The 288,358-nt window shown below is 43.0% G+C and overlaps 2 protein-coding genes and 2 long non-coding RNA genes across 11 annotated transcripts; 2 read left to right on the top strand and 2 right to left on the bottom strand.

The window, feature by feature from the left end:
• The first annotated feature begins 56,257 nt into the window (after positions 1-56,257).
• On the top strand, positions 56,258-136,504 carry LOC126212929 (uncharacterized protein K02A2.6-like). Its single transcript, XM_049940443.1, has 2 exons — positions 56,258-56,300; positions 133,913-136,504. The coding sequence occupies exon 2, from the start codon at positions 134,033-134,035 to the stop codon at positions 136,139-136,141; it is 2,109 nt and encodes a 702-aa protein (XP_049796400.1). The 5' UTR covers positions 56,258-56,300; positions 133,913-134,032; the 3' UTR covers positions 136,142-136,504.
• Positions 114,783-115,679, bottom strand: LOC126212932 (uncharacterized). Its single transcript, XR_007541004.1, has 3 exons — positions 115,611-115,679; positions 115,361-115,507; positions 114,783-114,832 (listed from the first exon to the last, which is right to left on the bottom strand). It is a non-coding gene; the product is annotated as an uncharacterized LOC126212932 (long non-coding RNA).
• LOC126212933 (uncharacterized) lies at positions 115,670-120,766 on the bottom strand. Its single transcript, XR_007541005.1, has 3 exons — positions 120,625-120,766; positions 117,929-118,022; positions 115,670-115,762 (listed from the first exon to the last, which is right to left on the bottom strand). It is a non-coding gene; the product is annotated as an uncharacterized LOC126212933 (long non-coding RNA).
• Positions 121,154-230,245, top strand: LOC126212930 (zinc finger protein 836-like). 8 transcript variants are annotated; one of them, XM_049940444.1, is made up of 8 exons: positions 121,154-121,285; positions 121,569-121,713; positions 122,813-122,901; positions 131,598-131,801; positions 139,668-139,730; positions 167,200-167,292; positions 209,555-209,592; positions 229,082-230,245. In XM_049940444.1, exons 4-8 carry the CDS (start codon positions 131,652-131,654, stop codon positions 230,028-230,030), a joined length of 1,293 nt encoding a protein of 430 aa, XP_049796401.1. In that variant the 5' UTR covers positions 121,154-121,285; positions 121,569-121,713; positions 122,813-122,901; positions 131,598-131,651; the 3' UTR covers positions 230,031-230,245. The 8 variants fall into 8 exon arrangements, with proteins under 8 accessions (XP_049796401.1, XP_049796402.1, XP_049796403.1 ...); XM_049940448.1 differs by lacking the exon at positions 131,598-131,801 and adding an exon at positions 122,249-122,320 and having other exon boundaries at positions 121,213-121,285; positions 121,508-121,713; XM_049940445.1 differs by lacking the exon at positions 121,569-121,713 and having other exon boundaries at positions 121,167-121,285.
• The last annotated feature ends 58,113 nt before the right edge of the window (positions 230,246-288,358 follow it).

The following is a 288,358-nucleotide window of genomic DNA, read 5'->3' as shown; positions in this document are numbered from 1 at the left end:
TTTTTGTCTCAGTAATCTACTATAAAAGACGGATAATTGTGCGGTTGTGGCATATTTTATCATATTAACAGAATCTTCCGTCGGTTCTTGGTAGAACAACATTATAATAAACGAAAAGTATAGAGTTTCCTACTATGTCAGGAACACGACAGCCCAGCAAAGACAAGAACCATTTATTAGCCAACAGTGGGGTATACAAAATCACCTGTTCTGATTGTGACAAATTTTATATAGGTCAGTCAGGCAGAGACATATCAACTAGGCTGGCTGAACATGAACGCAGCTGGAGGTTGCAGAATTCAGACTCTGCATTTGCTGAGCATGTACTGAGTGAGGGTCACAACTACCAACCAGTGTCCCATGTACTTCACTTAGCAAACAAAGGCCATAACCTCAACCAGCTCGAAGCCCTGGAAATTAACAAACATCTTGCTCACAGTCCAGATCTCATCCTAAATGACCAGACACAGCTCAACACTTTCCCTCTCCTAAACTTAATATCATCATCTTTGTTGTTCATTACTTCCCACACTCTCTCTTCCTACATATTCCCAATTTCCTGTATTCATTGAGTTGTTTTATTTTGTTGAAGTTGTCTTTGTATCCCACATAGAGTGTAGTTTCAATAGTTAAGGCTTTCTTTTAACTGGTAGTTGTATTACTTTACACGTTCAACACTCCTTGTAGTTGTCTCATCAAATACTGCTCATATTTACTTTGCTCATTTATTTAATGAAAACTGTTACACAGCCACTGCTTTGATTATAATGTTAGTGTTAAAATGCAGTTCCACCACACTCTTAGACAGTAGGTTCCCTCAAACACCTCCATTTTCCTGCATTTATTTATTTCTGTTTATCTTATTGATATTGCTTAAGTTCCTTATGTATTCTGTATTTATATTGATAACTGTCTCTTCTTTTAATTTGTTGTGTATCGCTCTCCATGTTTTATACCTCCTGGTGAAGCCTTGTCTAGTACTAATTTTATTTTGTTTTATTAGTTTTGTTTATTAATAGAAACTGTTATGTAGGCATGCTGTTCCTATTTTGTGCTAAAGGTTTTCCTCTCTACTCCATTGTTATTCATGTACAGTTCAGTTTTTACTTTTTCATTGCAAAGATGTTACTTACTGTACGTTTCTACATCAGTCTATATGTGTTACTTCTCTTCCAATGTTGTCTGCTAACATTTCACTTCTTTGGTGATAATACTCAGTAAATGTCTGAAGATGGCCTTGTAAGCCAAAAACTGGTTAACAATAAAAGTAATATTGTAGAACAAAAGCAAACTGGTGCTTTTCATTTATTATAAATTTTAATATTCAGGATCATTCAATGTTTGTGATGGCTGGCTGTGAAATTTAGGCTCGATTAAATTTCCACTGAAATTCTGTGATCTTTCCTAGCTCAGAAAAACGTGTGAAATCATATGAATTATCCAGCCTTTTCTTTAGTGATGAACTTCATGAATCTCTCAACAGCGTCTGTCAAGAGTTCTTTTTGCTATTTCGTAAGTTTATTTATGTACCAAATCTTGACAGGTTTTAGTACCACTTGTTGCTTTCTTACATATACACAGTTGGAAAGCAAAGACATACCCTGCTCAATGGTCACAGATATCACCTCCTATGTCCATTCCTTTCCGTTAAGCCGGGTTTTTCCAATAGATTAATTTTTTGATTGTGTACTTCTTTTGTATGTGTACTAACTTTATCTCTTTTTCTTCTTTCTTGCTTCTGGAACATACGAGTAATTACAAGAAAATAAATTACATTTATTCAAATTTAAACTGTGAAAAAGTGAAAAAACAGACATGTACACCTCTTATGTCATAATTAATCAATGCAGATTGTTATTCTACTTTTGATTTTATACTAATGAAGACGATTTTCACCATATCTATATTACTGAGAAAATTAAAAAAAAGTCCTTGCTACCAACGCTTTGTCACTGGCCATTAAAAATATTTATCCAAACTCTGCCTCTTCAGGCATTGACTCCTATCGCTAAAACATCTCCCATGAGCGTTCAGATGCAAATATTTTGGAAACCCAATTTTAGTTTGAATACAAAAGGAATAAAAATCGCTAGTCTCATGTGTTTAATGGTTCCGTGTCCTTAAGAAGCTACATTCTTCTAGAGGATGAATTTCCATCACATCAACTAGTTAAACGAGTGGTTACTTTAATCTAGTAGAATTATGCTTTGAGTTTTCCTATGTTAGTACTATGTGAACTGGGAAACTAGATGTCACAGACAAGTATTTTAACACTGACTTTATCTGATCAAAGAAACTTCAAGACTCTAAATCTTTTAGGTATCAGAACCTTCTTTCAGATCAGATTCACTATGAAAAATACAAATATGTTTCCATTCAGTATTAATAATTCACATCTGTACCAACTGCTACAATTCAGAGAGAATTACGGAACCATATATAAGCAAAGAAGGTTGTGCAGTTTTCCCCTTTTCAACAATAGTTTTGAATTTTCCTGATTATTATCGCTGCTCCTCATTATGGTCAGCTTCTCAGCCTCTGGTCGTGAAAGTCCACCAGGGATTCCCCATTTACTCTGTCTCTCTTGTGTCACCATCAGAATCTGTTCCTTTTTCTTTGTAACACCAAACACATCCATACCACAACAATATAACCTGAAAAAATTGCATTTAGTATTGATGACTATGGGAGATGGTAGTATAAAATTATTTTCGTGATTATTGTCATCTCTGGCAAAGTGATCGCCCCATTTTGGCCTATCACAGAGCCTCCCTTTCTTTGGATCCCATTAAAGACCATCCTCCATTACTATAAATATCATCCTTCTTCATTGTATCATTATTAAAACATACTCTCACCTAATATATATCTTCTTTACCTATTTAGAAAAATGAAATCAAGAAATGTTGTCAGAACTTTTTTAATATGTAGTTAGTAATACCACTGATAGTGATTTCCTATCTACTCAAAAATACCTCCTCCAGAATGTTATATACCGTTCTCTTCGCTGCAAGAGTAGAATTTTTGCCTCCTCCAGATTCACATAACATATTGTAATTGCCTTTATTTAATTTAGAATATTTCTCCATAAAGTTGTTCATTCTGCACATGGATATAATAAAGTTAGTTCTGATTTCATATTCCTAAAGAACACACGAACAGATTTACAGATTGGTTAATCTTTGTCTATTTGCTTCTTGGGTATCTAATCTTCCAGTCAATTGTCATATGTATAAAGTGGCAGGAATTCAATAATTGGTGGTGAATTCAAAATTTAGTTAGAAATTTAGAGATTCCCAAGTGTGATAGGTAGCTTTCCCCACTCCTATGAGAGAGCATTGGATGTATGGCTGTAGTCCTAAATATAAATTCGCTGGAAATCCATGATGGTGCATGATTGTGCTGGCATTTTTAATGAATAATGTAGGATATGGGCACAACTTGCATTGTTATAAGATTTCGCATGTTTCCCTTGTGTCTTTCACCTGAGACAAACAATGTTTTCTTCACCTGCAGGTCCAAGGCTTGTAATGTTGTTGCTTTAATTTGTTATGAAAGCGGTGCTGATAGACAATAAAAGCGGGTTAAAAGCTGTGAGCTGCCTGGGGAAGTTAACCGTGCATTACTGAGCAACTGTTCCACCAGGTATCCTGTCTAGCTTACCAAATTCCCAACCAGACTAACATTAATTATAATCATTTAATTGTCATATGGCAACCGGTGATATATATATATATATATATATATATATATATATATATATATATATATATATATGTGTGTGTGTGTGTGTGTGTGTGTAAAAACATAATTTAAATAAAAAGAAATAAATCAGTTTATATTTGGAAATTTATTTTAACATTGATCATTGAAATTTCAGCATATTAAACTTGATTCATAACTGAACTGGTGCCTTATTTAGGATTGTGAAAATGTGAGTTTGTAATCTTACAGAACACATCAAATATGGAGCCAAGATTGGGAGACTGCATACAACACTGTATTCATAAAATAACACACGAAGAATGTAGAAACATATGCAAGAGGAAATTAACCAAAACCAACCGGTTCAATTTTCACCCAAAGAAGTTACATTCGTAGCGCAATCCTGTCCGTCATGTAATTACCACACACTGGTATACTAAATTCATACTAACTCTCTGTGAAATCTTTCTGAAAAGAATAGCTGAGGGATACTTTGATGATTACACCACATGCTTCACGTGGTAAACTTGGTTTACACAAAGAGTGTAACTCCACAATAATTTTGATAATTAAAATAAATTAGACCGAAAAGCAATTAAAAACCTCGAACTGGCTACTATCGTCTTATTATTAACCTGATGGGTCAAACAATTGTATAAGCACGTGGTACTGGTCTTACAAAGTACACCCCACGTGGGTTGAACATAAAGAAAAGTTGCTATATTGAAAAATATTGTCAAGACGCGACGTTATAATCTCATGCACATTCACATTTAAGATTGATGATCTTACTTAGAGTTACTGATCAACACGTGGTTCCACTTTACTCACAAAGTGAACTTCACACTCGAATTACACTGCATTGCAATTTAAGATAACATTAGATATTTTAGAGCTAAACCTGAAATAAAGTTGATTAAATTTTCAGTTAGGCTGAACTTAAGAAATCCATTGTCCTACGGACTTAGCAGAGATGCGCTTAGCCAGAGATCTTACCACTTCAGACGCTCGCCGCGGACAGACTGACCTGGGCCGCTACAGAGCATGCTTAACAGATACAAACGAAAGTGACCACAGAGGCAGCTTCCTATACCAACATGACAAGGGACGGACAGGACCATAGTAAGAATAGAAACCTCTCTGCTTTTAGAAAGCGTAGCTACCTGTTCTAACGTTGGTCCTGCTGTTGTCTAGCAGACAGGCTTGTCTGCTACCATCAAGCATGCAACTAGAAATACATTTGCTCATTCATTCTCTCACACAGAAGGGAAGGGGGATGACAGTATCTTACCATATACGGTATACAAAAGAAAGCGGATGTAGGTTCCGTATGAGACTGTGTGACATGAATTACATATAAACTGTGTTTTAAAGTGCAGTAGTGTGACAGATCGTTCTTGTTTATGTGTAAAACTAACACGTTCCACTGCTCAGTCTCCTCCCAGATAGTCAGAAACACCACAGTAAATTTAGAAGAGGAATTTATGCCGTAAATGACAACATATTTAAGAAATTAACATGAAAGGAATCCAACAGAGACCTTTCAGGCTATCTGTTAGATGAAGGACACCACTCAGACCTTATAGATATGCAAACATGTTATTCACCCTGGGGATAGTAAGCATTTCAGTGACATGAAAAACCACATAAGATGGTTGTTTTAAGCCAGTAGTCACTCAGAACTGCATGGTCATTTATAACAGTCTGGTCACTTATAGAATTCATGTGTCTATTCCCTGGATATCACACACATATTGCTTGTCCTGGATCCAATTTTCATTACATTTGGATCTGTCCACTTGTGCTAAGTTTTTAACGCTACGTGAAGGGGAAGGGACCTCCCCATTCTACACCACCATCCTCTGCTCCTACACCACCCCATGCCACAACACTGAGCAAGTGTGTACAAAGGGCCAGATGTGCCACAGCTTACACCTCTGACCATGCCGTGCTAGATAGCAGCCAATGCGCATCACCATCAGCCAGGCTGGACAGTCAGATGGCTAATTTACCTGTGTTGCACTGTCACTCAACCCACAGAGCTAGCGCTATTCCACTCATCTGCCTAGCATTAACTGTAATCATATTACAATGCTTTTAATGAAGTGTAAATAATGCCATCTTAGAGAAAGAAATCTACAATGCAGATGTACATCCCTACTGTAAAAAAATATGGCACTTTATGCACACATTTGTGTCTGACTACAGCAAAAAAAGAATGAAGTGTAATTGCGTTCATTATTCTTATAGAAAAAAGATTTAAGATTTGAGCAATTCTGTGCATGTAACTATATATATATATATATATATATATATATATATATATATATATATATATATATATATGTGTGTGTGTGTGTGTGTGTGTGTGTCTCATACTTGAAGTAGAAAGAAAACGAATAACTAGATTTTAACAAAGTATACTTATTTATTCATCAACGTTGATTCCCACCAACATGCTTTTACAAAATCATATCTCCCATATGTTGTACCAGTTCACTTTCAAATAACATACATATTTCAGCACAGAATACACAATAGGATTTAACATAATATAATATATTTTTTCAACACAGAAAAGCAATGTACAAAAACTGTGCAAACTGTGCATTCAATATTTACAAAAAATCATTTAACAATGTACAGAAATATATACAGAATACGTCTCCTAGGCTAATACTTTTTTGTCTGCGGTTGATGCACTCACGCATTTCCCTTCAAATAGCTAGGAGTAGGCATAACACAATTTAAGTAGTTGTAATACAGTTGATGGGCTTATACACTTATGGACTTTAACTGCAGTGGGAAGGGAATTTTTATTCACAAATTTTCTGGGAGATACAACATTGATTTAAAATAAATCCCTTCTGTTATGGCCAGCAGCAGCAAAACTTAACACAGCATACAGACATACACACATGATGTGCAAAAAAGTATAACTCATTCATATAGTGTGCAAAAAACAAACTCACAGTATGTATGCATATAAGCATCACATGAAAAAACTACGAAGAACGAAACTCGTCTAGCTTGAAGGGGGAAGCCAGATGGCGCTATGGTTGGCCAGCTAGATGGCGCTGCCATAGGTCAAATGGATATCAACTGCGCTTTTTTTAAATAGGAACCCCTATTTTTTATTACATATTCGTGCAGTACCTAAAGAAATGTGACTGTTTTAGTTGGACCACATTTTTCGCTTTGTGATAAATGGCGCTATAATAGTCACAAACTATAAATACGTAGAATCACGTAACATTCCGTCAGTGCAGACGATATTTGCTTCGTGATACATTACCCATGTTAAAATGGACCGTTTACCAACTGCGGAAAAGGTCGATATCATGTTGATGCATGGCTATTGTGATTAAAATGCCCAACGGGCGTGTGCTATGGATGCTGCTCGGTATCCTGGACGATATCATCCAAGTGTCCAGACCGTTCGCTGGATAGTTCGTTTACATTATTTAAGGAAACAGGAAGTGTTCAGCCACATGTGAAACGTCAACCACCACCTGAAACAAATGATGATGCCCAAGTAGGTGTTTTAGCTGCTGTTGCGGCTAATCCGCACATCAGTAGCAGACAAATTGCGCGGGAATCGGGAATCTTAAAAACGTCTGTGTTGAGAGTGCTACATTAACATCGATTGCACCCGTACCATATTTCTATGCACCAGGAAATGCATGGCGACGACTTTGAACGTCGTGTACAGTTCTGCCACTGGGCACAACAGAAAATACGGGATGATGACAGATTTTTTGCACGCGTTCTATTTAGCGACAAAGCGTCATTTACCAACAGCTGTAACGTAAAGTGGCATAATATGCACTATCAGGCAACGGAAAATCCACGATGGCTGCGACAAGTGGAACATCAGTGACCTTGACGGGTTAATGTATGGCGCGGCATTATGGGAGGAAGGATAATTGGCCCCCATTTTGTCGATGGCAATCTAATGGTGCAATGTATGCTGGTTTCCTATGTAATGTTCTACCGATGTTGCTACAAGATGTTTCACTGCATGACAGAATGGCGATGTACTTCCAACATGATGTCCGGCACATAGCTCGCATGCGGTTGCAGCGGTATTGAATAGCATATTTCATGACAGGTGGATTGGTTGTCGAAGCACCATATCATGGCCCATGCGTTCACCAGATCTGACGTCCCCGGATTTCTTTCTGTGGGGAAAGTTGAAGGATATTTGCTATTGTGATGCACCGACAATGTCTGACAACATGCGTCAGCGCATTGTCAATGCATGTGCGAACATTACAGAAGGCTAACTACTCGCTGTTCAGAGGAATGTTGTTACACGTATTGACGGACATCATTTTGGACATTTATTGCGTTAATGTGGCATTTACAGGTAATCATGCTGTAACAGCATGCGTTCTCAGAAATGATAAGTTCACAAAGGTACAGGTATCATATTGGAACAACCGAAATAAAATGTTCAAACGTAGGAATGTTCTGTATTTTAATTTAAAAAACCTACCTGTTACCAACTGTTCGTCTAAAATTGTGAGCCATATGTTTGTGACTATCACAGCGTCATCTATCACAAAGCGAAAAAAGTGATCCAACTCAAGCATTCATATTTCTTTACGGGTACACGAATATGTAATAAAAATGGAGGGTTCCTATTTTAAAAAAAACGCAGTTGACGTCCATTTGACCTTTGGCAGTGCCATCTAGCGGGCCAACCATAGTTGCATCTGATTTCCCCCTTCAAGCTAGACGAGATTTGTTCCTTGTAGGTTTTTGGTGTGATGCTTATTTTGTGCGATATTTGGCCCAGTCACGATCAGTGGACCACCCTGCACACACACACACACACACACACACACACACACACACACACACACACACACACATATATATATATATACTATGATAAGTGGTCATACTGTACCATCTCCAAACACACACACACACCAATTTTCACCATATATATGTAATATATATTCATACATTCTACTGCTCAAGTGAAGAGTGCGTGTATGGTAGCAAACCAGTTCTGTCACCAAAAATGACGTGCTTGTCATTATGTCATAACAGGCCAATCCTCAGTTATGATGTATTGCACACCTAATGACATTGTGCTCGAGTAATGGGTTGGTGTTCAATGTGTGGTGTGGGAGACAGAATGCGGCCAACACGGCCACGTGGATACTTCAAGTAGACTTCAATCTTGACAGACATTGGTGCCACACAGCACACACCCATAGCCCGGGTGTCAACACTTGCTTTATTTGGGATTGGAATTATTATATTCTTCTTGACGTCTTAGGGTATTCGCCTGTCTCATACATCTTGCTCACCAGATGATATAGTTTTGTCAGTGCTGGCTCTCCCAAGGCTATCAGTAGTTCTAATGGAATGTTTTCTATACTCGGGGCCTTGTTTTGACTTAAGTCTTTCATTGCTCTGTCACTCTTCACGCAGTATCAGATCTCCCATTTCATCTTCATCTACATCCTCTTCGATTTCCACAATATTGTTCTCAAGTTCATCGCCCTTGTATAGACCCTCTATATACACCTTCCACCTTTCTGCTTTCCCTTCTTTGCTTAGAACTGGGTTTCCATTTGAGCTCTTGACATTCATACAAGTGGTTCTCTTTTCTCCAAAGGTCTCAGTAATTTTCCTGTATTCAGTATCTATCTTACCCCAAGTGATATATGCCTCTTCATCCTTACATTTGTCTTCTAGCCATCCCTGCTTAGCTATTTTGCACATCCTTTCGATCTCATTTTTGATATGTTTTATTCACTTTCGCCTGCTTCATTTACTGCATTGTTATATTTTCTACTTTCATCAACTAAATTCAATATTTCTTCAGTTACCCCAGGATTTCTACTAGCCCTCATCATTTTACCTGCTCGATCCTCTGCTTCCTTCACTATTTCATCTCTCAAAGCTACCTATTCTTCTTCTTCTATTGTGTTTCCCTCCCCTGTTCTTGTCAATCGTTCACTAATGTTCTCCTTAAAATTCTCTACAACCTCTGGTTCTTTCAGTTTATCCAGGTCCCACCTCCTTAATTCTCACCTCTTCGCGGTTTCTTCAGTTTTAATCTACAGTTCATAACCAATAGCTTGTGGTCAGAGTGCACATCTGCCCTTGGAAATATCTCACAATGTAAAACATGATTACTATATCTCTGTCTTAACACTATATTTCTGAAACCTTCCATTGTCTCCAGGCCTCTTCCACATCTACAACGTTCTTTCATGATTCTTGAAACAAGTGTTAGTTACCATCAAGTTATGCTCTGTGCAGAATTCTACCGTGGGCTTCCTCTTTGATACCTTACCCCCATTCCATATTCACAGAATAGTTTTCCTTCTCTTCCCTTTCCTACTATGGAATCCAGTTCCCCATGACTATTAAATTTTCGTCTCCCTTCGCTTTCTGAATAATTTCTTTTATCTGATCGTACATTTCTTCAATGCAGGCATTATCGGCAAAGCTAGCTGGCATATAAACTTGTACTACTGTGGTAGGTTTGGGCTTTGTGTCTATCTTGGCTACAATAGTGCGCAAACTATGCTGTTCGTAGTAGCTTACCTGTGCTCCTATTTTTTTATTCATTATTAAACCTACTCCTGCATTACCCCTATTTGATTTTGTATTTATAACCCTGTATTCGCCTGACCAGAAGTCTTGTTCCTCCTGCAACCGAACTTCACGAATTCCCAATATATTTGACTTTAACCTATCCATTTCCCTTTTTAAATTTTTCAACCTACCTGCCCGATTAAGGTATCTGACATTCCACGCTCCGATCCGTAGAACGCCAGTTTTCGTTCTCCTGATAATGACGCCCTCCTGAGTAGTCCCCGCCTGGATATCCGAATGGGGGCTATATTACATGAAGAATATTTTACCCAAGAGGACGTATTAGTACTCTTAACTAAAATTCTCATTGTGCCTTTCAGCGAAACAACTAAGACAACTTTTTACACAAAAACAACTTAAATGGTGCCTCTTTATATTAGCTTGGCACTTCATAAGTCTACAAAACAGGAAAGATTAATCAAACACTTGGAAGTAACCCTACATAGTTATAAAATTAGGGTGAAACAACAGGGTAAACCAGTTTTTTTAAAGTTCACGAATTATTATTCATTAACAAAACACAGTTTAAATTAATGGTTCACGCTGTGCAAAAGTAAAATACTGTACCAATTGTAAATTGGCATTCAAAGCTTCTCCTGCTCCACAAGGATGTTGCCTCAATCACCGCTGCCACAGACTGTGTGACTTACTTTCCGCACTTGCTCTAGGTAGCGCGCCAATTCGCCCTTGCCACCTCTTCCATTTGAAGAGCCACTTTCGTTTCATTCAAAAGAACCCTGGCTTTTACATAACACCTATTTCTTACATTTTCCTAAGTGTTACCATTTATTACAATTAAATTACTCACAATTAAATACAAAATGTCATCAGAAAATTATTTATCGCGATAGACAGTTTACATAGTATTTCATGTACATTACTTACATACAATGCCAAAAACTTCAACCTCCAGTATAGAGACACTTTACATTTTAAAGCAAAAATTGTAAAAATTTAAATGAAGCGAAACAAATAGTGTTATATTCTATTTACATTTTGAAAAATAAAATGGACGACATTGAAAATTACTACTGGCACACTTTTGGAAAACATGGGCTTAAATATAAGAAGGCATGAGTGTTTTAAAACATGTCTTAGCATAATGAAGCCTTAGTAGCATGATCACAAAATAAATACAGTATCAGCTTAGCATCGTTGCATACACACTGACGGGGGAAAATCAATCAAACAAGAAGGAGTTGTGCGACATAAATGGAAGTTGAGAGGCGTGATTCTACATCTGAGATATGATGTCTATTCAAATTTCGCGTGAGTCGCATCTGTGTGGCGCTAGTAGTGCCACTATGAAGATGCAGACTAGGTTCGCTTTAAATACACGCTTTAACGGTCGTCAGTGTTTTTTATCCTTGAGATTGGACGTAGCGAGATGATGTTAGTCAAGAATGCCTTTAAAGCTATAAAGACTCCCTTATCAACACCTCACTGAATTTGAATGAGGTCATGTAATAGGGCTATGACAAGCTGCGATACTTACGAAATATTTGGCAGGAATAAAGGCACTGTGCATTATTACAGGCACCAGTCGTCATGAGAATGTACAGTCGCAAGAAAACCGGGCTCAGAACGACAGAGAGGAGAGACCATTCTGCTCTGCATGCGGCTCTGATGAACCGTACGGCATCTGCAGCAGTAATCTGAGTAGCAACTGGGCTCACAGTGACATAATAAACTGTTACAAATCAATTACTTTAAGGACAGCTGCGAGTCGGCCAACCTGTAGTGTGCAGCCGACTGAAATCAAACTACTGCCACTGGCAAGTTCAGTGGTGTCGCGCGAGAGCACAATGGAATGCAGGGCTGAGGTCTGCCGCACTTTCTGATGAAAGTTGGTTGTGCCTCGGTGTTAGTGATGACCTATCTGTGTGCTGGACACACTGGACCTACATCTGGAGCTATGGTCTGTGGTGCGATTTGCTATGACAGCAGGAGCACTTTCGTGGTTATCCCAAGCACCCTGACTGCGAAATTTTACGTCAGTCTGGTGATACGAGCTGCTGTACTGCCATTCATGAACAACATTCTAGGGTACGTTATGCAACAGCATAATGCTCGCCTACATTGTAACCCAACATGGTCTATACAGTGTCAACAGGCTTCCTTGACCTGCTCAACCACTAGATCTGTATCCAGTCGAACACATATTTGACGTCATCAGATGACAAGTCCAGCATCATCTGCAACCAGCATTAATTCCAGTCCACAAACTGACATCCGCCACCTGTACAAGACAATCCATGCACGTTTGCATTCTTGGAATCAAGATCCTGGAGGTTACACCGGTTATTAATGTACCACCATTTCATATTTGCTATGTCTTATCTCGCGCTTGCATCAATCTATGATCTTGAAATGTTAATCACTTAAATGTGTTCGGCAAACAAATACATTCCCGAAATGTCATTACTGTACATAAATTTTCTTCGTATTGTTATTTTTTCCATCAGTGTATTTAAAATATGGTGTAAACTAGGCCATAGTGTAGACACAGTAATCTTGTTAACAGCGCTATTGTTCATAACACGCTCTTGAAAAGTAGCCAAGGCCTACCCATATTCATCAGTTACATAATAACACAATATCCAATGAAGGAAGAATGCAGTAAGTAAAGTTTACAATTGGCTTAACGGTTGTATAAGATACTACAGTGATAGAATGCAACAAATGAAAATATGCCTAAAGTTAAATTTAAACCGTTAAAACGAAATGGTTAAGATACAATATGTAACTCTGTATCCTGTTGTAGGGATTTTATGTACAAAAGAATAATGACGTACATGAGAACACGAAGCTAACATAATTATATAAAAATGATAAAGTAAATATGGAAAAAAAGTGAAATGCATGAAAATACAGTCTTCAGTAAGTAATCTGCGCACTTTCTTGGCATGGCCACTAAAATGCCCTTAGGCGACAAGAGGTTAGAGGAACTGAACCGCTAGAGAGCTCATCATACCCTGTGACACGCCGGCACCAGAACAGAATAATAAAACACCTTAGCAGTCAATTTATGAAATTATTTAGTTAATGAAATATATTACATAAACAGAGAAAGGACAAGTAAACACGAGCGTGGTACGCTCACTGTAAGAATATGAAGTAAATATGTAATATATTCTATACTAGGGAAAGACAAAGGCAATATGTACATAAGAGAAGTTCAAGGACTGAACTGGGTACAAAATCACTCTACCCATTGAGCGGTCTTGCAGAGTCTTGTTTTTCTCGGTTTACAAACTTCATGGAAATTTGTGGTAAGTTCCTACGGGACTCGTACGTCGGCGTGTGAGAAACAGTTCTGAAAATTGAAAGCTGTACCCACAGTCACCCACTCACTCATTGGCAAAGGCTCCCCCACACTTCCAGTGTCCAATGACAAAATATCCTCAAACTCTGTGCACAGCTGTATGAATGTGTCTTTACTCGCTCAGAAGTTTTCTGAGCATTCCTACACGCCTCAACTTTTGGATGGAATACTCTTGCACCAGCGATGCCTCGCTTGTCGTTCCACAACTAGCGTAATTCCGGTCGCTCAGTAAAGCTGTTTCGAACGCTTCAACGGATATGGATAATAGTTTTGAACATCCCTTTATGTGCAATCTCATTATCATCATAATCATCACCATTATCATTGTCATCATCATCATCATCATCATCCTTAGTATTTCACTGGTGTCCGTTGGAAATCCATACTCTCCATTATTTGTATATTAGGAAAACACTGATGAAAATTCGCAACACCGAGGACAGTGGCACTGTAGAGACCATGCGTCTGAAAATCATGAATCTCGCAACATGGACGCTAGTTGGGACTAACAAAACCAATTACAGTTTAACATGTTAATATGACTGGAAAAAAACGGTTTCCGGAATTTTCGTCATGCGAATGTTGTGTCCCATGTAAACGTCGTATCTGTCGTAACGTCACCTCACGTCTCTCAGTAAATACATGGGAAGTCGCAGCAGGTATTAAAGTCTAGCAGCCCAGCTTGATTAAGGCCTTGAGGCGAAATTTACAAACTTTCAGTATAATCAAAACCGTTAATAAGTAGAATAGTGTTTGCCTGTGGTTGGGATATAAAACGAGAGCTACTTGGTTACATAGATTATTATCCATGTATTTTAGGTACATATCGAGATACAAACAGGAGATAATATCGCTGTATTTAACAGTCTCTTTGTCTTAATTTCGAAATCACAGACGCTATAAAATTATTTCGTCATTACTCAGTATCATGGGAACAATGTGACCAACACAGTTAACAGTTTTGTTTCATTTTCAATACTTTGGCAACTGACCAACGATGCATAGTCCTTCTTTTCATTAACATTCTGTAGGGTCACGTATGGTGCCCTATAATAGTGTGACACACATTTTTGTCACTAGATTTATTTATTTAGTAGCTTACTAGAGGAATTTTTGTAATCAATAAATATATTTTTCATCTTATTTTGTAGCGCCTTGGTCATGCGTATCTCATTTCCTTTTGCATACCTACTGTGTACCACCGCATTATGCCGTTTTTAGCACATCAGGCTGTCACTTCACGCCAGCCGAATATAATGGTGCTGCAGGGCAAACCTCGCTCAACCAGCACTGCTTGCGTCATGAAGATTCTTCTCACGTGCGCCACACGTCTATCACCGAACGACTTCCAGTCGTGTCGTCCGCCTCCGCTCCGCCACGTCACTGGAACGCCATCACGTGACACAGAAAGCCACCAAACCAGCATCAGAGGACACCGAACTCATTTTGAGCACATTCAATCACAAATGCAGATCCCTGAAATGCAGAAACCGAATTTATGTCTCCGTCAATTCTCCGTTTCCTGCAGCCGAAAGAGCTTTGTCACTGCCTTCCCGACTGATTGTCACCATTAAGATTTCATGAACGACTTGGCTGTCACGACAGCCCTATGATGGCAGACATCTATAGCTAAGTCTTTCTATTTGGAGCTAGTTTATCGTTGTTGCCGCCAAAATTGCAGAATTCATTCATACTACGCAGTACATAAGTCGGTTAGTCCTTTTATTAAATATTCAATTTATGAGGTTACATATGAATTGCATGTAGAGGTAATTACAAAATCATTTCTGCGCCGCAACAGGTAATGCTCTGGCAGGAAGAATTGTTTCGTGGATGGCTGCATGCTAGACGCAAGACTGCTGTGTCCTGTGAGCATTTTGCTCATTCTTTACCTAAGAAAAATAAGAGAGTAGTAATAGTTATAGTCAACTTCGTCATGAGTTAGAGCCATAGTTAACTCTGATTCATAAGAAGTAGTTGAAGACAGCTGCGTGTAAAATGAAATGTGGCAAGGACGATAACGTTAGTTAATTTGTCTGTGGAGGGCGTAACTTTAAACCTGGGTTTGTGTAATAGCTGTCAACTCAGTCCTTCTACGTAATTTACCGTTTAAAATTGCCATCGCATAAAATCACCAGAAACGTGCAGTTTTACTGCTAGCTGCTGCGTTCGTTACTTCTTACTGTTTTTATTCATTTAATAGAATCCCAATCACTCCGGAGAAAGCCTGAGTTTAAATGTCGTCATTCCGTGGCTCCGACAGCAACAATCGACCGATGATGCAGCCATTGAGCTCTGTGGTCTGCAGGATACGGAGAATTGACGGAAAGATAAACTCAGCTTCTACATTAGTAGCCTACGATCGGCATTTGCGATTAATGTCTGAATGTGCTCGCAATCAGTACAGCATCGCTATGCGAATCTGACGCTGGTTTCGCGATTTTGTGGATCACGTGCTGGCTTTCCAGTGACGTGGCGGAATATAGGCGGACGACTGGGCTGGGAGCCATTCAATGAGGCATGCGTAGCGTACGTAAAAAGTGAATAATTTGAACAGGGCTGGTTGAGCTAGGTTTGCCATCCAGCACCGTTATACAGGGCGTGCGAAAACAATTTGACCAAAAGTGCCGGGGTGGAAAAGACAGCATTAAAAACAGAAATCTGTGTATGGCAACTAAGGGTTGTAACTACATATTTTCAGCGCTATAGGAAAGTGACTGAAATCTGACATACAGATGTCTTTACTCAAAATGATGAGTAATTTGCAGAAAATGTATTCGTAAACAGGATGTTTGGATGAACCAATCGTCACGCTGAGATCAAGATAAACTTAATGTAGCACTTACACGGGCATCGGATTTAGCTGACGTACCAGACAATACTTTTTCAGAGATTAAGACAATAACATCTCCATGTTTCATGTCTTTAAAGGACCAAAATGAAGGATATTTTAAGTGTGTTCCGTGCTGCTATAGCAGCATAAATAATCAAATGCGACCTCTAGTTTCGTATTCAAATTCTTTCATTTTATGCTGTCTTTGTGACCTACACTTTTGGTCAAATTGTGTTTCCGCATTCTATATATGCTAGACGGAGGCGTGACAGAATGTTGATCGAATTCTTAGGAGTCCAGTACACTTAGTCCTTCGCAGCAAGTGCTAAAAACGGCAGAATAACGGAATGCGTTGCTAGCGATGTGTAACTTTAAAATTCAGTAGAAAATAACTACGCCTAAGAAAATGTCATACGTTTAGCAAAGGAGCTAAGAAAATAGGTGTACAATACCTTTCTTGATTATAAAAAGTCCTCGAGTAATGAAGTAAATGTATAAATGTCATGACAAGAGTGCAGTCACGCTAATATGGGCCAACATATGAGACCTCACAGAATCTGTGTTAAGGAAAGAACAGACTTGCCAAAGCATTGAAAACAAACCAAATGTTTAACAGCTTTAGTCACATTGTTCCTATCATCGTGAGCAATAATAAAATACTTTTCTTGTCTTCAGTTATTCGGAAGTGATGACTGTAGAACACGATGATATTAACTCACATTTGTATCTCAATATATACCTACAACACATGGACAATGTTCTATGGACCCTTGTAGCCGTCGTTTCTCTCCCACACAGAGGCAAACACTATTGGCTTTAAAATCTGTTTTGACTATACTGAAAGGTGGTAAATTTTGCCTCAAGATCTCCTTCAAGGTGGGCTACTAGGTTTCAATACATTCTCTGAGTTTCCTCGTATTTACTGAGCACGCGAGGTGGACGGTACGACAGACACGACGTTTACACGGGACGCAAGATCCAGCTGACGAAATTTTCGGGAACCGTTTTTCTGTAGTCACGTTTACATATTAATGCTTAATAGGTTTTGCGAGTCCGAAGAAGCGTTCATGTTGCGAGCTTCATAATTTTTACTCACGTGGTCTCTGCAGTGCAACTGTCCTTGTTACAGGGAACTTATCGGTGTTTTCCTAACACCGAGAGGAGACGTTAACGAATGGTGGAGGACATGGATTTCCTACTGACGCCAGTGAAATCATGAGAATGAGGAGGAGAAGTCGGGGATTGCTCACAAAAGGTATGTTCCAAAGTGTTATCCATGTCCGTTAAAGCGTGCGGAGGTGCTTCATTCAGCGACCAATGTTACGCTTACTGGGGCACGGTTTTCAGTTAAGTCTAGATATAGGTTGCGCACCTATTTCTTTTATGGCTTTTGTGGTATCGACTATACAGACACGACGGAGAATGGGCGGCATACTTGTCGAGAGGTTACAAAAATGATAACTTTATGTGTTTCCACATTGCCAACAAGACGACTATGTTCCTGTTTTTATGTACGACCGGAATGTGGAGGAGAACAGAGCACCGTTTCGGGAAAGAAGGTGTCACAGCGATGTAAACATGTCGTCTGCACGGCTCGCGCGATCCTTTTGCTGAATCAGAAGTTCAAGAGATTAACAATTATGTATTTGGCAGCTGTAACCGGGAGAGTTAAAGCCTATGGGAAAGATGTCCGCCGTTTGCGTTTTCAAGGTGTATTAGGCGTATACTACAGCAAAAATGAGACACACTAACATGGAAAAAAGTGTTTCTTCAGATTTTAATAAGAGGAACTCGAATATAGGGTTAACGTGTTTGGCAGTGCAGTATCGTTCATAAAAAATGAGTCGCGAGTGTTGATGTTACGACGTCACCATAATGTAAGAGCAATAGACGCCATCCCGAGACTTGAATATATGTAACACAACTGAAGCGAAGGGAACAGTTAATTCTGGGAAGCGATCCATATTTATAACATTTTCCGTCGTTTTCTACTTGACTCAACTAAGTATAATACTTGGCCTAACGTTTTACGCAAAAATATTTAGACTACTGTTATCAACGAAAAAATCGAGGAATGCAGACAATCTTTTATATAATAAAGGGGATTTCCATTTTCTGTCATCAGAGAGGCCACACAGATCAGATCCCGCAAAAATAACTTCAACTTTTACAGAGGCTGTTCGTCGAATCATTGCGATTACATTGATGAGGTGAAGCATTTTCTTAGCTGCAGTTTAACCGGAAGCACGTGTGTTTCCTGTGGATTAAGACAGACATAACTGTGCTCTTTCAGTCTGTTCGCCTAACCAATGAAAGAAACAGAAGATTTACCCGAGTTGGCAAATCGCTTCATCGCCTGGCTAGTAAGGACGACCAGATTTGATAGTGTCTCTGGTTTGGAAACGGAGAGTCACCCGTTGGAAAAAGTTCTCTACCATTACTAACTAGAGACGTTATCTCAGTTCCCAAAGCCGGCCGGAGTGGCCGAGCGGTTCTAGGCGCTACAGTCTGGAGCCGAGCGACCGCTACGGTCGCAGGTTCGAATCCTGCCTCGGGCATGGATGTGTGTGATGCCCTTAGCTTAGTTAGGTTTCATTAGTTCTAGGCGACTGATGACCGCAGAAGTTAAGTCGCATAGTGCTCAGAGCCATTTGAACCATTTTTTTTTTCAGTTCCCAAACGAAGCAGTTCACACAGTGAGAGGTGAATAACATTCACAGAATTGTAGGACGACGTTAAATACTCAGATATGAAGCGTCTTTTTTCCTTATCTGGTCTCACTACGAACCTAAGGCATAATAGCAACATACTCTGTGTGATGTGGTGATTGTACGTGCAGCAACGGTTAAGAATAAAGAGACGCTACAAGTTTCTTCCGACAAGAAGACTATGTTACCAATACTGACTAAACTGAGAGCCCCTTAATACTGTCTCCAGAACGATATTTCCATTCGCTCCAAAACCTTAATAGTAGCTGGAAATTTCGACGTTTACATCGAAGCATCGGTCTCAACGAAACAACAGAGTCGTAGAACGCATCATTCATAGAAGTGTTATCAGTACAAGAGACGCTTCGCTGCGTAAGAGTCGATGCATTAATGACAAATGGAAAATTATAGTAGTGCACAGTAATTCTAATACAGCAATTCGGTTTTCTATAATTTGGTCATTGTTTTTAAAAAAAATATGTACATGTACCATTCGCTCCAATTTCTAGTACAGTCTTCTAGTATGGACTATTTAAAAACACCAGAGAGTAGACAACACATTTGGTAGAAGCAGATATTAATGATAAATTTCTTGTGTGTCGACATCAAGGCAAGTTTGATACTGATTTGATACGCAGACAGAATGTGTCAATATGCGGCAACACTACTTCAAGGAGGAAAATGCAACTACACCGTTAACAATTGGGCAACAGAATTTGGGAGGTTCCATTGTCGAGAGTGGAAACAAGGCGATGGCAGTTTGTGCGTTTTGCACTTGCAGCCCACAGTGTTCCTAACTGTCGTTTAATTATACGCCATTTATATGTTAAAATAGTATATTACAATTGTAGCCGAACAAAAAATACCGCCTTTAGACGACTGAACTTAATAACAGGAGGAATCTTTTGGAATACTAAACGTATCGTCTTAGTGAGAAGAGTATAAGGCCAAGCTCTGTCGATTGTAGGAGCTGAATATATGGATGGTGTTTGAGAGTAGCTCGTAATAAACAGGACGCGAGTGAAAATTTCATAACGTCACGGTTGTTTATCATGGAATGCGATGTGTATAGAACGTACGTAAATTTTCTAAAGTAGGTGCGTACATCTGCGTATGCGTTCCAGGGCTGGGTTAACGGTGGTGAGTTGTCGGTACTGCTAAGATGCAAGGGCTTTCCGACCATCACAAACACACGTGAAACAAAAGTGATTACTGTTTTCTCTGTAACGGAGGACTGAGAAATGTTTGGACGCACTCTTTCAAAGGGGAATTTCAAGCCAAATGACTTCACAAGCTGCGCAGCAGACATATTCCAAAATCCTTCTTTCGATGAAAGTAGCGATGTAGGCTACGTCGGTCGTCAGATATAAGACTCGACGAATGTTGAAAATTTTTGACACAACAGAACGTTAATCTCTGACCCAGTATTATGAATTTCCTCTACAAGTAACGTTTTCTGGCACATCACGTTTCTTATCTCGATATTATATCGGTAGCCCTATTCGATTAAGCAAAATTCATAGCCTTCTATTCCATGTAAAAATCGGACATTACGAATGGTACTTTGTAAATCATAATAAAACACATCACACGTACTCCTGAGTAAATATGTTTCCCGCCAAACCGATATTAGGTCTCCTGTAAAAACGGTCAGCTAAATGAGCCACAGTCCAACAAGGACAGGAAATCGTCGAATTACTGTAATTCCTTCGTTTGTGGAAATAAAGAATTGTCAGGACAGTGTTTGAAACGTTTGCTGTCGTTCAACCTAGCCAAACGTAACAAGGATAGTTATCGGTCTAACACTGCGACTCTTGGGGAAATTTGGTTAATTGAACAAAGAGATCAGTTGTTGAAATCATTGCTTGATTCCAGCTACAGATACCGCTACTGTCTGATCTATTTGGTTTCAAATACCATCACGGCAGGGATAGAGGCATGCGCCATCTATTACATCTCTATGGTCCATGGTCCAAGGTTAGCGTTTGCCCACATACGATAACGAGGAGCGTATAACCCAGTCAAGAACCGTAAAATAAAGCTTTGGTGGCCATCGTTCTCGCGATCGGTGCTCCCCAGCGGCACGTCAGAATGATATCGCTGACAAAAGTTTCTTTTTCTTTCCATCGCCTTTTCAGGGAATTAATTGTTGACTTGGATGCAGTCTACCTCCTCTCATGTGCAGTGTGTAAAGGCCCTGGACGGATCGTTTATTTATCTGTTACCGTTTAACGAACGAAGTTTATAGAAACAAAGGGAGAACAGAGGACTCATTGCCACGAAGTAAAACGGTTCTCACACTGAGTATAAATTTCACAAGGATACAAAACAGATGATGCTGTCATCTTTTTTGTTACGTGTACAATAGCGATAGCTGGTGACAACATGTCCGCTAATTGTACATACCCGATTAAGACCTTTTTTTGAATCGAGAGGAATATTTCTAGCCACTCCAAACTTCAAAGCCATGGAGTGTGAATATGTTCTCCCTTTTACCACTTCACATAATCTTCACAACGCATGTCATCCAGGTCAGCATAATAACACAGTATTACGTGAGTTAACTGGCTTGGATAAAAACATTTTGAAGATATCTTTGACGACTGCTTTACGCGTTTTCCTTAAGATTTTCTCACACAATCGCCTCCTTCTCAGGACTGTAGGGTAACATCAGCTGGAAGCAGCTGTGACATAAGGCCATCCATGAATGTGCGGAGTGCGAAACAGCACTCTCCGGATCCTAAATTAAAATTGTGCAACTGGCCAGCGGCTGGGAATGTGATTCACATGTGGGAATGGATACTCATCTCGCAACTTTAGGGATAACGAGGTTCTCATGTGGGTGGACATTAAAAATTAAGTCGCTGCATCATGTAGGGATTTCGATTATGAAAACTTGCATGTAACTTACTTTTCCGTTTTCATTTACTTCAGAAAACTGCCATTACTCACGAGAAAGTTAAAAAGTGCAATCCGCGGTGCTAGTAGCAACAATTAATCACTGAGGCAGCAACAATGCTGTGCGTTGCAGGAGACGGTTGATTAACGGAAAAATAAATTCAGGTTCTACATTACTACTATCTGCATTTGCGATTAACGTCTAAATGTGCTCACAGTCAGTACAGTGTAATTATGCGGATCCGATGCTGCGCTTTCGTGAATTTGTGTGTCGTGTGCTGCCTTTGCAGTGACGAATAGGCGGACGACCGGGCTGGAAGTCATTCAATGACATATGCGTAGCGTACGTAAATAGTATATAATTTAAGTAGTGGTGGTTGAGCAAGGTTTACCATCCCGCAACATTATACAGGCTGCGAAATAACAATCTGCCCGAAAGTGTAGGGCGAAAAAACAGTATGAAACATAGGAATCTGAGTACAGAAATTCGCGGTCGCAAATGCGTATTTACGGCGCTACAGGAACGCAATTAAAATCTGACATACTAGTCGTCTTTACTCAAAATGTATGCGCAAACACAGTCTAACCAGTCTCCAGGATGAAATCAAGAAAATCTTGAAACATCACAAACATGTGCATAATACTCAGCTGACGTTCCAGACAACACTTCTTTAGAAACAAAGACAACCACATGTCGATGTTTTATGCTTCTAGATGTCTTAAAATGGTCAAAGTAAGTAATAAATAAGTGACCACAAACTAACATAAGTATGTTGTAACAAAGATTGAAACAGATTACCGCTTTCATGCTGGCATAGCGCTGTAAATATTCAACTACGACCTCTAGTTACTATACCCAGATTATTTTTTTATCCTGTCTTTCTGCCCTACAATTTTGGTCAGACTGTTTTTCCGAACACTGCATATGCCGGACAAGACGTTACAGAATGATGGTCAAATTGTCAGGAGTCCATAGAAAGCGCTGGAAATACCAAAATGGCGGAATGCGTTCGTGGCGATTGATAACTTTGAAATTTGGTAGACGCTAACTACGAGACAGAAAATGCGACATGTTTAACAAAGGTGTTACAATCTAAGATGTAAAATACGTTTCTTGATTACAAAAAGTTATCAACAGGAACAGTGAATGTTTAAATGTCGTAACAAAAGTGTCTGTATTTTACTGTGGGCAACATGCAAAAGACTATGCACTATTGGTCAATTCCCAAAGCATTGAAAATGAAACACAATTTGCGTTGGTCACTTTGCTGCTATCAACCTGAAAAAAACGGAGTAATTTTATTGCTTCTGTGATGTGGAAGTGATGACTCAGAGACTGATGCATAGTGTGATATCAACTCCTCTTCTGGATATATACTTGCGATACAGTATCCTATGGAGGAAGCCTTGAATGCATGGTACTCCTTGTGCACAGTAACTCTTGTACATGCAGTATCGGTTGTCGAGGTGGTAACTCTCGTATGTACAATAAATCTACTCTTGTGTGTACAGTATCTCCAGTGCGTGCAGCAACTTTCGTGTGTGCAGTTACTCTCATGGGTGCAATAAGTCTAGCATCTGCAGTAACTCTTGTGCAAGCAATAGCTCTTGTACATGCAGTAAGTATTGAGTGTGCAACAACTGTTATGCATGCAGTAACTCTCATACATACAGTTACCATTTTGCATGCTGCAACTCTTGTGCATTCAGTAACTGTTGTGTGTGCAAAAACTGTTGTTTTTGCAGTGGCTTTTGTGTACACAGTAACACTCGCATGTAGCGCTACATTGGAATGTGCAGGAACATTCAGCAATTCTAGCTCATGTAGCAACCATAGCGTGTGCAGGAGCTCTTGTATGCACAGTATCTCTAGTGCAGAGTAAGTCTTGCATGTGCAGTAGCTCCTGGATAAACAGTAGCTCCTGCATGTACAGTAACTCTTGCATGTGCAGTAACTCATGTGTTTTCAGCTAATGTGTGTGCAGTAATTGTGGAGCTTGCATTAACAGCTTTGCATGCTGTAATGCAGGAAGAAGCAGATGGAGAGAAAGAAGAGTAGGAGGCAGAAGGAATGGAAGAACAGAGGAGGGAGGGATGGAGGGTGGGAGAAAGGGAGGCAGGAAGGCTGCGAAGGAGGGAAGGAGTTAGGGGGGAAGGGAGAGGTGTAGAGGAGGTGGAAGGTTTGGGAGAGGAAAAATGACAGAGGACAGAAATAAGGGGAGGAGGAGGGGAGGAGGACGGTGGTATGGGGAGAACACGGAGGAAGACTGGGGCAAAGGGCAAAGAGGAAGATAGGGAGAGAGGGGTGGAGGGAAGGAGGGAGGGGGACAGAATGGGGGGACAGAATGGAGGGAGATAGAGAAAAAATATGTGTACTATATTGAGATCACACAAACATGTTAAACAGGTAGTGAAGTGGAGACTGATGAGGAGAAAACAGTCACTAATTCTCTGGTGATACGAAAAGTATAATCTTCGATGAAGTTGAGAGACATCGATTAATAAAGTGGAGAAACCAAGTTGTAGAATAGGAGCTGAGCCATATAGCAACTGAAATAAAATACGCTCGTTGTTGTGGTGTTGAACATTAGTTGTGCTGTCCGTCACGACAGCAACATAAATTTACACTTCAAACACACGTACCAAAACCGCCGACGATTGGAGCATTACAATAACTGAAAGACACACACTGCTGTGTGACGCCGGTGGACAAGTTTTCAGAAAAGAATTGAAGGTAAGCAATCCACTCTAATGCGGGATGTGAGCGAGAGACGGACCAGCCCCGCTAGATGCTCCTAATGGCGTTGTGAATCCATCAATGCTTGTGACATACCAGCCCTGCTAGATGGCGTTGTTTGACCAACAACGTGCGCTCTGTTTGATACCGGCCCCCTATCAACGCGACAACGCAAAACCAGTGACTGCGAGAGAAACTCATGTCTCAAACACCTCGCGATCACTGCACTTCACGACACACTCTCTACCCTACGCTATGTTCCTTAGCGAGCATCCACCACAACTTTTAACGTCAAAGTATGCGACACGTCCACACACTGTTTATTCGTCTGATATAATTACAAGCTAACAACTTTCCGTTGTTCCCCTTACTGTGAACACTTGTTTCTGTCCACGTCTCAGGGCTCTAGGTCAACGAAAAGTACGCTATTGGGGTCTACAGCGCGTCGCTTCGTGTTTCAAATCATGTGGCAAAAATGCAAAATGGCAATAACGTCTGACTGCCTACACTTAGAAGTATGAAACTTTTACACTGCCAACAGATCATCAACATCTATTAGTGATATAAATGTGAACTGGCTCCAACAAACTGTTCCAGGGAAAAACGGTCGCAAAGCCGGAAATACAAACCCAATAACGGATAAAAAGTGAGTGAAGAGCCATTTTTTCGTGCTATATAATTAACTAAACATGTGTCCTTGATTCCCTAGAATGACACACACACACAAGAACCACCTACGTACCTGACAGCAGACGCTGTATTGTTTCGTAGTCGCTGTAAGCAACGCACCTACCCTGAGCTCGTGGTGCCTCGTCAAAAAAGAAATGTAAAGACTTCACAGAGCGGCACACAAGACCCCCGCCCTCTGGCACGGCCTTGTACTCGGCAGTGGACCTTGACACACTTTGATGACGTCATTATGTCAGCCAGGAGATCTTAATAATTGTTGACTTAGGTGCGCTTTGCATGCTTGCATGTACTGTTACAGCTAAAGGTAATTCATCTGTTGTCATGCTGTAATACTGAATAATTATTTAATTAATAACTTAGGATAAAAAAGTAAAAACATTGAACGTTCACTACACCATTTCTAAATATCCTGTTCCACCAATGTCATTAAACGCCATTTTTACAAATCACAATATTAGAACGTTTCTTAATTTTCACCGGTACAATTTCGGAAATTTAGAGTGCTATATTATACTCAACACTGACATTTTCTTAAGACTACTTCGTCTGTATTCACACATTCATAATATATTATATTGCCACTTATCTTACGACAATAATTCCATTCGCCACATCCACAAAAGTGGACAAAGTCAATGCAATAAAATCAATGCCGTCCGCATGCGATCTGTTCCTGACCACACAGAACTCACTCCCGACGATATGGCTCCAAAAAGCCCATATGAGACGTTGATCGCACTAAATGTCGAATAGAACAAGAAGTGTTAATTTTACAGCAACGAAGCTAATTAGGTACCCGTCCAATATGGCCAGCTCTTTCTCACCTCTGTGAGTCTTGTGAGGGTACAGAATTTTTTGTTGTTTAATTCTGGATTATTTTCAATAAAAATTAGAGGTGCAAAGTTTCCTGTACCCTGGTCTCCTATAGAAGAGAAAACATGTAGTCGCTTAACATGATGTTTCCTTTTTAACGATTCACACTTGCACGCTTCGTGGATAGCGTATTATTGGAAAGGATATTATGTGCTAGTACAATTATTTGTTAATGCTATATTATGATTAGTTTTTGAGCTAATCCTTGGGCGACGAGCAACAGTTGAAGTTTGCTAGCAGAGGCCTTTATGTCACAGCAAGTGCAGCACGGAGATTCCAACTGCATGAGGCAACTCCGAGAAAAGGCGACTTTGAGAACCGCCAATGAAAGATATGGTCAAGAGTGTGTACAACTAAACTCCCATAGAAAAGAGGTCAGTTCATTTCAGTATTAAGAACGCTTCTGTACCGAAAACATATCTCTACAAGTTTTCCTAATGAATGTTCATAGTCGTACAAATCAGACTAGGATATTACCAAAGCTTTAGGGGAATGGTCAACCCACCTATATTCATAAACCGCTATCCTACAAAACCAACTGATTTAGGTTTTCCGTGATTTCCCTAAATCGCTTCAGGCAAATGCCGGGATGGTTCCCTTGAAAGGGCACGGCCGATTTCCTTCCCCATCATTCCCTCACCCGAGCTTGCGCTCCGTCTCTAATGACCTCGTTGTCGACGGGACGTTAAACACTAATATCCTCCTCCTCCTCCTACAAAACCAATAACAGTTGCAGGTTTGTCTCTCTAACGGCTTCCAGGTCCAACTGAAATTGAAATTTCAGTATTGCGCGTAATTAATGACCGACTCTAAGAAATTAAAATTCAATCAAAATCTGCTGGTTGAAACTTTTAGCGTTTCGTTAAACGTTTAACACAGCGAGACAGATAATAGACTTAGAATCTGTGTGTTTGTCTTGACGCAGCACAGCTGATGGCGTGCAAGTACCCGGACTTTACTCATCCAAAAAAAAGTGGCTGAGGCTCTAGGCTCGTGAGCTAAAGGTCGCATACTCAGTACCTACACAACGCTAATTTTAGAAGAATCTTTATCAAATGGATGTGGTCTTTATTTTGCATTTGATTTTGTTTTAAACATCGTTCTTTTCTTAAATTTAATTTCTGATCCTTGAAAGCCTCACTCCAGTTATTGTATTCGTTTTATTATTTTGCACGAATTAAATGACATGAACTTGTATTTAAAAATGTGATTGCAGTAATGTAGCATTTACATTTTCTCATAGTACGAGAAGAATTTATGTTTTAAATATTTGTGTGATGATAACCATCCAAAAAATCTACATATTTTTTGAGAACAATGTGCACCAACTATAAAGTCTGTAAAATATTTAGTGAGCCCAGCCACCCTCATTCTGTAGGTTAAATGTCAGAACAATTCAATATACACCGAGACACTCCTCAATGTTGGCAGTCTTTGCTAACTGCAACGTAGACACGCTGCTGACTACAAGTAAATGAGACACACATGAAGGTGAGAAACTTTGTAACAGACTTTAACAACTGTGGTTGAAACCAGACATCAATGACAACGAAATCTTAAGTTATGATGGGAATATTTGTCGTAAGGATAGGTTAGCCGCCAATGGTGGCGTGGTGTTTTAATGCAGTAAAAAATTCGATGAAATCACAGATTCCCAATCTGAATTAACCTGGGTGGAGCTGAGTATCAAACAACAGTGAAAATGGTGATGGGATGCTTTTATAGTCCACTTGGGTCAGGATCTGTAGTTATACAGCGCTTGAGACAGAACTTGCAGGATGTCATTAATAATTTTCCTGATCATGCCGTTGCAATAGAGAGTGACTTCAACTGGCCAGATATAGATTGGGAGTGTTATGCCATCAAAACTGGTGTCAGAGACAGGGTTTCGTGTGGCGTTGTTCGAGATGTCTTGTCCGAAAATTACCTTGAGCAGGTAGTTAGGGAACCAACTAGTGAGGGTAACGTCTTAGACGTCATGGCAACCAACAGACCTGAACTTATCGAATCAGTTAACGTAGAGGAAGGTATCAGTGATCACAGAGCTGTGACAGCATCTATGATGACGGGCTCTACAAGGAATGTTAAGAAAGGTAGCAGGATATATTTACTCAGCAAAGGTGACAGGACACAAATTTCAGAATATCTCAAATACTCGGTGATGAGGAAGAAGATGTGGAGAACAAATGGAAAAAATTCAAAGGCGTCGTTCAATATGCCCTAGACAGGTAAGTTCCGAGTAAAGTTTTAAGGGATGGGGAGATCCTCATTGGTTTAATAGCCGTGTCTGAAAAAGCTTTGTGTAATCAAAGAGCACTACATCTTATATTCAACAGAAGTAAAAACCTAGCTGACAAACAAATGCTGAGCAAAGCGAAAACGAGTGTAAGGAGAGCCATGAGAGACACGTTCAATGTACTTACCTGATTCCGATAACGTTTTCAATAAACTGCACAGTTTGGCATGGGGAAGTTCAAACGTAACGCTTCAAAGAGCAACCCAGCATGCCACAACTTAACGAAACGCGCGTTCGCTGTCCACCAGGAAGCGTGCTGCCTGTGCGTCTGCCGTGTTGCGTTGAGCCTGTGTCGCTTTGCTGCTCAGTTCTAGGACCAGGTTAACATTAATTTTTTTTTTAATCTGTCTCGAAATTTTTCCCTATCACTGCGAGCACGGTATTCCATGACATGGGGTGGTTTTTTCGTCTATCAGCTTTGGAGTCACTTTCGTTCTAGCTTGCTTCTTTTTTAGAGAGACTGTTTCAGTTTCATGCCCAAGATGAAGAAATGTTTTAAAGTGCTTGAGGCAGGTGTCTTGTGAAAGGAGTGATTTTTACCAGCACTCTGCGGAGCTTTCTTGAGATCGTCAGTAATGGATGACGTTCGCGTCTGGTATTAATGCATGTACGTGCAGTTACAATTAAAATAACAAACTGGAATTATCAATTCGCTTTAAGGAGCACACATACTGCCAGAGTTGCACTGCCTTCGGTGGCAAGGGATTTATGGTGCAGGAAATTTGACATAGCGTACATTGCTGTACATTGTGACCAAGGGAAGAATGCCTGATTTGATGGCGGAAATAGAAATTTAGGGCAATAAGAAAAGGGATATTGGACAAATACTAAATCAGTAAGGTGAATTCGATCAAAACTACTTTTTCAGTATTTTCTGTGACGCATGTTAATAAACATGTTGCAAGTTAGGATACTGAAGGCGCTGGTGTGATGGACCTGTTTGAAAGTATTCTCCACAGGACACTGTGACATGGGTTTCTGCCCCTCTCATGTCGTCTGCACAAAAATGTTGACATCGGCTCCACTGCACACCCACTCAACCACCCACCCACCCACCCACCCACCCACCCACCCACCCACACACACACACACACACACACACACACATACATACTGGGAGATTTCTCATTCATTGGATTATAATTTTTCAGTTTGTACTCACTTGTTTTAAAAATGCACATTAGGTTCCTGATTTTGCCTTTATTGAAATAGTTCCCCTCTAAGAGCTGCTATGTGCTCCGATGTATTCCTGGTAAAGTTACTGCGAAACTGACATAGGCATTGTGATTTGTATTTGTCATACACGATATGCACTTATTACATAATTTGTATTTCTTATAATGATAACAATAGTTCTATTTTATTATTTGAATTGTAACTATATATATTTATGGGCCAAATAGCTATTATTCTGGCAATATTTGATTGGCACCAACAAGTACACACATCATTTAATCTACATCTACATCTACATCCATACTCCAGAAGCCACCTGACGGTGTGTGGCGGAGGGTACCCTGAGTACCTCTATCGGTTCTCCCTTCTATTCCAGTCACGTATTGTTCGTGGAAAGAAGGATTGTCGGTATGCATCTGTGTGTGCTCTAATCTCTCTGATTTTATCCTCATGGTCTCTTCGCGAGATATACGTAGGAGGGAGCAATATACTGCTTGACTCTTCAGTGAAGGTATATTCTCGAAACTTTAACAAAAGCCCGTACCGAGCTACTGAGCGTCTCTCCTGCAGAGTCTTCCACTGGAGTTTATCTATCATCTCCGTAACGCTTTCGCGATTACTAAATGATGTTGTAACGAAGTGCGCTGCTCTCCGTTGGATCTTCTCTATATCTTCTATCAACCCTATCTGGTACGGATCCCACACTGCTGAGCAGTATTCAAGCAGTGGGCGAACAAGCGTACCGTAACCTATTTCCTTTGTTTTCGGATTGCACTTCCTTAGGATTCTTCCAATGAATCTCAGTCTGGCATCTGCTTTACCGACGATCAACTTTATATGATAATTCCATTTTAAATCACTCCTAATGCGTACTCCCAGATAATTAATGTTCTGGTGTCTTCAAATGGTGACAGGCAAGGTTGGTCATCTTTTCATATTCTTCTATTTTACATTCTTAATATGACAAGTTACATTTCTAATGAGAATGTAAAGACCTAGCGTTGCTTCTTAACAAACATAACATGTATCATTATCTTCTGCACTCACTTATGTACTTATTTATTGTATAATGGAAACAAACATGTATATACAACATCTGTAAACAAATGCGCACAGTCACTAGCTAGCACATTCTTACATCTACAGATCTAGTTGTCTGATCTATTAGATTGCATCATCTGATGCGTGATGAATGCCTATTAAGGTTTCCTTGTTGGCTCGAAGACAATGGTCAGCAGCAAGACGGTGGATTGACTGTAAGGCCGTACCACACTCGTGATTTGCATAACTTGCTCACCCCCATTTGTGAATTAAATGGTAGAGGAGGATTGTTCTTTTATGGATAGTTCAAGGTCCCTTTCTAATTTCGCCAGTTACCCTAGTCTCAGTACTGTAATAACAACAACAAGGTCACACGTGGCAACACCCCCTGAGGTCGTTGTTTCCCCTACCCCCTGATGCAAGGCGGCACGAGGACCCATCTCTGATGAGTGGTGAGACCTCTGCATCCCCAGATGTTTTGCTTCGATTACCTGCATGTTTATTATAATTAAATTATGTTGTTATTCTCCTGCTGTGCCTGGATCCTGAGATATATGTCATCATTTCATGAGACGATTATGTTGTTCCTTGGGTCCTGGTCCTTGCATTCAGAGATGTATGTCACAAGTTTGTCCGATAATTACGCTGCCTGTAACGTGATATTTTTCGTTATACTCTTTAAAAATGAAATGTATATAACAGAGTACCTGACTATAATATTAATTAAATCGTCAGGCATGCCTAATTTGTTCAAGTGTTCAGTGAGGAAATGCACGTGTTATCTGCTCAAATTGTATGTGCTAGGGAAGTTTATAACTCAAATTACACGAGTTGTGTGCTGCACTACAGAATTTAATAGTTAAATGGCAATGATCCCTAACAACTTTTTTAGTTGTTTTATCCAATAGTTGACTTCAAATGCATTTTCATATAGTGAATGACTTTCAGGTGTTTCGATTATATGAACAATGAGATGACAAAGATCATCAGTTCCCACTGCAAATTTTTCAGATAGCAACCATTTTGCAGGACCTGTACCAATGTACAGGTGTGAGTAGAAATTACAAGCCTGCGTAGACAGCAAATGGTAGTCGCTCTTTGTGGTGAAAATTTTTAAATTCTGTGAATTTATCATGATCTGTTTACACAGTAGGAAACTTTTGTAAAACAGTCATGCTGCTGCTCAGGAAAAATTTCACTCATGCCGAATGTACTCAAACATCTACTATAGATGTACTGTACACCATGATGTTTATTCAGCTGTGATGAAATAAGATGTGATGACAAATAATGATGCTGCTTTGTATTGTTTTCATCAGAGATGATCATCAAATCTGCATAGTTTTCCCGTTGCCTGGCAAATTCTGAAACAATTTTATGAGCAATCTTACCATCACTATCGTTGCACACATCAAAGGCGTGTGGGATATATGTATATTCTACATCTACATCTGCATCTACATGGTTACTCAGCAATTCACACTTAAGTTCCTGGCAGAGGGTTCTTCGAATCATTTTCATACTAATACTCTACCATTCCACTCTCGAATGGCGCGCGGGAAAAAAGAAACCCAAAATCTTTCCGTTCGAGCTCCGATTTCTCTTATTTTATTATGACGATCCTTTCTCCCTACGTAGGTGAGTGTCAGCAAAATATTTTCTTATTCGGAAGAGAAAGTTGGTGATTGAAATTTCGTAAATAGGTCTCGCCGCAAAGAAAACCGCCTTTGTTTCAATGACTGCCACCCCAACTCGCGTATCACACGAAACGAGCTGCCCTTCTTTGCACTTTTTCAATGTTCTCCGTCAATCCTACCTGGTAAGGATTCCATACCGCGCAGCAATATTCCAGCAGAGGACGGACAATCGTAAAGTAGGCTGTCTCTTCAGTGGGTTTGTCCCATCTTCTAAGTGTTCTGCCAACAAAGGGCAGTCTTTGTTTCGCCTTTCCCACAATATTATCTATGCGGTCTTTCCAATTTAAGTTGCTCATAATTGTAATTCCTAGGTATTTAGTCGAATGGACAGCCCTTAGATTTGTGTATTAATTTATACCCAAAATTTATCGAATTTCTTTTAGTACCCATGTGGATGACGTCGCACTTTTCTTTGTTTAGTGCCAATTGCCACATCTCGCACCATTCAGAAATTATCTCTAGATCATTCTGTAATTGGAATTGATCGTCTGATGATTTTACTAGACGGTAAATTACAGCGTCATCTGCAGACAATCTAAGTGGGCTGCTCAGATTATCTCCTAGATCATTTGTGTAAATTAGGAACAGCAGAGGGCATATGACATTACCTTGCGGAACGCCAGATATCACTTCTGCTCTACTCGATGATTTACCGTCTATCACTACGAACTGTGACCTCTCTGAGAGGAAACCACGAATCCACTCACACAGTGAGACGATACTCCATATGCAAGTAACTTGATTAATAGTCGCTTGTGAGGAACGGTATCAAAAGCCTTCTGGAAATCTAGGAATATGGAATCGATCTGAGATCCCTTGTCGACATTACTCATTACTTCATTGGAATAAAGAGCTAGCTGTGCTGCACAAGAACGATATTTTCTGAATCCGTCTTGGTTATGTATCAATAAGTCATTTTCTTCAAGGTGATTCATAATGTTCAAGTACAGTACATGCTCCAAAATCCTACTTCAAATTGAGATCAGTGATATGGGTCTGTAATTCAATGGGTTACTCCTATTTCCCTTCTTGGATATTGGTGTGACCTGCGCTACTTTCCAGTCTTTAGGAACAGACCTTTCGTCAAGTGAGCGGTTATATATGATTGCTAAGAAACGCGCTATTGTGTCTGCATACTCTGAAAGGAACCTGATTGGTATACCGTCTGGACTGGAAGACTTACCTTTTTTAAGTGATTTGAGTTGTTTCGCAACACCTAAGATATCTACTTTTATGCCATTCATGCTAACAGCTGTTCTGGTATCGAATTCTGGAATATTTATTTCGTCTTCTTTCATGAAGAAATTACAGAAAACTGTCTTTAGTAACTCCGCTTTAGTGGCACCATCATTGGTAACATTTCCATCACTATCGCGCAGTGACAGTATTGACTGTTTTTTGCACTGGTGTACTTTACATACGATCAGAATGTCTTTGGGTTTTCTACAATATTTTGAGTCAATGTTTCATTGTAGAAACTATTAAAAGCATGTCGCATTGACGTCCGCTCTAAATTTCGAGCTTCCGTGAAACTTAGCAAGTCTTGGGGATTTAACGTTCTTCTGAATTAGGCATGCTTTTTTCGTTGCTTCTGCAACAGTGTTCTGACGTGTTTTGTGTACCATGGTGGATCAGTCCCGTCTCTTCTTAACTTATGCGGTATGAATCTATCTATTGCTATTGATGGTGTATCTTTGAATTTGAGCCATAACTGGTCTACGCTTACATAATTAGCTTGGAAGGAATGGAGAATCTCTCTTATGAAGGCATCAAGCGAATTTTTATGTGCTCTTTTAAATAGACATATTTTACGTTTATTTTTAGTGGTTTTGGTTGATATGGTTTTGAGCCTCGCTACAATGACCTTGTGTTCACTAATCCCTGTATCTGTCATGACGCTCTCTATTAGATCAGGAATATTTGTGGCTAAGAGACCAAGTGTGTTTTCGCAGCCATTTACAATTCGTGTGGGTTCATCAACTAATTGCTCAAATTAATTCTCAGAGAAAGCATTTATTACAGTTTCGGAAGATGTTTTCTGTCTTCCACCGGCTTTGAACATGTATTTTCGCCAACAAATCGAGGGTAGATTGAAGTATCCACCAATTATAACTGAATTAGAGGGGTACTTATTTGTAATGAGATTCAAGTTTTCCTTGAACCGTTCAACTATTATATCATCTGAGTCAGGGGGTCGGTAGAAGGAGCCAATTATTATTTTGGCATGGCTGTTGAGTATAACCTCTACCCATAGTAATTCGCAGGAACTATCTATTTCAACTTCACTACAAGATAAACTACTACCAACGGACACAAACACCCCACCACCTACTTTATTTAACCTGTCCTTTCTGAACACGGTTTGCGCCTCTGTAAAAATTTCGGGATAATTTATCTCCGGCTTTAGCGAACTTTCTGTTCCTATAACGGTTTCAGCTTCAGTGCTTTCTATCAGCGCTTGATGCTCTGGTACTTTTCCAACGCAGCTACGACAATTTACAACTACAATAGCGATTGTTGCTTTGCTGATTCAGGTCGTTTCTTTGTCCTGTACCCTTTGAGACTGGAACCCTTTTTGATCTTTACCGAGTCTGTCTAACCTAAGAAACCGCCCAGTCCACGCCATACAGCCCCTGCCACCCGTGTAGCCGCCTCCTGTGTGTAGTGGACACCTGTCCTATTTAGCGGAACCCGAAACCCCACCACCATAAGGCGCAAATCACGGAATCTGCAGCGTACACGGTCGCAGAACCGTCTGAGCCTCTGATTCAGACCCTCCACTCTACTCTTCATATTTATCGATATCCTGAATTTTCATGGGATAACCAGTGCCTTCATGTTTATAATTACTGGGAACATCGTACTTTACATATTTACCAGATCACTGTGGATGGCCGTTAACATTATTCTCCTGGGCCACACTGTACAAAACAGAATTCATTGTAAAGGATGAGCCAGAGAATAAGGGATTTTACTTTATTATATGAGCCTCCAAACGGTAACTAAATTTTTCCATTGCGGCCAAGCCGCGGCCGGCAGTGTTAGCTGCCTGTAAATTCTTTCATCCCACGGTATAGTAACAGGAAGTCAGCACCGGGAAAGGGCACCTTGGACACGCGCCTCTCTCCTTTGCTGACGAGGTAACGCCGCCCCAGGTGTCGCTTAGCAGGCAACGCTCTGGAAAGTTCCATGCCGCCCGCACGGTTTGCTCGGTCCTGACCAATCAGGGCGGAGGAAGCCGCGTGGTGCGTCGAACATACCCGGCCGCCCGTCACCGCGCTCGCTCTCTTGTATTCGTGCTCACCCGCGAGTTGGATGCGCGCCCTGTAGCATTGAACATCTCCCGCTTCTCCCGGTGCTGCGGCACTGTGGCCTTAGTTTTGGCAGACAACAACTTTCGGTAGCTTCGCGAACAGTGTTCGCCAAATTCTAAGCTCTGGCTCACCCTCACCTCCCTAGGCCTATGTAGCCCCTTTCGTCATGCTTTAGCCAATAAATGGCCTTTCTCTAAAAATTACCCTATTATTCCATAACTCCCACCGCCTGCCCATACGCCCATCCTGTACATCATCTTTATTTACTACATCAACAGCCGTATGTTACGATGCAGTGTCTCCTGTAAGTCTTAAGAATAAAGAACTGTCATTACGTTGACAATGGATGAATGTACAAATGTCTAAGTACAGCACGTTACTTTATACTTTCTCAGAGTGTCTTTCTTCGAATTCCTACTACTTTGTTTGTAAGCGGTTGCAGACATACTTCTCGTACCGTTCAGTGAGTGAGGCGGTTTGCAATATTACGTTTATTCTACTCTACAACTGTATGTGTGCCATCTCAGTCACATCGTGATGTGTAGGAATTTCAGACTCATAGCATAGCATAGCTTTACAATTAACTGAAGGGTACTGAAGCTTCTTCGAATTTTAGACATCCTTTGGCACCAAACAGGTTTCATGCATCAGAAATATAAGGGGAGGGGGTCCGATTTCAAACACCACTCTTAATTCGAGGATGTGCAATTCGGTTTCTGATAACACATCAATCAGTGAATAATTTAGGTCTATGGTCTAGCTGATCTCAAGCAACTGGTCTTTATTATTGGAACTGCTGCTAAGACAGCTGTACCCTCTACTGATAGAGCTCTACTGCAGTGACAATGTTTTCAGTGATTGTGCGCCTCCAGCATGGATGAGAGTTGGGGGTGTCTCCCAGTGTGAACATCCAAGTTGAGGTGACGTCACACTGCTTTTGCCACTGCTGTGTGTCGTAGGTGTTGGGGCGAGAATAGCAGCGGACCTCTCACTGACATCATGCTGCTGCCCCCACCATGGCCACCTCCTCGGTTATGTTGATGTACCGAGTTTACACAAAGAAGTGTTGCTCTGCAGTGTGCATATATCACGTTTATGTCATATTCCCATTACCTTTTTTCAAATGTAGTTGCACGATTATTTCTTCTCCACAGAATTTGCAAGTTGACTGTCTTGGTCAACAACATTCACCTCAAACGTATCCAGCACCTACTGCAGGGGGGGGGGGGGGGGGGGGAAACAGGAATTGTGTGTAGCAGCTTATCCTTTAGATACGTATCTGTTCCAAAACTGCATTAAGCATGAATTGTCAGGAATATATCTACAGCTAGGTCAGACTTGTAAACCTTTTTAGCATCCAATGCTAGACGTTTTTCTCTCAGAAAGCCTAAAAGTAGTGCTACTGAAGCTTCATTTGCAAAGTCAATACCCCCTTCAGTTGCTCATGTCTCTGCTTTAAGTGTCTTGATATTTGCAAGTAACTTGAACCCATTTGATGCTGTTATAAATGTGTGTTTATATCGTCGAAACTGATTGACACTCTGCCATATTTACACTATTCACTCAGTGAGTGAGTTATTTATGTATGTATGTTTAAGTGTTTGCAGAATAGTGTGACCTGTTTATCATATCTGCAAATATCTTGCATAATGTTTGTTTCCCACTGCTGTTGTTTCAGTAAAAGACGAATATACATTGTATATAATTTTGTTTATTAACTTTTTTACGTACAGAAAATTACAAAATACGTTGTTGACACATTTCTTATTATTCATTCTGCCTTACATCCTTACAGTATTGTTTAAATAGCTTTTTTTATACCCTCTAAATTCTATTATCATTGTGTTCAAATCAACAGCACGCACAATATATTTCGGTTCTCCATCTGTAAACCAATTCTACAGATTTAATATCCATAGGAGCTATAGTAGCAGACTTCGGTACTGCAAGCATGCATACATTTGTACGTTGTTCTGAACCGTTTTCTATGGTACATTTCATGTACATAACTTACAACATCGTTAAACAACGGTTTCACATATGGTTGCCACCGACTTTGTCTGTTGCGATCCATATTGAACTTTATAGCCAGTAGAACTTCATAACTCATCTAAGTTTTAAATAAACACACTGTGAAGAGTCCTGTGATGATGATGATTTCTTTAATGTAGGAGTTTCATACAGATCGATGATGGTTGCCTTATTGCTACAGATGTTCATGTTAGGAGCAGGTTGAGATGGATCAGAGTGTGTTGTCATCAACCTCACAGTGTGCTTCATCGGCCTACATTGCTCTCCCTACTTTATCTCTGTGAATTGTGTTTTAGCATTACGACGTACATTGTCAGTTTCTACTATAACTTCACATTCATACGATACACTAATCTTACATTCGTATGTTTGGAACCGCATGCTGTTAACATGTATGTACTGGTAAGGAGAAGCATTCGGAAATGAACTGGCAATGTGAAATAGCTGTATAGTTTATATATCTCTCTGCAGTATAAATGACCTCTTAATCCTAAGACTTAATGTAGTAACATGTAAAAATTGTGCAGCAGAACTGCAGGGCAATTACACACATTTTGAGCCTTGAAGACATAATAAAAATGACACTGTACAGGGATTCTCATCAGGAAGTACTATTTCAACATCCACGGCCGAGTGTGCTTCAAGATCCAGGGACCAAGACCATGGGAACAGCATAATTGATAAAATTTTTGAAGACTGTTGTTTCTCGTTTTGTCTTTAGCTGCTGAAATAGAAAGATGCTACTTGCAAGTTAAGAATTCGGTATAGCGCTAGGTATTATGGTGTAATGCGATACAGCAAGACTTGGCCTCTGGTTCTGACGTCTGGTATGTAATCTGTGTTGTGCATAGATGTTATGAAGATAGAACTCTTTTCTGAGGATTTAGGTAGAGGCACTATTTCTTGAAGACTTCCCTATCAGTGGTTAAAGAGGTTTCAGCATCAGAAACGTTTTGGCTCTGGGCCATCAAGCAAATGTCATCAGCATAAACTATAATCCTGAAGACGTGATCCCAGCACAGATACTTGTAGTAAACCATTATTCAGTTTAAGTACCCTGTATCTGTCTTTATTAGAGTAGATATGAAATCATCTGTTGATTAGCATGTTATAAATTAAGTCCTTAAATTTGCGACATGAGATAACAATCGTAAATTCCTAAAGAAGTCCTACTCACCAAGCAGTGTCGTGAGCAGCTGATAGGCCCAAAAAGACAGCTACTATTACTAATTTCTGCTCATACACATTTTCGATATAATTAACGAGAGAGAGTTTCTTTTCATTAAATTAATTTCGATTTTTAATCTGGTATAGTGCCTTTCTTTTTAACGAAACAGTGTGTTTTGATTGTCCCTAAACGTTCAGAGTTGCACTGTCTAACTTTGTTGGTGCAACCAACATTCTATTGCAAATATGGCTCATTAGTCTACATGGTATATTTTCATTATTTCTTTTTGCTAATTTCTATGATATCTTAAAATAGTGTACTGTTGATGTTGACCAGACAGGTTCTTTCCATTTACTTACATAGTTCCAAGATATGATATTAGATGATGTCGTTCAAGCCTACAGAATTCATTGCCACATAGTATTTACTATGAGTGGCAAATTATCACTTCACACTACATAACTTTCATTACATAGAATTAACGAATGTAACTGAAGATTTTTAAAGTCAGTTAAACCTAAGGCAATTTTCTGTTTCCTGTTTCTTTTACAGGCCCGATGATGGTTGTTTCATAGCCAGAACGTGTAATGAATAGTAGATGATTGTGTTTTTGAGTTCAAGAAAACTAAAAGGTTTTGTAATTTAGTTTTGATGTTTTAGAAATACGTAAGATTACAATTTCCATCACCAAAGTCAGGTTTTAATAACATGTGATTATAATTAAGATGATTTGTTGACTATTTCAAATTGACCTAGTTAAAAAAGTCAGCTTCTAAGTTGCTGATCCCAATTAAAAAATGGTTCAAATGGCTCTGAGCACTATAGGACTCAACTGCTGAGGTCATTAGTCCCCTAGAACTTAGAGCTAGTTAAACCTAACTAACCTAAGGACATCACAAACATCCATGCCCGAGGCAGGATTCGAACCTGCGACCGTAGCGGCTTGCGGTTCCAGACTGCAGCGCCTTTAACCGCACGGCCACTTCGGCCGGCGATCCCAATTACAGTCACTGTTTACAGGCTACAGGTAAAACTGAAAGTACGTAAGTTTAGTACAAGTATTAATATGCCTTGCCAAACGTGTAACTCTTCGAACTGGTATGCACTTAATGGTGTTGTCACAGTGTTTGCCTTTAATCTCAGGCTCTTATTTGGTTTGGACATAGTGCGTAATCCTGGTGGATTGGAGGACGATGTGATTCTTATTCCTGAGCCCTTGCATTCACCTTATGGCTGGGTTAAAACTTCTGGGTAAAAAAAAACATCACCTGAGATTGTTTGTCGAACGTCAAAGCATTTTGTTTCCTGTTCCAGTGTTCTGGTTGTCTTTTCGACTAATTTTTAAAAACTAATCTCTAGGATAATACGAAGGAGTTTATGAAATAATTGTTTAAGTCAGCTTTTGACGAAAATGAGCTAAGTGCTATGTTATTTATCAGGAACTACAATCTTCTGAATAGTATAGTGATGTATGTTTTTGTGTGCGCAGTAGCATAGCTACATCATATTTACAATTTCTGCTGTCATGAAGTCATACAGTTTTCGTTTATAGCTAATGTAGGTATGTCAGTTATATCACAAATTACAGAAAGGGAAGTGGACACAGTTGTAGATGAGATAGGAGATGTAATACAGCGAGAAGAATTGGACATTGAGCTGAAATATCTAAGTCGAAACAACGCCCTAGGAGTAAACAATATTCTGTCAGTACTATGGATAGCCTTGGGTGAGCCAGCCACGACAAAACTTTTCCATCTGTTGTGTTATATGCATGAAAAAGGCGAAATACCTTTGGACGTTAAGAAGAATGTAATAATATCAATTCCAAAGAAAGCAGTTGTTGATTTGTGTGAAAATTACTGAACTATCAGTTTAATAAATCATGGCTGCAAGACACTAACAGGAATTCTTTGCAGAAGAATGAGAAAACTGATAACCTCATGGAAGTTTAGTATGAATTCCAAAGAACTGTGGGAACACATGAGGCAGAACTAACCATACAGTTATCTTAGAAGATGGGTTAAACTTACGTTTATAGCGTTTGTATACTTAAAAAAAAGCTTTTGACAATGATGAATGGAATATCCTGTGTGAAATTCTGATGGTAGTAGCGGTAAAATAAAGAGAACGAAAGGCTATTTAGAACTTGTACAGAAACCAGAGGGTAGTTATAAGCGTCGAGGCGCATTAAAGAGAATTTGGAGTAGTGGTTAAATTTCAGGGAGAAGAAATGAAAGCTTTGAGGTTTGCTGATGAATTGTAATTCTGTGAGATACAATAAAGGACTTGGAAGAACAGTTGAAGGGAATGGACAGTGTCTTGAAAGGAGGATATAAGATGAAAATCAACAAAAGCAAAACGAGGATGATGGAGCGTAATCGAAGTAAATCAGATGATCTTACGGGAACTAGATTAGGAAATGAAACACTGAAAGTAGTAGATGACTTTTGCTGTTTGTGCAGCGAAGTAGCTGATAGTGGCCAAAGTAGAGAGGATATAAAATATACACTGGCAATGGCAGGAAAAGTATTTCTGAGGAAGCAAATTTTGTTAACGTCAAATATATCCTTAAGTCTTGGCAAATCTTTTGTTGAAGCTATTTTTATGGGGTGTAGGCATATGTGGAAGTGAAACATGGATGATAAACAGTTTAGACAAAAAGAGAATAGCAGTTTTCGAAATGTGGTGCTACAGAAGAATGTTGAAGATTAGATGGGTGGATCACATAGCTAGTGAGGATGTGTCGAGTAAAATTCGAGGGACAAGAAATGTGTGGCACAACTTGACCTAATGGAGGGATTGGATGGTTGGACACATTCTGAAATGTCAAGAGATAACCAATTCAGTCTTGAAGGGAAGTGTGGGAGGTAAAAATCGTATAGTAAGACCAAATGGTGTACACAGTAAACAGATTCAGAAGGATGTAGGGTACTGTAGGTATTTGAAGATGAAGAGGCTTTCAGAATGGAGAGCTGTGTTTGAAACCAGTCTTCAGACTGAAGGCCACGACAACATCTTTCTGCGTTATAACATCTTATTTTGCAGTTGGTGTATTTCCTCATTGTTTATAACTGACTTGCAGAATGTGTCTGACGTAACTTCAAGGATGATGTGTGGGGAATAAATATATATTTAAAGTATGAGTAATTGAAGGTCCCAGATAGGTGCTGAAGGACAGATTTCGTGAATCCAGGGTATTTTAATCTACGGAGCTGTTCTGTCATTCCTCGACCAAGATTTAGCGATGTCAGGTGTGCTGCTCATGTGTAGTAGTGGAGACGTGGCTGTTCCACGTGCCGTCTTTGCGCCTGGCGTAAATCTCGTCGAATGGTGATCACCGATAAGGTCCTGTACTTACCTGTTCCCAATAACGTTTGTAATTAATTGCACAGCTTGGCGTGGAAAACTGCAACGTAACGTTTCAAAGAGCAGCCCAGCATGCCACAAGCTATGCAACGTGCGTTCGCTGTCCACCAGGAAGCGTGATGTCGTGTCTGCCGCGTTGCGTTGAGCCTGTGTCGCTTTGCTGCTCAGTCCTAGGACCGGATTACCTGTGCTATGGTTGCCGCTGAATCCGGCCTGTTCTTGTCGGAATATGTTGCTTTATTCCTCGAAATTTTTTTAATTTGTCTCGAAAGTTTTCGCTATCACTAAGAGGACGGTAATCTATGAGTAGGGGTGGTTTTTGGTCTATCAGGTTTGGAAAAGACATTCATTTTACTTTGCTTCTATTTTAGAGAGACTGTTTTCAGTTTCATGGCCAGTATGAAAAAATGTTTTAATGTGTTTGTGGCAGGTGTTTTGTGAAAGGAGAAATTAACGTTTTTGTCTTTCTCTACCTCTAGTCCCTCGGCTGCTTTTCTTCTGTTTCATATTCCTTAATCTTACGAAGTAGTGGATGTTAAGCGATTGCATTTGGTTTTGGAGTGTCGTTTCTTCGTGAGTTTTGACGAACTTTGGATACCATGGATGATCGTGACTCTTTTTTGTAGCACTTTGCGGAACTTAGTTGAGGTCATCAGTAATGGATGACATTGTCATCTGCTATTAAGGCTGGCTGTTCTCAGATGGTATGCTATGGCTCGTTTGAATTCTTTTCCAAAAACGACTGGCACTGTGGGACCTAATTCTTGTGATTCCCTCGCCCATCACTTGGTGGGCTTCGCTTCTCTTTTTATTAGGGCATTGAGACTATTCAAATCAAAACGTCCGTTTGGTTAGTGCTGTATTGTCTCCAGAATTTTATATCTATTTAATTTTGTTTATTATGTATGTAACTAGTGTTTCTCTGTGTTATGTTGGTGTTGTGGACTGGCCAGACAGCCAATCCACTATGACCGGTAGCCGAAAGGCACGCGTTAAGCTCACGCAGGCTGGCGTGAGGTCTGGAACAGGACAATGTCTTGAGACTAGCAAAAAAGGTACGTAGCTTCTGGAATACTTAACTTTAATTCATAATTGGTGAACATCGCTCTTGACGGTACATGCATCACAAGATAAATAGCAAATGATAAAGGCGCCTTGCTAGGTCGTAGCAAATGACGTAGCTGAAGGGTATGTTAAACTATCGTCTCGGCAAATGAGAGCGTAATTTGTCAGTGAACCATCGCTAGCAAAGTCGGTTGTACAACTGGGGCGAGTGCTAGGAAGTCTCTCTAGACCTGCCGTGTGGCGGCGCTCAGTCTGCAATCACTGATAGTGGCGACACGCCGGTCCGACGTATACTACCGGACCGCGGCCGATTTAAAGGCTACCACCTAGCAAGTGTGGTGTCTGGCGGTGACACCACAGTTGGTTTCTTCTTAGGGGCGTTTTCAGGTACAGCAGGTTGTATTGCTTGCACTGTTTGTTGGTTGTAATATGTTATAATAAGTGGTTTCAGTAGCTGATACGCTAGGTTTTGTGCTTAAACGTCTCAGTTTTTCGGCGATTCGAATCCGTGAATCTATGTTGGTTTAATTTTTTCCTGCTTTTGTGGTTAATAACTGTAGATCATACAGTAAATGGCAGGTACTCATTAGCTATGCTACCTCCTAATTCAGTCTCGCTTCAGTATCTGTGATCGAAGATAAAACTGTCATAGTGATTGTTAAAAGTGGGCGTTATTTCTAAGTCTGGCGAGATTCAAACAGGCTACAAGTTCACCATTTTTGTTGTTTGAGTTTTACGGGAAATATCGTGGATCTAGCACTGAGTCTCCTGTGACTTTAGCTGGGCCGAGTGAAGGTACGAGAAATGATGATATCAATTGGGAGTTCCTCGGCGAGAGGTACATATATCGTTGTGTCTCTTATACCGTGCTCAAATTTTTCACAAGATCGCTTGGTGAATGTTTAGATTTTACTGCAGGGCCATTCCTGTCGTTCTCTGTGAATGTTGCAGAGTAATCAGCGTGGGCGTTGTCGGCAAGCTGTAGCTCATGGAAAACTTGGTGATGTTAGTTAAGTGGCAGTATCGCTTAGGTTAAAATTGACTGACTTGGATGCGGTAATTTCATAGTGATAATCTGAATTTGTTATCTTCCAAATCTGGAAGTGTCGTTTTTTGAGTCATACTTACCCTATTGACTTTGACCTGTATATTTCATACAGCCAGTCGAGGGTAATTCCCTGAACTTAGCTGCGTTTGTTGGATTTATTAGTGTTCAACCAATATATATATACACTGGTTGACCACTAATAAATCCAACAAATACAGCAGATATATATGTATGTATGTGTGTGTGTGTGTGTGTGTGTTTGTGTGTGTTTGGATACGCAACGTTTGTAGTAAGTAATCTCAGTGCATAGGATACGTAGACAGAGGCTACCACTTCCAAGTAAGTAGACAGTTAAAAATAAAGAAGACATTGGGAAGGAGAAGTAATGGCTGTACGATATCACATTTAATTACATTTAATGTTGTCATATCAGATAGATTTCACTTTTATTGCAGGCTTTAACGCAATCTACTGTCAAGACAGTTACTGGAGAAAAATACTGACGGAGGCTACAGAGAGGATTCTGTAACCAGAGACGGTTCATTGTTTCTCCTGGCCAGATTCCTCTCAGCTGCTGAGCAGAGGTGTCCCCCTGCAGGGATGTTAGTTGGGTTAAACCACGCTAGTATCCTGTTCTTCAGTATGGGGAGCGTCGTTCCATTACAAACGAAACAGATGAAGAGCACTGGTCCTTGCAGCATTGTAACTAGATGTACGTAATAGACAAACTGCGCAATTCCTTGAGCCTGGTGGAACCCAATTCTAATTGTAATACCTATTCCAGTTACGATAACAGCCTTAACTGACATAAAAAGACATTGCTTCTTTGAGGTAAATTTATTGTTATCAACAATTTTGAGTTGCCGCATGGAATACCGATTACATAGGTACATGTGTCCAACCAGTCCGAGACAAACCAAATTGAAAGCCACTGACAGACAAATGCTCACAAGGACTAGCACACGACTGCGGATCAGGTAATATTTACTCGTCTTTTCCAAAGCAACAGCTGCCACACATACTATACTCCACGGTATTAACACGTACAACACCTGACGACGGAATAACTTGCTTACTTCAGCAGGTAGCAGGTCGTTGGGAAGCCTGAGCTGACGAACACAAGCATACATGTGGTAGCAGAATGAGTTTAGCCAGATACAGCTGAGAAGTGTGAGGGCGCCATCTACCAGCACTGCTGTAGGTAAGTCAAGGACGCCTGCCAAACGATACACGACCTCAGAACACAGGATCTGGATTATGCACGTGGTCTGAAAGGACAAGAGTATCTTTCCAGGCAAGTTACGTAACTGGGGAAGGTACATGTATACTCGGGCTGTCGAAAAGCGGAAAATAATGTTTACCAGTATAAATGAGATTTCTAAAGGCTTTAAGCTATCGATTTTGAAATCCTTGTATTTCAAGTTATCGTTCTTTAAACGGTTTTTGCAGTTCAGTGTTTCTTCCGTTAGCTTTTGATACAGTATGCTGCTAGAACTATATTGCTTTATAAATGGGTAATAAATGATGCAATTATCGGAAGCCTTAGTGGAGGAAAAGTCGCGACACTTTAGCAGCAGAATAGCTCTGGAAACAGAGCAGATGGCATCTGTAGCGTTCGATTCCTGACACGATTGATCGTCAGGACTATCGAAGTAGCAGCGAGCATCACTCACGGACTGTATCGTGCTATACGGGGCGCCCTGACAAATGCTGTACGAGTTGACTGCCATCCAGGCGAGCAGACAGAGGTTGACGTTCACCCTCTGCGTGTAGGCCAGGTAGCTGGTCACGGGTATGTGGGGCGACCTCTGCACCACGTCGTCCCACAGCTGCACACAGCACTGCTCGCGCTGCTTAAGGGCTTCCAGCGGCAGGTCTTCCGGCGTACATGTGGGGTGGTACAGGGCGTTCGCCAACAGCTGCACGCACTCAGTGTCGACGGAGAGTGTAGCGCTGCTTCTGTCCTCCAGCTGCCACTCCTCATCTGCAAAAATATGACAGCAAGTATGTGGCGCCCATATACTGCAAGTAGCTGGATGAAAAGTGTCCTCTAGATGATAAGATTGGTCGTTGTTTACCTACATTATCCAGGTTCAGTTACTCAGAATTAAGTAAGGCGACATGTCATAACAAATTAAGACTATTCAGATAGACAGATATCATTGTTACCATGAAAGTCTATTTCATCTACAGGGTGTCCAAGAAGTCCCTGTGTCGCTCTTGGCTCAATAAAAATGAGGAAAGCAATAAGTTTTATTGATATTACTGCTTTTGAAGCTGGCGAAAAAGCAATGCTATCAGTATTGTATTTCTGTTTCAGCACTGTAGTCTCTGAGTTCCGAACCCATGGTGCAACAGCTATATTTCAAAGGAGAGATTAGTGGCATATTTGTGTGAGCATGAACATCCATAGATAGATAAAACTACGAAGGGCATGATGAGACTACTTGCCACTGTCTACCTCGTAAAGTAGCCTGCCTGACTGAGATAAATGTCCTGTTTTTTCAGGTTGTCTCAAAGACAGGCCACGTATTGGAAGCAATAAAACGTGAGAGGAAATGCGTGTCACTGTCTCTTAATCAGATGAGCCGTCTCCAGTGAAATCCATTTGCAAAAGAGCAGTTTGAGTTCAAGCATCTTGCTCAACAGTGCAAGGCCACATTGAAAGAAATTTGAATACGAAAGGATCTAGGCCGATGTTTGTTATTGAATTATCTGACAATGACATGGAGCTACGATTTGTAGCCTACCGTACTTTGTTGGCTCAAGACTGTTTACTGATAAATGAGGCATATACCGCAGTTTGCACAGGAGAAATATTGTTTTCTTGTCTAAGGAAAATACCTATTATCAGCAAGAGTTAGAAAGAAACCCACTTCATGTCACATGGGCCTTGGTGTGATCACAATACGTGTTTGGACCACATTCTTTTGAAGCTTACATGAATGGCAACTTTTATTTAACTATACAACAGAAGTTTTCAGTACCTCTTGTCGATGAGAAGGCAGTCACGGATCATGTGCGGTTATGGTAGGACGGAACTTGAGTCACGTTTTGTTGTTCAGGTGTGTGGGTTCCTTAATGAAGAAGCCACATTAAAATGGTGACTGTAGCCTCCCCCCAGTTTCGCACCGAACTATATTATTCACATACACTGTAGGTGAAGTTATATTTTAATTATTTTAGCAGTATCTATATCTTTCCTCCTTGTTGTGAGACTCATTGTTGTCCACTTCCGTTATTGTCACAACTACTAAATGATAACATCTGCTTTCTTAAATGCTGGAATTTATTAATTAAATCACTCAATTTATAAACATTTATGAACATCAAACACTGTGTGCCATTCTGCCACTCATCTCCAGCCTCGCTACTGAGCAACCTCTCTCTCTAGCCTCTCACACCCGACTTCCACCCACGGGCTCCAACACTCGACTATTGCTTACCCTCTCGCACATTGTTGACTGCACTGCAGTATTTGCTTAAACCATGTGTGATCTCTGCATAGTGCATAATCGATATTACGTAAGGGTACTGTACCCTTACATATCCCCACCAAAATAATACTTTAATATGAAAAAATATAATAGTGATATTAGATTTGAATATTAAAGTAGAAAAATATATAGAAAGACAAAACTGAAAAAATGTGAAATTACATTATTTAGTCAAAACTATTAGCTTATTAATGCTGTGATAGTAGGAGGAGAGGTGATACTCCTACGTGGCGCGTCCCAGGTGGCTGATAGGGAAGTCCTCACCGGTTTACCGGCGGACTTGAGTGAAATAAAATAGCTCTCGTACCAAACACACCCTCTGCGGTTAAAAGCCATAGTTGTAAATCGGAGCTTGCTCCAACTAAGGTTGACAACCTTCGAAAGTCAGAAAAGGAAAGATCTTTTAGGAAAAAATTCCACCGTCCTGCTTAAAAAGTCAGGAAAAGGCTACATCGGATTTGGTGGGTAGTCACCTAGAAGACAGCAACGAATTGGAGCGTTTGCAACCATCAAAATGCACACTAAAACACAAAAATAAGATTAAACATAAGCAGATAAATTATATAGCAACACACAACATAAACTCACTACTTCAGACCGGAAAACTCAAGGAGCTCACAGATGAACTAAATAAACAAAATAATTTAATAACAGGGATCCAAGAAATGAGAAACACCACAGAGGACTCATTCGAATCACAAGGATACAGAATTTATAATGGGAAACCAGGACCGAGGGCAATGAAACAACATCCCCAGTTTGGAACAGGGTTTTTAGTAAACATAAAAATAATAGATTCAGTAACGGATTTCCAAGCAGTATCGCCAAGAATTGCGACTCTAAACTTTAAAACAATGAGTAAAACCTATACAATAATAAATGTTCATGCCCCAACAAAAGAAAAAAATTGTCTAACAAAACCAAAGGAAGAGGTAGATAAATTTTGGGACCTTCTAGAACAAACTGTGAACAGAGTAAATAAAAAGAATGTAAAAATCTTATTGGGATATTTCAATGCTCAGTTGGGAAAAGAAAGGAAATATAAAGATATAATTGGAAAATGGAGTCCATATAAATTTACAAACAAAAACGGTCAAAGACTTGTAGAACTCTGCAGAGAATACAACCTTATATCTAAATCAACATACTTTAAGAGGAAGCCAAGTAAACTTAAAATGTGGAAACATCCAGACTGGAGGAAGGGGGAGTGGCAGCTAAACCATGTCTGTATGGACAAAAATTTTCATAAGGAGGTCCACAATGTTAAATGTACTGAGAGGAGTGGACACAGGCTCAGACCATTATATAGTTAAAATTAAAATCAAATTCACTCCATTAAAGAAGAGGACCAGAAAAACTAATAAAATAAAAAGGAGGTTTGACCGACATCAGCTAATTAAAAATAATAAATACCAACAAATAACACAAACTATCAAATTAACTGATGATCTTGGACAACTAGTGCCTAATCAAATTCACTCCATTAAAGAAGAGGACCAGAAAAACTAATAAAATAAAAAGGAGGTTTGACCGACATCAGCTAATTAAAAATAATAAATACCAACAAATAACATAAACCATCAAATTAACTGATGATCTTGGACAACTAGTGCCTAATCTTAAAAAAGAAGCAGAGAATCTAGCTCCCTTGAACCCACGAAGGAAACATGCATGGTGGACATCAGAATGTGACAAATTCCATGAAGGTAGACACCAAGCATGGTTAAAGTTTCAAACACATAAAACTGAAGAAAATGCCATCAACCTAAAAAAATGAAAGAAAAAAATTCACACAAAATATTAGAAGAATCAAGAGAGGATTCCATAAAGATATTATAAACTTTATAGAAGGTAATTATCATAAAACCAACTCCAGGAACTACTATAAAATCTTTGGGAAACAACTACAACAATATGAGGCCCCTACACTAATACTGAAAGGTGGAGATGGAAGAATGACACACAGCAACAAGGAAAATGCAGAAATCATGGCAAAAGCATTTAAAAAACTTCTGAATTGCGAGGAACCCTAGAACCCTTACAAATCAACATAAATACCCCAATAAAAACCAAACCTAACAAACTAGACTCTCCAACTTTCCAAGAAGTAGAAAAAATTCTTAAAGAAGAATTATAAGGCATGTGGAGAAGATCAGGTTTTTGTTGAAATATGGAAATAGGCAAATGACACAGTCAGGATCTCCTTACACATGGCTCTAACAAAAATTTGGGTAACAGAACGATTCCCTGAACATTGGACCCCAGCTATCATCCACTCACTACACAAAAAGGGAGATAAGAGCAACCCACACAACTACAGAGGAATCTCTCTCCTAGATTGCACATACGAAATTCTATCCACGATCCTATATGAAAGAATCAAAGAGCAATTAGAACAGGAGTTAGGGGAATATCAGGGAGGTTTCAGACCATGGAGAAGCTGTGCAGAGCAGATCATTAGTTTAAAATTGATTATGGCATACTGCAAGAAACATAACAAACCTCTGGCAATAACATTTGTAGATTTTAAGAAGGCATATGACTGTCTACACAGACCTTCAGTATTAAAAATTTTAAGAAATCTAGGACTCCATCCAAAACTAATTAAAATAATACAACTCATTCTAACCAACACCAAATCAAAAGTGAAATTTAGAGGAGAAATTTCGGAACCATTCCTCATAAAAACAGGCTTAAGACAAGGTGACCAATACTGTTCAACTGTGCACTGGAATACATAATGAGAGAATGGCACAAGGACAATCCAAAGATGATAAGAATCGGAAGTGCAGAAGATGATATTAGCTTAAACTGCTTGGGATTCGCTGATGATCTTGCTGGAACAGGCGACAGTCGCGCTGCGTGCTAGGTCCTCGTGTGGGTTGGTACATCCTCTACTGCAAATGTAACATGTGACGACTTCGCTGCGCGCGCATCGCTTCACATCGGTGGCTCCACATCGGCTCGCCAACATACACTGCGGGCGCACGTCAATCAGTCTGTAGTAACCACAACACTCGCGTCACGCGTTCCTATTATTGCTTATAGACGTGTCTCTGACTTAAGCACTGCACAATGTTTACGTGACGGCATAAAATGCTTAAAACTGATTGCATATAGCTCACAGTAAGCTACCTACTACTGTCCACTGTAACTACACTCCTGGAAATTGAAATAAGAACACCGTGAATTCATTGTCCCAGGAAGGGGAAACTTTATTGACACATTCCTGGGGTCAGGTACATCACATGATCACACTGACAGAACCACAGGCACATAGACACAGGCAACAGAGCATGCACAATGTCGGCACTAGTACAGTGTATATCCACCTTTCGCAGCAATGCAGGCTGCTATTCTCCCATGGAGACAATCGTAGAGATGCTGGATGTAGTCCTGTGGAACGGCTTGCCATGCCATTTCCACCTGGCGCCTCAGTTGGACCAGCGTTCGTGCTGGACGTGCAGACCGCGTGAGACGACGCTTCATCCGGTCCCAAACATGCTCAATGGGGGACAGATCCGGAGATCTTGCTGGCCAGGGTAGTTGACTTACACCTTCTAGAGCACGTTGGGTGGCACGGGATACATGCGGACGTGCATTGTCCTGTTGGAACAGCAAGTTCCCTTGCCGGTCTAGGAATGGTAGAACGATGGGTTTGATGACGGTTTGGATGTACCGTGCACTATTAAGTGTCCCCTCGACGATCACCAGTGGTGTACGGCCAGTGTAGGAGATCGCTCCCCACACAATGATGCCGGGTGTTGGCCCTGTGTGCCTCGGTCGTATGCAGTCCTGATTGTGGCGCTCACCTGCACGGCGCCAAACACGCATACGACCATCATTGGCACCAAGGCAGAAGCGACTCTCATCACTGAAGACGACACGTCTCCATTCGTCCCTCCATTCACGCCTGTCGCGACACCACTGGAGGCGGGCTGCACGATGTTGGGGCGTGAGCGGAAGACGGCCTAATGGTGTGCGGGACCGTAGCCCAGCTTCATGGAGACGGTTGCGAATGGTCCTCGCCGATACCCCAGGAGCAACAGTGTCCCTAATTTGCTGGGAAGTGGCGGTGCGGTCCCCTACGGCACTGCGTAGGATCCTACGGTCTTGGCGTGCATCCGTGCGTCGCTGCGGTCCGGTCCCAGGTCGACGGGCACATGCACCTTCCGCCGACCACTGGCGACAACATCGATGTACTGTGGAGACCTCACGCCCCACGTGTTGAGCAATTCGGCGGTACGTCCACCCGGCCTCCCGCATGCCCACTATACACCCTCGCTCAAAGTCCGTCAACTGCACATACGGTTCACGTCCACGCTGTCGCGGCATGCTACCAGTGTTAAAGACTGCGATGGAGCTCCGTATGCCACGGCAAACTGGCTGACACTGACGGCGGCGGTGCACAAATGCTGCGCAGCTAGCGCCATTCGACGGCCAACACCGCGGTTCCTGGTGTGTCCGCTGTGCCGTGCGTGTGATCATTGCTTGTACAGCCCTCTCGCAGTGTCCGGAGCAAGTATGGTGGGTCTGACACACCGGTGTCAATGTGTGCTTTTTTCCATTTCCAGGAGTGTAACTCACAATAGCTACCGACTATTGTTCATTTATTTTCACACAGGCAAAATGATATGTACACAAATAACACAATGTTCATTTTTTTTTACAGAACATCTCTGGCTTGCAACACTTCTTATACATGATATGGTTTAATGTTTTCTACATGTTGTAGGCTATGATACTGACCGGACTGAACCATTTCAATTTCAACTGAATTAGGGTGAACAAGTTTTCTAATTTTGAATGGTCCTCTGTAGTAGTGATGAAACTTTTTTATCTATTCATTTGCACTTGATGATTTCGTATGAGTTCGAATAAGTACTAAATCACCGACTTCGTACGTAGTGGGCTTCACTATCTTGTCATTTGCCAGCTTCCGTTCTTCTGCTACAGCATGTATTGGGTTTGAATATTCGCAATTTGAGTGCTCAATTATTTGATTATTCAACATCCTCTGTATTTCCTTGTTAACAGCTTCCCTTTTTGCCAATGCTATTGCGTATGACAAACTGCGAAATGGTTCATGGTCCTTTTTTCATGGTTCCATTTTACAAACATATCTTTTAATTAATCTTGGTATCTTTGAAAATATATCGACGTAGCATCTCAGTAGTTCCCTCAGTTCTTCTCGTTCTGCTTCAGTCAAGTCCACTAACGCCCGAATCTTGGTTTGAATACAATTTAGAGTATCCTCCTTGTGGTGTCACCGCCAGACACCACACTTGCTGGGTGGTAGCCTTTAAATCGGCCGCGGTCCGTTAGTATACGTCGGATCCTCGTGTCGCCACTATCAGTGATTGCAGACTGAGCGCCGCCACACGGCAGGTCTAGAGAGACTTCCTAGCACTCGCCCCAGTTGTACAACCGACTTTGCTAGCGATGGTTCACTGACAAATTACGCTCTCATTTGACGAGACGATAGTTTAACATAGCCTTCAGCTACGTCATTTCCTACGACCTAGCAAGGCGCCATTATCAGTTACTTTTGATCTTGTGAATCATGTACCGTCAGACCGACGTTCACCATTAATGGATTAAAGTCAAGTATTCCACCAGCTACGCCCTTTTTTCTAAAGTCTAATTTTCTTGTCCTGTTCCAGACCTCACGCCAGCCTGTGTGAGCTAAAACGCGTGCCTTTCGGCCTCCTCTAGTAACACGGTGTTGGCTCTCCAGCCAACCAAAACATTGGCGACGAGGCACAACCTCGTTCTTATCAATATTGCCCTGATTTACTTGTGTAATGGCTTCGCCACAATCTCCAGATGTACTGTCCGAATTATATCGCTTACAGAATCAGCAGACGCAGGCCTTACTGGATGCCCTTGGACAGCTCGTCCCGGGTCAACGGGCAATCCAAAACGATGCGGCAGCCGCCGCTCCACCGCTAATGCAGCCACAACACGCTGTTGCACCAACTTTTCGAACGTTTGATGCTGCACTGGAAAGCTGGACAGAGTGGTCACGCTAATTTGGATTCCATCTCGCCACCTACAGAATTCAAGGTAACGAGCGGCAGCCTTTTTTGTTATCATCAGTCGGGGTGACCACGTACCGTGTGATAGTCAAATTATTTCCCCGACGCGACGTAGCAACTCTGTCCTACGATGAAATTTTGTCTGCATTAGATGCATATTTCAAAGAATCAGTCAATGTAGCTGCGAAAAGGTATACCTTCTTTCGTACAAAACGTACGGCAGGTTAGACTAATCGGGAGTGGGTTGCAACCTTGCAGGGCCTTATTAGGGATTTTGCTTTTGAGTGTCAATGTGGACTCCTTTATTCAGATACTATGGTACGTGATGCAATTGCACAGAACGTTTGTGATGTTCGCATCAGGGTAACAGATTTTGAAATTTGTCAATCCCTCCCTTCAACAAATGATGGACATATTGGATTGGCAGGACACACTTGACTTTGTTCAGGAATCATTTGAAACTTCACCAGCCGTGTCAGATTAACCGGCCGCCGGGCGAGCTGCACGGAGCAGTAAACAGCCCTCACGCCCGGATCTCAGCCACATATGCCGCGCAGGCAAGCAAATGCAGTTCTAAAATCATGCCCTGCGTGTGCTACTAGACATTTGCGTGAGAATTGCCCGTCACGCAGGGCTATTTGCTTTTTCTGTAATAAAAAAGGACATGTTCATAGTGTTTGCCAGAAGAAGCTAAGATCGGAAACTCACAACCATTCCCGGCCCTTTGCTTCACGCCGAATTCGAACCAAGGGTACTCATTCTCATGAAACTTCGCCCATGGAAATTCATATAGTTCATTCCACTCCGTTCAGTGCCACTCTCTCTAACAGTGACTGTGTTCGTCCCATAAATAGTGTGCATCGACATCGCCGGAAATCCCGTCAAGTCGTAAGTGATTATGTACCAGTGTCAGTTCACGTTGCACGAGACAGTCGCTCGTTTCGACAGCAGGACAATAAACTTTTTGTAGACTTGGACATTAACGGCAAAGTGATACCATCCCAGCTCGATACCGGAACTGTAGTTTCACTGATCAATCAAGACACGTACAAACAGCTGCGCACACCTCCGTTGCGTGCCGCAAATGTTAAGTTAACTAGTTATTCAGGTCAAGATATCCCTGTGTTAGGACAGTGCAGCATTCTTGCAACATACAAAGGAAAAACAAAACTTGTCATTTTACGTCCTTCATTCTTCTTCTGCAGTGAACTTGTTTGGTTTCGATTTATTTCAGTTGTTTAACTTGTCTATCGTAAATCAGGTCCTATCAGTGAACCAGACTGTGCCTTCAGACAGTGTTTCTCGTCTATGTCAAGAATTTGCAGACATTTTTGCACCGGGCCTTGGTTGCGCTAAGAACATTTGGAACTGAAAGTAAACGCGCAACCAAAATTTTTCAGAGCGCGCAATGTTCCCCACGCATTGCGTGATGAGGTCGCAAAAACATTATACGATTTGAAACCACAAGGTGGAATTGAACGTGTGCAGGCTTCTCTCTGGGCATCACCCTTAGTAATTCTGCCAAAACCTTCCGGAAAATTGAGACTTTGTGTGGACTTCAAGGCAACAGTGAATCCACAACTAGTGATTGCAACTTTTCCTTTACCCCGCCCAGAAGATCTTTTTGACAAACAGTGCCCAGGTAAATATTTTTCGAAGTTGGACCTAGCAGATGCGTACTTGCAAATACCGGTGGACGAAGAATCCCAGTGCGTTTTGGTGGTTAACACGCATCTTGGTTTGTATCGATTCAAACGACTGCCATTCGGGTGTGCATCCACCCCTGCATTGTTTCAGCAATATCTACAAACTGTTTTTGCGTCTGTCCCTACTGCACCAAACTATCTGGACGATATTGTGATCTCCGGAAAGACGGAAGAAGAACATTTAGCCAATCTCAGAACATTATTTCAGGTCTTGCGACAAAATGGTCTTCGCTTGCAGAAGGACAAATGTGTGTTTTTTGCTCGTGACTTGCCCTACCTGGGACATATACTCAATGTCCAAGACATACATCCTAATCCCGAGCACCTCCGTGCCATACAAGACTTGCCTTCGCCACAGAATTCGAAGCAGATACGGAGTGTGCTGGGAAAAATTAATTATTGTCACCGTTATATCCCGCATGCCTCTTCCATTTCAGCTCCGCTTCATCGCTTACGCCGTAAAGGTGTTCCGTTCGTCTGGATGACGGAATGCGAACGCGCATTTCGCCAGTTGAATCGGTGTTGCTTTCCAATACTTGCCTTACACCACTCGATCCGCAGAAGCCCCATTTGTTGATGGTGGATGCATCGGATTTCGGGATCGGTGCTGTGCTTGGGCACAAAGATGGATCGCACGATCGCCCTATTGCCTTTGGGTCCAAATTGCTCTCATCTGCGCAAAGAAATTATTCACAGATCGAGAAAGAAGCATTGGCTCTCGTATTTGGTGTTACGAAGTTTCATGATTTCTTGTATGGTCGTCACTTTACCATCATCACTGACCACTAACCTTTGACATCACTTTTTCATCCGAACAAGCCTGTACCTTCACGTACAGAGCAGAAACTCATTCGCTAGTCTATTTTCCTCTCGCAGTACCACTACGGTATCTTTTGTCGGTCCACTGCTAAGCATGGAAACGCCTATGTGTTGTCCCGTTTGCCTGCTGCTGAAGATAGAGCATTCAATTCCTCCGAACTTGCTTGCATGTTCATTGATTCGGCAACCGATGACGTGGTCGAATCCTTTCCGATTGATTTTCGTCGTGTAGCTAATGCCACAGCTGCTGGCCCTGTCCTTGCTACTGTTCTGCGTTTTGTTGCTACGCAATGGCCCTTGTCAAAGTCACGGATCGGGGATCCGTTGGTTCGCCGATTTTTTGCTCACAAGGAGAGACTTTTTGTTCGACGTGGTGTTTTGCTGTTGCGTTCATTACAGTCCTCTGTCTTACAGCTTCTCCACCAAGGGCATTGGGGTATAGTGAGAATGAAACAACTTGCTTGTCAGCACTGTACTTGGTTCGGAATCGATGCCACGATTACGAATACGTGCTCTTCTTGCATGGTGTGTGCCGAACAACAATCAGCCCCACCGCGGAAATTCTTTGCATGGCCAAAAGCCACTTCCCCTTGGCAACGCGTACACATCGATTTTGCTGGTCCATTCTGGAATGCTCGATGGTTGGTTGTGGTAGATTCATTCAGTAATTTTCCTTTTGTTGTCCGGATGTCTTCCACGACGTCATCTGCCACCATCCAAGCGTTATCTGCTATCTTTTGCATTGAAGGTCTCCCACAGACTATTGTTTCCGACAATGGCCCACAATTCATGTCCGCAGAATTTCAGTCATTCTGCAAGGTCAATGGTTTTCAACATCTGACGTCCGCGCCATCTTTGCCACAGTCAAACGGTGCCGCTGAACGATTGGTCAGGACTTTCAAGTCCCAGACGTTGAAGTTGAAAGAGTCGCATTCTCGGGAGGACGCGTTATTGCTCTTTTTGTCCTCGTATCGCTCTCAGCTCCGAGATCATCGCTCACCGGCTGAGTTGCTCCACGGTCGCCCTCATCGAACCTTGATGTCTTTGCTACATGCGCCGCATCAGGTTCCTGTGCAGCGGCAGACACCTGCTTTTGCTCCAGGCGACGTTGTCTACTATCGTCACTACCGAGGTTCACGGCGTTGGCTCGAAGGGCGCATTCTTCGCTGCCTCGGACGCGCTATGTATCTGGTTTTGGGGGCCTCTGGTGAGGTGCGCCGGCATCTCAACCAGCTGCGCCTCTGTCGTCGCATGGGATCTGCCGCTCGCCGTCTGCTTTCAGCGACGGTGCTGTCCGGTCAGCGCCCTGGGGACCCATCTACTGGCTCGCCTCAGCCCCAGGTGTTACCGACGCTGACACTTCGCTGCAGCCGCCGGGCGCCTCCCTGGGTCACGCGCCGCCGATCGCTTCCCGGGACCAGTTGTCCTCCGACATGGAACTCTTGCCCGCTCCGGACCATATGTCGTCTTCGCCCGTCGGGTGCCCCGGCCCGATGGAGGTCGACCCTTCGGCCCCTCCTGTCTCTCCGCGGGCGCGTACACCGCATGTTGGCGTGCACCATGGAGCAGGTTTTCAGGCGTTTCCTAGCTCCCCGCGGTCCGAATGGCAGGGTGCGGGTGGCACAGCCTCGCCTGATGTTGGGCTCCCCACCTCGTCGCATACGTCAACGTGGGGTCCTCCCCACGGCGGGCGGAAGCCTTATAACACAACCGTACGCCGATTTGTGGGGGAGGAATGTGGTGTCACGGCCAGACACCACACTTGCTAGGTGGTAGCCTTTAAATCGGCCGCGGTTCGTTAGTATACGTCGGACCCGCGTGTCGCCACTGTCAGTGATTGCAGACTGAGCGCCGCCACACGGCAGGTCTAGAGAGACTTCCTAGCACTCGCCCCAGTTGTACAACCGACTTTGCTAACGATGGTTCACTGACAAATTACGCTCTCATTTGCCGAGACGATAGTTTAACATAGCCTTCAGCTACGTCATTTGCTACGACCTAGCAAGGCGCCATTATCAGTTACTATTGGTCTTGTGAATCATGTACTGTCAGACCGACGTTCACCATTAATGGATTAAAGTTAAGTATTCCACCAGCTAAGTCCTTTTTTCTAAAGTCTAATTTCCTTGTCCTGTTCCAGACCTCACGCCAGCCTGTGTGAGTTAAAACGCGTGCCTTTCGGCCTCCTCTAGTAACACGGTGTTGGCTCTCCTGCCAACCAAAACACTCCTCGTTCCTCTCTTGCAGTTTAGCGCAGTTCTCTGACTTGTTTAAAGTAACAGTTTCATATTCTCCTCTACAACACATTATTCTTATTTTCACGCCCGCAGAGCCCTTATTATCCATAATAAACCCTTTGAATACAATTCCTCTTTCTTTATTATCTCTCCACGTCCGCAGACAATTCTCCTCAAAATTAATGCAGCATCTCATCTCTGACAACCAATCAACTCCGAGAAGTAGCCCAACATTGAGAGAACCAACGATTAAAACACTCTGCTCATGTTCGTCCCCTTGAATACAAAATCTTAGTAATGCTTGTCCTTTAATTGATTTGCTTCGGTTTCCAACTGCACTGACAATATGTACGCCGTTAACAGGAAATGTGGGAATAGCGACAAGATTGTTTAATTGCGAAAATAGATTTTCAGATAGCACTTGCCTCGTTAGCTGAATCAATTAATGTATCGATAACAATACCAGATACTTCGACTTCCACAAATGGGATCAGAATTTCTTTATTAGTTTCTTCATTTTATCGAGACAAATCTTCGTTGACATCATTTACATGTTCACACTTATGATAATATCCGACCCTTGTCCCTGTGACAGAGTTCTGGAGCGGGTCGTCTCCGAAACTTTGCTTTGTTTAACGGTTCAGTATCTCGCTGATTGCGATCGCGGCTTCTTGCACGTTCTGGTGATAGATACTGTCCTCTGTCTCTGCCATTGTGTGGCCGGCTCGGCCGATGATTTGACCTGAATCCGTCTTGTACATTGTATTCGTTTCTCCTGTGTCTAGCATCGTCTCGGCGATCAAATACTTTCGGTCGTTCGTAACGTGGGCTTCCTTCCCGCGCTGGGCCGTTTTGACGATTCGGGTAATTGTTATTACTGTGTCGCTCACGTTGATCGCGTTCGGCATTGAGCAATTCCATTCGGTCAATTAGCAAACACACTTGCTCCGTTGTTAACTGTGGTGTGAGTGCTAACTTCTCATGCACCAAAAATGGTACTTTCTACATTAATATAAGCATTAGCTCTTCTTCTTTAACCGGAACGTCCGAGTATGCATTGTCGTTCCAGTACCTTTGCATAAACTCACGCATTGTACCGTTGTGTCTCGTATAATTTGGCGGTGTGAGAATTTTTTATTTTACGTCCCACTGTTTTTCTTTCGACCAAAATTTTTTAAAAAAATGCTGTTTCAGATTCTTCATACTTGGTGTAATTGTCGGATACACTTATACCCCAAATATGTTCCTCACCCTTCATGTGACTGACGCAAGTGTCAATTTTAGCACGTTCCGTATAATACCTCGGAAACGCATGTTTGAATTGTCTAATGAACGCAATTGCGTGGATGCCTTGTTTCGGTTCATATTCATGAAATTTTCGACCGCTCAGTCCACTGTCAACAATTACTTGTGGCAAATCAACAATATTGTTATCTGGTTCACGTAACACTGCATTAATTTCATCGCGCAAAATTTCTTTATTAATTCCATTTGACATTGTGTCGTTGCTCGTTACCTTTTGTCGTATCTCATGTACTTCATCACTTAGTTCATCACATCGCGTTTGTAAGCCGTTAACCATCTTAATTATCGACTCTTTGTTGGCTTTACATGAACTTTTAATTTTGACGATTTCGTCATCTTGAGCCTTAACTTTGTCATTAACTTTGCAAATAAAATCTTCCGTCTGCCTACACCGTCCATTAACATGAATTTTAAGATCTGTAATTTCGCTGCCAATGGCCTCATGTTTGTCTCGATACTGTTTTCTGAGCTCATCATGCTGTTGTTCAAATGAGTTGGCGATTTCCGTTCGCAAATTGCTAATCGCATTAGTTAGTGTCTGATAATCATTTTTGATTTCCTGATGGAACTTTCTTGTTTCCTCATAAAATTTTGTTATTTCCTCACGCACCTTTCTATTTTCCTCGTGAAACGCTCTTGTTTCTACACGCGCATGTCTATTTTCTTCATGAAAAGCTTTTATTTCTACACGCGCCTGTCTATTTTCCTCAAAAATTTTTGATTGCTTCTAACAATTGAGATATACAATCTTTACTGACAATAGCAGTTTCTGTTTGCTGGATAACCATCGATGTTGAACTTCTGTTAGGCAAATCAAAACTAAGAATACCACTGTCCTCGGTCGAATTAACTGTAGTGTTTTCCATCACATTAATTTGTTCTCCGTCAACCACGTTATTAAATTGTCCTCCGTCGTCTTTAGTAAGATTACCGTTTTGTTCTGAATTAGCCATATTAACACTGTTCACAACAATCACTGTTCGTTACAACTTATGGTTGCTCTAAATTGAAAAGTTCACTCGCAACTTAAAAGTCAGTAACACTATTAATTATTCCTATTCCTGTTCATTCCTCCACAACGTTGAGTTCACTGAATTTCGAAGCGCTGCTGTGCTGAAATACTGTGTTGTCTTCTCCGTCGTTTCGGAAGATTGCTGAGGAATCGAAGTCCGACACACGCGCCGCCATGTGTAACGTCCCCCCAGTTTCGCACCGAACTATATTATTCACATACGCTGTAAGTGAAGTTATATTTTAATTATTTTAGCAATATATATATATCTTTCCTCCTTGTCATGAGACTCATTGTTGTCCACTTCCGTTATTGTGAAAACTACTAAATGATAACATCTCCTTTCTTAAATGCTGGAATTTATTAATTAAATCGCTCAATTTATAAACATCAAACATTGTGTGCCATTCTGCCACTCATCTCCGGCCTCGCTACCGAGCAACCTCTCTCTCGGGCCTCTCACACCCGACTTCCACCCACGGAGTCCAACACTCGACTACTGCTTACCCTCTCGCACATTGTTGACTGCTCTGCAGTCTTTGCTTAAACCATGTATGATCTCTGCATAGTGCATAATCGGTACTACGTAAGGGTACTATACCCTTACATGACGACGAAATCCCAGCATTACCACCTCAACAACCCTTGGAAATGGCCATGACAAATTTCGGATCTTACCACTCCAGTAACTCTTTATGAAGAATAATTAAGTCCCATGTAGCTCAACGCTGAAGCTGTGTAAACGACGCATGTGTGCAAAGATTGTACATCTGTGCACAGTTAGCATGGATGGTTTTACGAACTTCCAACATGCTGAAGCAGCTTGGGTCGGTAACTTCTGTTATTCAGTAAAAGGAAAAACCAGTCCAAAACCCAATTTTTACTTTTTGTTCATTCTGAATGCGCTGCAAATGTTCATTGCACATTTTTGACATATTCGGGAATGCCATTTTCGACTATATTATGACGATCTGAAAATCGCTCTCGGTCCGAAACTAGTCATCGAATGAATAGAAAGTAAAAATTTGCAACTTGGATTGGTTCCTTGTTCTGCTGATGGGTGGTTTGGTTTGTAACTGCGATAGGTGAGATGGTTGTGCGATTCTGTGCCAGATAGTCGTCACACAAGAAGTATTTTTGACATCTGTAGGCTTGCGTTTGCGATTTAGTTGATTCTACACAATGGCAGCGACAGGAAATCAAGGCTCTGTTCTTGATGTGATTGTCTGTTGTGGACGAGGAATCTGTAAGAATGTGAGAATTATTGTTGATACAGAATGTTTTGGTTATCTGGGTGCTGGAATGGGAATTTAATTCCTGCCCAACATCTTCCACTGTGTGTCATGTTCACCAACCTGGTTGACAGCGGCGAAAATGAGTGGAGTCAAAGAGACTGAGGTTGAGTAGGATTGAGTGGTACTAAGAGAAGTGTTGCTTCCAAAGAGACTGACTGGGATGTTTTGTAGGAGGATCGTCTGGAAATCAGGATTTGTGCAAATTGTAAAGATGGATTCATTCCTAAGAATTAGCTATTAGATTAGTTTAGACTTGCTAGTACGTTTTCAGACTGGGCCCCAAGGATTTAGGCCTAAGGAACTTAGTGGATCGGTAGGACTAAACAAAAGAGTTAGTCGTTGGAGAGAGATTTCGAGAAGAAGTGGGTGTGGAATATGTGTACTAGAAATTACGAGATGTATCTCCCTTTTTTGTAGGTTGGGAAGTTTATGGAGGCTGAGGCTTTTGTTAGTTTTTGTGGCCAGGTTGTCATGTGAGGTAGTTCGTAGGATAATTTGGGGGAGAGAGTGATTACCAGTTGTGTTGCTAGAAGTAAGCAGTTTTGGCAGTAACCAACATGTACAGTATATGCTCTCTTAATGATTCCACAATATTCAAAAAACTCTTTCTGTCTGTGTACGAACTAAACTAACAATTAGTAAACTAAAGTGATGCACAATGAAACTGAATATACTTATACTTTCACAAATGTTTGTCCAGTCAACTATAGTATCCAAGACTGGATGCTACAGATTTACCATCGCATAATACATTTTCTGCCTTTGAGTAATGCACAATTCGCTGAAAATGTGAAAGGTTTATAATTCTCAAAGAGGCTCTCCGATGCAGAAAGCGTCATTGCCGGCGTCACTTGCCACCTAGGCAGGACGGAAAACGTCTGAGGAATGAAGGCGTTATCAGCTCTCTGTGTACCAACAGGTAGATCGTGGCCACTCCCATTGTCAGCGGTTGAAGTGAGTCCTAATTTTTGACGTCAGATGGTCAGTGGGGACGGTCATTCGGATGTGATTAGAGGCTTCCGCATTTGGCTCAGGGAATGGCCGCCTCCTCTCGTTACAGTTCTGCTGGGTAGTGATGCGTGAAAAGCAGGCAGTAAAGAGCCACGGTTTTAAAGTGGCGAGGGCAGCCTGCTGGATGTCGCAAGACATCTCCAACATGGCCACGTGCTGAGAAGAGATTCGCAACCGTTCCTCCTTCCCCCTCGTTTGTTATGTCGACCGAACTGCCGCAATCTCTCCGATCTATCTGGGTTATCATTACAGCTTTCCCCTGACAGTATGTTCGATGTCGGGCTTAAAGTTAGCATCCAGAGAAACGGCTAGTTGTCCACAAATCTGTCAGCTCTTGTCGCTGCACGATGCGAAAAATCTTCTCAGCACTCGCTCGCATTTTAAGGAATTGAAACATCCACTTCAGCTCACACATTTATTCTCAGGGTCCATTACAGTTTCAGTCATAATTATAGACACGGTGCAGAGAGCAGCACAGTCTACATACAGTTGGCGTAAGGGTCTCTCATTCCCCAACACGTCTACTTGTTTAGTAATTTGCTAACACTGCGTATTTCCGTTTATGCGCTAGTATAATATAGGCATATTCTTATGACAACTTACTTCTTTATCTGTTGTAACCCTTGTCGACCATCTTAGTTTGTTAATTAGTCACTTTACTACCAATTAACACCCTGCAAGTTCGATTGCCTGAAGCGGTCAAGAGCGACACCGGCAGGAATGATCAATTTTCTCGTGGAAGCTCGCTGTCCTCCCCTCCTCTCATTTAAATGGAGTTACTCCCTACCGAGCAACAAGCTGTCTGGCAGTTACGAGGAGAGAAATGAACGATTACAACTCCTTTCATATCTGGTGCACGATAGACAGATCGAATGATCGAGTAAGAGATAAGTCCAGCAACGAGAATAAAATAATAAACAAAAAAAAAAAATATAGTGATCTCGATGAAATAGAATTTTTTAGCAGACAGGTGCCGTTGCTGAAAATACAGTTTTTCTTCAGTCCCAATACAGTCCATACTATTAACATTTGTAAGAATAATATTAACAGTTTAGATTGTCCAATTAACTGTTCAGCTACAAATCAAAATATTATACGTAAAGAAAATTTTTAAATCGAACAATATTATACCAGAGAGAAATTTAGAACACTACACCAGTTACAGTATTAACAAAAAGTTTGTTTATCTGTAGCCGTTATGTTAAAGAAACCAACGGCCGTTTTTAAAACAAGCCTTATACTGGGTCTGAAAAAAACTACATGTACAGAGTTTTAGAGTGTTAAGAAAATATAAAAAGGAACACTTTTTTATGTGACGAAAATGTCGCACTCCTCTGACGTTCAGATACGGTGTTCAACCTGCTGTGCGATGAATACCCTTTTAGACACGTTGCGGGCCTCCTACGGGAGGTGTACCAGACACTGGCAGACACTCCAGGTGGGCTGGTTGCCTGTCAGGCTGAGGCTGCAACCGTTATTTGTGAAACACCCACTTGTTTCGAATGTGTTATGCAGTCACTAGCACCCAGCTGCCACTAGTGTAACATCACTAAAACATCTCACAGTCGCTGAACATCACTAGCGTCTAAACCTTCATGGACCACGAGCTGGGTCCACCTGCGACGTTTGTGTCACATAGAGTTATGTTCTTTTTTAGTGTTCTCTAAACACAGCAAAATTTTCTGAACGTAGTCTTTTTTACTGCCTGTACAATGAAGGAGACAATAGTACATCGAAATGAAGCAGTTATATTGTAACAGGTCCAGATGGAGAGTTGCCAAGCAGTCGAAAAACTGACTTTGGTGAGAGCACCAGTGATTATCTTGCGTGCATGCAAAATCACGTAAGATCCAAAAGTAGATAATCAGAAGGGTACCTACAGTCTTGAAATCATCTTCGTAGAACATATCGATGTACACAGCTACAGTGTACCAGTTGAAACGATAGTAGGCGTACAGTGTGTCAGCGAGGCTGAACATCGGCGACGCCTCTGGCTGCCGCTCCTTGCACAGCACACTGAAGTCGTCGTGAGAGGAAAGGTTCCACGGCTGGTAGGGCAGTAGGCGTTCACTCAACAGCGGCCGCCTGCAACATACAAGCCGAAGGGGTTAAAAGTTAAAAACCAACCGTGTACAGTGTATGCAAGGATGTAAATGTATCCAGAATGGATTTCCACTCAGCGGTGGATGATAACCTTCCTGGCAGATTAAAACTGTGTGGCAGACTGGGACTCAAACCTGGAACTTTTGCATTCTTTAAAGGAAGCATAGAAATACAGCAAACAATCGCAAAGCTACTCGTTTTTTAGTATTCTTGCACTTTGAGATTTCCCATTTCAGAGCACTCAAGAGAGATACTGATTTTGACTATTTCTTGCAGAATATCCACTGCGTTCTCTGCTGCTACATCGTTTGAACTGATTTTAGATGTAAATTAAACACATTAAACTGCAGAACTGAAGCGCTTCCTGCAGAATACGTCTTTTCTTTAAAGAAGAATTTCACATACATTCCACTTCTCCAGTCCCTGTCATCTAATCCAATGGTTAAGGTCAGCGCATTATGATGACTCAAGGTATTTAAAATCCATCTTTGCAACTACCAAAAGTGCGTGTTTATTCCACAATATGCGTTTTGTTTTAGTCATTTAAACCATTATCAGTTGTTGCTTTTTTATAATGTTTCCGCTTACATCCGAAATTGCGCATCCCAGCGTCTGACACTGCTATGTATGATATATTTGGAGCTTGACGACCAAAAGCACATGTCTGTTGACGTAAGACTTGACAAAATAACGCACCACTATTGCATACAAATGTTTGCTTACCTGGTTCTGAACCATTCGCTGGGTCTCGCTTCGTGAATTGTTGGTGTGGGTCTCTCGTTTAACAGTGCAAGTTATCCTACGGCATTTTTGGCCGTAAAACTTGGTCCTAAGGTCAGTGTTCTGTAGACTGATTTGATGCATGTGTATCGGGTACATCTCATGACGTGAATGGAACCCTCAGAATAAGATATGAGGCATTTTTTTCCTAATTGATCTACGACTGCATTCACTATAGCCCATCAACGATGGAAAGCTTACAAACTGCCTGAGACAATGCGCAACAACCTGTACTCCTTGCAGCATGGTCCTTGGTTATCACTGTTACTTGAGAACAACGTTCTCAGTTAAAGCATGAAGCCGCATGGCAATGAGTTCCGTGTGATGTCTGGGACCCCAGTTTCACTGGAAAGCAATCCCTCCCAAGAGATGTCGTCGGTGCCATGGTGCTAAGACTGTCAAATCGTTTCCATGCGACGTATCCCCGCACGGTGTTCTGTCTGGATGTACAGCACCACACCTACTCCACGTGGACGCTAGGTCTCAGAATACGTGCCGCGATTAAATTCATCATTTGCACGCCCCAGAGGGAGGAAGTACGTGCATATTGACAATGATCTGAATAATCATTATACGGAGATTTGGTTGGGGAAGAATTTCGGGAAAGGGCTGTTTTTAACGTAATTGAACCGTTCATTCCATAAAGTAACCAGAAAACGGATTGAAGTGCGTTAAGGTGGTGAACATATAGCCTCCATTAAAACAAAGTGTAAAGAAAATGGTTCAAACGGCTCTGAGCACTATGGGACTCAACTGCTGTGGTCATCTGTCCCCTAGAACTTAGATCTACTTAAACCTAGCTAACCTAAGGACATCACACACATCCATGCCCGAGACAGGATTCGAACCTGCTACCGTAGCAGTCGCACGGTTCCGGACTGCGCGCCTAGAACCGCGAGACCACCGCGGCCGGCGTAAAGAAAATCTCGAAACTTCTGGACAATTTGCAATATATTACACTGCAGTAGTGATATAATACTGACTGCCATATTCAGTTAGGGAACACGTGCATTGGTACACAAAGTGGCAGATCAACAGAAGACGCAATAAATAATCGCCACAGGGACCTGGAGTGTCGACAAGTGAGGCAGACCACCACCACGGAAGACAATCGTCAATTTGCGTACAGAGGCAGGGGTCAGTGTGCGATCCACGTTTTTGGCTTGTAGTGCTGGAGCCATTACTAAAGGTATCATGCGAGTCCAGTAATGAAGTGGAGTGGAGGAATTTAGAGCTGACCTACTATAAATGGTGATACATGATCTATAGAAGATACACGAAATGGTACCCTGCCTGAACTAGAAGGGCGGTACCAAAGCTCCACCACTGCCGTTGGAACTCTGAGCTCCCTCATGCATCTCCGGTATTCGGCTTCGTACTGACATCCAACAGACAATAAACACAGCGTAGCGTATTAATAAACAAGAGGACATTCTCTGTAGACGATTCTCAGAGCAAAAGAACATTTTCTGAGAAAGCTCTTATGAGTAAAACATTCGCAGCCATACTCTCTGACGAGAGTGTTCCTTCCCACCACCTCTGTTCCCTGCTGAGTTCTCGGTGTGTGTGGTCTGCCGTGTCCGGCACAGAAAGCACGCGCCATGTTACATTTCATTCAGCTCGCTCAAACAGGCGACATGTATGGGACCGGCATCAGTGTGTTCTCCCAGAGTTTCACTACGTTTCAATTTACTTATTTTATGTGCGCAACAAATTATTAAAACGATTACGTGCAGTTTACGAAAATGCGTCTTCCAGCGATGTTACCGATAATTCAACATGAGCTAACCTTTTCTATTATAGTAGTCAGGTGAACACATTATGCAAACGAAACCTTAAGATTACATGACTTTTTATCCACCCCAAACTGAAACTCTGCCAGAGAAATACAGTAGAAGAAGAATGGGTAGCTTTGAGAGATGAAATAGTGAAGGCAGCAGAGGATGAAGTAGGTAAAAAGACGAGAGCTAGTAGAAATCCTTGGGTAACAGAAGAGATATTGAATTTAATAGATGATAGGCGAAAATATAACAATGCAATAAATGAAGCAGGCAAAAAGGAATACAAAGGTCTCCAAAATGAGATCGATAAGATAATTTTGGTTAAATACGGCGCACAACGGTCTGCTCGCGTGTTGAAGCACGTAAGCGGCCGCCCGTGTGGTTCGTTACGAGGAACAGATCGCTAGATTTGTAATAAACTAGTTATCAATTTTTCTGACACGCCTACTTATTTCTAACATCAGACAATATAGGACTTATCCTGTGAGAAGACGTGATGGTGAACATCTGGAAATGTATGTGACACGGTTGTTTGGTGTAGGCCTACACCTAAATGTTCTCGTACATCAGTCTGAAAACTTGGGTAACTAAATAGCAATTAAAATGTTTTAATTTTCACTTCGTCTGGAAGGTCGCCCTCTCTTCTTTTGTGATTTTCTAGAGGGAAGTTTACCTGGCAGATACTCGTAATGTTCTTATTGTCAGACCGATATAAACATCTACAGTTCCTCTCTTCAGCATTTCGTTGGGATACATATATCTTTTTTTGCCTTCTAAGAAACATGAATTCTGCAGTTACTGCCAAAAAGTCGGTAAAACGTAACCTCAACAGAACTTACCAATCTCGAAAATTGCTACAGATCTCCCTTCAACGTTTTCCGGTTGTGAGAAGCTCCTGTAGTTTTATTCATACCAAATCGGAGACCGTTCTTTGTTTTGAGCAACATCCCTCACCCTTTCACTGACGTTGAGCACATTCTCGGGTCGAGTATATTCTCTGACTCGCTTTACTCATGCCAACCTGAAAATGATCTCCCAACATTTCGAGTATGAAGTAACTCTCCATTATACTGGTACGACCCACTATACTACGACACCACCTCAGCTGTCTTACCTCCACCGTCTTAGTGGTTCTTCGCCGATGATCTCCGACCCTTCCTCCTCCTCTTCATTGCTTTACCACTCACGAAGAAGCGTATTCGCCATTGCCACCGTCAGATGCTCCATCACCATCACGGTCACCTACGCCATCGTCGACTCTCTCGCCAGCAACGTCGCAGCCCCCAAACCGCTGCCCGCTCCACCGCCCGCACCATTGCCAGTGACAGGAGATCCAACCACATCCGCCACCATTGTAGCGTCATCACCACCGTCATAAACTCCTGTTAGTGGCCCTTATCTTGACCCAACTGGGACCACCTATTACTCCACAAACCTCATGCATGCAGTCATAAGACCAAGCAAATGAATTAAAGCAGATGAAACCTCACCATTCCAAATTAAACCAAACCAAAAATGATTTCACTAAATTTATGGACATGAAACCAATATTTCCTCTCAACTATCGCCTTCTGCATCTACATCTACATACATAATCCGCAAGACACCGTGCGGTGCATGGCGGAGGGTTCCACAACCTGTCGTTTCCTTTCCTGTTCCACTTGCTGATAGAACGACGGAGAATGAGCTCTAATTTCTCGTATCTCATCTTCGTGGTGCCTGCCAGAAATGTATGTTGGTGTCAGCAGGATCGTTCTGCAGTCAGCTTCAAACGCCGGTTCTCTAAACTTTCTCAGTAGTATTCTTCGAAATGAATGTCTTCTTCCCTCCAGGGATCCCTTCCTGAGCTCCCAAAGCATATCCGTAACACTCAGATGCTGATCACACCCACTGCTAACGAATCTACCTACTTGCCTCTGAACTGCTTCGATATATTCTTTCAATGCGACCTGGTGCGGATCCCAAACACTCGAGCCATACTTAAGGACAAGTAGCACTAGAGTCCTACACAGGGTCTTCTTTACAGACGAACCACACTTTCCTAATATTCTTCCAATAGACCGAAAGCGACCATTCGCCTTCCCTACCACCAGAATCCTCAAATGCTTATTTCACTTAGGTTATGCCCAGATATTTAAACGCCGTGACTGTGGCAAGCTAGACACTACGAATGCTGTACCCGAACGTTACGGGTTTGTTTTTGCTATTCATCAACTTTAAATTACGTTTTCCTACAGTAAGGGTCAGCTGCCATTCATCACACCAACTAGAAATTTTCTCTAACCCGTCTTGTATCACCATACATTCACTGATCTTTGACACATTACCATACACGAGGACATCATCAGCAAACAATTGCAAACTGCTGCCCACCCTGTCTGCCAAATCATTTATGTATACAGAGAACAACAGCGGTGCTGTCACAATTCCCTGGGGCACTCCTCGCGATACCCTTGCCTCTGATGAACACTCGCCATTGAGGACAACGTACTGGATTCTATTACTTAAGAAGTCTTTGATTCACTCGTTTATCTGGGAACTTTTTCCATATGCTCGCACTTTCGTTAACTGTGCACAATGGGGCGACGTGTCAAATACTTTACAGAAATCTAAGGATATGGAATCTGTCTGTTGCACTTCATTCATAGCACTCAGTATATCGCCTGGATAAACTGACAGAACCAGAGGTTGTAAAGAGTTTCAGGGAGAGCATTAGGTAACGATGAATGGGGGAGAGAAGTACAGTAGAAGAAGAATGGGTAGCTTTGAGAGATGAAATAGTGAAGGCAGCAGAGGATCAAGTAGGTAAAAAGACGAGGTTTAGTAGAATCCTTGGGTAACAGAAGAGATATTGAATTTAATATATGAAAGGCGAAAACATAACAATGCAATAAATGAAGCAGGCAAAAAGGAATACAAACGTCTGAAAAATGTGATCGACAGGAAGTGCAAAATGGCTAGAGGACAAATGCAAGGATGTAGAGGCATATATCACTAGTGGTAAGATAGATACTGTCTACAGGAAAATTAAAGAGACTTTTGGAGAAAAGAGAACCACTTGTATGAATATCAACAGCTCAGATGAAAATCCAGTTCTAAGCAAAGAAGGGAAAGCAGAAAGATGGGTGGGGTATATAGAGCGTCTATACAAGGGCGGTGTACTTGAGGACAACATTACGGAATTGGATGAGGATGTAGATGAAGATTAAATGGGAGATCGAATACTGCGTGAAGAGGTTGACAAAGCACTGCGAGTAGACAACATTCCATTATAACTACTGATAGCCTTGAGAGAGTCAGCCCTCATAAAACTCTACCATCTGGTGAGCAAGATGTATGAGACAGGCGAAATACCCACAGACTTCAAGAAGAATATAATAATTGCAATCACAATGAAACCAGGTGTTGACAGATGTGAAAATTACCGAACTATCACGTTAATAAGTCACGGCTGCAAAATACTAATACGAATTATTTACAGACAAATGGAAAAACTGGTAGAAACCAACCTCGGGGAAGACCAGTTTGGATTCCGTAGAAATGTTGGAACACGTGAGGCCATACTGACCCTACGACTTATCTTAGAATATAGTTTAAGGAAAGGCAAATATAATTTTCTAGCATTTCTAGACTTAGAGAAAGTCCTTGACAATGTTGACTGGAATACTCTGTTTCAAATTCTGAAGGTTGCAGGGGTAAAATACAGAGAGCGAAAGGCTATTTGCAATATGGCAGTTATAAGAGTCGAGGGGCATGAAAGGGAAGCAGTGGTTGGGATGGGAGTGAGACAGGGTTGTAGCATATCACCGATGTTATTCAATCTGTATATTGAGCAAGTACTAAAGGAAACAAAAGAAAAATTCGGAGTAGCGATTAAAATCCATGGAGAAGAAATAAAAACTTTGAAATTTGCAGTTGACATTGTAATTCAAACAGAGACAGCAAAGGACCTGGAAGAGCATTTTAACGGAATGGACAGTGTCTTGAAAGGAGGATACAAGATGAACATCAAAAAAGCAAAACGAGTGTAATGAAATGTAGTCGAATTAGATTTGGTGATGCTGAGGGAATTAGATTAGGACATGAGAGACTTAAAATAGTAAATGAATTCTGCTATTTGGGGAGCAAACTAACTGTTGGTGGTCGAAGTAGAGAGGATAAAGAATGTAGACCGGCAATTGGAAGGAAAGCGTTTCTGAAGAAGAGAAATTTGTTAACATCAAGTGTAGATTTAAGTGTCAGGAAGTCGTTTCTGAAAGTATTTGTATGGAGTGTAGCCACGTATGGAAGTGAAATATGGACGATAAATAGTTTAGACAAGAAGAAAATAGAAGCTTTAGAAATGTGGTACAACAGAAGAACGCTGAAGATTAGATGTATATATCACATAACTAATGAGGAGGAAATGAATAGAATTGGGAAGAAGAGGTATTTGTGGCACAACTTGACTAGAAGAAGGGATCAGTTGGTAGGACATGTTCTGAGGCATCAAGGGGTCACCAATTTACTATTAGAGGACAGCGAGGACGGTAAAAATAGTAGAGGGAGACCAACAGAAGAAAACACTATGCAGATTCAGAAGTATGTAGGTTGCAGTAGGTACTGGGAGATGAAGAAGCTTGCACAGGATAGAGTAGCATGGAGAGCTGCATCAGGCCAGTCTCTGGACTGAAGACCACAACAACAACAACATCTGAGAAAAGGACGAGCTGAGTTTCGCACGAGCGATGCTTTCTAAGACCGTGCTCATTCGTGCACATACGTTCCTCAGTCCCGAGAAAGTTGATTATATTGGAATTGAGAATGTGTTCAAGCATTCTGGGCTAAACAGAAGAAGGGATAGTGATCAGTAATTTTTCGGGTCCGTTCTTTTACCTTTATTACACTCGGGATTCACCTGCATTTTTTGACAGTCACTTGGTTCTTAGCGCTTAGCTTAGCCACCTCCACATCTCGGATGAGGCTTCCCAGCAGACATACCGAGTGGACGTTGGCTTTCTTTCCAGTCTTGAATGCTATATGCCTAAGGGGCTCCATAATGCGCCTAATACTGGAGCTGCCAACAACTGGCAAACCTCTCCCGCTGTGTGTCTCGTCGGACCCCGCTGAAGGAGCTGCCACCTGTCCACTCACAGGGTGAATGGGCAGGGCCAGGAGGCCAGCCTCCACATTGGACCTCCTCCTCCAGCGGCGTGAAAGCGTTACCACCCGCCACTCACTCTGCTGTGAGGGCGGATCCACCGCATCAGGTGCACTAGGAGGTGCCTCGGAAGCAGAGCCTGTGGGCGAAACAAGCGACACCTGAGGTGTCCCGTGCGACGCGCCAGTGCCTCCGTCACCGCCACACCCTGGGGTAGCAGCGTGAAGGTGGCTGACGGTAGCCACACACAGCGTGCACACGTGCTAGCCATCCTAGCGAGGCTAACTGGAGTGAACTATAAAAGCAGACAGTCCTAAATAAGCAACGTGCTACCCACCTGATGTGTCACCAATGGAGCTTGATGCGTCAGCGAGCTACGTGAGCGTTCAATGAGTGACTACAGCATTACCGACTGAATGAATTTACACTTACAAAAATCCGAGAGCAAACCTTCTAAATAGAGAAATAAAAGTATGGAAAATATAAATAGAGAAATATAAATACACTACGTGGTAAACACAGAAAAACATAAATGCTCAACTTGCTGCTCTGTAGACGTGTACCGGCTGACAGCAGCGGCCTCACTGGGAACCTGCTCCGTACGCACGTACCTCCGTTCACAGTCTGCAGCGGGGTGCCGTGTCGATTGCTCTTAGGAAATCTAGAAATATGGGATCAGCCTGTTGCCCTTGATCCACAGTTCGCAGTATATCGTGTGATAAAGAGCAAGTAACGTTTCGCACGAGCGATGTTTTCCAAAGGCGTCCTGATTCGTTGACATGAGCTTTTCCGTCTCTAGGAATTTTTTTTGTATTCGAACTAAGGATATGTTCTAGAACTCAGTAGCAAAATGATGTTATGGGTATCGATCTGTAATTTTGTGACTTCGTTGTTTTACATTTCTTATATACAGAGGTCACCTGCGCTTTCTGCCAGTCACTTGGTTCTTAGCGCTGATCGAAAGATTCGCGGTAAATGCAAGCTAAGTAAGGGGCCAATGACGTACAGTACTCCGTAAAAACAAACTGGGATTCTATCCAGACATGGCCACTTATTTATTTTCAACTCTTTCAGTTGTTTCCGTACGGCAAGAGTGCTTAATACTACAGTATGTCGTCAATACGGTACTCTGTGAGAAGGTCAAACGACGGTACGTTTGTGCTATTCTCCTGCGTGAACGATTTCTTAAACGAGGAATTCTTAACTTCGGCCTTCCTTTTGGTATATTATAGCGCCAAAGTAGACTGGTTAACGTGTGACTGAATGGAGGCCGTAGACTCGCTTAGCGATTTTCCAAAGGACAAGAACTTTTTGGATTCTCCGCCAGATCTTTAGTCAAGGTACGACGGTGGTAGCCGTTATATACTTTGCGCATGGCTCTTTTCACAGACGCACGTCTCTCTGCTAATCTTTGCCTGTCGTCATTTGTGCGTCCTGTTTTGATCCCAGAATGCAACAGCCTTCGCTTCCTCAGCATTTTCCGAATTTCGTCATTAAACCACGGTGAGTCTTTTCCGCCATTAATCCACTTCGTAGGCACATACTTTTCCGGAGCCCGATTTACAGTATGTTTAAACATTGCCCACAATTCCTCTATGGCCATAATTCTGGAACTAAATGATTTAAGTTTACTGTCTAACTGAGATGCTAACAACAGTTAACTGCTCTTTCTAGCAGAAACACTCTCCTAGCCTTCTTGACTGATATATTGAGTTTCGTATCCAGCGTCGCTATGATAACATCACGACCACTAATCCCCATCTCTCTACTGATGTCATCGATAAGGTCCAGCCTGTTTGTAGCTACAAGGCCTAAGATACTTGCACTACATGCAGGCTGCAGAAGTATGTGCTCACCACAGTCTTCGGAAAACGTGTTCAAAAATACTTCACAAGACTACCTGTACCACCTGCAATGAATCCATATCGTCCCAGTCTATACTTGGTAAGTATATATACTTGGTAAGTCGCCACAAACTAGTGCTGAATCATCTCTGTATTTATGCACTGCTGACTATAAACCTTCTTTGAATGATTCTACATCTGGCTCAGCGAGTCGGGTGGGTGGTAAAAACATCCGACAATTAACATGGTTTCACCTAGACCTATTTGCGCTACCAGATAACGTCACTATCACACCCAATTTTCAACCTCAGTAGAGAGAATATTTCCCCTCTTATGGCGTCTAATCTGTCTTTACGATAAACATGCCAAGACTCGCTAAATGTCTCAGAGTTTTTTACTTCGGGTTTTAGACGGCTGCCGGCAGGTTTGGCCGAGCGGTTCTAGGCGCTTCAGTCTGGGACCGCGCGACCGCTACGGTCGCAGGTTCGATTCCTGCCTCGGGCATGGATGTGTATGATGTCCTTAGGTTAGTTAGGTTTAAGTAGTTCTAAGTTCTAGGGGACTGATGACCTCCGATGTTTAGTCCCATAGTGCTCAGAGACATTTGTACCACTTTTTTAGACAGCTCTCAGTTCCTAGAATAATTTGAGGCTGAGAACTTGTCTGGAGGTTGGTAAATTCGTGAGCTTTGTTACCAATACTTCGACAACTTACTGATAAAGTTTTTACATCTGTCTTTACTTTGAAAGCGGTCTGATGTCTCTATAGGTGAACCAACTGGCGAGTGTTAATGAGAGTACCTCAAACTATCGCCTAGACAATTGCACCCCCCCCCCCCCCCAAGTGCACTTCGCAAGTACTCTGTTGCCCGAGTTGCAGCTTCCTTTGTCCCTGTCTAACAATATACTCATCTACACTTTTCAAGTCACCTCCCCAGCCACTCGTACCCTCGTGACCACTGCCTGACGGATTATCCACAATATTATCCCATCGCACCATGTGCAGGTCTCCATATACAGTGAATCAGTAACCCACTCACAGTGCCGATGACAGATGTGGAGTAACAAACCAAAAATCCCCACACAATAACCAACGTGGAGTAACAATATTGTTCCTCAAAAACAGCATCAGTTGGCTACAAATCATGTTCAATCACTCTGCATAATACTTAATCCTGAGTGTGTATTTTAGCACCCTACTGTCTCTGTCCGAGCCATCCTATACCACATGATTTCCATGCTCACACTGACCATAGTGCTCATGCTTTACATCCACATTAGTTCCCATGATGAATTTAATTGTGGATGACAGTTGACCACCTTCGTTTCAGAAGACCTAACCCATTTCCCAGACACACTCATCCCTGAGTGACTCCCATACCAAGCTCTTCAGACGTAACTGCAGAGGTCTGTCTTCCAATTGGAAGCAATCACGACTGAGTCTAACTGTCGATCCTAATCCATGTTTTCCACCTCCAAAGCTATCCCACAATAAGCCACCTATAATAATCCAAGAACACCGCCAGAAGATGTGGGATGCCTACTGGGAACTTACCCATTTCCACATAGGAAGCCACCTGGTCGCACTCCAAACAGCCACCATATCTGCTACACTACTCCCTTCCACGGCCCCACATGTAAACCACTCGAAAGACCATTCCGCTTCCCTCTCACTCGCAACTTCCGGTATTTACGCTCTATGCTACAGAGTGATTTGAACACACCAACCACAGGACAAAGTATAAGAACCATTTCTATCCATTTCCTTCCCTCTGCTGACATCTTCCCTGAAGGGTGCTTAGATTTTTTCTTCGTCTATTGAGATGAACATGACTTGTGGCCTCTTTTCCTCACCGACTAAATGCCAATATGTTGGCTAGAGTCCCTACTACACGGTATTTGCGTAATTTATCCCGCAGGTGACTTTCTTTTTGCTCCGCATAAGTTGAGGACACGCTCAGTTTTTGTGTCAGGTTCCACGTCATTGTATCCACAAATTATGAAAACTTCGGACGTGTCTGCAACCATCAATACTTATTCTAGTCAAAGCAGTAACATCGCTCGTTGTGTCTCTTTTCGCGCGTCTGTTACGTAACTCGTGGCACATTTTAAGACAAAATACGAACCAAAAAATCATAGGCTAAATGGAATCAAAAAACTTTGCAAATGACTAGTTTCTGTAACCATCTGTTTCACTACAGTCTCTCACTCCTAGTTCCTCATTCCACCCTGAATTAAATGATCCCAGTATATTCTATAACAGTAACGAATACTTCCACGGAAAAAAGTGAAATAAAGTCTAATGAATCACAGTAAGTACGACAAAGATTTGAGTGCACACTGGTTCATACCTGAATATCAAGTGGCCCGGCCCGCCCTTGTCTTCTTCCATCTTGTAGTGCTCTACCTGTTTGCTGACGCATTGCGCGTCGTGTACCAATCCGGTTACTTTCGTGTGCAGCATGTTCTTCACACGTTCCACGTCCTTCATCCAACCGTGGAGTTGCTGACCACTCGTGTGGTTACCCTGAGACACACAGAAAATAGTTAAAATTAATTGCATGACATTGAAAAGCAGCAGCCTGTCTTAATTTACAGTTACGTGTACCACTAGTAAATAAAACTGAAATTATTGCCAGCGCGTGAGTGTAGTACATTCAGTTTTGTACATGCATTGAAACATTTACGCACAGCAGATGCCTAGTGGGGTTTTATTAAATACACACATATCTCAAACTATGACATCAGGTAAGTGAGGCGCAGGTATTTCTTGGTAGTTGACATTACAGACGTCTGCATGTATGAATGCATACTCTCGTAACGACGTGTCCGACTGGAATGTTCTGGGGCCACCAGCAGCGTCGAGTTCCTACGTGTAGAGCCACATGGCGAGGCTGTGGCTCTGAGGAGATTCTATCCAAACTTTTGAGCGATTTTCGAAAATAGAATGGTGAGATCGCTGACTATTCCGTCAAAATTTTACTCGTTACCAATGCTATGAGAAACCTGAACACACGTTGCGACCGTTTACAAACACAATGATATACATCATCCTTTCCATATCAGAAAAATTATTTGAATTAATTGTGACATGTGAATTGCCAGTTTGACTCAGCATTCTGTAGCGTTGCTCCATTGCCTGGCTGCTAGCTTTTGCCGAAAATTTCTAAAACGATGTCGTCTATATCTGATCACGTCTCGAATATTGCAGATTTGAAGGAATGCAGCACGGTTTATTGACCTTGCGAGTTTCAGAGAGGAAAAAATTAGCCTGTCCCAGTTGTTCTAGTTGATGTTAACAGAGAAACCAGATCAGAGATGTCTCGAAATGGACCCGGTGAATGAATCATTAGGGTTCGATGTTTCAATCCGTTAAAAATGGAAGCGTCATAGAATCGCTTTTTTGTCTGCCTGTCGGTCCGACTGTTGAGAACCCTTTTCGCTACGTGTCAAGTTCAAATTCATGTCATGTATTAATGTCTGTGGTCCCAGAGAGGTATCAAAATTTTACGCTTACAAGTCACTCCAATCAAGAGATACGGCCATTTATGTCATATATCCACACTCGAAAACTCACTCGTCAAACCCTGAAAGGTTCTTTCCGTTGATCTGGACTCGTGAAATTTGGCAAGAAGCGATGTTTCACAGTACAAGTAAAGGAAAAGAATCAGAAAATTTTTAATTTGTATTTAATTATATTGAATTATAAATTTATATAATTAGTCTGTAAGTAATTACATAAGACGAAAAAATACTTCCTTCTCATGTTTTTAACAATCTGTCTGTTTGCCTGTCAGAATGTTATAATTTTAGAAAATACTTTTCGAATTATTTTTTATCAGTCTGTGTATTTGTCTGTCCGTCTGTTAGGACTCTTTTTCTCTGAATCAGTTCTGGTTATCAAGTTCATATTTATGTCAGATATGTAAGTCTATAGGCCCTTGGCGGCGTAAAAATTGGAAGCTTATAAATCACTCCAGTCAACAGATACGGCCATTTATGTCACATATTTTGATAATCGAAAACTCACTCAGCGAAACCTATAGGGTGCTCCCCATTGACTTAAAGTCATGAGATTTGGCAACAACTGAGATTTCCAGTACAAGTAAAGGAAAAAAATCTGAAACTTGTTAAGTTGTAAATATATCACATGAAATTTTTTTTTTGCCATTTGGACATGTGTTGCATTGATCATCTGTTAAAAGCATAACATACGAACATTCGTGCATCCAAACATAACATGTATGTTGTAGTCATTTTTTAGCACATAAAGAGAAATGCGTTATTAAATCTTCTCTCCCTGTATACATAAACTGAGGTCCCCTGCTCGCTCGTTCTTGTTTGTTCGGGCTAGGCTGAAGAAATACTGTAGAAATTCTGAAAAGGTATGGTATTGCCAGGACCAATATGTTGCCAGTATCATATCGACAGCTGCCAAAAAATGGTTGGTATTCTTGATTCTCGACGGGGAGTTTGTGCTGAACCCTTAGTCTGCGAGCCCGTCTCCCACAGGTGCAGTCTTTTTGCTTACATTAAGAGCACGCAGTATGTTGTCCTGGTAGGCGAGTGCTCGTCACAGACAAGGGTGTCATCAGTAGTGGACGAGGGAACCGTGACAGAACTACTCTTGTTCTCTATACGTGGTGTCCCAATCCTTTTGGGTCATATTGGAACAGGTAACAGTGGTTCCACAACAGAGTGTATTGAGATAGGGAACCAATGCTCGAAAATGCATATTTATTGTGTTAAGGACATACACAGCATGCACCATTTAACAACAATGTAGCTCATAGTAACTGTTGCAAGCAACGACTGTCGGTCTCAATGCATGTATTGCAATGATGACTGCAGTTATTCATACTCTTGCAAAGATCTCGTGTGTCCTTTGTGCAGTCGAACAGTAGCAGCTGATAAACAGTGTACACCCCTGACCACCAAACATACGTACTGTACACAACTTGGCTCATAGCATGTGTGTCATGTGAATACTGCAAGCATCGCACTGGAGCAATAACCTGCGCTGCAGGCACACCACTGACCCTGCTGTCAGCTGTCCATTGCGTCAGACAGCTTGTGAATTGTCATGGTGAGGTGTGTTGCTGTGTACAGCGCACAATGAGCAGTTATAGAAGGAACCTTATTTGTCGCAAGAGTTTGCAGACATGTATTTAATGTGCGGTCCAGTAGGATGTAGTGGCTGTAAAGCAACATGAGTGTACAGAGAATGCTTTTTCAACAGACATTATCCTAATTTGCAGAAGTTTACCTCTGTGGGTACCAACTTGAGAGAGAGAGGTTCATTCACGCCACGGAGAGCCAGCCAAAGTACCCGCCAAAGACTTATCTGAGAAATAGACTTTGAAGAGATGGTGTTAGATCATGTGGCCGATTACCAAGCATTAAGCAACTGTCAATTTACCAGAGAAATGCACCCTTCAAAGGGCAGAGTGTAGTAGGTATTACATTCCTATCATAAGGAACGTGTGCAAGCACTGGGACAAAAGGATTTTGAACCCTGCCTCCACTTCTATCAATCCATTACCCTCCACAGTGCTGTACGATAAAACTTCATACAGTTTGTATTGTTTGCTGATAAGGCCTCATTTACCTATGACGGTGGACAGCCGAACAGCCAGATCTGGAAAGAGGACAGTCCCCAGACTACTCATGTCGGTGGTCATCAGCAAACATTCTCTGTCAAGGTATTTCTGGTTGTTAGCCAATATCACTCGTACGACCTTATTTGCTGCCTCCCCATCTGATTTGTCCACATAACTCGGCGTTACTGCGAGATCTGTTACCACATTTCTTGGAGAATGTACCTTTTGTTGTCCACAGAATTGTGTCGTTTCAACACGTTGGTGCAGCAGCCCACTTTGATGTTAATGTTTGCAAACACCTAAACAACATCCACCCTCATTGTTGGATTGGAAAGGGGAGATCCTGTGCGACAGCCAGCGCGATAGCTGGATCTTACAACCCTGGACCTCTTTCTCTGGGGTTATGTCAAGATGTTGGTGGTGTATGAAACACCCGTTGATACAGCTCAACACCTGCTAGCCAGAGTCCAAGTTGCCTGTCTTCCGGTACAACATTGTCGCTACCGTGCAAGCTTTTGTCATATGCAACGGCTCAGTCGGTGTTTTGACAAGTTTCTACACAGTTTTCACTTCGCTCCAGCTATTCAGAACAATGAAATGTGACATGACTTGGAAAACAGTAGCGTGGTTGACACGACTCCATCAACGGAGAAGCTGGGACGATAGAGGAATGATCTATGAGGATATGCTGACATTACTCCGAAATTTTGATCATAGAGACAGCGTCGTGCACGTCAAAAGTTGTGAGAAGGTGGTATGAATGTGGGAAATTTTCAAGGGCACTGCCATCCTGAATTTGGAATCATACCATTGTCCATCAATCCGACATCTCGAGCAAATGTATGGTGGTGGAAAGAAAATCGGGTTTACTTGTGTTGCAGATAGGTACAAATACTATTACAAAGGTTGAGCTATAAATAAATGCTTTTTAATAAAACTTTTGCACTTATTTAGATACTCCCTACAGCTCCTCAGTTTGGTTCTACGTAACTTGACGTGTAAATAAATAATAATAAAAAACTCTCAGGTAAAGCACAAGTAGCTGTTCTAGGGAACTCACACTGCTACGAACCGAGTGTACACAGAGAGCATAACTCAAAAATGTTCCATATGAAGCTGTGGATTGTTGATGTGGAATGCGAGCTATGTGATCGCTCAGTACACGCAGCAATTCAAAACATAGACTTGTTTCTGCTAAGCTATGAACGCTTTTTTAGTGCAAATAGTGATAGCATCATATGTCAATAAATAAACTGCAATGCTCATTGCAAACAAATAACAATCATGATGCAGTCGAAAAGAAGCGACAACGTGGACAACAGTACAGATAGCAAAACCTCACTGCAGCATGCAAAACGCAAACAAAAGAAATAAATGGACAGATCGAACTGTAAACTATCATCACAAACAGAATATACAATCATTATGTCTATCCATAAGACAATATATTTACTAATACATCCTCTTTCAGCCAAACTGCACAATTATATGCATGTATATTAATGCTTAATCTATTGTATTCCATGTACGCCAGACCTGAGATGCCTGTCCTGCGAAAGAGCAAGACCTAGCCACCTGTATCCGTAGCTGATGATGAAGTCCCACCAGACTCCTTGACAGAGCATAGGGCAACGATGTAGGAGACCCACAGTGTCGTACTAGGCAAGGTCCTAGTGGAGGTGGTTTCCCATTGCTTTCCTCCGACCGTAATGGGGATGAATGATGATGATGAAGACGACACAACAACACCCAGTCATCTCGAGGCAGGTGAAAATCACTGACGCCGCCGGGAATCGAACCCGGGACCCAGTGCTCGGAAAGCCAGAACGCTACAGCGAGACCACGAGCTGCGGACTGTATCCAGTAACCAGCCACAAATCCTGGCATCTCTTCCAATGTTCCTGTCTGCAACTGAGAGTCATGGCACCAACTACCGTCTACCAGCAAGAGCAATCCGGAAATCTGTTGGAACGTCTATCATCACAACAACAAACAATTGTATTAGATGTTGTAAAAATGTGATAATTCTTAATCCTACTCAGTTTTGCAAAGATTTTGATTTGTGAGAAGGAACGTTTATTACAAAATCACAAAATGTGACCTTTACATGAAAAAGCTGTGTAACAGGCTCTTGCACAAAAGAACTGTTTAAAAACTGAATGTTTATGTAATAATTCTGCTTGACATGAATTATCATGAACGTTTTATTGATTTCAGAAGCTAATGTGTTTTCAAAATGTCATGACAAAATACCAATGAATTTCTATATTATTCATACTGTCTTGTAACATGTTACATATTATTGTACTTTGGTATCCTAATTTCAAATGATTTTCAGTTAAAAAGTACACTAAGGAATGTAAGACCATCCCTTGGTTTTTTACCTTGTTTTCCTTGGGACCGCATCTGAATAGGTGGAGTAGTAATTACAGTTGGGTACAAGTTGGAACACAGGCCTCAGTCAAATAACAAGGGCAACAGTAAAGTGTAAATGTAAATGTACTCAAATTATCGCCGTTTTTTCTGAAATGAAAGAAGTGGTATCCGTGTAACATGTAAAACTGAATTAGTGCCCATGCACTATGAAAACAACAAATAAAGTGACGTTAGTTAAATGCTGATCTCCAACAGTCAAAACAGTATCATCTCAACATTTACGGGGTATTTTATAACGTCCCCAACTTTTACCCGAAATTTACCCAAAGTAAGGTAACTATGCCAGACACCTCTAGATAATACATCGATAATCATACGAAGATCATAACGTGTAAGTAGTATAAACAGTCCTCAAACAAGGATGCCGTTCCCTTTCGTTTTTTACTCTGCTCCTTTGCTCTTTTCTTTCTGCCATTGTGTTTGTCTCTCTCGGTTGGCTTTATTCGCATTACGCAGTTAATTCTATGGATTTGAAGAATCTGAAGATCTTTCTTAGATTATTACTTACTTATTTGCAACTGTTATTAGAAATCAGAAAACCATGTGCGTACTTTTGAATGTCTCTCATTTCATTTAGAGGATCTTTTGTTTTCAATATTATGCTGTATGAAATAGTGTAAATTGACTTTTATTTCCTTAAAATATACTGTGAAAGTTTAATCATATTTCATTTATAAACCTGTCCTCCCTTTACAGATTCTCAATTTTGTGTGTTTTCTTGGAAGCTGTTCTTTTGGTTATTATATTTCATGCGCCATAGTCTTTTGTTTGTGAAATACGATAGAACCTGCAGTTATTTTAGTATCACAACGTCCGATAATCAGTTTAATACTAATTTCCGCAAGGACACATATTTCAGTTCACAGTCAGTAACAAATTTTACCAAGCCGTGAGCCATTTGCTACTTTCAGAAGACATTGCATTAACTTTTGTAAAATTTCTGAATTAAGTTAATCATTTAATGAAAGGAGCTCCAGTTTATTTTAACGTAGCCGCCATTGCTTCTCATTTTAATATAAAAGTAGTTCACAACCTGAAGTTGTCTTTCATATTGTCTTACAATTTCATGTTTGTAATTACGTGTATTTTCTGTTCCATGTATGAAACACATAACTAATGTCTGCAATTGAGAAGCATAAGGAGAGTGAACCAAGAAAAGGGATAACAAAAGTAAAAGCACGATAAGAAGCCGTAACTGTAAGGTATTGGACAACAGTGTTTATCACGCAAGAAATACGACAGTGTAATGTTGACAGCACAGTGTCTCCCATCGCCTTTCTCTCTCTCTCTCTCTCTGTCTCTCTCTTTCCTCCTTATTTTTGTAATGTCCAGTGGAGGAAGACTACAAAATATGAAAACTACACGAACGTAACCTGCAAGACAGCTCAACAACATTTTACTGCATCTCTTTCTCCCTATATATCGGAAACAAATAGTATTTGCGTATTACCATCGACCATAGTGGTGATCTCATTAAATATATATGTATTTGTGCACTGGAGCAGGCCATCAGTGATCGAAGTCGCTCCCATAGACCTGTGTACACTACTTAGCTCCTTGTTGTACCTCCCTGCAAGTTGCAGTGGGGATCAAGTCAGCATGCATAACTTTTCCAGACTTTTGAGTCCCTGTCAACTGCAGCACTACACGAGACTGCTGATACATTCTATGATGTGTCGGTGTCAGACATTGAAATGTTTCCAGGCTTCGAGTTTTCACTATATCCTTCACATTCTGCACTCGTAGTCTCACAGAGCTACAAAACGACTATCACTATACTTTCATCTATGTAGTTCGATTACTTTCATGCTCATCCCATCGGAAATGGGTGCATGTAGACATTTATACGCCGTTGTCATTACAATTAAATACACTGGTGACTTTGTTACATAGTGTAAGCACACATTCCCATATGCCATGAAACAACATAGTCTGTAGATACACATGTTCATTAGCCCATCAGGCTACCAGTAGCCTGTAAACAGTAATCAGACTTCAAGAAGAATATAATAATTCCAATCCCAAAGAAACCAGGTGTTGACAGATGTGAAAATTACCGAACTATCAGTTTAATAAGTCACAGCTGCAAAATACTAACGCGAATTCTTTACAGACAAATGGAAAAACTGGTAGAAGCGGACCTCGGGGAAGATCAGTTTGGATTCCGTAGAAATGTTGAAACACGTGAGGCAATACTAACCTTATGACTTATCTTAGAAGAAAGATTAAGAAAAGGCAAACCTACGTTTCTAGCATTTGTAGACTTAGAGAAAGCTTTTGACAACGTTAACTGGAATACTCTCTTTCATATTCTGAAGGTGGCAGGGGTAAAATACAAGGAGCGAAAGGCTATTTACAACTTGTACAGAAACCAGATAGCAGTTATAAGAGTCGAGGGGCATGAAAGGGAAGCAGTGGTTGGGAAAGGAGTGAGACAGGGCTGTAGCCTCTCCCCGATGTTATTCAATCTGTATATTGAGCAAGCAGTAAAGGAAACAAAAGAAAAATTCGTAGTAGGTATTAAAATTCATGGAGAAGAAGTAAAAACTTTGAGGTTCGCCGATGACATTGTAATTCTGTCAGAGACAGCAAAGGACTTGGAAGAGCAGTTGAACAGAATGGACAGTGTCTTGAAAGGAGGATATAAGATGAACATCAACAAAAGCAAAACGAGGATAATGGAATGTAGTCAAATTAAATCGGGTGATGCTGAGGGGATTTGATTAGGAAATGAGACACTTAAAGTAGTTAAGGAGTTTTGCTATTTAGGGAGTAAAATAACTGATGATGGTCGAAGTAGAGAGGATATAAAATGTAGACTGGCAATGGCAAGGAAATCGTTTCTGAAGAAGAGAAATTTGTTAACATCGAGTATAGATTTAAGTGTCAGGAAGTCGTTTCTGAAAGTATTTGTATGGAGTGTAGCCATGTATGGAAGTGAAACATGGACGATAACCAGTTTGGTCAAGAAGAGAATAGAAGCTTTCGAAATGTGGTGCTACAGAAGAATGCTGAAGATAAGGTGGGTAGATCACGTAACTAATGAGGAGGTATTGAATAGGATTAGGGAGAAGTTTGTGGCACAACTTGACTGGAAGAAGGGATCGGTTGGTAGGACATGTTTTGAGGCATCAAGGGATCACAAGTTTAGCATTGGAGGGCAGCGTGGAGGGTAAAAATCGTAGAGGGAGACCAAGAGATCAATACACTAAGCAGATTCAGAAGGATGTAGGTTGCAGTAGGTACTGGGAGATGAGGAAGCTTGCACAAGATAGAGTAGCATGGAGAGCTGCATCAAACCAGTCTCAGGACTGAGGACCACAACAACAACAACAGGCTACTGGTAGGCTGATGGGCTAATGAACAAATGTATCTACAGACTATGTTGTTTCATGGCATATGGGAATGTGTGCTCACACTATGTAACAGCATCACAAATGTATTTAATTGTAATGACAATGGCATATAAAAGGTCCTGGAATCTATCCTCGCCCGACGCATCCACCAGCATCTCCGCCAGCACCGCCTCCTTCCCGTTACCCAGTGTGGCTTTCGGCCGTCCTTCTCTTCCGACGACCTTCTCCTTCACCTCACTCATCTCCTTTCCGAACAGCTTAATTCCCGTCGCTCCGCAATCTTCCTCTCCCTGGACCTCGAACGTGCTTATGACCGCGTGTGGCATTCCGGTCTCCTCTTCAAGCTCCAAACCTTCGCCCTTCCCATTAACTACGTCCATCTGATCGGTTCCTTTCTCTCCCACCGTCCTTCCTATGTCACCATCCATAACACGGATTCCTACACCTTTTTCCCCTCCGCCGGTGTGCCCCAAGGCTCCGTCCTCTCCCCCCTTCTGTACCTTTTGTATACGGCGGACATGCCGCCGCCGTCACCCCCGTCCACCTCCTCCAGTTTGCTGATGACACCGCCTTCCTTGCCCTTGCCCCCACCCTGCAGCGCTCCCAACACCTTCTCCAATCCCATCTTAACCGGTTCACCGCTTGGTGCAACCAGTGGTTGCTCAAGGTCAATCCCTCCAAAACCCAGGCGATCATTGTAGGCAAAACCACCCCTTCCTTCCGCCTCCTTGATTTCTATCTCACCATCTATGGCCGTCCTATCGCCCTCACTCCCACCCTTAAGTACCTTGGCATCACCCTTGACCGTCGCCTCTCCTGGACTCCCCATCTCCGGACAATCCAAGCCAAGGCACGCTCCCGACTCCGTCTCCTCAAGCTCCTTTCCGGCCATACGTGGGGTCTGGACCCCTCCACCATCCTCCACACCTATAAATCCCTCATTCGCCCTATCCTTTGTTACGCCCATCTGGCCTGGATCTCCGCCCACCCTATCTTTTATAAATTCCTACAAATCCTAGAACGCCATGCTCTCCGCCTCGCCTATCGCATCCGTCTCCCCTCCCTCACGTAGATCCTGTACGATCTCATTCCGTTCTCCCACCGCCTCCTTTTCCTTGAAAGGATACGGATCCTGTACACCTCCTGCAAACTCGATCCTCCTCATCCGCTTGTCTCACCCGTCCTCTCCCACCCCCGCCCGCTGCCGCGCCTGTATTCCCACGTCCCACCCGGTCTCCATCTCTCCACCCTCCTTACCCTCTCCCAAGGTGGCTTCCGCCAGCGCCCCCTCCCTGATGCTGTCCTCCTCCCCTACATCTACCCCTCCTATCAACTTTGATCCTCCCTCCCTCTTCCTGTGTCTGTTCCTTTGGGCACCATCCGTCCCTCCTCTCCTTCTCCCCACTCCTCCCCCGGGCATCCCCTCCCCTGTCCCTCTACTCCTCCTCCCATCTCCTCAGCCATTGGCATCTTTTTTCTCCCCTCTCCACCCTCTCCACCCCCCCTCACCCTTCTTCCCCTCTTGACAGGTCCCTGGACTCGCACACGCTATGTGGATTTTCGCGTGCCGGAGATCATCGCCATCAGTGTCTCGTGTGTGTGACGTCGTTTTGTGTTTTTAGTGTCCGCCGTCACGCTTCTACGTTCACTTGTGCCATCGGATTCATCAGTGTTCTGTGAGCCGTGTCAACGTGTATTCAGTGTCGTTATCGTCGAGTGTGAATGGCTCCGTGTTTTTTTGTGTATCTGTGACCACTATTTTTTGCCCGTCACTATGTTCATTTTCATTCTCCATTATTGTACTGTTATTGTCAACACTATGGCTGAAGAGCAGCGTAGCATGCCGCTGCCAGCCTACCTGATTGTTCAGGTGTTAAAATAACAATAAAGAGAGAGAGAGAAAAAAATGGCATATAAATGTGTCAGCTCATGTTAGGTTGACGTGGCTTAAAGCCATAACATCTCACTTGATAATGGCCCGTTTTAAGGGCAGAATGTTGTAGCCTTAGGAGTGCATGTGTTTATGTTCTCTCTCTTACCAACACCTTCCAGGTACCGATCCTAGACTCTAGAACAATACTCTAGAGTTGATAATCGTTTCTTGTTCTTCTTAACTGTCTGCTATTACATCACGGCACTTTCACCTTCTATACATCGATAAGGAGTGCTAAGCTCCTCGACATGGTCGCATGTCGAGAAATCTTGGAGGGATTAGGTCTCGGAAACCTCCATTCACTCACGAGATGTGGAGTGAACCGGTCTTCTTATGATCGGTTGCAGGTTAATTCAGTAATGGTGCTGCAGGGCGGCTCGGTCGATGACAGTGTGAGGAGGGTCTTTGGCTCTCTAACTTTACCCTAAGACAGTGAGAATGCTCTGTGACTCTCATACGAAGAGAGGTAGATCGTAAATTAAGCACTATGCTCGAGATGTTAGAAATATGTAGAGTGCCTTCTGGTATACTTTGATGATTTATGTGTTCGAGAATTAACACTGAATGGACGTACTGAGGAGTCATCTATATACATTCGCAATGATACCCGCAAAGTAGAGAAGGGCTGGTTTAGCTATGATACTGAAACTGGGGGAGATATGCTGTCACATCATTGGCTGGTGTTGGAGTTACTGTAAAATTGCTAAACTTGTTCGCACTATCAACTGTGATGCTCATTATTAGAGCACATCGATGGTGTCTTTTCCATCCCATCCGTGCACTGGCATACTGTTCGTTACCACGTAATGATTGAGTGATACCTGTTGTTTCAGTTGGGGAAAAAGTTTTGGTGGATGGATAGCATCTTCTGGGGTGGAAAGCACCGAAACGCTGATCACGTGCATGAGTGCAATATGAGGAAATAGTGGAAGAGAACGCAGAGACATCATCTATTCTGTCAGTGTGAGAGACGAGTCTAAATGTAGAGCTCATGAATCACCTTCGGACTGTAGTTTGGAAACCCACGCTAAAGCCATAAAACTCTTCCAGTTTTCTTATGTTATAACTGTCTTTCAATTATAATCAGCTGATGTGTGGCATGTTATGCTATCCACCGTAAGAATATGATTTACATCATGCAATGTCTGGTTTCCTGTGGAAGGCCATGGATCAGAACTTCTTAATGTCAGTTTAGAACCTGGCACAGACCTCTGAGTCGTGACAGAAAAAACGAGATTTAGGCATTGTACAAAAGCGTGTTAGAAAAGAGTGTTTGAAACATGTAAACAGGACCATTGGGAGCATCTCATGCGATTTAGTATAACCTGTCGAATATGATCATTCACCTAAAGTATAGGTGATCAAACTTTAAAGTGGCCTCTGCAGTGCCCATACATTTAATAGGCGGCAGTAGCAGCAGCCGTTTGAGGGACCGGGTACACCGTTAGGAATGCTTGGATGGTTGCATGCTGCGCTATTTTACGGAGTATTGTGAAGTCTCTTTCTCAGCGCTGGACCACACTGCAGCTATGCGTCATTGCGCCCGCATCACTGCCTTGATGACTTCTAAATCGTATCAGCTTTTATAGTTCGTAATTTTTATCTGTTGGGCTGATTGATTTGAATGGGTGTGGATCTATAGTACGTGTATCTAGTTTGGGGATGTATCACATTGCGTGCATTTCCACCGAATGGTCAAAACAGGGTCCTGTTACAGTAACTCAGGTCGTTCTGTTTCTACATGGGTTGCAGAAGATGGTGGATATGTCTATCTCCGACTTCTGCTCAGTTCCGACTTAAATTAGAACGGTCACATACGGGAAGCTGTAGAAATGGGAGCAGTTGCAAGATGCGTAGGGGGTGACTAAAACCACGCTGGAATTTTACTGTATCAGCTAGGCTCAGGGACAGGTGACTCGTTTCGAGATATGGAAGTGCCAGAAATATGATTGAGTAGTGGTTGTAATCATTAAAGGAGTTGTCAATAGGTATGTGCCTGAATGGAAAGACTCAATTCCAAATCATGGCTATCATTTCCAGCAGATAGCGTAACACTAGAGATCTGGGAAGCCAGTGTACATTTTCTTATGGCCTCACTCGGCACATCATCTGCTACTACTGTTTGGGTTCCTTCTCAATCAGTCATCGCCTATAACCCAGTGGATATGTCGCAGAACCTCTGATATTGCCTCGAGACAGAATGCGCTACAAATAATATAGAATTATCTAACTGGGGCAGAGTGAGGGAGTCGCAAATATCGCTTACATACCACGTTCCTTGGCCAATTCACTTTCAAAGTTCAGTGATTTTATCACGAGGTTGCATCGTGGTTGTTAGTACGCGTTCCTCCTATTACTGTCACGGTATTTGTCTGGAAGAGAACCACCTCATTCAGAGGTAATGTCGTACCTAGATTTGTAAAGCAGGTATACCTTTTAACATGGATACTTGTGTGCACCTGTAGAACCAAGACTGCTTGTGACAATAACATACAGTAGTTGCTGCGATCTGGCCAATTTCGTCTCTCTTTCCAAGACACAGTGGTAGGACTCGCAAGAAAAAACGTATGAGACATGTCCACCCATCGCTAATTTTGTCCCAGTAATATTTCGTATCATAGGCAATCAGTTATTGACGAAGTATTATGTTTAGTAGTACTGCGGGGTGTGTGACATGTTCGCATTTGAGCATCAGGCTTATAAACTGTGTGTTCGTGGAAAGGAAATGACTATGTCCAGTCGTAAGGAAGGTACAGATATTTCCATTTCCAGAGCCACGGCCTTCAGCAGGGTGTATTTCCGATACTTCGCTCATTGTCGAATGCTGTTCAATTGAGACCACTATCGCAACATTTAGTTGTAAGTACAGGGATAAAAGATATATGTCACCGATTTCTTAGGATGATTGATTGTACCTGTGCATGCTCGACCTGCAGCGCCTGTGACCTGTGTGGGAATGATTCACGTTTCTCGTTAACGGCAGCAGGCGTCCGAATGCAGAGGCATTTTGGAGTGTAGAAATATATCTGAATTAACTTCGCCGTCCTCTAGACGACAGAATAGTGAACTAATACTTAGTATGTGTTGGCCGGCTTTTGTGTTCAAGTGGAAATTTGAGAAGATTGCGTGTGGAGCTGCGTTTGGGCTGGACTGTTATTCCCTCCCATGTAAATTGTTCGGTTGACTGCTTCTGCACATTTCATGCCTTTATTTAGCTGAGAGAAGATCGACTGTGGTGTGTGGAAGACACGTTTGCCGGTTCTCTAGACATCGGAAAGACATTAGTTGACCTGTAAATTATAGGAATGATTTCGAATCTGTTACATCACCGACATCGGTATTCGAGAGTGAAAATATCAGTTTCCTCTATTTGTTTCTAGTTACTCAGTGGTTTACAGCACGCTGGACCTCGCTAAAGTTTGGGGTTTGTAGAGAAATAATTTCCAGTCTCTGTCTTGGAAATTATGTAGCGTTAGCGATCGGTAGGATGGTGCCTAGTGCTTGATATCGAGAAGCACCGCGAAAATGGTATAATATTATGGCAAACCATGCGGAAATACGTATGTTCTTGCAATCACCGAGTCTGGAGACGTGCGTAGAAAAGCGTACAAGCAAGGAAGCACAAACAGTAACGCGTTTGTGCTGAGCGAAAACGAGTGCAATTTAGTACACGTTAGGGAACGTTAGTACACGCTAGTACACGTTATTACACGTTTATGTACTTTAATGTACGTGACACTCTTCCCCTGAAATACGTCACTTGGAGTTCATCCTATCATGTAGTCGTTGTAGCTCAATGTTCAAGCTACTGTCATCGGTGGAGGAGCAGTGTAATTGAGTAAGAGTCTTTCCGTACTTGACGATATGTATGGCACTTTGCGAGTTTTAGTTGTGGGTGCAATATGGTGGTCAGTGTAAAATAAGCGGCGAAAGTCTCGTCTGCAGAAGGAAAAAAAGGCTGATGGTGCTTCGATACCGGCAGCATCAATAATTCGGCGGGTAAATTCGATAAGAGCCAATCATAATGCTCGATTCATTCACATCCTTTGTCTAGGATATAGGAGCCTCTACAAAGTGGTGAGAACATTTGCATATGTTGGGAGCAGGAAGACTATCGCGTTAGGAGCGCTGGGAAGAGTGCATTCGATGTTATTCTGCGCTATTTTCGTAAACAGGTTCTGTTAGAGCAATAATTTTCGTGCACACAAGCTGAAACATCAAGAAAGCGAGCGTTAACTATTTCTGGGACAATTCCCGAGAGGTCGACTTGTCTATTATTTTTTACAAAGCCATGTGACGTAGGAATAACATTGAGGACCTTTTAGATGGTGAGTCGCGTCGTGGACGTTTCTCAGCCTGGTGTCAGTGACACTGGGGTGGGTACGCAGCTCATATGTTTGATTAGGGAGAAAGCAGCCTGCGCTATTATGCTATCAGCAGTAAAGACAAGTGCTGCGCTGAGGTATCTTGCATACAGGGGATGCGCCTTGGAGTTCTGTGACATCGGTATAACCGTGACTGTATACTCAGAAATAGAAACAACTTTCATCTGCATCCGGTGGCGGCTCGCATTTGTGACGGCTCACAAATCTCGTCGCATCATCAGCAGCTAGGTGAACACATATTTAGATAGGAATTTCTCAGGTATAAAGTATGAATGGGATGTCACCATCTCATGCTTGAGGGCATCTGTACATGGTTTGACAGCTGACAGCCGCATCACTTCATGGTGGTTGCCTCTAACATCCTGTGTGCTCTACTCGACGGGGGGTGGCGGAGGGTGCTTGCACGTCTGTTGCATTATTTTACGAGTGGTCCTGTAGGCTGTGCTATGCGTTATTTGGACAGTTTACGAATACTGAGTGTGTCTATACAGCTGTGTATTGCATTGTTTAGGAGCAGTTTGCAGGTCTGTACTGAAATTGTTTCGGAAAATTAGGAGTTGTTTACATGTCTCAGACTGTGTATTGTGACCCCAAGCACATCAGGGCTAGTGTTTTGTGTCAGTGTGGTATATATTCTTTATCCCTAAATAAAATGTTCCAAAATAAATAGAGTGCACTCCTTCCTTACTCCCCCCTCCCCCCAACAGTCCAGTGCAGGCTGAGTCATTTCTGCACCATTTTCCCCTACAGACCATCATCTTGGATTTCATCACAGGATGGAGGACAGCACCATCTGGTGGCAGTACATTGTACTAGGTCAGTTGGACTCTGCATCTCGTGGTCGTGAGACTGCCTGCAAAATAAAGACTTGCATCCAGAGTCGTTTTCTTGCCATTATCCCACACCATCTTGGATTACGTCACAGGAGGAATGACATCACCCTCTGGTGGCAGTATTGTGTACTAGGTCAGTTGAACTCTAGATCTTGTGGTGGATTCAGTGGCTGAAATTGTTTAAATAAAGACTGATGTATGATTTTGACAATTGAGGATTAGCAGGCATGGTTGTAGAGTCTTTTAGTGGTTTACATGTCTGTAGGCTGTGTGGCGTGGTCCCAAGCATGCCAGACCGTGTGTTCTGTGATAAATATACTCCATCCCTAAATAAATTGGTCCAATAAAGTGCAGTCCTCCCTCCCTCCACCAACCCAGTGAAGGCTGAGTCCTTTTCTCACCAATCCCTAGGAAGAGGTAGCCCAAGTGACCTATCTTTCCACGATTTTCTTAGGATAGTAAAGGTAGCATTATCCTGTTGGAATTTGAACTTCCCACCATTTTCTGGGGGAGGGGAGGCGAGTAAGGTTAGTGGAGGTAGCCCAATTGACCTATCTTCTGCAACACAGGATTAGCCAAGCAGTCTAAGGCACTGCAGTCATGGACTGTGCAGCTGGTCCCGGTGGAGAATTGAATCCTCCCTTGGACATGGGTGTGTGTGTTTGTCCACAGGATAATTTAGGTTAAGTGGAGTGTAAGCTTAGGGACTGATGCCCTTAACTGAGCGAGGTGGCGCAGTGGTTAGACACTGGACTCGCATTCGGGAGGACGACGGTTCAATCCCGCGTCCAGCCATCCTGATTTAGGTTTTCCGTGATTTCCCTAAATCGCTCCAGGCAAATGCCGGGATGGTTCCTTTCAAAGGGCACGGCCGACTTCCTTCCCCGTCCTTCCCTAATCTGATGAGACTGATGACCTCGCTGTCTGGTCTCCTTCCCCAAAACAACCAACCAACTGATGCCCTTAGCAGTTAAGTCCCATATGATTTCACACACATTTGAACATTTGTACGTATCTTCCAGCCAGAATTCAAACTTCAGACCATTGGGGGGGGGGGGGCATCTTGGATGAGGTCATGCGCTGTGCACATTAGTGCATGTTAGTACACGTTAGTACATGTTAGTGTACATTAGTACACATTAGCCTGACAACATCGGTTGGTAGTGAGGGGGATGTGGTGGTCAGTTGAGTATCATGGTGGAGACAATTTCCTTCTGAGTCCAGGTGGGCGTGGCACTTGCATCATCAGCTGATGTCACAGTAGTGCTCTCTGGTTGTGGTAATATGTACTAGACCTTGTGGTGAACACACTGTTTGCCGCCATTTTGGATAATGTTACTTGTGTCATCATCTGACATCATGGTAGCCATCTTGGATGACAGCGCCCTCTGGTGGTGCCAATATGTACTAGGCCTCATGGTGAAAACACTGTTTGCAGCATCTTGGATAACGGTACTTGCATCATCTGCTGATGTCACGGTAGTGCTCTCTGGCAGTGGTGCTGTGTACTAAGTCAGTTGGGCTCTGGACCTTGTGGTGAACACAGTGTTTGCCACCGCCATCTTGGATTACATAACGGATGAGAGAGCCCTCTGGTGGTGGTGCTGTGTACTAAGTCAGTTGGGCACTGGACCTCATGGCAAACACACCTGAATGAAATTGTTTACATATAGACTTATGTCCAAATCCTTTTCCCACGAGTATCAGGAGGAGGTGGTGGTCGGGTGATTGAGCTTAGTACAAGTGATCTTTCTTTCGCACCATTTTCTTAGCTTAGTAGAGAAACCCCAAGTGATCTTTGTTTACCCCCAAAATTCAAACTTGGTGCCAGTTCATAGGAGGAATTGGTGGTCGGGTGACTTAGGTTAGTGGAGGTAGCCCAAGTGAGCTATCTTTCCACGATTTTCTTTGCTTATTAGAGATAACCATGGTGTGGTACATTATCCTGTTGGAGTTTGAACTACCAACCATTTTTCTGGGGGAGAGGGGGTTAGGTTATGGATCATGAACGAAAAACGAGCTTAATATTCTAGTCCTGTGAATCAGGACATGGCAGATATTAATCTGATAATAACATATTTTTCTACCTGATGAGAGCATACTTAGGGGAAATATAGTCTGTGCCACAGTGCTGTACAAGACTTTCATAACAAGTGGGGTGATGGTGTTGGAAACCTCACAACGTATCCAGTTTGTGGAATGATGGTGACATGAACTGTTGTCTGTGGTCCATTGTAAGGTGTACCAGGCAGTCAAACCAAGTGGGTCATGTAGAAAGAAAAGTCTTGGCTGGTTTTTCTACACAAATGTACATAATTGGAGTCATATCAGGCCCAACAGGTGTATCTCTCAGTTGCCTTGAGGACTTACCAGAGCTCTTCTGCTGGAGGCAGTAGGCACATAGATTCAATGTGTACATAGGAAAAAACGCAGTGTGGAATCATAAAAATGACCTACTGGCCAATGTACATAGTGGTAGCTTTTGCTGTCTGAAGGGAAACACATGATCTAGTGCATGATCAGCAGCCTTTCCTAGTACTCGGCCAAATGTAGCTGACCTTGACAAGTTTAATTGTGGTATTAGCTCCTGAGTGACTGTTCTTGTACACCTTGATGAACACTTCCTTGCGAAAAACAGCAGCAGACATGATAAGGTGTGGGAGGTAGTTGAGATGTACTACACCACAATGAAGTTTTTTACTCCCTTAAAATAAAGCTTTTCAGAGCTGAATTGCCATGTCTCCACTCACATAAGCTCCTCTGTCTGCATGTTGGTTGCTTATTCTGATACATATTTGCCCAATCAATGATATAGCAAATTTCATTGACCTCGAAAGATAGTTGTCCACCATCTTTTCAGTCCCTGTAACATGTCTCGCATTTGTGGCAAATTGACTAATAATTTTAACTGCCAAAACTACGTCAGGGAAAGGCTTCCTTAGGCTATGTAAAAGCAAAAGTGGTGGGCTTGTTGTCTGCGTTAACTGTATACAGTATACAACGATAACCCAAAAACAGCATCACTTGAAAGGGTAAAAACAGCTTACCTGTTACCCTGTGACCAGCTACCAATTTAGCACCCATGTCATTCGTCATAAAAAGCGACGAGCAATTTAATCAAACCACAGATGGCAGCACACCTACGCCAACATACTCTACTGAGGACACCCTTCATGTTACACAGTCCCTGACAATTGTTTGCAAAGGCATAGGTCATCAAGTTGCCCACAAATTTCCACACTTTTTGAAGATCGGATCTGCTATAGAAGGGGGAGAGGGGGGCGACTTGTGGGGCTAGATGTGCCTCGAGGTTGACATCCAGTATTTTTGGACATGTTGCATCTCTGTTGTGTGTGCAGCAAACTATCAGATCTCGCTGGTACATGTTAATGATGGAATCGTATCTGCAGGATGTGAACAAATTTTGGTTTTTGTGTAGCATTTTTATATGTGTGATGTTCATTATGGTTAAAATATCTACAAGTATGAATAATGATACGTGGTAACAGTAAGTAAATTACATGTCATAACAGTCTGGTGAGTTTAATCATTTGTTACCATTACCTAAGATGCACTTGATGTGTAACAGGTGATTAAGATTAATATTTCTTTACAGAATTTGGCTGGAGTACACATACGGGGTTGGTGGCTCTTGCATTGTGTGCTGATGGAAGTTTATTGATACTGGTCACAGGCAATTGGATGGCAGTATATGAAAGCCAATAAGAATCACTTAACATAATTATTCCTTTCAGTAGGTGAAATGAATTGATTGTTTTAGTTTTAATATGCAGAGCGCCAAAATAACTTATACATTTCTGGTTATTATGAATTTTAGGGTGGGTTACTGGTTTTCATAGTTGTCTGATGAATGGAAAAACTAGATGTAGTGCCACAATGACCTGTAGTGAAGCCTGAGGCCTAGGTTAGGCATGGAGTCTGATCACTTTACTGTGAGTTGGTGAAGCCAACTAATGTGGATGGAAGAAAACGTAGGTGTGCTGACGGGACTCATCTGCAGAGTACTAGTAGTGGAAGACCTTGAAACATTGGAGTTTGACAGTGCAGATGTGAGCTACAAAGCCAATGAAGCTCAAGACAGAAGTATGACTGAAATAAAAAACTGATGTGTACTGTAGCCTGAGATATATGTTCAACATTGCAGTAATCTACATGTGTGCTGTACTTGCGATTTGGCCAGAAACTATGACTAGTTGATTAAATTGTAACCTAACTGAATAAAATACCAGCTAACTTTCTTTAGGGGCTATAGAAAATTCCGAATGAGCTTCTAGATTTGCACTTTCATCCAGTGTTTTATGTATTTGCCTGTCTGCTGTCATGCAATAAAAAAAGACATATGCCATCTAAACAGTGATTTTTGTTTTATTGTGTCTTGTATCAGCAGTTAAGTTTTGCCACTAATATAGTAGACACTACAGTCAACTTCAATTTGCTGCATAATTGGCACATACATCTCTCAAAAAATGAAACTTCATTTTATATGTAAACTCTATTGAACCTAGTATGAGTAGCTTTGTGGTATGTATTTTGTACTGAGCTTCAATATGAGTACTTTTTTAAACATTACAGAAGAAGGAAACCTATAGCCTTGACAAGAAAAAGAAATTAGGCAAGTCAGAGTAAATGTAGCTAATGTTGCAACTTTCTATTATTGGATTTTCATACTAAATAGTTAATGAATAGACACTCTTTTAACATGTTCTCTGAGCAATCATTTTGCAAGTATGAAATGTAAACAAAAGTTTTTTATGTGGGAAAATATACTTTAGCTTTCTGAAATGAATCTGATTATATATTTCAGCAATTACTTTCCTTACCCAGGAATGCCAATAATTTAAGAGAACACTGACTACAGGCACATAGATATTTACTTTACTGCAAAACTATTAGTATTTTAAGATTTCTTAATTCCAGCATAATAAATTCATTTTCGTTTTTCGGTCACAAATGTTGCAATGAAATGGCAACATGAAATTTATTAGTGCTTTCATATGTTTAAAGCTGAATTTGAACTGACATCCGATCCCATCAGAACGAAAAACTGTTTTTATAAACACAAATGCCGATTTACTATGAAATATCCTACGCATAGCATTTGCAACTTCTGAAAATTCTCGAAACTGCGTTTTGTTTCAAGTTGATATACATTTAAATTCTGGGTGAAAGACTTTTTGATCGAGGATGACATTGCTAAAATGGGGTCAAGCTTGCTTTACTTCCATTTCTTTGAAATCTGATAGATGCTTCCAGGTAAAATATTAAGCTGAGATATCATTCCTTATTACACATTAAACTATGCGGAGCTTATGGCCTCTATTTTGTTCATAATATATTTTGTAACTTAGTATTTTTTGTAATATTTCTTCTATTGACATTTTCAAATATTTCTGGCTGCTTTGAATAAGGTTATTTTTTCTATTGTGGTAATTGTGTCTTTAACTGCTGTACAGTGATGCATAGTATTTCAACCAATCTCTACAACTGCAAAATTTGAGTCTTCACTATTACTCTTCCCTCTGCCATAACTAGGTATCTCTCAGGATTTACTGTTAGATCACAATACTAACTTCAACAAATATGCAAATATTATATCAGTGAGCATTTCTCTGCTACAAATAGCTATCTTGAATTGCCCAGGCGTTCCTTAATAAGAACTGTGAATGATATGGTAACTGTAATGCCAGAGGCAGATGTCTTGAACTACACAACTGCAACACCTGAACTTCATACAGGGAAATATTTGTTGTCTGTGTGTGATGGTAACACTGTTTATATTGGCAACAAAGTTTGGTGAGTATTTTTTCCCCATTTTTATGGTTTTTTCCTGTTTATGTCATAAAGACTGAAAAAATCAGGGGTGTTTGTTTGGTTTCAGAGCTCTCTTGTAGTACTAATTTGTTAGTAATGAGTTCCAGAGGGAAAATATGATTGAATTTGTTGTATAGAATTCCGTCTTGGTTTAAGCATTTTAATATTTCTCCCGGTATTGTATCTATACCTACTGCTTCACATTTTTCATTGCAGCTATGGCAGACTTTACTTCTTCCATTATGACGGTTGGTCCTCTCTCATCGTCACTTACACTGTTGTGTGATTCAAGTTCCAGAGTTTCTGGTTTGCTATTTGTGTCATGTAGCTCTTTTAGATATTCTTTCCATCTCTGGAGGACATCGTCACGATCTTTGTACACTACCTCTTTGTCTTTACTCAAAATTTTCATAGTAGCACTTCCTGCCCTGCTTTGTTCCCATGTCATAGTCTTTACTCTGTTGTATAGTAGGTTGTATCTTCCCTTCCTGCCCAGTTCTTCAATTTCATCACATTACTCTTTTAGCCATTTTTTCCTAGCCTGCTCTGTTTCTCTTCACAGTTCATTATTGAACCTTCGGTATCTCTTTCTTGCATCTTCAGTGCTCTTGTTTTTCAATTTTCTTCTCTCCTCCATCTTGGAAATCATTTCTTGTGTGACCCATGGTTTTTTGACCTTTTCCCTTTTACATATCCTATATTTTGCTTTCCTGCTTTAATGATTCCTTCTTTCAGCATATTCCAGTACTTGTTGGCATTATGTGGTGGTTCTTTGTCTCATAATGTGTTGAGAAACTCCCTAGACAGCACTTCTGTAGTTCGTTCTTTGTTGGATCTTATCTTTTCTAGATCCCACTTCTTCACCATGGTCATCTTCTTCAGTTTTTTCATTCTTATTTCTATTTCTGCCATAAGTACGTTATGGTCACTATTAATGTCTGCATCTGGTAATGTGTGCACCTTCTTGATTCAATTCCTGTATCTTTCTTCTACAAGTATAAAATCGATTTGGTTTCTATAGTTATCCCCTGGTGATATCCATGTGTAGAGCCTCCTCTTGTGGTTCTTGAACCATGTGTTTGCCGCTATCAGCTGCCTTTCCCTGCAGAAGTCAATTAGCCATTCACCTCTATCATTTCTCTTTCCAAGACCATGACTGTATACTATGTCTCCCACTTTCCCTTTTCCCACAATGGCGTTCCAGTCTCCCATTACTATTTTGCACCATTTTTTATTTTCATCCATTTTTCTCTCTATTACATTTTATGTTTCCTCTACAATTTGGTCATCATGTTCTGAAGTTGGCATATACACCTCGACAATCAGTAAATCTTTTTGTGCTCCTTTCAGCCTTACACCAATAATCCGGTCATTTGCATAGTCTACATATTCCACACATTTAGCCAACCATCAGATATATCTCCTCCTATTTTGGAATATCAACTAACATCTGGTGATGAATCAGATGAAGAGCCACAAAAATGAGCAAATGTTAATTTGAAGCAATTAAAGCCAACTAACGGTAACAAAGTTCAGAGCTATTGTAGACAGCCAATGAAGGTGACATTACCGATGTGCACCCCTTTAAAGAACAGAATTTAGAGACATAGAGAAACACTTTCAAGGACAAGCAACCCCATAAAAAATGTAAAAACATTGATAACACAGGGATATAAATGTTTTCAAAATCAGATACCAGTGCAAAGAATCCTACATTTCATTCAGGGAACTCCATGTTCCAGGAGCTTACATGAAAGATCCATGTTGAGACAACTGCAGAAGTAAATGTTATAAAAAGTTTGTCCATGCAGAAAGGCTGAACATTTTTAAAGATATTGCAAATTAGAACTGTATAAAAAAACAGACTTTATTTGCTTTAAAAAAAGCTAGCACATGAGTGAACTCAAAAAGGAACTTCACTATTATGTTCTACTTCCTATGAAGAACAGAATGAATCCAAGACTGCAAGACCATGTTTCTGAATAAACTTGGAATCCGTTAAGGCGTTGTGGGAACAGTGATGAATAAAACAGCAGTCGAAAACACAAGTGAAGAAGGCAGAAGAACCATCATCTAAGGAAATTTAATTCACCAGAAATTTGGGATGGTGTGAGGAATCATGCTGAAAGTTTTTCAGTGGCTCAGTCTTACTACTTTCACACTGGAAAAATAATAAAATATCTTAGATTGTCACTTAACATCACACTTGTGTGATCCCTGTATAAATTAGTGCATACGGACCATATTTACAGAAAGACATTTCAGAGGATTATAGTCTCTGTTTTCATCATCCTAAAAAAAAAGATCAGTGATGTCTATACATGGCCTAGAGTACCGCTGGGGTCAATAAAGGAACACTGACACCTGATTATAATGCTAATCTTTTAGAAACAGACAGTGTTTGTAAGGAGAAAAAACAAGAGATGGAGTGAGCCCAAAACTTATATAGGACTTCTGTAAGCTGCAACTTCTGTTTCCAGCAACTGATCCCATTAACAATGGGTTGTTTTATAAGCAGCGACTGAATTTTTTTAAAATTTTATAGACAATGACATAAAGTCAAAACAAGAAGAGTGTTTAATGTGTTTGGAAATACAGGGAAAACGAAGAAGATATGAGATAGCAAGCTATTTGTATGGATGTTGAAGTCTCTACCTGCATTGGTAAAGCTCATTTTAGCGATTGTTGTGGAAGACAGAATCCCAACAAATTTGCTGATGTCCTCATCCGCTATTCAGGAAATATCTAACCTATAATTAATCAAACACTGGAAGATCTAACCTAGAATTAATCAAACACTGGAAGATCTAACCTAGAAGTAATTGATTTAAAATTCATGTTTATTCATCACAGTGAAATGGAATGTATCTCATTGCATTTGGCAGTCACTACAGAAATTTAAAAAAGTTGGTAAAAGTGGACTGGCCTACTGACTGGAATACTATTGCTGAATATGCAATACCTTATACTGTTGGTGAAACAACGCATGAGATTATCAGTTGACACTATCATGTGATTTTAATGTTGCTGATACGAAAGAAGATGTGATCAGAAAAGCAGTTAGATGCCTAAGACCGAGTAAGGTGGTGCAGTGGTTAATACACTGGACTCGCAATTGGGGGAACTATGTTTCAAACCAGTATCTGACCATAGAGTTTTAGGTTTTCCATGACTTGCCTAAATTGCTCCAAGCAAAAGTTGGGATGTTTCATTTGAAACACGGCCGATTTCCTTCCCCATGCTTAACACAGTCTGAGCTTTGCACTGTCTCCAATGACCTTGGTGTCTATGGAACGTTAAATCTAATCATCTTTCCCTCTTCGGATGGGAATGTCATAAAACAGCGTCCATTTTTAAACGATTTAAAGAAAACTTTGACGAATTACTCATAACTGTAACAAGAAAACAAGAGAAATCAACGAGATCTCACTGTCAAACGCCCTGTACATGCCCGTTCTGCCTGTAACAAAGGAAAATTACAACGATGTGTTGTCCATGTGCTGATCAGTGCTTCCCATATGGGAAGCCTAACAGACACATCATTGTGGTCCAAAACCAGTCGGAAGTGACGTCAAAATGACGTATACGCAAACGTGCTGCACACTTGTCGTCTGTCGAGTATCGAGATCCGTGGTCGAGTCGAGTTAGGTGAAAGTTTTCGGACCACACTGGAGTGCATGTTAAAACGTCGGTGCGTGTCTGCTGAATCGTCCTGAAACGAGTGTGATCCGCTGATATGTGACCGTAATGTGAAAGAAATGTGGCTGTTATCGCACGTACACTGTAGTGGAGAAATGGAAATGTATTTATAAATTACGTAGAAGTAAATAAATCGTACGGATTCTCAGCTTATCGGATTTTACCTGTTTCTTGACCATGCTGTGATTGATCTGCTTATTCTGTCGAGGGCCAAATAGGTAGCATAAAATGTTATACACCTAAATAATAAATGCAGTATTTCCGTTACACATTCCATAAACCATCATGTATAACCGTTGAGAGAAACTAAACATTGCCATTGCTTACGAGAAATAACTTTTGTTGTCGAGTACGCAGCTCATACTGGGGGAAAAAACTGTTAAGAATAGTGTCGTGATAAGGCTATAATTTTCATTTCCTGGGATACGTAAGATTCCAGTGCAGTTATAATGAAATATTGGTTTACCAAGAGTTGTTACTTGTGTTAAAAAATAGATATGTTTTCTAAATTATGCCTCACAGGAAGTTAATGCCTTTTGCTGTCTTCTCAGTTAATTGTGAAAACTTTTCAGAAGAAGCAGGCTTTGTTATACATTTAAGGGGTAGTTGTTTGGCTATACATAGGACAGCTAATCTTTTATATTGATAATAGTTTCTATGATCATACAAATGAATTTTGATCATGCAAAAGCGGCATTAAAGGATCATGAAAGAAACCTCCAAGGGCAACATAAAATTCTTTAAAAAACTACTTCCTGTGTTCATTATACCACAGTTAAATTAGTAAGAATACTTGTGTGTTGTGCCATGCAGTGTCACACAAACTATATATGATTTAAGAAGAATGGGTAAATAACTTGACTGCATAAGAAACAAGGCAATTTGCTATGGGGTGCATAGCTCACTCAGCAAGAAAGAAGAGTAAATGACAGGCTGTGTTACAAAGAGTGTTGTCTTAAACCTTTCACATTATTTCCACTTTCCTGGCAATTTAACTATGCACACTTCATAGCTGAATGAAATATGTCATTTTGTATATGAATCCAGGTCATGTGGACTTTCTTCTCATATCGCTGTGACTTCAGTTTTGGAAAATTTTACTAAAAATTTACAAACAACAGAACGCTATGAAGCTTTCCATAAAGCATTCTTGTAACCATTCTTACTGTGAGAGCATACATCTACATTTTGCACCACATAATGCAGAGTAACTGTAGATTTGATTCAGATGTTCAAATACTGAGAGATGTAAGGTATTTATTGTGCTACACAGTTTTGATTAAGAAATTGTCTCCAGAAAACACTTGTTTTACTAATGCTAATGCATCTGGTATCCTGTAAATAATGATAATCTTATACACTACAGTCTGACAAGATGACCAAATTTAAAGAGACTACAGTAACAGCTATGTTACATTAACTGTGATTAGGAAGAAAGGCTACTGTTTGCCTTACAGGTAACAGTGAAAGAAAATCATTTCTGCTGCCGTCTGTAAATTAAGTAGCAGTCTGACTTCCTATTGAGATAAAGCCATGTGTTATTTAAACTTGTTGTTGATGCTGTGATACATACAGGTTCTGAATTTTGAAAATTCCAGTAACACTTCAAAGTAAATGAGACATTGGTAACAAATGCATGTAGTGTTGCAAACAGTACTTTGTATCTGTTACTGACAGCTTCAAGTTATCAGGTTCAGTTAACAGTGCAATTGAACATCTGAGACCACTCCCTACAAATAACTTCAGTAAACTGGAAATGACACTCACTTCTCCCTAAGTAGCAGCATCCATCATAAAATCCTTAAAGTATTCTAGTGAAGTTTTTTAAAGTGTATTCATGTGAGTTGAGTTGTACCTCAAATTATTTGTGTAATCAATCTCTTATCAGTGGAACATTTCCAGACTGGCTAAAATATGCCTAAGTTAAGCCTCTGTACAAGAAGAGCATTAAAGAGATACTATCAAATTATTGATCATTTTCACTTTTGCTGGCATCTTCAGAAATATTTGAAAAGGTTGTGTCTAAGCATCTTCTTAAGCATCCGACTGCAAACAATATATCATCCAAGTCACAGTTTGGGTTCCTTATGCTTACTGATATAGAGAAGGGTATTTGCACATACAGTGGGAATAATTCATAAGAAAACAAGTTAGAGGCTACTGGCATTCTCTGTGACTTGTCAAAAGCCCTTGACTATGAATCACAGCTTTCTCTCAAGAGAATTAGAATATTGTGATGTCACTGGCAGTGCTGCAAAATGGTTAGAGTCTGACCTAACTAAAAGGAAACAAGGGTGTCACTGCAAATACATGCAGAGTAAGCAAATAGTCTTCATCTGATTGGGAAGTAATTACATGTGGTGCTCCTCAAGGTTCCATCCTGAATCTGTTGTTTATTCCTGTCTATAGTAATGACATCTGTTAAATTGCCAGATGCTAAGTTTGTTTTGTTGGCACATGACACAAACATTGCAACAAATAGCAAGTCAAGTACAGATTTAGAAATTGCTACTAATCAAATTTTCACTGACAATAAATGGTTTAGAAGTAATTTACTGTCATTAAACTTTGGAAAGACCCACTATATGCAGATAAGAACCTGTAAGAAATTTGTTTCCAGGATGTGTATAATGTACGAAGACATGCAGATAGAAGCAGTTGACAGTGTTAAATTTCTCGGGTTACAATAAATTCAGTTAGGAAGGGTGTGTGCCACAAAATTGCTGAAGCACCTAAACAAGTTTGTATTTGCAATGAGAATGATGTCAGATGTAGGAGATAGAAAAAAAACTTGCTTACTTCATTTGCTTTCATATTTTGAGGTACCTCGTCAAACCGAGCAAAAGTTTTTAGACTGCAGAAGCATGTAATAAGACTAAATTGTGTTGTAAATTCCATATAATCCTGTACAAATCCGAGCCAGGAAGTGGATATTCTAACCAATGCTTCAGTATATTTATCCCTTAAAGAAATTGGTTGCAAATAACATGTTTATTTCCAGACAATAGCTCAGCACATAGTAAAATACTAGCAACAATAAGACCTAAAATTACTTACCTTGGTCCAAAGAGGAGTCCAGTTTACAGGAACACACATTTTCAATAAATTGCCAGCTACCATTAAAAAGTTTGTTTCAGAAACAGCACAATTTAAACAGAGTTTGAAAGATTTTTAGGCAGGCGGCTCCTCTATAAATGAATATCTTAACAGGGACTGTTAGACCAGCTTAAGTAAAAATGTCTTAGATTTGGAGATTAGGTGTTGTGTGTATGATAAATTTGTTAAAAGTGCATAACTGTTTCATTCTGAGTGTATTAATTCTGTAAACGTTGGCAGTCCCAGTTTATCTGTTATGTATTCACGTATCTTTAAAGTATCCTGACATGTGATCAGGGAAGTGTTATATTCAGATGGTCTTTGTTTTTTATGTTGTACTTTGACATATTCCATATCCAAGAAACCCATCTCATTTTTGGGTCTATAGAATGAGAACTGAATCTAATGTAGTAAAATACATCTGAGGATGTTAAACATGGCTTCAGTTATCAGCATAGATGTGTAGCCGTTTCAGTTGCTAAGATGAGAACTTAACGATACCAGTGATATTTATTATGGGTTTATTATGTTGATCATACCTGTGTACACCCAATTCAATTGATAAGCAACTCGTATGGCTATAATTTATATGTAAAATATTGTCAGGATAGAACAATTGTCATATCCAATCGCTCAATGAACACTACTTTTATGTCAGGTCTTTTGTTCCACTGTTGAATCTTCAAATTGTGTGTAATGAACTGGCAAGAGCTACAGATAGTGCCATGATATACAGCCAAGCATTTTAAATGCATGTTGAATCAGAGCTTGAAGATGATACTGATTAGTTAAAAACCTTTGTTGAATTTGTATACCGTTACTTTAATATTTCCATTCCCCTCAAAACATTGGTAATACAGATCACAGTAAGGATTGTACACTAAATTAATTCCTCTGCAACAGGAACCACACCCCTTTAAACATACGTCTGCAAGTCGTGGTTTCACCTTCTACAATACTTCACTCCCGGTCTCACTCCCTTCCCAAGGACTGCACACTTTTCATGTCTTTACACATTACTGTTACATCAGTGTGCAAATTTTAGTCTTTGTATTTTATCCTTGCTACCTTCAGAATTTCCTAGTGTATAGTCCAGCCAACAGTGTCAAAAGCTTTCTCTATATCCTCTTGTAAGATTTTTCGTAGGACCAATACTGCCTCATGTGTTGCTACTTTTTCCCAGATACCAAAGTAATGTTTCCTGAGGTCAGTTGGCACCTACCAGTTTGTCCACTATTCCTTACTTAATTTGTGTCAAACTACAACCATGACTTGCCACACTGATAGTTCTGTAATATTTCCAACTTTCAGTGCCTGGTTTTCTTGGAATAGGAATTATTACTTCCTTCTGAAACGTGAATGTTTTTCACTTGTCTCTTATCTTGCATACCACATGGAATAGTTCGACTTGGCTGTCTGAAGGATCTCCACAAATGTGAGGGAATGTCTACTCCAGGTGCCTTGTTTGGGTGCAGGTCTTTCATCACCATGTGAAATTATTCTCTTAGTCTATCTCCCACCTAGTCTTCATCTGTCTCTTATAATATTGTACTCTAATTTCTCTTGTTATAGTAAACAGTTGAAGTAAGAGCCCGTATTCCAACTTTACTCTTTTGATGAATTTTATACACAATCTAATGTACCTTAGGTTAAAGGTAAGTTAAACAATCTCCATTCTTCCTGCTACAATAAAAATATTCAGAAAGAATATGTACAATCTGAATGCCTTGACACAGTGTATTTTTAGGAAAGTGGTCCATACATGAAGGTAGTTACCAGTCCTTTGTGCATTTAATAAAGTTTTTTCTGCTCTGTTCATATAACACTAAGGTTTTTGGTTAGTCTATCTCTACAATAGGATGCAGCTGGCTTAAATATCCAGAAAGGATATGGAAATAACTTAATCCAACAAAAGTGACTGCTTATGGCAACCTTTATACTTTTGGGGAACCCTGCCTCCTTTTCACGAGTTTGTGAATAACTTTTTTCTTAACCTTCCTAAATGTGGCACAAATCAACTCTTCCATCATAACAGTTACCAGCAACAACAGAGTGAAACTGAAATAAGGTTGTGATACATAAGGAATATCAGTCACACATGTTACCTATGTGGATTGCTAGTGTTTGTAACAGAAACCTCTTTAAGAAATTTAATAAATCTAAAAGGAAAACTTAGCAGCAGAGTGCAAAATCACATGACATTCAAGGCAAAGGTTTCTTAGTTGCATGTGAAACATACCTTGAAGAATATACTTTGCTCCTGCTGATCTAAACCAGTTAAAGGGTTCAAAGTTGTACTGAAGTATCACCATTATGTAGTACTACTACTACTGAATGCAGCCTGTTTTGTCGGCTTTGGTGAATAATAGTCAGTAAAAACCTTACTAATTTATATGAAGCTGGTATTACCATTCGTGATCTTGCAGCTCTCTAAGAATGAAATTATAATGAAATCCCAGACCTTTAGCCACTTACAGGTGTTGATAATTTCTGATCTGTTATTGCCACATTTCCCATGAAATGATAATATCTTACACACACACACACACACACACACACACACACACACACACACACACACACACAACTCAGGTCACCAAGCTACAGAATTATTATACAGAAACAAAAAATATAAATATCAATCTATTTTATTGGGCATTTACATATTATTACACCTTACCACAATCAACGTTAAAAATATTACATGAACATAAATCCATCTGCCACACAGCAAAAAAAATAAGCTTAAATGGATAATTCAAAATTTAACTTGACACAGAATAGCCTTAAAAATTGAAATTGTATCACGTGTCATCAGTGAAGAACTAAACAAGTGTTGACACATGAACTGCAATCCAACATAATGGGTTACAAATACTCAGTTTAAGAATATAAAACATTTCTCCAACCACAGTTTTACTTCACTTCGCTCATACTGGAAGGAAATCCTAGGTTTACCACCTGACAGTGGATCAATACTGTGGCTATGGCAATCTCTTCCACAATCACCAACTGAGGAACTATTTCCAGTTTGTACAGAAAATTTGAAAACTGTTTTTCATATCAATCAGGACACTCATTTCTAAAGCACCTCCTTTAAATGTCTCAAAGATAGCTGAAAGACTATCTCTCTGCTTCTCCAGCAAATCAGCACACACACACACATGCTAACAATAGCTTGTAAAGGAAATACAAATTCAGGTGCACGATGGAATGACATCATACAGCCAATAATTTGGCTCTAGATACATTTATTGATAATTTCACTGGGACACACATACCAGGTCTAATGAATACTAAATTTTACCCCACTGAAAAAAATTATATTCACACATATTGGACCTTGTAATGTACAAATAAAGCATTGTTTGACGAGACTAGATTGCAGAATCATGCTGACGAGTGGCACAAGGAATAAAGCAATCACATGATTTATTACAAACATTGTATAGGTGCCAATGGAGGAGTGAAACCATCCTTTTTTTCTATCAGAGCTGTTAGCAAAGAGATCTTTTGAAGAAGTACAGGGATAGTTGTTATATGCAACATACAAAACAACAACACATGATATGCCTTTATTTTTTTATAGCTGTAAAGAGTAATGTGGGTTATTTGGTTTCCTTTTTCATTCAAGTTGAAAATGTGAGATCCATTCATGAAGCACTAGCCATTTTCAAGGATTGGAATCCCATCTACTGCGTTACTGATTTCTTATAGTCTGAGATAAATGCAACTGATCAAGCATTTCCTCAGACAAAAGTGTACTTGTGCCTTTTCAGTCTGAAACAGGTTTGAGGAAGATGGCTGAATATATACCAAATGACATGAAGAGATTTCTGGGCATGTGGCAAGAAATTTCAGAATCACCACCAGAGAATTTACAGATCATACAAAAGAGATAGCGAGGCTTCTCAGAGAAACGAATATGCATCACCGTACGTTTAACAGCAGTGGCTATTGGTACATGAAAAGTGAGTGGAAGCTTATGAGGACAAGGGCAATTTTGATACCATTGACATTACAAGTGGAGTTGAAGCCATGAACAAGATTGTAAACATTTTTTTTCCTAAAATGGAACACAGATGGGACCTTCAATGGGGCTACTAGGGATATAAGAAATCAATTTCTTCCAAGCCTAATTAGAAAGTACTGTCTGCAGAATTCTGCCATCAAATCATAACAGACATGTTCCACTGTTTTTTCATTTTTTTTTTTTTAAAAAAAGCAAGTTTGTGAAACATGTCATGCAGTGATATGCACCAGGGAAAGTTGAGTTAACTGCAAGATTAGTGAATGTGAAGTTGGACAATGTTTTGTATGGAGAGTACAATGTTCAAAGACTGTAATTATGTTGTAAGCTTTGCTCTACCGAACTGCGCATGTGAAGATTTTGAGATATATAAATACCCATGCAAGCATTTCCGTGCAATCTTTATTTTCTATCCAGAGTGGGGTTTTGATAAAATACCAGAAAAGCTGCAGGAATAGCCCGTTAATCCGTCTTCACGAGATGTACAGGTTTGGTTTCAGAAGTGTGTCTGCAGTAATTTCACATGAAGACAGTAGCAATGAGGACACAGTTGAGGAAACACATATAGAGCATCACACTGATACCTTAACCATTTCTTTGCAGCAATTTGAAGTGAAGGTGTTGTTCAAACAGGTTTATAATCTCACATACAACTGTATCAACAGTGAAACATTATGAAAAGTACTTGAATCACTCAGCAAACCCTGAAATTTGTGGTCTCCCCACAGCTGTGCCATCAAATTCCCAACAATAATATTAAGTAATATGCCATTACTTTTACAGGGCCTGGCATAAAGACCCCTCTCATTGTAATGTTCATATATTTGTGCCTTAATGGATAATTAACTACTAAGGAATAGATCACATGGAGGTCATAGCATTCCATTTGAAGGATCAAACAATAAGAGCTATCTAAAAAATACAAATAAGGGAGATCTTTATGCCAAGTTCTGTAAGCAAACTTTGTCACACATTTGAATTTTTAAGTAGCAGTAGTGAAAAATATTTATCTGTGGAAAGTTAATAAGGTAGTTGTATTGACCGTGATTTGTATTTCCTTTACCCAAGCAACAATGTCTATTTCTCATTACAAGAAATTCTTGGATTGTTGAGAAACCTGTCAAAAATTACAATCAAGTTGCAAACATTTATGTGCCACAACAAATGGCAGTTTGATACACACGTGAAATACTATATGGATTGTTTTCCTTCAGGAATACTATCAATCTTCCAAGATATCCTTGGAATATAACAGTCTTGATGCAATCTGGCGTGAATTTTCCCATGGACTGATGGCCAGAAATCCATCATAACTGAACCTAACAAATAAATGAACAACAAGTAATTGAGTTATGCAACATGAAGACAACTGATACACGTTTTCAAGGCACAATTCCAAAATTTAGTACTCACTTCTTTTGGTGCCCAATGACATTGCTCACCAGCTGCAATGCCCAGAACTACTTTATAACTGAATGTAATAAACATTACTGGTATTCCAGTAACAGTAATTGCTTCTGTGTGGTATCTGCAGTAACTCTGCAAAGTTATTAAGAACATTAGATATCCAATATGTAGGTAACTGATACACATTAAGCTTCCAAAGCAAATAAAAAAAGTCAATCCTTACTTCATTTGGTCCCAATGACATTGCTGACCAGATACCATATCAAGGAAACAGCACACTCTTCTGTCAGAGTGATACTGGGCAATCTCACATGTTCATTAACAGGGCAGTCTTTATCTTTTTCTCTGTTTCACGTGAATCACTAGACATGTATTGAAGCAAGTGAGAGCAAGTGCATTCTTACTTGGAAAAAGAAATGCAAAATCTTTTCTGCATCAGTCATACGACATCTCAATTCCACTAAGATATATCTTATTTGTTTTTTTCCACCTTTTCAATTCTCACATTGTCCCATATTTGAATTAACCTAATTTAAAGTTAAAATCTTTTACTTCATATTTTAAAAAGGTTGCAAGTTCTACACTACCATCTAGTTTAATTCCTCAGAAAAATCTTTTCTCTGGTGAACAACGAAAAATCCAGGATGGAATGTAACAATATTATGAAAAGGATAGTTGTTGCTGCTCACCAAATAGTGAAGATGCTGTGTCACAGAAAGGCACAACAAAAAGACTGTCGGACTTATCTTTCGGGCAAAAAGGGCCTTTTCAAAAGCGTGCGCGCACACTCACTCACAAACACACACACAAATGTAGCAACTATCCTTTTTATAATATTTTATCTATTGCTACTTCGAAATTCAAATGTGCAACAAAGTTTAAAAGCAGAGACCAACATAAAGACCTCATAGCATTCCATCTTCAGGATCAGAAATGACGGAGCTTATTTGTATTTTACATAGACAAAGAGCTATCTAAAATTCAAATAAACCATCATTTCTTACCCTTCAAATGGAAAGTTATAATGTGTTTAAGACAGATCTCTTAAGGCTTTTGGCATCGTTCTTTGCTATTGTTTGGAAGTTGATGGCACTGCTAATGGGAGACCACCAACTTCAGGATTTGCTAATTGCAAATCTTGCACACAGTTGCTCAGTGATTCAAGTACTTTTTGTAATGTTTCGCTGTTGCTGCAGTTGTATGTGAGATTATAAATCTGTTTACACAGCTCCCTTGCTTCAAACTGCTGCAAAGGAATATTCTGGGTTTGAACAAGACCATCAGTATTTGCTGCCTTGACAGCCCCCTCAACCTCGACAGCCTCCTCAGCTGCTTCAACTGCCTCCTCAACAGCTTCGTCACTACTACTGCCTTCGTATGAAATTACTAAAGAGCCACTTCTAAAGCCCACCCCATACATTTCATCAAGACAGATTAATGGACTAGTCTTATAACTTTCTGGCATTTTATCAAAACCCCACTCTGGGTAAAAAATAAAGATTGCACAGAAATGCTTGCATGGGTATTTATATCTCCGAAAATCTTCACATGTGCTATCTGGTATATCAAAGTTTACAACATAACTACAGTTTTTGGACTTTGCACTCTGATCTTGCAGTTAACTCAACTTTCGCTGATGCATATCGCTGCATGACATGTTTCACAAACTTGTTTGTTTTTTTATGCAAATACAGTGGAACATCTTTATTATAAGCTTTGATGGCAGAATTCTGCAGACAGTACTTTCTAATTAGGCTTTGAAGAAACTGGTTTATTATAACCTTAGTAAACCCAGTTAAAGTCCTGTCTGAATTGTGTTTAAGGAAAAAAGATTTTACAACCTTGTTCATGGCTTCAACTCCATTTGTAGTGTCAATGGTTGCAAATCTGCCCTTGTCCTCATACGCTTTCACCCATCTTTCACATACCGTTAGCCATTGCTGTTGAAAGTATGGCCATGCACGCTCGTTTCTCCGAGAAACCTCATGCGTTCGCAACTCTTCTACGTGATCTCTAAATTCTCTCTGTTGGTGATTCTGAAATTTCTTGCCACATATCCAGAAATGTCTTCATGTCATTAAAAACAATAGATTTTAAAGTATACTGTCAACTGATCATGTAAAATTTTCTCCAAGCAGAACCCAAACTGGATACTTACTTTTGCCTTGGTATCCCTGTGTTCAGTTGCTGAGTGCATACTGTAATCAGGATACACCCTTATACACTTCACGTAGATTATCCTTTTTTTTTTCAACCATCTTCCCCATGCCTGTTTTCGATGGAAAAGGCACAAGTAAACTTTTGTCTGAGGGAATGCTTGTTCAATTGCATTTATCTCCGACTCCGAGAAATCAGTAACCCAATAGAGGGGATTCCAATCCTTGTTCCAGTCCTTGAAAATGTCTAGTGCTTCATGAATGGATATTGCATTTTCAATCTGAATGAAAAAAAAAAAAAAAAAAAACTGGCAACCAAATAGCCCACATTACTCTTCACAGCTATAAAAAATAAAGGAATATCATATGTTGTTGTTTTGTGTGTTGCATCTAACAAACAACTACCCCCATACTACTTCAAAAGATCTCTCTGCCAACTGCTCTGATAGCAAAAAAGTAATGGTTTCACTTCTCCATTGGCTCCCATACAATGTCTATAATAAATCATGTGATTGATCGAGTCTTTGTGCCACTCATCAACCTGATTCTGCAGTCTAGTCTCGTCAAACAATACATTATTCGTACCATAAAGGGTCCGATAAATGTGACTGTAAATAGTTTTCTCTGTGGGGTAAAAGGTAGTATTCATTTGACCTGGTATGTGTGTCCCAGTGAAATTTATTTCAACAAATCTATCTAGAGCCAACTTAATGACTTTGAGAGATGTCATTCCACTGAGTACTAAGTTTTTGATTTCCTTTACAAGTGAAGGATGTATGTACCCACTTGCTTCAACACTTTCAGTAGCATGTGTGTGTGCACTTGCTGGGGAAGCACTCAAATAATAACGTAAGTAGCTCTTAGGTGGGCATGGCAATGCCAAATCTTTCTGTAGACTTGCAAGAATCTGTAAGACAAAAATGTATCAATTATTTAATTAAGAGCATTAAAAACAATAGATTTTAAAGTATACTGTCAACTGATCATGTAAAATTTTCTCCAAGCAGAACCCAAACTGGATACTTACTTTTGCCTTGGTATCCCTGTGTTCAGTTGCTGAGTGCATACTGTAATCAGGATACACCCTTATACACTTCACGTAGATTATCCTTTTTTTTTTCCAACCATCTTCCCCATGCCTGTTTTCGATGGAAAAGGCACAAGTAAACTTTTGTCTGAGGGAATGCTTGTTCAATTGCATTTATCTCCGACTCCGAGAAATCAGTAACCCAATAGAGGGGATTCCAATCCTTGTTCCAGTCCTTGAAAATGTCTAGTGCTTCATGAATGGATCTTGCATTTTCAATCTGAATGAAAAAAAAAAAAAAACAAGTAAACTATTTAATTAAGAGCATTAAAAACAATAGATTTTAAAGTATACTGTCAACTGATCATGTAAAATTTTCTCCAAGCAGAACCCAAACTGGATACTTACTTTTGCCTTGGTATCCCTGTGTTCAGTTGCTGAGTGCATACTGTAATCAGGATACACCCTTATACACTTCATATTTAAAGTTGCTGGGCAGTTGGATTTTCTAGTATCCATGATCCTCAATCTCTTACGAGGAGTCACATGGTCTTCCTAAAGAGGGTAAAGAACTACTATAAAATTTATTTAATAAACTTACCCTGTAACGAACTTGTTTTATGGAAAGTAAGTCTATCTTAACACAGCATGATATTACCAAGTGCTCAGGTACACTAGACTCTTTACTTTTATAGTATTTTGGCCCCAAAACACAGTGCCTTGACCACACACTCTCCACTGCAAATGCACAACCAAAAAAGGGGATAGGGACATGTCCCTGCATTTGCTTGAAGAAATGCTTTGTTTTACCTGGAACAGTTAATATATTTCTCACAGACAAAAACACAAACATTGTTATTGTTAAATAATTCACATATGTTATTGTTAATTAACTAAATACAATGTGAGAAAACATTTCATTCATTTGATAGGTATTGTCAAAGTTCTGAACTGATGGAAGCATATTGTCTATCTACTTTACATAGTACTGGAGCAAAATTTTACAGGATGTCACACCTATTGTATCTAGCAAAGAAATGGAACTGTCTGCCATGTGCAATGAGGATACCATACTGATTTCGGGCAACTGAAGTGCTTTATTGTGGTTCCAATATATATGTGGAATTAATATTCTTTGTAAACAAAGGAGATGTGAAGAACACTTATGTAGAAAAATGTAATTACTATAAATGTGGAATTACAAAAAATAAACGTAACTAGGAAGACAATAAAGCTAAACATGCCTGTCAATAGGTTCAATGAGCTGACTACTGTTTTACATATCAACACCACAATTATCGAAAACCATAGAAACCATTTCAACGTGAACACAGCAGTATAGATTCATTAAAATTATTTGTTAGTTGCCATCTGTCACTTGTTGCTGAAGTGTTAGCACACCGGCTGCTGCTGTATTATAGGCAACAAACTGAGCAGGTCACTCAGCAAGTGCTGTTCAATTTAATTTTCATGTTAAAAAAAGTAGGTTTAGCTCAGTAGAGGCAGAGCACAGGTTGGGATTACGAAAGGATGGGAGACGTATACATGTAACTCTGTGCAGTGTTGGAAGTGGCCATTATGAAATAACATGAATATGACATGCTCTACTGACAACTGGTTTTGGAGTGACCAATGGCATAACTGTGGCAGATACGACATTTTATAGCCCAGAATTTAAACTCATTTGATAACCTAACCGTAACATGATGTGCAATATATCTTAGAAAATGGCTGTCAGCATTCTACAGAAGAACTGTTAATCGTACTTTGTTCACAACAATTAATGCACTGACCACGGGCAGTCGCAGCAGAGCCTCACACCTAATGGTGTTGCCTGGCCTGGCTTGATGGTGAAACATCCAACACTAAGCATGTGGTACGAAACTAGCTGAAGCTATTCTCTATAAGCAAACTCAAGGGAAAAATATTTGTATTTCAGTGCTAAAAGCAAACTAATATCTTCCTTTCATTAATTATGGCACCTGAAACTGTCCTCACACAAGCTGCATGGACTGCCAAATTACCAACTGATGAGCAGTCCTGGTTTGTATTCAGTTACATGTTATAGGCGACAAGCTGATTTCAAATGAAATAATGATATGAAGAAGAAATATAAGGAATTAAAAAGTAAATACAATGTTGAAAATGACACAGCAGAGTGTTAGAAATAAGACTGCATCCAAACCTATTAACTGAATAAAAATAATGAAGTAATTTTGATAATATATTGGTATAAAAAATATCAAAGAATCTGTCAAGACTCAAATCCACAACTTTATATGGATCAGGAATGTTTCTTATCCGTTGCACTATGCCACCACTCTACATTACACTAATGTAAGATTATTTGGTCCCAACGATCATGTGCTGCCTTCAACCAGATCAGCCTTTCACGTTATGTTACGATGCTAAAGCTAGCTCTAGCACCATAAAGATATTGTAAAGATACTGTCTTAAAATGTTGTTTAAGGCCAATCTGGTTGAAGGCAGCAAATGATTGCATGGCGTTCAAACACATCAAGAAAGGAAGTCAGACAAGAAAATGGAAGTGGATTGATCAGCTGTTGTGGCAGTCAGGAAATGGTGAACAGAGATAGTTTGGACCTGACGCATTCAGCACTCTGGAGGAAACCAGCTCCGACAGGAATTGTCAACCAACTAATAATTTTAATCAGCCTATTATCAAATGCAAGTGTGTAAAAATTACTGAATGTATGGCTGTGAAAATGGATAAATGACAAACAAGTCAACACAGAGGAAAATAATTAATACAATTCTGCCTTGCATATCACAACAACTATTAACAATAACAAAAAGAGTCAATTCCATCAATTGTTAGTGCAGCTTAGAAAGAAATGTCCATTTAAAGTATATATACTATCCCTAACTCCAGCAAACTAAGTTCTTCCTTCAAGTATACATATATGAACTAAAATGGTAAACCACAGAAAGTAATTAATGCAGCAGTTCACTTACTTTTCATAACATCTGAAGATGGCTCTTTAAAACGACTACTTCTCACGCAGTATGAAAACCCCACAGTTTTCAGCTGATCGAGAAGTGTTTCCACCTGAGAATAAAGTGACCAGTAGCATAAACTGAGGGTAACTACACTGAAGGTTAACTGGGAAACATGAATGAAGAGGGAAATTTTAGGCTTTACAAAATTCAGTTATTTAATGTACACAGCCTTTCATCACATCTGATGTTTTTGACAGCTAAAGTAAGTGTTATGTTATTAACCATGGATGAGTTAACAAAATTGGGAGTTCATTTGTTTGCTCTTTTGCTTTTATTCCATTGTTATTCACTGACCACAAATTATGTTACTGTTGACTTCAGTTAAAATTGTGATCATAAAATGTTCTTTCAGTTGTGATTATGATGATGAAAAATATTTTCCAAGTGCACATGAAGTTTAATGACCTAGTTTTGGGGTTAACTGATCAGTGCTTCAGTTAACCTCATTTCAAGCACACCTTGCCTTATGTCAACAAAAGCTTTATTAAGCATAATAATTATGCATAGGATACTATGTATTCCAGGTTTTATATACTAAGAATAAGACAATCACCAATCAAAACTATCCAGTACAACTGATGAAAGTTGAAACTGGTTAACACATCCATGAAAAAGTTTTTGTAAAAATTACAAAAAGATTTCTCTCCTACAATTGAAAAATTTCAGTTTTCGGCTGTCAAACTCTTAACAAAAGTGGAAGACCTCTGACTACATTACTTCAATACAACATCCATTAAGCGTAATCACAAAATCTGCAAGCATCTTGGCACATTAATTTGCAAAGGGATTGAAACCTGTGACAAAGACCTGGGAAAGAGAGCATGATACGACGAATTGCTCACAGAATTCATGAAACTTCCATTACGTACATGACACACTCCCCTCAAAGACCACAACTTATGATTCTGCATAATCATCATATGAAAAAAAAAACAGCATAATTTTGCATACTCTGCCACATCATACAAGCCATAAGCTATGACTTCTTGTCTTGAAGTCTTACTTAGGTTATTGTATGATACAGGAAATTATCTAATGACAAATAGAGCAAAATCAATCACGATCTGGGCTGGTTAGCCAGAATTCCTCCTTATCACCAACAGAAATAATACAGCACTTTTAAGGCTTATTTGACTGATACACTCCAAACTTAAAAATAATTTGCCATCTATTTCTACTATTGGTATTCCTGACAAGGTTATAGATGCAGACCTCAACATTTCTCCTCCTCGAGAAGTCAACACTATCCAGCAGAAGAATTGAGATAATATCTCCAGAAGACATTTTGCCTCATCCCAAGTCCTATGTTGTGAGAGGAAAAACTAAGAAAAATAAATAAATGACTTAACTCACTCCCATCAACATCATCTCCAGTAACAGCCAGATCAATAGAAGAAATTAAAATAAAATCCAGCAGGGCAATAAGAAAAGAGTGTAGATGTGAAAGAACACCTGTAAGAGAAGTTTAACTTTGAGGGCTTCAAAGTGTCATAATGTTCTATACCCTATGAGGACCCATATTCACCAACGAGCATTTCTAAAGACTAAAACAGCTTACGTTATCATCAAAATTTCAGTGTGGTGCTGAGAAAATTTTAGATCCTGACAGACTTTGTGTACCAATATAATCCAGCAATCCCAATAGAGTTCCAACATTATCCACACATACTTAAGCAGCCACCTAAGCAGTGGTAATAATTGAAACATCGTAACATGTATTAATTAAGCGGACAGTTATTACTGAGCAATGGTATCCTGAACAAAAAGCTCTCACTCAGCATCCATCAACAATACACCTTTGCTCAGAATTCAGTAGGGAGGCCAAACATGGTCATGTTGCAACATTTGCATAAAGTGGCATTCATTACAGTGCTATTGATGAAAAAAGTTGTTTCATAGTTGATGTCACTGACCTTGCTGAAACTTTGGTGAGTCATTTGAGTTACAGAGCTCCATATCCCTGCATAGACAGTTTTCTAGCTAATCTCTGAATACAGTACCTCAATGAAATTCAGCTCAGTGCCAGCACAAAGAAAACAGCAGTAATGGATTTGTGCAATTATGCACTGGAGCTGATACTGCAATTAGAAAGAACTACGTAAAATTCCTGGGAAAATGCAGGATACTTTTATGTGGAATACAGAGCCCACGCTCTGGCAATGACATTAGCTGCAAATATACTGCTTTTTATTTTCCTCTTGCATGACTGTTCCCAGGCCCTGAGTCCCATTTTCATGTGTGTGTCTTCTAAATTATGCCATTTACTCGAGACGACGTTTGCGCTTGAGCTGCTGCAATGTTCAGTTTCTCTTACTGTAATACATAGATCACGAACTCACAAACGGCGAATTTTGAAACAAAGTTGCCATTAACTTCCTAAACAGCGATCATTAATCACAATATTCCACGTGTATATGTTACAGTAAAGGTAATGTAACAATGCAGCACCTCACAACGAAAACAAAGAAAAAACTGCATAATACATAAAAAAACTCACATAAAAATTGGAATCAGATCGCGGAAAGCGACATATAAAATTTATTAAAATGAAATCTTAACTGGCAGCAGAAAAAAAGTTTTTTTCTAGAGTTCCTAATGTCTCTAAAGGCGCATATTTTTGCCAGCCAATTCTAACATAAAATTATTATTACCTCCTCCAACGAATTACAATAGCCTGAAATCAGGCCATCCTCTGAAATCTTTCAGAGCGTCACGAAAGATGTTTTCATACACCTGAGACATTTTGCTCGATAGCGAAAACACAACCACTCAAGATACACGGTCGGTATTACAGTGAAGAACAAAGCAGACGCTTTTCCCGCTAACTCGATTCGACCACAGATCTCGATCAGTCGACAAGTTTGCAGCGCGTTTGAGTAAACGTCATTTTGACGTCACTTACGAGTGGTTTTGGACCACAATGATGTGTCTGTTAGGCTTCCCCATATGGTTCATTGAAGATTTAAATTTCCGAGAAATTTTCAAACGCATTTCTTCAATAACAGCTATTTTAAGTTATGTAGTTGTTATACTAAAATAGCGATAAGGATTTACCAAAGGGGTAGAGTAGGTATCCTATCTAATTTAATTTTCTCATTTTTATCTTTCCGGTTTTTCCGTACTGGTTATCTCACAGCCCACGGCAGAGTGCTTTGTCTTGCTATTAGATCTTTGGTTTAGCTGGTTTCTTTCAGTGTGTGTGTGTAGGCAGGTGCAACCTCATGGTTTAGCGGAATTTTCTGTGTGACATTCTCCAGATAAATTTTAAGCGTTTATAAACTGCAAACAAGAATAAGTGAAGAAAACTGTTTCGTAAGTAAATTAGTGCCCTACTTCATTTTTATCACAATAACAGTTGAGTTTGACGAATGTAATAGTTCGCGAATATCTTGTGATGACGCTGTGGTAGCTATGTTTGAGGCTGTTGCCTTTTAATTTTTAATGGGTACATAAGGATGAGATTTTATTCTGTATTTATGATCACATTACCTGTAGTGTGTTTGGTGAAGGTGTACGAGTGTTATCAATTTTCAGGTTATGTACATAACAACTAAATACCCGAGTTATTAGAGCTTGTTATTTTTGGTCTGTCCAGGTAAAATCGCTACGTGTATCTTAGTAAATGAAATGGCTTAGATTGTGACGTGTTGTCAGAAGCAGTTTGCCCATGCAATGATCTCCGTCATGTACTTCGTGACTGACGAGAAAAGGCGGCCAGTGAAATTCAACACATTCGCTATGTAAGTACGGTTATGTTGACTTGCTTAGATATGCTTGTGATGATAATTTGCTGTGATGTAGACATATAGCGGCTCCAGATTTTAGAGCTAACGTAAGCATGTTTACAAGTGCCCACAGTTACATCATTTCATGCTTTGAGTATGTTCGCATGAAAGGAAATGCTGTAATTCTGTTGCATTTTGCTAGTTTTCCCTGTGCTTTGATTACTCGTGTCGTTAGTACTCTTCTAACATGTGTATATACCAGTTTGTTGTAGTGTGTGGGTTTTAATGGAGTTCTGTATAAGAATACTGTAATTTAGGAAGTGGCGAAATACAAAGTACAAATTAAATGTAATTAGTCTAACATAAAGCATTACATGCCATCAGAACTTAATAGATCATTCATCATAGTTAGTTAGTAGGAAGTCGTTTTATTAAATCAGTTTTGTAAGAAAAAACGAACCACTGTTTAATCTTGATGGTAATGAAGAGTGAGAACTTTCGCACTGCAGTGAGCAATCTGATACATGTATATGGTTTTCTTTAATTGCAGGTAGAGATTCCAAAATGATGCTTACTATAAACTGAATAAACATCCGTGAATGAATACAGATGAAGTTTCAAGGTAATACCTATGTTGAAAATGAGTATTCACTGATAAACAAACAATCTGTACGTCCAGGTTCTCATCATGTCCCTATCAGACTGAAATTAACGCAATGAACAAAGTGTAGAATGAAATATTTGATGTTATTCAGAAATTTCGCTACAATCTCTTGCCTACTTTGATTGATTGTAATGCTGAAGTTAGTGCATGCACAAAAAATACACATCTTCCATAACTGTCACAATAGAAAAGTATCCATGAGCCAGTGTTAAAAACGAGTTTCCAGTGCATGTTACTTTGAGTGTTCTCACTCTTCGTGACCTGAGAAATGTAAATGAGTTTGTATCACTGAACCTATTTTTCCTCATCCTTTCTGATTGTTTCCTGTGTAATCACCCATTTGCTGCACCCATTAGATGAGTGAAAATACTGCCTTTGAGCTATACCTCATGGTAACAACGGAAACTGAGTACCACTGTTCTTATCTGATTGCTTTTTTTTTTTTTTCAGACTGTAGAACTAAAGCAATGGACCAGGAGCCAGCGATGTGGATAAAAAAAGAGGAAGCGGACGAAGTAAAAACAGAGTTATACTTCATGGTAAGTGGCTTACTTGTATTTCTTAACAGTGTTTCATTAATGTGTACAGTATGGTGTGTGAACACATAAAATTGTCATACTGCTGGAAACATGGGTAATTCAGTTTACTAAACAACTGATGAACTTTCACTCTTAAATGACATTTTGCACAGTGCATTGAAATAAGCCTGTTATTAAACCTCACATAGAATTCAGCAAGAGTTTCAATTTAATGTTCAGTAAACAGGGAAAACTTTTTTAATGCACAATTCAATTATACTGATAACATTGTTGCCATAATGTGGGTATATGCTGCTCTGATACACTTCTTTTAAATGACACCCTTAGTGTGCGACTTAAGAATAACTATGACCATAGTGAGTCTTAGCAGTGCCATTAAATTTATAAATGGTATGGCTGTAGTTAGTGCATTATTGCAGTGTATCGTGGTATTGAATAAGAAATGTAATTTATGGATGATGTTGAAGTGACATTTGCACGTCACTAATCCAAGAAGTAAATTTTGTAGTGCTATTAACATTAGGTGTTGACCTTGAATGTGTAAACAAAGTGTAACAAGAACTGTCAGCAGAGTCATTCCATGTCAAGTGGCCTAAGGATCCCCACTCGACCATCTCCAATTTCCATGAAATTTTTAGAGGTTGTACATAGAGACCTTACATATAGCACTGCCAAATTACAGCTTCATAAGTAGTATGGGGGGGCTGCTAGCCACCTTTTCGTAAAGGCTCAATTTTTGACATTGCGATTGACCTGAATAAATGATCAACTTTGTGATCCTGTTAAACTTTTTGGATACAATTTCGTAGCTGTAAAAGAAAAGGTCAAACTATAGTAAATTCATCATAGTGTGCTATCAAAGTCGCTCATAAATCTTTTCAAGCCAAATTTTGACTGTACTTCATTGCCTTGTATCTACTGAAAGAACAACTTTCTGAAGCTGGTACTTTAGTTATCTGCAGCCTGTCAGCATGTCATAAAGCACTGCCAGTGGAATCCAGATTGCTCAAATAATAACTGAGTTATCTGAGCTCACCTTGTCTGATCAGAAAAGTTTTTATTTTAGAGAAAGACCAGTTTAGTGTCAACAGTTGAGTTTAATAACATGCTTCAACAATCAGTCTGAACCACATTGTTGTGTAGTGAAGAATGTTCAGATGTTGTGTATGCCTTTTTAAATGATGTAAAGTGTGTTGCCATTACTGAATAAACATCGTTTATTGGCAAGTAAAAATTATTTCATGGTATGGGGTGACTTTTTAGAAATGTTTCAGGTTATTTAATTTTTCTGTTGTATTCTCAAGGAAGTTCCCATTACCTATGATTGTTTAATATTTTTCAGTTGGAAATATACACCACTTTTACTTTATCTAATATTAAAACAAACAGCAATTAGAAGCATAAATTTAATTGTAGTGTAATGGATATCAATGAGGTTTCAGTACGGTGTCATTGGTCCTGCAGATAATTATGCATATCAGCTGAAAATATACACACATCAGTGAGACTCCATTCCAATCAAAGATTTTTAAGTAGAGTCATAGGAATTAATAAACGAAAGAAGTGAGGTATGTCTTACTGAAAATGCATAAACATGCTTTCATCACAAAGCAATACTTGTGGACAAACCCTTTTGGTGCAAAGAACCATTCTGTTAAAAAGGGTTTACAGATTGTCAATGTGGGAACAGCAAAACAATTGCAAGCAGTGACTAAGAGCAATGTGAAACCTGGTCGGAAGATATGTCCAGCTTGCAGAAACAATTTTTAGCAAAGAAAGCAGAAAAATGTCAACATCAAACCAGTCAGAAGATGAAGCATATTCAGAGGTATCAATTGATTCAATTCTAACTGCTTTTGGGGTCTCCCCTCCAAAATTTCAGAGAATATCCAAAAGGGATGTGAAAGGTTATGCAAAACAAAAAATAAGCGTAGCTCAACAGGCAATTTTGAATAACATTGCTGCTGCTGGAGGATTCGCCCCAAGAGATCTTCAAACACCTAGTACAAGCAAGACATGTCCAGATTGCGAAGATTATAAGCAGCGGATTAAGGAATTGAAAGAGAAGTTGCAATTGTCAAGGCAGCCTGAAAAATTGCAGATACTGACATTAGTACCACAAAGCTGTACTATAAAAGAGACAATGCAAGAATTTGGTGTTTCAGAGAGGATGGGAAAAGCAGCTAGGAAGTTACAGGCAGAAAATGGTATACTAACTCTGCCAAAGAACAAGTGTGGCAAGAAGATTCCAGATGCTGTAAAAGAAAGAGTGGTAACATTTTTTCAGAATGAAAAATTAGTCTAATTTGTCCAGGTAAAAAGACTGTGTATCAATTAGAATAGAAAGAAAGATAGTTTTGATGCAAAAATACCTTCTCCTGAATAATTTGAAAGACATGTTTGCTGCATATCAACTTCGGCATGGGCCTGAAATTGGATTTGGCAAATTTTGTGACTTGAGGCCAAAATGGTGCATTGCTGTGGGTGCTGCAGAACCCACTCAGTTTCTGTTTGCACTTTACACCAAACTGTGAAACTGATGCTTGCAAGCAATACAATTAAAGAAGATTATAAGCGTCTGATTGCTAAAACAGTGTGTAATTTGGAATCCAGACTGCATGCTTCATCGCTGAAATCTGTCTGGGAAAAGAACTACTTGAACAGTTTTTAGAAAGTAGTTTAGAAGACAGTGATCCAGATGATACCATTGAGTTCAAACAGTGGGTGCACACTGATAGATACATTAGAAACAAAGCAGATGACCACTGAGGATTTTATTGAAGACCCGATTTCAAAAATTGGCAAACTTTCCACTCATTCTGTTGCAAAGCACCAGAGCAAGCACCTAAAATGTATAAAAGAAAACTGTAAGCCACCTGATATGATCATATTAATGGACTTTACTGAAAATTACTCCTTCATTGTGCAGGATGCAGTTAAAGGCTTTCACTGGAACAACAGCCAAGCAACTTTACACCCATTTGTTGTGTACTTCAGAAATAACTTGGACATCAGCAGCATCGGCTACTGTATAATAAGCGACAGCCTCAAACATGATGCAATTGCTGTAAATGCTTTTATAGTGAAATTAATAGAAGATCTAAAGTGTCTCCTTGGAAAAATGACACACATTTACTACTTCAGTGATGAGTGAGCAGTGCAGTGCAAAAACTTCAAAAATTCTCTGAATCTCGGCCACCATCAAAATGACTGGAATCTCAGCTGAATGGAACTTTTCTGCTACAAGCCATGGTAAATCTCCATGTGATGGAATTGGAGGAACTGTAAAGTGCCTGGCAGCAAGAGCAAGCCTTCAAAGACCAACTGAGGACCAGATTTGACACCAACTGACTTGTTTAAATACTGTACAGAGAATAACAGAGGAATCCAATTCATTTTTGTTTCAAAAGAACAAATTGAAACATTAAAAACTGAGCAGGAAGCAAGGTTAAAAAATGGCTGCACAGTATCAGGAACAAGAGACAATCGCCATTTTGTGCCATTAAATGAAGAGCAAGTTAGAAGAGTATTCAATGATACAAACTTCTTTGTGGCAAATGTTGACCAACGTCAAGCGTTTCATTCAGAAATATTAAAGCCTTACAACTGGGCCCATAAATTGCCTGTATATATGATCAGAAATGGTTGATTGGTGCTGTGTCTGAAGTTTCAGAAGAAGAAAATGAACATTCATTCTATTGGCCAGCTAGGCAGGATGCTTGTTGGATTTCAAACCAACACATTATTTCTGTCATTCCAGCTCCATCAGCAAGAAAGCATGTTAGAATCAACTGTAATTTCTATTAACAAGTTTCAGCAAATGAATTAATAAGAACTGAAATATTTGGCTTGGCAACCATAAAGAGTACATGTATTTTTTTAATGTAATATAAATGTAAGTTTATTTGATATGACAAGATTTATGAACCACTTTGATAGCACACTATGATGAATTTACCATAGTTTGACCTTTTGTACTAAAACGAAGCTATTGTACCCAAAAAGTTGAACAGGATCACAAAGTTTGAGCACAACAGGTATCTTCTTAGATCCTGAACAGTGGTAAAACAAAGTTTATCATTTATTCATTTCAGTTGCTATGTCAAAAAACGAGCCTTTATGGAGAGGTGGCTGGTGGCCCCACCATACTACTTATGAAGCTGTAATTTGGCAGTGCTTCATGTAAGGTATATGACTCCTTATCCTCTCCCTTAAAACCCACATCCTTTCATCTTTCCCTCTCCTTCCCTCTTTCCTGATGAGGCAACAGTTTGTTGCGAAAGCTTGAATTTTGTGTGTATATTTGTGTTTGTTTGTGTGTCTATCGACCTGCCAGCGCTTTTGTTTGGTAAGTCTCATCATCTTTCTTTTTAGATATATTTTTCCACGTGGAATGTTTCCCTCTGTTATATATATATATATATATATATATATATATATATATATATATATATATATATATATATATATATATATATATATATATACCCTCTCCCTTAAAACCCACTTCCTTTCTTTCATCTTTCCCTCTCCTTCCCTCTTTCCTGACGAAGCAACCGTTTGTTGCGAAAGCTAGAATTTTGTGTGTATGTTTGTGTGTCTATCGACCTGCCAGCACATTTGTTTGTTAAGTCTCATCTTTCCTTTCAGATATATTTTTTCCACGTGGAATGTTCCACGTGGAAAAAATATATCTAAAAGGAAAGATGAGACTTAACAAAGAAATGTGCTGGCAGGTCGATACACACAAACATACACACAAAATTCTAGCTTTCGCAACAAACGGTTGCTTCGCCAGGAAAGAGGGAAGGAGAGGGAAAGATGAAAGAAAGGAAGTGGGTTTTAAGGGAGAGGGTAAGGTTTCATTCCAATCCTGGGAGCGGAAAGACTTACCTTAGGGGGAAAAAAGGACGGGTATACACTCGAGCGCGCACACACACACATATCCATCCGCATATACACAGACACAAGCAGACATTTGTAAAGGCCTTTACAAATGTCTGCTTGTGTCTGTGTATATGCGGATGGATATGTGTGTGTGTGCGAGTGTATACCCGTCCTTTTTTCCCCCTAAGGTAAGTCTTTCCGCTCCCGGGATTGGAATGACTCCTTACCCTCTCCCTTAAAACCCACTTCCTTTCATCTTTCCCTCTCCTTCCCTCTTTCCTGACGAAGCAACCGTTTGTTGCGAAAGCTAGAATTTTGTGTGTATGTTTGTGTTTGTTTGTGTGTCTATCGACCTGCCAGCGCTTTTGTTTGGTAAGTCGCATCATCTTTCTTTTTATATATATATATATATATATATATATATATATATATATATATATATATATATATATATATATATATCTAAAAAGAAAGATGATGAGACTTACCAAACAAAAGCGCTGGCAGGTCGATAGACACACAAAAAAAACACAAACACACACACAAAATTCTAGCTTTCGCAACCAACGGTTGCTTCGTCAGGAAAGAGGGAAGGAGAGGGAAAGATGAAAGGATGTGGGTTTTAAGGGAGAGGGTAAGGAGTCATTCCAATCCCGGGAGCGGAAAGACTTACCTTAGGGGGAAAAAAGGACAGGTATACACTCGCACACACACACATATCCATCCACACATACAGACACAAGCAGACATATTTAAAGACAAAGAGCTCTTTGTCTTTAAATATGTCTGCTTGTGTCTGTATGTGTGGATGGATATGTGTGTGTGTGCGAGTGTATACCTGTCCTTTTTTCCCCCTAAGGTAAGTCTTTCCGCTCCCGGGATTGGAATGACTCCTTACCCTCTCCCTTAAAACCCACATCCTTTCATCTTTCCCTCTCCTTCCCTCTTTCCTGACGAAGCAACCGTTGGTTGCGAAAGCTAGAATTTTGTGTGTGTGTTTGTGTTTTTTTTGTGTGTCTATCGACCTGCCAGCGCTTTTGTTTGGTAAGTCTCATCATCTTTCTTTTTAGATATATTTTTTCCACGTGGAATGTTTCCCTCTGTTATATATATATATATATATATATATATATATATGGTTATAATAGAGGGAAACATTCCACGTGGGAAAAATATATCTAAAAACAAAGATGATGTGACTTACCAAATGAAAGTGCTGGCAGGTCGACAGACACACAAACGAACACAAACATACACACAAAATTCAAGCTTTCGCAACAAACTGTTGCCCCATCAGGAAAGAGGGAAGGAGAGAGAAAGACAAAAGGATGTGGGTTTTAAGGGAGAGGGTAAGGAGTCATTCCAATCCTGGGAGCGGAAAGACTTACCTTAGGGGGAAAAAAGGACAGGTATACACTCGCGCGCGCGTGCGCCCCCCCCCCCCCCCCCCCCCCCACACACACACACACACACACACACACATATATAATATACAGACACAAGCAGACATTTTTATGTTTTCTCCTTTCATCTATTAAATTCAATATCTCCTCCATTACCCAAGGATTTCAACTACCTTCCTTTTTATACCTACTTGATCCTCTGCTGCCATCACTATTTCATGTCTCAAAGCTACCCTTTCACTTTCTACTGTCTCTTTCCCATGTTTTTGCCAGTGCTTCCCTAGTGCTCTCTGAAATTCTCTATAGCCTCTGATTCTTTCAGTTTATCCTGATCACATTCTTAAAATTCCTACATTTTTGCAGTTCATTCAGGTCTGCATAGATGTCTGCCTATTACGCATTATAACCATCTTCAACTGTCAGCAGTAACTGTCAGTCAACAGACTAGATTGGCCTACATGCTTTTGTACTGCATGTGTCCCTTCACGTTTCCACTTCACTATTACATTGAAAACAGTGGACCTAAGGATGCTCAGGACTGAGGAAATGTCCATATACAGATGTGACACAACTGACACCCAATCACTGACCATGTTTGAAGTCAACGAATTCCGCAGAGCACCCCATTGTGCTCTCTCCTGTTGTCTAATAGCTACTCAGGTTGCAGATATGGAGTGCCAGGCAGTATGTAGCAGCATATTGCACCTAATACGAAAAAGTGTGTTTCTGGCGGTGACCGGATACTTTTGAGCACATAGTGTATGATGAAGATATGCCCTGTCCAAAATTCTAACAGATGGCGTCCTCTTACATTCCTTGTCCACATTCCATATCCACCCATTAATTTTCCTCCTCTGCCTTGCCCCTTCCTCCTCTGCCTTGCCCCTTCCTCCTCTGCCTTGCCACTTCACCCACCCCCTCCTGCCTTGCCCCTTCCCCCACCCCCTCCTGATCCCATTGGATCAATTGTGCCTGGATTGTATGTATTTGCTTATGGTGGGGCTGACAACTTTCTAAACACTCTACGTTCTGACACAAGGGTCTCATGGTTGGAGCTCAGTCAGCTAGTACAACATTTACCTCCCCAGTGCAGTTGGTACTAATCACCAAGGGGTTGTCCACACCGGCATGCAGACGAGCCACAAGTTCTACATGGAAGCTGACACATTCAATTCATAGATTAACTGTTGCTTCTGCAATAAGGACAAACTGGGTGAGACATGGGACCCCATGTTCAGCAGTGAATTGACAGTATGAGGATACCTATCCTTTACTTCCAGGAAAGTAACCATCCTGTTACCAACAAAACATCCAGCAGGAGAAAGGGAAATGAAATGGAAGGATTGGATGGATTGGGGTTCACATGCGTCACCATTGTTTATTAAAATGTATTTATTTAGGAAAAAATAACTAAAATCAGATACATTAGCAGGATTACAAACGACACTCTGAACTTTGATTTTATCAATACTGGATGAGAGGTCGTGGTTGTGATTGTCAATGTTAAAAAATATATCAGCTCAACTACTTCTTTATAGTGTAAAACACTAAGATTGGCAGCTGGAAATTGATACATAGCGTGGATAATCAGAACACACTGAATGAACAGCTAACTGGTGATACAAATAACTTTTTCAAACATTTCACTGGTTTCTTTTAGTAACTACATTTTTAGCAATTGGCAGGATACCATCATTCATGAAGTCCTTGGAACATCTATACATTATGTTTGTATAGATATCTGTGACTTCCTTGTTTACTTGCGCGTGAGCTCACTCGCATTTGTGTCGTGTTTGGCTACGTGGTGTGTGGTATCAATGAAGATGCATGGGCGATTTACGACGATAGAGGAGAGAGCCATGTGGTTAGATGTTGAACACCATAGGCGACACCATTTTAGAGTTTTTTTATATTTTTACGACTATGTGGAGCTGCACCTCGGAAGACACAGCTGCAACTAGGGAAGTAGCCACGATGTTTTAATTTTTGTGGTGTCACCGCCAGACACCACACTTGCTAGGTGGTAGCTTTAAATTGGCCACGGTCCGGTAGAATACGTCGGACCCGCGTGTCGCCACTGTCAGTAATTGCAGACCGAGAGCCACCACTGTATTGCTATTATACTTCTGTATCATCAAGAGCGATGTTCTACAAATGTGGATTAAAGTTAAGTATTACAAGATTTTCGTACTTTATTGCAATTCTCAAGACATTGTCCTGTTCCAGACCTCACGCCAGTCTGCGTGTAGTTAAACGCGTGCATTTCGGCTTCCTCTAGAAATACAGCACATGGCAACGAGTCTGAAAAGCCTAAAAAGGGTCTTCTTATTTATATATAACTAATTTACTTGTGTCATGGCTTCGCCACAATCTCCAGATGTACTGTCCGAATTTTATCGCTTGCAGAATCAGCAGATGCAGGCCTAACTGGATGCCCTTGGACAGCTCGTCAGGGTCAACATGCAATTCAAAACGATGCGGCAGCCGCCGCTCCACCGCAGCCACAACACGCAGTGGCACCACCTTTTTGTCAGTTTGATGCGTCAATGGAAAACTGGACGGAGTGGTCACGCCAATTTGGATTTCATCTCGCCGCCTACAGAATTCAAGGTAACGAGCGGCAGCCGCACTTATTGTCGTGTGTAGGGGTGCAGACGTACCGTGTGATAGTGAAATTATTTCCCCGATGCGACGTAGCAACTCTGTCCTACGACGAAATTTTGTCTGCATTAGATGCCTATTTCAAAGAATCAGTTAATGTAGTTGCAAAACGGTATACGTTCTTTCGTACAAAATGTACGGCTGGTCAAACTAATCGGGAGTGGGTTGCAACTTTGCAAGGCCTTACAAGGGATTGTGCTTTTGAGTGTGAATGTGGACTCCCTTAGATACTATGGTGTGTGATGCAATTGCACAGAACGTTTCTGATGTTCGTATAAGGGAACAGATTTTGAAACTGGTCAATCCCTCCCTTCAACAAGTGATAGACATATTGGATAGGCAGGACACACTTGACTTTGCTCAGGAATCATTTGCAACTTCGCCAGCTGTGTGTCACGTTAACCGGCCCGCCGGGCGGGCTGCACGGAACGGTAAACAGCCCTTGCGCTTGTCCGCGCAGCTGCTGCCTAGCCCTCCGCCACGTGTCCCGTGCCAGCATGCAAATGCAGTGAAATCGTGCCCGCGGTGTGCTACTAGACATTAGCGTGAGAATTGCTCGTCACGCCAAGCTATTTGCTTTTTCTGTAAATAAAAACGGACATGTAAAAGTATTTGCCAGAAAAAGCTCAGATCGGACACTCACAACGATTCCAGGCGCTTTGCTTCGCGCCGGAATCGAACCAAGAATACTCAGGCTCGTGAACCTTCACCCATGGACATTCATGTAGTTAATTCCACTCCGCCCAGGGCCGCTCCTTCTAACAGTGACTGTGTTCGTCCCACAAATAGTGTGCGTCGACATCGTCGGAAATCGCGTCAAGTCGCAAGTGCTTCTGTACCAGTGTCTGTTCACGTTGCACGAGACAGTCACTCCTGTCGTCAGCAGGACAATAAACTTTTTGTAGATTTGGACTTTAATGGCAAGGTCCTACCATTCCAGCTCGATACTGGTGCTGCAGTTTCATTGATCAATAAAGGCACGTACAAACAACTGGGCACACCTCCGTTGTGTGCCGCAAGTGTTAAGTTAGTTATTCGGGACAGAATATCCCTGTGTTAGGACAGTGCAGCCTTCTTGCAACATACAAGGGACAAACAAAACTTGTGTCATTTTACGTACTTCGTTCTTCTTCTGCTGTGAACTTGTTTGGTTTAGATTTATTTCAGTTGTTTAACATGTCTATAGTCAATCAGGTACTATCAGTGAACCAGACTGTGCCTTCAGCCAGTGTTTCTCGTCTATGTGAAGAATTTGCAGACATTTTTGCACCGGGCCTAGGTTGCGCTAAGAACTATGCAGCACATTTGGAACTGAAGGTAAACGCGCAACCGAAATTTTTCAGAGCACGCAATGTTCCCCACGCATTGCGTGATGAAGTAACAAGAACAGTAAACGATTTAGAATCACAAGGTGTAGTTGAACGTGTGCAGGCTTCTCTCTGGGCCTCACCCTTAGTAATTTTGCCAAAACCTTCCGGAAAATTGAGACTTCAAAGCTACAGTGAATCCACAACTAGTGATTGCAACTTTTCCTTTACCCCGCCCGGAAGATCTTTTTGACAAACTGTGCCCGGGTAAATATTTTTCGAAGTTGGACCTAGCAGATGCGTACTTGCAAATACCAGTGGACGAAGAATCCCAGCGCGTCTTGGTGGTTAACACGCATCTTGGTTTGTACCGATTCAACAGACTGCCATTCGGGTGTGCATCCGCCCCTGCATTGTTTCAGCAGTATCTGCAAACTGTTTGTGCGTCGGTACCTACGGAAGAAGAACACTTAGCCAATCTCCGAACATTATTTCAGGTATTGCGACAAAATGGTCTTCGCTTGCGGAAGGACAAATGTGTGTTTTTTGCTCGTGACTTACCATATTTGGGACATGTAATCAATGCCCAAGGCATACATCCCAGTCCAGAGCACCTCCGTGCCATACAAGACTTGTCTTCGCCGCAGAATTTGAAGCAGGTGCAGAGTGTGCTGGGTAAAATAAATTACTATCATCGCTATGTGCGCAATGCCTCTTCCATTTCAGCTCCGCTTCATCGTTTACGCCGTAAAGGTGTTCCGTTCATCTGGACGACGGAATGCGAATGCGCCTTTCGCCAGTTGAAATCGGCGTTGCTTTCCACTACTTGCCTTACGCCACTCGATCCCCAGAAACCCCTTTTCTTGATGGTAGATGCATCGGATTTCGGGATCGGTGCTGTGCTTGCGCACAAAGATGGATCGCATGATCGCCCTATTGCCTTTGCGTCAAAATTGCTCTCGTCTGCGCAAAGAAATTATTCACAGATCGAGAAAGAAGCTTTGGCTCTCGTCTTATGGTGTTACTCAGTTCCATGATTTCTTGTATGGTAGTCACTTTACCATCATCACGGACCACAAACCTTTGACGTCGCTTTTTCATCCGAACAAGCCTGTACCTCCACGTACAGCACAGAAATTCATTCGCTGGTCTATTTTCCTCTCGCAGTACCGCTACGATATCTTGTATCGGTCCACTGCTAAGCACGGAAACGCCGATGCGTTGTCCCGTTTGCCTGTTGCTGAGGATAGAGGATTTGATTCTTCCGAACTTGCTTGCATGTTCATTTATTCGGAAACCGATGACGTGGTCGAATCATTTCCAATTGATTTTCGTCGTGTAGCTGCAGCCGCAGCTGCTGACCCTGTCCTTGCTACCGTTTCGCGTTTTGTTGCTACGCAATGGCCCTTGTCAAAGTTACGGATCGAGGATCCGTTGGTTTGCCGATTTTTTGCTCACAAGGAGAGACTTTTTGTTCGACGTGGTGTTTTGCTGTTGCATTCTGATAATGATCAGTCCCGGGTCGTAGTCCCACGTTCGTTACAGTCCTCTGTCTTACGGCTTCTCCACCAAGGACATTGGGGTATAGTGCGAACGAAACAACTTGCTCGTCAGCACTGTACTTGGTTCGGAACCGATGCTGCGATTACGAATATTTGCTCTTCTTGCATGGCGTGTGTTGAACAACAATCCGCGCCACCGTGGAAATTCTTTGCATGGCCGAAAGCCACTACCTCTTGGCAACGCTTGCACATCGATTTTGCTGGTCCATTCTGGAATGCTCGATGGTTGGTTGTGGTGGATTCATTCAGTAATTTCCCTTTTGTTGTCCGGATGTCTTCCACGATGTCTTCTGTCACTATCCAAGCGTTATCGGCTATCTTTTGCATTGAAGGTCTTCCACAGACTATTGTTTCCGACAATGGCCCACAATTCATGTCCGCAAAATTTCAGTCATTCTGCAAGGCCAATGGTATTCAACATCTGACATCCGCGCCATTTTCGCCTCAGTCAAACGGTGCCGCTGAACGATTGGTCCGGACTTTCAAGTCACAGATGTTGAAGTTAAAAGCATCGCATTCTCGGGAGGATGCATTATTGCTCTTTCTGTCTTCGTATCACACTCAGCCCCGAGATGGTCGCTCTCCGGCTGAGTTGCTCCACGGTCGTCCTCGTCGAACCTTGATGTCTTTGCTGCATCCGCCGTATCAGGTTCCTGTGCAGCGGCAGCCACCTGCTTTTGCTCCAGGCGACGTTGTATTCTATCGCAACTATCGAGGTTCACGGCGTTGGCACGCAGGGCGCATTCTTCGCTGCCTCGGCCGCGCTATGTATCTGGTTTTGGGGGCCTCTGGTGAGGTGCGTTGGCATCTCAATCAGCTGCGCCTCTGTCGTCGCATGGGTTCTGCCGCTCCCTGTCTGCTTTCAGCGACGGTGCCGTCCGGTCAGCACCCTGGGGACCCATCTACTGGCTCGCCTCATCCCCAGGTGTTACCGATGCTGCCTTCCATTTTGCCCCATGGCGACGCGCCGCCGCCGCCTGTTCTCCCGCCGGCGACAGCCGCAGTGGACGCTTCGCTGCAGCCGCCAAGCGCCTCCCTGGGTCATGCACCGCCGATCGCTTCCCGTGGCCAGCTGTCCTCCGCCATGGAACTCTTGCCCGTTCCGGACCAGTTGTCGTCTTCGCCCGTCGGGTACCCCGACGCGATGGAGGTTGACCCTACAGCCCCTCCTGTCTCTTTACGGGCGCATACACCGCATGTTGACATGCACCCTGGACTAGGTTTTCAGGCGTTTCCTAGCTCCCCTCGGACCGAATGGCAGGGTGCGGGTGGCACAGCCTCGCCTGTTGTTAGGCTCCACACCTCGTCGCACACGTCAACATGGGGTCCTCCCCATGGCGGGCGGAAGCCTTATAACACAACCGTTCGCCGATTTGCGGTGGAGGAATGTGGTGTCACCGCCAGACACCACACTTGCTAGGTGGTAGCTTTAAATTGGCTGCGGTCCAGTAGAATACATCGGACCCGCGTGTCGCCACTGTCAGTAATTGCAGACCGAACGCCACCACACGGTAGGTCTAGAGAGACGTACTAACACTCGCCCCAGTTGTACAAACGACTTTGCCAGAAGGGGATCATTGACAATTACGCTCTCATTAGCCGAGACGATAGTTAGCATAGCCTTCAGCTACGTGATTTGCTACGACCTAGCAAGGCGCCATTATCCTTTGTTGTTATTGCTATTATACTTCTGTATCATCAAGAGCGATGTTCTACAAATGTGGATTAAAGTTAAGTATTACAAGATTTTTGTACTTTATTGTAATTCTCAAGAGACTGTCCTGTTCCAGACCTCACGCCAGTCTGCGTGTATTTAAACGCGTGCATTTCGGCCTCCTCTAGAAATACAGCAATTTTTTTTATCAATTTATTGTGCCTGGTGCATGTTCAATTTTAGCGAGTTTTAACAGGTTGTTTTACTTTTTATTATTCTGATGATTGAAGCTTGAATTCCGAAACACATCAATCTTAGTGTTTTACACTATAAACAAGTGGTTGAGCTGATATATTTTTTAAGACTGACACTCTGAACTTTTGAAATTTAAGACATTACCCACCCTAGTTTAGTGACAATTCAATTAAGGCAATAGTGAAAGAGAAAAGCTGTGTCTGACATCAGTCCTTAGATTTTACATTCAAAATATTCAGCTTCACAAACTGCAACTCAGAAAATGCTTTAACAAATGAACAAATAATTGTTTGGAAACAGATGGCTCTTTAAGATAACACAGAAGCATAACTCATCTCAAAGGTTAAAACTGAATAGTTATACTGGAAGACAGAGCAATTTATATCTGCCTCGAGACCACTAGAAAAAGGAAATTATTAAAATACACCTCAAAGTGCATCTAGATAGTTTAATAAAGTAAACAGGTGCACTGATTTCTAGAGCAGCGTTCTGCAGACAGGACAAGTTGCTTTAAATCTTGCCCCAATGAGCAGTTAAGTAATTAAGAGTTAGTGTGCACAGATTGATATAACTGGCTTCAGGCACGGTAAAAATTCTATTAAGTTATACTGTAGCAGATGTGTAAGTGCTTCAGTAAGTGAATGTGCGTGCATAGGAGCTCAAGAATGCCATTTAAAAAGGAAAACCAGTAATTAGTACTCAGAACAGACTTTTAGCAGTACATAAATAAAACGTGAGGAAAGGTACAACTTTAAAATAACACAGTCGGACAATTAAATCTAGTAAGCAGTAACTAGCCCTGAGATGGAATAAATTTCTTTCACTCTTCAACTCACAAATGGCCAGTGAACAAACACACAAAAAACGTTCAGAGCTCAGTAAGACTTACAGTTTTACACACTTTTGCTTCTTCCAGCCCGTGAGCCTCTAATGTGCCAGTTACTTACCAACAGGCTATATTTTCACAAGTCTGGGTGACATCTAAATATGACATGAATGATTCACATAGAGCTGATCAGCATGTGGCCATTCTAACAGTGCACAGTGGTATGTACAAGAAAAGCACTCATCCCATCAAACCCCCAAACATCAAAATGTACAAAATTTTTGTACACATTTCAAATAGTAATTTACATAACTTGAGTGAAGGCAGCCCATCGGTAGCTGGCAGTGGTGCATTCCATGAAGCTGATATACAGAGGCTATGTTAACAGCCACAGTATGATGAGCACGCCCTAAGAGTCGAGGTCCAAAACAGTGGGCCACAACAGTAGAAAACTGTAGCAGACAGGGAGAATCTAAATTCCACTGTCATTCTCACTTAATACAAGCCATATGACCACAGTAGTTGTACAGATCAACGGACTCGTCGGATGATTCTCTTCAAAAACTTGGTCTAAGGCTAAACATGGTCACTCTTAAAACAGTGTTCAGGTTTACCAAATCATTGAATCCATTGCTGAACATGGGAATTGAATAGCAATAAGAAGCTTGTCTGGTTGCTAGACATTACCCCAACCCCTTCTAAAGCAATGCCGCAAAGTATTAAGTCGTGCAGCACAATCCAAATCAGGCAGTTGTTTGGATGGGAAAGCTCCATGCATAATGTGACTTCCACAGAGAAGAACCAACAGCCGATACAGACTGCCAAGACCACACCAATGTTCTGTCTTTTGTTAACAGTTCTGCCTGCAACTATTAAATTGACATAACTTTTAAAGGGCTACCAGTCTCTTCAATCTGTTAATTTCGGCTGAATTGCAAATACTGTTTACGTACCCTGCGCGGCTGTACTGTGCGCCATGGTGCCACAAGCTCCAAGGAAAAGAAATGACATACACCAGGTGTGGGGCATGAATTCAAAGAGGAAGCCTGCCATGGTTCAGATAGTAATAATAATAAAATCATTACTATCATTACTTGTACTAGTATATTATTATTATTGTAGGCAGTTAATTAATACAAAGATCAATTAATAACATGATGTTGCTGTATTCTCTCTATCTCCTGCCCAGCATCTCTTCAAGGCATCCTCTTTGTGTACACCATGTTGCTTCATTATTTTGTCAATATGCTTTTTCCTAAAGTTAAATGGTCTACTATGTTTCTGTCAGTAAGGTGATTTCCAATCAAATTCTTTGGCTGCTAATTATCTAACATTCTCAACAGATGTCGATATCAGTTTAATGAATTTCATTCTATTCTATCACAGTTTCATTTGTTCTCATTCCAGCACTTACTTCAACATTACAGGTTTTTCAGTCTTGATATGCTGGTGCTGCTCCATTAATAATCTTTCTAGAATTTTGTCTTCTTTTGAGATCAGCAAGTTAAACCCATAGTTCAAATCCAAAGAATAGTACTGGTTCAGCCTGTAGCTCATACTCTTTTTGTACTGTTCGAAACGTGCTTGCCCCATCAAAAGGAGCTAATGATGTTAGAAAAGTAGTTAGTAGTGTGCCAAGGTACGGTGTGTGTTTTTTAAATAATTTTATCACAAATAAGCATTTACTGAAATGAAAGGTTTTGATGTAACTGTTCTAGACATTTTATGATTCTGATCGTAATAGTAGTATGAGTGATGTGCCACTTGACAGTCCAGTTCCTGCTTCCCCACACAGTTGATGTACACTGTATTGTGTCATTTGATATGAACAACATTGATTTCATTGTTTGAGGTAGTAGCTGTGTTATTTTATTTGATTACACTACCATTATATGCATATGAAGATAATGAAGTTAGAAAATATGATTGAAAGCAATAGCATAGGGTGGAGGCCTAAGTTGAAGATTGTAGTGGATTTTCAAAGGTGTTGTCATTAATTAGTCTTAAAATTTTTTGCTGCCTCCCATTGAAATATACCATGGTGAACTCGTCACTGAGTTTCCTACTCAAAAGAGAACACTTAACCAGAAATACTATTTAGTTATTAAAAAGTATGACAATTGGGCTTTATATATGTGATACATTTTATATAATATGGGAGGACTGTGACTGCTTAAGTGTATTTATTACAGTTTGTTATTGTTACCACAGGCCCAGGTTTACCCACTCAACATGAATATAAAAGAAGAGTTGGAGGAGAGTGTGAATAAAGAGGTAATTATAGAATTTATATGACCGCATGGAATTAATCATCGCTGAGTAGTTGTGAAAAAATGAGATGGTTATCATTTGTGTGTGTATTCACTTCAGCAGTCCTGTGTTTACTTTAAGTTACAGTATTATAGTATGACACAGGTTGGAAATGAGGAAACAGGTAAAATAGAATATTTTGTTATAGTATACCCATATGGATTTAAACATTGCTTTTGAGCAGGTGAAGTAATTTAGCTTGTGAGTTCATATAATTGCTTCCTTACATCATAAGCACAAATAAGAATTACGTAAGATTGCATTGATGAAGTTATATGAAAATTCGTACCAAGTCCCAAGACTCAAGCTATGATTTCCTGTTGTAATGAGTAGTTCCTTAATGGTTCCACGTATGTGAACGCCAGCATTGTATAATTTTATTTGCCATGTGATACTGCTATGACAGTTACATTCAAGGAAAACCTACACAAAGTTGTGCAGAAAAAACAGGTGATCCTAACCTACTGAGTAGAGACACTGCAGGTGTTATGTACAGGCAGTCTTGTGAAGTACTATTGAGCAGTTTTCTGAAAGCTGTCTTAAGCTGCTAGTATAGTAGCGCGCACAAAATTGAAATACTTTAGACCTCATAACTATGAACAGGCATGTCTTTATAGATGGTGTTAGTGCAGGGAGGGGTTACTGATCATGATGCCAGCACAGCAACAATAGCTAATGAAGCCTTCAAGAAGGCTAGGAGAATAGATTTTTTAGAAAGAGCAGATAAGTAGTTGTTAGCATCCCATTTAGACAATGAGTGAATATAATGTACTTCCAGTATGATTTACATAGAGAAATATGGGCAAATGTTAAATTGAATCTAAATCACACACTAAAAAAGTATGTGGTAACTGGATTACAGACAGAAAAGACCCACATGACGAAGTGTAGTTAGCAGATTCAGTTACACAAAAAATGGTGCTGAACTGGCCCCTCTCTGCCATGTGAATTGTTCATTTATGGAAAAGTGGTTTGTCACATGTATAGAAAAAGGCAGAGGTCATTCCCGTTTGTAAGAAAAGTCACAGGAAATATGTGCAAAAACTACAGACATATCTAGTTGGTGTAAAAATCTTCTTGAATTATTTTGTGATTCTGTATGATGGCTCTTGAAAAAAATAAATTCTTCTGCAAGAATGGAAATGGATCCCATAATTACTGGCCATGTGAAACATTTCAGTGTGCTTATTCACAGTGCTGCTGTAATGTAGTCAGCCTGTAAAATGAGGCCATAGTTGTGAAGTAGTATCTGTGGGAAAGCTAGCTAAGTTGATGTGCCTTTCAATGACTCAGCACGTCTGCTATGCAGTTAGTCATTACTTTATGCCTTAAATTACATGAAAACAGTAACGTACATTAGAACTGAATGGTACAAATGGATAGGTGTGATGTAGCTGCCATTACCACATTGTAAACTATACAAGTACCTTTTCTTGTGATGGTGTCAGTCATAGCTAACACACACAACCTGGGGAATGAAAATGAATCTTTCCATAACCGCCTACCTATTTGTCGCAACAAGTATTTTAAGTATAGTTATATGTTGGCAATATAAAAATATTATTGAGTCGGAGAATCCTACTTTCACTACTGTTTGGGTGTTACCACCAATAGCATGCACTTTCATTTATTGCACAAACTTCATCCATATTCATTCTTGCCCTTCGTCTCCCCTCCACTCTTCTGATGCTACCATCCCAGAGGTGTATCATCTCACTCTTCAGTGTACATTCACCGAGCGAGGTGGCGCAGTGGTTAGACACTGGACTCGCATTCGGGAGGACGACGGTTCAATCCCGCGTCCGGCCATCCTGATTTAGGTTTTCCGTGATTTCCCTAAATCGCTCCAGGCAAATGCCGGGATGGTTCCTTTCAAAGGGCACGGCCGACTTCCTTCCCCATCCTTCCCTAATCCGATGAGACCGATGACCTCGCTGTCTGGTCTCCTTCCCCAAACCAACCAACCAACCAGTGTACATTCCATGGCTTGCTAAATATTTCAAGGGTTTCTGCTCAAGGTTTCAGCCAGCTTTGGTCCAAGAGTATTTTGAACATGACAACTTTCTTGGAGGGCATTACATTCAGGAACTACAAATACATAAAGAATTTACTATTCAACAGTTTGATGGTAGTATGGTCTTTACATTTTATTCAGTCTGATTTCTGTTTCTCCGCAGTGACTCTCCACACAGCGTGCATGTTATGTCCATTCCAGCACTATTATTCAAGAATTAACTATAAAACACACAGAGAAAGCAATATATCTAACTTGCTATTGTTCTGATGTTTCACCAGTGGAGGCTAATGCATTACTGTGCTGTGTAGCTGTTCATTCAAAAGAATTAAGCTGTGTAACGGACCACGTATACCCTTTAAAGTTACTAAAATATGGGATTGCACCTTTTGACTAGAACAACATGGAAGGAAAGTAATCAAGAAATAGAGAGGGAGGGGGAGGAGGAGGGCGAGAGGAGCGCTACATATCTAACTTGATTCTGAAAAACCCCAATTAAATTACGGTATTGTTAGGAGTCGAATAAAGTACAGGCTTAATCTTTGTTTCAAGTAACGGTAACGTAATGCGTACATGCTAATTGGTTTTGATTGCTATGGGTGTTGTTTCAGCCAGAATTTGGCTGCTCAATAATGCTACATTCGAGGAGCAGAGATTTTTTGACTAAACAAGGTCATGAAAGTTAGCCGGAAGTAAAGTTACATATTTTTGGTTAAAGATAAATGGAAGGAGTCAGTATCACTGCAAAATAAATTTTTATTCATATCTAATCTCAACATGTCAACCCCCCTGCGGGTTCGGGGGTTAGAATAGGCCCGCGGTATTCCTGCCTGTCGTAAGAGGCGACTACAAGGAGTCTCACACGTTTCGGCCTTAATGTGATGGTCCCCATTAGGGTTTGACCTCCATTTTTCCAAATTCCACAGAAGTACGAGCCTTTTGGGGAAGGACACCTTACGTGGTGCACCATCAGTCCTCTGTGCCCTAAGGTCTTGGCACTCTTGATCGTCTTGGCGTCGTCACTGCACCCTCAATCCGTCATTTAGTGCTTACCCACCTGATGGGTTGTGTACGTAACGCCCTTAGTGCATCACCATCTGCACCTACGATCACTATGGACTACCCATGGCACCCAAAATCCAGCACGGTAGCCAGCCCGTTGTGGTGGGGTCGTCATGTACCCTCTAGGTTGTAGCCCCCTGACAACACAGGGATTGTACTGCCGATGCCTGAGCTGACACCTCCCCACGTAAGCCAAGGAGTCGATGCTCGTCTCTCTGGGGCATCAGGACTCCCGGCAACGGCCATCCTGCCAGGTGGCCTTTGCTGTGGCTGGGTGGCGCCCGTGGGGAGAGCCCCTGGTCGGAGTGGGTGGCATCGGGGCGGATGCCCCGCAATGAAGTGGGTGAAGTCTCAGTCCGGTGGTCGCACGACCGCCAACGTCTCTAAGTGCGGTAAGACAGACTTTAATGCTGTGACATATAACCCCAAATCGTTCCCTTCCCTAGCCACGCCATGGGAGGAACGTAGGGCTGCGGACAGACAGGAGCCGTATTCACCACGATACCTTGTGTGCAGCAGAACCGATGGGGATTCGTTTTTGGGGACTAAGCCTCTCTTCTTTGTTCACCATCTTGAAGATAAGTTTGGGGAAGTGGCATCTGTTTCCAAAATGAGGAGCGGGGCTATTTTGATACAAGCAGTTTCATCTGCACAGTCCCGGGCGTTACTCGCCTGTGAGAAGCTCGGTGACATCCCTGTTCATGTCACTCCCCGTAAGTCGTTAAATTTGGTCCGGGGGATTATCTTTCATAAAGAGCTTCTGCTACAGTCTGATGACGAGCTACGGGAGAACCTGGCACGACGAGGTGTGCACTTTGTCCGTCGTGTCTTTAGGGGGCCCAAGGATAATAGGGTCGCTACCGGTGCCTTCATCCTGGCCTTTGAGGGTGACTGCTTGCCTGAGAAGGTCAAGGTCATGATCTACCGGTGCGATGTCAAGCCCTATGTCCCACCCCCTATGCGATGCTTCCAGTGCTGGAAGTTCGGACATATGTCCTCCAGATGCACTGCCAGCCCCACGTGTCGTGATTGTGGACGACCTGCCCATCCTAATGCTCCGTGTGCTCCGCCTCCCACCTGCGTTAACTGTGGGGAGCATCATTCTCCCTGCTCGCCAGACTGTGCGGTCTACCAACGAGAGCGGAAGATACAAGAAATTAAGACCCTGGACCGTTTAACTTACCAAGAGGCAAGGAAGAAGCTCGAACGGCTCAACCCCACATCTATGTTGAGAAGTTATGCTGCTGCAACTCTGCCGCCACCAGTTCCTGCAAAGACTCCCTTCTCAGTTGGCCCACAGAACGGTAAAGTTACGCCTGCCCCACCGCTAGTGGGGTCCACAGTCTCTTCCACTGCTCCCAAAACACCAGGTTTGGGAGCAGTGGACCCCGAACAACTGGGGACATCCATCCCCACCTCTCAGCCGGAGGGGCGCCAGCCTCCTCCGACTGCTCAGCCGGAGAGGCAAGCGTCTCTTCCGGCTCCTCAGCTGGAGAAGCAACAGCCTTCTCCGGCTGCTCAGCCGGAGAGGCAACAGCCTCCTCAGGCCTGCCTCGTTCGGAAGGGGTCCCTTGGGGGAGTCCCTTCCAAGGATTTTACCAGTGTCTCGCAAGACACTAGCCAGTGGCTGAAGAAGCCACCAGCTGCTGGTCGAAGGGCTTCACGCTCTTCCTCTGTTCCTGACAATGCATCAGGAAAGCCCTCCCAGCATGCGAACCCTCCTCCCAAAGACAAGAGAGAGAAGAGGAAGCTCTCTAAGAAGCCTAAAGACCCGGTGGTTCCCGCACCAACGCTTCCTGTCAGCTCAGCCTCTGAGGATGAGGTCGAGCTCTTTGCGTCCCCTGATGACCTCGATCTCGCCGTCTCACGATGGCAGCTGCGACGTCAGTCACTCAGTCGGTGGCAGCATGTGACCGTGCGACGTAATTCGCTTTTTCAGTTCCTTAATGCCCCTACAGGACACACTTTGTACAATACTCCAGTGGAATTGTGGCAGTTATTTTAGCCATCTACCTGAGCTACGTCAGCTTCTACGCATGACACCTGCTTTATGCATTGCCCTCCAGGAAACCTGGTTCCCGGCAATGCGGACCCCTGTCCTCCGTGGATACAGGGGTTATTACTGCAACCGTAGCACATACAATAGGGTATCAGGTGGAGCCTGCGTGTATGTCCTTACCTCTGTATCTAGTGCTCCTGTGCCCCTTCAAACATCATTGGAAGCTGTGGCTGTCCGCGTAAGGACTACCCAGGACATCACCGTCTGCAGTATCTATCTCCCTCCAGGTGGTACAGTCTCCCTGCCCGAATTGGCTGCACTTGTCGCCCAACTTCCCACGCCTTTTCTTCTCCTTGGGGATTTTAACGCCCACAATCCCCTGTGGGGTGGATCGACGATTACTGGCCGAGGCAGAGATGTCGAGAATCTCATCTCCCAACTCGACCTCTGCCTCTTAAACACTGGCGCTGCCACGCATTTCAGTGTGGCGCATGGCACTTTCTCGGCCGTCGATCTGTCGTTGTGCAGCCCAGGGCTTGTACCATTGCTCCACTGGAGAGTCCATGACGACTTGTGTGGTAGTGACCATTTTCCCATCTTCCTTTCACTACCCCAGCGTCGATCCCATGAACGCCTGCCTCGATGGGCATTTAGCAAGGCCAACTGGGAAACGTTCTCCTCTGCTGCCTCTGTTGAATCTCTCCCCCACGGTACCATCGATGTGGCGGTTGAGACACTGACTGCAGCGATTGTTTCCGCTGCGGAACGTACCATTCCTCGTTCGTTACGGTGCCCCCCGGCGAAAGTCAGTGCCTTGGTGGTCTCCTGAGGTCGCTGAAGCCATTAAAGAATGTCGGCGGGCTCTTCAGCGACATAAGCGGCACCCGTCTTTGGAGAACCTCATTGTCTTCAAACGTCTCCGTGCACAGGCACGGCGGCTCATCAAGAGGCGGAAACAGGAGTGCTGGGAGAGGTACGTTTCCACCATTGGTTCCCGTACTTCACGCTCCCAGGTATGGATGAAGATTCGGCACATTTTTGGATTGCAGCACTCTACAGGTGTCCCAGGGCTTACCATCAACGGGGCGGTATCCACCGATGCCGATGCAATCGCCGAGCATTTCGCACAGCACTATGTTTGGGCCTCTGCGTCGGGGAATTACCCGCCTGCGTTTCGCGTGCTCAAACGCCGGGAGGAAGGCAAACTGCTTTCTTTTGCTTCTCGCCACCCTGAGAAGTATAACGCCCCATTTAGTTTGTAGAACTCCAAAGCGCCCTGGCACAGTGCCCCGATACAGCCTCTGGGCCCGATGGCGTCCACAATCAGATGCTCAAACACCTGTCCCCGGACTGTCAGCGGTGTGTTATTGCCATCTTCAACCGCATATGGGGCGATGGTGTCTTTCCGTCGCAGTGGCGAGAAAGTACCATCATTCCGGTGCTGAAGCCTGGTAAGGACCCGCTTACTGTGGATAGCTATCGGTCCATCAGCTTGACGAATACTCTGTGCAAGCTCCTGGAACGTATGGTGAGTCGACGGCTGTGTTGGCTGCTCAAGTCTCGGGGTCTTCTGGCTCATTGCCAGAGCGGCTTCCGTCAGGGCCGTTCTACCGCCGATACTTTGGTCTTCCTTGAGTCTGCAATCCGCACTGCTTTTTCCAGGCGCCAACACCTCGTCTCCGTCTTTTTCGACCTCTCCAGAGCATATGACACGACGTGGCGGCACCATATTCTCGCCACGTTGCACGGGTGGGGTCTCCGGGGCTCTCTCCCCATTTTTATTCAGAATTTTTTATCCGTTCGGACATTCCGCGTTTTAATTGGCACATCCCATAGTTCACTTCACATCCAGGAGAACGGCGTTCCACAGAGCTCTGTATTGAGCGTGTCCCTTTTCCTTGTGGCCATTAATGGCCTTGCAGCAGCAGTAGGGTCGTCTGTCTCACCCACGTTATATGCTGACGATTTCTGCATCTTTTTCAGATCCTCCACCATTGGTGTTGCAGAACGTCGGTTGCAGGGAGCCATACGCAAGGCGCAGGCGTGGGCCCTAGCCCATGGTTTTCAGTTTTCTCCTGCGAAGACTTGTGTTATGCACTTTTGTCGGCGTCGAACTGTCCAACCCCACCCTGAGCTGTATCTTCAGGATGCCATGCTCAGGGTTGTTGACACTTACCGTTTTCTGGGATTGCTGTTCGATTCCCGGCTTACTTGGCTTCCACATATTCGTCAGCTCAAGCGTCAGTGCTGGCAGCATCTGAATGCCCTCCGCTGCCTGAGCAACACAACTTGGGGTGCAGATCGTAACACGCTGCTGCAGCTCTACAAATCCCTTGTGCTGTCCCGACTAGATTATGGGAGTGTGGCGTATGGCTCAGCGTCGCCCTCAGCGTTGCACCTGCTGGACCCCGTTCACCACTGTGGGGTTCGACAGGCGACAGGAGCATTCCGCACCAGTCCTGTTACTAGCCTACTTGCTGAGGCAGGGGTTCCTCCGCTCCACATTCGGCATCAACAACTCTTAGCCAACTATGCTGCCCACGTCTGTTGTTCTCCCCGTCACCCTAACTACCGTCTCCTTTTCGCCGATGCGGCAGTCCATATCCCTCACCGGCGGCCGCGCCCCCCTGCGGGTCCGGGGTAAGAATAGGCCCGAGGTATTCCTGCCTGTCGTAAGAGGCGACTAAAAGGAGTTTCAACCGTTTCGGCCTTTCATGTGATGGTCCCCCTTGGGGTTTGACCTACATTTTTCAAAATTCTTCTGAAGTACGAGCCTTTTGGGGAAGGACACCTTACGTGGTGTACCATTGGTCCTAAGTTCTCTCAGACCTTGGCACTCAGTATTGCACCGGCGTTTTAACCATACCCACTATTCCTCCAATTGGGCCTAAACGCCTGATGGGTTGTCAAAGTTCCGCCCATAGTGCATCTCCATCTGCACCAGCGATCATGATGGACTTTCCATGGCACCTGAAATCCAGCACGGTAGCCAGCCCGTTGTGGTGGGGTCGTCATGTACCCTCTAGGTTGTAGCCCCCTGACAACACAGGGATCGTACTGCCGATACCTGAGCTGCACCCTCCCCACGTCGGCCAAGGAGTAGATGCCCGTCTCCTTGGGGCATCAGGACTCCCGGCAATGGTCATCCTGCCAGGTGGCCCTTGCTGCGGCTGGGTGGCGCCCGTGGGGAGAGCCCCTGGTCGGAGTGGGTGGTATCGGGGCGGACGTTTCGCAGATGAAACATCAACACATATCAGGTCGCTCTGCGACCGAGTCTTTCAAAAGAAAAGGTGCCGTTTCTAGTTCTAGTTCTGGTTCTCCTGCCCATTCCCCCTTGGCCACTCCATGGGAGGAGGGACAGGCCCGCCGGCTTGGGGCGAAGTACTTCCCCCGCTATTTGGTCTGTTCTCGAACCGATGGGGGGACATTCGCCACCTCCAAGCCCATGTTCTTTGTTCAGTACATTGAGGACATCTTCGGGGAAATCGAGGCTCTCAGCAAGACGCGTTCGGGGTCCGTTCTTATCAAGACCACCTCCGCCACACAGTCGGCGGCGCTCCAGGCGTGCGACCGCCTAGGGGACATCCCAGTATCCATTGTCCCACATCTCGCACTAAATAGAACGCAGGGGGTTATTTTTCATCGTGACCTCCTGCTCCAATCCGATGAGGAGCTCAGGGCCAACCTGGAGCGCCGAGGCGTGCATTTCGTCCGGCGAGTCCAGCGCGGCCCCAAAGACCGTCGCATCGACACCGGGGCCTTCATCCTCGCCTTCGAGGGGGACGTTCTCCCGGAGAAGGTAAAAGTGATGTGCTACCGGTGCGACGTGCGACCTTACGTCCCGCCTCCTATGCGCTGTTTTAGGTGTTTGCGCTTTGGGCACATGTCATCGCGGTGTGAGGCTGAGCCCGTTTGTAGCCGATTGTGGACGTCCTCTTCGTGAGGAACATACATGCACCCCACCACCTCGGTGCATTAATTGTCCTGGCGTCCACTCGCCTAGATCCTCAGACTGCCCTGCCTATCAGAAGGAGAAGAAGATACAGGAAATCAAAACTTTGGATCGGCTCTCCTATACTGAGGCCAAGAAGAAGTATGACCGTCTCCATCCCGTGCCATTGACTACTTCTTTTGCCTCAGTTGTGTCCACTCCTTCCGCGGTATCCTCACCCCTATCCTGTCCCCCCTACGCATCCTCCACCCATCAGGGGGCTCCGCCTCCGCCTCCCAAATCCCTCCCTTCCAAATCCTCCTCCCCCGTGGCCCCCACCCCCTCTGCCCCAAGGGCCACCCTTCCTCCTCCTCCTCCTCCTCCCCCCACGCCACCTGAGAAGCGTTCCTCTTCTCAGGCGTCCATCGGGGAAACGTCCCGGACCCCAGCTTCTGAGGTCCGACGTTCCAAAACGGACCCCGCGCGTGAGGACTTTCTTCGGGTCCAGCCCACCATCCCTGTGCCTCCTCGGCCTTCCACGAAGGCCTCCAAGAAGAAATCTCGATCCCCCTCTCCACCCCGGCGCGTTTCGTCTGACGCTCCATCCGTAAGTCGCCGTTCCCGGCCGTCCTCAGTTTCGCCGGGACGCTCAGCTGCCAGGCGCTCGGCTGGCCCCTCGCCGGCAAATGATGCTGCCCAAACTACACAACCCGGGACAGCGGCCGCAGCTGGTGACGACTCGATGGAACAGGATCCGCCTCCCGCCGGTTGTAGCGTTGTTCCCTCGAAACCTGGCCCTCCGCGGCCGTCGAGGTGACCAGCTCTTCCCCCGTCTCGTTCCCCCTCCTTTTTGACTAGCGATGGCCTTGTTACACTGGAACATAAGAGGTATTCGATCTCATCGGGAGGAATTACAACTGCTCCTCCGCCTGCACTGTCCGCTCGTCCTTGGTCTCCAGGAAACAAAGTTGCGCCCGACTGACGGTATTGCCTTTACCCACTATACCTCGGAGCGGTATGACCTCACCCCTGTGGACGGTGTCCCAGCTCATGGTGGGGTCATGTTGCTCGTTCGGGACGATGTCTATTACCGTCCTCTCCCATTGACCACCCCACTCCAAGCAATAGCTGTCCGCATTACTCTTTCTGCCTTTACTTTTTCAGTTTGTACCATCTACACTCCGCCGTCATCTGTTGTTAGTCGGGCTGACATGATGCACCTGATCGTTCAGCTCCCCCCGCCGTTCTTATTGTTTGGCGACTTCAATGCCCATCATCCCCTTTGGGGCTCTCCTGCATCCTGTCAACGAGGCTCACTCTTGGCGGATGTCTTCAACCATCTCAATCTTGTCTGCCTCAATACCGGCGCCCCGACTTTCCTCTCTGACTCTACTCATACCTACTCCCATTTGGACGTCTCCTTCTGTTCTACCACTCTTGCCCGTCGGTTCGAGTGGTATGTCCTTTCTGACACCTATTCGAGCGACCACTTCCCCTGTGTCGTTCGTCTCCTGCACCACACCCCATCCCCACGTCCTTCGAGCTGGAACATACTGAAAGCTGACTGGGGCCTTTACTCCTCCCTGGCGACCTTTCCGGACCACGATTTTCCTAGTTGTGACAGTCAGGTCGAATACCTCACGGCCGTTATCATCAATGCTGCCGAACGTTCCATTCCTCGTACAACTTCTTCTTCACGTCGCGTTTCTGTCCCCTGGTGGAACGAGGCTTGTAGGGACGCTGTCCGCGCTCGACGACGTGCTTTACGCATCTTTCGCCGCCATCCTACGTTGGCGAATTGTATAGAATACAAACGACTCCGAGCGCAATGCCGTCGGGTCATTAAAGACAGCAAAAAAGCTTGTTGGGCCTCTTTCACCAGCTCCTTTAACAGTTTTACTCCCTCTTCCGTCGTTTGGGGTAGCCTGCGCCGGCTGTCGGGCATTAAGGCCCACTCCTCGGTACCTGGCCTGACCTCAGGTAATGAGGTCCTTGTTGATCCTGTGGCTGTCTCCAACGCCTTTGGCCGCTTTTTCGCGGAGGTTTCAAGCTCCGCCCATTACCATCCTGCCTTCCTTCCCAGGAAAGAGGCAGAAGAGGCTCGGCGACCTTCCTTCCACTCGCTGAATCTGGAAACTTATAATGCCCCCTTTACTATGCGGGAACTCGAACGTGCGCTTGCACTGTCCCGGTCCTCTGCTCCGGGGCCAGATGCCATTCACGTTCAGATGCTGGCACACCTTTCTCCGGCGGGCAAAAGCTTCCTTCTTCGTACCTACAATCGCGTCTGGACCGAAGGTAAAGTCCCCATGCGTTGGCGTGACGCCGTTGTTGTTCCTATACCCAAACCCGGGAAGGATAGACACCTTCCTTCTAGTTACCGCCCCATTTCTCTTACAAGCTGTGTCTGTAAGGTGATGGAGCGCATGGTTAATGCTCGGTTAGTCTGGATTCTTGAATCTCGACGACTACTTACTAATGTCCAATGCGGCTTTCGTCGCCGCCGCTCCGCTGTTGACCACCTTGTGACCTTGTCGACATTCATCATGAACAACTTTTTGCGAAGGCGCCAAACGGTAGCCGTGTTCTTCGACTTGGAAAAGGCTTATGATACCTGTTGGAGGGGGGGTATCCTCCGCACTATGCACAGGTGGGGCCTACGCGGTCGCCTGCCCCTTTTTATTGATTCCTTTTTAATGGATCGAACGTTTAGGGTACGTGTGGGTTCCGTATTGTCCGACGTCTTCCTCCAGGAGAACGGAGTGCCTCAGGGCTCCGTCTTGAGCGTAGCCCTTTTTGCCATCGCGATCAATCCAATTATGGATTGCATTCCACCTAATGTCTCAGGCTCTCTCTTTGTCGATGACTTCGCGATCTACTGCAGTGCCCAGAGAACATGCCTCCTGGAGCGCTGCCTTCAGCGTTGTCTCGACAGCCTATACTCATGGAGCGTGGCAAATGGCTTCCGGTTCTCTGAAGAGAAGACGGTTTGTATTAACTTTTGGCGATATAAAGCGTTCCTTCCGCCATCCTTACATCTCGGTCCCGTAGTTCTCCCATTCGTGGACACAACTAAGTTTCTAGGGCTCACGTTGGACAGGAAACTGTGTTGGTCTCCACATGTCACTTATTTGGCGGCCCGTTGTACACGTTCCCTTAATGTCCTCAGAGTTCTTAGTGGTTCATCTTGGGGAGCGGATCGCACTGTCCTGCTTCGCTTGTATCGGTCCATAGTCCGATCGAAGCTGGATTATGGGAGCTTCGTCTACTCGTCCGCTTGGCCATCCCTCTTACGCCGGCTCAACTCCATCCACCATCGGGGGATACGTCTTGCGACTGGAGCCTTCTACACTAGTCCTGTCCAGAGTCTTTATGCTGAAGCTGCCGAGTTACCATTGACCTACCGGCGCGACGTACTGCTGTGTCGGTATGCCTGCCGGCTGTTGTCTATGCCCGACCACCCCTCTTACCAGTCCTTCCTCGCCGATTCTCTCGATCGTCAGTACGGGTTGTATGTGTCTGCCCTGCTGCCCCCCGGAGTCCGCTTCCGTCGCTTGCTTCGACAATTGGATTTTTCCCTCCCTACCACCTTCAGAGAGGGTGAGAGCCCGACACCACCTTGGCTCCTGGCTCCGGTTCAGGTTTATCTCGACCTCAGCTCACTCCCGAAGGAGGGTACTCCGGCTGCAGTGTATTGCTCACGGTTTGTCGAACTTCGTGCTCGACTTGCCGGACACACATTTATTTACACCGATGGCTCCAAAACTGACGATGGTGTCGGCTGTGCCTTTGTCGTCGGGGCCGCCACCTTTAAATACCGGCTCCTCGACCAATGTTCCAGCTTTACGGCCGAGCTTTTCGCTCTCCATCAGGCCGTTCAGTTTGCGCGCCGCCGCCGCCATTCATCGTATGTACTCTGCTCTGACTCACTCAGTGCTCTTCAGAGCCTTGGAGCTCCCTATCCGGTCCATCCCTTGATTCGACGGATACAGCAGTCCCTCCATTCTTTGGCTGATAATGGTGGTTCCGTCAGCTTTCTGTGGGTTCCCGGACATGTAGGAGTGCCTGGGAATGAGGCTGCGGATGCTGCAGCCAAGGCTGCAGTCCTCCTGCCACGGCCAGCCTCCCATTGTGTCCCGTCATCGGACGTTCGGGGGGATGTGTGTAAGAGGCTTGTGTCGTTGTGGTGGGATGCTTGGTCATCCCTCCAAGGAAACAAGCTCCGGGCAGTAAAACCGGTCCCAACTCCTTGGACAACATCCTCCCGACCATCTCGGCGCGAGGAGGTCTTCTGACCAGGTTGGGAATTGGGCATTGCCGGTTTAGCCACCGCTACCTGCTCTCCGGTGACCCAGCCCCGCAGTGCCCTTGTGGACAGGCCTTAACAGTGCGCCATGTTTTATTGTCGTGTCCCCGTTTTAGTCAATTTCGTGTTGTCCTGTCCCTGCCGTCTACCTTACCAGATATTTTAGCTGATGACGCTCGAGCAGCTGCTCGTGTTCTGCGTTTTCTATCTTTGACTGGCTTGTCCAAAGACATCTAACCTTTTTACTTATTTTATCTACATCTTTGTTAGGTCTTTCTGGTGTCCCCCTTGAGTTTTACTAGCTCCCTTGTGCTCTAACAACGGTGACTGGGCGCTAATGACCTCAGTAGTTGAGCGCCCTTAAACCCCATCCAAAAAAAAAAAAAAAAAAACCGGCGGCCGCGATCAGGCCTCGCACTTGGGATCCGTGTTCGGTCACTCCTTAGTGAACTCGAGTCTTTGCCTCTTCCATCTGCTTTTAAGGTCCACCCACATACACCACCTTGGTGTATTCGTCGGCCGCAGCTTCGGCTGGAGCTCTCACAATGGCAAAAGGATTCAGTTCCTCCTGCAGTCTTGCGCCGCCAATTTCTTGCTCTCCTCGACGCATCCCGCGACTCGGAGGTAATCTATACAGATGGCTCGATGGTTGATGGCCGTGTGGGGTACGCTTATGCTCATGTGGACTATGTATACCAGCGCTCCTTGCCGGAAGGCTGCAGTGTTTACACCGCAGAGCTAACAGCCATTTTTCGTGCCCTTGAGCATATTTGTACCAGTACTGGCGAGTCTTTTGTCATTTGCAGTGACTCTCTCAGTAGTCTACAGGCTCTTGACCAGTGCTACCCACGCCATCCCATTGTTGTTGCCATCCAGGAGTCCGTTCATACTCTTGAACAGCGTGGACGTTCGGTGGTGTTCATATGGACCCCGGGACACGTTGGGATAGCGGGAAACGAACACGCCGACAAGTTAGCTAAAGAAGCCACCCGCAAACTGCCGTTGGAGATCGGCCTTCCGGCAACTGATCTCCGATCGGTGTTACGCCGTCGGGTCCTTGGGATGTGGGCAGACGACTGGCGCACTCTGTCTGCCCCCAACAAGCTGCGGCAGGTAAAGGAGACAACGACTGTGTGGGGTTCCTCCATGCGGGCCTCTCGCAGGGATTCTGTTGTTCTGTGTAGGCTCCGCATTGGCCACTCTTGGCTGACGCATGGTCATCTGCTGCGTCGAGAGGACCCCCCTCATTGTCGCTGTGGTGCGAATATGATGGTGGCCCATATATTGTTGGCCTGTCCTCTTTTAACCGCCCTCAGGCGATCTTTTAATCTCCTGGGTGATTTATCATCTCTTTTGGGTGACGATGTCTCTATGGCAGATCGTGTTTTAAGTTTTATTCGAGCAAGTGGCTTTTATAGGTCCCTTTAATTTTATTGCGTCACCCTCTTTTGTGCTGCATCTTTTACTTCGTTTTGTGTTGTAATTCGACTCCACCCTAATCTTTTAGGCTGGGGGTTTTAACGTGTTGCAGAGTGGCTGGTTCATCCTATTATTTTCGTGATCAGCCAGCCACAGTCCTCTGCTGTGCTGTTTTAACTCCTTCTGCCTTTCTTCTCTATGTTGTTTTTGTTGCTGTGCTCCGTTTTCCATGTTTCTTTATTATTGACCTTGGGGATTTTCTTCCCCTGGGATTTTTATCTTCTGCTTCGAAAGCTCATGGATGGTTCCCCTGTGCTCTGTGTGTTTATGAAACAAGGGACCGATGACCTTTGTAGTTTGGTCCCTTTGATCCTCAAGCCGACCGACCGACCGACCAACATGTCAAATATGCTTGTGTTGTCCATTGTTTTGGACATGTCCAAGGGGACAGACAGTATTTTGATCCTGCAACCACAATGACTCAGGGGACAAAGTAGACACATGGGTTATCTGTGGGCATCAATTTACATAAATGGGGAGTGTTGTTAGACACTGTAAAGGACGATACTACTACTTCAATAGCGCCAGGTGAGTTTCTCACACTTGTAACTTCGCAGCTGCGAGAGGCAGCTAGGTTGAGCTGACTACTTCGACATGGTGCTACTTGCACGTTCATCGCTCTTTTTTATTGTAGTCATAGCTCCTTTCAATTCTGACATCTTAACTGAGCAACTGTCACAGCCTATACCCACACAGTTCTCCAGGGGCAGAGAAAGGCTTTCCATTCTCCTTAGAATTGTAGTACCTATACTTCACCAGTAACGTTATGCTCTTCATCTTAACACACTTGAGGTTCATCTTCCACTACAATCCTTGTCGTTATTGATATCAATGAAACTCAAAGAATATTTCGTGTAATTAGCCATCACCATCAAAATATCTTGCAACTAAACTCAGTTGGGCAGTGTGTGCTATGTCCATAGCCTCACCGAAGAGTATCCTGTTATAATGAGAATCTTTGATTTCTTCCAGTAATCTCGATAACATTACTGTTTCACAGCATGAATTAAGTTCCTTACACATTGTTTTACATATGTAAGTGGCATTTGCTTAAGTGGTCTCAGGGTGATGGTTTAGTTGCAAGTCTCCAGCGTCAATTCTAAATCTTACAAGAGCTCTAAAGTTTCCCATGTTACTCACTATACTTTCCTGATTATTATCGTTTTCTAATAGACTCCCATCATCTGTATGACCATGCAGGGGAATATTTTGCTTTCCATGAAATATGATTGTTTTTATTATAGGTACAAGATGGTCTCTGTTTTCCCTAATGGATTTATGACATCAAGTTGGCATTCCTAGTGTAGCGATTTAATTTTGCATCTGTTGATGCTTCAACATGGTACTCGAGTTGAGAGTGAGTCTCAAGGTCACCATCTTTACCAGTAAGTTTGGCAAACTTTGTTAGTGGTTCAGTCACAAGTTTCTTGGCGATAATGGATTTCTTTCCTCCAGCTATTTTATTATTCACAAAAAGTGAACAGTTAGTGCAAAGAAGTCCCTTTTTAACTTGTGAGAACACCAGCTGTGGATACTATTTAAAATGATTATCTTGCATTTGCTTACGTTCAACCCGCCCTTCCTTGTTGTGCTCAGAAGTAGGAAAGACTACCTTTTCCAGGTTTCCTTGGAGCTGTGAGAAGCTTGTTTTATATCATCAGTAATATACATATTGTAGTACATCCTATTAATTGCTAATATCTGTGTGTTTAAAGGAATCGGTCAATGAACTTCGTTGTGGAAGTTTCAACGAAATGCTGGGTTGTGCCTTTACATCTGCTGGTGTTTTTACGGCTGAATGGTCACCGGAATCATCAGATGTGTCTACTTTTTTCTTTATTACATACCAATCCATTTTATTATATTGTTATGATGTAGGTAAATTACATGCAAGTTATTCTTGAATAAGCACTTTATTCGCACTGAAAAATGCAACACTGGTACACTTAGCACTGAAAAACACTGTCACTCTCCCCATATTTGTAATATCACTAAGCCCAATACTCACTTAAGTCCGTGGCGATAGCCAATAATGCAGTTGGTCTCTTTTTATCACTTCCAAGTTATCGCGAAGATTGTAGCTTTCAAACTGACTACCTGGCAGCGACTCTGCTTCTCATATGTGGCTCGGTTGTTTTGAGAACATTCACTGCCAGAACGTCAAATGTACTTTTGGCCACTTCGAAGTCACATTGGTGATGTTGCCATCTGAGCTAGGTTTTCAACAGATGTGCTTGTCTGTCACATGGCAGTGGCAGCTACAGCAGGGTTAAGATTAACGATATAATTAGTAAATGAGGGCAAGGCTCTCACATTACCACAAACAAGGAAAAGGTAAATGCAGATAGAGAAAAGCTTACAATATTGGTTTCCACACAGAAAGAGTAAAAGGAAATTAACACAAATATATTTATGCATCTGCTAATATTGCTACTGCAAAAGTGCTGTATTTGTTCTGCACACTTTGTACCACTCAATTAGCTTTTTGCACGCACGTGCCATGAGAACCTTTCAGTTGAGTGGCCCAAAAACAAAATTTCTTATGCCATTGCTTTTATAGGGGTACATTTGAGATACTTGATATTGTGGATGCAGAGAAAGTCCACCCATCAGATAGGAGATTTCACAAAAATCATGGAAGAACAAATATGGATGTAACAAGAGGGAAATTGCTGTGAACTTCACTTTGGTGGCTTGCATGGATGTTCACTGACAGCTATAATTGTACCAAGAGTGCGACTGCATAATTACGCCATTTGACTGGGAAAAGTGGTGGAGAGTAAACCAGCTGTGAATTTGTACTCTACTGCACATAAAACAAGTGGTCACTGCTTTTTACATCAAAAGCTATTCCTTGTGCCTGTTCATTATAGTGGAAAATTTGTCTTTAGTTTTGAGGTACTAGCACAAAGACCATAGGTGTCCAAATGGCATATATGTGAGTTGTTCTCTGTGACTTCTGAAGGATTGTTAGTGGTGCAAGCCAAACGATTATATTTATTTTTATTTGTAAAGATTTAGGACAAATTGACAATTACATTCAATTGTAAGATAATTAAATTTGTAACTTACATAGCATCCACAATTCACATCACTACCGTGACTGTGACACTGGAGAGAAACAGAAAGTTGTCATGATATATTACATGTTTTATATTTTGTATAATAATGATATGGCATTGATTTTCAGAAGGAAAATTAGTGGACTTCTTGGCTTCAGCTGGGTATGCATTTACTCCAGTTCTAACTTCCTCGATCGCCATTACCTTTCACTCCATTCTCTGTCCATGTCCCACCCCTCCTCCCCAGGGGCCTTTTAGGGTGATTGATTGGCTGAAAAGGTCAAGGTGGTGGTATACTGATGTGATGTGAAATCGTAAATCTCTTCCCCCCGCCCCCACCCCCCTCCCACCCCTCTCCCTGTGGTGCTTAGTGTCTGGATTTTGGGCACATGTTTGCATTGCAGCACTAACCTCATCTGTAGAGACCGTGGATGAGTATCGCCTGCAAATGCCCCATGTGCCTATCCCTCCATCTGTGTCGACTGTGGAAAGCACCATACTTTGTGCTCACCAGATTACACTGTTTTCTAGAGAGGGAAGAAGGAACAAAAATACAAGACTGAGGACAAACCTACTGACAAAGAGGCCAAAAGGAAGTACAAGCATTTGCCCCCAGCATGTACACAATGTCATATGCTACAGCTACAAAGACATTTCCCCTTTGCTGATGGTACTCTGGCCTGTTACTCTTTCTGTAGTGGGCCCTCAGGGCCACTGAACCATCCTTGCGCCCCTGTTGGTTTGGGGGATCCCCTTTTGCTGCTTTTTCCACACCTGATTTGGGATCGATAGCTTCCCATACATGAGGGACATTTGTCCCCACCTCCCAGCCTGATATGAATAAGCTTCTTCTGGCTTCTCTTGCAAGGAAGAGGTCCTTGGGGTCATTTCCTTCCCTGGGTTGTACTGGTCTACAACTGGACACCAGCAAGTGCTGAAGGAACCACAATCTGTTGGTCACACTGCTTCATGATTATCATCTTTACCTGAAACTGATTCAGAGAAGCCCTTGGCATAATCAAAATTCTGTAAGGAGAGAAGACAAGAAGAGAGTTTAAAGGAGGATGACGACCTTCCAGTGGTCCCCCATACTAGCAGATCCACCTGTTCAACTCCTGTGGCCAAGGCAGAGATTCCAGCAACCCCTGAGGCCCTAGTTTGAACCACACAATGGTACCCGGAAAGGAGTTCACACATATGTTCTGGATACTCTGTATATCAAACTTTTGCCTCTTGATACACCTTTTGAGGCTGTGGCTGTTCAGGTAAGTGCATTTCGGCATAGTACTATCTGCAATGTTTACCTCCCTCCCTGATGATAAAGTATCTCATGAGATATTGTTTGCATTGATTTCTCAGCTCCCCCCCCCCCCCATCTTTCCTAATCTTGGGCAATTTCAGTACATATAACCCTTTGTGAGCTTTAACCATGATCACTGGCCATCATAAGGACCTTGGAGTATGACTGGCACAACTTGATTTGCCTCTTAAATACTAATACCCCCTCACGTTTTGGCATGGCACACCGCGTGTTCTTGGTCATTAACCTTTTCATATGCAGCCCTTGGCTTCTCCCATCCATCCACCGGGGAGTTCATGATGACCTGTGTTGGTAGGGACCATTCCACAATCTTCCTGTCCCTCCCTCAGCAATGTTGAGACCCCATCTGGTCATGCATCCAGGGCAGTGATGCTGACTGGAGTGCTTTTGCCTTTGCTGTCGGCCTTGACTCCCCACCGCATGGAGGCATCAACAAGGCAGCCCAGAATATAATTACAGCCATTCATTTGGCAGCTGATTTAGCAATCCTCTGTTCCATGGGCCTGCTCTGACAAGAGATTACCTTGGCAGTCATTAGAGAGTGCAGAGGCCATTAGTGATAGTAGGCAGGCTCTCCAGTACCATAAGTGGCACCAATTGATGGAGCATCTTATTTACTTTAAGTGGCTTCATGCCCAGTTCTGCCACCTGATGAAATAATAAAAAGAAGAATGTTGGGAGCAGCATGCTTCAACCATCAGACCACGTACCTCTTCTCTTCATGTTACCAAGCAATGGGTAGAGCAAAAGTAATTATCTTTTACTACATGCCACCTGGAGCTGTATAAAGCTCCATTCATTGAGTGGGGGTTCATCTGTGTCCTAGTCCTCTGTGCTGATACAGCACCAGGGCCAGGTCACATCCACAACCAAATGATCAAGCACCTATCAGTGGATTGTCAGCATCATATCCTTCCTATCTGTAACTGGATCTGGAGCGAGGGCCAGTTCCCATCGTAACAATTAGAAAGTATCATTGTCACAGTGCTGAAATTGGGTAAGCTCCTTTAGAGATGAGCAGTTATCACCCAGTAAGTGTCACCAATGTTCTCCGTAAATTGCTTGAATGCGAAGTGAGCTGGCAGGTGTGTGGCTCCTTGAGTCTCGGGGTCTTCTGGCTGCATCCCAGTGTGGTTTTCACCAAGGCTGTTCCACTACAGATAATCTGGTTTGCCTGCAGTCTGCCAGCCAATCAGCTTTTTCCCAATGTCAATGCATTATAGCCATCTTCTTTGACTATCAAAAGCTGTATGACAGCTGGAGGTGATGCTATATCCTTGCTGCCTTACACAAGTGGGGTCTGTGGAATCCACACCCAATTTTTATGTGGAATTTCCTGTCACAGTGTATGTTCTGGCTTCTAGTTGGTGCTTCCCACAGAACTTCACATATCCAAGAGAATGGAGTCGTGCAGGGCTCTGTACTGAGTGTCCCTGTCTTTCTACAAGCCATCAGTGGTCACCTCCAGCTGTGAGGTCATCAGTATCACCATCCTTACATGCTGACTATTTGGGCCTCTTACTATTGCTCCTGTAGTGTGGGTGTCATTGAATGTAGACTGCAAGGCACCATATGAAAGATGCTGTCATGGGCACTGACCCATGGATTTTGGTTTTCAGGTGCCAAGACCCATGTCGTGGTTTTCTGTCAACATGGTATAGTCCATCCACAACCAGAACTATATCTTCCTGACAAAGTACTCGATGTGGCAGGAACTTACTGCTTTTTAGGACTGGTCTTTGTTTCTTAGTTGACATGAATTCCCAGTATTTTTCAGTGTAACTGAAAGTGCTTGCTGCACTTCAGTACACTTTATCACATAACACCAGTAGGGGTGCATAGTGCACTACCCTTCTGCAGCTTTACAAAGCCATGATACAACCCTGTATTGGTTATGGGAGTCTGGTATATGGTTCGGCATCATCCTCAGCATTGTGGATACAGGATCTGATGCACCACTGTGGTGTTTGATTTGCAACAGGAGTCTTTTGAACTAGTCCTGTGGGCAGATTATGTATGGAGGCTGGGGTCCATTCATTGTGTATTAAGAGCCAACAGCAGCTTCTCAGTTATGCTACCCATGTTTGCAACTCTCCTAAGCATCCAAACTATCATCCCCTCTTTCCAAACATGGAAACCCATCTTCCATAATGGCGGCCCGGATCAGGGATTTTGTTCACATTCCACACCCTGTCCCTCACCTCTGAACTCCAGTTACTTCTTCCTCCACCTCTCCTCTGGGCCCACTCAAGTACACCTATGTGGGGAACCCATTGGTCACAGCTTTTTGACCCATCATGAGGTCCAAAAGACACGGACCCTCCTGAGGCCCTCTGCCACCAATTTTTCTCCATCCTTGGTGCATCCTGGAGTTCAGCAGTAGTCTATACTGATTGCTTAATGGTTGCTGATCACATAGGCTTTGCTTACACTGTCATGGTTCCTACTGCATTGTCTTCCCTGCTGGAAGCTGTAGAGTTCGTAGCCATCTCTCATGCTCTTGAGTATATGCTTTCCTCCACTGGTGGGTCCTTCATCTACAGCAAACTCAGGACTAGTTTTAAAGCTTTCAAGCAGTATTACCCTCAGCATACCTTGGTCATGGCTAACCAGTATTCCAAGTATGCCCTTGAGCACTGTGGATGCTCAGTGATGATTGTTTGTACTCTGGGTGATATTGGGATCCCTGGGAACAAACTTACTGATAGCTTGCCCAAACAGGCTACCAGTAAACTCACTCTGGTAATCAGTATTCTGGAAACAGACATCTGATCAGTATCACACCATCAAGTTTTAGGAACCTGAAATGTGGAATGAATCACTGGGGCTTCAAACAACCTGTGATAAGAAGACTATGAATCTATGCAGGTCCTCCATGCAGGCCCCTCACAAGCATTCTACCATACTCCGCCAACTCCACATGAGCTGTATCTAGTGGTGTCACGGTCATCTCCTCCAGTACCACACCACTGTCGTCATTCTGGTTCAACAGTGGTCTACATTTTGCTGTACTGTCCAACTTAGCCTCCCTGTGGCAGAATCTTAATCTCCCTGACTTGCTACCCCTGATGCCTCAGTGGCTGACTTAGTTTTATCTTTAACTCATGAGGAGGGCTTTTACCACTCTCTTTAAGGGAGGGCAACTTAACATTATCGGCCCATTGAGGGGCTGGCAGAACACTGTTGCCCCCTCTGCCCAGACCAGGCTGTGGCTGGCTAGACTTGGTGGACCAGCCTGGTTCTCACCCTACCTGCTCTTTTACTCTTCTTCCCCCTCTCGCATCCATCTTTCGTCTCTGTACTTCTCTTGCCCTGTCTGTTGCTAGTCTTTCCGAGGCAGTTTCTGAGTGGAGTACCTCTGGTAAGTGGTGGGTACTGGAGGATATATGTCCCCTCATTGCATTCTGCTCTCCGGGGCTTCTGGCTGCTCCCTAAATGGGGCACCTTGGCCTGCTTGCTGTCCTCTGTTTCCTGTTTTTCTTTTTGTCTCTTATATCAGTTCCTCTCTCTCCGCCCTCTCACTCTCTCTCCGCCCTCTCACTCTCTCTCCGCCCTCTCACTCTCTCTCCGCCCTCTCACTCTCTCTCCGCCCTCTCACTCTCTCTCTCCGCCCTCTCACTCTCTCTCCCCGCCCTCTCACTCTCTCTCCCCGCCCTCTCACTCTCTCTCTCCGCCCTCTCACTCTCTCTCTCCGCCCTCTCACTCTCTCTCTCCGCCCTCTCACTCTCTCTCTCCGCCCTCTCACTCTCTCTCTCCGCCCTCTCACTCTCTCTCTCCGCCCTCTCACTCTCTCTCTCCGCCCTCTCACTCTCTCTCTCCGCCCTCTCACTCTCTCTCTCCGCCCTCTCACTCTCTCTCTCCGCCCTCTCACTCTCTCTCTCCGCCCTCTCACTCTCTCTCTCCGCCCTCTCACTCTCTCTCTCCGCCCTCTCACTCTCTCTCTCCGCCCTCTCACTCTCTCTCTCCGCCCTCTCACTCTCTCTCTCCGCCCTCTCACTCTCTCTCTCCGCCCTCTCACTCTCTCTCTCCGCCCTCTCACTCTCTCTCTCCGCCCTCTCACTCTCTCTCTCCGCCCTCTCACTCTCTCTCTCCGCCCTCTCACTCTCTCTCTCCGCCCTCTCACTCTCTCTCTCCGCCCTCTCACTCTCTCTCTCCGCCCTCTCACTCTCTCTCTCCGCCCTCTCACTCTCTCTCTCCGCCCTCTCACTCTCTCTCTCCGCCCTCTCACTCTCTCTCTCCGCCCTCTCACTCTCTCTCTCCGCCCTCTCACTCTCTCTCTCCGCCCTCTCACTCTCTCTCTCCGCCCTCTCACTCTCTCTCTCCGCCCTCTCACTCTCTCTCTCCGCCCTCTCACTCTCTCTCTCCGCCCTCTCACTCTCTCTCTCCGCCCTCTCACTCTCTCTCTCCGCCCTCTCACTCTCTCTCTCCGCCCTCTCACTCTCTCTCTCCGCCCTCTCACTCTCTCTCTCCGCCCTCTCACTCTCTCTCTCCGCCCTCTCACTCTCTCTCTCCGCCCTCTCACTCTCTCTCTCCGCCCTCTCACTCTCTCTCTCTCCGCCCTCTCACTCTCTCTCTCTCCGCCCTCTCACTCTCTCTCTCGCCCTCTCACTCTCTCTCTCCGCCCTCTCACTCTCTCTCTCCGCCCTCTCACTCTCTCTCTCCGCCCTCTCACTCTCTCTCTCCGCCCTCTCACTCTCTCTCTCCGCCCTCTCACTCTCTCTCTCCGCCCTCTCACTCTCTCTCTCCGCCCTCTCACTCTCTCTCTCCGCCCGCCCTCTCTCTACGCCCCCTCTCTCTACGCCCCCTCTCTCTCTCTCCGCCCCCCCCCCTCTCTCTCTCTCTCTCTCTCTCTCTCTCTCTCTCTCTCTCTCTCTCCGCCCCCCCCCCCCCTCTCTCTCTCTCTCTCTCTCTCTCTCTCTCTCTCTCTCTCTCTCTCTCTCTCTCTCCGCCCCCCCCTCTCTCTCTCTCTCTCTCTCTCTCTCTCTCTCTCTCTCTCTCTCTCTCTCTCTCTCTCTCTCTCTCTGCCCCCCCCCTCCTATTTTATTATGATGGTCATTCCTTCCTATGTAGGTTGGGCTCAAGAAAATATTTTCGCATTTGCAATAGAAAGTTGGTGACTGAAATTTCGTAAATAGACCTCGCCGCGCCGAAAAAGTCTTCGTTTTAATGACTTCCATCCAAACTCGCGTATCATATCTGCCACACTCTCTCCTCTATTACGTGATAATACAAAACGAGCTGCCCGTTTTTGCGCCCTTTCGATGTTCTCTGTCAGTCCCACCTGGTAAGGATCCCACACCGCGCAGCAATATTCTAACAGAGGACTAATGAGTTTAGTGCAAGCTGTCTCTTTAGTGGACTTGTTGCATCTTCTAAGTGTCCTGCCAATGAAACGCAACCTTTGGCTTGCCTTCCCCACAATATTATCTATGTGGTCTTTCCAACAGAAGTTGTTTGTGATTTTGACACCCAGGTACTTAGTTGAAATGACTGCCCTGAGAATTGTACTATTTATCGAGTAATCGAATTCCAACGGATTTCTTTTGGAACTCATGTGGATCACCTCACACTTTTCGTTATTTAGCGTCAACTGCCACCTGCCACACCATACAGCAATCTTTTCTGAATCGCTTTGCAACTGATACTGGTCTTTGGATGACTTTACTAGACGGTAAATTACTGGTGGATTTAGAAGAAACGGTATTGAGCCTAGCTACAACGACCTTGTGATCGCTAATCCCTGTATCAGTCATGATGCTCTCTATTAGCTCTGGATTGTTTGTGGCTAAGAGGTCAAGTGTGTTTTCGCAACCATTATAATTCGCGTGGGTTCGTGGACTAACTGCTAGAAATAATTTTTGGAGAAAGCATTTAGGACAATCTCGGAAGATGTTTTCTGCCTACCACTGGTTTTGAACAAGTATTTTTGCCAACATATCGAGGTAAGGTTGAAGTCCCCACCAACTATAGCCATATGACTGGGGTAGTTATTTGTTAAGAGACTCAAATTTTCTCTGAGCTGTTCAGCAACTATATCATCAGAGTCTGGAGGTCGGTAGAAGGAGCCAATTATTAACTTAGTTCAGCTGTTAAGTATAACCTCCACCCATAGCAATTCGCATGGATTATTTACTTCGACTTCACTACAAAATAAACCACTACTGACAGACACAAACACTCCACCACCAATTCTACCTAATCTATCTTTCCTGAACACTGTCTGAGACTTCGTAAAAATTTCTGCCGAACTTATTTCAGGCTTTAGCCAGCTTTCTGCACCTATAACGATTTCAGCTTCTGTGCTTTCTATTAGCGCTTGTAGCTCAGGGACTTTCCCAGCACAACTACAACAATTTACAACTACAATTCTGACTGTTCCTTGATCCAAGCACGTCCTGTATTTGCCATGCACTCTTTGAGATTGCAGCCCACCCTGTACTTTCCTGGGGCCTTCTAACCTAAAAAGCAGCCCAACCACACAGCCTCCGCTACCCTTGTAGGTGCCAGCTGAGGGTAGTGAACTCCTGACCTGTTCAGCAGAACCCGAAACACCACCACCCTATGGCGCAAGTCAAGGGATCTGCAGCCAACATGGTCGCAAAACCTTCTGAGCCTCTGATTCAGACCCTCCACCCGGCTGCACCAAAGGTCCGCAGTCGGTTCTGTCAACGATGCTGCAGATGGTGAGCTCTGCCTTCATCTCGTGAGCAAGACCGGCAACCTTCACCAAATAGATAGCCGCTGGAATCCAGAGAGAATTTCCTCAGATCCAAAGCGACACACGTCATTAGTGCCAACATGTGCCACCACCTGCAGCTGGCTGCACCCTGTGCTCTCCGTGGCATCCGGAAGGATCCTTTCCACATCAGGAATGACTCCATCTGGAATGCACACGGAGTGCACACTGGATTTCTTCCCCTCCTTAGCCGCCATATCCCTAAGGGGCCCCCATTTAGTGACTAACATTGGAGCTCCCAACTACCAATAAGCCCACCGATCTGGGGACAGACGGGACGAGGTCGACATCCCCGTGATACCCAAGTCCGGCTCCCCACAATGGTGCGCATTGGCAACAGCCTCAAGCTGCACGACTGTAGTCAGCGCCGCTTTCAGCAGTGAGCGAAGGGATGCCAACTCAGCTGTCATCCGAACACAGCAATCACGGTCCTTGTCCATTCTAATTGATGTTGAACAACAGTTACTGAAACACAAGTCCGTGCATAGATAACACAAGGGAAACACGCAAAGAATGTATGAACTAACCTGTACAAATGCCTAACGACTTCGCTACAATCTGCCTGAATTTACGATTACAGTAACTAAAACTCGAAATTACACCTCCTACACGAAATTCACACGCAATTTAAGTAAGAATCTACGAAGTAAACACTAAAGTGCGATGCTACAACTCTCAAATACTATAATACGCCTGAAATTTATGAATTTAACAATGCAAGTATCCATAAACATGCAAAGAAATTTAAGAATTAAACTACATAACAAATAAGTAAGCTAAGACTATAGGACTTGCTGCTGGCAGCTGCTTATCCAATGGCGGCAGGGAGAAGTAATTGTTAATCTTGTTACATGCCTCTGTGTCACAGTGCTATAACAGATGTGGAACTATGATATGTGATGGGTATTTTGTAGAGTTCCCAGTCATTATTCACCGTAGTATTTACATCATTACTGACATCCTGCTTTCGCTGTATGTCATTCTGTATGATTTTCATCCAGTACAAATGACATAAATTTTAATTGTTTCCTAAAGAGCAGGCACTGAAAATACACGGTGTAAATAGCATTAAATTTGGTAAGTTTTGCTAATAATGTGTGGAATGCCATATTAATTTCATTAATGAACAAAAAGTCCTCTTGTTTATGGGTTTACAGCTGGAAGATTATTTGCATCTATTTATTACCTGAGCTTAATTTAGAAATGTTGCCGCACTCATATATAAAGTTCATATGTGGGAGTACGACCACCCGATAAAGCATGCCATAGTGCCTTTGAAATCAGAGTGGATTATGTGACAGGAATAGAAAGAGAAAGTATGCCAAATAAATACTACACAATGGCTGATAGCAAAATAAGAGATAATAGAACTGATTTGGATGCATTCTGACACTCACTCTTCCCAATTGATAAGAATCTCTGTAAAGTTGGATGATACTCATGAGAAGGGAATAGGGAGACCTGTCATATACACACAGAAGTTAGCTAGCAGTTACAATTCACAGAATGTTTCCTTCTTTCAGTCCATTGAAGATCCATTGGGAATATCGTGGTCCACTGATTTTATCAAGGAGGATCCTGAATTAAATTTGGAAATGAGTGTAACTGAGAATATTGTAAGTATTTACATGTCTGATATATTGCCTGTAGTCAAGTAATAAGTCTTTTGTTAAATTTGTAGAGTAGAAGATGCATTGCAGTGAAATGGAGAGATTGTCAGTTTTTTGGAACTTGTTGCTGTTCATAATTGTAGAGTATTCTTGTACTTCTGCACTTGACTTTCATTTCACTTGTTATGTGCTGACTGTTTTAAATAGAAATGGAAGGGGATTGGTGACTGGTATAATCTTGTTTTATGTAGCCCTTGTTCGTATCAACTATATTGTATAATGGCTGTGTGCAATGGTCGCAAAATTTACATTTAGGTGAAGTGTAAGTTCTAATAGTGTAGGTCATTTGAGAAATATTCCTCCTTTCAATAACTTCTGATAAATGCAGTTCAAAAGATCATTGGCTGTTATCTTTTGTGTGAATATTATTCTTACATTTGACTTAAAAAAAATTTGGGTTATGAAAAAGAGAGATAAAATTTGTATGTTGTAGGTCAGCCCTGATACGTTGGCCACAACCTGTATATATTGTGGCAGCTTCTGTGGTGCCTGTTGTATTAGTTATAAAATTTTCAGTAGTAGAATAACTCTGTATATGGCTTTTGGTGAATGATAGTACATAGATGAAGCCATGTATGACCTTGTCATTAGTCCTGGCAGATCTAAAGAAGAAAGATAAATTTTTTACATATGATTTATGACCTTGGTAAGGTAAAGAGATGCTCAAATTGATAAATATGTCACAGGAATGAAACTAGACAATGATCAGAGAACATCTAACATGCAATTGCAGAAGGTTAGGTACTGGCTCGCTCTTGATCTCATTGTTCATAAACTTGTTGCAGTTGCAAAGCAATCTTCAGGCACAAAATGTTGGCTTCTTCAACACAGAAATGTGTGGTGATGATACAAGCATACAGATCAAGGAACCAAACGATCATGCTAGGGACAGCTCACATTATGTAAAGGAATGTAGCTGATTCACAGGTAACAGGCCAAGACTTTGACACAGAGACTCATGTTATGCCATTTTAAGCAAATTAAAGGGATGCATTGGCATCACAAGTAGACAGGACAGTAAGTGAAACAGTAGTACTGTTGTTCCACAAGAAGGGTTTTACAGAAATGAAAATGCCACACATAGTAGTCAGGGATGTGCAAATGAGGAGCTAGGCCAAAACAACGATCTGTACAGTGTCCTAGGGCATACCTGTAGTTGTCAGAGTGGCTGGATTGTAGTTGGTGACCATTTACCATGAAAATACAAAAGGCCATACTGGCCTTCGTATGCAGTCAAAGAGATCACAGGTCAAACAAGATGTCTCCATGGCACCAGGGCCAGAGGTTCAGGGATAGTGTCCACTGCATGGAATGCTGCTCCCATAGCAAGTGTGTAGAACAGTGTGTTTCTGGTTGTGTGGTCTGGAAAACCATGTCATGTAGTTGGCACTGAAATCACTGATGTGTAACCCCCCCCCCCACTTGTTGCTTTGAAAATATGTAACTTAGATTAAATAGTGGTAGACACCTGAGCAAATCTACAAATAGGATGTGTGATGATAACAGTGATCCTGAGTGGCACATGCAGTTTTGCAGTGAACATCTTAGCTCTGTCAGCTAGTGACATACAGTGTTTGTGGTCTCGGGAGCATAAAATGCTAGGGCTTAATGATGCAGAAAAATAGGGCTGACCATTTTGATACTGGCACATGGCCAGCAATATTCTGTATTAATTGTGGAATTTGGAACTTTTTTTAGGTAATTACATGAGAAGCTAGAGCAAGATAGCAAAGTAATACTTTGCTGGAGAAGCAATTAAGTGATAGGCTGCCACATCTGTCATTGGTAGGTTCAAACAGTACATAGGTATTATGGAGATGCTTCAGAAACTCAAATGAGAACTTCCAGAAGGAAGGTAATGTTCTTTGGAGGAACACTATGGAGAAAATTTAGAGAATTGCCATTTGAACCTGATTGCTGAACAATTTTGTTGTTTCCAACATACATTGCACATAAGGACTATGATGATAAAATTTGAGAAATCGGGGCTGATATGGAGGCACATAGACAGTCTTTTTCTCTCATATTTGCGAGTGGAATGGGAACGAAAATGACCAGCAGGGTTATGGTGTACCCTTCCCAGTGCGACATTAGCTGGATAGCGGAGTATCGATGTATGTGGAGATACTAGGTAAAATAAGTAGCTCGCTAATGTAGTAGGAGCAACAGTGATATTTTTCATAGTAAATGTACATTAACATACATACAAAATAATCCATTAGCAGTTTCCATAATTAGCAGTGTCAGTAGATTAGCACTAGTCACAAACAGCTTGTTGTCAGTTTACTTCAGAGGTAAATTTCCTGTGGGAGCTTCTGCCTTAAGATTTGCAGACTTGCTCACCCCACTTCCATCCACATCTTCATTTATGGAATGCAATGTGTAAATCAAGGAATGAACAAATGAATAACATTCACACCCCATCTCTAGCCAGAGCAGAGGTTACAGTGTTCAAAGCAAATTTAATTTTATGGAAAAATTTCTGAAACATTCAATAAGACGCAACCCATAAAGACAAATTATCATATTTTACTGAAAGAAACTATACCTGTATAAGCAATTCTTCAGGATGTTTAAAATCATCAGATTTCACAAAGCTATAATATTGTAATAAATAAAGGTACAGAATTGATGTCGGATTTTTACTTCTATATATGCCTGCAAATCCTTTATTTAGAAAGGAACCATATGATCTTCCCATTGCTTACAGTTCATGTGTGTGCACATCTGATATTAAGGTCGTTTTCACAGCTGTGTTTAGGATCAGATTCATCATTTACTGATCACAAAAATCCAAATTCTTTTCAACACATTTAAGCAGCCATGTTATAGACTTGATCCATGCATTTGCAAGCATGTCAGTTTAAGAAACTCACTGCTGTTCGCATGTAGTATCATAGTTCATCCAATGATGTTGGAAGAGGAGGCACATACATGAAGCCTTTCACAAACTCCCGCCAGTAAAAGAGATAGCATACTGAAAGATGAAGCAAATTTCCAGCTCAGGTCTGCAGCATCTTTAGCTGATCAATCCCTCAGGAGCTAACTGTTCTGAAGGGCTCTTTTGTGCAGATTCCAATGCAGTGATACACAATTCATATGAGCAATTATATTTCTGATAATTTTTCATCTGTTCTGTTTTTGGTCGATCTGTTTTTTTCTAATATTGTCAACTTTCTTCAGTTTGTTACAGAATTCCCTTCTCTTCAGATGCAGTTCAGTGCCAATCCCACTAAATTGTTCATCACATCCCATAAGTTTGATAATAAATCATGATCACTACCAACAAACTTCCTGTCCCATGTTGCACGGCACATTACCCTTATTAATGTTGCAGCTACCAGTTCAAGTCATCCCTTGAAGACTCATTTTGTAACATCTAATGTAATTAGAAACAACCTGCTACTGGAAGAAGTAGACATTACTGTACACACACTAAATGATACATACTGCATACAATTCCTTTGTGTCTGCTTGGGTTTCAATTGAAATGGGGTCAAGAAAATGGTAAACTTCTCAAGTTGATCCCCTCAGCATTGCTCACCTTGAGGCAATTATGATAGCATCTCTTGGAGTTTTGACTTGTTTTTGGAAATATCTTCTGGGACATCCAACTGCAAATAAATAAAATTTTTGTTACTTAATGTAAAAGCCAATAGGGAGTCCCATAGTGACATGTAGGTGCAGGATCCCCTAGGTCAGTGAAGAGGTTTATGCGAGGTGTTCAGTTGTCAACATCACATCATTTGTACTACAAGCTTGTATAGGATAAATACTAATTTGTTTATAGCTGCCATGTCCTATAAGATTATCATATAGGGTAGTACTGAGGGAAAGCATGCTAGGAAACATTTCTGCAAGTTGACACTCTGGAAGAACACTCATTAATTGCAAGGCAGAGAGATATGAGCTTTTTGGTTAACTCATTTTCATGCTGGTGCTTCCTTAATTTAATATCCATCCAAATGCCCAAGAACTTAACTCATAGATCCTCATCCAGTGCCTGTAATTGATATCTCCTTGTATCTGTAAGTCATTTGGATTTGTTTGGAATTGCATCATGTGTGCTTATGTAAGTCTAAAGGTTGAATTTTTATTCTGTTCCTGTAAACCAGTTGCAAGCATGATCCATTATTCTTCTGGCTGTTTTTAGTATGAGTGTGTTTGCTGGTTAACAGTGTACTTGTCATTGGCAAGCATTGCAGATTTTGAAGAAGGCATCTCCAATGGTTTTAGCACAACATATATGTAGGTGAGGATAAATCAAATGCTGAACCCTGTGGGACATTGTATGTATTGTTTCCCCATTGTGTATTCAGTTTTCCTCCCAAGGCATCATTTATTACTACGACCCAGTTTTTTGTTGCTAAGCTAAGATTCAGTTCTTGTAAGTGTAATTCTTTTAACACCATAACAGTGTAGTTTCCCGACTAAAGGGAGATGAAGGTTGTAATGTGATGCCAATAAGGTTTCTTCACTTCTACTGCATATTTCAGTCATGCTGTAAAGTCAGCACAATATTTTAGTTATTAGATTATTGCAATCATTACAAGAGTAGTTCCTGCTTCCATCAGCAGATGATTCTTGTGACTGATTTGACCATTCATCTGATGAAACTGATGTCTGGTCAAGTATACACTTCCTGACTGAGTCTGATGTATCTAATTTCAATGGTCACCCCCCCCCCCCCCCCCAGTTTTTTCAGCTACTGTTAAGAAATTATTGTTTTCATGGCCTGATATTATCTCAGTTTTTCCTAAATATTAGGCTGGTGCATAAGTTGATAGCACTTTCATTTTGCATGTTGGTATTTCCTGTTGCTGAGGGTTTATTTATCAATTATCATTTTTTATTTGTAGTTCACTGTTGCTCTTTGAATCTACATATTGTCATTTTGTCATTTGAATATAGTAAGTGGAACTGTGGCCACTAGATAGTGGAGTGCCAAGTGGAGAAAGAGGAGTATTGTTGGGTTCTATATAGGTGTAAAAGCAATGGAGGCAGCCAGAAACATTTGCATCCTGTTTGTGTTTAATACCATTGGACAGAGCTGTTCAAGAAAATTGTTTTTTCATTCTAGGGAGAATTGTTTTGCCATTAGTGACTTACCTTCGAGGTTTGATGGCGATCATTTAAATGCATTAATTCACAATTATCCATGTCACTGTACTTCAGAACTGGCAAATTCGATGAACTGTGATCATTTCATGACCTTCTGATATTTGTGTGCAATGGATAAGGCTCAAAAATAGGGTGTGTGGATACCACATGCTCTAAACCAAAATCACAAAAATGGATGGCCATATGCACATTCTAGCTTGCCTTTAATCAGTTGTATGTGAACAACACTAATCATTCCTGCCCTGTATCATTATGCTGATCAGAAATGGTGGCTTTGTGCTAAAATAAGGAAAAGAAAGGAATGGTTGAGCCCAAACAAAGCATCAACAAAAAGCATCCACAAAAGATAATGTACATTCTGTGTGGTTTACTATGAATTGCATCCTTGAGATGTAACCACTGATTACTACTGACATTTACTGTCAACAGCTGAGACTGGTTGCAGATGCTGTACATGAACAATGACCAGGAAGACACTGCTCAAGGAAAACGCCTGCCCACAATCTGCTAGACTGACAAAAAACAGTACACAGGAGTTGGGTGTTGGTCATTGCACACCCACCTTATTTAACTGATCTTGCACCCTCAGATTTTCTCCTTTTCTGCTCTCAATTGAACAGCCTTAAAGGAACTTCCTTTCCAGATGAAAATGCGCTCAGAGCCTTGCTTAATGAGTTCTTCGCCTTAAAACCAGGTGACTTCCACAGTTACAGAATGAAAGTAATCACAGCATTCAGAGACTGTTGTAAATAGTGAAGGAGAATATTTTGTTGATTATTTAAGTTTCTTTTATTTGTATCTGTTATATATTAAAATTAGGGAAAGTGCCATGAACAGTATACCAACCAAATAATTGCTGCAAAAGGGTACACATGCCTTATCTTTTTTCATTTTACTGCTAAACTGTGTTTCCTTTCATCTCTGTCTAACCAGTATGTATAATGTTTAAAATAATACTTGGTCTGTTAAGCCCAATGTCTCAATAGAGATGTTAGTATTATACATATCTTTTGCAACACAGTTAACTCAATAGATTTGTGCTAAGTCTTCAATGATGAATCATATCTTCTTTAATTGTCAAGTTTATAAAGAATTTAATATTTTCTCAAAATAATTCTGATCCCCCAGTAAGGTTATGGCTGAGTAAATGACAGAAGATTTTTAATTTCTTGTCACAAAATGGTGTGCTCTGTTGAGAGGTTAATGTAACATATGCATGGTTGTTTCTCAGGACATTTGAGTAGTGGTGTCAGGGTCAGCTGTGTTGTGACAGTTATCCAACATAAAAGCTAATTACTCTTGTTCTGAGGTATTGGTTTAAATAATTTTAATGAACAACACAAAGGGTGCATTGAAATATTATCAAAAAAATGAGCATAGCTTCTAATACTAATTATGTACGAAAAAATTCAATGAAGAATTGACAGAATCTGTAAATTAGTTATTAAATTTGTTTACTTCAGTGTAGAAATGACTGAAGCACTAAATATCCACCAATTGGTGTTTGATGTTGGAAATAATTTGAATTTGTTGTATAATCAGTAGGCCTGGTAGCTGCAGTGGATAAAGATACAATTATTTCTTAATGGAATACATCAGTATACTTACTCATTAATGGTCAGTTGAATCAAAAGTAGAATTCAGCTGAGGAAAGAGTGGTTCCAAGTTTCCTCTTGGACAATCACACACATGAAAAATGAGTTTCATTAATTGTTATAGTAACATTTCCTTTTCTAAATGATTGATGTGTTCACACAATTGGCTGTGTGGAATTAAAGGTAGCTCCTGAAAGAATTTTTTAAAATTATATTTAAATCAGAAATTGTTTGAATTGCACCCTTCCTTTAAAATACAAATACATATGGAATGGGTTACATTAGGCATGCAGTAATTGTATCTAAAACTTTGTAATCTTGAAGATGAAAGTCAAAAACTAATTGCATTTTGGACACCATAGATTCTATACATGGCTCGCACAAATAGCGTCATACATAGTGCAATTTTGGATACTCTTAAGAAACCAAAAATATACATAAATCATATGATTTAAACACACAAGTCTTTGTTTTTCTTTAAAAAAAAAGATTCATGTTGCAACACAGTTGTATGTCCCAATTCTAAACACATAAGAAATATCTGTTGCTTTTTAAATAATCATTGGTTGATTTATTAATGTTCAGATTTGTTCAGTTCCAACAAAAAGTGCTGTCACTTTTGTATTGTGTGAAAAAATTTTAGCCTGTGGAATGGGTTTCAAAAACATTTCCATAGCTTCTGCATTTTCAGAGATGCCATAGATATTGTTTCATACCTATCTTATTTAAAATTTCTACAGTGACAAACAATCCAGGATTTATCAGATCAACATGCACATCTTTGCCAGCATCTGTTGCAATTGTCTTCATCTGCAGCATTTGATCCCCGCAAGAACCACTTTCCACTGGAATACCCAGCATCCTTAGATATGAGAAGTAGTTTGGTTTTTTTCAACCTTCAGGATTGTTGGGTCAACAGTATTATGATAGTGTAAGGTAAAAAATAATAGTAGTTTTGAATATGAGCAAAAAGTTAGACCGGAACGTAATTTATGCTCACTCTGTTGTCCAGAAACCATCTTCCAGTACCATAAAACATGGTTTTACCTTGAATCTGAGTTTGTGCACATTCATAAAAATCAGCCAGCATACCATTTTTCTGTGTTTCATCTGGTTCCACACTCCTCTCCTCATTGTACCACCAATAGCCTCTGTCACAACTTCACCATTACATGCAGTAAAGAATAGCAGTCCATTTCTACTTAAAAAACTTTCGAACACAAACTGGATATCGTGTACTTGTTTTCAAATAGGTAGGTACAGCCATCTCAAAAAAATTGTCAAACTTTTTGGAGACATGAAATAATCATCTTTACATCAGCTATTATTTATGTGACAACACAGCAACAGAAACTGTTTCATGTGGTACATCTCATTGGTGATGGTGGCATGATAAAATATTCCTGCAGCATTCAGGTGCAACCTGTGAAGACTGTACTTGTGCATTTGATGAATAAGCACTTCAACTTTTGTCTTCATTAATCAAAGAAACATTATCTACAAAGTCTGTCCGTAGATTTCCAGATTTGAGACCCATTTTGCACATATCCCTAATTCAGCAGATTGTGAGTTTTTCATGAAGCAGTGAAATGTTAAATATAAAATTTATTAATATCTGATACATCATCAGTGATTGTACCATTAACTTCTTTATATTTTTGTTGCCTGTCAACATCAATCAATTTTTCTATTTTACTTCTTTGTCAGTGAACTTCATTATTTAATGTGAAGTGAAGTTTAGGAGTTACAGCTTTTACACTTTTTACACGAGTTCATAGTATACATGAGTTAACAGTAAACCACATGTTCCAGTAATTCCTTACCTCAAGAAAAAACGCTCTTGCCAGTGCATTCACCAGATAGTTGGCATGACACCTACATACATACATACGAGGTGTATTCAAAACCAACAAAATGTGTAACGAATGAAAGTATTTTTTATTTATCCCATTTCTTTGTCTGCATCACATTGTTTATAAGCTCCCTGAGGTGAAAATACTATGTAGTGTTTTTTCAGCACTTTGTGCATCTTAGTCTTCGGATCTTTAAATAATTAAGTATCCCATCTGTCAGGTGCTTGACAGATTCTCATCTCTGTTGTAAAAAAATTAAACTGTTTGCTTCTGTTTTTCTGAAACATTGTTATTCAGTTTGTGTAGTTAATGTTTCCTTAAACATTATTGAAGTTGTTGCACTTTAACAATTATTTTGTTCGTTACTGCATATTTCCATGTTGGGCTTGTGGATGTAACTATCTTTTTACTGATTTTCCTGAAGTTTATGCAGATTAGTATGAACCTAAATAGGGTTCTGATTGTTACACTCCAGTGACGAGTGGTTTTGCATTTACTTTCTTTGTACATACTCTTCACAACTCTTTCTTCCTCTTTTCCTTTATTTTAAAACTAGACATTTGCTAAGTTGTGCTCTCTCTCTCTCTCTCTCTCTCTCTCTCTCTCTCTCTCTCAAACTTACTATCCATTATCTTTAACAAAAAGCTAGTATTAATAATGTGTAACAATGCACCAGCCTTCATATACTGATGTATTACTCTGTAAATGAAACTTTTATTGTTTCATCCACAAAATAATTCCCCCATAAATTCTTTTCTTTACAGTACACTTTTTTAAGAAATTGTTTAGGTTTAAGTTAACTAACAAAAAATGTAAACTTTGTTCCTGACCTACCTTCTGTGTAGTAAGAATCATTGACGTTAAATTCTTCTTTGGATATCACAACTTAATCAGTATTTTTGGTTGCAAATCTGGCAGCAAACATGAAGAATTTAAACTTAAAATGCCTGTAACACTGTAGCCAAACTAAATGTATTTTGTAACATGGTGTATGCAGTTTAAATCAGCACACAGGAAGTGTCATAATGATCAGTAAGTTAGGTATGGTATGTTATGACAGTCTTCATATCATTGTAACCTCTACTTGTAACTTTCAAAAAATAGATGCGAGAAATTATTTAATTTTTCCTCCCCAGACAGGAAAATAGATACTACAGCTAAACCATGATGCAAAAAACGAAGATAAGGTTCAGAAAATTATATTTTACTCTTGTGCTTACATTTTGGAATGGCTCAAAACTACAAATTGGTGAGACAAAATGGCTGGCCACGACTTAACTTCAGGAGGTGAAATAGCTAGTACTGACAATGCACACACACAAAAGTACAAGCAACTTCCTTAGCTCTGGGAATGATTAGTTCCTTCATCTGGAAAGAGGAAGGTTAGGAAAGAAGGACAGGTCACTGATACCCAAAGAGTGTCACTCACAAGGAAACATCATCAATTGGGCCTTATATTTTAGAGAGAACAAAAGCACTCCATATTTTATGGAGTAAGACACACTTTTATCTTCAAAAAATTTCCTACAACATTCAGGTGTGTCTTTTACTCAAAATGTAAAAATGTCCATTATTTGATGTAAAATTCCTGCCAGGCTTAAAAAACAGGCCATATATTCAATGCTGTTGGGAACCTATCTCTATCTGGCAACACTGAATTCAACTGGCAGCAGCAGTGCACCGATGTGATGAACATGAGTTGTGGAGCTTCACAAGCTTACTAACACTGTCCCCCTCCTGCCCTACCATCACAAACCCAGAACACTGTCTAGCCTATGATGTGTCACTGCAGTCTACAGTGCCAGTGAACTTGAACTGAAAGTCATTTGTATTATCGGTAACAGAAGCGTATTTTCTTTAGTAGTTTCCTAATAGAAAAAAGAGGTTTCATATGATGTGTGCTATAAATTGAAGGTAATAGCATATGCAGAACAATATGGAAACAGAGCAGCTGAGTGGCATTTTGGTCCTTCTCCACCAGAAAGAGCCATTCATGATTGGCTTGCTAGTAAGGAAGAACTGAAAATAATGAGGAAGACTATGTGCAAATTGAGGACTGAATGCAAAATGGCCAAAACTACTGTTATCCAAAATTAAAGCAACAAACACCACAACCCGTGTCCTGCATTTAGTTCACGAAACAGTCCTACATACTGTCAACCAGATGTCTGTATGATCGTGTTCTGCACGGAAGATGGCATTCCTGTCAACTGACAACTATGCCAATGATGTCAGGGCATGTATGAAATGAGGTAGTGTTTGTTGGGTAACCCCACATCCACAATAACCATGTACACAGCTACAGACAGTGCAATATGACACAGAGAAAATGCCTACCAGACTTGGCAGTGGAGGGCCGTAGGAAGAAAGGAAGCAGGACAGTAAAAAATTAATGTGGGCTGATGGATTTGTGTGAATTGTTCCAGTGTTTCTTGGACAGGGCGACAGCTCAGAGAGACTGAAACTGTATCCCAAAGTCCAGAGCAGGGCCGACCATGTGTGACTTCAGAAGAGAGCACCGTTATTTGGCTGCAAGGTCACAACAGACTGCCTTAGAACTGCACGGCAACTGGCATATGAGTTTGCATCATCCACGGGACATGTTGTATCAAAGTAAACTGTGTGCATATGGCTTTGGCAGAGTGGCCTTCATTGTTGGAAACCTGCTGTATGTCTAGCACTGACACATCTTCACAGAAGTCCGCATCTAGAGTGAACAGACAGCTTGCTTGTGACTCAGGGCAGGCTGCCCTGTCTCGCATTCAGTTTTGGTGGACCCCATGCTGCATTCCAGGATGTCACTCTGTGTGTCACAGGCATGTGGCATAGGCTGTGATAGTGGGACAAGAATCATGTAGTATACAAACTGCTGAGTACTTCAGCACTCCAGTTTGTTTCTTTAGGGTTTAAGGCATGTGTTATAAATAGTATTCTGATGGCAAGTGATGAAAAGCTTCTGTCTTTCCACTAGCATGTTGCAGCATTGTCTGTTGCTATACTATGCACAGCTGGCTCTGCTTTGTAAAGCAAGTTGGCCATGTTTTGCTTCGCAATGCATAACACCCTCACCCGTCTGCAGCTGGCTCTGTTTCAACTCTTTTCTGCTCTGGCATATTCTTTTACCATTGACGCCGGCCGCGGTGGTCTCGCGGTTCTAGGCGTGCAGTCCGGAACCATGCGACTGCTACGGTCGCAGGTTCGAATCCTGCCTCGGGCATGGATGTGTGTGATGTCCTTAGGTTAGTTAGGTTTAAGTAGTTCTAAGTTCTAGGGGACTAATGACCACAGCAGTTGAGTCCCATAGTGCTCAGAGCCATTTGAACCATTTTACCATTGACGGTCGATACACTACATTGACCTTTTTATCAAGACTGTCTCTCGGGTTGACCAAACTATACTACCCATTACATCAGTGTTACTGGTGACCATTATTTCCAGCGTTATTTTCCCTCTTGAGTATCGTTCTAACAATTAGTTACCTGAACCTTTTCACTGAATCTTATACATTTCCATAGGGCCCCTTGCCCTGCACCTTAACTGGAACACCATGGTACTAATTTCATTACTATGCTTCTTGCACAGTCATTTCTTACTCTCTACTCCTCACTAAAAAGCGAAAATAAATCAATTATTCTTCATATTATATCACTGTTCATTCTTCTTCATTCTGCTGCTTTTATGATTCGATTATCCGATGAGGTGGAATCTGAACAATGGCTGGGTCCGAACTTGGTGGTATTCTTTGTTTTTTATGTACCATAACAACACCAGGCTCAGCAGAACGAGTGCTGCTGTGGTGGTTAGTATGACAATAGTCAGTGTTGTCTCTTTCCAGTGCTGATTTTTCACAATATGAATTTACACGCTGCATAAGGTTTCCAGGGAGATTGGAACCCTCCTGCTGATTCAGAAGTGTTTTTATAGATCACATTAGTTCTGGCTCTAGAGTTTGATATAAGCTGCTCAGATTTGTGGCATGTGACACTTCCATGGGCTCCATTGGCCAGTACAAATGTGGCTGGGAAATACTCAAGTGAGTTATCCCTGCAGCTGCGGTGGACAGGCAGAAAGTAGGCCCCATTATGTTGAATGCTGTTCCATTTAATAAGAAAGCATTCACCTTTTATTCTACCCTCCTTGATGTACCCCTCCATTTCTTGCAACAACTATCTGCTACTACCATGTTCTCAAAGCTAGGGTACAATCCATGTGCCTTGACCTGCTGAAAGTACGATTCTGGCTGGACCACATTTTAATTGCATTTTCTTTCCTCCTTTGCCCCATTAGCAATTTCACTGCACAGGAATCCTGCCCCACTCATATTACCATATGTGGACAGACCATGATTTTCTCTCTGTGGCATTTTTGTATCTTTGCTTCCTCCATTTCTACATATCTTCCTTCATCTTTTGCAGTTAATGACAGTCGCTGAGTTTTTACTCTTACAAATTTCTTTAGTATTCCCCATGTGACGAGTTATGCATGAATTATGTAGCACTTATGATGTGCTTGTTTCCCCGCTGCTGTTACAGAAATGGAAATGGAAACTTTTCTTCCATCAGCTCTCACTGATGCTGCAGCTTCTCCAAATTAAAAGGGCAAGTCTTTGTGCTCAGGTTCTGAAACCAACCTCATCTTCAGTAACAGTTCCTTCTGTACTTTCCTTAGACCCTTTAAATACTGCCGTTCTTGCAACAAATTTACCTCTAGCTGAAACACTATCTTCTATGGACTGCAACCATTTTAATAATTACTTCCCTATTCAAGACCTTTACTTGGGTTTCTAGTTCCCTGATATTCTGAGTAATATATAATACTGCTGCTTTTCGACTTCAGCTATCTGCATTTCCATGCTTCTTCTCAGTTTTATATATAAGTCCAAAATCTTATTTGCTTAGCCTTACTGTTCGTGTCAACCTATTGGGAATGATTCTTTAACCCCAACAACCATTTTAATGCCACATGATCTGTTATTACTCTAAATGTTTTATTGTACAGATAAAATTTGAAATATGTGAGTCCGCAAATAAGGTTAGCATCCCATTCTCCATTTTGGAATAATTTCATTCTTCAGAATTCAGTTCCCTTGAGCATAAGCTACTGAATGTTCTGCACATTCCACCTCTTGTGATGAGACACAGCCTGTTGCATGGTAATCATGCATCACATAATAAAACAAATTCGCTATTAAAATCAGGAAATGGCACAATTGGACTCAATTTTAAAGCTTCTTTTAACTCCTCAAAAGCATGCTGGCACTGTTCTGACCATACAAACTTGGTACCCTTCTTTTAAGAATTGTGTAACCTTCTGGCAATATCGGCATATCCTTTTATCAACCACTGGTAATAGTTCACAAGTCGAGAATGATTGCGACTCTTTTACAGATTAAGGTACAGGAAATTCCCATACAGCTGTAATTAATCTTGGGTCTGTCTTAACTCCATCTTGTGGTATGTCCTTGGTATGCTATCTAACCCATTGCAAAATCACATTTTTCTGTACTCAGTGTTCACTTCACTGCTTTGAACCTTAGGAATACTTCCCTTAATCGCTGCATATGCTATTTGATATCACTTCTATAGACAATTATTTCACGAAGATACACAGAGCTTTGCCATGGTTTCAGACTTCTGGGTATTGCGTCCAACAATCTCTGAAATGTTACAGGTGCATTTTTAATGTGGATGGCATCCGTCTGATTAGGTAGTCATCCCAGGGTGCGTGAAATTCTGTTTTGTGTCAGTCTTGTGGTGCAGGCTCTATCTGGTGATACTCACTCTTCAAATCCATTGTTAAAAATATTAGCATAGCTCTAAATTATCCATAACTTCTGTGATGTTTGGGAAAGAGTAGGCATCCATTACGGTTTTCACATTTAGGGGTCTGTAATCAAACATATTTTTTGCACAACTATTCCTGCCCACTGTCGACATTACATTCTTCAATTATTCCATCTTTCAGCTGTTGATCGATTAATAACTCCAAAAGTGGGTGCAAGTACCTAGCTATTCTGTATGGCTTGTGGTAGACTGAAGATTTATTTCCTATAGGGATGTAGTGTTGTGTAATAAGCGTACCTGATAATGGTCCTTTTGGAAAAAATAAATCACTGAATTCCAGAAGTAGTTCTGTCATCTGTTCCCTATTGCTTCCCTCTAGATGTTTCACTTTTGGTCCTCATACAGCTTCAGTGATGTCTGGCAGTTCTCCATGGCTGACTCCCCCACATGTCCCATCCTTCTTCCTCCAAGATATTAGCAATTAACAAATGGTTTGTTAATCATATGCCCTATGTGCTGAAATGGTAAATAGAAACATATATGTGCATGATATGTCTGTTAAATGAACAACCCACCTGATCTAATACTTCATTCTCTTCTAATGGTTCCATCACACACAAAATTTGTACCAGCAAGCTAGACTCAACAGTGACACAAAGTAATTTCCAGGACCCTTAGATACATAATCATGCGAATAAAGTCTTGCTATGAGTGTTCATGGTTTAATTTATTCACCTTTCGCATCACTCTCCTTGCCGCCTCTCTACCTTGACTTAACCTAACTGAACCATTTTTCTGCCACTTTCCACCCTGTGTAGCTGGTAGTTAATTATGGCACAATGCTGATAAAAGAAATCTAATCCCAGAATCATGTCATAGGCCTAAATTTAGTGTGCCACAATCTGTAATTAATGTTTCAATTAAGGGGCTCCGGAACGCCCTATACTTGTAATTTATAAGCGTTATTTTAACATTGCATCTTTCCTCACAAAGTATTTGAGGTAGGAAGTTGAACTTTTTACAGATTATTTATTGAAATATGGGCTACAGCTTAACACAGGGATTTTACAAAATTTTAGTTCAGTTATAAAAGATGATTTTTTTCAATTGTAATGAAAATTCACAACATTTTTTTGCAATTTTTTATTTATATATTCAAAAATATACAGTTTTTTGGAAAAAGGCTATGTTAAATTATGCAGAAGGTACTGTGTAACATTTACTGAAAGTTTGAAACAAATATGTTTGGAAGATCCTTAGAAAACATGTAATTAGTATGAGAAAATGAAAGTTTTGGGAATCGAGCGACAAAGATTGGATTAACTTTTTAGTGCATTCCAGGTCCATAGGATGGATTATCTTCATCCTCTGCAAACTCCTCCTCCAGCTTCCTCTTGTTCCTCCTCCTGTTTACTCTTGCTTGTATTTCTAGACTCTTTACAGCCCTGTCTGCAGCCCGAAGGCGTTCCTTGTCTAAAGCAAGCATTGCTCATACCATGTTAGAACCTATCTTCATTCCCATATTTCTAAATACCTTTGGCTTTCCAACATTTCTCCTTTTCTTAAAAGCCTTCAGAGGATTTCTGATAACTTTACTTTTACTCATTATTATACTTCAACAAAACAGAGACTCAAGAAACAGAATTAATTACGAATATTTTCGAGATAACGACAGAGTAAATAAACATGAAACAATTGACAATCACACCAGCGATATATATTGAACCATCACAGGTTAGCCATAACACATACTTTATCTCACATCACTAAAATGTACCTGATGAACACGGACGTTAAAAATACCACCATTTGACAGCAGTTTAACAGCGCCACAGTGGGTCACGCCCATGTAGAACACATTTCAAGAAAAAAATTAAAAATAGTTGTAGTCTTCGGAATTGAATAAATTATATATCTATTAAAAGGTAATATAGTCTGCAGATTCAGAAAACGCAAAAACGCAAAAAAGTAAAAATTGAACTTTTCATGATTTTGAGCCTTAATCCTGTATCCAGGTGGATGCCTAAGTCCGCTGTCCTAATGGTGTGATGTCTTTATTCCCACTACTTGCAGTATGTACTGTGGTGGTTCCAATTGCGTACATTCCACCAGATCACTACTGGTGACTGAAACGTTCTCCTGTGTCCCATAATATCATGGAATCCTTTTTCCCTACTATTCTTCTTATCGCATCCACTTCTGCATACAGTTTTGTAGCATCTAGTCTTACTAAGAAGACCATAGGTGGACCAGGGGTCCCAGCTAGTGTTCAATACCTTACTTCTCCCTGCTCCTCTACTTTTAAAATTGTTACTTATTCACATCACCATGAGGCTGGGGACACTTTGTCGTTACATGGCCTGTTTGCCCAAACTTGAAATGTTTTATGTTAGCTGCAAACACTGTCCATTTACCCTGCATTCGTCGACAAATTGATCTCCTCACACTCTGTAGTTAACAGCACTGCTGTGCGCAAATCTGTTGGACATCCTGTCCACACACACTTTGTCATTTCTGCATGCAGTCCACTTAAAAAAGAATTGAAGACCCTCTGCTCTACTTCTTGCAAAATGTCATTGACCTCAGCATCCTACCCTAATGCATTAATTTTCCTCATCCTATCTGCAAATTTTTTCACAGTTTTTGTATTTTTCTTAATTATTGCCGCTAGTTGTTCCCTGCAGTGTTTGGCAATATTTTGCTCCATATATCTTTGAATTAACCCTTCTTTAAATTCTTGCAATGTTGTGGCTCCCTTCAGAGCTCCTGTATACCCTAAATATGTTTATACTTCCCCTGTTCGTCTCTTTGGAACAGTAAATAATACTTCATTAGACCAACCTTGCATCTGAGCCAGATATCGAAGGTGAAGACCTGCTCATTGTTGGTTTTTTATCAGGGGTAAGGAGCAATTAAACAATTAAACTTTTATCTGACAAATTTACACTCTGTTGAATGATTGTGATCGTGTAAAGTGACTAAGTTCTTTATTATCTGCTGGTAATTGTGCTACCTTCTGTAACAAAATGCATTCTGCTTCTGGTTATGGCACACCTTGTGTCTGGTTCTTTTGAAGCTTTGTCCTTGACAACAATCACTTTGAGAACTAATGTTCACAAGACAAGAAGACAAAATACATTAATTTTATTTTTATGTGTAATTATGAGCCATATTGACTCCCAGCACTGCCTAGTCGTATGACCCTAGTGATTACATGTGTAACATTTTCCTAGAAGTGATTTCAAACATTGCACTTAGTGACCATTGAGGTTACACTGTGCACATCTAACAGTCTCAAACTAATCATGGCCGGCCGAAGTGGCCGTGCGGTTAAGGGCGCTGCAGTCTGGAACCGCGAGACCGCTACGGTCGCAGGTTCGAATCCTGCCTCGGGCATGGATGTTTGTGATGTCCTTAGGTTAGTTAGGTTTAACTAGTTCTAAGTTCTAGGGGACTAATGACCTCAGCAGTTGAGTCCCATAGTGCTCAGAGCCATTTGAACCATTTTGAACTAATCATGCCTTCCATTACCTCTAAGCATAGAAATATCCACTTGTTCTCCATTTGCAATAAAATCTACTTCATAATATTCACGACTGTCAGATGCATTTTCCATGACCAAAATATAAGGATTTTCTTTCTTTCTTTTTGGTTTTTTGATTCACTGTAACATAAGGTGTAGGTTCTAATATAGGCCTGCAAAGAGATGACTAAGTTCTGACATCAGTGTTGCATGACTCTTGGATTGTCGCATGTGGAGAGTGAAATGAGATGTCAGGGCAACTGTAGATATGTTTAATTGCTTTCGTTTTTCCAGCCCTAAGCCATAGTACATCAGGAACAGCTTGGTAGAGGCTTCCAATTGCCTCTCATGTGAAATAGTAGACATCTGTCATTGCTGACAGTGCAAGGAGCAAGGCTGAATATGGGGTCACTCAATGCCACTGTCAGCGGTCTCTGGCTGCGACAGTGATGACCCCGCAGTGGTGCAGCTGATGATGGCCGTGAATTTCCTCCAGTGAGCAGACAGCTCCCTCGTGCCTCATAGCAGGCTACCCTGTGTAGTGTTCAAACGGCAGACCCCATACAGCATTCTAGGATGTCACTCTGGGTGTCACAGGCTTGTGGGTGTTGTTCGCTCTGATGTTGAGAGAAGAATCATTTAATACACGAATGGCTGGATGTTTGTACATTTGACTATGTTCGTTGAGGGCTTCAGGCAAATATTTTAACATGACTGTTGGAAGGTGAGGAAAGGCTCCCGAACTTCCACTAATGTACTGCAGTGTTGGCTGTTGCTATACCATGCCCAACTGACTCAATCATGTTTTGCTGTGCAGCATGTGATACTCCCACCCACCTGCGGCTGGCTCTGTTGCGGCTCAGTTCTGCTCTTGCGTTTTTTCTGACCAAATTCAGTTGACATGCTACAGACAAAACCCAACAAATACTCGCACCAGAGAGCATTGAAAGGACCTACAGTCAAACAAGTGTGTCAGTGGAAAAAGACAGTTATGGTGTAGAGTAAGAGAAGACATTATGGTCAAATCTTTCAAGAAGTACAGCACAAATAATGCTCTGGCGGGCAGTGAAGACCATCTCTTATATGAAGAAGACAGTGGTCATGAATGAGAAGGAGAAGTTAAATTTTGATATTCAGGGGCGTTTAGGTCAGTTCGGTTTTATACACTAAGAATTTTTTTTAGCCTGACTTTGCAATCTAATATTAAAAATTGTAACAATGTTACTTTTTAAAAAGTGGTTAAAAATGATTGTATGCTTTATAGCCCGCAGCATCTTAGTCTGTAAAATATACTGAGGGTCTCACTGAAGCCTTCACTGATCATAATTATCCTTCCAATCGTGTACGAAAACAAATCTCTCATGCCTTATCTTTGCAGTCTCCCATTGTCGGGCCACAGAGGAGCATTCCTCTTGTAACTCAGTACCACCGAGGACTGGGAGAACTTAATTACATTCTCCACAAGGGTTTTGACTACCTCTTGTTGTGCCCTGAAGTGAGAAATGTTCTGCCCACTATCCTTCCCACACCTCCCACAGTGGTATTCCACTGTCCACCAACCTACAGAATCTACTCATCCATCCCTACACAACGCCTGCTCCCAACCAATTACCTCATGGCTCATACCCCTGTAATAGATGCAGATGCAAGGCCTGTGCCATACATTCTTCCACCACCATCACAAGCATCACCTATCCCATCAAAGACAAGGTTACCTGTGAAACCAGTCATGTGATCCACAAGCTAAGCTGCAGCCACTGTGCTGCATTCTATGTGGGCATGACAACCAACATGCCATCTGTCCGCATGAATGGCCACAAAAAAAGTGGACCACGTGGTTGCTGAGAATGCTGTCAAACATGACCCTTCATTTCAATGACTGATTCACAGTCTCTGCCATATGGATCCTTCCCACTAACACTAGCTTTTCTGAATTGTGCAGGTGGGAATTACATTGACGTAAGCCTCCTGGCTTCATCCTTCATTAGCCATTGTCCTCACCTATTCAGCCTTCTGTTTTATTCCAGCACCATACAGCCCTCATTCCACCATCATACCCAGAATATTTACTTCTTTTCCGGTAGCCCCCTCCCCACCTCTCCCCTGCCCACCATGTAACCCCGATAGCTGCCCTACCTTCTTTGCACCTCATCCTTACACCCTCCCCAGCAGCACTGCACTGTACATCACCACTACGCTACTATCCCTCCCCACCCCAGCCTCCTCGTTACCCCTGCCCTGTCACCACTCCCATCATGCAGTAGTGCTGCTGCTGCTCACTGTGTGGTTGTTCCAGTCGTGTGTGTGTGTGTGTGTGTGTGTGTGTGTGTGTGTGTGTGTGTGTGTGTGTGTGTGTGAGATTTTTTTGGACGAAAGACTTCTGGGCCAAAAGTTTTATTTGTGAGACTCTCTTTGTTGTGCCTATCTGCAACTTGGCATCTTTGCAATATGAAAAGTGTCAACTTTGCTTTCTCCTGCTAGTCCAGGGATTAGAATATGCTTGAGGTATCCCTGCCTGTCATAAGAGGTGACTAAAAGAAGTCTCTCACTTTTCAGCCCTATAAGTTTTATGGTTCGACCTACCACTTCCAGAATTCTACAGAAGCACGGACCATATGGGAAATGACGCCTTATGTGGTGTGTGTGTGTTATCCATAGTGCCCCTTGATTTGATGTCCTGAGCCTCTTGTCATGGCTTTGCATCTCCACCTGCAATTCAACTATTTGGGCGAGGACACTTTTGGGGGTATGTCATCTTCTTACGTTGTCTCCTGTACTCTTTTGCCCCCATGACAGTATTAGATTTCTGTGAGCCCAATATCCAGTATGGTAGCCAGTTCGTTGGGGTGGGGCCATCATGTACCCATTTAGTGGTAGTCCCCTGACAACACAGGGCTGATGCTTGAGCTGTAAACTGCCCACATATGCCAAGGAGTAGATGCCTGTCTTCCTGGGGCATCAGGACTCCCAGCAATGGCCATCAAGTCAGGTTGTTTTTGCTGTGGCTGGGTGCCACCCATGGGGGAGCCCGATTGGCGTGGGTGGTACCAGGGTGGCTGAACCACAATGAAGCGGACTAAGTCATCTCTTGCTGGTGATTGTGGCACCAGCAGTCTGTAAGAAGGACAAGATCCAGTACAGTGCTGACAGATATGATCCTAAATCATTTCCCTCCCTTGCTACACAATGGGAGGAACGTAGGGCTACAGAAAGAAGAGTCATATTCACCTCGGTATTTAGTCTATAGCAGAATGGACAGGGACTCACTCCTACCTATGAAGCCTCAATTTTTTTGTTGAACATCTTGAGGATAAGTTTGAGGAAGTGACAGCACTGGCAAAGAAGAGAAGCTTTGCAGTCTAGATTCAGACAGCATCCTCAGCCCAGTTCTGGGCATTACTCATTTGTGACCAGCTGGGTGATATTCCTGTTTCCGTTACTCCCCATAAAAGCCCTAACGTGGTCCAGGGGATTGTTTTCTATCGCAACCTCCTCTTTGCAGTCCGATGGCAAGCTCCACACCACTCTAGAATGGTGGTTCATTTTATCCGGCGCATTTACGGGGGACCCAAAGAAAAAGGGTCACCTCTGGTGCCCTCATCTTGGCCTTGGAGGGTGATTCATTGCCTTAGAAGGTCAAGGTGATGGTTTACTGCTGTGATATTAAACCATACATGCCTCCTCCTATGTGGTGCTCTAAGTGCTTGAAATTTGGGCATAGGTCTTCCTGTTGCACTTCCAGCACCACATGTCGAGACTGCACATGTCCCCTGCATCCAGATACTTTCTCTACGCCTCCTCCCACTTGTATCAACTGCGGTGAGCAGCACTCCCCCAGCTCGCCAGACTGCACAGTACTCCAAAAGGAGTGGAAAGTCGTGGAAAATCATGAAGTACAAGACCCTGGACTATTTGACTTATCAAGAGGCTAAACGTAAATTTGAACGATTACACCCCACTCAGTTGTCAACATGTGCTGCAGCTACATTACCATTGCCATCACAAGTACCTACTTTGGGAGCAAGGATCACCCAAACACAGGGGACATCGGTCCCCTGCCCCAAGCCGGAGAAGCAACAGCCTCCTCTCGCTCATCTCCTGCAGAGGAGGTCCCTTGGGACCCTCTCTCCCAAGGTCTCCACTAATGCCACAGCGGGCACTCGCCAGTGGCTAAAGGAGCCAAAAGCTGCTGGATGAGGTGGTTCACATTCTTCCTCCATGCCTAAAGCTACTTCCGAGAAGTCCTCCCAGCAAACACCGAAAGAAGAGTGAGAGGTCAAACAAACAAAGAAGACAGCTAAGAAGAAGAACCCTCCGGTGGCCTCAACACCAACACTACGTACCAAATCTACACCTGTGGATAAGGTGGAGATCTCAGCATCTCCTGAGGACCTAGATGTCACTGATGCCTCATCCACAATAGGAATGGATACAAATGCTCAATCATTGGCAGCAGGTGACCCTGAGGCGTAACCTGCCTTCTTGCATGCTTCATACCTTCCCAGCCTTACGATAATGCCGCTCTCCAGTGGAACGGCTGTGGTTTTTTCCACCACCTGGCTGAGCTACAGCAACTATTTGGCTTTACACCTGCTTTCTGCATTGCCCTCCAGGAAACCTGGTTCCCAGTAATGTGGACCCCTGTGCTTTGTGGCTGTAGGGGATATTACAAGAACTATAGTGACTATAATAGTGTCAGGTGGAGTTCGTGTCTGTCCCAAACTCAGTATGCAGTGAACCTGTGCCCCTTCAAACCACTCTTGAAGCTGTGGCTGTCAGGATAAGGATGACACAGGAAATAACTGTCTGCAACGTGTATCTTCCTCCAGATGGTGCAGTACCCCTGAACACATTGGCTGCACTGATTGATCAACTCCCTAAACGTTTCCTACTTCGGAGATTTTAACGTCCATAACCCCCTTGTGGGTCTGCACTGTGCTTCCTGACCAAGGTAGAGATGTCGAAACTTTAGTGTCTCACCTCGACCTCTGCTTCTTAAATACAAGGACCCCCCCAGACGTTTCAGTGTGGCTCATGGCACTTATTCGGCCACTGATTTATCCCTCTGCATCCCAGGACTTATCCTATCTGTCAACTGGAGAGTCCACGATGACTTGTATGGTAGTGACCACTTTTCCTTCTTCCTGTCACTCCCCCAGCACCATTCCCGCAGACGTCTACCAATATGGTCTTTAAACAAGGCAGACTGGGAAGCTTTCACCTCTGGTGTCACCATTGGAACTCCCCCACATGGTACCATCGATGTGGTAGTTGAGCGGGTCAGTAGAACGATTGTTTCTGTAGCAGAAAACATGACCCCTTGTTCTTTAGGGCGCCCCCAACGAAAGTCAGTACCTTTGTGGTCGCCGGAAATCGCTGAGGCTGTTAAAGAGCATCGGAGAGCTCTACAGCGACATAAGCGGCACCCTTCCCTAGAGCAACTAATAGCTTTTAAAGGGGTTCTGCCCACGTTCACCAGCTTATAAAAAGACGGAAACAGGCATGTTGGGAGAAGTACGTCTCAACCATTGGGTGCCATACATCACCTTCCCATGTCTGGACGAAGATCAGACATGTTTGTGGGTACCACACCCCGACAGATGTTACTGGCATTAATGTCAATGGCGTGTTTCTACCACTCCAAAGGCAATTGCCGAGCACTTTGCCGAGCACTATGGTTGAGCCTCTGCATCAGAGAACTATCCCCCATCATTTCACACCTTCAAAAGGTGAATGGAAAGGAAAGCTCTTTAGTTCAATGAATGTCACATTGAACCTATAAAGCTCCATTTACAGAGTGGGAGTTCCTCAGCGTCTTTGTACATTGCCCTGACACATATCCTGGGCCAGATCGGATCCACAGTCAGATGATCTAACATCTTTGTTCAACTACAAGTGATATCTCATCATCATCTTGAACTAGATCTGATGCGATGGCGTTTTTCCATCGCAGTGGCATTCCAGTGTTCAATCCCAGTAAAAACCCACTTGATGTGGATAGCTATCGCCCCATCAGCCCCACTAACATTATTTGTAAGCTGTTAGAACGTATGGTAAGTCAGCGGTTGTGTTGGGTCCTGGAGTCATGTGGCATATTGGCTCCATGCGAGAGTGGTTTCTGCCAGGGTCACTGTACCATTGAGAATCTAGTTTCCCTCATCTGCCATCCAAACAGCCTTTTCCAGACGCCAACACCTGGTTGCCATCTTTTTTGATTTACGAAGAGCTTAAGACGTGGCCTGGTGACATCATAACCTTGTCATATTATATGAGTGGGGTCTCCGGGCCCTGCTCCCGATTTTTATCCAAAATTTCCTATCGCTCCATACTTTCCATGTTCAAGTTGGTGCCTCCCACAGTTTCCCTCCTATCCAGGAGAATGGTGTCCTGCAGGGCTCTGTATTGTGTGTATCTGTATTTTTAGTGGCCATTAACTGTCTTGCAGCAGCTGTCAGGCCATTCGTCTCAGCTTCTGTGTATGCAGACGACTTCTGCATTTCGTACTGATCTTCCAATACTGGTGTTGCTGAGCAGCGCCTACAGGGAACCATTCACAAGGTGTAGTCATGGGCTCTAGCCCCCGGCTTCCAGTTTCCAGTTGCTGCAAAGTCATGTGTCACACACTTCTGTCTGCATCGTACTGTTGATCTGGAACCAGAACTTCACCTTAATCATGGTCTACTCACTATAATGGAGACATATCAATTCTTACAACTGGATTTCGATGCCTGATTGGTGAGGCTTCCTCATCTTTGTCAGCTGAAGCTGAAGAGCTGGCAGCACCTCGATGCCCTCTGCTGCCTGAGCAACACCAACTGGGGTGCAGATTACTCTACGCTGCTGCAGCTATACACAGCCCTTTTTCAATCCTGTCTTGACTATGGGAGTCTGGTTTATTGTTTCGCAGCACCCTCAGCATTACATTTACTCGACCCAGAGTACTACTGTGATGATTGACTGGCAGCAGGAGGTTTCAGGATGAGTCCAGTGACCAGGCCAGAGTTCCTCCATTGAAGGTTAGGTGTGCCTAACTGCTCTCCAGTTACGTTGCACACATTCAGTTCTCCTGAGCATCCGAATTACGATCTCCTTTTCCCATCCATGGCGTTTCTCTCCTGCATCGGGGGCCCATGTCAGGGCTTAAGATTGCGGTTCACATCCGATCTCTTCTGTCTCGAGTTCTTGCTTTTACCAACTATGCTGTAGGTCCATTCATGTACACCACCATGGTGTACACTGAGGCTGAATCTTTTTCCGGTCATTTCACAGGGCCCTAAGGACTCAGTGAACCCTGCGGCTCTCTGCTGTCAGTTCCTCTCGATTCTTGACATACACCGGAACCATGAAATGGTTGGCACTGACAGCTCAATGGATGATGGTCAAGTTGGCTTCGCATATGTTCATGGAGGACATATTTAACAGCCCTCCTTGCCAGACAGCTGCAGTGTTTGGGCTGCAGAGCTGGCGGCCATTTCTTGTGCTCTTGAGCATATCCACTCATGCCCTGGTGAGTTGTTTCTTCTCTTGAGCAGCCTACAAGCTATCGACCAGTTGTACCCTCACCATCCTTTGGTAGCGACCATCCAGGAGTCCATCTGTGCCCTGGAATGATCCAGTAGATCCCTGTTGTTTGTGTGGACCTCATGCCACATTGGAATCCCAGGTAATGAACTTTCCAACAGGCTGGCCAAACAGGTTACATGGAAACCACTTCTGGAGATTGGCATCCCTGTAACTGACCTGCAATTATTATTACGCCACAAGGTTTTTCAGTTTTGGGAGATGGAATGGCATAATCTCAGTACGCACAACAAACTTTTGTAGCAAAATGCAGGAAGATCTGCAGCGGATAGGCACTTGGTGCAGGGAGTGGCAACTGACCCTTAACATAGACAAATGTAATGTATTGCGAATACATAGAAAGAAGGATCCCTTATTGTATGATTATATGATAGCGGAACAAACAGTGGTAGCAGTTACTTCTGTAAAATATCTGGGAGTATGCGTGCGGAACGATTTGAAGTGGAACGATCATATAAAATTAATTGTTGGTAAGGTGGGTACCAGGTTGAGATTCATTGGGAGAGTCCTTAAAAAATGTAGTCCATCAACAAAGGAGGTGGCTTACTAAACACTCGTTCGACCTATACTTGAGTATTGCTCATCAGTGTGGGATCCGTACCAGATCTGGTTGACAGAGGAGATAGAGAAGATCCAAAGAAGAGCGGCGCGTTTCGTCACAGGGTTATTTGGTAACCGTGATAGCATTACGGAGATGTTTAACAAACTCAAGTGGCAGACTCTGCAAGAGGGGCACTCTGCATCGCGGTGTAGCTTGCTCGCCAGGTTTCGAAAGGGCGCGTTTCTGGATGAGGCATCGAATATATTGCTTCCCCCTACTTATACCTCCCAAGGAGATCACGAATGTAAAATTAGAGTGATTAGAGCGTGCACGGAGGCTTTCAGACAGACGTTCTTCCCGCGAACCATACGCGACTGGAACAGGAAAGGGAGGTAATGACAGTGGCACGTAAAGTGCCCTCCGCCACACACCGTTGGGTGGCTTGCGGAGTATAAATGTAGATGTAGACGTAGAAACTGCGTGCGGCTAACACCTCCCGTCTCGATGACCCATCTCGGTGTCACTGTGGCTCACATATTAGTTGTCATGCACATTTTGCTGGACTGCCCACATCTAGCTGCACTGCGGTGGACTTTTAACGTTCCCAGCACCCTACCTTTAGTATTGGGCAACAGTGCTTCAACAGCAGATTTAGTTCTTCTTTTTATTCGTGAGGGGTGTTTTACCGTACCGTCTAGGGTGAGTGTCTAGTCTTCCCTCTGAGGTCGCCACCCTCCCTCCATTTCTATTTCTGTCGCACTTTCTATGCATTTATTTGTCTTTGTGGTTGTCTTTTCCCTACATGTGTTCATCTCGCCTTGTCTTTTTGGGGTGGAAATTTTAATGTGTTGCAGAGTGGCTGGCTCATCCTCTTTTTATTATTGTGATCATCTGACCCAGACCATATGCTCTGTGGTTTGAATACCTTCTTCTGCTTTTCCTTGTGGTATATGTTTTCCCCATTTTTTTTTTGTTCCATTTGTTTTATTTTTAGGTGTGGTGTTGGGTGTTTTTGTACCTTGAGCCTTGCTTGTCAGGAGAAGGGGCCTGATGACTGCAGTTTGGTCCCAACTAACCAATCAACTTTGCTCTTCATAATATTGTTACATTCCATCCAAGGTTTCCCATTACTTGATTCTATACTTGCAGGACATCAGTGCTGTAGGTGATGCGACATTGAAATTTGGGCCATAATTCTAATATTTTGCAGTTATGACCAACTGAAAGGACAGATTTTAAAGATAGGCATTCTCAAGTTGTCTGTTACTCCACTCCACTGGAGCCACATAATGCCGGAGCAACAAGTACTACACTGTTGAGTAGGTAAAGTGTTTGTAAAATACTGTTTTGGAGTTGCGTTTATGTTTCGTTCATTGTGTAAGTGTGTGGTTTCTAACCTGTAACTGGAGGCAGAGATCTTCTCCTTCAAATATTCTTCTGTTGCAATGCACAAATGCAGTGTAAATGAATGAAGGTCATGTTATAGTAGTAGTATAGGTCTCACTCGGGTTTTTTTTTTTTTTTCAAATTTACAGCTGGCATTATTAAGGTGAAGTACATTTCACTGTTCTTAACATAATTGGCATGATCAAAAGTGTAAATCAAAAATAGGTAACTTAATCTCATAATAATTCTGAAGTTGACTAGGTTACTTATTGTCATCTTGTTGTGTGTATATGTAGCTCCAGAATATGGATACATTAATATTGTTAAAATACAGGGTGTACATGAAGTCAAAGAACACTTTCAGTTATTTATGGCACAACAACTAAGCATTGTACAGATATACATATTGCAGTTTGAAAAGAAACTCTGAAAGTTTTTTTTTTTTTACAAACACTCAATATGCGAACCATGAGTGACCCAGCAGACGTCAGACGGTAATCAAATTCTTGCCATATCCATCCCAGCATGTCTCTCGTATGCACTCCACTCTTACTGGAATGTACACTTTTCTTTGCTGGGCATAAGCAACCTGTCATAACGAATTTGTTGTGTCAGTGGTAAATAGCCTTCCTTGTTGGTGGCTTCTTACTGTACATGGTTTTAAACATCTGTTGAAGAGCTGTAGCATACTTGTTTTTGTCAAACTTCAACACACAGAAAGCTCACTCCACACCTGAACTTGCAGTGTTTGCAAGTAGTGCTATCATTGGCAAATTATCAAACTACACTGTGCTGGTATACATCAAAAAACATTTTGGGATTTCTCTTCAAAATGACATCTGTACAATGCTTGGTTCTTGTGCAATAAATAATTGAAAGTTTTCCTGGACTTTATGTACTCCATGTAATACACTACTGTTTCTAGAAAGTAACACATTCAGAAGCAGTGGTCTGCACCATGCCACGATAAGAGGAGTTTAGAACAGTTCAAACATAATATGTGATTTAATTGGCAGAGAAGTTGTGTGCACATAGGCCCAGTATTGGCATCTTTTGTGTGATAGGACAGGTCAGTGTTACACAGCACTGGATGCAGAGATGTCATATGAAATAGCAACATGTAATAAAGTGCCACTATTTCTTTTCAGTTTCACAAGGTGAAATAGGTGTGTGTGTGTGTGTGTGTGTGTGTGTGTGTGTGTGTGTGTGTGTGTGTGTGTGTTTAAATGGGGCAGAATTATTGGTCATTCTGTCACATTGTGGCTCACATGAGGCAAGCTGCATCAACAGTGAGGCAGATGTGGAATCAGTGGAGACTAGATGCTGGAGGACACAATGTGACCACAGTGTGAGATGACCACAATCTTGTCTGCTTGCAAGGTGTTACAAGTATTGCATAGTTTCGGAAGGTAACGCTTACAGTAAGTGGTCCAAAAAGGGCAAATAGTGCACAGAAAAGGAAAATTAACTTAGAGTAATTGGCAGGATATTAAGAGAGAAAGACTACATGATGGCAGATTGGAACAGAAATCACAAAAGGTAAGGTAGTTTCTGTGAAACAGCCACCAATGCAAGTGAGTGGAATAATGCTGGATTGGTTTTTTCGGTTTTGTAAAAGGGCATATGTTTATTGAATAACACGTCCTGAATGACAGCGTATGTACCCTGTAGAGTACATGGCTCTAACAACATACGTTATGTGCATCTTTTGACAATATTATAGTAAAAGTAAGTAAATAAGTAAGATAAAACTAACTACAATTCTGTCTTTATCATTGATGAAAAAGTTGAATACACACTGCTGTATTATTAAAATACAATGTGGGGTATGATACTTCAGTTGAATATTGGGTAGTAATATTGACAGCATGATTCAGGATCATGTACGCAATACTGAAGTGTGTACAAAAAGAGGATTCTAGGACATTTAAGTATGAAAATTAAGTTAAAGCTGTACAAAGAGTACCATGTCTTGATGCACAATGAAGTCAATTGACTTGATAAACTCCATGTAAATAGGTGTGCCAGGCAGATGAAAGGAAGGTAAGACAGACAGTACTTCATTGAAACAATCTACTTTCAAATATGAAGTCCAGTCAAAAGAAGTGTCAGAAAACATTGCTTGGCATATTCTGTATCACCCGAAATGAAAGCTCTCTTCAACATAAACTGGAAAGTGGAATTACAACTCCTGAAGGTGGTTGAGGAAAGTATTTGTGTAGGCCACATGCCATAACAAATGAAGACACGTCTCAGATTCAGGAACTCAGTTTCTCAAAGCAGGAATAAATCTTCAAAAGAATGTCTGTACCACAGTCTAAATCTGTCCAGAATTTGTCGCTTGTTTACACTCGCAGCTTCAGGTGAGATACAAATGCACAACATGGAACTTAGGTCAGTTGTCATGCAAAAGCAGACTGAGCAGACAGCATACAGACTGCTAAAAAAACAACACAGAAATGGCTACAAATGAACAACAATATGTATGCTACATGTGTTGACGTACAACAGGTTCTACTTTGTCATACATTGGCACATTCCATGGTATTGTGCCAGAGACAGCTGACATCGTATAATTTCATGGTTCGTGACTTTGGTACTTAACTAACACAGTAAATTTAGGGGATGGATCTGATGCAAGATTTGGTTCAGCAAAATAGTTTCTGGTCTGATTAAATTTGTTATGCTTGAAGAAGGTATGGAATGCAAACTAATTATATGGCCTGACCACCATGTTGGGCAGAACAATAACTGGAGAATTTTAGCACTTCATTTCTATCTGGTCAACTGCAAGTACTATGTAGAAAACAAAAGGTTTTTATGTTAGAGGATTAGTTTCCTGCATTGTGACAGGAACTTTGCAGTGATTGAGAAAAGAAAGCATCAAAAGTTATGGCTCCTTTAGAATGGAAGCATGTCATAGCTTAGGCCTCTGTAGAACCTTCAAAACTGACCATTCAGGAGATGATGGAAGACTTCAGGGGCATAGGATCTGTGGAGCTGGTTATCAAAACACCACATGCTTTGAAAATTACTGGTGTACTCTGGTTGAAGTTATGCCTTGAGGCATAAGGATGCTTCATCCATGTGGAAGACATTTCTTTTTGAAACATGGGTGTGAACATGAAGTAAAAGAAATTCTGTTGCGTTTTGCTTTTTGGTTGCTGTACAATGGATACTGAAACTTGTAAGGAGCAGAAAAGTGATCTATTGGACGTGACGAAGTACATGGAATCAAAATACAGGCATTTTATAAAAACATTATCTACCATCTGGTAATGTGCCAGCTTTGGGTCTCAACTTGATAACAAACTCATGTTCTATTATTTTAAGACCAAAGTAATCAGTTTACAATAAAATTCAGTTTGATCTGCAGTAATGCTGTATATCAGTTGCTATACACTGTTTTTCTGTTACAATATTTATTTATTTTCTAAAACCTACCCTTAGTGCAATTTTAAAAAGCACAAGCAGGTATTTTCAACAGTCAGCATCTTCAAGCAACACATATCTGCTATTACATTATTATTAATGGTTTTTGTCGATTTCCTAAAAACTCCGAAATGTGCCCTACAGCATTATTCGTGCACATGCTTTATTTTGCTATGATTATGTGCATCTGTCAGGTGACACAGATAGAGAATGTGATTGATTGGTGCCTTCTTCCGATAACTAGGACACTTTCATGGGCTCAGAGACTTACGATATGCTGCTGTTAGAGAAGGAACAAGTTCATTTTAATATGAGTGATATTGTACAGCCATCTCATATGGTCCAGGTGCCTTTTTTCTATTAAGTGGTTACATAGTAGAAAATCAACAGTTGTTGATCATCTCAAAATCTGTCATTTTGATGTTTATGCTGGTACTGAAAGGAGGAACTCCATTAAAATATTCCATGGTAAAATAACATTGGAAGATCAAATTGAATTTTTTGGCCTTGTATCTGTTACCTTCATTTTGTGTGCCAGTAGGATCACTGATGATGTCAGTCCAGCTACTGACACTGAGAGCTTACTCCTTAATGAGAAATTTTATTCAAGCTATGTAATGTTAATGTTTTGAAATTGGTCCTATGATGTCTTGAGTTTCAGACTAGTGACCAAATCTGATGTTGGAATGTACCTCTACAGTCCCATGCATGGGTCAAGGCCATCCACCACTGAGTATCTACCCTGTTAAAACCACCAGCTGTCTACACTAGATTTTGTCAGTCAACCAACATCTAAAAATATGAAGTTAGGCATATATTGCAGTAGATAATGTATACTGAAGCAAGTTGTTTAAATAGAATTTAAATGCAATGAAAACTAAATAAGGAAATATAAACACAGTGGCAAAGTTAAGTTGAATGGTGTATACTGTCAATGTAAGACACAAAAGTAGAAATAGCCATACTTAAAATCATTAAATTGAATTATATAGGTTCACATAGCAAGGTTGAAGTCTTCAGACTGAGTATAATGCAGTTTAATTATGTGAATAATTAAGAATATTTGACAGATTCCACAGTTACATAGGCTACTTTGAAATCAGAACTAAAATCTAAGTTCCAACTTTGGGTCAATATAAGTTCATCTTTCATGCTGTGTCACTGTCTGATCAAAGTTCAGCACAAAACAGAACTATCAGTTGCACAAAGTGAAAGTTCTTCAGTCACAAAAAGATACAACAATGAGAAAATGTGAAAATCTTCAAGTTTTGCTCAAAGTCATATTGTCCATACAATTTTAGAGAAGTGAAGTGACACAACTGGTTGGCTGCCCAGAGGCTTCAGTTTAACTGCTGTCAAAACCTACACAGACTTAACAGAAACTGTTTACCAGCCCAGACTGTGAGAAACACAAATATATTACCAAAGAAGCCATGAGGCACAGCAGCACTGTTTATTGAAAACCTCGAGAAACCATACAATGTTAGTCAGCTTCAAAGCATATTACAAAAGTAAATTGAAATAACAGTGATTAAAAGTACATTGTTTTTGCTGAAACTAAACAATTTGAAATAAGAACCTTCCCATGCTGTTCACTTTGAGGCTTACCAAACATTCTAAGATTAATTTTGCATTAAATATCAGTGAAAACATGATACACTGCCATCATATGCAACTGTTAAAAAGAAGCAAATCCAAGTAAATATTTCTGTACAGACAAGTTTGTCATATCAGATGAGAGCATAATTTTATGCTCATGTACATGGTGCTTTAGGTTACTATGTAGCACATACCAAGTTTGAATTTTGACCAATTGAACTCGACTCATCTTGATCTCACTGCATAATAGTTAATTTGTCAAAAAAATACCTAAACAAAAATTCACTAAGGATGATTGATTTGGTTTGATTTTGGCAGGGAAACTATATCAGCTTTGATCTAACCTGACTCTGCCTGCACTAAAATAGTTCGTGCAGTATTGCTCCCTGTGTATCTAGTAAAGCCAACCAGTGTCCTTAGATAGTGCAAGGAGTCCCTTTACCAGTTCTTTGTTACACAATTTCTCCACTTCTAGTTGCCCCAAAATTTCTGTCTCTCTTGCTGTGCAGTGACATGCATTCGATGATAGGTGTGATGCAGTTTCTTCACTCCCATCACAGATGCTACATTTAGGGTCTTCTTCCGTTGTACCCATGGTATGTAGGTGTTTTTTGAAATTCTCATGGCAGGTCATCAGCCCAATCTTAAGTTTAATCTCTTTCACATTCAAGCTCTAGGATTATAGAGCTTCTTTTAAAACATGGCTTTGGCAACATTACCTTACCATGTTTTGCTTATAGACCTTGGTCCAGTATTCTATGTACTGTCGTGTAAGCCAGTTCTGTAGTTCTAGTTTGATCATAGTCATGGTGACTGTAATGACAAGTTAGGGTCCAATGAATGGAGTCTTTGCCCCCATCCTGGCCAGTCTTTCGGCTTGTTCATTGCCACCAATTCCTGAGTGACCAATGACCCACATTAGGTTTACCCTGTTGCTTCCCCTAACTCCACCAGAGCTCTGTGACATACTACAATAATCGTAGATATAGTTGCAGGAGCTGCCAATGATTTCAAGGCTGCCTGGCTGAATAGATGTAGTGGCTACAGTCGTTGTAGCACCTATGTATATTCTCCACACATGCCCTGATATCAGTAATTTCAGCTTGGAATACCAAGGCCAGTTTTCGTAGAGAGATGATGCCCTCCAGTCTTTGCTGAATCCCATACACCACAACCCCAGCACCTTGGTCTGATTTCTATCCATATGGTGTCGAACTGGTTTTTCCCACTGCTCCCTACTTCCATTTACTATATTGTAAGGCTTGTTGAAGCAGTAAGGAGTTATTATATAGTCGGCCGGCATTTCCCCAGCCATTCCCATATTTGCTTCACTCACTATTTTAGTGTGTGTGTGTGTGTGTGTGTGTGTGTGTGTGTGTGTGTGTGTGTGTGTGTGTGTGTGTGTGTGTGTGTGTGTGTGTGTCCCAACGAGATCCAGTTTTAACCAGTTTTGAGTCTGTATGCACCAGCTGCTGCTTTCATCTAAACCCAAAGGTGTAGTGGAGGCATGTTCAGCATGGCTTCCATCCCTACAGTTGGTGTGCTACTAATTCTCCCTGTTATGGCTAACCAGGCAAGTCTCTGCACCTTAGCAAGATACTTAGCTGCAACCTGATGTTCTACCTTCTTCCACGACAATACGGCCCCGTAGGAGATCCTAATTCAAACCATCATGGTGTATATCCAGTGCATACCTCAGGGTCTTAGGACCCAGTTTTTGCCATAAGCCCTGTTGGTACTCACTAGTGTACAATTCACGTTGGAGCAGATGATCTTAATGTGAGGGATTCATGTTACTTACCCTTAGATATTTCACTATCCTCTTCACAAGTAGGGTTTCATTGAAAAGCTTTACATTCCGACTTGAGTATTGGATATGATTCTTTGTGATTGATACAACAGTCTTCTTAGGATTAACCCTTAGGTCCTGTTTAATGCACCAATCTTGCACAATGTCAAGCACTCCTTGTGCCAAGTATTACAATGACAAGGTCATCTGATTATCCTTGGCAAAAACATTGACTGGAATTTAGTTCCTAAATGAGTTCATTCACCACTAGATTCCACAATATAGTGGACAAAAATCCTGCTGGTGGACAACCTCTAGTGGTGTTCATTACCATCATTTCATTCTTCATTGTGGCCTCTACCCTCCTTCCACTAAGTGTGGCCCTAGTTCACCCAGATATAGTGGTCAGTAGATCATGTACGTCTGCTGCCCTTACCATGGAATTGAAGGTTGAATTACTAAAAGCCCCCTCGATGTCCTGGAAGATGCAGAAGGCTATTTCTTGAAAGCAAAGTGCTTTCTCCACCCTCCCAGCAAATTGATAGAGAGTGGTCTCACATGTTTTACCTGGTTGATATGTGTGTTGGTTTGTATGTAGAGGAGCCCTATTTAGCCTCCTTTCCCCAACATGTACATTAACCAGACTGATTGGTCTCATATCCTTGGCCTTGGTATGATCAATTCTCCCTGAATTTGGAATAAAGACAACCTTCACTGCCCTCCAGGCATTGGGAATGACTCCCACTGCTAGGCTAACCCTGAATAACCTGCTAAGGACTCATAAGATTCTCTCCTGCTAGTTTCAAGAGAGCTGGAAAGATTCCATCTGGGGCAGGTAACTTGACCACTTAGAATGTTCCTGCTGCCCATTGGATTTTACCGAAGTTGACACACTCCTTGGCCGATTCCCCATCCTCTTTGAGTGCCTGAGAACCATTGTCTTTCAGGGATCATGTTCTGATCTACATTATTGGCCAGAGCATATTGAGGAAAGTAAGTTTTGCAGAGCAGTTCCAGTGTCTCATGTGCTGTCTTTGTATATTCTCCTCCTCCTCCTTCCTCAATATACCTTCCGGATTACTTGGTACTCTAGTGAAGATTTTGTGAAGCCTGGCTTGAGATAAGCACATCCACATGCTGGTCACATTAGGCCGTTACGAAATATTCTGAGATAAATATTACATTAAATATAAGTGAAAACATGATTAACTGCCATCATATGCAACTGTTACAGTAAGTAAATACAAGGGAATATTTCTATACAGACAAATGTGTCATATTAGGTGAGATTGTAATTTCCTGCTCATTTACATGGTGCTTTAGGTTACTATGTAGCACATACCAAGTTTGAATTACAACCAGTTGAAGTGGACATATCTTGATCACACTGCATAATAGTTAATTTGTCAAAAAAGTACTTAAGACGCATTCACTAAGGATAAAGAGTGTAAAATATGCTGCCTTTTTGTGTATGTAAGTGTGGAGTATATTTAACTCTGATCAAATTGAGAAGTTTTAGTCAAATTTTAGATACCCTGGATCCAGTGGAGTTCCAGACAAAATATGTATTCACTGTACAGTTTGATGTATTGTTTATGCTTATGGCATTTATGGCTTACCAGTAGTACAATTTAGCGTTATTGTAATCAGTGTTTATAAAAATATATTAATGAAAAACTAGTCAGAGCTATATTTAACTCCTGCAGTTGAGATGCATAATTTGATTTAGTAGTGTTGAATTCAATTTTAGTGTTTTTCTATGTAATATTTGTGAATAATATTTTATAGCTGGAAAGTGACAAATTAGCAGTTGGCTATGAATGTGATTTTTTGAGGGAACAGTCAGCAGAGTTAGAATATTTGATTTGTTGAATCCTTTGTTTATTGCTGTTCCTCGCTTAGTTTGACCACATTCGTCTTTTGGTCGTCAGTGTGTTTATGAGTATATTTAAATCTGTGACCAAAATTCTACTTGCTATCATGGCATTGACCTTGGAAAAGTCCTAAAATTCCTAAAAGATACTAGTGCAAAAGTTGTATGAATGTGAATTTAAATACTGCCTTACAGTCATCAGCTTATTCTCACAGAAAAGTATTCCCAATGGATGGCAGGTTATTGGCATTTCTCTTGGCTTGGGAGGAACATAGTTCACCAGAGCAAAATATTAAATGTGTATTTGTTTCTGTTTCAATGTTAAATGAGAAATATTCAGTGTCAATCAGTTGGATTTAGATCCAGGCTATGGCTTAGCACTCAACAAGTTCGTTTCTGGTCTGAAAGGAATTTTTTAGAAAATAATCAGAGGTGTGTTTTGAATCATTGACCTGCTGAAATTTACAATTATGTGACATATTCTTTTTCCTACATGGAATCATATTCTTTTCTAAAATGTGACTACAGGAAACATCCCCACACCATGACACTTTCACTACCAAGCTTAGTGATCTACACCTCATCCTTGTTTTGCCCCTTCAGCTTTTTGTTATGTATATAGGGCAAGTAACTATTGCCACCTAGAATAACTGCGAAAGTATTAGAGTAGCTGAAACGTTTGCGGGACAAATGTTACATGGGACAACGGGGGCCATAATATGATGTTGGTGTTTTGTTGCTAGATGGGTTTGCATCAGATATGAAGCTCAACTTAGTTTTTGTTTTCATTTTTTTAATGGGATGCTATAGTTTAGTACTCATTTTCTGATAGCGGCTATCAAGAGGAATCAAATCGTGCATTATAGTAAGGTCTGTGAAGGTCAAAGGAGGTCAAGAAGGTGGCATGAACGTCCACTTACAGATGATGTTCGAAGTGATGACCATTTAATGCCGTGCTGCGACCATCTTATCATGCATTGAGTGGTATTCGTTATCACATTGGCACTTATCGAAGCACACAATTCTCTCTCATAACTCGTGCAAATAGTAAATATTTGTCAAATAGGCCATACCCATCTAACGTGTCATTGATGTGTAAACGCCATGTGACAGTTTTGCTATACAACACTAACAGGAACAGAAAGACTAGTATCATCAAATCAAGTGAATGTGAATGATGTAGTCCTCTGAGGAATATTGATATGCTTCTCATTTACAGAGAAGACCAACAAAATTCAGTGAGAGCTGGTACTGTTGTACTGCAGTTAGGGATTCTAGTGCTAGTTTGCATCAAATTGCAAGGGAATTTGGCATGAGCCAGAGTACTGTTGTTCGTGTTCTGCATCACCATAAATATCATCCGTGCAATATAAGGCTTCACCAAGAATTAACTGGTACGGATTGTATGCATCGCATTAAATTCTGCTGATGGCTCTTCAGATTGAGGGAGGACACATCTATTAATTTATTTAGTGTCGAGGCTTCATTCGTGAACCATGGAAATACTAATTTGCATAATATGGATTATTTGGCAACTGAAAATCCATGTTCATTGCTGCAAGTTACACACCAAAAACTGTGGTCAGTGATGGTATAGTGTGGGATTCTGGAAGACATAATTACAGGTTCCTATTTCATCTAAGGTAGTCTTAGTAGTAGGAAGTACACCAATTTCCTGCAAGAAACATTAGGCCTGTTATTGGAAGAAATACTTTTAGGAACAAGGAACAGAATGTGGTATCAATACAATGGGTGTCTGGCACATTTTTTGCTGATGGCTAGAAGTGAGTTGCAGAGAGAATTCCCAAATCATTGGACATGGAGGTGATTTCGTGGGTGGGTGGTTTGCCAGATTTGATGCCTCTGGATTATTTCTTGTGGGTATTCATAAAAGACATTGTTTATAAAGACATTCCAACTACACCTGAAGATACGCAAGAGATAATTGTCGGTGCATGTGCTTCAATATGTGCCAAGGTGATACGGAATACCACTGAATCCATGATAAGAGGATCGCAGCACTACATTGATACCAATGATCATCACTTTGAACACCTTCTGTAAATGGACGTTAATGCCACCTTCATTGACCTTCAAAGACCTTACTGTTACTCATCATTGGATTTGTCTCCATAGCCGCTATCAGAAAATATGTAACAAACTATAGCATCCCATTAAAAAAAAAAGTTGACCTTTATATCTCTGAAGCAACAAGAAACCGCCATATTATGGCCCCTGTTGTATCATGCAACTTTTTTCCCACAAACTTCTCAACTCCTACCATACTTCCAGAGTTATTTTTGGTGCCAATTCTTACTGAATCATCCAGTATACTGGACACCATCAGAAAAGAAATGTTAAATTAATTTTTGTTTTTCCATGAAATCTTAGACTTATCTTTGGCATTCCAAGTTGGAGGTTTCCTTGCAAACTCTATCCTGTCCTTATTTTTTGAATTTATGAGTGGGTTTATGTCATTTATCATGTAAATCATCCGTTACTTAGTGACTTATTACAGCAGATGTGCATTGGCTCAGTCCATTATGTTGCTTCCTATCATCTCTGACTTGTTGAGATGTTTTTCACTTGTAGCAGCAGCTGATTTCTTACAAATCATTCTGCCCTTCCTCCTTGCCCTTCAAGAATGACCTGACCTTGGCTTACTGGTTACTGTTATTTCCAAATTCTGGCCGCTGACTGTGCACACTTCTTAATGATTGTGATATGCCATAGTCTTTAACAGTGATAGATTGCTACGTCCCAATCTTGAAGTCATGCAAAACAGCTTGTCTCACATCAATCAAGTGTTTCATTTTGCTATACTTTTAGTTCTCTACAAGTAAACAACCACTGAGTGAATACATGAGTCACAGTAGTTAATGAATACCATATCATCAAGGCAAGCTACATACTTTTGAGCTAAAGAAACACATACTTACATTGTTGTATGATCTTGCTCTTTCACTAGATATGTAACCCCAGCAGCATGAAGCTCTTGATGGAGTGACACATACATGTTGCTCTTTTTTGACTGCATGCAAGCAGTACTGACAGCATAACACAACTGCAAAACATTTCCGAGTACTGCTGTAGCATAACAAAACACCCCAAATACTTTTCCCTGCATATTTGCAGAGACTCTTTGACCTCCTTGCTGTAATGTGTTTGCAGTACATATACAATTGCTGTGCTTTATTGAGATGGTACTAGAAATGTGGAACAGTATTATTTTTTTTCCCTTCTCAGTTACAGGCCAGCTAAGGCTTTACATTTCTTTATGCTACTCTTTCATCTGTACGCTTTGTTTCCACTCACTTGACATCCAGTTTCTGTCTTGTCTTTTTGGAACTATTTTGCTGTGGAAAATTTATCAACTCAATTCTGTTTCTGTATTTGGTTTTAAATTTCTTGCTTATTTATACAAGTTTCTGGTAGGTATTGGTGCAGTTCTGTAAGCCAATGAGTTCTTTCCTTAAGTTTTTAGTACTGTTGCAAAGTTTTTCTTTTTAGTATGATAAGATTCATTAGCCTTCTTTGCCACATTTTGTCTCCAGTTATTTTCCTACATATTTATCTATACTTCTGTGTTGTTCCTGAATTTAAATGATTGTACTGGTGTCCTTTTTCCTAATATCTTTCCTTTTTTCATAATTTTCACTATCATTTGTTGATTCTAAAATTGGTGTTTGTGATGCAGATGTGTATCCTGGCCAAATGACTGCCTTGCAAGTCTGAGGTTCTGCAATTTTGGAGAAAGAATTTTTACTGTAAACATCTTCTGTTAACAGAAATGCAAAGACCATCTTTCATAGTCTACCTTTTGTGGCTCCATTTTCCCCACCATTTGGCTACATGACTTCTCATAGATCCTTAAATTTGTCTTCCCCTGATACTCCCATACTTACTATTTGATTGGGATATTGCAGTCCTGTTGTTACCCACTACTGCTTCTTACCAGAGGCGACAAGTAGTCATGCTTTTCCTACTGTTTTTCTCTCTCTCTCTGTTTTGTGCTTTCTCTACACTATGAGTATTGCTTAATTATGTACAAAAGTTGAAGAGACAATTTTGACACCCATTTTCTAACCAAGTAGTATTCAACTTCTGGTATTGGATTCTGACAACTGCTCCATCTGTTCAATCTTCACTTTTCTAGTATGGTCTGAAAGAAGAATGGCGTTAGTCCTTTGCCTTGGCTAAAGTCTGTTCTTGTCTCAAATGAGGCTGTAGTTCTTTAAGACGACTCGTGTTGTCTTCTGTATTTTAGATTCTTTAAGAATTTTGAATAAAAGCAGTCTTACTTCATAGTCATAAGCCTTCTAAGGTTTACAGATGTATTCCAATAGTATTTTGCTCCTTCAGTCCTATATCGATTTGCCCTTCAGAGGACCGTCATGTCCTAAGCTATCTCTGATAACTCTCCTATTTTGGAATTGTTAGTGTTGTTTTCTCCTCAAACTTTTCGTGGAATTTCTTTTAATCTTCTGTGAACATGGCTATCTGTTATTACAGGCCAGGAATCTTACTTTTATGATTCGGTGATAATAGTCAATTTCAACAGGTATCTTTGTCCAACTCTGGAAATCATCACTTTTTGGAATTGTGCTTTGTTGTTGGAACATAAGCTATCTGATATTCTCAAATCATGTTATTGTTGACCTCATATCTTTATACTGGTGTATGTGGGTTTGTGGGTGGGGTGTTATCTGCCAACAATTTAGCTAAATGTCTTTTTCTTACCACTTTTCCTTTTTTCTTACATCCACAGTCAGGCAGACATAAACATTTTCTCCCTGGACGGTTATGGAATGTATGTATTCAAAATTAATTTGGCAGCTGTACAGTTCTCAAGTGGTAGCCCAGTGTGACATCTGAATCCTTTATAATTCTTTTTGAGGTAATACTTTCCTTGTGTTAACCATTTTCACAAATTGCATATTCATTAAAAGACAGGATTCTTCGTAATCTGTATGTCCAGACAATGGTAGTACTTCATGTACTAATTTCTGTCAGTCATGTCATACTGCATGTCTTAATATCCACTCCCCAAGCACTAGGCATGACATTTAATAACTTCAATGTAGTTCATAGTAAGATGTCACTGGAGAATGGCATAAGTCAAAATTCCAGTTGTGAATAAATACAGTTAATAGCAGTTTAGGCAGAAAATGTTCTCATCTCCATCCTGTGCCAGTCTGAGGATAAAAATTTAATAAAATTTTTTTGTTTTCCTCTAGAACTTCATCAGATTCTTCTCAACATTGTTTTCAAGACTGTTTTGCTTTCTGCATTGTTCTTGTTACCCTGATTTATTGGTACATGACCATTAATTATTGTGTACTTCTCATCTAAATATTGAATTAATGCAGGGAGAGAGTCTTTCTGGAGGTAATGAAAAATTTGGTACTGACTGCAAAATAGATTTGCCATTTATGAATGCAGAGCCTAGTTCTGGAGTAGTTTCATGAATTTCTTCCCTGTGTTCTTTTTGAAAAATTTATAGTTCTCTGAATGTGGTATTTTTTCATCTGTCAACATGCCATTTTGTAATGCCAATTTTAACTTATTGTCCATTTACAATGTCTGAAAGTATTTTGAGTCTGTCAATATTTATTAATGTTTGTATATTTAATGGTCCAAGCGTGTATGTAGTTCTGGGTGTGAACTTATGGTTGGGTTTAGAAGTCACTTCCTCACCTCTGCAAGTTGGTCTGGGCTGCCCAGTGCACAAAGGCCCAATTGTGTCACTTGCAATGATAGATTCATCTGTCACTTTTCATAATAAAAAAAAGTGAACGAAAATTTTGCACAAGTAGTAGGTGCATGACAGATTAAAGATGTTTGTGGTCAATTTTCTTTGTGAAGTGTCTAGTAGGAAGTATGGCTACAACCGAATTACTGGCTTATGTAGATATTTACAGTACTGAAGACAAAGTGAGAAAATGGAGAGTGAATTCTTACTAACATTGTTTCATTAACTGCAACTGTTTATCATGTCCTCTTTAATGATATTTTCAAGCCTCACTTATTGCATTTTGTGGACCACTCACATGTTGGTGGGCATTAATAGAATTATATTTATTTACTGTCTCATCAGTTGTAAATCACAGGCCATTTCTTCAAATATTTCAGGTGGAAACCTCAACAAGATATGCATCTGATAGTACAAGGTAAGTTTTCATAATTCACTGCAGAACATTTTGAGAAATATAAATTTTTATTACTTGTGAAAAGACTTAAGGTATATATATATTATTCAATATTACCGATAAGCAACAACATTACAAGGCAGTATGGTCAGTAATGTTGTTCTCTGCAACAACCATTATGTGACTGTTACTAGATAAATAGAGCAAATGTCTAATATCTGTACAGAAAAATAAAAGTTCAGATAGTATGTCAGCAGCTGTAGTGTGCTTAATGCACATCACCACATGAAAATCACTGAAATTCAACAGATTCATCTTGATGGACACAAGCTAATGTCATACTGCAGTAGAACAAGTAAGAAGAAAGGGTGAGTGCCTATATATCCAAAAATTGGAGCTGATTCCCAGCCTTTCAGATTAATGCATATACACTCCTGGAAATTGAAATAAGAACACCGTGAATTCATTGTCCCAGGAAGGGGAAACTTTATTGACACATTCCTGGGGTCAGATACATCACATGATCACACTGACAGAACCACAGGCACATAGACACAGGCAACAGAGCATGCACAATGTCGGCACTAGTACAGTGTATATCCACCTTTCGCAGCAATGCAGGCTGCTATTCTCCCATGGAGACGATCGTAGAGATGCTGGATGTAGTCCTGTGGAACGGCTTGCCATGCCATTTCCACCTGGCGCCTCAGTTGGACCAGCGTTCCTGCTGGACGTGCAGACCGCGTGAGACGACGCTTCATCCAGTCCCAAACATGCTCAATGGGGGACAGATCCGGAGATCTTGCTGGCCAGGGTAGTTGACGTACACCTTCTAGAGCACTTTGGGTGGCACGGGATACATGCGGACGTGCATTGTCCTGTTGGAACAGCAAGTTCCCTTGCCGGTCTAGGAATGGTAGAACGATGGGTTCGATGACGGTTTGGATGTACCGTGCACTATTCAGTGTCCCCTCGACGATCACCAGTGGTGTACGGCCAGTGTAGGAGATCGCTCCCCACACCATGATGCCGGTTGTTGGCCGTGTGTGCCTCGGTCGTATGCAGTCCTGATTGTGGCGCTCACCTGCACGGCGCCAAACACGCATACGACCATCATTGGCACCAAGGCAGAAGCGACTCTCATCGCTGAAGACGACACGTCTCCATTCGTCCCTCCATTCACGCCTGTCGCGACACCACTGGAGGCGGGCTGCACGATGTTGGGGCGTGAGCGGAAGACGGCCTAACGGTGTGCGGGACCGTAGCCCAGCTTCATGGAGACGGTTGCGAATGGTCCTCGCCGATACCCCAGGAGCAACAGTGTCCCTAATTTGCTGGGAAGTGGCGGTGCGGTCCCCTACGGCACTGCGTAGGATCCTACGGTCTTGGCGTGCATCCGTGCGTCGCTGCGGTCCGGTCCCAGGTCGACGGGCACGTGCACCTTCCGCCGACCACTGGCGACAACATCGATGTACTGTGGAGACGTCACGCCCCACGTGTTGAGCAATTCGGCGGTACGTCCACCCGGCCTCCCGCATGCCCACTATACGCCCTCGCTCAAAGTCCGTCAACTGCACATACGGTTCACGTCCACGCTGTCGCGGCATGCTACCAGTGTTAAAGACTGCGATGGAGCTCCGTATGCCACGGCAAACTGGCTGACACTGACGGCGGCGGTGCACAAATGCTGCGCAGCTAGCGCCATTCGACGGCCAACAGCGCGGTTCCTGGTGTGTCCGCTGTGCCGTGCGTGTGATCATTGCTTGTACAGCCCTCTCGCAGTGTCCGGAGCAAGTATGGTGGGTCTGACACACCGGTGTCAATGTGTTCTTTTTTCCATTTCCAGGAGTGTAGTGTTGAACAGCTCTTTCAATGCTGTACCACAGTGGTGCTCAGGAAACACACAAGCTTTTAGTGGCGACAGTTTATGGGCCACCATCAAGAAGAACCATAAGTAGCTGGTGCCAGTTTCAGTAAGGTTGTGAAGACTTAACTGGTGACTCCTGATTCTCTTTGTTTCTCCTTTGTCCTGGTGTTCCCTGAAGGCTGACCCATTCATTAAACACATTACAGGTGAGAAGGTAATGATTAATTCCCAGCTCTGGGTCAACAGGTAGGGTTCACACATACCCTCTGATACAGGCCAGGCCCAGACAGGGGTGACTGCCTAAGCTGTTACCTTCCCAAATGCCAGTTGGTCCCTCTGTCAGGAGTTTGGGAGATGTGACCTGAGGAGTGAAGTCATTTATGGTGGATGAATTCTGCTTTGAGGGGACCCCCAGTTAGAAGGAGCATACCATTGGAGATGTTGGCAATCATGGGTTATTATTTAGCAATGACTCAATCACCATCTTAGTTCGTGTCTACTAAATGTCCTCACAGTATCATGTACCAGAGGTGGTCAGTCATTTTCTATGGTTAATGCATGCATTCTGAAAGTTGCTGTAGCAGTTGCAGACCCTGTGAAATTCTTATGTCATTTATGCAATAAAACTTTGCTTCTGAAGATGTATTGTGATTTTCAAGCCCAACAACTGCTTACAGCATTACTCCTCCAGAGTTATCCTGTTCGTGTTGAGGACCATCGTTCACTGAAATCTTCACATGGTGTTCTTTACATTCTGATGCTAGATGGCCTCACTGAGGGAGAAATCCACACTTACCTCTCTAATCACGGCATCACTATGGCCCATTGAGTAATGAAAAAGATGGATGCGAACTTAATGCCCACATGCACTCTTTCTGCCGTCTGCTCAATTAGTGATTGCCTCACAGATTAAGGCAGGCTATGAAGTCATTACGGTCCAACCACACATTCCAAACCAGATGAAATCCTACAAGTGTCAACATTATAATAAAACATGTGTCCTGTCAAAACATAGCCAAATGTGTTACTCCCAGCAAAGATGTTCATGAGGGCAGCTGTTTGCCTCCTCTTTGCTGTATCAACTGTAATCCCATGAATGTCCAATGGGTCTTTATGAGTGAACCATCCATGAGATCTGAGTGAAGGACATCAACCCCCACACTGTAACTTGCAGTTGTTAGCTAGTCAAAATCCATGCATTTTATCATCTGGCATTTACAGTACCATTTTTGCTATGCCATGCATAACGGAGAATATGCCCACCCAGACTTGCAACCTCAAGTTCAGTATTGCAGTAGTGAAATCATCCAGGTCACAGTAGCACCCCCGTCTCCTACAGCTGTGCAACAAGCCATCAGATCTTTGCCCCTGGTGGTGAAATCACCTGCTACACAACTGTCAGGCTGAAAGGATAAAAGCCGTACTCCTGCAAAGACTTTCTACAGTTAAAACCATAGTCTTCATCTGCCAACTAAAATGTTCTAAGAAATCAAACAAAAACGAACGGTTTTCTCCTTCCCTGACTTAGAGATCTTCTTCAGTGGTGTTGCCAGATATACCCTCACCCGGCTGACCTCCATTTTGCTGGTGCTCACTGCTTACTGGTTTTCTGCCATGGAATTCCCAGGCTGACCCAGGGGGAAGCTAATATGTTTGTAGACCTCATGGAACAGGATTCTCCAGCCTCTGACCCCTGTAGCAGTGGATTTTTGAAGGCTGGCACTCAGCAGCCACCTAGGTGACTAACCTTCTTTTGTTCCCTCCTCCCCAATCCCCTTTCCCCATTATGACTCTTCTCCAGTGGAACATTCGTGGCATTAGATCTAACGAGGAGTCACAGTTGCTCTTGGAATTGCAGTGTCCACTTGTTTTCTGCTTCCAAGAAAAAAAAATTGTTCTCACAACCCCTTTGATCTCTCATGTTGCCTTCTGGTCCTCTGTGATCTGCCCCCAAGGACAGCAGTCCACATCATGGGGAGCCATGCTGGTCATCCATCTCATTGAACACTCGACTGCTAGCTGTTGCAGTCTACATTTTCCTTCCTTATTTCACCTTTCCTCTTCATAACTTCTACACCCCTCTTTCATTTGCTGTTACTAAGTTGGATGTACTCCAGCTCATTGATCAGCTCCCTCACGCCTTTTTGCTGCTGGGCGACTTTAATGCCCACCATCTGCTTTGGTGCTCTGGGAGAACCTGTCCAAGAGGTTCCCTCTTAGCTGACTTCCTGAATCTCTTAGCACTGGAGCACCCACGTTCCTTTCAGATTCCATGCACATTTATTACCATTTGGACCTCTCATTCTGCATTGTCCAGCTCGCTCATCATCTTGAATGGCCCATTCCCTCTGACACATACTCAAGTGATCACTTTCTGTGTGCTATCCATTCGCTGACTACTAACCCACCTGAGTGCAAATCCAATTAACAGCTTTCCAAGGCTAACTGCAGGCTTTACCCCTCCCTCATGACATTTACACAGCTGTGATGACCACGTAAAGTATCTTCCAAACGTTATCCCTACTGCTGAAGTATGTTCCATACCATGCACTTCATGTTTACTGTAGCATGTTCTGTTTCCTGGTGGACTGAGGCATGCAGCAATGTGGTTTGCTTGCGGAGATGTGCTCTCCACATTTTGAACCATCATCCTGATACATCTGCTGGAGGGCTGGTATCCTCTGTATTCCATACATCTGGGGCTTCAGAGGCCATCTGCCACATTTACTAGAGGAAATTTTGAAAGACAAAGTTGTCTCAAGCTTTATATGGTTTGGATTTGTCACACACACACTTATGCAGGAAAACATGATGCCTGAATGCCCGTTGTGTCATTGCCTTTGCTGTCCCCATTAACCATGTGGACTCTCCCACCAGGTATCTCAGCTCCCTTTTCGTCAAGGATTTTACAATCAGTTTCAGTTCTACATCAACCTAAATTCAGTGATATTAGCTATGCTTTCGTGTGTTTCCAACCAGTCAATGCTGTAAATCACTGCCCCCTGCTCATACATTTGAGGAAAGTAGTTTGCTTTAAATTTAGACCAATTAGGATTAGAGTGAAAGTCAGTACATCAAAGCTTCAAATGACGCAGAGGTTTGCATACTGCTTGTTTTTCAGCAATTTTCGGGAAAAATATCATTCAGAAATATCCTCAGAGGTATGAACTGTAGTCATGGTAGTGCTGAACATTGTACAACAGCTGGTTCCTTTTGGTGAAGTGACAACACAATTCTTCAGGTGGCCTTAAATCGCCAAGAGCTTCATATCCCAAACAACATCTAAATTTACAGTTCCACGTTTTGTGGATTTCCACATTGTCTCAGGCAAAGTATCCTACATAAAAACGCTGTAAAATCTTGTGATTTTAAATTTTCTGACAAGTTTAAGCAGATCTATGTTTTTAATCCTTCTTTCCAGTACCATTGCTGTGGAAGTTTTTTTAATGTACAACCCAAGCCAACCCCCTGCGGGTCCGGGGTAAGAATAGGCCCGAGGTATTCCTGCCTGTCGTAAGAGGCGACTAAAAGGAGTTTCAACCGTTTCGGCCTTCCGTGTGATGGTCCCCCTTGGGGTTTGACCTCCATTTTTCAAAATTCTACAGAAGTACGAGCCTTTTGGGGAAGGACGCCTTACGTGGTGTACCACTGGTCCTCAGTGCACTAAGACCTTGGCACTCAGCATTGTACCGGCGTTGTAACCATACCCATTATTCCTCAAATTGGGCCTAAACGCCTGATGGGTTGTCAAAGTTCCGCCCATAGTGCATCTCCATCTGCACCAGCGTTCATGATGGACTTTCCATGGCACCAGAAATCCAGCACGGTAGCCAGCCCGTTGTGGTGGGGTCGTCATGTACCCTCTGGGTTGTAGCCCCCTGACAACACAGGGATCGTACTGCCGATACCTGAGCTGCACCCTCCCCACGTCGGCCAAGGAGTAGATGCGTCTCCTTGGGGCATCAGGACTCCCGGCAACGGTCATCCTGCCAGGTGGCCCTTGCTGAGGCTGGGTGGCCCCGTGGGGAGAGCCCCTGGTCGGAGTGATTGGTATCGGGATGGACGTTTCGCAGATGAAACGTCAACACGTATCAGGTCGCTCTGTGGCCGAGTCTTTCAAAAGGAAAGGTACTGTCTCTGGTTCTGGTTCTCCTGCCCTTTCCCACTTGGCCACTCCCTGGGAGGAAGGACAGGCCCGCCGGCTTGGAGCGAAGTACTTCCCCCGCTATTTGGTCTGTTCTCGAACCAATGGGGGGACGTTCGCCACCTCCAAGCCCATGTTCTCGAACCAATGGGGGGACGTTCGCCACCTCCAAGCCCATGCTCTTTGTTCAGCACATCTTCGGGGAAATCGAGGCTCTCAGTAAAATGCGTTTGGGGTCCGTTCTTATAAAGACCACCTCCGCCACTCAGTCAGTGGCACTCCAGGTGTGCAACCGACTAGGGGACATCCCAGTGTCCATTGTCCCGCATCTGGCACTGAATAGGACGCAGGGGGTTATTTTTCATCGGGACCTCCTGCTGCTATCTGATGAGGAGCTCAGGGCCAACCTGGAGCGACGAGGCGTGCTTTTCGTCCGGCGAGTCCAGCGTGGCCCCAAAGACCGTCGCATTGACACACCGGGGCCTTTATCCTCGCCTTTGAGGGGAACGTTCTCCCGGAGAAGGTAAAGGTGATGTGCTACCGGTTCGACGTGCGACCTTACGTCCCGCCTCCTATGCGTTGCTTTCGGTGTTTGCGCTTTGGGCACATGTCGTCACGGTGTGAGGCTGAGCCCCTTTGTGGCGATTGTGGATGTCCTCTTCGTGAGGAACATACATGCACCCCACCACCTCGGTGCGTTAATTGTCCTGGCATCCACTGGCCTAGATCTTTAGACTGCCCCTTGTATCAGAAGGAGAAGAAGATTCAAGAACTCAAAACTTTGGATCGTCTCTCTTATTCTGAGGCCAGGAAGAAGTATGACTGCCTCCATCCCGTGACGTTAACAACTTCGTTTGCCTCAGTCGTGTCCACTCCTTCCACAGTATCCTCACCCCTATCCTGACCCCCGTCCGCCTCCTCCCCCATCCGGGGTCTATGCCTCTGCCTCCCAAATCCCTCCCTTCCAAATCCTCCTCCCCACGGCCCCCGCCCCCTCTGCCCCAGGGGCCACCCTTCCTTCTCCTCTCTCCCCCCCCCCCGCCTGAGAAGCGATCCTCTTCTTAGGCGTCCATCGGGGAAACGTTCCGGACCCCGGCTTCCGAGGTCCGGCATTCCAAAACGGACCCCGCGCGTGAGGACCTTCTTCGGGGTCCAGCTCACCATCCCTGTGCCTCCTCGGACTTCCAAGAAGGCCTCCAAGAAGAAGTCTCTCTCCCCCTCTCCACCCTGGCGCATTTCGTCTGACGCTCCATCTGTGAGTCGCTGCTCCCGGCCGTCCTCAGGTTCGCCGGGACACTCTGCTGCCAGGCGCTCAGCTGGCCTCTCGTCGGCAAATGATGATGCCCCTCCTACGCAATCCGGGACAGCGGCCGCAGCTGGCGACGACTCGATGGAACAGGATCCGCCTCCCGCCGGTTGTAGCGTTGTTCACTCGAAACCTGGCCCACCGCGGCCGTCGTGGTGACCAGCTCTTCCCCCGTCTCGTTCCCCCCTTTTTTCTGACTAGCGATGGCCTTGTTACATTGGAACATAAGAGGTATTCGATCTAATCGGGAGGAATTACAACTGCTCCTCCGCCTGCACTGTCCGCTCGTCCTTGGTCTCCAGGTAACCAAGTTGCGCCCGACTGACCATATTGCCTTCACGCACTATGCCTCAGAGCGGTATGACCTCACCCCTGTGGGCGGTATTCCAGCTCATGGTGGGGTCATGTTGCTCGTTCGGGACGATGTCTATTACCATCCCATCCCATTGACCACCCAACTCCAAGCAATAGCTGTCCGTATTACTCTTTCTGCTTTTACTCTTTCAGTTTGTACCATCTACACTCCATCGTCATCTGCTGTTAGTCGGGCTGACATGATGCACCTGATCGTTCAGCTTCCTCCACCGTTTTTATTGTTTGGCGACTTCAATGCCCATCATCCCCTTTGGGGCTCTCCTGCATCCAGTCAAAGAGGCTCCCTCTTGGCGGATGTCTTCAACCATCTCAATCTTGTCTGCCTCAATACTGGCGCCTGAACTTTCCTCTCGGACTCTACTCATACCTACTCCTGCTTGGACCTTTCGATCTGTTCTACCACTCTTGCCCGTCGGTTCGAGTGGTATGTCCTTTCTGACACCTATTCGAGCGACCACTTCCCCTGTGTCGTTCGTCTCCTGCACCACACCCCATCCCCACGTCCTTCGAGCTGGAACATACCGAAAGCTGACTGGGGACTTTACTCCTCCCTGGCGACCTTTCCAGACCACGATTTTCTTAGTTGTTGCAGTCAGGTCGAATACCTCACGGCTGTTATCATCAATGCTGCCGAACGTTCCATTCCTCATACTACCTCTTCTTCACGTCGTGTTTCCATCCCCTGGTGGAACGAGGCTTGTAGAGACGCTATCCGTGCTCGATGATGTGCTTTACGCACCTTTCGCCGCCATCCTACGTTGGCGAATTGTATTGAATACAAACGACTCCGAGCGCAATGCCGTAGAGTCATCAAAGACAGCAAAAAAGCTTGTTGGGCCTCTCTCACCAGCTCCTTTAACAGTTTTACTCCCTCTTCTGTCGTTCGGGGTGGCCTGCGCCGGCTGTCGGGCATTAAGGCCCACTCCTCGGTACCTGGCCTGACCTCAGGTAAGGAGGTCTTTGTTGATCCTGTGGCTGTCTCCAACGCCTTCGGCCGCTTTTTCGCGGAGGTTTCAAGCTCCGCCCATTACCACCCTGCCTTCCTTCCCAGGAAAGAGGCAGAAGAGGCTCGGCGACCTTCCTTCCACTCGCTGAATCTGGAAACTTATAATGCCCCCTTTACTATGCGGGAACTCGAACGTGCGCTTGCACTGTCCTGGTCCTCTGCTCCGGGGCCAGATGCCATTCACGTTCAGATGCTGGCACACCTTTCTCTGGCGGGCAAAAGCTTCCTTCTTCGTACCTACAATCATGTGTGGACCGAAGGTCAGGTCCCCATGCATTGGCGTGACGCCGTCGTTGTTCCTATACCCCAACCCGGGAAGGATAGACACCTTCCTTCTAGTTACCGGCCCATTTCTCTTACAAGCTGTGTCTGTAAGGTGATGGAGAGCATGGTTAACGCTCGGTTAGTCTGGATTCTTGAATCTTGACGGCTACTTACCAATGTCCAATGCGGCTTTCGTCGCCGCCGCTCCGCTGTTGACCACCTTGTGGCCTTGTTAACATTCATCATGAACAACTTTTTGCGAATGCGCCAAACGGTAGCCATGTTCTTCGATTTGGAGAAGGCTTATGATACCTGTTGGAGAGGAGGTATCCTCCGCACTATGCACAGGTGGGGTCTACACGCTCGCCTGCCTCTTTTTATTGATTCCTTTTTAACAGATCGAAAGTTTAGGGTACGTGTGGGTTCCGTATTGTCCGACGTCTTCCTCCAGGAGAACGGAGTGCCTCAGTGCTCCGTCTTGAGTGAAGCCCTTTTTGCCATCGTGATGAATCCAATTATGGATTGCATTCCACCTACTGTCTCAGGCTCTCTCTTTGTCGATGACTTCACGATCTACTGCAGTGCCCAGAGAACATGCCTCCTGGAGCGCTGCCTTCAGCGTTGTCTAGACAGCCTATACTCATGGAGCGTGGCAAATGGCTTCCAGTTCTCTGAAGAGAAGACGCTTTGTATCAACTTTTGGCGATATAAAGCGTTCCTTCCGCCATCCTTACACCTCGGTCCTGTTGTTCTCCCATTCATGGAAACAACTAAGTTTCTAGGGCTCACATTGGACAGGAAACTTTGTTGGTCTCCGCACGTCTCTTATTTGGCGGCCCGTTGTACACGTTCCCTTAATGTCCTCAGAGTTTTTAGTGGTTCATCTTGGGGAGCGGATTGCACTATCCTGCTTCGCTTGTATCGGTCCATAGTCCAATCGAAGCTGGATTATGGGAGCTTTGTCTGCTCGGCCATCCCTCTTACGCCGTCTCAACTCCATCCACCATTGGGGGTTACATCTTACGACCGGAGCCTTCTACACTAGTCCCCTCGAGAGTCTTTATGCTGAAGCTGCCGAATTACCATTGACCTACCGGCGCGACGTACTGCTGTGTCGGTATGCCTGCCGGCTGTCGTCAATGCCCGACCACCCCTCTTATCAGTCCTTCTTCGCCGATTCTCTCGACCGTCAGTACGGGTTGTATGTGTCTGCGCTGCTGCCCCCCGGAGTCCGCTTCCATCGCCTGCTTCGACAATTGGATTTTGCCCTCCCTACCACCTTCAGAGAGGGTGAGAGCCTGACACCACCTTGGCTCCAGGCTCCGGTTCATATTTATCTCGAACTCAGCTCACTCCCGAAGGAGGGTACTCCGGCTGCAGTGTATTGCTCACAGTTTGTAGAACTTCGTGCTCAACTTGCCGGTCACACCTTTATTTACACCGATGGCTCCAAAACTGATGATGGCGTCGGCTGTGCCTTTGTCATCGGGGCCGTCACCTTTAAATACCGGCTCCTTGACCAATATTCCAGCTTTACGGCCGAGATTTTTGCTTTCTATCAGGCCGTTCAGTATGCCCTCCGCCACCGCCATTCATCGTATGTACTCTGCTCTGATTCACTCAGTGCTCTTCAGAGCCTTGGAGCTCCCTATCCGGTCCATCCCTTGGTGCAACAGATCCATCAGTCCCTCCATTCTTTCGCTGATGATGGCTCTCCGGTCAGCTTTTTGTGGGTTCCCAGACATGTAGGAGTGCCTGGGAATGAGGCTGCTGATGCTGCAGCCAAGGCTGCAGTCCTCCTGCCTCGGCCAGCCTCCCATTGTGTCCCGTCATTGGACATTAGTGGGGTTGTTTGTAAGAGGCTTGTGTCGTTGTGGTCGGATGCTTGGTCCTCACTTCAAGGAAACAAGCTCCGAGAAGTAAAACCGTTCCCAACTCCTTGGACAACCTGCTCCCGACCATTTCGGCGAGAAGAGGTCCTTCTGACCAGGTTGCGGATTGGGCATTGCCGGTTTAGCCACCGCTACCTGCTCTCCGGTGACCCAGCCCCACAGTGCCCTTGTGGTCAGGCATTAACAGTGCGCCATGTTTTATTGTCGTGTTCCCGCTTTAGTCAATCTCATGTTGTCCTGTCCCTGCCATCTACTTTACCGGATATTTTAGCTGATGACGCTCGAGCAGCTGCTCGTGTTTTTCGTTTTATAACTTTGACTGGCTTGTCCAAAGACATCTAACTCTTTTACTTATTTTATCTGCATCTTTGTAAGGACTTTCTGGTGTCCCTCCCCCCTCCCCTTGAGTTTTACTAGATTCTATGTGCTCTAACAATTGTGACTGGGCGCTAATGACCTCAGTAGTTGAGCGCCCTTAAACCCCAACAAAAAAAAACCATCATACGTCACGTGGGACAGACTGTAAGTCCGTCTCTGACTAACGTCATTATTCTCGATCGAATGTAATCGATCGTCAAATGTTTGGTGGAAAGGCGACCACCATATCCTGTGTAACTGTAAGTCTTCTTCTTTTCTGTTGAAATTATTGCAGTGTTTCTGAATCTCTATAGCTTTCCTATACATACGTGCATAATAATAGATGTCCTGGCTAACATGCTTGTCTCACTAAATTTTATTTCATGATCACCGTCTTTAAAAACTTGTTCCCCTACAGCTGATTTGTCAGTATATCCCAGTCGACAGTTTCTTTTGTGTTCAGTTTAACGGCTATTGACACTTCTTATCGTTGTTCCAATATAAACCTTCCCACAGCCACATGCAATTTATATTCGCCGATCTTGGTCAGTAAACTTCTTCTGGGTTTGAGGAAGGCGTCTTGCAACAATCGCCGAAACGTTGGAATTTTATAGGTGACAATGCGCTTCAAACCCAGAAGAATTTTATTGACTGTGACAACGGACGCGGAAGCTTACGTTTACACTCGCTAATCTTCTTTGTAGGTCTAAAGATTGTTTAAACTTGAAAGTCAGCTATAACCTTACCAGTACATTCCGTAATATTGCTGATAATTGGAAGAAAAACTACCCTCGATATATTGGGGAAAGTAAATGTTTAATGTCAGTGGTAGGCATAAAACGTCGTCCAAAACTGTACTGAATGGCGTCTCTGAAAATTATTTTGAACAATGGGTACAGAAGCGCGAAAACATCCTTGACATCTTAATAGCCCTGACCAAGCAGGGATTATTGACCAAAATGTTGTTGAGCCATGAAGAGTTCACAAGAGTGAATACTGTAACATCGAGACTCACCAAAATAAACGCAAAATTCACGCCCTTAAAAAAGCAGATAAAAATTCGCCTGACACATTCCGAAGAGAGAGATTGCACTCCGTCAGATAAGTCTTTCTAAACGTAGTCCAGATGCGGTTTCAAGTCAAATGAGTAATAGCTGAGAGATACGTGTCAAATTAATGAGATGTGGTACTGACACAAAACAGGTCAGACCACTGGTGCAGAAGCAATGAATTACACATGCCAAATTTAAAAGAACGAAAAACTCACAAGATTGGCGAAGTTTTACAGAGGCTGGAAATTTAGGGCAAAATCAATTAGAGAGACTTTTAATAGTTTCCAGAACGACATTCTGTCTCTAAATCTGGTAGAAACCCCAAAGAAATTCTGGTTGTATGTAAAGTACACAATTGTAAAGGTGCATTAATACCTTCAGTGCGCGATAACAATGGTAAAGCTATTGACGACAGTGCTACTAAAGCGAGTCACTGAAGACGGATTTCCTAAATTCCGTCTCAGGATAAATATAGTGGAGCAGCTTAACGCTTGAGAGAGGCAATGCCTCCAGGTTCCTTTCAGAATATGCTGATACAGTAGCTCCATACTCAGCTGTCATATAAAACTCTTCAATGGCAGAAAGATTGGTACCCAAAGACAGGAAAGTTGCGCAAATTACGCCAGAAACCAAGAAAGGGAATGTGAGTAATCCGATGAAATGCACGTCCATACAACTAACGTCGTTTGCAGTAGGATTTCGGAAAATATAGTCAGTTTGAACATTATGAATTAGCTTGAAGACATCATTTATTGACAAATAGCCAACACATATTCAGAAAACATAATTCTTGTGAAACACAACAAGCTCTTTATTCTCGCAAAGTAATGACTGATATTGACAGATGACACAACATTGATTCCATATTTTTTGATTTTCAGAAGGCTTTTGACTCAATTCCTCACAAGTGACTTCCAATTACATTGTGTGCCCCAGAACTATCATCGTAGAGGTGTGCACTGGTTCATGATTCTGTAAGAGAAAGGTCACAGTTAATAATAATTGACAGAAGGTCATCGAAGTAATATGACGTTTCCAAAGTAAGTGTTATAGGCCCTCTCTTGTCCCTGACTGATTTCTTGGGACACCGCTTGGAAAACGTAACAGGTCTACTAAAGAAACGGCTTACACTATGTTTATCTGTTATCTTGAGGAGTATTGCAGTGTGGTGTGGGACATGAACAAAATTGAAAGAAGTGTAGCTCGTTTTGTACTATCGCGAAACAAGGGAGAGAGTGCTATAGATATGATACATGAACTGGGATGGTGGTAATTAAAACAGACTTTTTTCGCTATGGCACGAATTTTTCATGAAATTTCAAACACAAATTTTGTCGTCAGTGTGATAAATTTATTGATGCCCATCTACGCAAGGAGAAATTATCATAGTAAAGTACGAGAAATCGGAGCTCACATGGAAAGATGTAAGTGTTAATTGTCCCTGCACACAGTGAGAGTGGAATCGTAGAGAAGTAGATTAAAAATGGTGGTTCGATGACCCTCTGCCAGGACCATAATTATGAATGGCACAGTAATCATGTACATATAGATCAGGCATCATCGTCATTTTAGATATGTAAGAGGATCTATTGGGCTTAGAACATTTAGGGGATGTGGCTGCTAATTGTACAATTCCAACATATGCAGCACTTCATACATGTTAGTTGTAGTACCGTGATATGACATAATGGGTTCAGACATATGATATCCACAGGGCAGCGTGTGCTTAATGAAAGTTGCTGGAGCACTGGCCATTAGAGTGGAGGTGTTCATGGCTGGATGCTCACGCTCATATCGGTGAATTATGATGCATCTGAACTGCACTTGGAATAGGAGTTGCTACACATACAATTAGCCAAATTACAGGGACGAGACAGGAGAGTCCTCATTCCTTCCTTCCCCCCCACCCGTCCCATATACACTTTGTCCTGTGGACCTAAGGTCCTAGCTGCTTTCTTGTCTTCTCCTACTCCCGTCCTCTCCCCCCCCACTCCCATCCTCCCCCCCCCACTCCCATCCTCTCCCCCCCACTCCCATCCTCTCCCCCCCACTCCCATCCTCTCCCCCCCACTCCCATCCTCTCCCCCCCACTCCCATCCTCTCCCCCCCACTCCCATCCTCTCCCCCCCACTCCCATCCTCTCCCCCCCACTCCCATCCTCTCCCCCCACTCCCATCCTCTCCCCCACCCACTCCCATCCTCTCCCCCACCCACTCCCATCCTCTCCCCCTCCCACTCCCGTCCTCTCCCCCCCCCACTCCCGTCCTCTCCCCCCCACTCCCGTCCTCTCCCCCCCCACTCCCGTCCTCTCCCCCCCACTCCCGTCCTCTCCCCCCCACTCCCGTCCTCTCCCCCCCCACTCCCGTCCTCTCCCCCCCCCACTCCCGTCCTCTCCCCCCCCCCACTCCCGTCCTCTCCCCCCACTCCCGTCCTCTCCCCCCCCACTCCTGTCCTCTCCCCCCCACTCCTGTCCTCTCCCCCCCACTCCTGTCCTCTCCCCCCCACTCCTGTCCTCTCCCCCCCACTCCTGTCCTCTCCCCCCCACTCCTGTCCTCTCCCCCCACACTCCTGTCCTCTTCCCCCACACTCCCGTCCTCTTCCCCCCCACTCCCGTCCTCTCCCCCCCACTCCCGTCCTCTTCCCCCCCACTCCCGTCCTCTTCCCCCCCCACTCCCGTCCTCTTCCCCCCCCACTCCCGTCCTCTTCCCCCCCCACTCCCGTCCTCTTCCCCCCCCACTCCCGTCCTCTTCCCCCCCCACTCCCGTCCTCTTCCCCCCCCACTCCCGTCCTCTTCCCCCCCCACTCCCGTCCTCTTCCCCCCCACACCCGTCCTCTCCCCCCCACTCCCGTCCTCTCCCCCCACTCCCGTCCTCTCCCCCCCTCACTCCCGCCCTCTCCCCCCCTCACTCCCGCCCTCCTCTGCCCCCTCACTCCCGCCCTCCTCTGCCCCCTCACTCCCGCCCTCCTCTCCCCCCCTCACTCCCGCCCTCCTCTCCCCCCTCACTCCCGCCCTCCTCTCCCCCCTCACTCCCGCCCTCCTCCCCCCCTCACTCCCGCCCTCCTCCCCCCCTCACTCCCGCCCTCCTCCCCCCCCTCACTCCCGCCCTCCTCTCCCCCCTCACTCCCGCCCTCCTCTCCTCCCCTCACTCCCGCCCTCCTCTCCCCCCCTCACTCCCGCCCTCCTCTCCCCCCCTCACTCCCGCCCTCCTCTCCCCCCTCACTCCCGCCCTCCTCTCCCCCCTCACTCCCGCCCTCCTCTCCCCCCCTCACTCCCGCCCTCCTCTCCCCCCCTCACTCCCGCCCTCCTCTCCCCCCCTCACTCCCGCCCTCCTCTCCCCCCCTCACTCCCGCCCTCCTCTCCCCCCCTCACTCCCGCCCTCCTCTCCCCCCCTCACTCCCGCCCTCCTCTCCCCCCCTCACTCCCGCCCTCCTCTCCCCCCCTCACTCCCGCCCTCCTCTCCCCCCCTCACTCCCGCCCTCCACTCCCGCCCTCCTCTCCCCCCCTCACTCCCGCCCTCCTCTCCCCCCCTCACTCCCGCCCTCCTCACTCCCGCCCTCCTCTCCCCCCTCACTCCCGCCCTCCTCTCCCCCCTCACTCCCGCCCTCCTCCCCCCCTCACTCCCGCCCTCCTCCCCCCCTCACTACCGCCCTCCTCCCCCCATCACTCCCGCCCTCCTCTCCCCCAACACTCCCGCCCTCCTCTCCCCCATCACTCCCGCCCTCCTCTCCCCCATCACTCCCGCCCTCCTCTCCCCCATCACTCCCGCCCTCCTCTCCCCCATCACTCCCGCCCTCCTCTCCCCCCTCACTCCCGCCCTCCTCTCCCCCCTCACTCCCGCCCTCTCCCCCCCTCACTCCCGCCCTCCTCTCCCCCCCCCTCACTCCCGCCCTCCTCTCCCCCCCCTCACTCCCGCCCACCTCTCCCCCCCTCACTCCCGCCCACCTCTCCCCCTCTCACTCCCGCCCACCTCTCCCCCCCTCACTCCCGCCCACCTCTCCCGCCCTCACTCCCGCCCACCTCTCCCGCCCTCACTCCCGCCCACCTCTCCCGCCCTCACTCCCGCCCACCTCTCCACCCCCTCACTCCCGCCCTCCTCTCCACCCCCTCACTCCCGCCCCCCTCTCCACCCCCTCACTCCCGCCCCCCTCTCCACCCCCTCACTCCCGCCCCCCTCTCCACCCCCTCACTCCCGCCCCCCTCTCCACCCCCTCACTCCCGCCCCCCTCTCCACCCCCTCACTCCCGCCCCCCTCTCCACCCCCTCACTCCCGCCCCCCTCTCCACCCCCTCACTCCCGCCCCCCTCTCCACCCCCTCACTCCCGCCCCCCTCTCCACCCCCTCACTCCCGCCCCCCTCTCCACCCCCTCACTCCCGCCCCCCTCTCCACCCCCTCACTCCCGCCCCCCTCTCCACCCCCTCACTCCCGCCCCCCTCTCCACCCCCTCACTCCCGCCCCCCTCTCCACCCCCTCACTCCCGCCCCCCTCTCCACCCCCTCACTCCCGCCCCCCTCTCCACCCCCTCACTCCCGCCCCCCTCTCCACCCCCTCACTCCCGCCCCCCTCTCCACCCCATCACTCCCGCCCCCCTCTCCACCCCATCACTCCCGCCCCCCTCTCCACCCCATCACTCCCGCCCCCCTCTCCACCCCATCACTCCCGCCCCCCTCTCCACCCCATCACTCCCTTCCCCCTCTCCACCCCATCACTCCCTTCCCCCTCTCCACCCCATCACTCCCTTCCCCCTCTCCACCCCATCACTCCCGCCCCCCTCTCCACCCCATCACTCCCGCCCCCCTCTCCACCCCATCACTCCCGCCCCCCTCTCCACCCCATCACTCCCGCCCCCCTCTCCACCCCATCACTCCCGCCCCCCTCTCCACCCCATCACTCCCGCCCCCCTCTCCACCCCATCACTCCCGCCCCCCTCTCCACCCCATCACTCCCGCCCCCCTCTCCACCCCATCACTCCCGCCCCCCTCTCCACCCCATCACTCCCGCCCCCCTCTCCACCCCATCACTCCCGCCCCCCTCTCCACCCCATCACTCCCGCCCCCCTCTCCACCCCCATCTCCACCCCCTCACTCCCGCCCCCTCTCCACCCCCATCTCCACCCCCTCACTCCCGCCCCCCTCTCCACCCCCCTCTCCACCCCCTCACTCCCGCCCCCCTCTCCACCCCCCCTCTCGACCCCCCCACTCCCGCCCCCCTCTCCACCCCGCCTCTCGACCCCCCCACTCCCGCCCCCCTCTCGACTCCCCCACTCCCGCCCCCCTCTCCACCCCCCCTCTCGACCCCCCCACTCCCGCCCCCATCTCGACCCTCTTCCCCCACCAAGTAAAGTTCTCAAAGTCCCGTTAGTCCTCCGACCTCACTAGTTGTACGATAGAGGGGTACTGGAGTAGGTAGATAGAATGTAAGAAACGCGTTTTGTTCATAATGACAGTGCTTTGGTTTGAGAATTGAGAGAACAAAGGAAGGAATAAAGCAGAGGTCACAGCTGTAGTGCCAAACATTTTAGCAAATGTGGCGTATACCATCAGCAGTGTTACTGTTCAGGCTGTAGTGTGTGTGTGTGTTGATAAAATACATGTGCACTTCCATCATCACTGCATGAATAGTTCATGAATGTACCTGCCATAAAAAATGTTGTGTGGTAAAGATTAAGGATATGACATAAGTACCCAGTACCTACGCAACTCTTACTTGGAGGTTTCTAAAACAATTCATAAATAATTAACATCAAAACTTATGTATTGTTGAAGTTTCCCAGAAATTCTGTTTCTTATTCTGGTTTATCGTTGACTGGCATAGCATAAAATTTTAGCTGTAAATTTTATTTCTACTCCTTAAAGAAATACAGAGGTATTTGTTTGTAACCTCACTCGCATACTTTATTTCTTTCTTCATGATTTATATTGTTACTTCACTTCCATATGTATGAAAATACATGTTGTAACTAATTGAGTTCACAAAAGTTACAATATTTAGTGCTGCAGTTGTCAACTTCGAGAATCCGGCACAATGGTACTAGTTACGTTAAAAACCCATGTGATCCCAATTAAGAGTTTAAAAACTTCCGAAATTTACCAGATATGATGCCAAACAGAACTTTATACCAAACGCAATGCAAAAAAGTTAAGTTAGTCAGAACAAAAGAAAACACTGGAGCATGCATGCCTTCAGTAGTTCGTGATCTTTCATGTGCAACATGATGCACGTACTGTGGAACTGAAAGGCATCACAGTTCTATTCTGTGGGAAAGGGTTTAACTGCATGTGGAATTATGGGACGCAGATACTACAGGGGTAGCTCATGCATCAGCTATTTTCACTGCCACTCTATATGTAATGGGTGGTGTGTGTGTGTGTGTGTGTGTGTGTGTGTGTGTGTGTGTGTGTGTGTGTGTGTGTCCTTCAGTCATTCATGTTCTGCAGTGTCAGGTGACCAAATGTAAAAATTGGCTCACTGCAAAAATATACTGGAAGATGTACAACCATTTCCATATTTTCAGACAGTATTTCCATTTGTGCAAGGTTTCATATAAGTTGCAGTGCCTAAAACACAGTCTTAGATTAAAACCACTGCAATTGTGTCATTCACATTCATCAGTATGCAATTTTTTTCTATACATTGATGTGACATTGAATATTGTTCGTGAACAGTCATTATCCATCTGATTAACATCCATACAAGATACCTAATCAAAATATTTATGCTTACACTAGTTCTTGACTCATTGGGAATCAAACATAAAAAATCTGTTTACTAGGTGAAATAAATATATCATTTCCAAAGTTGAAAGTGTTTGCCAGACACAGCAAAGCCATTTACAGAGCTAAGATAATAGAAGAGGAACATTTAAAAATTATTTCTCTTAATTGAATCTTTTTCAATTAAAACATGTAACTGAAATTTTTTTGATACAATTAATAAATGTGTGTAGACTATTAATTTGTAGCACTGTATTTTAAAATGATTGTAACACTAGAAAGTGAATTATTTTAATTCTCATCTAAAAATTTCAAATCAAATTGGCAGTGACTCAGATTAATCATTATTTTTACCTCATCAGTTCCTTCCTTGTGGTGGAATATTTTAATTTTAAATCACTAACAGTTACTATATATGTTAGTTCTTATGCAATTTTATGAATTCACGCTTATAGTACTGGATTTATGGACACCTAAATATTGTTTCTTTGTTGTACATATATCAATATTTAACATTACCCTCATTACTCTTCAGATTGACTCAGTGTACTAGTGGGAGCTGTGGCATACCATGTGAAGAAACTTGTCACCATAGACTGGTCCAGGATGAGTTGGTGATAGACATGAAGTCAACACATGAGTTTGGTACTAATACAGAAGATATGACTCTTGATAAGAACTGCTCAGTTGCCACGCGATATAACTGTAGTACGAGGGAAAATGAATTACATGTATATAGCTGTAATTTCTGCCAACAGAGCTTTCCTTCAAAATACAGATTCATAAAGCATGTGTTTATGCACATTGATGGCATGCAACCACCTTTGTATGTTTGTAGGTGGTGTGGTGAAGTATTTCACAGTAATGTTAGTTTGAAAAAACATTTGAGAATGAGTGAGAATTATCATGTCTTAACTGCTGGAAACCGTGAAAAATATGGCTCTAGTGAAGAGCATCAAAGCAGTATCTTCTCAGATAGTGAGCCAGAAGTTTCTATCGCAGAATACAACGAGCTGAATTCATACAAGGAAACATGGAAAGCTGCTAGTGACATAGGTAACACACACATGACAAATGATACAGAGGAAACAAATCATTATAGATCTTTATCTACAACTGTTAATGTCAGATCCCAGGGTGATGTACTTACTGCAAACAGAATCCACAAATGTGATGTTTGTGGCAAATATTTTGCTGGTGCAGGCAATCTCAAGAAACATGGATTAATTCACACTAGAAAAAAACCTCACAAATGTACGATTTGTGGGAAATCTTTTGCTTTCCCAAGCCATCTCAAGAAACATGTGTTTCTTCACACTGGAAAGAAACCTCATAAATGTGAGCTTTGTGGACAATCTTTTGCCAGCAGAAGCACTCTCAATAGACACACTCTCAATAGACACACTATAATCCACACTGGAAATAAAATCCCACAAATGCGAGATTTGTGCGAAATCTTTTGCCAGCAGAAGCACTCTCAATAGACATACAATAATTCACACTGGAAAAAAATCCCACAAATGCGAGATTTGTGGGAAATCTTTTGCTTTCCCAAGCCATCTCAAGGAACATGTGTTTCTTCACACTGGAAAGAAACCTCATAAATGTGAGCTTTGTGAACAATCTTTTGCCAGCAGAAGCACTCTCAATAGACACACATTAATTCACACTGGAAGAAAATCCCACAAATGCGAGATTTGTGGGAAATCTTTTGCCAGGACAAGCAATCTCAAGGCACATAAATTAATTCACACTGGGAAGAAACGTCTTAAATGTGAGATTTGTGGGAAATCTTTTGCTTTCTCATGCAGTCTCAAGAAACATGTGTTTCTTCACAGTGGAAAGAAACCTCATAAATGTGAGATTTGTGGGAAATCTTCCGCTAGGGCAGGCAATCTCAAGACACACGTTCATTCACACCAGGAAGAGACCTCACAAAAGTGATGTGTGTGGTAAATCATTCTTAGATCAGCTGATCTCAAGATACATGCATTAGGACACATTGGAAGGGGACCTCACAAATGTGATACCTGTGACAAAAGTTTCACTCAGTTGGGCACTCTCAAGATGCATCAGAAAGAAACTACAAGTAAGTGTTAGCTTTTTGTAAATAGGTTTTCCTGGTCGATGCCCTCAAGGCGTGTAAAATAATGGATGAAGCAAGGGGAGAATAAATTGTAATGCCCGTGAAATAACATACAAATGTGGTATAATTGTGAAACAATGTGTACTATAGAGTGGTAACAGATAATGTGACAATATAAAAATCCATATCTGCTGCTTGAGATGTCAAGAAATTGTATTACTAAATACTCGAGAAACGTGACTCATGTGTTTTTGTCAATAACACTGCTGTTTTTTTCCTATAGCTCTTGAGACAAGAAAATTGTGTATTGTCATGAATCCCTATGTTTGTCAGTTATCATAAGTACCATGGAATATTCAGTATAAGGCCAAGGATATGTGATGACTTGCTGCTTATTATTCCAAACATAGTCATCATGTAGTACTTGTAACTGTGTATTTTAGAAACAATGACATCAAAAATATATTCATGGCACTTCCTTCACAAAGGATAGTAAAATGGTTATGGGAATTATTTTAGTCAGGTATGTTTTCTCAAGAGATCTGCTGTATGTGAAATGAATAGAGTGTACATTTATATTCTGTTAGTACTAATCCTGTATTAGTAAGAGTAACAACAAATATAGCAACCTGCTTAATAGCATGTTTGTTCACCTTTGAAACACAATACTTCGACAGTTCTACACGATATGGACTTGGCATGTCATTTATGTGTTTCTGGATGTATGTTGTACCAGTTGCATTCCACACGTTCAGATCAGGTACATGGTGTGGTCAAGATGTTAGGTACCATACTACTAAGCCAACTGTAGAGTCGTTCTGCATATGTGACATGGGCAGTTATCCTGCTGGAAGATGCCTTCACCATGGGAGAGCATATCAGGCATGAAGGAATCTATGCAGTAGCAATAACTCACATAGTCGGCAACTGTCATGATGCCTTCAATTACTACCAGATGTGCCAAAGGAGCCCGGGTGACTGTCCACATAGCATAATGGGCCCTCCACCTGGTGCCATTCACCTAGACGATAGCATATCTGGATGTGGCAACTGACCTGGTGTAACAGGAAATGTCACATGTCCTGACAGTTGGCAGTTGACATTAGCATTGACCTTCATTCCAGCATCAATGATCCCTTGCCCTCTGCAGTTGCAATTGAACATTTTTGTGGAGCCCCATGTTCAACAATATACATTGATTTGTGGGTTCAAAAACTTCTATGGCTGCTCAAGCATTGTTTTCCGTAATTAGATGACATATTGCCACATGTCAAGCTTCACAGAGCAGACAAGCCTCTGACCTGCATGATTTGTAATGGATAGGTGTATTACATGTTTTCATAAGGTTATCGATTGATCACCTTTCAGCCACTTTCCACAGATGTTCACAAATGTGGCATAGATCCAGCCTACCAGCTTCACCACTTTTGAGGTGCTTGTTCCCAACTACAATGCCACTGTAACCTGCCCTTTGCTAAAGTCACTTATGTCATTGGATTTACATGCCTGTGACCCATCTAATTGGTAGAACAATTCCTTGTTAATTTCTGGTTTGCTTGTATACTTGTAATTGCTTATTGCATCATGTATGTACAACATGTGGCATTCATACCCCTTGCAGGCAGTATTCATGACATTTTTGCTCACCAGTGCATCTCTACATAAATGGGCCAGATGCTAAAATGTGTAAACTAATAAATTCATTGTTCTTGGTTGCCATTTACACCAGTGCACAATAGCTATATTTTTTTGCGAATTTTTTTGTTTTACAAAGCTCTGTACGTGATTGAGAGATAATGTAGATAGGTGTTATGTACCAAAGCTCTTAATTATTTTTTCAGCATTCAATACCATGTAAGTTATACACAAAATGAAATAGGTAAACAAACATTAGGTCTTACAATTTGATTCCAGTTATTCGTATACACAAGAACAGCACTTGGGAGAGCTCAGAACGTGAGTACTAAATATTTCTTGTGTTTTATTCAAAGATGTTTCCAATGTGGATAGTTTCCTTAATTTGTGTAAATAAACATGACGTATTTTGAAATCTGTATTCAGGCTTTATTTTTAGTTTCAGAACGATTGTTTTTATTTTTGATTTCCGACCTGTTTGTTATTGGGGAAAGTGGTTTAGTATGTCAACTACACGTGTAACAACTGGAGATAGTTATAATTAAGTGATTGGCACTGTTATGTTTTGCTACACTTCAGCTGTGACAATCTGTAGTGATGTGATTACATTTTATTCCATCTTTCTCATGATAGGAGATCCACAACTGCTGTATAGATTATTCATAATAGGCAACATCTACATACCATTGTATTAAATATTATTTTCCAATGAAAGGAAAGAAAAGCCATGTTTCTGGACAATAGGCTTATATTCTGATGAACCTGAAAATACACTACTAAGTGTGGCGAGTATACATATCATGAATCACTAAGAAAAACAGTAAAATTTGTAGTAACGTGTTTCAAAAGGTACACAATATGGACTGAATATCTATTTGTGTGAGCTGAAGATGGTTCATGTAGCATTTGTCTGGTACACGAGATGTAAGCAGAAAATGAACATATTCAGTGGTTGTGTGGAAAACTAGGCAAAGAACTGAGTCTATGTAAACACAATAGATACCCATAAATTAAGAGTGTGACAGCACCTAATAAAATCATAACCTAAGCTGATCATGACAGAATAAACTATTGTACAAGAACGGTCAAGAATAAGTCCATTTTAGGATGTGGATTCAATACAAAATGAGGTTTAGCTCAATAACATTTATAAAATTCATTATTTTTCCTATAATCTCTGCAGTTTGTAGAACAAAAGTTAAAATTGCAAATTTATTGAAGGATACATTAAAACTGATAATATACCCATAATAAACTAATCTCCTTAAGACAACTGTAACACTATCATTGTTTTATTAAATCTTATTTCATGTACTTAATTGATATTGATTCTTAAGTAATATGTCATTGGTTTGGTCCTTAGCTAAGTGGAATGTAATGCTCTCACATGTTGCTAAATGACAAAATTATACAATAAAAACAAACTAATACATATCAGCATCTCGTCCCCTAATGCTTAGTTGTAAATGAGTCATGACTGAATTGTGCCAGGATCCAAAATCCACTTAAGTGTAAAATTACCCAGCAGCTGCTGCTCGTGCACCACATGATCTGAATGGTTCACAATATCTTTGATTACATATGATCCATACAACCATTCAGAGGACAACTACAGTGACTGGAAGAGAGGTGACACTGGGTCAACCACACTGTATAGGTATTCCAGCTTACTCCTCTGTGATGTGTGCAGTGCCGTGGTCAATGGTAACTTGCAATTTTCCCAAGCTAGTATTCATGAGTGGTTTGTAGAAAGTGTGTGTGTGTGTGTGTGTGTGTGTGTGTGTGTGTGTGTGTGTGTGTGTGTGTGTGTGTGTGTGTGTGTAGGCAGGCTGTCGGTTGGGTGCCACCACAAAAGGTGTTTCAGGCAAATTAGCAGAAAAGTTTAAAGCTGTAGTGTGTGTAAGTTAAATGATCAGATAACCTAATGGTGGGTGTGATACATACGTAATAAGAACGTTGAATAAATGTCTACCATCAGAGAAACTCAATAAGTCTGAAGTGTTAATGCATGGTCACTGTGCTATCAAATACGGTAATCTGTTCCCAATGGGCCTAAATAAAAATTTGTGCATTGCCTCAACAGTGTGAGAGCAAGGGAATTCTTTAGTTTCCTCTAAAATCAATGCAGTTTCACATTTAACGACACTAGTGCAGAGTAATAAAGTAGGATGCTTATAATAATTAGTGTTAATGCACAGTTGAATCTCGAGCTACATGACAATCTGATGGACACCCCTTGCAAACAAACAGGACGTCCGTTGCCAAACATGGCGTTCATAATTAGGTACACAGGTGACGGGGAAACAGGTGATACCACTCAAATCGGCAACTGGTGTAAGTTACAGACAGGGATATCTGTATATTTAACACATCTATTGATGACTGTTGTACAATAGCAGCAGTGCAATAATACAGCAAGGTTGACACCTACATGGAGTACATCATTTGCATGTGTACTGATGCAAGAAATGAAGTATTAGTTATGGTTTGCTGGAAGGTTTCAGTGGGCACTAAGTTAGGGCTGAGTCTCTGTTGCAGTCTTCGCTGAATGGTAGTGTGCAGGGTATTAACATGCAACTGTTGCGTGGGTGTTACACAAGATGATCTGTAAGGCTTTGGTTACTTCCAAAGTAGCAGTGAGTTTGCACAGTTCCGTATGTATTAAGTCACGCTGGGTCGCGTTTTTAAGTTCCTTATAGTGCAGTATTAGCACAGTGGCTGTATTATGAATTTGTCAGTTGGTAGCCAAAAGGTTGTCTTCAGTGTGATTGAGCTGCACATGCCAGCATACTAGGATTTCGTGATACAACATAACAAAGAATGAAGCTCGCAGGAGCTTTTATCACAGCGATCAGCATCAGTCCGAGCAGGGATACCAAATTTGTTTTCAGCACAGCTGGACTTCCATTAAAACCAAACTCGCATAGCATTGTGGAGTGGTACTGTGACTGGTTGTTCACAGGATGAACAGTGTCTGTAATTCAGTGAATGAGAATTAAATCGGAGTGAAAATACAGAGATGGTAGTACATATTGTCTGGTTGTTCTGCTTACATACTGCAAGAGTTAGCACTCATGTAGAGGCAATTGCAACGGAGTACAAAGGTTCAATGCCTTTGCAGTCAAAATGATTGATCAGCAGTATTTATAGCCTGGCACAGGTGCTAGTGATCTTGAAACTTTGCATAAGTTTGTCGTTTATTATTCTTTCGAAAAAATAGTGATGGTTTATTGTAAGTGGGGCTGAATGTTGAGAGGACTGAATACACAGCCAATTGTTTTCGACATGCTGTTAGAAAGAACACAAGACGTTATAGCCTGGTATATTTCAGAATTAGGTCAACATTTGGCCAAAGTGTGTGATTTACTGTAGTTGTGCTAATTCTATACTTTGTTAGGAAACCAAATATTAGTTTCTATCCCCACTTTCCTGAAAATCTAGTGAGAATGAAACCACATTCTGGAAGTGTCCATTATGTAAACTGGCGTGAATATGGAGATGTTAGATTTAGGACAAGAATGTCAAAATAGGAGGCAGTAGACCTACCCAGTAGTGAAAACTTCTTTGGTGAGCTATGGGAAAGAAAAGAGGGCTTAGCTATTAGGGAAATGGCCAAACCAGCTTCAATTGTCTGTGACGAAATTAAAGTTGAAAGTATTCGTTACATTTATAATTATAATGAATTAAAATATAACGGATGGTGCAATAAGGATAGGAGGTGAACTAGGAAGGGAATCACAGTCAACTGTCTGGGCTCATGATGTTTCAAGCAAACTGGCATGTTGTGCCCCACACAGCTGAAAACAGGTGTTCACAATAGTCAATTTTTGAAAAGGACTGTAGTCTTGTGACTGTTGAGGGACCTAACTGGTCCATACCAGTCCTAATTAAATTAGGTGATAAATACAGATGGCAGAACATGACAATAGGAATTGGAAAACAGAAATACATAACAGGAAAAGAGGTAACATCATGCACTACAATTACTGAAACTTACATTTAATCATAAAGTGAAGCAAAAGGAAGGGCAGGAGCTTGTTGCTAGATGAATCAGACGTTTTTCGTCATCTCATCAGCCTATCAAGGTGTAATGAACCTACGAGTGGTAGGAATCGAAGTGAGTGTGCTCGTGGCATACAAGATTTGTGTCATGAAGCCATAGATTATTCTGCTGCTATAAAAGTATGTCAAAACTAAAGGTGGTAAAGGAAGATGAAATGAGCAGAAACGCCTATACATACGTGAGATAAGTGAGTGAGTTCAAAGAGGGTAAGCATTTAAAGTTTTTCTCAGTGATGCAGTGCTGGCAAGTAGTACATTAACTTTTTAGGTGTGTAAGGCACTGGGGTGGGTCCAGTGGTATAGCTATTTAGTGTACTACGTGTGAATGCAAAATGTGGTACGTATCAGTGGAAATGAAAGGATCACAAAATTAACCTGTATCAGTAATGTATCCAGATACACAGACATTTTGGTTAGTGACAGATGGCGAAGCACAGAGCAGTTGAACAGTTTGCATGAAGCATTCTAAATCTTTCCATAAACGGAAACTGGCAGGTAAAACACTTTACTGGAGGGACAAATGCACAAAATTGTGGGTTAGTGAGTATTTAATTAGAGTATGAGCGTAATTGATAACATTCGTGGTGGCCACATTGGTAAAAAGACTTATTCATATCTCTTCTTGAAGGAGTGAGCAAGGCTGAAATTGGTGTGATGCTAGGTGCATCAGCCAGGAACTGCTTGGGAGATGTGGTTCTGTTCTGCTGAATGCCTCATTTTATTCGATGGAGGAAGTAGATAATGTCTGAGGCCCCTTCTTGCACAATGGCGTCCAGTAATGTAGGACAAGTGTTCATAAGCATCAAATGGTAGTTCCGTTATTATAAAAATATAGATCAGTGTTCAAACTGGAAACAATGTGAAACATTATTGCCTGTGTGTACATAGTATTCAAAGCAGTGTAATGGTAGGTGAAACATTAAGTCAAAATAACACAGTAGTGTAGGAATTAAAGATAGTTACGCACTCAGGGAACACACTGTTAATTGTCTAAGAGCGAACGTTGTGTTTCATAGATGTTTGTGTTGGGTGTGAGGGAGTGGAACCACTACAACCCTAATTGAGGTACTGTAGTTCTCAGTGTGCAAGTAGGTTACGCATGTTTGTGTGTGACATCAAGATGACAGATGGTAGAATGGACCATAGTACAAAGACGAATCAGAAATAAGTGACATGACTAGACAAGGGTCTCTTTGATCGCTAATCGCTCAATGTTACGCCCCTGGAGGAACCAGAAGGCCAAACAACATCCTCCTGTCTCATCTGCGTGGGGTAGATGTTGAAAGACACTAACTGCCTGTCTAGCGAGTCCCATTGGTTCCTGTCACACACAAATTGTTGAGCAGTTAATGATATGGAATAAACAGGAGGGCTGTACATCGAGCAAGGCATGTCACATTTCTCACACTATATCGTTGTTTAATGGTCTTACATCCTTACGTTAAATGTAAGTGGTTGTAAGAGAGAGCAGTGCTATTATCTTTCAGATTATGATGCACACAGGATGCAGTTCTAAACTGGATGGAATCACCTTTGTGGGTGTTGCAATTGAAACATACCATATCAATATCTTAAAAGAATGATCAAGGTTCCATATAGTTCTCTTAGAGAGTGGTAAGTCCATAATTAACAGGGCATACATCTAATTTCTGAACCACACTATATTCCAATTGCCAAGATATATGAGCCAAGATGATGTGAATAAATCATATATAGAATTAGTTGGGGCCAAGACGAAGTGCTTAGCGATATCCCTGTCACTGCTCAAACACTTACTGTTTGACAACTGATGTGCCAAATCATTCCTCTAGAAAATAACATTGGCTCCTTGCTTAACTAACCAATTGAGAGACGGCACATACCAGGCAGTAAATCTCTGGGGAATAGCTAAAGCGGACACTGCAGCAAGGTAGCAGTGAAAACTCTGTAGTATCGGCTGGAATAGTGAAACGGAACTACGAATGCTATGGTACTAGGAGAATGACATGGGCGAGATTAGCTCAGACATGTCCCTTCTTAACGGAAGAAGGATAACAGAACTGATTCAGGGACGTGGTAACAGGGAAGGTTAAGAAGCTAACTGCAATGATATGTGACTACAGAATTTCTCCAGACTGTTCGCCACGCATTAGCAGTACTGTAAGAAACCATGTCATTGAAAAGTTGTCCCTATTCCTCCTTGTTTACTGAGAATGAGAACCAATGACTCTACATGGATTTTTTAGCAGATAGTCAGGTTAAAAGAGGCTAGCATAACCTTCAGCATAAAGAGCCAGCCCTATTGGACTAACGGCAAAATGGTACAAGCATGGATCCATGCATAAATTTATTCATATCTGCGGGGTTGTATCAAAATTGTGTCCACTTGGACATTTGTAATACAGGCAAATACCACCAGGTCTTGTGGGAACAACTTTTTTAAATTTTGACTAGACATCTGAATAGTGGTAGATGCAGTAGAAGCGCAACTACAGTTAAGAAATACTACTATATTACTTGGCCAGAGTACACACTGTGTAGTTCACGATACCAAAAGTGGAGGGAGAGATAACATACGTCACTGTAGTGCACGTAATAAGTAAGTTTTCCCTGGAGGATATTAAATCACAATTACTGTGTTACCCATAAAAGAAAGATATAAAATCATTATTGCATAAGAATGATGCACATTGATTGATCAAGAGTATTTCAAATGAAATACTGTGTTGAAGCTTAAAGGAAGATAATCTACCACATACTAGTACCTACCATTGATTCCCTATATTTTTAACATGCTGGATTTAGGGTCTCAACATGTAACAGTATCTTCTGACAATGGACTTAACTATGATGTTAAGGACTTCACATTTGAAGTCTATTGTAAATTAGGTGGAAAATCGAGGAAAGTGTAGTTTTTAAAGGAGTAATACATTTCCTACAATGGCATATGGCCAAATTCGTAACCATAAATCGCTTGTTTCACCAAATCAATCCACGTGAGTTATGATACATTCCACCACTTATTACGAAGACGAGGACTTACTCTTGTTGTGTTATCCATTACATACAAAGAATATAGATTATGTGATGTGCAAAGATGCTGCCAAACAGCAACGTATGCCACACTATATGCATGCATTGGCCTGACTACCAGTAAAATGTTGCAGAGAGAGTTATTCTTTGTCTACAAAAGGCTAACACAACTTCCAGATAATATTATTTTATACAACATAACTTCCCACTAGTGTATACTACGAGAGTCTTGGGTAATTTCAAATAGCTGTGGTTCGCATATTTTAGGCGAGTGTATCAAGTACATGATCTCTGTAGGTTACTCATTGCATGAATTAGTCTTTAGTGTTAACTTCAAACACTTGATATAGAGGTCCTCTGGTTGTTGCAAATTTGGTTCCTATTGTTTTTGTGACCTTCAGTCCTGAGACTGGTTTGATGCAGTTCTCCATGCTACCCTATCCTGTGCAAGTTTCTTCATCTCCCAGTACCTACTGCAACCTACATCCTTCTGAATCTGCTTAGTGTATTCATCTCTTGGTCTCCATCTACGATTTTTACCCTCCACGCTACCCTCCAATACTAAATTTGTGATCCCTTCATGCCTCAGAACATGTCCTACCAACCGGTCCCTTCTTCTCATCAAGTTGTGCCACAAACTCCTCTTCTCCCCAATTCTATTCAATACCTCCTCATTAGTTATGTGATCTAACCATCTAATCTTCAGCATTCTTCTGTAGCACCACATTTCGAAAGCTTGTATTCTCTTCCTGTCCAAACTATTTATCGTCCATGTTTCACTTCCATATGGCTGCACTCCATACGAATACTTCCAAAAACGACTTCCTGATGCTTAAATCTGTACTCGATGTTAACAAATTTCTCTTCCTCAGAAACGCTTTCCTTGCCATTGCCAGTCTACATTTTATATCTTCTCTACATCGACCATCATCAGTTATTTTGCTCCCCAAATAGCAAAACTCCTTTACCACTTTAAGTGTCTCATTTCCTAATCTAATTCCCTCAGCATCGCCCGATTAAATTCGACTACATTACATTATCCTCGTTTTGCTTTTGTTGATGTTCATCTTATATCCTCCTTTCAAGACACTGTCCATTCCGTTCAACTGCTGTTACAAGTCCTTACAATGTCAGCGGCGAACCTCAACGTTTTTATTTCTTCTCCATGGATTTTTATACCCACTCCGGATTTTTCTTTTGTTTCCATTACTGCTTGCTCAACATCCAGATTGAATAACATTGGGGAGAGGTTACAACCCTGTGTCACTCCCTTCCCAACCACTGTTTCCCTTTCATGTCCCTCCACTCTTATAACTGCCATCATGTTTCTGTACAAATTGTAAATAGGCTTTCGCTCCCTGTATTTTACCCTTGCCACCTTTAGAATTTGAAAGAGAGTATTCCAGTCAACATTGTCAAAAGTTTTCTCTAAGTCTACAAATGCTAGAAACGTAGGTTTGCCTTTCCTTAATCTTTCTTCTAAGAGAAGTCATAAGGTCAGTATTGCCTCACGTGTTCCAATATTTCTATGGAATCCAAACCGATCTTCCCCGAGGTCGGCTTCTAACAGTTTTTCCATTCGTCTGTAAAGAATTCGTGTTAGTATTTTGCAGGTGTGACTTGTTAAACTGATAGTTCTGTAATTTTCACATCTGTCGACACCTGCTTTCTTTGGGGTTGGAATTATTATATTCTTCTTGAAGTCTGAGGGTATTTCGCCTGTCTCATACATCTTGCTCACCAGATGGTAGGGTTTTGTCAGGACTCGCTCTCCCAAGGCCGTCAGTTGTTCTAATGGAATGTTGTCTACTCCCGGGGCCTTGTTTCGACTCAGGTCTTTCAGTGCTCTGTCAAACTCTTGACGCAGTATCGTATCTCCCATTTCATCTTCATCTACATTCTCTTCCATTTCCATAATATTGTCCTCACGTACATCGCCCTTGTATACACCCGCTATATACTCCTTCCACCTTTCTGCTTTCCCTTCTTTGGTTAGACCTTGGTTTCCATCTGAGCTCTTGATATTGATACAAGTGGTTCTCTTTTCTCCAAAGGTCTCTTTAATTTTCCTGTAGACAGTATCTAACTTACCCCAATGAGATAAGCCTTTACATCCTTACATTTGTCCTTTAGCCATCCCTGCTTAGCCATTTTGCACTTCCTGTCAATCTCATTTTTGAGACGTTTGTATTCCTTTTTGCCTGCATCATTTACTGCATTTTTATATTTTCTCCTTTCATCAATTAAATTCAATATTTCTTCTGTTACCCAAGGAGTTCTACTAGCCCTCGTCTTTTTACCTACTTGATCCTCTGCTGCCTTCACTATTTCATCCCTCAAAGCTACCCATTCTTCTTCTACTGTACTTCTTTCTCCCATTCCTGTCAATTGTTCCCTTATGCTCTCCCTGAAATACTGTACAACCTCTGGTTTAGTCAGTTTATCCAGGTCCCATCTCCTTAAATTCCCACCTTTTTTAAGTTTCTTCTGTTTTAATCTACAGTTCATAACCAATAGATTGTGATCAGAATCCACATCTGCCCCTGGAAATGTCTTACATTTTAAAATCTGGTTGCTAAATCTCTGTCTTACCATTATATAATCTATCTGATACCTTTTAGTATCTCCGGGATTCTTCATGTATACAACCATCTTTTATGATTCTTGAACCAAGTGTTAGCTATGATTAAGTTATGCTCTGTGCAAAATTCTACCAGACGGCTTCCTCTTTCATTTCTTACCCCCAATCCACACTCACCTACTAAGTTTCCTTCTCTCCCTTTTCCTACTCTCTTATTCCAGTCACCCATGACTATTAAATTTTCGTCCCCCTTCACTACCTGAATAATTTCTTTTATATCATCATACATTTCATCAATTTCTTCATCATCTGCAGAGCTAGTTGGCATATAAACTTGTACTATTGTAGTAGGCGCGGGCCTTGTGTCTATCTTGGCCACAATAATGCGTTCACTGTACTGTTTGTAGTAGCTTACCCGCACTCCTATTTTTTTATTCATTGTTAAACCTACTCCTGGATTACCCCTATTTGATTTTGTATTTATAACCCTGTATTCACCTGACCAAAAGACTTGTTCCTCCCGCCACCGAACTTCACTAATTCCCACTATATCTAACTTTAACCTATCCACTTCCCTTTTTAAATTTTCTATCCTACCTGCTCGATTAAGGGATCTGACATTCCACGCTCTGATCCGTAAAACACCAGTTTTCTTTCTCCTGATAACAACGTCCTCTTGATTAGTCCCAGCCCGGAGATCGAAATTGGGGACTATTTTACCTCTGTAATATTTTACCCAAGAGGACGCTATCATCATTTAACGATACAGTAAAGCTGCATGCCCTCGGGAAAAATTATGGCTGTAGTTTCCCCTTGATTTCAGCCGTTCGCAGTACCAGCACAGCATGGCCGTTTTGGATATTGTTACAGGGTCAGATCAGTCAATCATCCAGACTGTTGTCCTTGCAATTACTGAAAAGGCTGCTGCCCTTCTTCAGGAACCACACGTTTGTCTGGCCCCTCAACAGGTACCCCTCTGTTGTGGTTGCACCTACGGTACGGCCATCTGTATTGCTGAGGCACGCAAGCCTCCCCACCAACGGCAAGGTCCATGGTTCATGGGGGGAGATTGGTTCCTAACTGTTATATAAATGAATGCACTTATCTCTTGTCTCTTCATGTATTTAATTAAGAACTTTACTTGCCTGTTTTGGACAAGAGAACTATGAATTCTAAAGAAAATTTTTTTAGTAAAGTGGAAATATGATAATAAGTGAAAATTTGGTGTGTGTTTTTTTCGTACGAAGTTTGGCAAAAGAAAAATATTTATCGCTGTAAAGAAAACATTCGATTAATAGCAACTACTGGAAAAACACTTTATTATTTGATGTCTCCAATTATCTACTTCACTTCAACGCTGCTTCTGAGCTGGTTAAGTAAAACATTCTTCTACCTCAGAACTGTGATTTTCATCTTATAACAATGTAGTACTGATTAAACATCGGTTGCAATAGTGTAAATACGTTCGTAAAAATTCCATTTCACATGATGTAGAATCTTTAGTGTACAGAACGCAAAAAATCACAGTTATTTTATGTATCACCTCAGTGTGTTTCTGACGAAAAAATTTATATTTGGTCCAAAATAAGTGGTACTTCTAATATGGAAGATTGTAAATTTGTTGGTGATTGTATGGTGTATTATCATTAATAAAGACTACACATTGATCTTGCCAAAAGCCGAGAAGCGATTCTTCTTAGTGTTGTAGCTCCCTGGGGCACCCTGGGATGCTCTCTGGGCCCCCCCTCAGGGGCCTCACTCAGTAGATACGCTCCGCGAGTACTCCGTCTGAAGCTTTACTGAGCATCATAGTAACCTCCTGGTGATGTTGATAGTAGCCCCTCACATTATCTTTTACTGGTACATTATTCTTATTAGAAGACAACTGATCTCTCTAAACTCTTGTCCAGTGTATAAGCAATTACTTCTGGTCACACTTTGATCATTTACACTATCACTGCTCTCGTCACTTTGCTGTTAATATGCAGTATTTTGTAATACAGCAAGGTGCACTCCTATTTTAGAAAGCAGTTCTTGCAACTTCTTGCATAAAAAAAAACTGCAAAAGAAAGATGGCAAAATTGGCCTCAACTGGAGACTGGTTCTACAGTACAGCACAATTCGTTTGCACTAGTCAGCCAAAATGACTGCCTGAACGACAGAATTATTACTGACAATCACATCAATAAAATACATTTCTTCCCATAGTGAAATCACTCCTACCCAGAATAAAATACCACATGAAACTCGTTCAAACAAACAGTACCTCAATCCCATGACCTCTGGGCTTAAGCATGCTTATTTCTCAAGGCATCCTGAGGATATGCTGACAGCAACTTGTCCTTTTTTCCTGCATTTCTGCATGATAGTACACGTGCCTTCTCATAAATTATTTTGAGCTGGACGATGTGACCCTGTAGAGGGTGGCAGAGCTTGACCATGTTACAGCCGTAACCAGTTCTACCACTGTAACCACTGTATGGTCAGACAATGAATATCTGCACTAAGAGAAATCACTGGTATGATGGAATTAGGGGTTTCGTATTGAGGCATGAACTTCTTAGTCTTTCCTTTCTTAATAATGGGCTTACGAATCAAAAGTAGGTCCCTAGGTTTATACTGAGAAAGTACAGCCCCTTTGTTACGAGAGTTCATCTTGTTTCTGGGTAGCTTATATTTATTTTGCTTTATCTGCTTCCAGATAGCCTTGAGGTGACAACTTTTGCCAGATCTCCGACAGATTGGAGTTTATCATGTTCAAATGGGGAGCTCATAGGCCGCCCATCTATATCTAGTTGATTCATGTATATGACACAATTGGTTCAAATGGCTCTGAGCACTATGGGACTTAACTTCTAGGGTCATCAGTCCCCCAGAACTTAGAACTACTTAAATCTAACTAACCTAAGGACATCACACACGTCCATGCCTGAGGCAGGATTCGAACCAGTTCCAGACTAACGCATAGAACCGCTTGGTGTATATGACTATTTTACGCAGAAGTTACATAGGCGACCTACCTGTCCCAGTCACTGAGTGGTTTATGTAGTAAGACAAAATCCGAACTGTTGTTTGATGTACACATTGGAGGTGGATATTACCTATTGGATGGAAAGGAGTGTTTCTCAGTTGTTTGGTTCGTAGTAATTTGTACACTTGTAAAAACAGGATGTACATAAAATTAATCCTCTGTTCAGTCAAAATATGATTCGAACTTCTGAATGATAAAACTTAGCTATTGACAAAGGCACTTGTTACTGTTTCTGTAGTCATATTTGCAACTTGTACTATAATTACATATTTAAAAAAGATCAGTGATAGATAGGATATATTTATTATTTTATATGGTCTGTGACAACAGTCTGATAAAGTCTAAGACAACATTCTGAAACGGTGTTGTAATGTCTGTAGCGTCTAGACGTGTTTGCAAGGCAATTTAAGTTCATGGTGGGACCACAAGGCAAGTAGTTTATTATGTCCTTCTGAACATCAGTATGTCTATCTTCCCATCAATACCATGTGTCTTTTCTGGCATTCATGGCTTTTTGTCCATTAAGACACACCTGCAAACTGTCATGATACTGAGCTATTATACATGCTTGCAACTCTTTCTTCAATGATGACTCTGTTGCTCAGGGGGATTTATGTGGCGTAGGATATAATGAACTGTGACAAAATGTGGAAGAGAATTGTACCAGTGACATTGTACATCTCTCAATTCTTCTATTAAAGCATTGTCAGTCTGAATCAATTTGACCTTATGGCTCAGTGCATCAGCATTCAGGTGTGAACAGCCTGGTTTGTGACATACGTCATAATCCTATTTCAATACTTTCAATGCCCATCGAGTCAAGTGACTGCTGGGGTCCTTTAAACTGAGCCTCTACAAAATAGCAGTATAATCAGAGACCACAGAGAATTTTCTTCTGTGGAAATAACATCTGAAATAGTTGACTCCGAATTTAAGTGCTAGCAACTATTCTTGACAAAGAACAGCACTGATAGCATATTTGAGGTGTCTGTTCAAAGGATAAAAGGCTTTTCAGAATCAGTATATTACTACTGTGAACCTCTCAAATCATATTTAAGTTTCCTCATAGCCAATTCAAATCCCTCTGTCCGCTTAAGCACTGTACCTTACTTTAACAACTTCGTCAGCTATCATAGCATAATCCTTTACCAAAGATGGTAATAACTATTGAGGCCAAGAGAAGTTGCATCTCTTTAATGACAATGTGCCTGGAAGAGTCTTAACTGCTTTGGTTAGCGGTGGATCTGTCTTAACCTCATCTGAACTGATAATATGTCCCAAGTTAACCTTTGACTGTGCAGAACAAAAGCTTTAAATTCAAATGTGTGTACTGTAACCTTGATACAACGTACCTCCATCTCACCAAACGTTCCTCAGTACTCCTTGAAAATATGATACCAGCAAAATACACAAAAGACGTTGTAGGCTTCAATCATCTTAGTAACAAGTCAGCGAACCTCTGGAAAGTGACAGGCGCATTTATAAGGCTGAAAGGCATGTGTAAAAACTCATACAACCTTCATGGAACCACAAATGTGGTTTTCTAGGTATTCTGGTTCAATCGGAATTTGGTGGTAATTAGAATATATGTAAAAGGTAGTAAAATACCTACAGATTCCCAGTCTGTCCAATGTTTCTTCGATATGTGATACAGGGTAGGTATCAATGGTAGTTACCTTGTTTTCTGCTTGTACCTTAATGCATAGACGATAGGGTTTTTGGGTACCACAGCGGTAGGGACCAAGCAGGGGTTCGCAGAGGATTGATCTATCCCTGCAGCCAGCTGTTGTTGTGTAACATCCTGAACAACAGATTGTAGATAAAATAGGAATCCGTCCAGTTCCGAGCCTGTTCAGTTTCTAAGCAATTGACCTAATGTCTTCAGTTTGAATTTCGTGTTGTACAATGTCAGTGTTTCTCTGCCTCGTGATGACTGGGTGTTGTGTGTTGTCCTTAGGTTAGTTAGGTTTAAGTAGTTCTCAGTCTAGGGGACTGATGACCATAGATGTTAAGTCCCATAGTGCTCAGAGCCATTTGAACGATTCGAACAACGTCAGTGACTGGCATATACTGCGGTTTGTCGAATAACCAAGCATGTTGCTTTAATACTGAGTACAAAAGATTTCACTGATACTGGCAAATGTGCTAACTTTTCATAAGCCTGATTTTTAAGTAAGGTCGTTACTGTGCAAACTCGTCTTCTGTCAGCTGCTTCCTGCTCTTACACTTTGACTTATTTTCACACTGAAATTCTTCCTCTACAACTTCCTGAGCACCAGCAAATATTGTTCCGCGTGTCATCTCTATATCTCCTTACCGAAAGTCTTCAGTAAGTACTGGAGCACAAAACTTTTTTACCAGTGTCTCTATTTTATTTACACTTCTCACATGAATCAATGACCTGTAGAGAACGTTGTTTAGACAGAGTCTATCAACGAGAAAGTCAAATGCCCATGTATGTGGTTCTGTTGCAGGTTGTCGAAGAGGCCTCATTCCACAAATTCCTAGCGATTGAGGGTCGTGAATTCCACCGAAATACTTGCCTCGCTGATTCGAACAATATGCGTCGCATAATCTACCAACACCCAGTACCGGTGTAGGAAATCCTTCTCTAGAATGACACTGAAATCCCTTCTGCGTCTTCTCCCAACTTTCCTAACAAAACCATAGTTCTTACCATGCATCTGCAGGTTTACAAAACATATTCCTATGGCAGTGTTACTTCTTCTCTTAATCCACTAATGTAACAGCACAACGATTTAACTGCGCTCTTATTAAGAGAAACAAATAATGCTCTAATTTGAGTCCCTGTATCTACTGACACTTCGACATCTCTTCCTCTGATATTGGCCTCTAAAATTATGTTACCCACCTCATTTACACTTTTGTCTTGGGCTGGATAGATTACTCACGTTACGTGGACGATGGGTGGTGGGGCCTGATTCCTGACCATTTCCCCTGCGTGTACTCACATTTTGTCTATTATCACGTGGAGAATTCCGCTATTGTAGATTCTGTCTCTGATCTTTTTGGCAGGCAGCACTTGTATATCAGTGGTTGGAATTCGTGTCATTTACAAAAATATGGCGCAGCTTATTGCTTTGCGACAGAGAAGAGACGAACTTCGTAGCCACCTTGCAAAAAAGAGTCAATCTTACTGCTTCATGTAGTGAAGTAGGCGAGGCCAACTTCACTACATATCTGCAGATTTATTCCACATATGAAAACACCAATTGTTCTTGCTCTAGCTACCTCAATTAACATGTCATTACATGTGGCATCCCACCATAACACATATGTGTCACCCGACACAGCTCGTATTTGATCAGCAAAATCTTCATTTAGCTTGTGCCATAAAGTGGATAAATGGTCTCTGTAGTAGCTGACTTCTCATTTGTCAGAATAGTGCTCTGCCAGGTCGTAGGCCTGGGCTTCACAGAAAGGTAATTAAAAAGATTACCAAGGGCTGTCCTGAAAGTTCCGTAAGTGGTCTACTGGTTTGGGATCTTAGTATTGAACTCCGTTACATCTGGGGCAGATGCTATTGAAGGTGTTGTCGCATACGCAGGTGACATCCTAGTAGGTGTGTCTGCAGACTCCAGGGCAAGACTTTAGGGAAAGGCTAGCGATGTGCTTGCTCAGATGCAACGTCAGTGCAAGAGCAACAACTGACTATAGCTGTTCATAAAATCACATACATATTTCTGAAGCGAAGGCTTTCTCCTAATAGGAATCCTTCCCTGAGGCTTGACGGAATACCTGCAAAATGCATCACTGCTAGTAGATATTTAGGCTTTCTTCTAGTCGAGGAAAGAAACTGTTTAGATCACTAAAAATCTGTTACTCAGATAGCCGCTAAAATTATGCATATTATTGCCTGTGCTTGGAGTGCTGACTATAAATTATCATGTCATGTGGTGTGGTCATATCACGATATCTTCGGCACTATTATGGACTTCACTGCCAGCATCTTGACAAATCATCTTAGACTAGGGAGCAACAAAACAATACTGCGACGAATTCAGTGCGGCATACTTCTGCAGCTCGCTGTGTCTTTCGCACTACACCTGTAGAGGGTTTATTGGTGATAATCGGATATGTCTGATGGGTATCGTGATATGTTACAGGGCAGCGCTGTTTTGGTTAGGGTGTGAGCAATATGATCATGTGTGTGAGAACGCAGGAATGCACATTACTGTTAAAAGACATTTATGAGCCTGTGAGTTAGATGAATAGCAGTCTGATTCTGACATTAGGAGCACTACAAGGAGTGTTTAACGCATATTGTCAAGCATCATGAAGAGATTCAAATTGCACGAGGAGGTATGAGGCACAAGGTTGAGGTGGAGGTTGAGGGCTCGGTCCGTATCCCAAACGTCTGCACCATGTGGGATGTAGTAACACACGAATCTGTGAATGTAGAAAGGAAGATTATGGTGATCATGTCGTTCTCAGATGTCCCCTATTTCAGGTAAAGAGAGATTGCGGAAAATTAGACTGCAATCTGCAAGCAATTGCATGCGACCAAAATTTTTAGGTCTAAAGTCAGTATGATAGCGCATCAGATATAGAAAAGGCAACTGCTTAACTTTCAGTCTACAAGATCAAGCGGACGTTCTGAGTATCAAAATAATGTCAACAGTTCACAAAAAGCATTTTCTCAATTATAGATAATAGGCACATACAAATATAATTAAGGGACCACCCACACGGCTATGCATTGACATGAGGATTGTTGAGTCATGCACATACCAATGTGGGTGATGTAGAATAGTGTAGCAACGATAGATTCAGAAGTAGGTGTAGCTGGAGTTAGTTGGCAAACCTGACGTTCTTAAGACAGAAGTCATTCACTTGGATCTTGTGTTAATTCCCATTATTTTCTTTTAAAAAAAAAATCTTATTTTTCAACTGTTCTGTTTCAATTCTACGTTAATATTACCAATGGTTGCTGTTTACATTATTTACTACTACATATATAATATGAAACAATGTGTGTCACCATTATTAACGAATATGTACGACCTGTGTAGAGTTTCCAGAAAACAGATCTAAAATTCGTAGTAATGAACTGAATTGAAATGAATTGCTTGAAATTTTATTGCATCTTATAATGCATCAACATATTCCATGTACTTATGTCTGTCATATGGCAATTTTAACCTCACTACGTTTAGCAAAATTCCATTCGGCCAAGTCCGAAGATGCCACAAATCGTGAACATTCTGTAAGAAAGTAGTGACACTTCCATTCTGCGTTCACGAAAATGTAGGCGTAAAGGAGACTGCAGGGAAGCTGCTTGCAATGGTTCCTACAGATGCTGCAGAACTAGCCGTAGGGGTTCCTGAAAAACTTGGAGCTGTCCGACAGGCGTTGTGCTCAGTTTCATCCCTTTGCGCCAGTTCTTCACATAATTTCTGTAACACTAACTTCTGCCAGGTAAGTATATTGATATGTTCAGCTGGCGTATGGAAAGGGTCCGTGTTGGCATTCCCAGCAGCGGCTTCTTGCACTCGAATCTCTCCAGAAGGAAAAACAGTTACTTGAAAACCACGTAACTTTGACAAGAATGATGTCACAACATTCGAATGAAAATTAGGTCGTAACTACAACGATTTACAACGACGGCAAGTCACAGAGAAGCGGCAACTGAGTATAAGTAAGCATGGCTAGCGGGACTTACTTTGATTTGTCGGCAGGGAAAGGTGCGCCAACGACGCCATCGACGTCAATAACGGCATGTCGTCAGCAGGGACGGCGACGAGAACCCTCGAAAATGTGACACCGACCCGCGGTGCTCACTGGAACTCTCCCTGAATGAAGGCGGTGGCTCGGGCGGGACTGGCACCCACAACGATGTATTCGAATCCTGCAGATGACATCTGCGTACAGGAATTGGTGAGATCAAGGCAATTTTAGGATGTGGGCGTCGGGGAGTGCATGCAAATCGAGGGAATTTTTCAAAAATGACAAGTGGATTGTGGTTGAAAACAACTGTCTGATTTTTATTTCTGAAATCAACGTCTAACGGATACAAGTGGCGCTTGGGAGGCGACTAACAAACTGAGGAGCATATTGCTCAAGAGATGGACAGATGATCCAGTCGAAGGCTAGCTGCCAAGAGCGAGTTAGGTCAGACCGCACATTACCATTTGCAGTTCTCTGATTGGTTGCTGGAGGATTTTCTAGAAGAGTTCCATTGTCAGCAACGCTTCACCTAAGCATCATCCTCTTAGAATTCTCGCTGTCAGAATGATATGAATGTGACCAAAGTGTGGACTGGTGACGATATCCAGTGGTAACTGGTACCAAACCAGCAATCCCTGCCTAAGCATGGCTCTGCAGCGAAACACAGTTTGGTTCTATAAAGAACGAAACTTTAAAAAAAATTTAATATTGTCACACCCCATTGTGGAAGAGAGAACTAGTGTGAGCTCCAGGGAATTGACAGATGGCAGAAGCAAGAGTAAAAATACGTTGATATAAATCTAAAAACCGCATACTGACACCCCCTATGTTGTATAGAGAGTATTGGTTTCTCTATTTGAAAGCAATACTCTGAAAACAGTTTATACAGTTATTAAACACGTCATACTGCCTTAATTTCGGCCGTCCAGGGTGGCCGAGTGGTTCTAGGGGCTAGAGTCTGGAACCGCGCGACCGCTACGCTCGTAGGTTCGAATCCTGCATTGGGCAGGGATGTGTGTGATGTCCTTAGGTTAGTTAGGTTTAAGTAGTTCTAAGTTCTAGGGGACTGATGACCTCAGTAGTTAAGTCCCATAGTGCTCAGTGCCGTAATTTAGATTGCTCCATAAGGGCACTCTTTGGATACGTAGTTTTGCATTTTATGGTTTCAGTTTCTTTCAAGAAGTTAAGCATCAGATCTCTAGGTTGTATATGCAAGTTTTCTTCCCTAATGTCATGTAAGCTATGGTTGTTAAATCCTACGTACAGAGAAAGGGCTTGCAATATTATACACCACAGTGTGCTCTTTATATTTGGTATGCAACCTTCTTCCCATTTGTCTACATATTTGCAATCACACTGTAGGCACTTAATCTGATAAACACGTATGTTACCATAGGCTGAACCGGCCAGTCTTTATGTATAAACTGTCGTCCATTTTTGTTGGGGATAAAATGTGCAGGTATGAATTTTAAGGCACTCATTCACCTGTCTGCCTTACCCTGATTTGGTCTACAATACTTAAGTATACAATATCTTTTCTTATCATCATACTAACGATGACCAACATCTTGCTAAAATTATAAACAAGAAGTTAGGTGAGAACGTGGCCCTCGGTATTCGGCCAGACGGGGGTATAACCACTGTTGTACTGTCTCAAGTTGAGTATAAACAGAAGCCAGAGCCGTTTATTGTGGCTAACGATGTATAACTGGTTAAATGTGGTCTTATTGGCAAAGACATGGAGCATGAAATGTATCCAATTAGTGTGCAATCAGTGCAACCACATTAATGGGTATATCACGAGACATCACCTCTCAAGAACTATTGTTAAGACCACTGATAGTCTGGGATGTCAGCTGGCTAGGTACCTCAATGATATCCTTAAATGAGGATTTTTTTTTCTTTTGGAATCGAATATAGTTAAAAGTCAGAAGGAAGTTATTGAGCATCTGGAGACACTGAACATACGAGGGAGCGGTACTACAGTCCTATGATACAGAAAGTATTTACTGAAACATCTGAACTTAGGAAGTTCTTGAGATCGTAGGCAGTAATCTGCAATCATCTCTGGACTTAGAGTAATTTCGTGTATCACTAACAGGTTGTGCTGAAGAGTATTGTCTCAGAATAATTTATGTGAAAATTCTTAAAGCTTTTTAAATAAAACATACTTTGTTAACATTATGCATCTTTATCCTTCATGTTTCTCAACATAGACACCCTGGTGATGAACACATTTCTCTCACGAAAGACCAGTTAATTGATTGTATCACTATAGAATGTTATACTTTGTTGACAGGGCCACAAACCCACTCTGCTTGCAGCAATTCATCACTAGCAAATTGGTGCCCTCGAAGGCGTGTTTTTATTTTTGGAAACAAATGAAAATCAGATGGGGCCAAGTCGGGACTGTATGGAGGATGATTGATGATAGTGATCCCAAGGCGTCGGATTATTCCAGATGCCACAGCCCTCGTGTCTGGGAGTGTCATGCTGAAGAAGAGAATGGTCCATGTGAAGATGCTCCATATGTGGGCACACTCTTGGAATTCGTGCTTCCTGTTTTTTAGGGATCTTCACGCATTGACATAGTTGTGTTACATGGTGTCATGCTACACGCTACAGTTAGGAACCCTCTACTAGCAGAGGGTTGCAGCTTGTGTGAGGAAAGCGGGAAGATTGACTGAGTACTATGCGTGACATATAAAACATCAACCGATATTGATACAGAATAAAAAAATTGGAGGCACTACTTTTCAGGATGTCTGCAAACTTTACTGATCTTATGAAACTATAATTGGTAGTCCTATTTATAATTAGGGGAACAAGCTTACGAATGAAATATGGGGTTGGCTGAGGGCTCCCCCGCAGCCACTGCCTCACATGGCACGTTTTGAACAAAGATTCTTTATTGCACATCCACGTCTAAGGACAAGACAATGGGCTACAAGGGGTATACTAATGATACAATTACGATTTTTATGGTAATAGTGATCAGGTAGATGAAGTGTATAAGGCGGTTAATAGCCAAAATCCTTATATTAAATTTACTGTCGAATTATCACAGGAAGATAAGCCACCCTATTTGGATTTAAGCATCTCTCTGAATGAAAGAAAAATTCGGTTCAGTATTTATCATATGACCACCACAACAGATAATTTGACACAAAGTTCTTCGGGACATCCCACGTCCCTTAAACATGTTGCCTTTAGAGGAATCCTCTATAGAATGCAGGAAATTCCGTTGAGGGATAGAGAGATAAAGAGAGAACTAGATACCATTAGATATGTGACCCAGGTGAAAGATTATCATTGGGAGATGGTTGACAAATATAACAGAATATTGGCACAGGGGGTACGAAAAAGGGATCAGAAGGTAGTTCCTCCTTAAGCAGGAAGTGGACGATAAGAAAAAGAGATGTTGCAGAGTATCTTCACGTCGACCAGTCTCAGATTAGGTGGGTAAGTGGCTGAGAGTCTTAAATGTCATAGCTGCATATTTAATATCCAAGAAAAATGGTCAACAGTTTATACATCATGAAGAACGATAGGTTAACCTTATGACAATACAGGTGTTCATAAGATTAAGAGACCTCAGTGTGACTGCAGATTCTCAGACAAAATGAGTCAAGCTTCCATATCAGATATAAGGAGCACGATGCAGTGAATAATCCTGTTAGTCGTTTCCTTCCACCTAGCGCTCAGTAACCAAAACTTACAGGATGTTAGCGAAGATTCAGATATCTACCACGAGTGCCCCATAGGCCGAATACTGGCATCTTGGAAGAAACTGAAATCATGAAAAGTAAAATCAAGCGTCCATAGAGTGATGTTAACAAACTGCGTTAAGGCGTTACGGAATGCTTCATATCCATATGTAATAGTTTTGAGGTAGTGTATCCCAATAGGCATACCCTATTTTCTGTAAAAGGTAAAGAATCTTAGCGTTTTGCGTTTAGATTTACATTATCATATATTTTTCATTTTCTTCCGCCACGACTTTTTTCTCTGGAGCTCGCGCTAAGGCACTCATGTATGTTGATGTGAAATTATATGGACACGAGAAAGCCACTGGCTATTTAAGCTGTGCAAATGATGTAGAGTTCACGTGCTTTCCTTAGCATGAATTAAACAAGTGTAGTAAGTATTACAGTGGGTTGGGGACTTGTTCACATTAGCACAGTTATTCACTTGTTGCTTACAGGCTTCCTTGTTGAAGGTTCTCCTTTCTTAATATGTTCTTAATCATACATTGATTCTAATATGTGGTTGTCAACTGCATTTTTATTGTTGTTTCCATTGTAGCAGTGATCTTTATAGGTTGGTGGTTTTAAAATTTCATTTAAGGTTTGTGTCCTAGAGGTATTAGCTTTCTGAAAGCTCAGACTGGGTACAACTCAGTGACAATCTTTTGTCTGTGATGATACATTGTGGTATCTGACCTTATTAGTGGTGTTACATGGTGGTATCTGCCCTTACTACTGGTGTTACGTGGTGGTATCGAATCCTATTGTTGGCATTGTAGGAGACATGTCCACTTAATTACTTTTTATCACATCTGTTAGTAGTGCAATTGGCTTACTGCAGGTGTTGCTATATGTAATAATAGTGCATCTCTTGTTCATGGGCTGTTTTAGTGTGTTAGTGATAGTGCTTTTCCATAACGTTTTAGATATGATGATAGCAGGGATACAAGATTACAGCTTTCTCAGGAGATGCCAGCCATTGTGAACTCGGCCCAGTATGTTGACCATCATATGACATTTTAATTTTGATGTTCGGCTGGTATGGTGTTCCATATGCACATGAATGCAGTATTGGTAAGTCAGAATCCTTACATCTTTATCATGTATGAACTGATACCTGCACGTGCAGGCACATTGTACTGTCTCTGTTTATAATGTTAGTGTGTGGAAGTCTGGTTACCTCACTGTGTGTGAGCACATATTACTGACAAGGCTAACCCACGAGCATGTAAGTTTGTATTGGTTTTATGGGTTGTTTGACCGTAATTAGTTCATGTTATGATATCAGTGGGCGTGATTGCAATCTTTTATTTATGGGGCTCTGTTGTGCATTATATAGACCTAGTTCGCTGAACGGTTTTCTGTGCAACCATGAAATGAATGAGATTTATTTTCTGCTTACATGACATATAAAAGAGAATCACTATATTTCCCCGTTTTAGATGATCTCTTTGTATATTATGTATGTATCAAGAAATCCCAGGTCATACTTATATCTCATCCAAAGTTAATCAGTCGGTACTTTCACGAAACAGTCCCTCAAATACACCTCAATGGTACCCAACTACCATACCAAAAAACAGTAAAAGACCTTGGAATAATCTTGGATGAACACCTAAACTGGGAAGAACAAACAGTCACAGCTTGCCGGAAATCGCTCTCCTCCCTACATGCAATTCAGAAATTTAGAAAAATATTTCCAACCCATATTAAACAAAAATTAGTCCAAACACTAGTCTTGCCCAATCTTTACTACTGTGATGTAGTTCAACACGGCACAAATAGTGAAAATTCGAGACGCCTCGAGCTAGTGATGAATGCTTGCGTTAGATACGTATGCAATATACGGTTGTATGATCATATCAGTCCTTCATACTCCCAGCTAGGTTGGATACGCCCACATAAGGCACGCGATCTCCACACGATGTGCTTACTTCATCAATTTCTTAGCCACTGGTGCCCCCAATACTTATCTTCTCACATTAAACACCTATCATCATTCCACAACCGCAATACCAGATCGGATACGTCTAGCATCTTGGCTGTACCTTTACATAACACAAAATCTTTCTCCGTGTCATTCTACATCTCACCCATACGACTATGGAACGCGCTCCCCTGTGATCTGCGTCTTATCCAGAACCACTCAACATTCAAGAGTGAACTCAAGACTTACATATTAGGGACGGTATAGCCACCATTGTTGTGCCCCTCTCATCTCTTTCTTTCTCCTCTCCATCATAGCTTCGAATTTTACCATTCTATTTCTCTTACTCTAACCTATCTACCTCTTCTATATCTCTTTCACCCCATTCTATCGTCTTATGTCTCTGCTTGAGGAGAATAACTCACAAGCTGCAAGAATATAACGAGAAAATTCCCAACTAGCAATAGGACTGACATTCATAAAAGAAAAATATGTTAACTTTCATATACATAGTCATTATTATTATTATTATTATTATTCTTGATTGTTATGATTAATTTTTGATTGTTATAATAATCATTGTACTACGTTTATAATCTCTATTTTTTTCTTAACATTAATACTGTATAACATGTTATATGTCCTTAATGTTCTGTAGAAACTGAAATTTGTTGAATCTGAGTATGCCTGGTTAGGTGTAAGAGAGGGCCTGAAGGCCCTAATCTTGCTAGGTAAAATAAATGCATAAATAAATAAATAAATATGTATTGAGGTATCCTTTTCAATGTATTACTACAATTATTTGGTTTTTCTTAGAGTTTCATAGTACACTGCCTGAAAAATGATCGCAACACCAAGAAGGAGTTGTACGACATAAACGAAATTTGGTAAGCGTGTTTCTACATCTGAAAGATGATACGTATTCACCTTTCACGCCACTCACAAAAGAGTGGCGTTAGTAGCGCCACTACGAGAATCAAAATCAGATTTGTTTTTAATACACGCTGTAATGGTCTTGAGCGTTACGTACTTTTGAGGATGGATGTGGTGAGCTGATGTTAGTCAAGAATGCCTTTAAGGCGACAAAGACACCGTTACCAACGCCTCACTGAGTTTAAACAAGGTCGTGTGACAGGGCTGTGAGAAGCAGGATGTTCCTTCTGTGGTGTTGCTGAAAGACTTGACAGGAATGTTGCCACTGGACATGATTGCTGATATCAGTGGTCATGGGAATGTATGGTCATAAGAAGACTGGGCTCCAGATTACCATGTGGCACTAATGAGAGAAAAGACTATCATGTTTGGCGTATGGTTCTGGGCCATCGTACTTCATCTGCAGTAGAAATATGAGCACCATTTAGCACCACATTGACACAATGAACATTTACAAATCGGTTACTGCATTGATAGCTTCGAGCCAGTTGCCCTGTAGTATGCATTTCACTGACCCTAGACCACCACCATTTGCAACTTCAGTGGTATTTAGAGAATAATACTATTACGAATCTTATTATGAGTAACTGTTCATTACTAGCATCATCATCATCATGTTATGTTCTTGCCCTTTTTTGAATATTTTTCTTTCAGAATATATATAGCAGGTGTCATAAGTGGAGGAATATCGTTCACATTTTCAAAAACTCTTATCTTGCACTTCATGGCATAATCCATCTTTTGAATGTTAAATGAGCCTTAAGAGTGTGGAGAGTGAAATGAGATATCAGGATGACAGTAGATTTGTTATATTATGTTCTTTATTCTGGCCCTGGGCCATAATACATCAGCAAAAGTTTGGTGGAGGCGTCCAGTTGCTCTGATGCAAAAGAATTGACATCCGTCATCTCTGACATCATGAAGAGCGGGACCAAGTTTGGTGTCACTCCAAAGCCACTGTCAGCGAAATCTCTGGCTGTGATCATGAAGACAGCGTGACAGCGCAGCTGATAATGGCGGTGAACTTCCTCCAGTGACTGGGCGGTTTTTCTCATGACTCAGGTTGTGCTGCCCTGTCTTGAGGTTGAACAGTGGAGTCCATACTGCATTCCAGGATGTCGCTCCAGATGTCACAGGCTCGTGGTTTAGGCTGTGATTCTAAGACAAGAATGGCTGAGTACTTACATACTGTAGACTATGTTAATTAAATACTTAAGACATGTACACCAAACATTTTCGTGGTGGCAAGTGAGGAATGGCTTCCATCCTTCCGCTAGAGTACTGCAGTGTCGCATGTTGCTATACTGTGCACAGTGGCACTTGGCCGTGTTTTGCTTTGCAATTGTTACCACTTCTGCACCACTTGTTAGCAGCAGACACAGAGGCTGCGCCAAAGACTGAGACAGCATGAAGTTTTGCAATTATTTATTGAACTTTCTTTACAATTTCTCCCTCGTCATCGCTGCCCAGCCCTGCGGATCCCTCTGCCTGGCTGCTGCTGTGTAGATTCTCCGACAATGCACGCAACGCTCGCCGTTGATCGCACTCGGGAGCCACAGGCCACCAGTGCTCCGCAGAAGCCAGGATGCCCTGTGGTTGAGATGAACTCGGCGCCCCAGTACGGGCACGCCCATGGAGCCACGTCGCTGTGAGGTCAGCTGCCGACGCCTGCTGCACTGGCGGCTGGGAAGCCGTCAGTCGCGATGTCCGCGAGGTTCCGTCATGGACGGACCATACGCCGTGGGGCCAGATTGCTGTGAAGTCCGGGCGTCAGTCCCTGCCGGCGCCTGTGACCAAGACCACGCTGCGGCCGGTCTTGCTGGAAGTTCTTGCTGTAGTTAGTCAGCCATGGTGCCGACCAAACTCGGGCCGACCTCCAGAGCTGAAGTTGACATCTGGCGGCGAACGGATGACTCCTGCGTGCTGGAACAGACTTCCAGAATCGTCACATTCGAAGATTGAACATTTGGACATGGACCACGTCCGTCCTCAGATCCAAACTGCTTCCTAATGGGTTCTGTCTGTTTCTGCCTGCGCTCCACTATTTATATCCAGTAGGAGGACGTTTTTTACCCTCGGTGGTAGCTTTTTGTTATTACTCCCACAGTATATTGCAGTGTAACTTAGCGTGCTGGTCTCACTTCCCTTACTCAGCACTCTGCAGGCTTCACTCGGCGCTCAGTCTGCGTGCGTCCTTGCGTCAGCCTGTTGGTAGACTGCTGCTGTCAGTAAGGCTATCTGTGCGTGCTTACTTTGCAACGCCTTGGTCGCCAGCAGGAGGACGTGTTTTACCCTCGGTGGTAGCTTTTTGTTATTACTCCTACAGTATATTGCAGTGTAACTTAGCGTGATGGTCTCACTTTCCTTACTCAGCACTCTCCAGGCTTCGCTCGGCACTCAGTATGTGTGCGTTCTTGTGCCAGCCTGTTGGTAGACTGCTGCTGTCAGCAAGGCTATCTGTGCGTGCTTACTTCGCAACGCCTCAGTCGCCAGCGTGCCTCTTTTTTGCCATTCTCCACTGCGTGAAGCAATGCTTACTACATGTGGCCACAACACAACGCATAACACTCTCGCCTACCTGCGGCTGTCTCTGTTGCAGATGACTTCCGCTCTAGATTATTTCTTGACCAAATTCGGGTGATACACTAGACTGCCCTCCTTTTTATCAAATCCCGTCCCGCAAGCCAACCAAGCTAGGTTATCCTTTACACAAGAGTTCCTAGCGGCTTATTCTGTCAGCCCTGTTTTGTCTCTTAAAAATTATTCTAACAGTTGTTTCCTTTAATCCGATCACTTAATCTTACACATTGCCACAGGGTTCCATGTCCTACCTATTAACTCAAATACCTCGGAACTTGTTTCATTATATGCGTTTTGCACAATTACTTCTAATGCTCTATGCCAAACTTTAAAGTTAAAATAAACCAATTATTCCTAATACTATCCTCCTGTGTGTTCAGCTCCATTCTGTTGCTTTTATGCTCTGGGTATCTAAGCCACTGGGTCCAACCTCAGTGTTGTGCTTCGTCTTACGTGTACCAAAACAAGGACTACACAGCAGAACAAGAGCTGCTGTAGTTGATGGTAGAACAATAGTCAATATTGTCTCTTTCCTGTACTAATTTTCCCGATATGAATTTACATGCTGCAATAAGGTTTCCAGAGAGACTCGTTCCTCCTTCTGGTTTATAAACGTGTTTATAGTCTGCGTTAATTCCGACCCTAGAATTTGATTTGAACTGCTTAGATTTCTGGCAGGTAGCTGTTCCTTGAGCTCCTCTGGCCAATACAGTTGAGGCTCCGAAATATTCAGCTGAGTTACCCCTGAAATGGTGTCAGGCAGACAGCAAGTAGGCCCCATTATCTCACACGCTGTTGAATTTAATAACAAATCACTCCCACCAGAATTCTAGCCTCTTCGCTGGTGTAAGCTTCCCCTGATCGAAACAACTAGCTGTTACTACCATCTTGTTAAAGGTAGGGTACAACCAATGCGCCTCAACCTGCTAAAAGTGCAATTGTGACTCGAGTCGTTCTTTATTGCATTCTCTTTCTTCCTTTTGTCCCATTAGCAATTTCACTGTGCAGGAATCCTGCCCCCTTCCTGCATTTGTTCATATCTTTCCTTGTCTTTTGTAATTAACAGCAGTTGGTGCGTTTTTACTCATACAAATTTCTTCAATGTCCCCCACATTACTGGACTTGCATGAACTATGTAGCACTTATAATGTGCTTGTTTCCTGGTAACTGGTATAGAAACGGAAATATAAACTTTCCCTTCATCAGTTCTCACTGATGCTAAGGCTATCTTGAAATAAAATGGTGACATTTTGCGCTTGGATTCTAAAACTAACCTCAACTCTGGTGGTAGTTCCTTCCGTACATTAATTAGACCCTTTAAATACTGCTCTGCCGATAGCAAATTTACTCCTAACTCACCCTTTACAGCCTGCTACATAGCCTCCTGTAGTTCTCTCTCTTTCCCTTATGCTTCCCAAACACTGAAATCTACGAACTGCAACCACTTTCTCATCACTACTTCCGTATCTACGAGTTCTACTTCAGTTTGTAGTTCCCTGGTATTCTGATTAAGTGCCTCTTCTGCAGCTCCGGCATACTGATATACTTCTCAGGTGAGCTGTAGTAGTCGTGTGTTATTCAATACGTCCTTCTCTAAACCTCACCTATGAGCAGGAGTACCTATTACTACCCTTCTCCTTTAATTCTTTACTGTTCCACGGCTGCTTATACTAAATGCATTAAATGTAAACATAATCGCAAAAATATTAATGTCTGTTTCCTAGGCGTTAATCAATATGGGTTCCTCATTACTGTTTCTTTCACAACTTCTTTCTTCCTCTTCTGATACCTTTTGCCCCACTCTTCCTTTCTGGTTCACATTCCTATCCCTGGAATAACTTCCGTACTCTGTCCAAACGCTTTCAACCATCCTACACATACAATTATTGGTCTCATCAACAACTGAATCTAGATATTTCCTGGTGACGTAGTATGTACCATGTAATTTCTTAGACTTTCCCGGCGATTTGATGACATCTCGTGGAAATCGGGTTTTCTGCCGGATATCAGCGTCTTCCAAACACGATATTTCGACGTCATTACTTGACGTCTTCATCAGGTGTTCCCTGAGACTGGCTGCTTGCTGGACCGGGTCGCATATTTATGCCTGCACGGTGCCTGGTGTTCTGTTTGCCGTTCCCTAGTGGGTCCGCGCCTGCGAGTCGCGCTATCCTGCCGCTCTAGGTGTTCCCTATTCCCTATTTCCTCTGGCCGCCTGCAACTGCGGTCGTGGCCTCCTGGTGTTGCCTTCTCAGTCCGCGCCCGTGAATGGCGCTCCCCTGCCATTTTGGACGTTCCCTATTCCGTCCGCGCTGGCTCTGGCCGCCTCCATCTGGGGTGGTGGCCTCCTGGTGTTCCCTTTTCGGTCCGCGCCCGCGAGTGGCGCTCCACTGCCGCTCTGGACGTTCCCTATTCTGTTCGCGCCCGCTCTGGCCGCCTCCAACTGTGGTCGTGGCCTCCTGGTGTTCCCTTCTCGGTCCGCACCCGCGAGTGGCGCTCCCTTGCCGCTCTGGACGTTCCCTATTCCGTCCGCGCCCGCTCTGGCCGCCTCCGACTGCGGCTGAGGCTTCTGGCAAGGGAGCGCCACTCTCGGGTGCGGACTGAGAAGGGAACACCAGGAGGCCACGACCACAGTTGGAGACAGCCAGAGCGGGCGCGAACGGAATAGGGAACGTCCATTCTTTTTTTTTTTTGTCACGTGGTGTTTACAGTTCCTTCGGCTTCACCTAATCTGCATGTACTTGTGTGTGGTTTCTATTGTTGTTCTCTGGGATTATATTTTTATTTGACAAAAACAAATCGTGTGCTTTGGAGGGCATGGTCAGCAACAATAACGCCTTGCGGCCCCCGACCATCCTCGATTTATGGGGCGTGGGTTTATGGTTGTTGGGTTCTGTGCAGTGGGTGCTGCTTCCCCACTGCTTTCTTTTGTACAGTTGCGCCAGTCGGCCGCTCTGCGAGATGTTGTCGTCGTTTCGTGGCGGCCGCTGTGCTGGTTGTTGCGTGATGATGGTATCCCTACCTTGGTGTGGACGGTGTTTCCCGCTGCTTGCCCACTGAGGATGGGCGTCGTGCAGTCTTAGGTCTGCAGCTGGTCTGCGTCTACGCTTTAACATTGACTCTATATCATCTAGTCTAGTGTGGTTTACTCTAGTTTAATCTATGATGCTAAAGGTGGTCGCACAGCCAACAGAGAGTGGGGGGGGGGGGGGAGTGGGCTTAGTCACTACGTCTTAATTTAATTTGGGTTCCTATGCTAGTAATTACTTGGGAGCAAAGCGGTAAACAAGGTACATCAATTTAAACATTTATCTAAACACTATTGGATCTCAACAAGGGAGCAAAAATCGGCTAGACAAAATAACTACAAACAAAAGCAAAACCAATTTAAACATTTATCTGTCTCCTATTCGTTCCCAACAAGGGAGCAATGATTAGCAAGGACAAAATAAACAAGGGTATATTATATCAAAGGGGAATACTAATGGACTAAACTAGAACAAAAAACATATTAACCAATTAAGCTATTCACTATTTCTTACTAATATACTCATCTAATCTACCGGGTCTTGTACAATTAGGCATGGCACTTTCAGCCTGTGCCATGTTTGGGGTATCACAGTACCTGTGACCCTGAGTTGTCTACAGTTTTCTCTTAGTGTTTCTAATTTGTCAAATAGTGTGTTTACTAATCTTTTAACAGTATCCTGTATCATTTCGATTTCAACTGTTTCATGGACCTCGTGTAAGGGTGCCCATAGTGGGGCGTCCAGAATCCACGTTAGGACCTTGTTTTGCACCCTTTGCAATTTCTTGTGGTTTGTCTGGCACGTGATTACACATGCAGAACACCCGTACGTTAGTGCCGGGAGGACTGTTGTCTTGTATAGTGTTCTCTTTGTTTCCATCCACATCTCCCTGCTGAGGAAGGAGGGCTTTTGCGAGGTTTATACATCTCTTCCTCTTTTCCCCGATGTGGAGGTGAAACAGCATTTTTTTGTCTAATGTTACACCCAGGTATTTCACGGAGTCTCTCCACGGTAATTCCTGGGCGTTTAGAGATAGCTGGTTTCTGAGTACTGGCCGCTTTCTTGTGAAGTACATAGCTGTAGTTTTGTCTGCGTTTAATGACATTTTTTTCCCCTACACCAGTCTTCTACCATGTCTAGCTGCCTTTGGAGGTGTGCTATGTTTGAGTGGTGCTGCCTGCCACTCGTGTAGAAGGCTGTGTCATCTGCGAATTGGGCTATCCTGACATGTGTTGACAGGGGGATGTCGTTTGCATATATGTTAAAGAGTGTGGGTGATAGTACCGACCCCTGGCGGATGCCGGCCCTCAGGGTCTTTCTTGAGGAGCGTTTTCCGTCTACCTCAACAAGGAATGTCCGGTCTGTCAGAAAGCTGTCTATCAGTTTTGTGTACACATCGGGGATTGTTGTGTTGTGATGTATCTTGAAGGTCAGGTTGTCATGCCAAACCTTGTCGTAAGCCTTTTCCCAGTCGAGGAATACTGCTGCTGTTGAATTTGTGTAGTTGAAATGGTGTGTGATGTGTTCTGTTAGTCGAAGGACTTGTAGCTCTGCAGAGACCTTTTTCTGGAACCCGAATTGTTCCGGTCTGATGGTTTCGTCGTCTATGAGACATTTGTTGATCCTGTCCAACGCTACTCTTTCAAGCGTTTTCCCCATTGTGGAGAGTAAGATGATTGAGCGATGGTTCGCTGGTAGTTTTGGGTCTTTCCCTGCCTTTGGGATAGTAATAACTGCATGCAGCTATTTATTATGCCTGTTAGCAGGACTAGTGGTTTCATAGAGAGGTTCTTTAAGTGTATGTTTGAAATTTTGTCTAGTCCTGGTGCGGGTCTGCCCTTTCTGCAGGCTATTATTTTCTTTATTTGTGTCGGTGTTGTGAGTTCTGGTGCTGTTTGTGTCGGTGTGTCTCGCAGATTTTGAACTGTTTGTGTGGTATTCTCTTCCTCAAGCTGCTCAGCGGCTGTGAGGTCGATCTGTGGTGTTTTGCTCCTCGTACGTGTCCGAAAACAGTTCGGCTTTCGACAAGGCATCAAACACGATTCCCTGGGGTACTAGCATTGCCCTTTTGGCTGGTGGCTGCTGTCGAATGTTTTTGATCAGTTGCCACTCGTTATGGGTTTGCAGGCAGAAGGTTTCATCCTGTCTTCCAGGTTTCTGCGCGCCATTCTTTCAGACGCTTTTCGAGTTCACGAGACAGTCTGTTCATTTCTCTCTGCTCCCGCGGGTCCCTGCTTCTTTGCCACTGTTTTCTGGGACTGTTTTTCTGGCATCAGAGCTCCCGCAGTAGTGGGGGGAGTTCTGTCTCGTGTCCTTTCGCTAGTATTGTAGTTGTCCTGGTCTGCCTTATGGCTGCCTGTATTTTGGATGTCAGGTAGTCGACAGCATCGTCCAGCCAGCTTTTCCTCTGACGACCGCTCAGTGTTCGGTTTATTGTGTCTGTGAGGACCCTGCGATACTGTTCCCAGTTCATCTGTATCACTTTTCGCCGGACGTCCGGGAGAGAGTTCATCCTGCGGAGCCTCACTAGTACCGGATTGTGGTCAGACGTTAGGTCCTGGATCGCATCTAGCGCGACGTCGTCTCCGATGTTTCTCGTCAGCAGTACATCCAGGACGTCCGGTCTGTGTCCAGCTATAACTGGGAAGTGTGTCGTGTCATCTGGGCCGCGGACGATGTAGTGGTACGCATCCTCCAGTTGCAGGAGGTTTGTTCCTTTTGGGTTCGTTGTGCGGGAGTTCCACGCTGGATTTTTGGCGTTTAGGTCCCCTCCCAACGCCACCCTTTGGTGCCTGTCGAAGATCACTCTGAGGTCTTCTTCCAGCATCTGGCTGTTTGGGGCTGGATATACTGCCCCCACCGTCAATTTCCCTCTTTCCATGTTTATTGTAACCAGAGTGACCTCGATGTCCTGCACTGGAGGTGCGATCACCACATCGTGCGGAATTGTCCATTTTAGGAACACGGCTGTACCGCTTCCTCGTTAATTTTGTCTGTCGGTGCGGTAACCCGTCATGTTCCACGGTTTAAATGTATTGCAGGGCCGGAGGTGTGTTTCGGAGACTAACAGGACGTCCACATTGTGATCCTATATGAACGTCTGTAGTTCTGTTTTCTTGTTTCTGATGCCGTTTGCATTCCAGATGCAAAGTGTTGTGTCAGTGTTTTGTCTGCCTCGTTGCGCCATCTTTACATGAACGCACTAAGCAGACCCTGTAGGATTATGTGTGTTTTTTCTGTCCTGTCCGATGTTTGACAGAGCGTGTTTGCCGTGTTAAATATTGTTGTGATGATGTTTGAGTCCTGCTCGAGGGTACGAATCGTGTTTATGATCTCCCAGAGGGCGTCCACGAGCAGTCCTTTTTCATTTGTGAGTGGTGTGGCAGTGTTCCTCTGTTTGTTTTGTGTTGTCTCTTTTTGCATCTGAGTTGGTTTTGTAGTGTTAGTTGGGGTGTGGTTTGATTTTGTAGCGCTCGTTGGTGATGTTAATGCCTCTCTGAAGGAGCAGCTGCGAGGTGTTGGTGTGTTCGTGTCTGTACCTGCCGCTTCTGCCTGTGCGGTTGCGGCAATGTCCGGATGGATTTGTCGTCGTGCAGGGAGGGGTGAAAACTGTGGTCTTGACTGTGGTTGTGTTTGTTGGGAGCGTGGGGAGCGTGCGCCCTCTGTTGGGTGTGTCTGGTCTGTCTGTTGCACATGACGTTCTTCCTGTTTCGTCATTCGTCGCCTTTTGTATTGTTTTCCCTGGAGTGGGGCCTCTTTCTGGGGGGTTCACCCTGTTTGTTTGGTCGTGTTCTGTCTGTGGTGTGTCTTGTAACTCTTGGATGGGGTCTGTCCTTGTCTGTCTTTCGCCCTTAATTGTGTTTTGTTGGGGTTTTCTGTTTCCCGAGGGCGCGCGCTGTTTGTGCTGTCCCTCTGTCATTGTCTGGGGCGGTGCATGTACTTTTGGTGTTCCGGGCAGCCTTTCCAAGATGCTGGGTGGTCTCCGGAGCACAGCACACACTTTGCCGGCTCGTTCTCTGGTTTTTGGCAGTCTTTTGTGGCGTGGAGGCCCGCATACTTTATGCACCTCGCCGGCATGCTACAATAGTTTGCCGTGTGCGTTAGGCACTGGCAGCGGTGACACTGCAGGCGACCCTCCTTGGGACAGTAGGTTTCTACCGTCACCTTTGTGTGCAGGATGTACCGCACTTCGTATATCCTCTCACCGTCCGAGCCCCTGGGAAGGGTGACTTTGTACGTTAGCTCTCTGATGAGCCTTCGTGACATTCGGGCTCGTTTTTTAAATTGGTGGATGTATGAAGGTCTGAAACCTTCTTCTACAAGGGCCTCTCTTAGTTCCTCCTCTAGGACTTGGGCTGGGAGGCCGTGGATGACCACGTTTAGTTCCTTTTTCTCAAGCGGTTGGTGGTTCAAATGTGGTACATCCCTTTCTCTTAGAAAGGCTGCCGTGGCATAGTAGTCAGGCACTCCAAATTGTATTTAACCGAGTCACCACGGAAGATGGCCTTTAAGGGGCCTGATATTCTACTTTTTATCTCTCTGTTGAGTTTTGTTTACCCCTCTAATTTGTACACCGCTATTGGTGGTACATTTCTGGGGTTTGTCTCGTCCTCTCCGCTGTCGGTGGGCTGTTGTTGACCCTCGACGGCGGGAGTCGAGTTGTCGTCGTGTGACGTAGCGGTGTCGTCGGTGAGGACTGCTGGTGTATCTCCTGGTGGTGTTCGTTGTGGTGGCGGGTTGTCATCTAGTGGGGCGGTAGTCTCGCCTTCCTCATCCGAGTCCCCTAAGGCGTCGAATCTGTTGGGATTCTCGAAGCTGTGTGGTATCCTTGTGGGGATCTGAGACTTCCATTTCCCTGCCGCTTGCTGGTGTCGTGGGGTGATGTTTTCTGGTGTGTTCGTCGTCGGTCTGCTCGCAGTTGCGGAGGTCGACGCGACGCGGTTGGTCAGGCTTTTTTGCGTGACTTTCGAGGTGCCGGCGCGGGTGCCGCGAGTGTTTTTTTGTGGTGCGGACAGAGCGTGGTTTTGGCGGCTCTGTCGGGCTGTGCTGTATTTGGCTATCATCAGTTTGGCGCTTTTCTTTTTCGCCATTTCATTTTCTAGTATTTCACTCTCCTTTTCTTGTCCCCGCCGGTCAGTGGGGAAGAGGAGTCGTGGTGGTGTGTAGTTTGGCACGGTAGTGCTTTCTGTTTGGCATTTTTCCGCGTCTGGTGTAGTGGTGTTGTTTGCCAGTTTTGTGTGGGGTCCTATTTTCCCCATTTTCCTGGCTAGTAGAGGTGGTGATACCTTACGGGGAGGGCATTTTTCCTATCGTTGTGGTTAGTGTGGGAGAATTACTTTCCCTGTTCGCGAGACTCACTTCTGCCCTATTTTTCTGAGCCTGGCCTGGCAAAGCGCGGGCTTGTCCTGCCGCAGCAGGGGCCCTGACCTAGCAGCGTTCCCTATGCTATCCAGTCCCTAATAATTCTGGCTCTCCAGAATATCTTGCCTGTCTTCTATTGCGACCTGACTGGACATGACAATTTTGCCTCTTGTTTCGGCGTTCCTGGCAGTGTAGGCGGCGGCCGAAACGCCCGCAGCTTCTGCGTGGCGGAGTGGCGCGGCTTGCGGACTACCTCACGCTATGGCGGCGTCCGACTCCGACTCTGATACTGTCGTGCCTTCCTGAAGCACGTGTGAGGGCAGGATAAGCAGTTGAATGCTGTGCCTGCAGATCCTAAAAAAAAGTTTAGAACGACGTCCTGTCTGGTTGTGGGGTCCATGCTAAGGTATAGGGTATGTCCTGATGCTGTTGGGGGAATAGATTATTCACGGATAGGTCTGTTGGTGGACGTTCCCTGTTCTGCTCGGACGTGGAAGGACCTGCCAGAGAGATAGGAACTGAGAAGGACTGCGTGCGACGTCGGTACACCGAGTACAAACAGCTTGTAGACGTGGCCGTCATGCCACACTGAGTCGAAGGCGCGTGAGACGCCCAGGAATACCGCCCCAATGTATTCCCTCGTCTCCAGCGCCCTCATCGCGGGTTCCACGAGACGGAGCAGCTGGTGGGTCGTTGAGTGACCCCCGCGAAAACCAAACTGCTCGTCTGGCAGTATTTGTTCCTGGTCCACGTGCTGTAGGAGTCGCCTCACGTAAAGTCTCTTGAAAACCTTCGAGAGACATGGAAGGAGGCTGATGGGCCTGTACCTGAATGGCGACCAGGGGTCCTTATCCTGCTTCGGGATGGCCACCACTTCGGCATGTTTCCATACCGAGGGGTAGACACCCGAAGCAAGGATTTGGTCGAAGACTGTGGCTAGGTGTGGCTGATACTCCTGAGGGATGTTCCTAAGAAGTGAGTTTGGGATGCCGTCGATGCTGCCTGCCCTCCGGGAGTTAAGTGATCTGAGTTGCAGTGCTACTTCTTCGGCAGTGATGGGATCTATGCTGTCTCCCTCGTCTCATGCTCCGAGGAAGGCTGGGAGACGTTCTTCCACGAGCCGGACGTGGGCCTCGTCAATGTCGTCTTTTACGGGCCGGAAGTTTGCCTCGAAAGTGTCTGCTAGGGCACTTGCCTTGGCATCCGGCTCGCAGACGTGGTCCTGTCCGAGTTGCAGGGGAGGAATGCGCTGCCTGCGGCGCAGGAAGCCCCTCACGACGCACCATGCACTGCCGTCATCCGGGTCGAGGGACTCGACAAGGTCGGCCCATGCTTTGTTGCGGTGTTCGTGGACGGCTGCAGTGATGGCTCGACGCATTCTGTTTACACGGCGTTTCGTTGCGGGCTGTATCGTTATTTGCCATTCGCGGAAAAGATTGGTTTTCGCCACTATAAGCTCCCGTATTTCTTGCGGGAGGCGACGTTACCTGTCTTGTGTCTGACGAGTGCGACCAGGTGTGGCAGCCTCTGCAGCTCGCAGATGCGCCTGATTTAGGGAGGTGATGGCGGCTTCCGCCCCCGCCTCCTCCGGATCAGGGGCATCTGTGAGGTATGCCCATACCTCGGCTTAGAATTGCTCGACGTTGACTTTCCTGAAGGATGGACGACCAGCCCGCACCACCGCGCCGACGACGTCTATGTCAAAGATCACTGGCAAGTGGTCTGACGGCAAAGCTGTCCTCGTCTCGGCAGTCGTAAACCGATCGACCCCCCTCAGTATAGCAATGTCGAGCACGTCAGGTTGTCCGCGCACTGGGATGTGGGTCAGGTCGTAGGGCCCTAGAATGATGGCGCCCTGTCTGAGGGCGGCGCGTTCGAGTCGGCGCCCACTGACATTGGTAAGGCGGGAGTTCCAGCCGGCGGACTTTGCGTTAAAGTCCCCCGTGATGAACAGCCGCCCCTCCATGGCCAGTAGGGCGTTGAAATCAGCTTCTGGCAGAAAACCCTGCGGAGGCCGGTATGCCGCCACGAAAGTCATCTTGCCGACGGACGTGTTAACGGTCACACCCGTGGCTTCAACGTGATCGAGTTGTGGCAGTTGCACGGGAGAGTGCCGCAGGGACGACCTGACGTATGCCGCCGTTCCGCCGCCGTGGGTCGGCCAGTCGGAGCGGTAGCAGCTGCAGTTTGCGACCTTGACGTGTACACCAGGTTTTAGGAAGGTTTAACAGATGAGGCAGATGTCCACTGCCTCACTGTGTAGAAATTCCCTAAATTCGCCCTGCTGGGGTACAAGACTGTTTGCATTGAAAACGCAAATAGTAAGGCCATGGGTATGGTCGTTATCCATGACTGGGGGGCTGGGCTATGGCCTGGAGGGCCGTCGCAGCTGTGGAGACTAGAGTGGGGAGTTGTGTCATGATTTTGTTTAGTGTTTGCAGTAGCATCTGCAGATTGTCAGTGATAGCGCTCGCGGCCGCGGGGGTGGGGGGCGCTGGGGCAGTACTAGGCTGGCACTGTTTTGCAACGGGACTCTGCACAGTGGGGGCAGCCTGTCCATTTTCGGCGCGGGTCGGGGAGGGCGGTGGGGGTAGCCCAGCGGCACTGGGTTCCGGCTGTGGGTTGGTAGGCGGTAGCAGGTTGCGGGTGGGTGGGCGACATTCACTGCAAAGCAGGGCCTGCTGTTCAGCAGCCTGTCCCCTGGCAATGGACGCAAAACTAACTCCAGGCTGCACTTTCGTGGCAGCCTTGCCACGTCTGTGGGATTTGAATGCGCTACAGCCCCTGTAGCTGGCAACGTGCAGCTCACTGCAGATGCAGGATTTGGGGTGTTCGTCGCGCTTTTTTGCGCATTCACAGCTTTGATGTGCACCTGCACACTTCATGCATCGCGCAGGCATGGTGCAGTTGTGTGCAACATGGTCTAGGCCTTGGCAAGAGTAGTATTGAGGTCTCTTGCCCTTGGCCTTGAGCAGTTCGACTGAAACGTCGATGTCCGCAATTTTATCGAGTTGGAAGATTTTTTTCTGTTGTCCTCGTTGTCCACTAGGACGACGAGGACCAGCGGCATCTTTTTGTGCGTTCGGGGCGATGTCATAAGGTCTACCATGCGTGCAGCATAACCCGACTCCGCGAGTTCGTGTTTAAGGTGGGCGGGGTCCATCTTGATTGGTAGGTGACGTATAACCACCATTAGTGGCGTCAGGGACTCGGTGTTGTGGGTGTAACAGTGGAGTCCCTGATCCATAACAAATTCCATGAGCTTTTTGTGCTCGTCTATGGATGATGGGAAGACCTTATAGAGGTCATTCCCGGTAACTTTGAACGACTTTATATCCGCTACTTCCTTAATCATGCAGCGGAAGTTCATGAAGTCGTTGTACCACTTCATGACTACCGGTGACGGGCGTGTTTGTTTACGCGCTGGGATGGCGGGTTCCGCTTCCATTACCTCTTCAGTTGCCACTGCAAATCGATTTGACGTGGCTGGAGGTGGAGGAAGCACATTTTCAAGCCTTTTGGGCTTGGTGGTGTGCCGCCAGTTCGGTACGGTAAAACCGTCTTCCTCGACTGCTGGGGGCGCCGTGGGGGCGTCTGTTGTTGCAGCCTTCTTTTTGGTTTGGCGCCCTTCAGGCGCAGTTGCTACAGTTTGTTCGTCGGAGTCGGAGGTGGCCGGCCAGTTACGTGATGCCTGTAGCACTTCCATTGGCATTTCTGTCGATAGAAGCGTCTCCAGGTTGGCTTCCGGAATTTCCAGAGGTACTGGAGTTGTTGAGGGCCCTGTTGGGTTTGGGTAGTCGCTGTCAGTCAGTCCCTGCGCGGTGAGAACTGGCGCACTAGCGGCTTCTTGATTGGAATTGTCCGTTGGGGCGATCAGCAGCGCACCGGCTTCTTGGGTAGCCAGGTCTGGCGACGCAACACCATTTGGGGCCACCTCTGCCAGGGCAGCAACATCTTGAGTTGCTACACCTGGCAGGACTCCCGGCGGAACAAACTCCTCTTCTGTGGCCGAGTGCAGCAGTTCACTTGGCAACATGGGCGACTCGGTTTGCGGCTGTTGTGCCTTGACGGCGCCTAGCTTGTAGTGCACGAACATTTCGTATGCTTTTTTCGCGGCCCCTCGTTCTGGAACTGTGGTTGCTTTTGTCAGGCGATTCATAATCGCAAACAGTTCGATGCCAGAGAGGGGGCGGTAGCCTGTGGGGGGGAGGGGGGGGCGCAAGAAGCGTCGATTAAGGACGTAGTCTCGCCAGAGACGGGTTGTGTGGCGGATATTGCCGCCATCAGAGCGCGCTCTGTCAGGACAGAATCCTCCATGGCGGTTAGGCCGCTATTTTTCGGGTCCATGAGGCATGTAATAGAGAGAGAATAGAAGGAGATTTCTAACTGTAGTGATCACGGACTGGTCCCACGTGAAGGGGGTCCTGGATCACGGGGTGCCCTAACGTTCCCTAGGCGTGACGCAAATCGATTCCTGAATCGATTTGTGCCACAGCCGGTAGCAGTTTACACGACAATTCTGCCGCTAACAAACTCGCTTGTGAGTGCTCAGCAGGAGAGACACGCCTTTGCTTCTGCCATGCAAACGCCATTGACCAACGCACCTTAATAAAGGCGAGCAGACAAAGACGCGCGAGAACAACAGCGCGAGCGATACAATAGCAGCTGCGATGAGCCAGAGCGTCCTCTCGCTATGGCGGCTCAGCGCAGACTGGAGGTGCACGGCGGCGTCAAGAGCGGCAGGGGAGCGCCACTCACGGGCGCGGACCGAAAAGGGAACACCAGGAGGCCACCACCGCAGATAGAGGCGGCCAGAGCGGGCGCGGACGGAATAGGGAACGTCCAAAGTGGCAGGGGAGCGCCACTCACGGGCGCGGACCATTCCGAGTTAGCATGCCGTGCGAGCAGGTCCACGCTACTCAGGCGCAGGGTGTGGCGGACCGCTGCCCGGCGGGACTGGCCCGGGCGACCGAGCCAGCCCCGTCGGCGGCCCCGTCCGGCCCCCCACGTACGACGACGCAGCAACCGACAACTGACGTCGCAACGGCTCAGCCAAGGCACGTTAGCCCGCTCACGCCAGAGCAGGTGTACGTCGTTTTAACCAGTATACCAACGGATGAGGATCCCTCCAGACGCGATATGTATGAACAAGCACTCCGCCGGTTCCAACAGTATCTGATGACAATCGGTCACGTGGAATTCGAAGAGGAGAGAGTACCGACGGGAGCCCTGCCAGGCGTGTCGAAGGAAGACGACACTGTTCTGCCAGCGGCGGCCCCGTTGAGTGTTGCACCACCAGGCCCAGTTACGGAAGAAACTGGTGTACTGCTGACTGCCACTCCAGTCTCTTCCAGTGAAGAGACCACAGATACACCGATCGCTGTACCGCCAGGCGTGACGACAGAAGACGTCACCGTCCTACCACATGACAGCATGATCTCAGAGGCTAACCTTGGCGACCTGATCGAGGCGGTAGCCATGGACACTACACAGCCCTCTAGAAAGAGGCCTGCAGCGGCGGAGGAGGACGAGTCCTCCGCAAACTCTGATTCTTCTTTCAGGCGGAGTCAGAAGAAGAAGATGCCGGAAGCTCCTGCCTCCTCCGAGGCAGAACAGGTGACCGACGACGGCTTCGTTGTCCCGAAGCGGCGGCACACTGCTCGGGCCAAACGGCTTGAGACTGTGCAGCCGCTGCCGACAGCGAACGCATTCGTCGACGTACCTGACGAACAAGAGGACATGGATGCTGCTGAGGCACCCAAGAGGCGGGCACCCGCTCCGCCACCGATCACTGTTTCGTGGGAGGACACGTACCAGTCCTTCCTCGAGAAGTTGCAGGCGGTGACATCCTCCGCCAAGATCAAATGTGCTGGTCGGGACTTGTACAGAGTCTGGGTCAGCACGATGGAGGAATACCGAGCCGCCATGCGGCTCATAGAGGTGGAGAAGCTTCACTGCTTCACCCACAATGCGGAGCCGGTGAAACAGCTGAAGGTGGTGTTTCGCCGCTTCCCGCTGAAAATGGAGACCGATCACCTCAAGAGTGAACTAGCTGGGCTGGGCTACATGGCCAGCTCGGTCACACTCATGAAGTCTCCTAGGACGAGGAGACCCATGCCACTGTTCTTAGTTGTCCTCCCGGACAACTACGAAAATCGGAAGATTTTTCAACTACAGATGTTGGCCAGGATCAGAGTGGAAGTGGAGCCGCTCAAGGCCAAGGGGAGGCGCGCCCAGTGCTTCTCCTGCCAGGGCCTTGACCACGTGGCACGCTACTGCACGATGCCTGCCCGCTGTGTCAAGTGCGCCGACTCCCACCAGATTCGGGACTGCACTAAGAAGAGGGAGGGGGCGCCCAAGTGCTACAACTGTAGCGAGCCACATGTGGCGAGCTACAGAGGCTGCGCCGCCTTCAAGCGTCGCCCACGGCAGCAAGGACGTGCGGCACCCGCACGAAAGGTGCAACCAGGCACCAGCTTCGCCTCCGCCACCAAGGGGGAGTCTTCGGACGCCCCCAGGGGGCGGCAGGCGGAATTCCCGGCCATCACGGCGCCTAACCAGGCAGCCGGCACCCAGGACGACCAACACCAGGGCGGACGGCACACCCGTCCCCCCACCACAGCCACCCCTCAAGCTGCCAGGCATGCGGCCCTGCGGACGGACGCGAATACTCTTCCGCGCCCCGCCGCACCCGCGACTGCGGCGCCACCAGCTACCACTCCAGGACCGGAAGCAGCAGACCTGGGAGCAATGTTGAGCTCCCTCTCTGCCCTGCTACAGCAACTGCCGGTGCTCGTCACCGCCGTAACCGGGCCCTCCAGGCCGCTACCGTCGCCGCGAAGCCACACCATGGATAATGCTCTTATCCATGGCCTGACCATCTGTGGCTTCAACGCCAACAGCCTGTTTCCGCAACAAGGTGAGTTTCGTCAGTTCATGCAGGACGAGGCCATCGACCTGTGTCTGATCTGCGAAACTCACCTCAAGCCAGGAGTTCACGTGAAGGTAGCAAACTATGTTTGCTACCGGAACGACAGGCCGACGGCAGGCGGGGGTACCGCCATCTATGTCCGCGCCTCACTCCGGCACCACCAGGTACAGCTCCCAGCCATGGCCACCCTGGAAGCCACTGGGGTGAACGTCACCACGGCTGCGGGGCAAATAACCTTCGTGGCCGCATACAGGCGGCCGCGTGGACACCTCCAGGAGGCGGACGTCGACGCGCTGTTGACGTTTGGGGGTAGGACCTTCATTGTGGGTGACTTCAATGCGAAGCACCCGGAATGGAACTCCCGCCTCACGAACGTCAGTGGCCGCCGACTTCTTCGCGCTGCCCAGAGGAATGGCGCCCTGGTCCTGGGCCCACGGGAACACACCATCTTCCCGGCCAGGGGGCGGTCTGACGTGCTCGACGTGGCCGTCATCAAAGGAATCGGGCATCACACGACCGCCACCACGCGGTGCGCGATGTCGTCCGACCACCTGCCGGTGGTCTACGAAATCGACATCGCTGGAGCCACGCTCCCGCCACGTCGGCGGACGTACCGGTGCCTGGACGGCGACCGATTCTAGGACAATGTCCTGGCATCACTGGCGGACTCACCTGACCCCGCGGCATTGGGGGCGGATGCCGCCCTTCAATTCTTCACCCACCAGCTGCTGCAAGCAGCCGACGCGGCCTCCCCTCCCCCTCCACAGGGTACCAGGGACTTCTCCCGTAACCTGCCGCCCCACATCCGGGACGCAATACGGGAGAAGAACCGCCTCTTCCGGGAGTGGCAGCTCACCCGCCAACCCGCGACGAAACGGCGCCTCAACCGCATGCGGAGAGACATCAAAGCGGCGGCTGAGGCGCACAGGAACAACGTGTGGACGGACATCGTCGCCTCCCTCAACCCTGAGGACGGCAGCGCGTGGCGGACTGTGAAGTCCTTTTTACGCAGAAGGCAGTGCGTCCCGCCTCTGCTCGTCGGACAAGACGTCGTCTGCAGCCCGGACGGCAAAGCAGGCGCCCTGGCGGACCACTTCGAGCTGTCATTCACCCCGGTGGATGACAACGTAGACGAAGAACACCTCCACCGGGTTGAAGAGCAGCTCCCTGTGTTCCTGGAAGCCAGGGACGACGCGGACGTGATCGACCCCATCTCCGACGAGGAGGTGGCCGCGCAGATTACAGCGCTCAACACCAAGAAGGCTGGCGGTGCTGACGGCGTCACCAACCATCTGCTGAGGAGCCTGCCGGCGGGTGCATACCCGTTCCTGGCAGGCATCTTCAATCAGGTCCTTCGCTCTGGGGTATACCCCACTGTATGGAAACATGCAGAGGTGGTGGCAATCCCCAAGGCGAACAAGGACACACGGGACGCCGCCAACTACAGGCCCATCAGCCTGCTGCCGGCGCTCTCGAAGGTGTTAGAGCGCCTGTACGCCAGACGACTGCTCCGCCACGTGTCAGCGGAAGGCATCATCCCCGATGAGCAGTTCGGATTTAGGAGGGGCCATTCCACCGTCCACCAGCTGATGCGGCTGGTAGAAGAAGCCATGCGCGCCCTGGAGACTCGGGAATACCTTGTGGCGGTGTTCCTGGACGTCTCCAGGGCATTCGACTCCGTGTGGCACGACGGCCTCGTGTACAAACTCTTCGTGCATGGGGTACCGACGTCGCACGGAGTCCTCCTCTGCTCATACCTAGCCGAGCGGTCCTTCCATGTCAGACTGGACGATGGGACATCCACCCATCGACACATCCGTGCTGGAGTGCCGCAGGGGTCCGTCCTTGGGCCCCTATTGTACTCCCTATACACCGCCGACGCTCCGCGCGTGACGCCGGTGAAGTTGGCGCTATATGCCGACGACACTGCGCTGTTCGTGCGGAGCATGAAGGCGGTCGAGATGCGCCGTGTTCTCCAAAGAGGTTGCGAGGCCCTTGGCGCCTGGTCGACCAAGTGGCGCCTCAAGCAAAACGCGGCGAAGAGCCAGGCGGTGGTCTTCAAGAGACGACCACTGCCGCCTGATCTTCCGCCAGTCACCATCATGGGCAGCCCCGTCCCATGGAGCAAGACTGGCCGCTACCTTGGTGTCACACTGGACCATAAGCTGACATGGAAGCCGCACATCGAGGACGTCAGGGGCAGAGCGATAGGGCGCCTACGCGTCCTGTACCCTCTGCTCAATCCCTCGTCTGCGCTGCCACCTCACCACGGCATCATGCTGTATCTGGCGCTGGTACGTCCAGTGCTGGAGTACGCGGGTGTGGTGTGGGGCAACGCGGCCGGAACACACATCAGCAAGCTGCAGAGGGTGCAGAACAGGGCGCTCAAGCTCGCTCTGCGCCTGCCGAGGCTATATTCGACCGCTCGGCTACACGAGCAGACGGGAATCCCCCTCCTCCGCGACCGCTTCAAGCAATCGGCGTGGGCGTTCTACGAGCGGACCGAACAGTCCGAAAACCGGCTCATCAGGGATCTGGGCCACCCTACACACCACAGGCCAACAACACGTTGGCCTGACCTGTTGCGGGAATGAAAACTTCCGCAACAGAGACAGGACATCTGCATCCAGGAAAACCTAGAGGCCAATCCATGACGAGAGGCAGCACTTCCAAAGTGTAAGGTTTACCCAGGAATAGCAGAAGACTGCTTAGCCTGCTCCTGCACGGGTCAGGGCAGACCCGTAAGGTAGAGGGTAGGTAGGTAGGTACGGGCGCGGACCGAGAAGGCAACACCAGGAGGCCACGACCGCAGTTGGACGCGGCCAGAGGGGGCGCGGACGGAAAGGAAACACCTAGAGTGGCAGGATAGTGCGACTCACAGGCGCGGACCGACTAGGGAACGGTAAACAGAACACCAGGCACCGGGCAGGCATAAATATGCGACCCGGTCCAGCAAGCAGCCAGTCTCAGGGAACACCTGATGAAGACGTCAAGTAATGACGTCGAAATATTGTGTTTGGAAGACGCTGATATCCGGCAGAAAACCCGATTTCCACGAGATTGTATGTACCACTTCGTGCAGCCCCTGATACTTTGCAAAAAAACTTCTTTATCTTTCCCTTTGGCATATACGAAGTTGACAGCATCACCCACTGATCAACCTTATACTGTGGCATTCTTCCTGTATGCTCCACTGCTTCTTCCTGGTTTTCCAGTGCTCGTGTATTTGCCCTCTGTACTGTATTCCAAATTTCCCTAATCGCTCTGACAAATTTCTTAACAGACTCTCTAGACTTCCTATTTTCACTTCCAGTATGTAAAATGGTGATGTAGTTTTACGACTATATGCTATTTCATATAACCATAATCCTGGATTTGTATGCTGCTTTAAGTCGTAGGTGGAGACAATGTACTTCAAATAGGAATCCTAGCTGGTTTCATGTGAGTCAGTGTAGAATCCAGGCATCATCCTAATCGTCCCGTGCACTGTTTCACTTCCATTGGGTTGTTGATGGAGAGAGCTCATTCTTAACTTCTTCACATTCAGTAACTTACACAAACCCTTGAATAGATCTGACATGGAGTTCGCTCCCTGGTCTGTTGTTATTGTTTCAGGCAATCCAAAATTCAACATCCCATTATTCAAAACAGTTTGTACCACTGTTTCTGCCTGCTACTTTGGCATTGTGAACATTTCTAAGTATCGTGAAAAATGATGTATGATTGTGAGTACGTACTTATCCTCTGATGATGTTTTATTGAAGGGACCTAAAACATCAATCCCCAGAAATACGAATAGTGCTAATGCTGCAGGTAACCCCTGCAATGGTACTCTCATTGGACACAAATCCGCTCTCTGTGTGCCCTGTATGCAATTCCGCACATACTGGTTTGCTTCTATTTGCCTGTTCCTCCATCAATACTTCTCCACTACTCTTCTGTTGGTAGATTTGCAACCTCCATGACCTGCTAATATGTGATTATGAGCTTCTTGTAGCACTCTGTTCCTCAGCTTCTCATGCAGCCCCAAGTTGGTTTCTCTGCATAGCAACCCATCCTCCACACAAAACTATGATTGCTTAAAATACTGCTTAATTCTTCATCCGCTTTTTGTGCAGATTCCCATCCTTATGATTATGACCCCCCACATGAAATACTGCTACTTTTCTACATTTCTGTGGTTCTTCCCACATTTATGCATAACTTCAAAATCAAATTCACTTAGTCTTACTGCCCATTGTGAAAATCTACTGGAAGTATCCTTTAATCCCAACAACCATTTCAAACATTTTAATGCCGCATTATCAGTTATTACTGGAAACTTTGTATGGTACAGACAACATTTGAAATATGTTATTCCTTAAATAAGGCTTAACGTGTCTTTCTACTTTGTGGAATAATTTCTTTGCACAGAATTTAGTTGCCTTGATGCATAGGCTACCAGATGTTCTACGCCTTCTACCTCTTGTGACACCACACTGTTTAGTGTATGGTTTCATGCATCAGATGATAAAAGAAATTTTCTATAAAAATCCGGAAATATCAACATCGGACTCATTGTTACAGCTTCTTTTATCTCCTTCAAAGTTCACTGGCACTCTTCCTACCACATAAATTTAGTTACCATTTTCAACAACGTAACTCTGTCAATGGTATGGTAGTATCCACAAATCCTTTTATGAACCACCGATAATAGTTCGCTAGTCGCAAGAACGACTGCAGCTCCTTTACAGATTCTGGTGCAGGAAATTCACATACAGTTGTAATAAATGTTGGGTATGTCTGAAACTCATTTTTATTTATGATGTGACCTAAGTATGCCAGCTGTTCGAGCACAAAATTGCACATTGCTGTACCCAATGTTAAGTACGCTGCATTTAACCTTAGGAAGACTTCCCTTAGTTGCTGAATATGCCGTTCCATATTACTCCCACAGACGATTGTGTCACCAAGATACGCTAAGCACCGCCATGGTTTGAAACCTCTGAGTGCTCTGTCCAACAATCCCTGAAATGTTGCAGGTGCATTTTTTAATCAATGTGGCATTCGTCTCAATTCGTATTGTCCACACTATGCTGAATATGCTGATTTGTGTCGATCCTTGGATGAAGCCTATACCTGGTGATAATCACTCTTCAAATACATTGTTGAAGAAATTTTCATTACGCTAAATGATCAAAGATTTCTGTAATGCTTGGTAAAGGGTAGACGTCCATTATGGTTTTCGCATTTACGTGTCTGTAATCAAAGGAAAGCGTATATTTCTGTGACCGATTCAATGATTTTTTTGACGTGGTAACTATTCATGACCCCATGGACTATTAGTTTCTTCAATTATTCCATCTTTCCGCTGTTGATCGATAAATTCCTCCAAAATTGGCTGCAAGTAGCTATGTATCCTGAATGATTTGCACTAGAATGGTGATTTATTTCCCATTTGTATGCAGTGCTGTGTAATATGCGTAAGTGCCAATGACTCTTTTGAAAAAAATAAACCCTTAAATTCGAAAAGAAATTTTTCCATTCATTCCGCGCAGCTGCTCTCTAGGTGCTTCACTTTTTCTCATAGTGCAGTTTTAGTGGTGCACGACGTGGAAGACACCCCTCGCGTCCCATTCTTCTTGCTTCAGGACATCCATATTAGCGATTAGCAACCCCTTTGTTAATCCTATGTCCTTTGCGCTGAAATTATCTGTAGAAACAGGTTCTTCTCTTCACGCTTTATTTCTTGAATGCGTACAATACCTCTTTTAACTAAGCACCACACCTGACCTAATACTTCATTCTCTTCTGCCCGCATCTCGTGGTCGTGCGGTAGCGTTCTCGCTTCCCACGCCCGGGTTCCCGGGTTCGATTCCCGGCGGGGTCAGGGATTTTCTCTGCCTCGTGATGGCTGGGTGTTGTGTGCTGTCCTTAGGTTAGTTAGGTTTAAGTAGTTCTAAGTTCTAGGGGACTTATGACCACAGCAGTTGAGTCCCATAGTGCTCAGAGCCATTTGAACCATTTTTCATTCTCTTCTAACAGTTGCACCACACACAAAAGTCCTACTGGCAAGCTAGTTTCAGTAATCACCCAAAGCGGTTTCGCAGTACCATTAGGTAAACAATCGTCTTAATCAAACTTCAGTGTGGTCGTCTGTGGTTTAGTCGGTTTGTCTTTCATTACAGAATTCTGTCGTGACATCGCTACGCTGACAATGACTTAATGTAAAAAAAATTTTTTCCTTCACGTTCCACCCTATGTAGCTGGAGATCGGTTATGGCGCAATGCTGAAATAAGAAATCTAATCCAAGAATCCTGTCATAGCCGTCACTCATGCGTGGAACAGTCTCTAGACATTGCTTAAACTATACATCTAGGCAAAAGTCTGTGTCCACCGATTCTAATAGTGTCACTTCTTTTCACCCCAATTCCACTCAGTCTGTACTGTGTTGCTTACATTTCACCAGATCACTACTGGCGACCAACACATGAGCCCCTGTGTCCAACAATATATCCTGCGACCTGTCTTTCCTACTATTACCCCTCTGCATACGATTTCGTAGCATCCAATCTTACTGGGATGCATCGTAGGTGCGCTTGGGGCTATGCCTTGAAGCATCCCCAATTCTTTTGTGGTTCCCTTTTTAGGTACTCCCCCGCGACATCTGCTCGTAGATACGTATCGCTGGTAGGTTTTCCGGCTTTACTTCCCGACGTGACAGCGACGACTCTTCGATGAGGCGTGGGCCTTGTGTTTCGCTATTACTGCGAGTCTTGTAAATATCGCTTTTATTTAGTAATTTGCCTGGCTAAAACTCTCCCCTTTTATGATTAAGACAGCCTGCGCCACCTTTCGGAGGGAGTGGGACATAAAAGAGTCGCAAAAGTTCATATGAAGCAGTCCGTAAAACACGTAAACGCTAGATGGTGCTGACTTACTGCTGATTAGCTTTGGTTCCGCAAAACCTTCACTGATTAGTACTAGGTAAATGAAATAAGTACAACACTCTTGTATTTCACTTTCACTCTATATTCAAGGATTAAGATGGTGATGGATGATGGCCTATTTAAGAGGTTCCTAGCCTGGAGGAATCTAAATAGTCCGCAAATGCCGATATGCACGCGCTCTACGTCCAGATTCGCAACTGACGGCACACGACACTTTCAAACGTCCACACGTTAATATCTGAATACCGGTACCTCTGAATTCACTCGTATCAGCAGATAATTTGTTTCTGTCGTCTATATGTCCGGAAAGTTCCAATCTATCACTGAAGTCCTATAATCCCCTTAATACTCCGTTGCTACCAACAGTCAGAGATCGTACACTACAACACTTTTAATCTCCATAATATTCTAACAGTTTGTCGTGAATCTTAACACAATAAAGTCGAATCTAATTATTGTCTCGCTGACTGACACGGGTTCCCCGCCCATTAACGAAACAATCAAGGGAAAAAAAGGCGGCAATAATGACGATCAGGCCTTTTTATAGGTTTTGCATCACAAGGATTTAACGTCACTGCCTTCTCAATGACGGAGCGTCCGTGGCTTTGCTGTACTTAGACGTTAAACTACTTGCTGATACACTATAATTTTGATCTGCAATTACCGAACTCTGATTCTACACTATTTTCCCCTATAAAAATTCTATTCTTAATTTTAAATTATTCTTTCTATGGCTTTTGTCACTGTAAACTGAACCGAGGTGTTACATCCTGCCTCGTTCTCTACTTCTAAAACTATTACTTTCTCTTACTTTATTCACATCATCTGGAGGCTGGCAACATTGCCTCCTTACATGCCCCATTTGTCCACACCTGGAACATTTTATATTTGCTGCCAACTCTGTCCGTTTACCAAGCATTCCAATCGCCAAATCTATCTCTTCACATTCTATAGCTAACTGAACTGCTGTGAACAAATCCGTCTTACTCCTGTCTACACATGTCTTGATATTTCTGCATGCAACTTTCTTGAAAAAGTGTCGAGCTCCGTCTGCTCAGTTTCTTGGAAAACAATTTCATAAGTGCAGCATCCTGTCCCAGTTCATAAGTACATCCATTAATTTTTCGTATCCCATACGCAAATTGTTCCACAATTTCCATATTCTTCTTAATTGCCAGCCCTAATTGTTCTCTATAGTGTCTGGCACTATTTCGTTTCGTATATCTTTGAACTGACCCTTATTGAAATCCTTCGAATGTTGTGGCTGCCTTAAGTGCTTCTGTATACCCTACATAAGATTTTGCTTCCCCTGTTAGTCTCAGTTTTGCAACACTCAATCATTCCTGATCAGGCCAACCTTCCATCTGAGCCAGATTTCGAAAGTTTCCCAGAAAGTCCTGCACATCCTTGGTGTCTTACACTTGCAGTAATATCTACTTTACAAAAGGCATGAACATCAAACTACTTCTTCATTTTTTTTTTTGAATCACTATACAAAATATTGCAGGTTCATACATTGCCTGAGAAGGTGACATCTGTGTTCTGACACCAGTGCTTAATGACCCTTAAGATTGACTCCCATGGAGAGTGAAATGAGACATCAGTATGACAGTAGATTTTTTTCAGTTATTTTCTTTTTTCTGGCCCTCGGCCGTAGTACATCAGGAACAGCTTGGTGGAGGCCTCCAGTTGCTTCTCATTTAAAAAAATAGACGTCCATCATTGCTGAATGCGCAGAGAGTGCGGCTGAGCATGACATCACACAAATGCTGCTGTCAGTCACATCTCTGGCGCCTCCCTTGTGACTCGTGGCAGGCTGCCCTGTGTCGTGGTCGAACAGCAGACCCCATACTGCACTCTGGGATGTTGCTCTGGGTGTCACAGGCTCGTGGTTTAGGCTGTAATACTGAGACGAGAGTCATTTAGTACGTGAATGGGAATGGCTGAGAACTTTTCTCATCCGGAGGAGGGAGTTGGTGATTGGAATTTCGTGAGAAGATTCCATTGCAACGAAAAACGCCTTTCTTTTTATGGTGTCCAGGCCAAATCCTGTATCATTTCAGCGACACTCTCTTCCGTATTTCGCGATAATACAAAACGTGCTGCCCTTCTTTGAAATTTTTCGATGTACTCTGTCAGTCCTATCTGGTAAGGATCCCACACTGCGCAGCTATTTTCTAAAAGAGGACAGACAAGCGTAGTGTAGGCAGTCTCCTTAGTAGATCTGTTACATATTCTAAGTGTCCTGCCAATAAAACGCAGTCTCTAGTTAGCCTTTCCTATAAAATTTTCTGTGTGTTCCTTCCAATTTAAGATGTTCGTAGCTGCAATTCCTAGGTATTTAGTTGAATTTACGGCCTTTAAATTTGACTAATTTATCGTGTAACCAAAGTTTAATGAATTCCTTTCAGCACTCATGTGGACGACCTCACACATTTCGTTTTTTAGGGGTCAACTGACAGTTTTCGCACCATTCAGATACCTTTTCTAATTATTTTTTTTTAGGAATATTTGGATCATTTTGACTGACCCTCGGACATTGTGTCCTTTGCAGAGCTGCAGTTCGCTTCGTTTGGAGTTACTTGATTGAACTAAGTTTGCCGGAAGTTGATACAAGTGTCACTTAAAGTTAAAAAATAGCTCCTCATTAGAATATAAAAATAGAAAATTAATTTCTGATGCATGTTACTCATTTACGTTTTGTGTATAAATGTTGTTCCTGTTATTAAAATTCTCCTGTTATTGATATTTATGAGGTAGTTGCCCATTTAACAAGGTTAAATTAATTATTCAATTAATTAATTGTGTTTCATTTGTAAGGGCTAAGATAATGCTGTGCACCGCATAGGCTACATACATAGGCCACGCATTTATTATTTGTATAAATTTATGCAAGGTCGAGCAGTGAAGGTGCACATCTATGTAGTGTTATGTCTTTGGTTACAGTTCATGGCACATGAGAGAGCTATCTGATGTAGTCATTTCATGTAAAAATATATGATCAGTGTATATGAGTATCCCACTGCAGCGGTTATTTAAGTTAAGCTTCTTTTTGTAGCATCTGATCAGTTGATTTTCAACAGATATTGTTATAATGCAAATTGTTAAACATCCATTAGCTTTTTACATAGCTACCTGTAACCATTTTCTCTTCAGACAGAATTAAAGCTTCGTCTAAAATAATAACTTCTGGAGAAGAAATATGTATCATTTGTGAAAGAGACACTACAGTAGCGGACTTTCAGCATTGTGATACCAACAATGAAACATTGTATCCTTAGGAAAAACTCATCAAACTTCAGCATGAAATGCTGTCACCTGTGTTCATACGAGTTTCTGCAATGTAAAGCATGCCAAGTGGCTTGTGAGTAGAACAGAACTATTGTTTATAACGAGGTTCACTGAGACATAATTACAATCAAAGAATTCTGTGTCATAGGCAGTTGAGAGTTATCACTATAGTCTGTGATTATAGCACTAATATAGGTTACATTGGGACACTCCATAAGGTGTTCTCCATCTCAAGAACATCAAGGCTGTGCCTTCTGCTCTATAACAGAGACAAAGACGAAAGCGGCCGTTGCAGATGGCCTAAACCAGGGATGGACAAACCACAGCTCTCACAGTTCATATGAGGTGGTACGCCGCTCACTGTTCACTCTAGTAAACTTTTTTACCTACCTTTCACTCTTGCCTGGAAAGGAGTGGCTCTGCCCTTAAACAACTTTTGAGTCACGCCATTCTAGGTGGAACTGCGGCAGAGGGATCCATATTCGAAATAATAATTTATTTTACTGGAAATTATTTCTGAAGTGGCACACTTCCACAACAGAGCAGTTCCTGTAACAAGAGCTGCACGTGGGCCTGTGGGGAACAGCGTTATTTAGTCGTCAGTGGGTTGGGTATTCTACAGTACATGTTTTGCGTCAGTGAGCTTCTTCACCCTAATCATTAGCCCACTGAACATGCATTATAATAAGAAAACCATAAAAAACAAATAAAATGAATCTTTGTGAAACAAATGACACCGAATTGTCTTAATTTGCTGCGATCCTTACATAGTCACAGTGAGGAGTCTGTGGCTTGTGCTACTACCTAATCTGAAATCCCTTGGCGTAAGACATCTTCCCTTTAGCTGAATCAAATTACAAACGAAGAACTCACAAGTATGTGCAGGTAGGTATGGGAGGCGTTCTCCCTACCCATTCTGTTTAGTTATTGAATAAATACTGGCCTATGCTGTAACTTTGTAAGGTCTCAGTGCTGCCCTTCGGCTTTGATACACCAAAACAATACTCACGTAGCGGCATATGTTCCTCGCTACAACAACTGGGCACAGAAGGTGAAACTTAATGACAAACGAAAAGATAAAAATTAACTTTAAGGAATCACTGTTTCGACTGACATCTAGAGTTGTTCATCATTCACACTTTCGAAAAGACATATGAGACATTGATGAATAGGTCCTGTAAGTAACTTATATTTAAAGTGTAACTGAGTTTGATCAGACACAGTTCACTTCACTTTGCAGTAAAAGAAATGTAAAAACATATGTGCATAATTAAATAGTTTCCTGGCCTTTGCAGTATCTGGCTTAGGTAATATGATATTCTAAAGTGAATTCTAAAGTGAGCTGCTCAAAAGGTACAATATCTCAAACACTCGGATGATCATAATGAGATTCGTAATAGTAAGACAAATAAATACACTTTGTCAATACCAATGAATGAGCATATTAAGCAATTTCTATTTTAAGAGTGGGAATTAACATTAATCAAAACTAATTAGGACCCACACAACAAACATAAAACTGTCAGGGCACGTACTGTGAAGAGAAAAACAAATGTCTAAATGTGTGCGAAATCTTATGGGACTTAAATGCTAAGGCCATCAGTCACTAAGCTTACACACTACTTAACCTAAATTACCCTAAGGACAAACACACACACCCATGCCAGAGGGAGGACTCGAAACCTCTGCCGGGACCAGGCGCACAGTCCATGACTAGGTTAATCCGGCGCGGCTGTGAAGAGAATACTTTACACTGTCCAGAAGGTAGAGTACCTTTAAAAATTGGTGGAATTTTAAGATTTTTTTTTGTCTGGTATTTAGTCCACAACACGTTAACATGAAAGCAGAAATTCTTACTGAGAGTTCACAGAAACTGAGGAACAAGTATATACGAGTATGTATCGCCAAAGTTCTTGTCCTTAATAGCTGCCACTACATAACAATCATATAATTAAATCCCTGGAAATGAAAAAAGAGAATTATTCCCGCCCAGTGGCAGCACAAAAAAAGCTTAACCTCACTGTGAACATTTTATCAAACCCTGTTACGAGCAAAACCTAATACTCAAATGAAACTAGACCAAGCACAATTCAACAGAGCATTAATTTAAAAGGCAAATGTCATTATAAATGTAAACAAGTATGAAAAACCAGTAAACCTCTCTATCGATCATCATAACCATCATATATCACATAGTCACATTTAGGTACATGAGAAACAATGTAACCCAATAAAGTATGCAACATATAGATGACTACATTAGTAGTCATAGAATAAACCATTGTCATTTGTTTGTCACGTATTATAAAAAAAAAGAAAAGGAAACTAAACTATTACCTTATTCTGTACCCAAAACTGACCTTAAAGAATTGCACAGACGTTTCATGTTTTGTTTCATATTTAGCTATTTCTCGAGCTCGAAGGCCTACGGGATATTAAGCACGAAATTCTTTGAAATAAAAATGAACATCGAAATGCCAATAACGAAAACAGAAAAAATCAGGTTTCCTACAGCACAGAAATAAGTTATTTTGGCGCATAATTCCAATTACGGGAGAGCTTTGTGCCAAACGATGACTAGTAACTTTACAACGATTTGCAGTGGTATCTGACGGAAACGAGGCACATTCTGGCTTAATTTTTGCAGGTAATGACAGTGAGCAGGAGATTCAAGAAGACGATGGTCTGCACTTTCTATTGTACTTGTAAACAACACAGACCGAAACCGGGCCAGCGACTTTCAATTAAAAATGTCTCTCCTCTGTGGGAATATACATAATGGATATACGAGTGCATATTGTAGGCACATGGTTGACGACGTATGGAAGCCTGGGTCTGGCCATGACTCGTGCGTGCGTAGCCTATTTGTTAGGCGACTGCTTGCGATAAGCGGGAAATCCGGGTTCGAGCCGTGGTCTGTCACAAATGTTCCCTGTTGTCATTTGGGCAGACAGCTGACGATTGCCCATATTTGTAACTGTGAATGGAT

Source organism: Schistocerca nitens, chromosome 11 (genome assembly GCF_023898315.1).
Source record: "Schistocerca nitens isolate TAMUIC-IGC-003100 chromosome 11, iqSchNite1.1, whole genome shotgun sequence".
Classification (NCBI taxonomy): Eukaryota; Metazoa; Arthropoda; class Insecta; order Orthoptera; family Acrididae; genus Schistocerca; species Schistocerca nitens.
Note: the sequence above shows the minus strand (reverse complement) of the source record. Positions and strands in the feature narration are given on the sequence as shown.

Coding starts and splice junctions, on each gene's coding strand:
- LOC126212930 (XM_049940444.1), top strand. CDS start 131,652: ATGCAATTCAAAACGATGCGGCAGCCGCCGCTCCACCGCAGCCACAAC. Junction 131,802..139,667: donor CGCCGCCTACAGAATTCAAG/GTAACGAGCGGC, acceptor TTGTTACCACAG/GCCCAGGTTTACCCACTCAA. Junction 139,731..167,199: donor AGGAGAGTGTGAATAAAGAG/GTAATTATAGAA, acceptor TCCTTCTTTCAG/TCCATTGAAGATCCATTGGG.
- LOC126212929 (XM_049940443.1), top strand. CDS start 134,033: ATGCATCGGATTTCGGGATCGGTGCTGTGCTTGCGCACAAAGATGGAT.